This window comes from Aphidius gifuensis, linkage group LG6 (assembly GCF_014905175.1).
Source record: "Aphidius gifuensis isolate YNYX2018 linkage group LG6, ASM1490517v1, whole genome shotgun sequence".
NCBI classification, from domain to species: Eukaryota; Metazoa; Arthropoda; class Insecta; order Hymenoptera; family Braconidae; genus Aphidius; species Aphidius gifuensis.
The window spans coordinates 8,818,032-9,079,546 of record NC_057793.1 but is presented as its reverse complement, the minus strand read 5'-3'; the positions used below and the strand labels follow the sequence as shown (position 1 = coordinate 9,079,546).

The window sequence follows — 261,515 nt, the reverse complement described above, 5'->3', positions numbered from 1 at the left end:
AAAAACGACAATCATTTTGTCATAATATTGTATTTTTTATTTTTGTTTTTCTTTTTTCATAATGGTAAATTGTCCGCGTGAATTTTCAAAATGTTTGATTATTTATAGTTAAGTTATTATTATTATTATTAATATTATTATTATCTGGTTATTATTATTAATATTGTTAACTATATTTGATTGAACGTCTACTATTTGGAATAAATAATTTCAAGATAATTGTATTGGTTATAATTTTTTTTTTTTCGTTTATAGTTTTTTTTTTTTTTAATTTGTGACTGAGACTATTGAGTAATTGATTTTTTAATTTTCTAGTTTTATCATCCATGTCTTCCGTTTTATTCGATATTTATAAAATTGTTGAATTTTTTTTTTTTTTTTATTGATTTTGAATGTTGAAAGTGTAAACAAGATCATTCAAAGTGTATAAAAAAGAAAATGATAAAATTATTCGAATGAATGGTTGTTTGAAAAATTAAATTAATTACTGAAACATCAAAATAATTTAAAATGCGATTCTTGTCTATGATTTATATACTGTAAAAACTGCTGTATTCAATATAGTTGTAGGTTCTAGTTGAATTACGTATACGCATAATAAAAAATCTATCGGAAAATTTAAAAAAAAAAACAATACAGAAACGAAAATAAAAAACCAAAGAATTTTATTGACGTGAATTCATGATTTCTGTTGCTGAAAAATATACATATACACATATATTTTCTTAACAAAAAACAATTTGAAAAATTTCTGTTTAAGAGAAAAAAAAAATGAGATATGAATTTAAATGATTCAGCATAAAATACCTGTTTTCTTTGAATGCAAAAATATAAAATGGAACGTTTTAATTTTTACTTGAATTTATGATGAATAAATGATTATGATCGAGCAAATGAAAATCCACAATACCATTAAGTATTCGAGAATTGTCCCTGAAACTGTAAATAAATAGAATAAAATATTCATAAGTATCTTTAGAAAAAATCTGTAAATCTATAATCATGAAATTTTAAATATAATGAAATAATTATGATAGGTAAAAACAGGTATTCGAAAATGTTAAAAAAAAAAAAAAAAAAACATTTCTTTTAGAACGAAACGGACCAAAAGGCAAATTGCACTATCAGAGAAATATTGATCAACGCATTTATAATTTTTTTTTTTCTAATTTCTGCATAACATGAAAAGTTTTTATCGAAATATAAAAAAAACGAAAGCATATGCAATCCATTTCTCATTGAAAATAGTACACATTGCCTCGTAGAGAAGTTTCGAAAGAGAAAAAAAAAGAATTCTTTTTGATATTTATGCTCTTCAGACCCGTACATTTTTTTATAATAATACACTGATACATTTTTGTTGAAAATAATTGGTCGAAAATATTACAAATATCATCCACAAACTCCGGAAAAATCTCAATATCTCTAATTTTTTTAAAAATCAATTTTAGCAAAAATTAAAGTCCAAATGTTCCAGTTTTGTCGGAAATTGGAAGTTTGATTTGAAACAATTTAAAAATATTTTCGAAAAATTATTTTCACTGGTAATCAACATTTACAACTACAGCTTGAATATAAAATAAATATCGATACAACAGATTGAGCATAAAATTGTCTAGAATTTTCAATAAATTCAAGTAATTATATTATTATTATGAAAAACAATATAAAAGCATCTTTAAAAATGAAAGTTTTTATTTTTATTGTAAATTTCTAATGCAATATAATTTAGAAGAAATTACTTAATAAAACAAATTGTTTCTTGAATTATGCTAATTGGTATACTTTTAGTGAATTTTTTTTTTTTTTTTAAATATTTTTTTTTAATTTTCAAAATTAGCTGATTGATGTTTCTATAAAAGTTTTGCGACAAAATTTTTCTACGTACGAATATAAACACAGGAAATAAATGTTAATTTTAATTAAACATAATCAATTAAAACTCTAATAAAATATAAAATCGAGAAAAGGATGAATAAATAAATAAAACACACTACATTTCACTAGAAAGTATATAAAGAATTGGCAATAAATCAATTCAATCATATCAATTTGACGTAGTTGATGTTGATATTTTCTTCGATGATTTAGTATATTTAGTAATTCCATTTCTTAATATTTATTCGAACAAAAAAAAAAAAAAAATAATGTAATTGAAGAATAAACTGGTACAAAAATTAGTCGTTCAGTATATTTATTATATGGTTTTCGAAATACATCATATTTCTGCTTTATTTATTACGAAGAAAAAAATAGATATTATATTCATTTGAGCTGCATAAATACCCAAGTAGAAAAAATATATTTAATTTATATTTAATGGAAATATAAATTAAATTTAATGGATATACAGTTTTGGACATACTAAAAGTAAATTTAGAAAAAATTTAGAAAAGATTTAAAACAAATATAAATTAAATTTAGAATATGTTCAAGTTTGGACATACTAAAATTAAACTTTTTCTAAATTTTTTCTTAATTTTTTTTTTATTTTTTGTAAATTTTTTTTAAATTTAATTTTCGTATGTTCAAAACTGTATATATTTTAAATTTAGTTTATATTTTTTCTAAATCTTTTCTAAATTTTTTCTAAATTTAATTTTAGTATGTCCAAAACTGTATATATTTTAAATTTAATTCATATTTTTTCTAAATTTTTTCTAAATATAAAATAAATATATTTCATATTTCCAATAAATATATTTTTTTCACTTGGGTCATTTGAGCTGCATAAATATACGTCAAGTGAATTGCTGATTTTATATGAGCTAAAATTTTTCATCTCGAAAATATTCTGCAAATATTGAAAAACTATTTTTTGACGCACAATGTACTTTATTTATGTATACGATTAAACAATTACTTATTTCAAGAACTTATTTTTCCACTGTAATGAAGACAAAAAATTTCAATTGTTCGGTATATTGGTATAACTGAACATTGATGAAAAGTTTTTAAATAACATTTGACTCAACAGATTTTCAGATACAGGTCCGAATGTAGGAAGGAATCTTTATCCATCGAGAATTTTGGAATTTAGATCCAGCATTAACTTGAAACGGATCCAGTTTACCACTTGATTCGGATTTGGGTTGCTACTTGAATCAAACATTGAGTTTTTTAAAAAAAAAAGTTTACTTTTTGAAATTAAATTAATTAAAAAAAATAAAATTATATATTCAATACGATTCAGTGGACAACTATTAGCAAAATTATAATTAAATTGATTGATTATTATTAGAATTAAATTGAACATTTAAAGAAAAAAAATTATAAACGTTATTCAAAAAAGTATTTATAAAGGCGCTTAAAAAAATAGGAAAAATATGAAAAAATATATATTATATTATATATGTTGTATTTTGTGTCGGATTCAGGAGTTTACCTCGATGCGGTAATGCAGGACATTTACCAGTACATTTTGAAAACATTTATCGGGACCTATATTTTTATGCCGGTTTTCAGAAGTCATTAACTGGACTCTAGTAGAACTAAACTGAACACTAGTATTTTTTTTTCTTTTTTTGTAAATTATAATTGGTAAAATTGGTCATTACTCTATGATAAAAAAGATTATAATGAGTTCAGTCTGAGAGGGTTGAATCTATCATTGATTAGATGATCAAAAAATGGATAACAATAATAATAGTTTATTTGGAAAATAAATAAAAAATGATAATTGTTCTGTAAATGTTAGTTCTTTAGATAATGAATTAATGTTGAAAAAAAAAAAAAAATTGAAAAGAATTTCGCGTCTTTCGTTGCTTCTAAATATAATTTAGAAAAAACTACCTGTTGGTGTAAATATTATACACTTATGATTAATGTGAGTGATAAAAAATTAAATGGAATAATTATTGATAAAAAAATATAAATATGTTATGACTATAATTAAAAGAGAAAAAAAAAAAAAAAATCGATATTATTAGTTGAGGAGGTAGTTTATTTAAGAAAATTAGTTATACAAATCGTATGAAACTATGAGAGACAAACAAGTACAATTAATTGAATATATATTTATAAAAACAATTATGTTTGAAATGTCAATATATTTTTTGACAACAAAAAAAACATATATGTTTCCGGAAGATTCACAGGATAGACCTGAATAATAATTATTGCTTTCTGGTTTCATTTAAAATGCCTCATATATATGTATATTAATAATAGAAATAATAACAAATAATATTTAAAAAAAAAAATTCTACATAAAAATATGTCTCATTTTATTTGTGTCGATGCAACAGAAAAATTTAATCAGCTTATATTTACAATAATTATTTTTATCAATAATTTTCCAATTCATTATATACTCGAAGGACATTAGCGATTATGAATAATTGAATTTTAAAAACCTACAATTATTTTCATTATTATTTTTTTATCATAATTAGTAATTATTAATTGAAATGCACTTTATTTCTATTCGTAATATTTAAAATTTAATTATTTATAATTGCTAATGTTCTTCGAGTATATAATGGATTAAAAACTTCTCATTTTCACTACATAATCAATTTTCAGAACCAACTTGTGAAAAATAAAAAATTATCCAATTTCGAAAAAGTAAGTAGATAATTAATATATAAAATTGAATATAATAGTGAAATAATACATGAATTACAGTTTATTTTATTTTTTCTTCTATTTGAAAGTATCAAATCATTGTTTTAAAATAATTAATTCCAGATGAAGCACATATTAATATTGATAATAATAACAATTTTTGGTTTGAGTACACTTTTCTGTGTAAATTCATTACCACAAAATTATAATGAAACTTCAAATGGAAGGATCAAAAGACACCCCTTGACTCCACCACAATGTTCCCAACGACATGGATGTAAAGAAAGTAAATGTTGGGCAGGATGTGCAGATTTTCTTCACATGTGGTGCTGGACTAGCGAGGATAATGGCCCGAACGCAACTGCATGTGACTGGAGCGATAATTGTCAAAAATGTTGGAAATGTGCAGGTAAATGTTTTTGGTTTTAATGATTAATTATCAGTAATATAAAATCAAAATACATAATTGGGAAAAATAAAAGTTCTTAAATAATATTATACTTTTAATGTTTCATATATTATAAATATTCTGCGGAAAAAGGGTAGTAAATAAGAATAATACCATAAGATAAAATTACAATTCAGTTATCAGGATATTTATAAAATCTATTGTTTAATTAATATTTAAATTGTTTATTAATGATGTTTTTAATTGATGCTGTGGCAAGTAATCTTCCAAAAGTGTTATATTAAAATTTTAAAAAATAATGTAAAAATAAATTTATTATTCCAACATAATTGAAAATCTGCTGAGTCGAATGTTATTCAAAAAATTTAACAACAATATTCATTTATCCAAGTGGAAAAAATATATTTATTAAAAATAAAAAAAAAACATAAATTTACGATTTATGTCCCAAAAAACCCTCAATTTTTGATTGCCTATTTATTTATCATACCTTTAATAATCAAAAGACGTGAAATATATTTTTTAAAAATGTCAAAATTTTGGAATATAAAGTTGACTAAATTGCTGGATAAAGAAAAAAAAAAATTTGGCGATATTTTGATACATCTTAATAATATTATAATAAAAACCGCCTAATTTTTTTTGTTTTTATCCAGCAATTGTGTCGTTCTTTGAAGTTTTTCATTTTAATGTGTCTAATAATAGATTATATGTGTCTGTTATATTTGTTATTAATTATTTTGTGTCTAATTATAAATGTAATTTTTTTGTGTCTTTCATAAAATAATTTAAATATTATGTGTCCGATTAATACGTGTGAATTCAATTTGTGTCGCTTCAAATTGTATCTAACTGATTTGTGTCTTTTTCATTTGTGTAAATTTTATATGTCTAACTAGCTCGTGTCAATTTTTAATGTGTCGATCAGCATTCCTATCGAAATATCGCCAAATTTTTTTTTTTTTTTTTTATCCAGCAATTTATTCAACTTTATATTTCAAAATTTTGACATTTTTTAGAAATATTTCACGTCTTTTGATTATTAAAGGTATAATAAATAAATAGGCAATCAAAAATTGAGGGTTTTTTAAGACATAAATCGTAAATTTATGTTTTTTTTTTTATTTTTAATAAATATATTTTTTCCACTTGGATAAATGAATATTGTTGTTAAATTTTTTGAATAACATTCGACTCAGCAGATTTTCAATTATGTTGAAATAATAAATTTATTTTTACATTATTTTTAAAAATTTTAATATAACATTTTTGGAAGATTACTTGCCACAGCATCAATTAAAAACATCATTAATAAACAATTTAAATATTAATTAAACAATAGATTTTATAAATATCCTGATAACTGAATTGCAATTTTATCTTATGGTATTATTCTTATTTACTACCCTTTTTCCGCAGAATATTTATAATATATGAAACATTAAAAGTATAATATTATTTAAGAACTTTTATTTTTCCCAATTATGTATTTTGATTTTATATTACGGATAATTAATCATTAAAACCAAAAACATTTACCTGCACATTTCCAACATGAACGACAATCCCAAAATTCCCGACATGCAGTTGCGTTTGGGCCATTATCCTTTCTAGTCCAGCACCACATGTGAAGAAAATCTGCACATCCTGCCCAACATTTACTTTCTTTACATCCATGTCGTTGGGAACATTGTGGTGGAGTCAAGGGGTGTCTTTTGATCCTTCCATTTGAAGTTTCATTATAATTTTGTGGTAATGAATTTACACAGAAAAGTGTACTCAAACCAAAAATTGTTATTATTACCAATATTAATATGTGCTTCATCTGGAATTAATTATGTTAAAACAATGATTTAATACTTTCAAATAGAAAAAAAAAAAAAATAAACTGTAATTCATATACTATTTTACTATTATATTTAATTTTCTATATTAATTATCTACTTACTTTTTCGAAATTGGATATTTTTTTATTTTTTACAAGTTGGTTCTGAAAATTAATTATGTAGTGAGAATGAGAAGTTTTCAATCCATTATATACTCAAAGAACATAAGCAATTATAAATAATTAAATTTTAAATATTACGAATAGAAATAAAGCGCATTTCAATTAATAATTACTAATTATGATAAAAAAATAATGAAAATAATTGTAGGTTTTTAAAATTCAATTATTCATAATCGCTAATGTCCTTCGAGTATATAATGAATTGGAAAATTATTGATAAAAATAATTATTGTAAATATAAGCTGATTAAATTTTTCTGTTGCATCGACACAAATAAAATGAGACATATTTTTATGTAGAATTTTTTTTTAAAAATATTATTTGTTATTATTTCTATTATTAATATATACATATATATGAGGCATTTTAAATGAAACCAGAAAGCAATAATTATTATTCAGGTCTATCCTGTGAATCTTCCGGAAACATATATGTTTTTTTTGTTGTCATTGGGACAAATAATAAGTTTAATTTTCTAGTATTTCCCTTCACTCCAGCCCGATTTTGTTGATAAAAACTTATGAAACAACATAACCGAATGTGATTCAGCTCAACGTTCTCAAAGGAGAGTAAATAAAAATGAAACTATATTATTAATTTAAATTTTAATTATTAAAATTTTATTATTAATTTAAATTTTTTAAATTACAGAAATATATTCTGCATATATAAATAAACATTTTACGCTGGAATTTATTGAAATTTTAAAATTTCTTCGCTAAATAGTTGAATTAAAAATAAGAAGATTCAATTTTCTATTGACACAAATAAAATAAATAATATCAAGAGACAGCTACTCGTATTATTACTGAAAAATGAAAAAAATCGGAGATGGAATAATTTTTTTAAATAACTTTTTTCAATTAAAATAATTTAAAAAAAAAAAAAAAAACTATAAAAGCTATATTTTTCTTTTAACGTTTCCTACACGCCTATATTTTTTAATTTTTTTTTTTGATGATTTTGAAAATTAAGAATTGTCCAAGTCATTAAACATACTTCTACCGTTTTTCGAGCGTGCAGGTCGTTATTGTATACAGGTCCTCAATTGTAGTATTATAAAATAAATATTTTTTCTAAATATATTGATAAAAATATAATAATAATACCGCAAAATCATTAAATTAAAATTCAACAATGCATCGTAAAAAAGCAACAACTACAATAATTGATAATTGATAATTAGCAAAATTCATAACACAAGTGCCGAAACGGAGTAATAGAAAATCACCAGATAAATTGTCATCAGTGAATTCTAACGAAATAGAACCAATTTTAATCGACCGTGAAAAAATTGAAGCTGAAAGAAAAGAACTTAAAGCACTGAGACGTGAAATGGAAGAAGAAAAACCAAAAATAGAAATGGGAAAATGAAAGAAAATTTATGATATGTGCGTTTATCATCATCATTATCAAATTTTACATGAGTGCTAAAATTAAGAGATAATAATTATGAATCATCTAATTCAAATAATAAAAATATAAAAACCAAGACCACTTCTTCCAGCTGATGTGCGTCCAAGACAATGTTCTGCGTCCGATGTTAGAAATAATAAATTCCAAAAAAATCGTAGACCAATTGATAAAAGAAGAATTTATGATAGTAATAAAAAATTTGATTCTGATTGATGATGAAGATTATAATATGGAAAGTACATAGGCACAACAATTGAATGAAGAATTTGTATCAACAAAAAATTAATTATTACCCAAGTGAAAAAAATATATTTATTGGAAATATAAAATAAATTTAATTTATATTTAAAATATATGTGAATTAAATTTAATTAATGTTTTAAAAAATATAAATTAAATTTAATTTACATGTAATTTACATTTAATTCATATGTAATCTATATCTATACGAAAAGTAAATGTATTTTATATTTTTTCAAAACATAAAATAAATTTACTTAAAATTTTTTTTTTTTCGACATTGCAAAAAAAAAATTTGGATGTACTTCAAATTTAATTTATATTTTCCAAAAATATGAAATAAATTTACTTCGTAGACCTGAATAATAATTATTGCTTTCTGGTTTCATTTAAAATGCCTCATATATATGTATATTAATAATAGAAATAATAACAAATAATATTTAAAAAAAAAAATTCTACATAAAAATATCCCAAGTGAAAAAAATATATTTATTGGAAATATAAAATAAATTTAATTTATATTTAAAATATATGTGAATTAAATTTGATTAATGTTTTAAAAAATATAAATTAAATTTAATTTACATGTAATTTATATTTAATTCATATGTAATCTATATCTATACAAAAAGTAAATTTATTTCATATTTTTGGAAAATATAAATTAAATTTGAAGTACATCCAAATTTTTTTTTTGCAATGTCGAAAAAAGTTTTAAGTAAATTTATTTTATGTTTTGAAAAATATAAAATACAATTATTTTGTACAACAAAATTCCATATAATTAAAGATTAAGGAAATGTAAATTAAATTTGGTTTCTATTTTTAAACACCTAATTATATGTATATTAAAATAGAAATTAATAACAAATAATATTTAAAAAAATATTCACATAAAAATATGTCTTTATTTGTGTCGATGCAACAGAAAAATTTAATCAGCTTATATTTACAATTATTATTTTTATCAATAATTTTCCAATTCATTATATACTCGAAGGACATTAGCGATTCATTGAATTTTAAAAACCTACAATTATTTTCATTATTATTTTTTTATCATAATTAGTAATTATTAATTGAAATGCACTTTAGTTCTATTCGTAATATTTAAAATTTAATTATTTATAATTGCTAATGTTCTTCGAGTATATAATGGATTGAAAACTTCTCATTTTCACTACATAATCAATTTTCAGAACCAACTTGTAAAAAATAAAAAAATATCCAATTTCGAAAAAGTAAGTAGATAATTAATATATAAAATTGAATATAATAGTGAAATAATACATGAATTACAGTTTATTTTATTTTTTCTTCTATTTGAAAGTATCAAATCATTGTTTTAAAATAATTAATTCCAGATGAAGCACATATTAATATTGGTAATAATAACAATTTTTGGTTTGAGTACACTTTTCTGTGTAAATTCATTACCACAAAATTATAATGAAACTTTAAATGGCAGGATCAAAAGACACCCCATGACTCCACCACTATGTTCCGAACAACATGGATGTAAAGAAAGTAAATGTTGGGCAGGATGTGCAGATTTTCTTCACATGTGGTGCTGGACTAGAAAGGATAATGGCCCAAACGCAACTGCATGTCAGGAATTTTGGGATTGTAATGAATGTTGGAAATGTGCAGGTAGATGTTTTTGGTTTTAATGATTAATTATCAGTAATATAAAATCAGAATACATAATTGGGAAAAATAAAAGTTCTTAAATAATATTATACTTTTAATGTTTCATATATTATAAATATTCTGCGAAAAAAGGGTAGTAAATAAAAATAATACAATAAGATAAAATTACAATTCAGTTATCAGGATATTTATAAAATCTATTGTTTAATTAATATTTAAATTGTTTATTAATGATGTTTTTAATTGATGCTGTGGCAAGTAATCTTCCAAAAGTGTTATATTAAAATTTTAAAAAATAATGTAAAAATAAATTTATTATTCCAACATAATTGAAAATCTGCTGAGTCGAATGTTATTCAAAAAATTTAACAACAATATTCATTTATCCAAGTGGAAAAAATATATTTATTAAAAATAAAAAAAAAACATAAATTTACGATTTTTGTCCCAAAAAACCCTCAATTTTTGATTGCCTATTTATTTATCATACCTTTAATAATCAAAAGACGTGAAATATTTTTAAAAAATGTCAAAATTTTGAAATATAAAGTTGAATAAATTGCTGGATAAAAAAAAAAAAAAAAAATTTGGCGATATTTCGATACATGTTAATAATATTATAATAGAAACTGCCTAATTTTTTTTTTTTTTTGTAGCAATTTATTCAACTTTATATTTCAAAATTTTGAAATTTTTTAAAAATATTTCACGTCTTTTGATTATTAAAGGTATGATAAATAAATAGGTCATTAAAAATTGAGGGTTTTTGGGGACATAAATCGTAAATTTATGTTTTGTTTTTATTTCACTTATTTTGTTTAAACTAATAGTAATTTATGTTTGTAATTCGTCTATTTTAAATTAGTGGTAAATAATAAACAACAATCGAATACTAATTTCCTTGAATACAAAAATTATAACGTATATATATTATATTATATGAATAAAGCTGCATTACAAAAAAAACAACCAGTACTATACCGATTGAAGATAATGCCGTCGTCTCTGACTATATTCTAACATCTATTTTTTTATCTCATGAAATGCTGTTTTTTTTTTCCTACAAATTCTGCTCATATGATGCTTAAAAATATATTGTACTGCCGTTAGTGAATAATGAAGGGAGTTAGATTATTGAAAAGTTAATAAACTACTTTTATTTATAATTCGTTTCATATTATATATATGTTATATTGAGGGTTTTAGTTGAATATTTTCACAGTCGCAATTGCATTGACACTGCGCGCGCGTCACATTGCTTTCTGCTCTGGATAAGAAACGCGTGCAAGCACAATCAATAATTTGTTTTAGAAGTGTGTATACTTTAAAAATATATAAGCATTAACATTATGTCGTATAATTGACAAAATTTTATATTTAAAGTGTATATTTAAAGTCAAAGCCAAATTTTTAATATGTGTTGGTGAATTAAAAATTAGTTATATTTCATTTTTATGATGAAAATAAACAAATTAATATATAATAAATAGATTGTTTGGGTTAAAAAAATTCTACTGTGTTTCAAAGTTATTAAAAAATAATTATCTTAGTCATATATTTTCAGTTTTTATTGTACATTTTTTATTATTTGTGTAGTTTTTATGTCTTAGTTTAATTGTATGTATATGAAAAAGTCAAAAATATATAATGAACAAATTTCTGACTGTTGCACATAGATGATAAAAATACTTCTAGACGATATTGGCTTAAAACTTAGTGACCTCGACTGTTATAAATTTCTTGTATAAAATTATTCTAATGAAACATAATATTAAATTGACAAAAGTTCAACGTTAATAATTGATAAATATCATATTGTAAATATTTAATTTTCAGACTAAAAATTATTTTTTTTAAAAGTCAATTTATCAAGTAATTTTTTTATTCCAAAATATTTATTTACGCAAGCTCTGCTTAGTGTTAATGACCTTTTTTATTTCAATAATACAAATGGGCTTCAGTACAAGTTAAAAGAAAATTGTTTTTTTGCTAATTGTTTAAAAATTAAAATAAACTTTAATTAATTGTAATTAATTTTCTGTCATATATTTTAATCAAATTAAATTTCTAAAATTAACAATAAAGTTGAATTATTTCATGTAAAATCTAGATAAAAATGTTTTGTTAATAAAACAGATGTTATGCTTTTTGTTTTCTCACCTCAATACCACTAATTATTTTTATTTTTTTAATATTTTTATTTTAAATTACTTGGATCATAACGTGCATTAATCATTTTATGAAAAAGAAAACAATAAAAAACATGGAAAAATTTGTTAATTTTAATTTATTATCGTTGACAAAGTTAATTATAGTAATGACATCGTGTTTTATGTTTTACTGAGTAATTTCATAATTTAATTATGTTTTATTTAATGATTAACGTAGTAATAGTTTGATTTTATTGTTGAAAAATATTATCAATTTTAAGTGTAGATGAGTGATTGGCATAAATAATGTAATATAATAAAACAATTATTAGTATTAAAAGCCACTACAAAATGGATTGTAAAATATTTTATTAAAGTAAATAAAATATATTGTTTAATCAAGTTTTCAATATATGAATATATTATTATTAAATTACGGTTTTAAAAAAAAAATATGTTATAAATTATCAATTAAAATATACATAAAAATACGAAAAGAATTTACAATGGTGGCCTGGTTACCATCACATGTTTTGCTGTTTCTCATACTGGGTGAGTAGAATTAATGTTTCTATATTTAGGTACTAACCAGGTTGAGCATATCGTCTGCTTTTTATAAGAAATTTTAATAAAAAATAGTTCAAACTATACTAAAATATATATTTTTTCAATTTATTAATGTTATAACATTTAAAAAATAAAATTAATTTAATATAATTTAATACAAACAGAATGTAGTAATATCAAAACAATTATTTTATTGTCATAATCATTTATTATTGTAAAATATATTAGTATAAATAAATAAATATACTAAAAACAAAAAAACAATAAATTATATCTAATTCTGAAAGCCATTTTATTTTGAAAATATAAATTTAAAAACACTTCAATTAACAATTAATAATTATTTTATACAAGATTTGAATTTTTATAATTACATCAATTATATTCGGGGGGAAGGTTAATATACAAAATTAGCTTCTTCAAATTGAATAAAAAACAAAAATTTTTAAGTAGTTTTGATCTTATGCATTTACAAACTTTGTTAATATTTAATAAGAGATTATTTTAACCACCGAGTACTTTGTTTTTGAGCTTCATGTAAAATCATGATGCAAGGAAAAATTTTACTGTAAAATGTACTGACCCTTTGGAAATATTTAATAAAACTGTTTTGAAAAAATTTCATGATTTTGATAATATAAAAATTTTTCCAAAGTTTTAGAAAATAATAAATAACAAAAAATATAAATTTTTAAATCAAAATCAAAGCTAGAACATAAGTAGCTTTTTAAGCTCAATAAAAATTAGAATTTCTTTTATCTCCATAAAATTTAATTTGAATAATGTGATTTTTATGTTGCAGTTACTGGCATTCAACCAAAAAAATATAATCAAAATAACAAATCAAAAAATGAAAGCATTACGTTAAAGTATTTATATTATCAAAGTGGAATGAACACCTTGACTGATTATCATACTTTTGAAAGGGTTATGAAAACAAATAACAGATCATCTCAAATAAACGCAATAAACAACTACTATACAACCAGCAATATCAATAACAGCGAAGTGGAAAATAACATAAAATTAAACGAAAAAATTAACAAAAATAAATCAAATAATTATAGTATACCATCAAGAGCCAAGTACAATGTTAAAATATCACAAAACACACAAATGATAAAGCCTAAAAATAATACCTTAATAGATGAAAATAAAAATTATTTAAAAAAAAATAAATTATTAAGGTCAAATAAAAGTGTCATTTTAAAAAATAGTGACACTGTTAAACAAGTAGATTCTTTGAAATTAATTAATGGGATAAATGATAATTTGGTAATTAAAAAGTTGGATTTTAATAGTAAAAAAAATAATAGTACTTATCATAATAAAAATGTTCCAATTGTTATAGATAATAGCTTGAAGTTTAATACAAGTGAGCTATTCAATAATCAGCCAATAAAAAATGTTGTATTTCTTCCAAAAATTACCAAATTAAATATTAATAAAGTCAATGTTTCTACTTTAAATAAGATAAAAGAAAAAAATTATATTTACAAAAATTCCAATGGTTTAAATAAACATGATAAAATTAAAATTAATAATAATTTTTTATCAACAATTGATAGTGATGATAAAATGTATAACAATTATACTGTGTTTAATTTTTTAAATACTGATATTGATTTTTGGAAACGTAACAAGAGGGAAACACCAAAAAATGCATGTGAAAAATTTGAAAACGATGATCCATCGAAAAATGAATTTTACAGTCCAAATTATCCACAAAATTATCAGGCTTCGGTGGATTGTGTTAGAGTACTAGAAGGTATGTTTCAATATTTAAAAATTCCTGATTTTATTAAATAACTCTCAAATTTTCACTCAAAATTATAAAATTTTTTTTTTTGTTTTTCCCTGGTAGAAATATTTCTCCGACTTTTCTCCGACTTTTTTCCAACTTTTCTCCGCCATTTCTCCAACTTTTTACGAAAATGACCCATGGTTAGAGAAATGGCGGACAAATTTCTCCAACCAAAAATTTACTCCAACTTTTTTCCGACTTTTCTCCAACTTTTTTCCGCCATTTCTCCAACCTGAAATGTACTCCAACTTTTTTCCAACTTCTTTCCAACCATGGGTCATTTTCGTAAAAAGGTGGAGAAAGTTGGAAAAAAGGCGGAGAAAGTTGGAAAAAGTTGGAGAAATATTTCAATCAGGGTTGTAATACAAATTTTTAAAAAATTGTTCAATTAATAAATATCAAATTAACATAGTTGATTTCAATTAAAAAAATATAATTTTATGTTACAGCTGATGAAGGGATGTTACTAAAACTCGACTTTCGAGATATTTTTGAATTGGAAGCAGCAAATAATGATAAAGAAACAGAATGCCGATTTGATTATCTCGAAGTGCGAGATGGAAAATATGGTTTTTCAACATTAATTAAAAAATATTGTGGAACAAATTTTCCACCAGAAATAATATCAAAATCGAGATATCTGTGGTTACATTTTCACAGTGATGATACAATTGAGTATCAAGGCTTCAAAGCTATATGGACAATGGTACCACGTCCTACAAATCGTAAGTACAATATTAAATATTTTTTCAATTTTTAATTAAGACATATTTTAATGAGGTTATTAAATTTTTAGGGTAGAAAAATTTAATAATATTCTTGAAATAATTAATTATATGTCTATATGTGGATGAAAAAAGTTTTTTATATATATTTTTTATAATTATAGAAAATCATTATATTAAAGATAAAAATAAATTAAATTCTTGTAATTTTAATTAAGTTAAGTTAATAATTATTTTATATTTAAACAATGAGTCAAAGTTTTAGTATGACCTTACATGCATTTACAAACTTTGTCATCATGAACTCACCAATAACCACTTACATTTAGAAATTTTTTTCGATAATAAACTCTAAAAAAATATATTGATAACAAACTTTCTACAAAATTATTATTTTTCTTCTTTTTTTATTCCTTATATAAAAAGGACAGTTGTCATCGATAATTGTGAGAGTTTTTGAATGATAAAAGAGATTTTTTTATTCACGATATTTTGGGTATTTTTTTGTAGTTATTATCTTGGTCTTAATATTTAAACAATAATATCCATGTTAAAAAAAAAATTTCACTACGATAATAGATAAATATTTACTAATTTTTTTTTTAAATTAACTAACTTTAAATTTATCCAAGATATATAGTAAAAATAAATTTAATAAATTGTGAAATTTCATATTTATTTATTTATTTATGATATTATTGTTTAAAAAATATTTGAAATAACACATGTGAATTTTTATAGCAGTATAAAATGATTATTATTAAAGTATGAATAAATTTAATTCAGGATTTTAGTGTTACATGATCTTTATTTTAAAAAAAAAAAAAATAAAAAGAGGTGTTTGAGGCAGATATCACCTGGCGTAGTTTATCCATTTAAGTTATTATTTTTTTTTTTTTTATCATTTACAATACATATCCCAAGTGGAAAAAATATATTTATTGGAAATATGAAATAAATTTATTTTATATTTAGAAAAAATTTAGAAAAAATATGAATTAAATTTAAAATATATACAGTTTTGGACATACTAAAATTAAATTTAGAAAAAAATTAGAAAAGATTTAGAAAAAATATAAACTAAATTTAAAATATATACAGTTTCGAACATACGAAAATTAAATTTAAAAAAAATTTACAAAAAATAAAAAAAAAATTAAGAAAAAATTTAGAAAAAGTTTAATTTTAGTATGTCCAAACTTGAACATATTCTAAATTTAATTTATATTTGTTCTAAATCTTTTCTAAATTTTTTCTAAATTTACTTTTAGTATGTCCAAAACTGTATATCCATTAAATTTAATTTATATTTCCATTAAATATAAATTAAATATATTTTTTCCACTTGGGTAGTTGAAATTAATGTTACATATTTATTTTGTATCTTTAATAATTAAACTACATATTATTACGTGGATACATGTATGCGTAGTTGTTACTTATGTTGCAGGGTATCAATCATTTTTATATATGATATTCATGTGCTTAATTTATTTGATTAATTATTATAATTACAGAGGGAGTGTCAACAGATCAGGATCATTGTTATATCGCTGTTGAATGCGATTCACAAACGTTAATCAGCAGTGAGGATGCGCAAGAAGAGAAAAAAAAGGCTGAAAAAAATAGCATTGCATTCGATTGTCTTTGGGCAATAACTGCAAAAGATGGATGGCGGGTATAAATCATATGACATTATAATATATATTTTAAAACCATACAATGCAATAAAATTCTTTTCAAAAAATATATAATTTCCATGATAAATTTTCTGTCCTTACAAAATATATATGTGTATTAATTTTTTTTGTTTTTCAATTAAAAATTAATCTCTAAAATATAGTGAATTTAAAAACTCAAAAAAAGTAATTCAACTATCCAACAATGAATAAATAAATGTATAAAAAAATATAAATATTTTAATTAATGATTTTTTTTTTTTTTTCATTTACAGATGCAGTTAACTTTTGACTCATTTAAATTAGACAAACCAAATGATTGTGATGCAAATTTTTTAGATGTTTTTGGTGAACGTACTGATATGCCATCACGTATCAAGAATTTTTGTGGTAGTATTGCTGAGCCAGTAGTTACAAAAACAAATACAATGTATATACGATTTTATTTAGAGCCAAAAGCATTAAATAGCAGCTTTGAATCATTTATTACAGCTGTGAGAGACAAAGAAAGCAACGATAAACGTGAGTAGAAAAATATAGTAATTTATCATTCAGTTAGAAATTGATTTATTTTTTTTATTTTTCGTATTTATTTTATAGCTTGTCGACCAGATGAGTATGATTGTGATGATGCAACATGTATTGCATCTCATTTACAATGCAATGGCAAACATAATTGTCGTCTTCGATGGGACGAGGATGTGTCAATTTGTGGGGTGAGAATTACTTGAAACATCGATTGTATAAGCTTTTAAAAATTCAATGAAAATCTTGTTATTATCTTGTCTTTGTTGTGAATAGCTTATTAATTAAAAAATGCAAAACTTTTAATCTATGAAATTTCGATTACGAAATAAAATTATCTTGGCAAAAAATTTCAACCATAATTTGTGTTAGACGTATTCAAATTTCGATTATAGAAAAAATTATATTTAAAATTATTATAATAATTACCAATCATTTTTTTTCCACCACGGTCATATGTGTAATTTTTACGTTTTTTTGTTGCAGAATACTAAAGGATCTATCGCTCTTGATTCAACTAGAATTGTTATAATTTTAGTTATATTTTCAATGATAATGTTTGGAATGATATTTGCATTGGGTTTCAATTGTATCCGAAAATTAATAAGAGATCATCGTATAATAAGAGTAAATAAAAAAATTAAATGTTCATTTTTAATTACTTACAAAAAAGCCTAGCTACCAAAAAGCTCAAAATTAAAATAATAAAGCTCTATCATCAATTTCTAAAAAATTCGAAACACAAGTATTTTTAAATCTATCGAAAAAAAGAAAAATTGCTAATAATAAAAACTTTGCGAAGACCTAACTTTTTTCCTATCAAAAAAAAAAAAAAAAACTTAAAATTAATGTGAAATTTTGAAAAACAATTTGTAAATTATAAAAAAAAGGCTGCTAGGTTTTTAGTATTGTTAGTATTGTAACAAAGTATAAAATTGATAATAGTATTAATTTATTGTTTTTATTTTATAATTACAGGAACACATACGTCAATCACAAGAAAATCGTCTTGATGAAATTGGACGTAGTGGTTTATCACAAACAGATATCTGCCAACAAAGATGTGAATCACCAACTCAAGAATGTTCACATAAAGATATAATACCTGAAATGACACTTGTACCACAAGATTATAAAAAAGAACTTGTATTAGAAATGAATTATGAAAATGAAGAAACAAATGACATACATCAATGTAATAATTTTAAAAATGCAACACAAGAAAGACTACAAGAAACAAATGATGAACCTGACATGTGTGATAATTCATGTCAAACACGTGAAAGTTTATTTTATCCATGTAATAATAACACTGATGATATATTACAATATGATAATGATAATATTGATTTATCTATAAATAATAGTAATTCATATAAAAATGAAAATTATTATCATTGTAATAGTATTTCATCAACTAAAAAAAATCAAGAAAAATGTCCAAGATGTCGTTTAACATTGATAAAACCAAGTGTTAGTAATACAAATTCACATATACCAGCACCAGCTGGTTGGTCAATACATAATTCATCTGATTTATCAGATAATTGTGATAATTATTATCAAAATGATAATGATAAAAATTATCATAGACATCATACACATGATCTAAAAATTGATACACATAATAAATATGATAATATATGTAAAAAACAAATAATTGGATCAGGTGAAAGATATGAAAGTTTTATATTTGATTGTGATAAAAAAAAAAGTGATACAACAGTATCATCAAATAGTCATAATTCTGATATTAGAAAATATCCAATAACACAAAATTCACATCATCGAGCAGAGGCTGTTATTGATATTGATTCAAATCGACCATTCAGCATCGAAAGTACCAAAAGTGCACCAGATGTTATTGCAACTCATTGATTATTATATAAATATATATCGAAAAATAAATATTAATAGAAATACTAAATCGAAAATACAAACAAATTTATATTAAATATTGGATTACAAGTATTATTGTAAATATGAAAATTATTTATTAGATAACATTTTTTTTTTTTAAAGATTTTAATGAAAGTTTATCCATGTTGTAATTTTTTTTTAACACTATGAGTACGTATTAAAAAAAAACTTTATACTCTAATTTTTTTTTTTTATAGAAAAACATGTAAACATACTGCCAATGTTCCTTAATGATAACAATAATACAAATATAATTGTGTAATATTAAATTTTTTTTACACTAAAATTAATAAGAAGCTTGCACTGTTAACGCACAAATTTTTATGTCCATGATACAACCGAAATTCATGAATAATCAAATTGATATTTGAGATATTAGTAAAAATAAAATAAAGTGAATGAAAGAGCCAAAATAAAATCTTAAGACAAATTTAGTTTTAATATAATGACTACTAAGTTATCTTCATTACTTTCTTTCGTTAAATTAATTTATATATTTGCAGAAATTGATTGACAGTTTACTTGAAAATGAAAAAGAAAATAATATCATATTTATGAAAAATGAATAATAAATAATTTATAATTGCTAAAAATATTTTGAACTTTGTATTATTATTTGAATCATTGATTTTTATATCTTGAGAGATTTAATTGTTGTTGGATTTTGTGATAATTTTTTTTTTTACTTTGATCATTGTGTGGTGCACTTTATGATTTATTTGACTATCAAAGTTTGCCAGTTGATGAAAGGTCATATAAATTTTTCCATAAATAAAATAATAGATGTAATTTTTGCATGATTTGTACCTGAATTTTAATGACACTGGTATATTGGTGTGTTTAGAAATTTGTGTAACAAAATAATACCTGAGAAATTCATACGACTTAGATGATTCACCTCAAATAAATCATAATTTATATTAATTTATTCATTGTATATTTTTTTTTGTTAAAAGTAGTTTTTATCCTTCAAAAAAAGATATAAAAATCTTTCAAGTTTCAACATAAAAGAAGTGTAATTATTTCCATTTTGTAGATTTCCATATTGATTGTCACCAACGAGAGTTTATCAGTTGACAGTTGAAAATTTTGATAATTTCAATCAAGTGTCAAATTAATAATAGCCATCTTCATCTTTCTGCCAAAAAAATTTATAATTATTACTTGATAATAACTGATGAAATAGTAAATATTACCTGTGTACAACTGATCCTTTATTTTGTTGGAATATTTTCGAAATAAACACCTGTATTTGTGTAAAGTTAAATCTCGAAATCTCAATGTTTTATAAACGTTAATAACTTTTATAATAATTATTTAATTTTATAGTCTCAATAATCACCAATTATTGATGTAATAACAATTTAAAAATCCATAAACTTTGGTGTTTTTTTCTAAAAAAGTTGACAATTATTTCGATTTGTTTTTTTTTTGTAATTTTTAATTTATATTGTAAATGTCATTCACTAAATGATAAACCAAGTAAAATTTTATCTGTTAATTCATTTTGGTTGTTAAAAAAATGGTCATTTTATTGTTTAAATAATTATAATCCATTATTATTTGTTTTCAGTTTGACATAAAGTTTAGATAGAAAAAAAAAAATTACAAGTAGATAGAAAAAGATCAATTTATTCATAAGAACAATGTATTAATTTCGAAATCAAACATGATCAATTTTCATTTTTAGTTATTACACTTAAAAATTGACAAAAGAAAAAAAAAAAAATTAATTAAAATATACTTAAAATTAAACTGAGATAATAACGCTCAGTTATATTTTACAATAGCATTATAAATTGAAGGTACATATTTTCTGTATCTAATAATATGACATATGCTGAATTGTAAAATTTAAAAAACAAATTGTTTAATTTCGCTGAATATTATTTAAAAAAAAATACCAATTGCACCCTTAGAAAAAAATTTAAAAAAAGAATAATAATCAAAAGTTAATTAATAATTATTATCATTATTATTCATAAACAGTTTTGTCAAAAAAAGAAATGTTTTTTTTTTTTTTTACGTTTTATTTTACATAAATTTTTTATTGTTGAATTGATGAAACTGTGCGCTCTGGCATTACAAATTTATCTCTTTATTTATGATATATATTAAACTTTAAACCATTTTTTTTTTTTATATATATATTATTATCATAAATAAATTTGGTCTATTGGTAATAATGTAAATACACCAGTTAAATTCTTGCAGTATATTTGGCTAAAATTAACCATGAATATTTATTTTCAACTGTGTTATTTATTGTAAAAGAAAAATAATAATAATTAAATCTATTTACAGTTTATTTCCATAATATTATCATGGTTAAAACTTTTTCCTTTTTTTTTTTATAACTTCTAATAAGTTTCATCTAACAGGTTTTTTTTTTTACTTGTAAACAAGAATATTAGACTGAATGAACAATATTTTTTATTCTGTTATGACAATAATTATTATTTTCAAAACACGAAGATGATGATAGTTGCTATTATTTATTTAATAAACCATTTTTTTTTTTTTTTTTTCTATTACAAATTTCTGGCTATTTGTAAATGTTGACTTTCTTATTTATTAATTGCTTGATTAATATGTGTTTTAAGAACACATATTATTATTTATTATTCAGGCTCAAAACTTTAATATTTTTTTAAAATTATCATTAACAATAATTGCAAATTATACCTATATAAAAAAAAAAATAAAAAAAGACCAATTTTAGTTGTGAACCTGAAGAGTTGATAATTACTTGTGTTGGCTAAATGTATACAGTAAAAAAAAAAAAATGTTAAATACATTCTACACTTTTTTAAACTGTCAAATTTGACATTTTTTAAATGTCAAAAATTAAATGACATTATTTATAGGTTAGAATTGAAACTTAACATTTTTTTTTAAACGTCAAAAACTAAATTTGACATTTCTCAAATTATTGACATCTAAAAAGTGTCAAATTTAATATCAAAAAAAAAATGTAGATTGATTTTAACATTTTTTTTTGTGTATTTTTATGTTTTCCACTTGAATTTAATTTATACCTACTATTTTTATTTATTTTTTAAATATTTGTAACATTTTTTCAGTCTGAAAATTTTTGTAAATACTTGAGACAAATTGTATGAGGACAAAAAAAAAAAAAAAAATTGAATTGGTTATTTATTTGTAGTTTGTTTTGAAATCTTGTGACTGTCAAATGATGATTATTAGAGATATAATATATATTACCATTGCTATAAATTCCAGAATATTAGCCTTCTCTTTTAATAGCACCCGGCGCTTCAGCAAGTCCCTTAACTTTGAGTCTATCAGCTGTTTTTAAAAATGCTGGTAGTTGATCCTGTGAAACATTGACTTCACCAGCATACATAAATTCCAAAATAGCTTGAAGATGAGTATAAGCTACATCTTTAAGAATAATAATTGGATGCTTGGACGGATTTTCCTGTTAAAAATTTAATTAATATTTAATATTTTATCATTAATACTTCACCAAATGTCATATTGATTTTATTATAAATACCTCAAGAAGTGATTTAAAGTATGGACTACATGCTGATAATACCATTTTGTGTGCTTTACATGTATGTCCATCACAAGCAAGTGTAACATCTGTAAAACTTTTTTCATCTCGTAGATGCTTAAATGATGATACCATGTTTGATTGAAAATCATTCCATTTTAGGAAAAATTGTTGTTGTTCACCAGCCATTTTATTGAAAATCTATATTAATTAATTAACAATAAAAAAATATTAATTTATAGATTATTTATATTTTTATTATATACTATTAATATTTTTGAGGTTACAATTAGTTTATAAATTCAAAGCCACGTGAAATACTTTTTTACAAAAAAAATATAGGTATATATTATCTTAACCTATAATATTTGTTTTTATTTATTATTTTTAATAATTATATTTTATCAAGTTTTGTTGATGTAATGTCAAAACAATTTTATGTTGTCTAGTCTAGTACCACAAACGACAATAGGCTTTTAACAAAATACGGACATTGCTTATTTACCGCGGAAATAAATATTAACAAAATAATAACTCACCAAGATCAGGTTATATGATAATAAATATATAAATATATTATTGTTTATCAATTTTTTAAGCTTTATATTATTTTGTTTTACAAAATTAATTATGGATGATTTAGAAGAATTTTTTTTTTTTTACAATAAATCCACATTAACATAAAACACACCAATTGACACACAAGTTTTTTTTTTTTTTTTATCCTTCTTTTTTCTTCTCTTTGCTTCTTTCTGTGTGTGTGTGTATTGGTGTGTATACGATGTTCCCTCTATTGGTTATTTATTACAACCAAATATTACAGTCATTTAACAATTCCAAGATGTACGACAATTTTGACATGAGATGTTTGTAAAATGACAATGTAAACACGTCAAAAAAATACACAATGAATCAGTTTAACTAATCAATAATTATTTTAAATAATTATTTATATTTACTAATTAATATTTATCATTGTAAACTGAAAAATTTTTTTGTTTAAATGTTTATATATGGGGTGAACTTCGACAAATCAATATTGACGATTTTTTTTTTTTTTATTATTTTTACGTCATATTGATTTTTACCAATTAAATATTAATTTCATTAATTAGCATGTTAATAATAATTTTGTTTTCAATTTTTCATTGAAAATTTTGAATTTTTTATAAATAAAAAAAATATATTTTTTTTAATTTATTGTTTACGAATTTTGTAAATTTTTTTAAAAAATAATTAGATGATTAAAATTATTTGATTAATTATTTTTGTTTTAATGCGCATTTATTTTTTCGCTACGTCATTAAATATTTTTGTTGCGCACGCAACATAAAACACACCCTAATCAAATAAGTAGCGTGGTAGAGATATTAACCGGTAATTTACGGTGTATTTTCATGTATTATTTTATGATTAAAAAACTGCGCATGTGCAATAAGTAAAAGCGCCAATATTAAAACTTTTTTTTGTTGTTTTATTTTTTGCATTGAAGGGTGCTTATTCCAAATATCATATAAAAAAACGAAAAAAAAATTTACATTATATTTACTAGATAAAAAAAAAATTTATTTATTATGTCAATTTTTGAAACAAACATATAATATTTCAAGAAAAATGTTAAACTTAACATTTTTTGAATGTTAAGAATAAAATTTGACATTATTTATCGATTAGAATTGAAATTTAACATTTTTTTTAAATGTTAAAAATTAATTTTAACATTTTTCAAAATATTTACATCCAAAAAAATGTCAAATTTAACATTTAAAAAATTGTAAACCAATTTTAAGATTTATTTTACATTTTTTTTTTTTTACTGTGTCGTTTCATTTTGTTCGTATTCAAATTGTAGTCAAAGTATATTCATTGGTATTCATACGTATTCATCGAAGTTATGAAAAACAATTTAAATAATTTTCTCGTTTTTTTGTATGTAAGATTTTTTTTCCAAAGTATAAAAATTAAAATAATAAACAAAAATTCCTTCCAAAATTTAATCTTAATTAATTCAGTATCATTAGTATATCATAGTCAAAAATTTAATCAGTCATTAATATAAAAAATAAAATAAATAAATCATTAAATACACTTGAGAGTATCCACTGTATTCATTTTGATACGAAATGTTTTAGCCTGTCACACGTATTCATGCGATTCCAAAATTTAATACTGTGTATCTACATATGAAGTATGAATAGAGTAACATTGTAGTTCACGCATGTTGTCAGAAAAATAAAATGTATCGATACATTTTATTTTTGATCAACAAAATTGTTGAGATAATTAAATTTACGATGAAATGTATATATGGCTAAATATTATAGCCGTAAGCCTTGTAGGTCAGTAACGTTTATTGCAAAAAAATATCTGACCATTCTACTTTTAAAAAATGTTTTTTTTTTTTTGCCTTCGAGCATTATAAGCTTTTGATTTGGCGAGTGAATGACGTTGACTTAAACGGTTGAATGAATAAAACTGTGACAAACTTGTCATTTATATACATATACTTTGTGTAATTGTGCTTCAGCCAAATCGAAGCAAGTGCAAGGACGCAATTTTATTTTTTAATACACTGCGTAAAATTAAAAACTAAAAAAGACTTTTATAATTATTACATGCAGTATATGATTTCAAATGATTTACATTCAGTAAAAGTTTCATCAAGTTTGATATTTAAAAACATTTAAATTAAATAAAAATTAAAGAGTCTATTTCATCATTGTCATAAAAATTTATACAATCAATTTACACAAAAAACAACTCGTTAGTTATAGTCATTAGTATCTTTCACATTAATGACTTTTTGACTACAATTATTTTAATATTTATAAAAAATATTAAAACCATTTGTAAAAATATAATTTCAATTTTAAAAATAAATTTATCAATAAACAAAAAAACATAATATTTATAAAAGTATTTTTTTTTTGTTAATATTTTTCATCGAAAAAATAAAAAAACCGTTGACAAATAGTATCAAAATTAGGTCATGAATCATATATTTTTAAATTATTTTTTATTTTTTATAATAAAAAAAATTAATTTTTACTTTGCATTTCTATTTTTTCGATAAAATAATTTTTTAAATTTTCTTTACAATTATTTTTCAATTATTATAAAAAACTTATTGTTAACATGTTTTATAAATTTTTTCTAACAAAATTATTATAAAATTAAATATGTTTATAAATACAAAATACTGATTTTATATATATCGGCCTTGATCCTTGGCGTTTGTTGTTAAAACGCCTAGCTCAGTACTTTTACTAATATACAAGAAATTATATAAATCCCATAAAATTATTGACACTACTCCATTAACCACATTCAAAATACAACTTTATATAAACTATATATTTTTTTTTTCTCTTCATATTTCTATTCTCAAATTATCACCACTACTTTTCTCATTAATGACCTGATTTTGTCGATGATTATGATTTTTTTATTATTTAATATTCGCTTAAAATAAATAATAAAAATAAAATAATTATTTAAGAAATGTATAATAATTTTTACTATATATTTTTATTATTTTGGTCAAACAAGTCAACTGTATTTATTAGAAGAAAAAAATTTTTTTTTTTGTTAAGGATATATCTAGCAGATTTATGAACTTAAAGTTATTTAATTCTTGATAATTTACCAAGTATAAAAAAGTAATTTTTTTTTTTTTTTATGAAATTATCATCAACTCTTTCTTTCGTTGAAAATTATCATTATTATTTTTTTTTTCTTTTAATTTTATTTAATTTTTATTTATAAATAAACATGATGATATCTTGCGCAATCACTTTCCATGTAATGTAGTTGGGTATATATATGAATTTATGTTATTGTCGTATTGGTTGAGAATCACTGGACGATTTCTGGGTTACACGCGCGGAGACAAGAGTTTCACTTTTTCGGCGTTAAAATCGTTTTAACGTCACATGAATTTTTGATGATTGTTAATACCGTATCTCCCAAAGGTACCTTGTTGTTATATATGCATACTTTGAGTCTTGATGAACACTCAAATATACACGCCTATACAAATAGTTCAAAGCTACACTATAGGTAAATTTAATAGACTATAGAATTTTTCCTTATTTAAACTTTCAGATGTAATTTTTAATTTCAAAAAAAAAATTGTTAACTAAAGACAAATTTTCGACTTTTTTTTCCTTTTTTTTTTGCCGATGAAATCATGGGGTTTTTACCCACGATTTAGCATAAACGAATTAAATTTTTGTCGGGGATTATATTTCGAAAAAAAAACTATTAAAATCATTATCAATCAATAAATATTTTCTCTTTTTTTTTTTAATAAAACATTTTTTAAGTACAAATAAAATAAATATAATTTCACAGTTTTTTTATTTGTTATTTTGGTCACTACTAAAAAATTTATTCTCGGTTAATTTTAAAGAAAAAAAAATCAAGAAAATTGACTGACGAAATTTTGTGGTTAATGGTTATAGCGTTATAATTAATAAATGAATTATAATTGATTGACATTGTCTTGAAATATGTAAAATGAAAAAAAGAAAAATTATCTGTTAAAATTATTGAATTTTTTAAGTAATTTTTGGTTTTAAATTTGAGGCAAGTCAAAGAGGAAAACCTATTGAAAGGTTTATACACGCAAGTATAACGGTACCTGCACAAAGAGGGGGTGACCCTTTTGTCGATGTGGTACAGGTCCACGGAAATAGTGGTCTTCTTTTACAAAGCCAAATTCCCATATCAAACGGAACTTAGACATATATATACACACGAATACATGAAGTTTTTATTATTTGAATTCGTGGCTTTGTTAGAACGACCAAATATCATGGTCGAAATATTCTCTGAATATACAAAATTTCTCGGTCAACAAAAAATAAAATATGTTCTTGTTACGAGCTCATGCACCAAGTGTATTGCTTGTCCAGAATTAATAAATGAATAAATACTCTGTTTTAACAATTTATTTATTAATTTACTATTATCATACGCAACCTGGATAAATTAAAAATTAATTTATTTAAAAGTTAATTAATTAGTCATCGTATATTATAATGACTCGCTGTTATTATTATATCAAATTTAATTTTATTAATATTTTTTTTTATCTTTTAAATATTGTATAAAATGTATATTTATTTTATTTATTTATTAAATTTATTAATAACACAATTATTATAAATCTTTGATAAATTTTGTAATTTATTAATTTTTTTACTTGCTAGTAGATATTTTTATTGTTGCATATTTTCTACCTGGTTTTTTATTTATTTATTTATTTATTTGATATTCTCTATTAAGCAGATATTATAATTATATTGTGACTAGAATATTGAATCATGTAATCATTAAAATTTATAATGCAAAAATGTTATTATTATTTTAAATTGTATTATTAAAATTATTTTATTTAATTAGAGATGTCCAGCTCAATCAATATGTCATCCAAGAGGTTCAAGATTAGAAAGAGTATCAACATTGCAAGGTGTTAAAATCATTGAGACAGTTGATACATGTGATTGTTGGTCATCACAATCAAAATGCAATAGAGTATTATTATTATGATTTTGAATATTTTAATCACGATATTTAAATGTAATAATCCATTTTTCTATTATGCCATATTTTATACTCAGTTTTTTAAAATATATTTCAATGGTCAAGACACTAAACAATTTATATTTTAAATTTTCACATTCAGCAATTTTCGTTCATTGTAGTCCCAGTAGATGGCGCTGTTTGATTTTTTCTTGGCGCAATGATTTGTAGTAAAATCAAAATTCCAAATAGATCGCTTATAATATACTTGGCTTTAAAAAAATAACGATGAATTTTGTTTAAAAAGAAATTTAATGAAAAATAATAAAAAAAATCATCATTTTAAATCAAAAAAAAAAATATATTGTTTATTTAAATATTGTTCAAGTTAAATGTAGTATTAAATGAAGGCGATATTATTAAAGACAAGATATAAAATAGTCTTTTCACGCCGGAAATCCTTTGTATCAAATATTACACAAGAAATTGCGCAGACATTTTTAAAAAATTTTTTTTTCTAGCAACGCCCATAAAGATTTTGTAGTGTATATAATATAAATATATAATGTGCATGGTAGGAGGTAAACCTTTGAACGTATATACATGTATATGAGCCATTTAGTGAAACTTACAACGACCTGGTACGAGCATCGAATACATGAAGAGGACAAACTTTCATTTTTTAAAAAAATACTAATTTTTTTTTTTTATTTTTTCAACAAACCTAAATCTCAATCTTTTTGTTATCCTGTTCAAATTATTATTAATTTTATTCATTATTATTCAAATAAATCACAGAAAAAAAAAAACAAAAAGAAAAAATATTTTAGTTGCATTTTGTCGTTTTTTTTGTTTATTAATTCATTGTCAACGTAAAATTGCTGATAAATATAATTATTCCTGATGAAAATAAAATTTATTTATAATTATTTAAACTTTCTTTATATTATTTTTTTTTTTTTTCAAATACATTATTATTTATTATTATTTTGAATAAGTCAAAATATCATTAAATGTTTATATTAATTTGAAAAATTATAGGTGGTTACAATAATTATACATTTAATAAAAATTAAAATGATAAAATGTTTTTATTTTTTGTTTTTCTGGATAATTTAATATTAATTAAAGGAATTACATAAAAGTTAATTTATAATCTGTAAATATAATTAATAAACAGTGTCACAAAATAATACATAACATTTTTATAAAATACTTGATGAATATTTTATTGTTATTATTTATATTATTATTTTTTTTAAAAAACATTAAAATAATATATCCTCACTTTCACCATCAGCCAGACAAAGTGTGCCACCATGTCTATCGAGTGAAAATAAAAATGCGATCGTGTACAACACTTTAAACACGGAACTCGTCTTTTCCAAATTGCGCAATATCACTTTTGCTATATATTATATATTTAAGACAAATTAATTTGATATACTATTTTAATATACATATACTGTAGACAAATTATAAACAATTCATTTATTTATTTTATTTATTTATAGATATTTCTTTTTTTTAATTCATACATCATTTGAATAAAACTGAATAAAATATATTTATCAGACAAATGATCTATGCGCACATCAAGTTTTAAATTATTTTTAAATGCCGGAGAAAGTTTCTAACGCATTATAGTAGAAAAAAAAAAAAAACTGTTATGTTTAAAATTGGTTTATATATCATAAAAATTGATAAATTATAATCAATATTTTTTAGTTATAATGATTTTTAACGAGGGCCTATTTGCTGCTTGTTTATAGTGACACCAGGACTACGACTATGCATGGATACGTGTGACAGGCTAAAACATTTCGTATAAAAATGAATACAGTGGATACTCTCAAGTGTATTTAATGATTTATTTATTTTATTTTTTATATTAATGACTGATTAAATTTTTGACTATGATATACTAATGATACTGAATTAATTAAGATTAAATTTTGGAAGGAATTTTTGTTTATTATTTTAATTTTTATACCTTGGAAAAAAAATCTTACATACAAAAAAACGAGAAAATTATTTAAATTGTTTTTCATAACTTCGATGAATACGTATGAATACCAATGAATATACTTTGACTACAATTTGAATACGAACAAAATGAAACGACACAGTAAAAAAAAAAAAATGTAAAATAAATCTTAAAATCGGTTTACAATTTTTTAAATGTTAAATTTGACATTTTTTTGGATGTCAATATTTTGAAAAATGTTAAAATTAATTTTTAACATTTAAAAAAAAATGTTAAATTTCAATTCTAATCGATAAATAATGCGTCAAATTTTATTCTTAACATTCAAAAAATGTTAAGTTTAACATTTAAAAAAGTGTAGACTGATTTTAACATTTTTTTTTTACTATGATGAATCAATGATGGATAGCCCTTAAATTTTTGTAATAATCAAATCGATATATTTCAAATACCACGCGTTAATGTGGATTAATTAATTAATTGATTAATAATTATTTCCAATAAATCGATGATGAATTGTCTACATGTAAAATATACTGTGAAATAAATTATCTTGGCTTTATAAAAAAATAAATAATTAAATAATCAAATAAATAAATATATCGGTAAATGAAAAAACTGTATAAAATGATATCCCATAACCGATCTAATCGACTGACACAGAAGAAACAGCGGGACGTTAAATTCTAGTCTTAAAACCGGTTGCCAACAAGTTATTTTATTCTACATTTAAAATCATACATGAAATTATGTATATATCATAGTTATATTATTATTTATATTATATATATATATGTTTTTTTTTTTTCTGCAAGATCGACGATACAACTCGTGACGGGGGCGATCGTTTCGCTCTCGAGTCAGCCCGCATCCGTCGATGCGGTTAGTAGGTTAGCCACTTTTCCTTTTGCTTGATGTTATCCAACTTTAACAGCGTAACAGCGACCACGCAAGTCTATTTATTTATCCAAAGATGACGATTATATATACTATATAATAAAACACCTATATATATATACACAAATTTATTTATTGATTTATAATTTTTTTCTTAAATTTAATAATAAATTTTTGAATTACTTAATGATCAATTTAAAGAGTAATAATTGTTAATGATTTTTACGTAAAATATTAATAATAAAATCATTGGTTATATGTTAAAAAAATATGTATAAAATAATATTATATATTTTGGTAGAATTAGAAGATCTCTTTTGGCCACTTAGTGTGTCTTTTAGAAATTATAAATTCTCAGGTAAATTTTTACCTGATGATGGGATATTGACCCTGAAAAATGAAGGATTTATTTGACGTATTGCAAAGATAAATTTCTTAGATTTTCGAAAAATATTTTTCAAACGGATTTTTATTTCTTTGTCTTGAAAAAAATTATAGTTTTTTTTTTTTCGTTTAATTTGGTAAATAATTTGAACGATAAATGAGGGATGTTTTTTTTTAATTTTTTAAATTAATTAAATTATATTTATAATCAAATTTAATTAACAAATGTGTTTTTAAAATTCAAGGAGGATTTAGAATGTAAATTTATATTATTTCAAGGCTGAAATATGTTGATATATCTATCGTATAATGTTGGGACTAATTTTGTATACATATGCTATTGGTAAAAGTAACTTTGATTGATTATAATCGATCAAATGAAAAAAAAAAAAAAATATATAATAGTACATTCAGCAAGTACATGATAAATTTGTAAAATGATTTTTTTTTTTTAAGAGTACATTCACGTTGTTATAGGACCGGAAATGACAAGCATGGACAAAGTACATACTTTCCAAAATGACTGCTTCAGGTCCATCTGGTTGAACTGGTTTCTAACAAAAAAGAAACTCACATTTTCTGTTTGATTTTTTATTAACATTTATTATTAATTTTTTTTTTTTATCAACAGGTTAATATTAGGGTCTAAATTTACACTTGTTTGTCATTATTTAATTGAAAATTTTACTTAATTTTTATATACAATTAATTGCATTTTCAATTTTAAAAAATTAAAGTTGTTAGAAATTTTTTTTTTTGCATTTGAGTTTATTGAACTGTTTATAAATACAGCAAAATTTTTTAAATATAATTTTTTTACTTTCTTTAATTTTATAAACTCATCCTCTTTTGTGGAATTTTTTTTTTTTTTTTTTTAACTTTTATTTTGCTCTTAAACAACTCACGATCCGTAACACTCCGTGACTATGAATCTAGGCCAATTGTATAATACCGAGATCGTTTCACTAAAATTGTTAAATAACAGGCTATATTATTATTATTTTTTTTTTTTTCGTATTGATTACTATACTAGTCATCTTATTCCTGGATTTTTGTATTACTTTTACTTAAGATAATCTTCAGGTCAACTGATTACAATATTTTTTTTTATATATATATTTAAAATTTAAGTTGTATTTATTTTGGCATTTACACTGATTCTATTTTATTTAAAGTAAAAAAATTATTAACCATTTTTTTTTTTCAATAATTATTTAATAGCATGTCATTATCCATATCACATTATTTAAGAATTTATATGCCTTTTTTTTATTTTGACTTGCTATCTCGTATTGAGTTAATATTTTAAGTATTTAGAATTTTTTTTTTTTTGTCTAAATTAGGAATAAAAAAATCTAAGAATTGAGAAAGTTGTGAGAAATCAACTGGAACGAGTCAGAGTCCTCGAGGGTTTTTATAGTTAAACAAATTTTTCAAAATAAATGTGTGATAAAATTTATAATTTAAAAAATATTATGTCAATAAAAACAGGAAATTTAATTAATCAATTTTTGATAAATTTTTGTGTTTAATAAAAAAACAAATAAACAAAAAAAATTTTGTAGTAAATAAATTTAATATTCATTACATATTTACTGAGTTAAAATTTTTTTTTTTATTTAATTTATATTCAATCATTATTTAAAAAAAATACTCATTAGAAAATTAATTATTATATTTAATATTCTATTATAATTGTTGATTTGAAACATAATTATTTATGTCTATAAAAATTACATAAAAAAAAAGAAAAAAAGTTTGAAAGTAAGAGCCACTAATCAAGACAATGCTTTTCATAAAAATAGGGCAGAGTAATTAAGGCATTATATAAGCAATGTTGAAAAGTTGTTGATTGTATACTCAAGTGTCTCAGAAAACCACATAGTATATAATTGAAATATAATATCATTCGAAGGAAATGAAAATAAAAAAAAATATTTCAGATGAGACCAAAAAAAAAAAAGTTTCAAACTTATCAGTTCATCAAGTATATAAAAATGAGCTTAATTATTCTGTTTATAGTTTCAATAATTTTAGATATATTTTCACTTTTTAAAATATGTATTCTTTTGTTTTATTTAATGACTAAAAAATTATTTATTATTTTCAAATATTATAATCAGCCGTGCCCAATTGCGGATGAACCGAGCCCAAGTGTCAATGATTTTTTTTTTTTTTATCACGCATGAATAAAATTTATAATTATGTACATTATAAAATAATGCATTTGAATATTTTTATAAAATAAATTTATAAACAATAATATATATAAATAAAAATATTAATAATTTATCAATTATTTGATTCAATATAGTTGAATACTTGTTGATTTATAAATAAAATTTTGCATAATTATTTTTATCTTTTTAGTAAATAAATTTTAATGATAAAAAAAATTATTATATAACTTGAAAAATAATTTTTAATTTTATAAAAATAAAAAGTACATTAATTATTATTTATAATGTTTTTTTAGTTTTTTTTTTTTTTTCAAATTTATTGACGAAAAATTGAAAGGGTTTTCAATGAAAGTTTGTATGGCTGTGTTCATGAGAGCATAAAGAAATTAAGAAAGTGACCAAATGCAAAGTTAAAATATATATATCAAAGAAAAAAAAAAATATATAATAAAAACAAACTGAGCAAAATGTTAGAAAAATGCTGACGCATTTTAAAAATAATAACGCAATTTATATTTAAAAAGCGTTTTATTTAAATTAAATTAAAAAAAATAACATTAGTCATTATTGATAGAAACTAAATAAATCATTAATATTATTTAATATATAAATATTGTTTGTTTATCTCTCATTATAGTTAAATTTTTTTTTAATAAATTTAAAAACATGCTGTATTAATAGTCAATTAAATGACCTATGAAAATATTTATTTACCATTTTATAATCATCATTATACAATAGTTGAATTACTCTCTAAAATTGATAAAAGGTATTTTGAAAAAAAAATAAAAAAATACATAATTATCAGCTTGAAAAGTATCAAAGTAATTTTTTTGATAATAAAAGCTATTGATATTTTCATTCAACATATTATTAATATCATATTATAAATATTTTTTAACTATATTGTTTGATATTTATTTATTAAATTTTTTGGTATAAAAAAATGTTGTTTACATTTTTAATAAATAAATTTTCTATTTTATTTGAAGTAGCATATTAGCAGTGGGTCTTGTAAATACTTGGGCCATATCGTCATTTTTATATAGCTAGAATTTACTTTTAAAAATTTGTAGTTATACTTGTGCGCGGTCTGATGTTGTTGCTGCTGCTGTTTCAACGCTGTGTGCCACTTTCACTTAGTTACATAATCTCCACGCGTTCACGCGAGCACTGAGGGAACTAGGTAAATGGGAGAACCACAATCTAAAGCTACTGTCTAACACAAATAAAAATCTATTCAATCTATTAGTATACTTTGAATCTTACTTTTGTATATGCTATATATATTTAACAAAAAAAAAAAAAACATTAAAAAACATTTTCTCTTTCTCTCTGTCTTAACTTTTAAATTACAATTTTGTTAATATATCATCACGGTATTACGAGTATTGTGTTTGAATATTGTAACACACAATACTACACATAATTTTATTATTAAAAATAAATATATACTTTATTTTAATATTTAAAAATTAAAATTGTTTCTATGAAAAAAAAAAAAAAAAAATCTAAATTTTTGTTTTTTTCCTTTAACATTATTATTTTTTTGTATTAGATGAATGATAATAATAATTTTTTAGATTTATATTTTCTTTTTAGGGTATTATGAATATGATATTTTTTTTATTTTTTTTTTTAACTCTGCCTTACGGAGGTTGTATGGATGCGACGACCTAAATATGAAGTAGTGAAAGTAGCACAATGGTCAGACATGATCTGACGCTGGAGCGCAACATATACTATATCTATAAATATATATATATAAATGCATATATACATTTATTTATATGTTAAATTCAAAAAATTAAAATAAGTCAAAAATATTGCGTTGATTGAAAGACTCAGTTAAATGATATTTATATTTTAAATATCTATTTAACTTAAGAAATTTCTGATGATATTCAAGTGATTAAAAAACATAAAAAAAAACAATATTAATGAATAAAAATATACAAGTATTATAGAAAAATAATAATTTAGATATAAAAAAATATTTTACAATTATTTTTTTTAATTTTAATGACTTTTAACTGTATTTTATGGCTATTATTGTGAGAAAAAAAAAATTTACTTTTGTTGACCGGGAAAATTAACAGTGTTTTTTACCCTTTAAGATGATACAAAAAATTATCAAATACATACAAATGTATATACTTACTTGTTTTCTTTGTTAAAAAAAAAAAAATAAAAGTAAACATTTGATTTGAAACATTCCTTATTTGATTTTTCAAAAAGAAAAAAAAAAAAAAATTCAACGCATGAATTAGTACGCCACCTTTCGTCAAAACAACAAAACATCAAAATTTGTTTTGATTTAAAATTTAAAATTTATTTACGCTTTGAATATTCATCTATTAAAAAAAAATATATATATTAAATTTTTCTAATTTATAAACTGGTGTAAAATAAATACATAGAAAAAAAAAAACAATTTTTCTTTCAAAAGTTATTTAAATTTTAAATATTATATTGAAAAATATATATATGTCAATTATGAATATCGTATTACTTGTAATTATTTTTCATTAAAAAATATAGTAATTACCAATCATTACTAATTAGTAATTACTAATTTAAATATATTTTTTTACTTTTATATATTCAATTTTTAAATTTAAAATTAAAAAATAATAACACGTGTATATTTTTCATTGAAAAAAATAATTTAAAAAAAATAAGGACACATAAAATATTTGTCAATATGGTTTAATTCAAGACGACAATATATTCTTTGTTAGATCTTTGTACTTTCAACTTGTCCATATGTATGTACATCCCACTGACATATCTCACCTATCGGACAATCAACTGAACAATTTTTTTTTTTTTCTTTTTTATTACTTATTTATTCTCAAATATATTTTCCGGTATATTATAATAATAATTTTTTTTTTTTTCTTTTTATTTGTATTATTATTTAAACAATTGTTTTTATTATTTAAACTAATATTATTATTATTTATTTTTTATATTGAATATATAAAAAGTTAAAAATGTTCTAGTTGTAAATGAGGCTCTGAATTAAATTTGTTGAGAATGTAGTTCTAGTCCATGTCTATGAATAGACAAGAAACCCTTGCCTCCCTTCTCTTCTTCATTTTTTGGCCTATACCACTGTTAAATACATCCCTGCAATTAAACTATACAAATTGTAATATATTTACTTTTTGTTCTACTGGCTTGATCTGATTTTTTTTATTCGTATCAACTTCAAGGTTATCATTAAGCTTAATTATAAACATTTGATAATTATTCATACGAGTGATATATAAATAATATATTTACATAAATAATTATAACTATTATTAATAAAATACGTAAATAAATTTGCTTTTTAAAAAATAATTAATTTTACTTTTTTTATTTAAACGAAAATTTTAACCAAGTTTTTCATTTAAAATTTTTTTTTTTTTCATTTTTACTGTGTTGGTTGATATTTTTATACTTATCTTACATTAAAAAATATAATCTTATCATTTATTTGTTGAATTTAAAATATTTTATGTTAGAAGAAAAAGTGACAAAAAAAAAGAAGGAGATAAATTTTCTTTTTTTTTTTTAAATATTTAAGAACAATGAAATAAGAAATAATTATTGATATATCTGGTTTTATTTTTATTATTATTTAAAAGTTGTTATTGGAAAATCACTTGCTTTATTATCAGGGGGCACTGACTTAAATCAACCAAAGAAAATAATAATATTACTGATGCAATGATGCAATTTACTGACGTTTTTACGTGTCATTAAATCAATGTTTAACAGATTCCTTTTTTTTTTTTTTTGCAATTTATTCATTTTGTTATTTATTTGTCCAAAAAAAAAAACGAAAAATTTTCAATTTTTTTTATCAAAAAATACTATCTACACAAACTGTATTTACATATTTTAAAAAACAATATTTTTTCTAAATATTACCTTCAATTTAAGAAAGCTCTATTAAAATTTATAATTTTTAATTTGATAACAAGAAAAAAATAAAATAAATAATTACAATTTGCTTAAAAAGTTACTATCAATTTTAATTATCGAGTTTTTATTTTTTTTTTTTTGTTTAAATAAGCCCTTGAAAGGTTGATAGATTAATAATTATTATTAAATCATAATAATCAATAATCCAGATAATTCTATTCGTAATTCATGGCCAATAATATTATTGTAAATTAAATCACATTTACTCGAGTTATCTTCTATGATAAAAATAATTTTCATTTATTCTCTATGAAATTTTTCTTTGAATTTAATTATTTATATTAATATTTAAAATAAATTTTAAATTAAAAAAAAAAATCATAAATAATTTACTAAAATGCATATTAGTATATTTTATTTTTGAAGATTATTTATTTGTTCAAAGGTTATCAAATATATTTATTTGCAAAAGTTTTTTTCCAGTTAATAATATCACTTGTATATATAAATTTAAAAAAAAATTATTAAATATTATATTTTTTTTCCTCAATTCGATACTTGGAATACAATTATTAAAATAATAATAATAATCTAAAAATCAGGCAATTGAACTTGTAGATAAATTTATAAATAACAGAAATTTTTTTTTTTTTTTTTTTTAACCAATCATTGTGTAAACGACCGGAGGCCGGACACGTTGTGACGTTAATTAAAAAAAATTTTTTATTTCTTTATTGTATTATAAAGAAAATTATTAAATTTAAAAAAAAAAATTATTATTATTTATTTAATCAATTAATTAATATTTATTTGGTCCAATGATTAAATTTAAAATAATCACTTAAATATATAAACAAGTTGTTTTGTATATTTTTAAAAAAATTATATCATCAATTTTATTGTACATACGTCATGACAAGATATCAACGACACTTGTTTTAATTTACCCAAGATTGTGTGAAAAATAAAAATAAATTGATTAAATAAATTCGTGGAGGTTTTAAAATATTATTTATTTTATTTTTATCTATTGATGAAAATTCTATAAATACATATATAGGTGTATATAAATGTTTTTTTTTTTTTTTTTATTTTTTCCCCAACTTTTTCGATATTTGATAAGAAATAATAATAATAAAAAGTCGGATGGCTTTCTGACGTATATATCATTCAGATTTTTGAATACAGATAAATATTTTATCAGAGTTGGAAAGGCCACGTATATCGCTTAAAACGTGATAAGATATTTAAAGCGTCTTTTAGATGAGTGACGGAAAACAACAACCATTTTATAATACTAATAATCTTTAAGAAAAAAAAATAATAATTTAATTTTTTTTTAAATTTTACATTTCTGTTGCATTTTTTGTTTGAAAAAAAAAAAAAAGAAAATTTTTCTTCTTTATTTTTTTTTGATAACACTAATTACTTGGTATATATATTTTTTTAATCAAATTATTTATGACACACAAATAACATTACAATACAATAAAAATTTAAAAAATTAAAATTGGAAAATTTTTCAATACTTTTTTTTCTTTTTTTACGTTATCGAAGATAATAAATACAATTTTGTTATTTTTATTTTTTTTTTTTGTTTTAAGGCCTACGTGAGTATTTGCGCGTATAAATTTATCGAATTTTTTTTTTTTTTATTCATTAACTGTTAATATATTTAATCGTAATCAAAACTATTTTTCTGTCAACGCAAATCGTGATATAATCATATAATTCATGATTTTTTATACAAATGAATTAAAATTAAAAAAAAAAAAAAATTAGTATTTAAATTAGTTTATTAATTAATCCTCCTTATATAAAAAGGACAAACATCATCGGTCTTCCGGACATTTGATTGGTCATTGTTTTTTTCTCACTTGCTCTTATATGAATTTCTTTCTGTTTGCCTTTTTCTATTATTTTTTTATTTATTTCGTTAGCAACAAAAAAACAAAAAAAAAAAAAGAGTGAGTGAGACATAGTTTGATTTTTTGTTGCTAACGAAATAAATCAAATAAACAAAGAGTGATCTTCGAAGGATTAAATCGGTAACATATACGAGCGCTTGATAGACCGCGCGACACATAAAATGTTTATTGTTTATTATTGTTATAAACAAATGCATCAGTAGAAATCCACAAAAAAATATATTTTATTCTTCAAAATGTCCTTTATTTAATGGATTTTTCAGAAATACTGTGCAACAAATATTTATTGTAAAAAAAATTGTTTCAACTTTTAAAAAATTTTAACTTCATAATTTTCCACTGGTCTTTTTATTTTCAATATTTTTTTTTACAATAAATATTTGTTGCACAGTATTTCTAAAATATCCATTAAATAAAGGACCTTTGAAAAAGTAAAAAAAATATATTTTTTTGTGAATTTCTACTGATGCATTTTTTTATAACAATAATAAACAATAAACATTTTAGAAATTGTAGATATATGTGCTCGTATTAATAAAAAATTTTAATATTATTATTATAATAAATATATAATATTTATTTGAATAATTTGAATTTCATTGAGAAAAAAAAAAAAAAAATTTAAATATAAAACTTTCACAATTGTATAAAAATATAAATTTAAATCAGGTTTATTTGTTTATTATTTTAACGTTAATATATACATTAATATATTAGTTTTTCCATCCTCATAATAGTGTATAGAAAATCTGCGTTGTTATTAGTTATGCGCATTGAGTTATAAGTATAAAAAGTCTGGCTGGTCCGACTTTCTCGACGAGAAGTGCACCTTGGCACACTTACGAGTTAACCCCACGCTGTGCCATGCCACACTACTCGCCAGTTTTTTTTCAAAAAAAAAAAAATTAAATAAATAAATAAAATTATTCGAGACTAGATGTTTGCACCGCAGAGTACACGTTGATCTCTGGTAAACTAGTGATCTCAAGAGACCACACGAAAAAATATAAAAAAAATAAATAATTATTTAAAAAAAAAAAATACATTCGTGCCTGGTTTTTTTTTTTTTTACTTGGCAAGACATTTATTATATAATAATAAATATAAAATTATTTTTTTAAAATAAAAACTAAATGTGACTATAATAAAAAAATAGTTTTTTTCTTTTTATTTAATTTATTTTTTGCTTTACGTTTTGTTAAACACTAAAAAATAACAAAGAAAACAGATTGTTTTTTGATGCTCGAATGAATTTAAATATTTTTTTTTTTTTCAGCCCCTGTATTATTTATTATACAATTATTATGCAATAATTTATCTGAATTGGATAATCGTAATATTAAATAATACCTTTTAAAGTATCAATGGTTTTTTTTATTTTTTTTTATCATTATTTTTCATGTAAATATTTTTATCAGTGAAATTATTTAAAATTTTATTTTTTAATATTCTTCTTAATTTATTAGTTAATGATAATTAATAAATTAGCTAATATAGCTAATTTATAATTTTACTGTTTTTCTTTTAAATTGATTAATGTATTTTTTTTTAATTTATTTTTACCAAGAAAATATATTGCAATATCAGCGAGATGAATGCTGCACATTCTGACACGTTTGTCATGTTTTAAAAATATGATTTATTCAAATTCAATTATCGAGTACCATGCAGGATTAATAATTACAATTGACAAATGAAATTTTTTTTTTTTTTTATATATAAAAAGTAACAGTAAAACATGTTGGTATGTTTGGGACAAGCACATCTTGTAATTTTTATAAATAAAAAAAAAATAAATAAAGTTCTTTTGGAGACTTAAAAGGTAAATCCCCAAAGAGTCTTGGTACAGTGTGTACCAGTAACTTTCACTATTGACTTGTGGAATTTAAGCTACAGTATGTATATATTTAATTTGACTAACAAAATATACATTATTTATAATATCAATATTTTAAAAATATCAAAAATCATTTGCTAAATTTGTTTTTATCATTTTTAAAATTTCTTCTCTTTTCTTTTCGTTTTTCAACAATTATCACTATGATTTTTTAAAAAACTGTCATTATAAGTTGCCTGTTTTTTTTTTTTTTTTATTCTTTTATTCAAAATTATTTCTTAATAAAAAAATTTCAAATAATTTTCAAGCTAAATTGACTTTGAAATGTCAATTTTGTTTTTTTTTTTTTATTAATAAAATTATACCAAAAAAAAAACAACAAATTATTCGATTTATTTTATTTTATTATAATGATTTTCATGTTGATTTGATGATTCGATATTTTAATTCACCTTGAAGATCACAAATCGATAATTCACTGAAAAAAAAATAAGAAATTTTCGTGATAAGACAAGGAAATAGAATATAATTTTTTTTAGAGCTTTAATGATTATTTTCATGTAAATTTGATTGATACTATTAATTATATAATTTAAATGATGTAATTTATGAAAAAATCTTCAATAAAATTTCATCAGAAAATTAAAAAATAATTTTGTCCACATTTATTTGACTGTTGTGCGTGTTTATATATTTATATTTTAATGTCATCGTCATCGTCATCGGTATACTCATGCGTTTCATTCATAACTTTTTTGTATAGATAAACCATATCATGTTGATGTAAATACGCACTTGTTTTAAATGACGTTCACAACATATTGCAATGACCCACAACATTCTGACATCGATTTGTATAAATAAAACGTAATAGCCCCAGATGAAGATCATCTAAAATTATTAATCTTCTTCCTTATATTTTGTATTTGAAAATATTTAATCCTTTAATTATTTGACAATAATTAACTACATTAATTAATAGGATAACTTTTATTTTTATCAATAAAAATTGTATTTTAATTTTCAATTTAAAAAAAAAATTTTTTAACTTTTTTTTTTATATTTTAATGTAAATAATTATTTGTGTTAATAATGTGTAAAAAAAATTTTGTAATAATTTTGAAAAATCATTGACAAATAAATAATGTAAAAAAAAATTATAATTTTTTTTTTTTTTTTATAATAAAAATTTTAAAAAATAATAATATATAATTTTTTTTATAAATAATACCTTTGATAAATGAAAAATATATAATTCAATTACATCATTATTAATTTGCATGGGAAAAAAAAATTTACATAAATAATTTATAATTGTTGTTATTATTTTTTAAATTATGCTTATTGTTTTGTTATTTATTTATTTTCAATTTATTACAATGTTTGTATGATTTTTGTGTGTGTGTGGGTATTTTTTTTTTTTATTTAAAATTACAGGTGACAATTTTTACAGTCATCAATCGGGCAAGTCACTGACCCTGCTCTCGATGAGTCACATTTCAACAGTCGCAATTTTTTTTATTTATTTTTAAATATATATATATTTATCTGTTTTGATTCGTATCAAAAGACAATACACTTTGCTGACATCACAATTTTTTTTTTATTTTTAATTTTGAATTTTCCACGTATACAGCTGAGCTTTTATATACCTGGTTATACTTCCGCTTACGTCTTGAGAATTTTTTTTCAGGTGAAAAAAGAAACCCTCAATTAATGACAACCTAATTTAAATTTTTAACATTTTTTTCCCATCAATTGTTATTCATTTATACTTTTGATTTTTATATATTAATATTCTTTTTTTTTTTTTTTTTTGACGAAAGAAAGTTGTTATAAAAGTTTTTTTTTTTTATTTAAAAGCCCTATGAAATTTTGAAATTAATGCTAATAATAGTTCAAGATGTCTATCAATTTGGAAATCTTGATCCGGTTAGAAAATGAAAAAAAAAAAACTAACAAAATTATTGAATTGGAAAATATAAAAAAAAAAACTGAATTACACAGTTGAATATCCTGAAAGAAAATTATTTCTGACAAAATATATGTTGAACAAAAAAATCCGTGTAAAAAATATCCCGAAAAAAAATGAATCGATTAAAAGACCAGGTAGAAAATATGCCACAAGAAAATTTCATCTAGCAAGTAAAAAAATTAATGGATAAATAAAATCATGCAATATTTAAAAGATTGTGTATTTTGATTGTGATGACCAACAATCACATGTATCAACTGTCTCAATGATTTTAACACCTTGCAATGTTGATACTCTTTCTAATCTTGAACCTCTTGGATGACATATTGATTGAGCTGGACATCTCTAATTAAATAAAATAATTTAAATAATACAATTTAAAATAATAATAACATTTTTGCATTATAAATTTTAATGATTACATGATTCAATATTCTAGTCACAATATAATTATAATATCTGCTTAATAGAGAATATCAAATAAATGAATAAATAAATAAAAAACCAGGTAGAAAATATGCAACAATTAAAATATCTACTAGCAAGTAAAAAAATTAATAAATTACAAAATTTATCAAAGATTTATAATAATTGTGTTATTAATAAATTTAATAAATAAATAAAATAAATATACATTTTATACAATATTTAAAAGATAAAAAAAAATATTAATAAAATTAAATTTGATATAATAATAACAGCGAGTCATTACAATATACGATGACTAATTAATTAATTTTTAAATAAATTAATATTCAATTTATCCAAGATTCGTATGATAATAGTATTATAGTAAACTAACAAATAAAATAGTAAATAGAATATTGTTTAATTATGTTACTATATGCTTGTATTATTTCGTACAATAATTTATTCTAATTTTAAATATCCTATTTTTTTTTTTTTTTACTTTTGTATAATAAAAGATGAAAACTTAAGAATTTTAAGAACTATTTTATTCATTCATACGAAGGAAATAACCTATTTTCTTATGACACGTGTGTAAAGTCAAGATATATTTGTTTGTCAGTTGTATGTACACTTGGAACAACATAAATGTCCGGAAATCGGGTTCGGGTCACAAGTTGAGATTCATGGCGCTCGATAAGTTTCATCATCAGCGCGTGCTCTTATCATTTTAATTTTTTTCATTTCTTGCTCTGTACATATATCCTTCTTTACGAGTTCAAACTACATATATATGCATATTTTTATTTTTATATATAGATCACATAATGTTCACGATTAATTATTAAAAAAAATTCTTTATATGATAAATATTTTAAATAAATACAATCAAATTAATATCAACATTATTATTATACGTCAGTTTTTTTTTTTTTTAATTTTTTAATTCAACACTACAAATCTTCTATCATCAACTACGTAATTATCAAAATGTACATTTTTTATTCTTGAAATATTAATTAAAACTTTGATATGAAAAAAAAAAAAAAATTTAATTAAATAAAAGTTGACAATAAATAATTAAAAATTTAATATAAATTATAAAAATTTCATTAATCTATATTAATTTATAAAATGAAAATTCAAAAAATTGACCTTTAACTTTGGCGAAAAATTTATCTTGCTTTTAGCGCATGTCTGCGCTCATTAATTAGAATCTTAAGAATTAAACCTTGAACAGATGATTAGACAGAGGTCAATGGGTGAGAGTAAATTCATCATTGGTTCAATAAAATAAGATAGAAAAATTCAAGACAGTCTGAGATATATATATATATATTTTATTTTTTATCATCATGTTATAATTTTTTGATATTCATTTATTTTAAATATAAATTTAAGTAACAATCTAGGTGGTAAATGATAGTTCCGCATCGAAAAACAAGATGATCTCTCAAAAGCCCTTTTTTTTTTAAACCACGAGTGTTGAACTACTTTGATCTTTTTATCTGTAGATCGTGGTGACGATGAATCATCACGAATGACCTACTTGAAAAATCCAAAAAAATATATATTAAATTTACAAAGACATTATTATTTATAAATTCTAAAAATTAATTTTATTATTTACTTTTTTTCAATTCCAAAGTACAAAATATTAATTAATAAAATTTAAAAAAAAAAAAACCATTTGAAAAAATATATGAGATACAAAGTTCGTGTCAGATCAAATTCAATAAAATCTAGTAAAAAAAAATTATTAATAAATATAATAAAATAATGTTAAATTAATTTTTATATTTTTTCGACAATTTTATTTATTTATTTTTCAAAAATTCATTTTAAAATTGACATAGTTTATTGAATTATTATAAAAATTAAAATTTATTGATCTTTGTTTTGAGATTAGCTATATACTTATAAGGATTTTTTATTTTTATTTTGTGTGAATAGTGATAGACGAGTTCCGGGTTAAAAAGATATATGCCATTAGAACTATTAAGAACAAACAAAGAATAAAAAATAATTTAGATTGTAGAAAAAAAAATAAAAAGTATTTTTTAAAGCGTAATCATTTCAAGTGATTGTATATGTCCTTGCACGTGGAATCCCGGAAAAAATTATTGGCATACTATCGCAATGATTATTTCTTCCATATTTCCTGTCAATATCAGTTATTTTTCATTAATCTGCAGAAAAAAATTTGTAATTTATTAATCGTTTCATTTCGAATTAACTGACAAAGACTTTTTGCTGCAGTAAAAACAAAAAAGTCTTTCAAATATTTATACAATATAATAATTATAATATTAATAATATATAATAATAAATTGAATAAATAAATAAACAAAATTATTAAATTATAAATTTGAAATAATAATTATTTAACGTTTTCTTTTTGGCGCGCGAAAAAGTTCGCGAAGGTTTAAATTTAAAAATACTTTCTTCAATTTAAACTCAAGCAAAATATGATTTTTACAGAAAAATTAAAATTCAAATATTAACAAACATTGATTTATAATATAATTCTAATTATTATTACAAGTTGCAATGAGATTTATAAAATTTAAGAAAACTTGTAAACATCAAATACCGGATGCTGATTTATCTATTTTTGTCATCAACGTATAAATATTTGTACAAATGTTTAATCAATTAAAAAATAACAACATTAATATTTTTTTTTATTTAAAAATTATAATATATGCAAGTACTCAATTTGTCATTTTGTCTTAATACAAATATAATCTTGTCTTGGTCTTGTCAAAACATTCGTCTTGGTCGTCTTGACTTGGTTCAGTCTACTTGTAATGGTCTTGGGTCAGTCTTGAATTTTCGTGAATCTTGCCTATTGTATTATTTATTAGCAAATAAATTATATAAATAATTTAACATATTATAATATTGGTATTATTTAGTAAATTTTATTTGCCAATCTTATTCAAACTAGAACAAATGAATTTAAGTAGGTAGGTATATAAAACTGAAATAAAATAGACCTAAACTCATAAATTAAATGAAGTAAATAAATTGAAATTGAATCTAGTTGAATTTTTAATAAAACTTATCAAGAGCCCCAAAATATTATTTATATATATATACATATTCATGTACATATTTATATATTTTTATTCGTCTTGTACGTTATGTTTTTTGATAAACCTGACGTTTTATAAACATAAATAATAAATACATAATCTCATATATATATATGTAAGCTATAGTATTTGTGTGAGTCGTCTTTGTTTCTATTATTATGTCTACTAAGTGTGATATGTATTTTATGGAACTCTATGCTTAGTTTATTGTGTTCTTTGTTGATAACGATTAAATATACACTTAATATATGATGTATCAGTTTATTAATTTGTGAGTATGTACCGAAGATCAAATTACTTTCGTAGATTTTACAAAATTTTATTTTTTATTTAATTATAAAAAAATGACACAAGACTGACAGGAGTCTTGTGTAATCTTGGCCCAAAAAGAGAGATCTTGTCTTGGGCTTGTCTTGATTTCAAATACATCAGTCTTGTCTTGGTCTTGTCTTGAAAACCAAGACAAGACCAAGATTGGTCTTGGTCTTGGGGCCAGCCCTATTCAAAAATTATAACAGTATTTAATTTACATTTAATCATTATAAAAAAAAACGGACGTGACACTACAAATAATTTACAATGAATAACGATGAATCTCCAATAGAAATAAAAAAAAAAAAAGCAAATAAAATTCTATAAATATTTCTATTATTGTTGGCAGTCTATAGAAATATAGGAAATATCTAACTGAGACAATTAAAAAAAGCATGTATAAAATTTAAAAAAATAAAAATATATATCCCTCAGGAGTACAGCATCAAAGTTCAATAATAAATGATAAAAAAGAAAAAATGATAATAATTTATTTATCAAATCAAAATTAGAACACGTCAAGTAAAAATAATTTATAAAAATAAAAATATATATATTTAGATAGTAATAAAAATGAAATATATATAAAAAATAAAAAAATAAAATAAATAATTGTTGAAAATAGTCGTAGTAGTATTACGAAAGATATTACTTCCATTATAATTCTAATATATTAAAATATAATTACTTTTTTATATATTTTTTATGGTTTTAGTGCGCTCAAATGTGTATGAGACAATGAATACTGGGGGAAAGGAAAAAAAAAAAAATAAATATAAAATTAAAATATATATAAGTAAGACTGAATAAGATGGTTTTAAATAAAAGAGATAAAAGTATTTTAAAATAGAATACATCTTTCTAATTTTTTTTTTCGATATTACATTGCGGCTAATGCCATTCATTTATGATCTAATATAAAAATAAAAATTTTAATGATGGAAAGTAATTTGCTCTTCATGTAATAAATATTGTATTAATGTTTTTTTAAGTCTTTAAATTATTTTTAAATAATTATTTAACTAATTTTTTTTTATGTTATAATAATTGATTAATTTTTATAATTTAAAATACTGATATTTTTTGATGAAACAAAGCAAATATCAGTTTAATATTTTTAGATGGATTTTTTCATGTAATTTTGTATGAAAACTTTGGATATATCGAACGCCAAAGTCACATGAATTTTATCTGACTCATCAATCACAAATATTTAATTTAAAAAAATAATTAAAGAATAAACAATATTAATTTTTTTCATTGCCTGAATGGATATTTTACAAATGGATTTACTTTAAATGCAATAAAAACTTTAAATAGAATTTTTTCGATTCTAATTCTGGAGTCATTATAGAGTGTCAAGCTATTAACCACGGAAAAATTTTAGCCCGGGAAAAATTATTTCTTCAATTTTTATTTTAAAATATATTTTGTTTATTATTTAAATTACCAACAGTCATATTATAATTATATGATATCAGTGTTGATTGTTTATATACGCAATTGTATTATCATAATTCATTGACACTATTTTTTATTTTTTTTATAATATTTTAAAAATAAAAAAAAAATAATTTATTTGTAGATTTATCTGTTCATTTAGTTTTCTTGTAACTGGGTTATATTTTAATTGTCTCGATAAAATATCTAAGTAAATTATTAAATAAATATTAAATTAATTATTATTTTCAATTTGTAAAAAAATATTTATTTATTTTTTTTTAATTTACATTATTATCGTTTTATTTTTTTTTGTAAAAATAAAATGATTTAATTGTGACAAAACTTGTGCTTATTAGAAGAAAAAAAATATATGAGATTCAAGAAACAAAGCAGTGTTTCATAGTGAGTGTATAATATAATCCATTGGATTAGCGAAAAAAAAAAAAAAAGTAAATTTCATTCAAATTCATGTGGGGTATTCGCGCGTATGACTCCTTCACGGCTGACATAACAATGAGTGACGTAACCGACAATGCTTGTAACTAAAGACATGAACGAGTGAGAGAGTGGTATATGAATCCTCATTGCCTTCCTTTCATCCAGTACCACCACACTGTATAACTGCTTGTGAGTTTGCCTAAAGTGAACGCGCTAAAACGCGTTTCAGGAAAGTGAAACTCTCGCGGTAACTGGGTCACACCTACACAACCATCTAATATATAAATATATAAAAAAAATATATGTATAAATATATGTTACAAAGGGCTTTGACAAAAAAGAAAATTTTAAAAATAAAAATTAATTTTTATTATTGTTATGATTATTATAAATAATACATCTATTGTTTTGAGTTATTTTTATAACTATTTTTGAAAATTTTATTTGTAAAAAAAAAAAAGATAAATTTATTTAATTAACCTACATTTTGAGGTGTCAATTATAAATATTTAAATTTATTTGAGTAATGTGTATGGTAATTTGATAAAAAAAAAAAAAATTAAGTATGTATAAATAGAGTATTATTATTTTTAGATACTTGAATGATGATGATGATGATAATAATAAGGTAAAAAATACTATAATATAATTTGATATCTAGTTTATTGCTTGATAATTGAGATTAGTTGTGTATAAATGAGAACAAAGTTTTTGTTTATTTTTAAATTTTTAATACGAATAAATGTGTTGAGTTAAATAATATACTTTTATAGAGACAATGTCGGCGTAAAGATCGTGTAAGTTCGTATACTTGATTTGAATGAAATTACATATTGTCATATGTATATAATAACGAATTAACAAGTTAGATAAGAAAATGTATATACGCAAAATTAAATGTATATATATAACTTTACAGACAGGTAAATATGCAAATGAAATCACACGTTCTAAATTCTGTTTTTTAAATATTATTCACACGTCAATCGTTATATATTATTTAATGATTTTTTTGTCATGTCAACAAAAAACAAATAACGTTAAATTTTTTAAATAAAGTTTTTTTAATATTTTAATTACGAATTCATTTTAAGTAGGACTATTATTGTGCATTTTAATTGTGATGACCAACAATCACATGTATCAACTGTCTCAATGATTTTAACACCTTGCAATGTTGATACTCTTTCTAATCTTGAACCTCTTGGATGACATATTGATTGAGCTGGACATCTCTAATTAAATAAAATAATTTTAATAATACAATTTAAAATAATAATAACATTTTTGCATTATAAATTTTAATGATTACATGATTCAATATTCTAGTCACAATATAATTATAATATCTGCTTAATAGAGAATATCAAATAAATAAATAAATAAATAAAAAACCAGGTAGAAAATATGCAACAATAAAAATATCTACTAGCAAGTAAAAAAATTAATAAATTACAAAATTTATCAAAGATTTATAATAATTGTGTTATTAATAAATTTAATAAATAAATAAAATAAATATACATTTTATACAATATTTAAAAGATAAAAAAAAATATTAATAAAATTAAATTTGATATAATAATAACAGCGAGTCATTACAATATACGATGACTAATTAATTAATTTTTAAATAAATTAATTTTCAATTTATCCAAGATGCGTATGATAATAGTAAATTAACTGATCATACTATTGTTATAATTATTTTTAATAAATTTTAAAAAATTTCATGAAATTATCAGCGTATATATTTCCTCAACGAAACGATTCTTTGATCTAAAAAAATTTACTCACAAACAAGTTTATTTTGTTGTTGTATATTTCGGTTTTTCCTTAATGATGAAATAATGAATCAGTGACAATCTAGAAAGTGTCTATCAATATGCGTAGTTAATATATAAAATTTAAAGACTTGGATTTGAATGTCACTGGTTTAGAAGCCAAATACTTTTTTTGTTATTTACAATGTATACATATATTTTATATATATTGGCATCATTATCAATCTCGTGAATGCATAAAAATCTTGGATCCATTTTCAAAGACGAGTGGGTGAGCCGAGTGTTTTGGCACTTTGTCCCTAACCCATATTTATGACGGCCAAAATTTTGACAAGCATATAAATATTTAAAAACAAATTTACATTAATTTTTCCTTTTTTTTTTTATACAAAATTTTACCTATATAACAATATACATATATTTATCAAAAACAAAATTACAATTTTACATATTCTATATTAAAAAAAAAATGGATATAAAATATTAGTGTTTAAACTTGGCATATACAACATGTCACTTGATTCGATATTATAAATACATGATTTTATAAAATACTGCGCACATGAAAAAAAAAAAAAACTATACTAAAATTTTATTTGCAAATGCAGCAAATTTCCCTCACTAAATATTTTCATTTTTATTTTTACGTATAATGTAATTTTACACTCAACCATTGACAGCAAACTTTATTAAGTTCAATGATCGTCATTGAAAAAAAAATAAAAAAAAACACCTGAAATAAATTTAAAGTGTAATTAAACTCTGAAAAAAAAAAAAAAAAAAATACCAAATCATAAAATAAACAAGCTGAATCACAATAATAAAAATCATTTAAAGTTTCCGTCTTAATCAAATAAAAATTTGTATTTTTCAGTGATCATATCTCTTTTTTATCTAAAATGTAAAAACTTGTTTGATGAATTATCCAATTTTAAGTAGCAGCATACTGTCTCTGGACTGGTGTTTGATAAACATGTAATACAAGTACATGGCCTATTTTTAAACTAAATCAACACACGTGCAAAATATCATACTGCGCCAAGTTTACTTCCACATGTATAAAATAATAATAAAAAAAGACTGCACTGATCAGTTGACTGCAATTTTAATTTATTTACCTGATACAAAAAAAATTCAATGATTCATCATGCGAAAAATTCATGTTAAAAAAAAACATTTATAAATTATTTAAAATATTCTGTAAAAAAAAAAAAAAGACAAAGGTTTTGTTAAATAAATTAAAAAATTATCAAAATTTTTATATCAAAATATATTTGCACTTATAGACAAAAAAGATGACCGTCAGGTAATCTCATTCTCATAATCTACATTTTAACTTTTCACATATTTAAAAATCCATAAACATTCATACATTTCCATACAGCAAAAAAACAAATATTGAAAAAAAAAAATAGATAAAACAATTTAATCAAACGGGTATATAATTATTAATCGCTTTTATTTTTTAACATAACAACAATCAACAATTAAAATTAAAAAAAAAAAAAAAATGAAATAATGAAGCCTGCTTCAAAAAATATATATTTTTTTGTCTTTTTAATAATATTTATTTGATTTAAAAAAAAAAAAAATTTATTGACAGTAAAATTTTGAATTGAATTAATGCATAACACTTATTCCCACGAAAAAAAAATTAATTCAATATTAAAACTTTCTTTATTCTCTCTTCACCCAACACATGACCCACACAAAAAAAAAAAAAAAAAAAAAAAGATTAAAATCATTTTTGCTTCACATACACAATGTCTAACAAAAATATATTAACTTTTATGTATTTTAATTAATTATTATTTAATATTAATTTTTTTTTTTTTTTTTTCTTTATCTATTATTATGATACATTAAACATTAACTATAATACATGATTTCGTACATGTGTGAGTGATAAATTTATTTAAAAAATAATTAATTTCATCTGTAAACACGTATCCATCATTTATGATTTTAATATTAAATATGCGTTTAAGTAACATTTATAATTTTTTTTTATATATGAAAAAAAATAATGATGGAATCGATGGTATTGATGAGTGATCAACGTGTGAGGAAATTATCTCGATATGACTCGAGGTATTTAGGTACAAGAGCGATATGCTAATTTTATTAATTCAAAAAAATAACTAGTTTGACAATCTAATCACAATGCCATCTGAAAAAATAGATAAATTTTTTTATTCAAAAATATATTTAACATATTTATTTAGATTTAATATTTTTCATGAAAATTTTACTATTAGCCCGATCGAAATATCCAGTCTTAAAAGAAAAAAAAAAATTGTAAAAATCATAGAAATATAGAATTTAATATTTTGTTTATAATTGCAGCTATTTAATTTTTTTTTTTTTTTTTTTGTGAGTCTCGTGTGATAGATAAAATAATAATTGTAATGGTTAATTTAATTAATTAATTTGACCATCATACGTACAACATCCGGTTAAAAATAAAAAAAAAAAAACAATACAATTGTTTATGTTTATTTTTTTTGTTAATAAAATTTTAACTATAAATATATTGCAAAAATGAATTTATATATATTTTTTTTACATCAGATAAATATATCACTTTTTTTTTTTCTTTCATTTTTTATTTGTCCCTGGATCAATTGATTATCGATTTTATATTTATATAATTATAAATGTCCGACTGCGATAGTGCGCCCTGTATATATCGTAAATAAATAAAAATTACAAATTTAAATCAAACGATATGTTTAATATATGAAATAATGAATGACGCTTTCACAGCCGGATGCATCTTCGATGTTTTTCGAAGGTCACATCATCATTCACCTCTTTACATAAGACGAAAAATAAAAAGAAATAATAACAATTTAAAAATAAAATAAAAATAGTAATGATGCTGAAGACGATAAAATAAAAAATAAAAAAAAAAAAAACATTAATATGATATACACGTGTTTTGATGCTACATTGGTCCAACCGCATGTTGCTGAAATTGATCCAAATGCCTAGAAATTTCTCTGTGCAATTGTTCAGGTACAACACCAACGCTGCTAAATAATGATCTAAGAACATTAAGTTCTTCAGTTAATAATTCAATTCTTTTTTTTAATAAATCATTATCTTTAACAAGTAATTTAACTTTTTCTTCAGTTTCTCTTGATCTAACTTTAGCTTTTTCTCTACTTTTTCTAACAGCAATATTATTTCTTTCACGTCTTCTTCTATATTCATCACTGGCTTTGTCAATAGCCTTTGATTGTTTTCTAGCAGCTGCTGCAGCCGCTGCTGCTGCTGCTGCTGCTTGATGTTGATGTGATGACATTCCTGGTTTTATTTGACCACCATTAACACCACCAACACGTTGTTGTTGTTGTTGTTGATGTTGTTGTTGTTGTTGATGCTGAGGATGTTGATTATGACCAGGATGTCCAATTGGTACATTTGATGATGTAAGTGTTGTAAATGTTTGTCCATTATTTGTAAATGTTCCATTACCTGGACTATAACCATTTGTTGTAAATTGTTGACAATGTCGACGATAATCTGTTGGATCAAGTGGTTCTTCTTTTATACTTGGTGAATCAGAACTTGAACTATTGCTATCACTGCAACTGTTACTACCTTGATGATAACTTGCACCACTATGCACTGGTTGTGGCATATATGCCAATGTTGTTCTTGGATAACCAGTTGTTCTGACATGTTTTACAACACCATTATTATTATTGTTATTATTATTATTACTACCACTACTACCACCACTTAGCATATCCAATAATCCATCATTAAAATGTGAATCATCAATTAGATGTTGTAAATCTAATGATATTTCTGGTGTATTTAAATCAGTTAATTCACCAGCAGCAGCACAATGCTCAGCATATTGTTGATGAAGACTTGCTTTACTTGCTGACACTTTACTAACAGTACTACTTGTTTGTTGATTATGATTCACTTGTAGTGATGAATTATTATTATTATTTACATTTGTATTATTATTATTTACATTTGTTGTATTATTATTTACATTTGTTAAAACTGATGATTTTTTTAATTCTGCACCACCTTGATTTTGTGGCTGGTGGGCAGTTGTTTCATACATTACAGGTGATTCCATTATCACTCACTCACTCATTACACCTTATTTTTTTAGATTAAACTTATTTTTTTTTCTGTCACAATTTTATTTTTATTTTTTTTCTTTTTTTTGTTCAAAAGATGTCACAAAATTGTTTACACAACACTTGATTGTTGATTAACATTAACTATTGTAACACAATTTTAGTTTTTCAAGTGTTTTTCATTTATTCGCATCACAAATTTATAAATAATATTCAAAATTATTATGTATATATTTTTTTTTTTATTTAAGTCTTTGTTTTTTTTGTTTTTTTTTTTAAATAAAATTCGTATTATTATCACTGTTTTTTATTTTTCAAAACACTTTGTTTAGATTAATAATGATATTAATAAACAGAAAAAAAAAAAAAAAAACAATAAAAAAAAAAATAAATAAAAGTTTAAACGAAATTGACTATATGAGTGTTGGCGCGCGACTGAATTGCTTGAAAGCATGTCACAAGCTTTCAATATAACGCGCGCTAAGTTTTAGTAACCTGATGCTGTTTGCGCAGGCGCATAGAAAATAAATTTTTTTCTTTTTCTTAATCCCTACTTTTTTTATTTTTTGATATCATTAACGCTCTTTCATTAACGCTTTGGACCTATTTATATTTTAGATTCAAAAAAACTTTTTTTCCTAAGTGTTTTTTTTTTTTTTTTTTGTTAACATAGTTTTATTATTTTTTTTGAATGCAAAATTGAGATATCAGGTGATTGTATGATATCGATTAATTATCAGAAAACACGTGTTAGTCAATTTTTATTGATTTTTTTTTGATCCATTATTTTTTAAATGAAAACAATGACGAAATTTCAGTCGATCAAAATCAATAAAATGATCAATGAATATTTAAGAATGAGTAATTATTAAAATATATCGATTATATTCAATATTTTTATATGTATATGTAAACAAAATTCTTCGTCTTGTTGTTTGAATATTTCCCATTTAAATGTTATTCGGTTGAGTACCTGTGATTTTATTTTTATGACGTTGTGACGTCGTTAAATATTTTTCACTCAAGTATACAAGTTTTTTTTTTTTTTTTCTACATTGATATATATCGTAGGATGTTTTAGAAAGTCAATGTATATATAAAAATCTCAATTCTATTTAGATGTATTATGTGGTATTTATCATCAATGCTATATATTTTTTTTTTTTATTGACAAGTATATTGAATATGTAATACAATTTTAATTATATTTTTCTTTTTTATAATTAAAAATAGTTGAATATTAATGAAAGATAATTTGAAAAATACAATGATTGATTGAATGGATTTTAAATTTTATTCAATGAAACTTGAGATTTTATTATTTTTAATAATTAGTCAATATTTAATTGCTATATTTATTAATTACAGCTTGAATATAAGATCAAATTATTCACATTTTTTCACAAACAAAAAAATTAACTCAGAGATCATTCAAAATTAATTTAATAAAAACAAAAAATCATTGGTTCTAGTAAGCATTGTGTTGAACATTAATATATTAATATAGAGAAAAAAAATTAATTTTATTAATGTAGAAAATTTAGTTGAAATATTGAAAAAAGTTTAGTTTAAAAAATATATTTTAATCTTGCATTGTCATTGAATAAAGTTACGATTACAATTATTAAAAATAAAAACAATTTTTATTTTTAATTAATTATAAGAATAGTTTAGAATAATTATTAAAAGTTTTAATTAATATTTATAATATAATTATTAAAAGTGAGTTTAAATTCGTTGTCAAACTGGCGCTCTTGTTCATCAGCTAAGTGAGTGCTCTGTTGTACCGACACAAACTTTTTTTTAAATTATTATATCGATAAATAAATATGTAAGTGCATTTTAATTATGATAAAAAAAAAAATAACGAAAATATTTATTGTAAATATAAGCTGATAAAATTTTTCTATCGCAGTGACATGAATAAAATGAGACATATTTTTTTGTAGAAATTTTTTTGTTTTTCGAAAATTTTATTTGTTATTATTTTATATATGGGGCATTCTGAATACAAATATCTGGTAAATAGTTTCATGTATGATTTGTATAACTATATAAAATGATTATAAAAAAAAAATTTTTCAAATAAAATAATTTATAGTTAATTTTTTATGTTATTTAATGTATTATTTATTTAACGTAAAGATACATATTACAGCTTTGGTATGAAAACATATAGAAGTGGCACACAACTGGACAATTAAACGCAAGTGTAGTACACATTCATAAAAAATTCATTGAATTAATTTTTACTGTTTGACAAAATAATGAAAAATTATTGATTATCATAATAACATAATAATGTTTCCAAAATATAAAATAAAAATTTACATTAACGAAAATGTTTAATGAGATAAAATTACATCATCATTATTATACAAATGACGCTATAAATAATTAATATTAATTTATATTAATTAAAATATTATATTGAACAATCGACATTCATGAGTAATACATATTAATTCACGCTTAAAATCTAGAAAAAATTTATTTGAAATTTTTTTTTAAATATTTATTATGTTTATTGAATTATTTTTTTAAAACCAACTATATAAGTGTGTGCAATAAAAATTATGTTTTATTATTATAAAACATAATAAGTGTTGTTTTTTATTTTTAAATTTTAGTATTATTATTTATTAGTATTTAATTTTTATTTGAATTATAATATAAATAATTCCAAGCTCAAAAAAGAGAAAAGAAAAATTGAAAATTATTAAAACTACACAAAAATGTATCACGTAATTGAATTAAAATGAAATTATAATTCATAAATTGATAAAATTATGTTTTCAAAATGAATTATTAAAAAGAAAATTAATATTTTTTACCCAAAAAAAGAGATTTATAAGAAAATTAAAGACAAAAAAATCAATTAAAATACTAAATTTATTTTTTTTTTATTTTTAATTATTTTTAAATATATATGAGTACGGAATTTTCAAGTCAAAACAATCTTGTCATCATTGCAAGATTTATCAATATCACTTGGAATTTTTTTTTTCACTTGATAATCATTTTATTTTTCATTAGTAATTGTTAATGTTAACAGCATTATGAATGTATTATTTACGTCAACATATTGATAATGCCAAGCAACAAAAAAAATACCAGAAAATAAGGAATTTTTCATTCTTGCTTTTGAGCTTGAACTTGTTTAACATGACAAAGCACATAGTCCACAATTTTTTCATCTGGAAATTATTATTTTTAATAAAATATATAACAACAATAAAAATAATAATAATATTCATAATATAAACAAAGATTTAACAGAAGAAAAAAAAAAACACATATACAGATAAAGCATGAAAAAAATTCCAAATTTTCTTGAGCTTTTTTTTTTGCTGTGGCTTGCAAATGATGACAGACCATTTGATTTAATTGTTATAAATTTTAATGAGTATTTTCTAAATTCTATATGTTGACATGGGCTTAAAAATAAATATCAATTTTTTAAATAGAAATTATTTTTTTAAAATCAATTTGTTTGCCAAATGAGAAAAAAAAAAATTATTTGTTTCTTTTTTTTCTGCCACATTATCAACATATAGGGTTTAGATAATTTGATGTCTTATTTATTATTATTTTTTAAATTTACTTCTAAACGACTATCTAATTATTATTTTTTACTTTTTTGTTCCACTACAGTTAATATCATTATTATGCATTATTCTCAATCGTTTCTTAAACACTACTATATAGCATATCGAATAGCATAAAATCTTATATTCATTACATATATAATTGTCGATAATATCAGAAGGTAGAGAATTGAAAAATTTTATTCAACAAGCTAAGCATTAATTTAAAAAAAAAATTTAAAAACTAATTATGTTGAAGAGAAATTAATTTTGTTTTATGTCAGTGTTTAATACGAAAAAAAACGAACGCATTTAGTGCGACGGAAGAACTTTTATTCCGGACGACAATTATTTTATATTATTATTTTTTTGAGTACGAGTAAAACATAGACTGGTTATTATATATATTATCAAATAGTTTTTATCATCGTGATCTATCTCCTATAGTTTTCGAGTAATTTTATATTTTGGGCAAGCCCAGCAACTAAATACTCTGATCGCTGAGCAAAATAGGACACAGGGAATTCACGGCACAACCTTCGTTACAAAAAAAAAAAAAGAAAAAAAATCTAATTAAAATATTATTTATCCTTTTTTTTCCTGTTTTTCAAATGATTTTTTTTTTTTTTTACAACGTAAGAATAGGCAGTGTCACACAACCTTGAATTGATTAATCTAAATAATTATCATGATTTTCAATTGATTTTCTTGATCATTAAATAAAAAGATATATGAACGAAAAAATAATTAAAAACTATTAAAAACATCAAGTTTTTCATCTGGTTAAAAAAAATTTTTTTTTTTAAATTTTAATTTCGATTTTAAAGTATTTCGATTTTTTTCTTTTTTTGAAATATCGTATCAGAGTAAATCACATTTTCAGCGTTTAAAATAATTAAAAAATTATCAGAAAAAAAAAAAATATTAAAATAAATATAAATACGTCGTGATTTAAAAAAAGAAAAATAAAATTGTATCACACGATTTATCAGTGTTATGTATAAATATACAGAAGTCCTTACGTTATAAAAACGAAAATACTTTTAATGAAAGCTGATAAATGAAAGATGTTTTTTATATTTTAAACTTTCACTGTATGAATTAGTAAAAAATACTACTGAACCAATGCTATTAAATTTCTATAGAGATAGACAATGGTGTGATAGATTGATAATAATTCAAATTAAATTATTTTAAATTTGTTTTTTGTTGTTTTACAAATTACACTGCCATAGTATCGTAGGGTGTGAGGGATCCCCCGTTATTCCTGTTTGGGGTGCTGGTTTTCCTGCTGGCAGCTTCGTTTCTGTAATGATTATTAAAAAAATATATTAATATTTTTTTTCAAATAGAGAAATTGAGTTTAGTTAGTTGAAAATTCATTATTGTTTGATAAATAATTCAGTGTAAATACCACAGCACCCAATTGAGCAAAGTTAATGAGCATGTAGAGAAAAAAATAATACAAAGTTTGAAGAAAAAATTCTAAAATTTACGAGGGGTTGATCATAATAGAAATCATGGTGTTAAATATTTTTGAATCAAGCATAAATCACGTGAAATTACAAGTAAATTTGATTTAAATTAAATCAATTAAATCACAAATTGCGCTTCAATTATGTATGTAGATATTTTTAGTTATGTATTGTCAAACACTTATGTCAGTGTGTCAATTTATCTCGAGGTAAAAAAGCATTTTAAAAAAAAGTTTTCATATAATTCGCATAAATAAATATATAAATAAATATAAAAAATACATTGATTGTTGAAAATATATTTGGAAATGTCCCTAAAAGTGTTGTCAATAATAATATAATTATACATTAAACCACTAATATTTTAAATCAGATTTAAATCATTTAAATCATCGTCAATTTTATTTAAAATTAAATCATTATGTCACCAAAATTCATTATTACCTCTCGAAAATTTAGCATTTTAAAATTATTAAAATAAGTCGAAAATTTTTGCTTTATAGTAATTTAACATTCCCAGATGCTTGAGTTGTTTAACATTTAATATTTATCATTGTATATTTTTTTTTCAAACTTTGTAGATGATCAGTATATTCTTAATAATAACCAACTAATTAAAATATTTACAGTAAATTAAAAAAATAATATTACAAGCAAATTTACAACATTTATATACATGAAAATTATTTAAAAACAAAATACTCAGTCTGTAAATTTTAATTATTTTTGTATTATCTTGATTTATATTTGATGGAAATGCATTGCATCAGTATGTGAATGCAATTCAATGGTGAAGATGATATAAGCCTTGGAAATGAATATTATGAATATTAAAACAGACAGAGAAAATTGAAAATATTATTGGTTAATCATGCTGTTAATCATATTTCGTTGATGATGATGATGATGACATGGTTAAGCTGTATGAAGTAGGCAATTTTAAATTCATATTAAATATGTTATTTACAAAAAATCATGATGAGCAAATTGAATTGAAATAATATTGTTTGAAGATATAACATCATTTAGTTTGTTAAACCATATAATCTTGTCTAAAAAGTAAATTAAAAAATTTAAATAGCTAATCTTCAAACAATTTTTTTTTCTATTTTTTTCAAATTTTCGATGGGAGAGTTACTGACCTCTCAATGAGTTTACGCATCTCTTCATTAGTCATGCCATCCTTGCCTTGATCACTAACTGGAATTTATAAATCACACGTGCCAATTTTTCACAATAATAATATTGATAAAAAAATATATTAATAAAAAACATAAACATGCAATTATTTATTAATTAAATCATTGATATTTCTGGCGATGTAAATTTGTTGATCATTCCTGTTAATTAATTGATTAATAACAACAACAAAACATGCAAATTTTTTAAAAATATAAAAACATAATCTTATCACAAAATTATATTTGTTGGCAGCAACAAACTTGATGAAAACTTAATAATAAAAAAAAAACACAATTAAAAATACAAATATTATTTATAAACAATTTAATTATTAATTTAAAAAAATTAAATAACTGACCTCCATAGCTACGTAGTTGATCACGATCACACTCAGCCTCACTTATTTCATTGCTTTCTTTGCTGTCATTAAAACTTGAATTATTTTGATCGTGATTTCTTGGTGGTGGTGGTGGTGGTTCAGGTGAATTTGACATTGGAATATTACGAATTGAACCAACACTACGACGTCCAATTGATCCACGTGATCCATAATGATCATAAGGAGCTCCATATTGACCATATTGTGAGCCATATTGATCATCTTCAGGAGCACAATTTGCTGGATCATCATATTCTGGTGAGAAAACAGTTTGACCACCTTGTGATGGAACTCTTGAATAGCGTCCATTTTGACGTGGCTGTTTTAAAAAAAATTTATAGATCAATATTATTATGATAAATTAAATTGAATAAATAAAAATTATATTAATTAATGAACCATTGATTGAGATCCAGAACGGCTATGTGCTGAGGCATTTGTTGGATGTCCAATTGTTGGTCCCATTGTACCAGAATGACCATTAGCAGGATGTGGAAATGTTTGAAATTGCATTGCTTTACTAGGATCCATTTCTTCACGGAATCCTAGAAGATGGAATGTTGCATATGGACAAATTTCATCTTCCATACCTGAAATTTAAAAAATTATTAAGGGTAGATTTGCTGCTCTATTACTAATCAATAATTAAATCATTAATATTCATCTGGATTTATAAATTTTATTATTAAAAAAAAATAAAAAACTAAACTACATTATATATACCTACCTCAAACATGTTAGAACATTAATTAAATTATAAATTTGCATACTAATTGTTATGTAAAATGAATGATGTTTGTGATGTGAAAAAAAAAGGTATTTATTTTGGGGAGAAAAAAAAATTTGTTAATTAATTTACTAATAACATGCAAACGTGCAAAAAATTTATTTAAAAAAATGAAAATTGGAGAACCTTAATAACTTACGAATTATGAGGTTTTCAGCTTCGATTATTTATTTATAAAAATATTATTTATATTAGTTGATAATTTAAAGACACGATAATCATCACAGCATTGACAATAAATTAAATATTTTATAGCTATAAACTATTTTCATTCATAATATTCTAGCAATGATAAAACTTTTTTTTTTTATCTTTATATTTTCATACAACTTGATTATTAATTTAAATGCTTTTAACTATATATTATTTTTTCTTTTGCAATACTTAATTATTGTTGATTACTTTATTATTAAATTTAAATTGAGTCATCAATTGTACAACTAAGTACCTACCTCTACGAGATAGTGCATCTTTACTGCCTATTGGTGGTGGTGGACACCTTCTATTAGGTGCATAATGTGATAATTCTTCATACATATGTCTTCTTGGATCCCATGTTGAATGACTTCTAAATGAGCCTGTACCACCTGTTTTTTTTTTAATTTAATAAATGCTACACAACGACAGTAACAAAACCGTTTTGCATCTACCAAGTTTTATTCATTAGCCAAATAATATAGCTTGTATAAATGCAAACGGTAAATAAAGCTTAATAATAAAATTAAAAATTAATGTAGCCAACGTCTTATCCTGGATCTTCTTGATGTAATTTGCAAAATAAATGAAATAATTTAACGAGGGCAAAATAAATCCAATTTTTCTAATTTAAATATATAAATATGCAACAATATTATTTATGTTTCTATTCAAATTGTAAATCTTTGTTTGCTTTTTTTTTTTTTTCGAAAAAATAAATTAAATTTATAAAAAATTGTGTGTGTGTTTGTTTGTTTGTTTTAGAAAAAAAAATATGAAACATGTTAAACGGTCGTGCTGATGCAACAACAACTAATTGGATTTTATAATAATAAATAATGATCTAGGAATAGGATTGTTGGCAACAATGGCTTACTTATAACTGTACCTCGCTTGATACGATCACACGTATTGTAGTTGGATCCTGGTACTGGTGGTAATTTACGATTTGGTGGAGCAATATAGCCAAGTTCATCACGAAGATCAGGTCTACGTTTATCCATTGTTGATCCAATATTTCCAGTTTGTTGATAAACTACATCATCTGATGAAAAAAAAAAATTAATAATTAAAATAAAAAAAATCTATTTGTATAAGCTAAAATTATATTTAAATAAATTAAAATAATAATTAAATCATCGTTATAATAAATGTTACATTGTCCTTCATAATATTTTTCATCGCCAGATGGAATTGCACGAAGTCGTGTTTGTTCTGGTCCACGTGTTCTTCTTGATAGTGCAACACAGATGACAACAATACCAACAATAATAACAACAACTGTTGCACCAACTGGTACAACAATATTGATATCAAGCCATGGTGGTAACCATGGAAAGAAACGACGTACATCAACATTTTCATGAATAGTATTTCTTATTGGTGGTGCAATTGTACCTGAAAAAAAAAATAAAATAACGAAATAATAATAATAATTTACCTTTATTATGATCATGTCCTTTTCCACGAAGTACACATATTACAATAACCGCAACAATTATAACAAGTAATGCAGCAACAACTGGCACAACTAAATTTAAATTTGCCATAAATATTTTCATTGGATCTTCATTGATACCATTGATACCATTGATACCGGTATTGCCACCGCGAACATCTTGTATTTCGCGAGCCGGTGCAATGGTGCCTGGAAAAAAAAATATATATATATTTTTTTTATTTTCAGGCTTTTTTTTTATTTTTAATTATTATCCAGTCACCATTTGCACCGGGCAACGATTTCCGACTGTTTTTTTTTATTTTTTTTCTCGATATGAAATACTTTACAATTATAACAATGCTTACCTCCAGTTATTGTTAAAGTTGCAAATTCAAATTCAGCAACAGCAAAACCAGCATTATTATGAGCAGTTACACGAAGATGATACCAATTTGCTGGTTCAAGATCAAGAACAACAAAATTACCACCAGCTTTGACATTGTTTGATACTTGTGCATATTCAGTTTGATGTCTTGAAAAAAAAAATACAATTTAATTAGTATAAATTTAATGATATATATTTTTTTAATGAAATATAATAAATACTTTTTTTTATTTTCAATGACAAAATAAAGCATGGGACAACCACCATCAGACCATGCACTTAAATGAAGTGTAATACTATTTGTTGCAACTTCAATGAAACGTGATGCTTCAGGAACAATTGGCTTGGAACCTTTGGTACTTGGATTAATGGTATTTGATTTATCACCAGTTCCAATTCTAAAATAATTTTAAACAATAATTTTATAAATATAATTTTAAATGTAAATAGTATTTATTTTTAAATAAAAAAAAAATTACCCATTATATGCTGTTGCATAAATTTGATACTTTGATCCACACCATAAATTTTCAATTGTATACTGTTGTGTTGTTGAACTTATTTGTACAGTTTCCCAATCACCAAATTCTGGTTTATAATGTATTGTATATCCATGAATTGGAGCAGTATCAGATTGATGAGGTTGTAATTTAACTGTTAATGAATTTGTTGTTGTTGCAGTTAAATGTATTTCAGGTGAATGTGGTGGTGCTATATTTAAAAATAAATAAAAATCATTAATAAAGATAATATAAATAATAAATAAATATAAATAAAATATCATACCATGAACAACAAGTTGATGTGTAACTGTATCATGACCAAATGAATTTTCAACATAACATGAATATTCACCGGCATCAGCACGATCAACTTCTTTAATAAATAATGAACCCTCTGGTAATTGACGAAGTCTATCACTTGGTTGAAGTTTAACATCACGTATTTTCCATGTTACCTCTGGAGCTGGTACACCAACAGCAAGACATGGTAATTTAACATCTTCTTTATATGTTGCAGTAAATTTATCATCAAATGATGCAATTTTTGCTGGAACTAAAGAAACAAACAAACATTATTAATATAAATAATATAATAATAAAAAAAAAAAAAAAAAACAATATATTTTATAATAAAAATTAATTGTTATATATTACCGCGAATATTTGGTGCCAATGTAGCAATTTTAGAACGTTCACCTTCACCAATATTTGTACTGGCAGTAACCCAAAATTCATATCTATGTTGTTTATCTAAACTTGTTGCTTCATATGTAAATTGATTTGGTGATACTTTTTGACTAACTGCTTCTTCTGCATTATCTGCTTTTGTATAAACAGTATATTGTGATATAACACCATTTGGTTGTGTTGGTGGACGCCAAGATACAAGAATTGATTCAGCTGACATGACAAGTGCTTTAACAGCAATTGGTGCTTCTGGTGCATCTTGTTCTGTTTGACAATGTATTGGTGCTGATTTAACACCATCACCACCAGATGTAAATGCTAATACTTGCATACTATAATTTGTATATTTTTTAAGACCATGAAGAATTGTTTCACTTGATGAAGTTATTTTAGTATCCTTTGAATTTTCATCGTACCATGTTTCAGATGGTCCATAAACAACCTAATGATTATAAAAAATAATACAAAAATTAATAATAAAAAATAATAATAATAATGTTTTTAGTATTACAAATAAATTATTAATTAATTAATTTACTTTGTAACCAGTGATAACACCATTTGCAGCCATAAGAGGTGGTGATACCCAAGAAACTCTAATTGTTTGTGATGTTAGTGTTGTACATGTGGTATCATGTGGTGGTTGTTCTGGTACACCTTCAGCAGTATGTTGTCTACGTTCTTCACTCATTGGACCAGAACCAACTTTATTAAATGCTTGAACAACAACACTATATTGTGTATAAGTTTTTAAATTCATAATTTGTAAATGATGTTCTTTTCCATCTTCTTTTGAAAATTCTACAGTTTCAAACATGTATGGTTTTTCAGATGTTGATAAACGATAACCAACATAATAACCAAGAATTTCACCATTCCAATCTTCACGTGATGGTGGTTTCCATGTAACCTTAAGTGTATGCTGATCCAATGCATCAACACGTACTGAACTTGGTGGACCAGATGGTGCTTCTTCAGCAGTTATAATTGTAACAGTATCAGATGGATCAGATGTACCAATTTCATTTTCAGCAACAATACGAAGATGATAAGTTGTTGCTGGTCTTAAATTAAATACACCAGCAATATTTTGTTGTGAACTTGGTACAAGTACTCTATCAATATCTGTTTCCCATGAACCTTTACTTATTTTATATTCAATAATATAACGTTTTATTGGTGTATTACCATCATATGGTGCTGCCCATGATAATTGTACTGATCTACCAGATTTATCAAGTACTTTTAAACCATATGGTACTTCTGGTACTTCTTGAATAATCATATTAATACTTGTATCATCACTACCAAATGCATTTGTTGCAACACAAGTAAATAATGCTGAATCACTTCTTTCAGTTCTTTTAATACTTAAATCAGCAAGTACACCATATGATAAAATTTCTTCACGTATTGTATAACGTGAATCACTTTTTGGATCTAAACGTTTGTTATTCATATTCCATAAAATTCCAATTGGTTTTTCACCTTGTGCTTCACATTGTAATACTGCTGGTTCACCACGTCTTGCTGTTTGATTACGAAGTTTTATTTCAAAATGTGGTGGTGCTAAAAATTTATATTAACAAAAATTATTATATATATCAATTAAACAATTAAAACTTTTATAAATTAATTTAAATTACCTTGAACGGAAATAAGAATAACAGCTGATAGCCCAGAACCAATTCCATTAACAGCCTCACAAAGATAATATCCTTCATTTGTTTTTTGAATATTATTTATTGACAATGTACCATCTTCAACACTGATATCAGGATTATTTAATTTTAAATCAGTATAATCGCCTGGTGTATCCCCTATTAATTAACAATAAATAAAATTAACATTAAATAATTGTTAAAAAATATTTTTAATTTTTTTTAATTTACCAGCAGCTCTTTTCCATGTTACTTGAGGCTTGGGGAAACCATCGGCTTTGCATTCAACTCTTGCATCAGAGCCTTGAGCAAATGCTTTATCAGTTGGTTCCAAAATCCAACGTGGTGGAACTGTTACAAATAAAAAGCTGTTAATATTCATTTTTAATATATTTCAATTTAAAAAGGAGAGCGAGCCAACGACATGTTATTTAATATTTTTTCAATATTAAATATTTATAGATCCTCTAGCCATTAAATTAATTTTATTAATAAGATAATTAATTTTTATGTTAATAATAATAAAAAATGGCTAGACAATTTATTTATGATGTTGCTCGTAATTTTTATTGTCACATGCACAAAACAATATAAATTTTACTCTCCATAATTTTGTCTAGTATCATGCAAGCTAAAGAAAATCTCATAAAAAATACCTACTTTAATTTATTAAAAAAATGAAATTTATTATATGCTGTTGAAAATTTTTAAAATATTTAAATTTTTCAAGTAGGTATTTGTAGATGAGATACATGCAACAACAAATAATAGTATCATACTGATAAAAAAATAAAATAAAAAATTAAAAAAGCTACTTAAAAATTAGAAATAAATAAAAATTAAAAATATATATACATGCAAGTATGAGAGGTATCTACGAAACGAAAAGATGAGACGTGTGGTGAAGGTAATTGGGTTGGACAGGATGACAATATTCACCAGAGTATCAGAGGATTTATGGAACTTTGGAAATGAAGGTGAATCGACTCTGCCTATGACGACGAGATGTGCAACAAGAGACTGATAATTTTAAAAAACAAAAAAAATTTCCAAATGAAATTTGAATGATATTTAAAATTAAATCCTTCATTCAGAAAATTTGATAACGATTAAGCAATGAAAAAAACGGTACGATCATGAGAAAAAAAAAAAACAAAAAAACGAATATCACATGTTTTTTTTTTTTTTTTTTAATGAATTTGAGGTGTATATTTTAACCACGAAGAAAAAGTGGTATGATATTTATATTGTTTTTTTTTAAATGATTTTTTACACACCAATCAAATTATAGAAAAATAAAGAATAGCTAAACTATTTTCCTATGTGATTTATTTAAATAATTTTTGTATATTTTTGCAGCCAATTTACAAGCCAAACTTATATAGAAAAAAATAAAAAAAAATCCATGGAAATATATCCTTTTGTTTTTTTAATTAAAAAAAAAAAAAATTGCTTTCTTTTGCCATTAATAAATTATACCTTAAGAGAGAATGGTCAACCATTTGTCGGGCATAAAAGCCAAGGAATATCGCAGCCTAGGTCAGGACCTCCTTATAGAAATGCAAGAATTTCAGACAAAAAAAAGAAACATATTTAAAAGAAAATAAATAAAAAACACGTAATGCAAGAAAAAAAAAATAATAATTTTAATTTTATTTAATTGATGATGGGTAAGCAATGGGATAAAAATGAAATAATTCAACAGCTGATGAATTTTATAATTTGACATGAAGGCAAAATAATATTGACAAAAAAAATTAACAAATTTTCATACAGCAAATTTTTCATCTGAAGAAAAGCCAAATAATTTACGGGCATTATTGGTTTATATTTATTTTTAAAGATATAATACTGACAGATACTGGTATTCAATCAAATGATGATAAATGATAATATTAAGCCAAAAAAAAAAAAATATGTAACAGCTATAATTTTGGGATTATTCAAAAAGCCTGTGTTCACTGAGGATGCAGATGAAAAGCATAATTTTTTTTTTTCAATTATATAATTTAATTATATTAATATCATTATTAGATATTATTTTATTGTTGGTATTATTATTTTTTTATTTTATCATTTCCATTTTTCTACTGTGACTTGGGGTGTGGCAGTAAGTTGGGGTGTCACTTGTTCAATAAGATCAACTCTTGTCTCATCTTATTGTTCAGCATTGATGCTGTTAAAAATATTTTTTCATTCAGTGTCCAGTTGATCTCAATGGTTGTATCACCAACTGCTAACTTTTGTTGTTTTCATATCTTGAAATTTAAATGGACATTAAGAAGACTGTAAAATCCAATATAAATTACAATAATCTTCCTTTGATGATAGATGATTTTGTCGATTTTTTTTTTATTTATCGAGAATTATAAAATGTTTTATTGCTTTGGTTATTCGGTTATTGATTTGCTGTTGTATTACAAAGCTTTTATATTTTCAAGCTAATTGGTTTGGTGAAAATAATAGAAGACTTATCAAAACTTCCCAAAGAGGATTACAACAGGATTAATTTATGACATAAAAAATACAAATAAAAATAATTTTTAGATAATTATTTTCTAAGAAAAATATATAGAAACAATATGTGGTTCAATCAATAATAAAAAATAAAAATTTACACGTAAAATTTCGATAAATTATGAGGTGTACCATTGACTTTGAGATGAGCTTGGTGTTTAGCATGACCAGCTGGATTATCAGCGATACAGCTATATTCACCAGAATGTTTTCCTTCAACAGATGGTATTGTCAATGCTGATACTCTATCACCCATTGATGTTATTCTAACATCACCATCAGTTTCTAAATGACGTCCATTAAATAACCATTTTAATGTCAATGGTGTATCACCTTTCATTACAACACATTGGACAATTATCATATCGCCAAAGTTGGTTTCATCAAAGAAAAAAGGCTGAAGATGTGGTGCAACTGCGAATAGTGATTCCCAATAAATTTTTTTTTTTTATATTTTTCTTATATCATTTATATTTTTAATTAAAATTATTTAATGAACCAATTTTTTTGCTCTCATTGCAAGATAACAAGGAGAGACAACAGCCAATGCTTGATAATAAATTGAATATTTTATTTTTGTCATATATGATAAAATATCGATTTAATGAAAAATTTTTTACATAAATGTATATTTTTTCGTGTAAAAATAATTTTATTTAGTTAAAACATTTTTAGATATTTTTAACGTTTCTTTTTTTTTTGTTTTTGGTGGGAAGGTGATAAATAATCTTACGAGATATTTTTGAAAAACATTTGGATATATATTAGGCACCTTATTTCAATCAACATCTGATTTTAAAACTTCCTTTTTTTTTTTATTTAAATTATTTTTCTATCTCTAGTCGTATGATGGATAGTCATTTTTTAAAAATAAACTCAACTAATTCTTTCAGTATAAAAAACAGAATATTCAATTGAATAAAATACTGTTAAAATTTTTTTATTTTTATTCACAAAAATATCAACAAATAAGCTTCAACTTAATAAATACAAAAAAAAATTTTTAATGAAGCCAAAATGAATTATTGGAAAATTCAATTTTTTATTTTGCTCTTAATCATTCGAGTTGAGTGGAAAGGACTGTGGGGAAATGCTGTAATTGAAATTCCCATTTTTTTTTTTTTTTTTTTATTTTCAAATATCATATGCGAAGGAACGTAAGGATAGAGATGAAAAAAAAAAAAAAAACTAAAACATTTCTCGACTCTCTTGAGACGTAATGAAATGTCATTTATAAAAAAAAAAAAAAAAAAAAAAAACTGCTAGAATGCTTTAAAATCAGATACTAATTAATTTGGCAAAAATATTTTTGTATAAATATTGATAATGCCAAATAGAATAAAAATAAAAATACACAAAAATAATGAAAAATTTTGTACGAAATAAATTGACGACAAAATATCAACGAAAAAGTTTAAAAACAAAAATTAAACAAAATAATTAAATATCAATTGATAAATATATGCAAGATGAAAAAAAAGCCTGTGATTCATTAAGCACCATTAACAATGAGATCAGCTGATAATTCGTGCCTTCCACCAGTATTTTCAGCAATACAAGTGTATTTTCCAGCATGTGCTGCCTGTACAGATGCAATGCTCAATATAGCACCACGTCCACCAAGATCCAAAATAGCTATTCCTGAATGAGGAGATATTGTGTGTCCATTTAGGATCCAACGTAGAATCAATGGTTGATCACCCTCAATAACTGCACAAGGAACAGTTACTACCTGACCCGAATTAAGTGGTTCCTCACCAAATGTAAAAGGTAATAATTTTGGAATTACTGAAATAAGGGAAAATAAAAAAAACCAATGATAAAGAAAGAAATATTTTAAAAATAAATTCCCAAACGTTTTTACGATGATCAACGTTTTCATTTTGTAATTGATGATCAATTAGATTATAATTTTTGAAATTTGAAAATCAAGGAGAAGGAATTGTTTCAGTCACAATAGGAATTTTTGTTTTTATTTTGGATTGAATAGGAAATCTCGATAAAGAAAACAATCTAATCCTAGGATCCAATATTGATATACCATTGACATCCAAAATAGCACTGGATGATGTTGATCCAGCAGCATTTGATGCAACACAAGTATATTCTCCGGCATTTTTAGCATTGACTGATTCGATGGTTAACTGCTTAACTCGTTTACCAGAATCCGAAAATATAATTCCAAATTGATCACTATTTAATTGTTCTCCTCTAAACATCCATGTTATTTCCAATGGAAAATCACCTTTACTCACAGCACACTGAATCGAGGCTAGATCTCCGGCATTAACTGGCTCATCACCAAAACTCAATGGCAAGATCTGGGGTGCGACTATCAAATTTTTATATATTTAATAAAAAAATTTTTGATAATGATTTAGATTTTTTTTTTTTTTTGGTGTGTGAAAGAATATGGGATAATACGTCTCATCAAAATTCGTTTTTCTATTAAATAATAGAAAAGAAAAAAAAAAAAAAAAAACATGCTTTGTTTGTGTGTTGCTGTACCATTAACCGATAATATCGATGAACGACTAACTGAGCCTGCCTGATTGCTAGCTTCACAATTAACAATTCCAGCATGTCGAGCAGTCACCGAATCAATACTTAAAACAGATATTTTATTGGTATTTTTTGATATTGTTATATCAGGATGTGAAGTTGCAGTTATTAATTCACCATTGAGACTCCACTGAATATCAATTGGCTGATCGCCTTTTAGAACACTACATATTGCTGATACCTGTTCACCCCAATTTGCTGGCTCATCACCAATAGAAAATGGTGCTAATTGAGGAGGAACTGCAACAAAATATTGCTGACCCTCAGTGACTTTATTTTAACATTTTTTTTAACTGGATAAAGACATATAAAATGATGGGAGGGTTGATTAAAGAACACAAGGTGAAGCACAATATTTTGCAAAATATTTTTTTGTTTATGAAACATAAATTCATCCAGCGAGCATTGTATCGGTTATTGTACCGTTGACCGTTAGTAAAGCACGGTAATCTGCTGATCCAAATTTGTTTGAAGCTTTGCACTTGTAAGTTCCCCAGTGTCTTGCAGCAACTGAATCAATTGATAACGTACTGTGACGTTTGCCTGTATTTATTATGATGTCATTGTGATCTAGGTTTATTATTTTATCATTCAATGTCCAGTTTATTTCCAAAGGAACATCACCCTTTGATATTGAACAGATAACCGACACAGCATCACCAGAATAAACGGGCTCATCGCCAAAGTCAAATGGAAGGATCTGTGGGATAACTATGAATTTCGTTTTGCCAATTATCGATTTTTTAAAAGTATCAAGCAATCACCAAAAATCTATACTGTATTTGTCATATTATTTTTGGTATTGGTCTTTAAAAAAAAATATCACGAGCTGAATCACGATAAAGCAAATAAAGATAAATAAAAACAAAAGAAAAAAGACGATTAATAAATATTGTTATTTAAATTTAACTTCAACTTTAAACAAGCTATACAATTTTGTTTTGTTTATTTAATTTTACTAATAATATACCGTTGACAATAAGAGATGTCGAATGACTGGCATTGCCAGCACGATTTGTTGCTAGACAAGTGTAAATACCAGCGTGTCTTGCTGCAACTGATTCAATACTGATTGCACTCAAATGTTTATTCATTCTTGCTATTGTAATATCACTATCATTCTGTGAAATTTCATTGCCATTGTGATGCCAAATAATATTAACTGGAAAATCACCCTTGATGATGGAACAAATTGCAGATATCATATCACCAGAATTTGCTGGTTCATCACCAATAGAAAATGGTACAATTTGCGGAGGAACTGCAAAACAATACTGACCCTCAGTGATTGGTTTTTGTTTTTTCGGAAAAGGACAAATGGAATGTTGAGGTACACAAAGTGAAGCACAAAATTTTTACTAAAAAGGTTTTTTTTTTTTTCAAAGCACAAATTTATCTAGATCTTATATTGTTTCAGTTATTGTACCATTGACCGTAAGTACAGCACGGTGAACTGTTGATCCAGCTCTGTTAGAAGCTTTACAAGTATACTCCCCCCAGTGACTTGCAGCAACTGAATCTATTGCTAATATACTGAGACGTTTTCCAGTAGTTATTGTTATATCATTATGATCTTCACTCAATGGCTCATCATTTAATAACCAGTCTATTTCAAATGGAAGATCACCTTTTGATATGGAACAAGTAACTGATACCGCATCACCCGAATTAACAGGCTCATCACCAAAGGTAAATGGTAGGATCTGTGGGACAACTGTGATAAAATAATAATAATAAATTTAAGAAGAAACTGAGAAAATAACACGATTGATATAAATAATTAAACACAAAGAAGAAAAATAATAAAAAATTCAACTAAAATTTTGATTTTTCGTTAAAAAAAAAAAAGGGACAAAAGTTTTTTAGACATCACAAAGTGATGTTATCGGTTATTGTACCATTAACTGTGAGTGAAGCACGATGAATTGCTGATCCAGCATTGTTTGAAGCTTTACATTCATAGAGACCTGAATGTTTTGCAGCAACAGAATCAATGGACAACATACTTTGTCGTTTACGATTACTTATTGCAATATCATCATGATCTTCTTTTAAAGGTTCATTATTTAATGTCCAACTAATTTCCAATGGTACATCACCTTTTGATATAGAACAGGTGACTGATACCGCATCACCTGAGTTAACAGGCTCATCACCAAAGCCAAATGGAAGAATCTGTGGGATAACTATGATTTTTCCATTGCCAATTATCGAATTCAATTTAAAATATCAAATTGTTTTTCGAGTTTATAATACCCTGGTGTAATATTAAATTTAATAAAAAAATAATTGAAGGTAAATCAAAAAAATCATAACGAGTTGAATCAAGATAAAGCAAATAAGCATAGAAAAAAAATAGGGAAAACGTTTGACATTATTCGTGCGTTAACTTTTGTTAGTTAAATTTTACTTCAAACAATCTATACAATGTTTTTTTTAAATTATTAATCATATACCGTTGACGATAAGAGATGTCGAATGACTAACATTGCCAGCACGATTTGTTGCTAGACAAGTGTAAACACCTGCATGTTTAGCAGTTACTGACTCAATGCTAATTGCACTCATGTGTTTATTTATTCTTGTTATTGCAATATCACTATTATTTTGTAAAATAATATTGTCATTGTGTAACCACATAATATCAACTGGAAAATCACCCTTGATTATAGAACAAGTTGCAGATACCATATCACCCCAATTTGCTGGTTCATCACCAATTGAAAATGGTGCAATTTGCGGAGGAACTGCAAAACAATATTGGCCCTTAAGTTTTTATGGAAAAGGACATAACGGAAAGTGCATTGATGATGGTTATGATAAGGCGTAGGAAATATTTCAAAAAGAAAATTTTAAAATTCATCTAAAGAGCATTTTATCGGTACCGTTGACCGTGAGTAAAGCACGATGAATTGCAGTTCCAGCTTTATTTGAAGCTTTACATTCGTACTCTCCCCAATGACTTGCAGCAACTTTATCAATTGACAAGGTACTATGTCGTTTGCCATTACTTATAGCGATGTCATCACGATCTTGTCCTAATATCTCACCATTTAATGTCCAATTTATTTCTAATGGAACATCACCTTTTGATATCGAACAGCTAACCAAAACTGCATCACCCGAATTAACAGGCTCATCACCAAAATTAAATGGAACTATCTGTGGGGCAACTATCGATTTTGTTTTTTTGAATTATCAAGTTCAATAATAAATTAACAAATGATCAACAAAAAAATTAAAAACCCTGGTGTGTATAATTTCCGGTATATAATGAGGAACGCACAGGAACTTGGTAAAATGAAAATAGGTGAATCACGATAAAGCAAATGAATATTAATGGTTAAACAAAAGAAAAAAAATGGATAAATTTCAAGTGAAATTGTTCGTGCTTTTTGTTATTATTCATATGTTAATTTAACAAGCTATATGCAATATTTTTTTTTTTTGTTTAATTTGTCAATATTGTACCATTGACGGTAAGGGATGTTGAATGACTGACATTGCCAGCTCTATTTGTTGCTAGACAGGTGTAAATACCCGCGTGTCTTGCTGCTACTGATTCAATACTTATTGCACTCATATGTTTATTTATTCTTGTTATTGCAATATCACTATTATTTTGTAAAATTATATTGCCATTTTGTTGCCAAATAATGTCAACTGGAAAATCACCCTTGACGATGGAACAAGTTGCAGATATTGTATCACCCCAATTTGCTGGACCATCACTCATTAAGAATGGACCTATCTGTGGTGCGACTAAAATATGAATTTGAATTGAAAAAAATAATAGATAAATTATATGGGGAGTCAAAAAGGCAGGAAGGCTCAATGACAAGGAAATAAGGTAATTATTTTAGATTATCATACACTGCTACATATTTAATTATATATTCAGTCAAATATTTTTTATATTTTGTACCATTGACTGCTAATGATGATGAATAACTCGTACCACCAGCAATATTACTTGCTGTACAAGAAAAAATACCAGCATGACGAGCAGCAACAGCTTCAATCGTCAATAGACTAACACGTTTACTCGTACTGACAATTGTTATTTCTGAATTTTCTTTACTAATTGGCTCACCATTAAGAGCCCATTCAATATCAATTGGATTATCACCTTTTAATACTGTACAAGTTGCCGTAATAGTATCTCCCCAATTAACTGGCTCATCGCTGATTGTAAAAGGTGCTATTTGAGGGGAAACTGTTGGGCCATTTTATGATTATTAGTTTAAATTATAAATTAATTTTTTTTCTTTATTTTATTTCAATCATTAAATTACTTGAAGTATTTTATCGATACTTAATGAAATCCTGTTAAAATTTTTGTAAGCTAACTCAGCTAATTTTCGATTTTCACTGTAAAAATTACTGCCAACAATAAAAGTCATCAATGATCTATATCAAAATCGAAATATTATTGGACAGGAAAAGGAATATATATCGTCTCAAATAAAACTTTTCGTTCATTTACAAAAAAAAAATAAAGTATTAAGATTAAAAAAAAGAAAAAAGTACCATTGACTGCCAATGATGCTGAATAACTGGTACCACCAGCAATATTACTAGCTGAACACGACCAAATACCACTATTTTTTGCAGTAACATTATCAATTGTCAATAGACTAACACGTTTACTCGTACTGACAATTGTTATATCTGAATCATCTTTGCTAATAGGTTCACCATCAAATGCCCATTCAATAACAATTGGATGATCTCCTTTTAAAACTGTACATGGAGCAGTTACTGTGTCACCAGCATTTGATGGTTTTTCACCAAAATCAAACGGAGCAATTTCTGGAGCAACTAATTGTTGGATAAATATCAAATGTAAATAACAAAAATAGATAATTACTTGTGAAAGTGGATGGGAAATCATTTAATCGTTTCGTAGATATTAATGTATAGTTTTCAACATAAGTTAAATTAATAAATTAATCATGATGAATAATGCAATTATTCTAGTCACCATCAACAACAAGTGTAGCTGTAAAATTTGTTTTTCCAGACTCGTTACTAGCTGAACAAGTGTATGTTCCAACATTACGCGCAGACACATCATCAATTGTTAGTACACTCAAACGTTTACTTGTACTAACGATATTTACATCTGGATTATTTGGTGATATTGGATCACCATTGAATGACCATTCAATCAGTATAGGATAGTCGCCTTTTACAGAGCATGAAGCTGAGACAGTGTCACCAGAATTTGCAGGTTCACTGCCAAATGTAAACGGTGAAATCTCTGGCTTTACTGTTAATTACGTTATTATTATTATTTTTTGATTTTTTTTTTCAATTAACGAATAATTTATTAAGCGATAACTCAATCCGGTGAGATAATGAGTCATTGACTATTTGATTCATCTGCTGATTAATCAACTTGTTCAATTTGATAACAGAATATCATCTGGTAAACTAAAACAATCGAGGATTAGGAAATAAAATAGGAATTTTCGTAGATACCAATTCAATGATATTTCAAATAATATAATAACAAAAAAAAAAATTGATTAATTTTATAATTTTATAAAATGTACCATTAACAGCTAATGTAGCTGAATAACTTGTTCCACCAGCTTCATTATAAGCTGAGCAAGAAAATATTCCAGCATGACGAGCTGATACATCATCAATTGTCATAACACTGACACGTTTACCTTGACTACCAATATGTATATCTTGATTATTGGGGGGTATTGGCTCACTATTAAATGACCATTCAATAACAATTGGAAAATCTCCTTTTAAAACAGTACATGGAGCGGTTACTGTGTCACCTGCATTTGATGGTTTTTCACCAAAATCAAATGGTGCAATTTCTGGAGCAACTAATTAAGAAATCGAGTGTAAATTACAAAATAGAAAATGATATTATAAAATTTTCTATTTATAATTGTGCATGAAGCTGATAAAGTATCACCAAAAGTCAAAAGTTTACTGCAATCTTATCAACAATTTATAATGTAAAAAAAAAATTGAATTTCATGATGACCGAATGGAAAATCTGTGTATTTCTATGAACACTTGTCGAAGCTTTATTTAACTGATTAAATGCACGATATTCCTAAACGAACTGCAATGATTATAGCAAGGATTAGGAATTAAAATAGGAAATTTCGTAGATACCAATCCAATGATATTTCAAATATAATAATAATTCATGAAGTCAAATAATTTTGTAAAATGTATACCATTAACAGCAAGTGTTGCTGAATAACTTGTTCCACCAGCTTCATTATAAGCTGAGCAAGAAAATATTCCAGCATGACGTGCTGATACATCATCGATTGTCAATACACTCACACGTTTACTTGTACTAACAACATTAACATCTGGATTATTTGGAGATATTGGCTCACTATTAAATGACCATTCAATTGATATTGGATAATCTCCTTTGAGTACTGTACATGATACTGATACTGTATCACCTGAATTTGATGGTTCATTGCCAAATGTAAATGGTGCAATCTCAGGTTTTACTGTTAATTTTAATATTTAATTATTTAAAAATTTAATAAACAGTTAAAAAGTCTATACAAATGATAAACAATCTCAACAATTAAAAAAATAAAATTTATATCAATAGAATGACAATATATCATACTTTTTTTTATGTGAATTTTCTGTTTTTTCTCCAATTTAATAGACCTTAGTTTGCGATAAATGAAGAAATGTCAAGATCACATTTAAAAAAAATTATTTAGTTGAAGATAAAAACTGTAGAAACAGTTTAGAAATAATAAATTTGACTCCGACAGAATTTTGCAAGGGTTTTCGTCTCAAGGAAAAGGAAATAGTAAAGGAAATTTCGTAGATACTTATGAGAAAAAAAAAAGGTTGTCTAATACGAGCACATATTAAAAATATAATTTTATCAAAGGTACCATTAACAGCAAGTATTGCTTCGTAACTCAATGAACCAGCGACATTGCTAGCAATACAAGTGTATCGACCTGAGTTTCGAGCAGAGACATCATCAATTGCCATAACACTGATACGTTTACTTGTACTACTAATATGTACATCTGGATTATCATGAGATATTGGTTCACCATTAAATGACCACTCAATAGATATAGGATAGTCGCCTTTGATAACAGTGCATGAAGCTGATACAGTGTCCCCAGAATTTGATGGCTCACTACCAAATGTAAACGGTGCAATCTCAGGCTTAACTGTCAATCACGAATTCATTATGTGATGACTTGTCTTGTTGATTATTCAATTTCAAGATATTATTTGATAAACTAAAACAACTTTACTGTTAATTACATTATTATTTTTTGATTTTTCTCAATTAACAAATAATTTATCAAGCGATAACTCAATCCGGTGAGATAATGAGTCATTGACTATTTGATTCATCTGCTGATTAATCAACTTGTTCAATTTGATAACAGAATATCATCTGGTAAACTAAAACAATCGAGGATTAGGAAATAAAATAGGAATTTTCGTAGATACCAATTCAATGATATTTCAAATAATATAATAACAAAAAAAAAAATTGATTAATTTTATAATTTTATAAAATGTACCATTAACAGCTAATGTAGCTGAATAACTTGTTCCACCAGCTTCATTATAAGCTGAGCAAGAAAATATTCCAGCATGACGAGCTGATACATCATCAATTGTCATAACACTGACACGTTTACCTTGACTACCAATATGTATATCTTGATTATTGGGGGGTATTGGCTCACTATTAAATGACCATTCAATTGTCATAGGATAATCACCTTTTATAACAGTACATGAAGCTGATACAGTGTCACCAGAATTTGACGGTTCAATGCCAAATGTAAATGGAGCTATCTCGGGTTTTACTGTCAATTTAAATTTTACCATTTGCAAAGAAATTATTTACACTATTTTTTGTATATTTTTTTTTCGATTCTATTGCATGAGAATATTTAAAAATAAAAAAAATTATTGTAATTAGGAATAACACAGGGAATTCAGTAGGAAATTTCGTAGATACCAATTAAATTTTTAAATATATAAATCAATGAGTTATGAATAATCAATCGAGTATACCATTAACAACAAGTGAGGCACCATAACTCGTACCACCAGCCTCATTGTCAGCCGCACATGAAAAAAAACCTGCATGTCTAGCACTTACAGAATCAATTGTAAGTAAACTAACACTTTTTCCTGTTGCTATTGTAATATCTGGATCATTAATTGGTTGACTATTTAATGACCATTCTATATTTATTGGACGATCACCTTTGATTACAGTACAAGTTGCTGTTACAGTATCACCCCAATTTGCTGGCTCATCGCCCATCACAAATGGTGCTATCTGAGGTGCAACTAATCAGATAAATTTTTCAAATTAAAATAATTATCATAGTTTGAAAAAATTTATAACAATTCATAACAGTTAGCTCATTGCTTACTCTATACTGAAATGTACCTTTGAAGATTTTATTAAATAATTTTTTTGTTGATACAATTTGACATTGTCTATAACCACATCATAAAGTAACGAATATTTGGAAGTCAGGCTGGAGATATATGGACAATATAAAAGAATAAATATTTTCAATAAAATCTTAAAATTGTCACCAAGAAAAAAAAAAAAGAATTCTGTTTTCTTTTGCTTTTTAAACTGAATTATGTCTGACAATTTTAAGTAAAAAATTTTCATCAATTCTTTCAAGTTGTGCTTCAAAATAAACTGTTAAAATTGAATTTTAATATTTATTTTTAAATATTGTACAAAATGATCAAGTGTCTCAGAGTGTGTGTAGATAAAAAAATAAAAAAATTAACGAGTAATAAAAACTTCAGTACTCTAAAAGCATTCCATAAAAAACAAGACGTTGATGATATTTAAATTTATAGATATATAACAAGGTATATATAACGTACCATTGATTGCAAGTGTTGCTGAATAGCTAGTAGCAGCAATACTATTTTCAGCAATACAAGTATAAATTCCTGCATGTATAGCAGTAACTGAATCAATACTAAGAATACTATTTTTACGTGTTGTTGCAACAATATTAATATCAGTACGATCACGACGAATAATATCACCATTGAGAGCCCATTCAATATTAATTGGTAAATCACCCTTTAAAATAGAACATGGTATACTTATTGACTCGCCCCAATTAACTGGACCCTCAGCAATAGTGAATGGAGCAATTTGAGGTGAAACTGAAATTAAATTGATGACACTAATTCGACTACATAATAATATTCTGTATATTAAAGAACCACAAGAACAAAATGCACAGCCGATCATCACCAAGGACAAATAAATTTGGAAATTAATTTTTTCAATGAAAACATTCAACAAGTGAATATTTATCTTTTTTTGTTTGAAAGAAAATTAATCAAGCTAACAATATAAAAATATAAATAAAATAATTATTAATAATAATGAAAGTTATTTTTCAATTTCTACCATTAACTGTTAGCACCGACATGTAAGATGTTGCTCCTGCAATATTTGATGCCACACAAGAATATTCACCAGTTAAACTTGGACTTGCTGAATCAATTGATATAAGACTATTACGTTTTGTTGTTGTAACAGTTATATGAGGATTATCCTTGTCAATATTATTGCCATTAAGGGCCCAATTTATATCAAGTGGTACATCACCACTTACAACAGTACATACTGCTGATACTGATTCACCTAAATTTACAGCCTTTTCCGCCATAACAAATGGTGCAATTCGTGGTGAAACTGAATGAATTATTATTTAAAAAAAAAATAAATAAATGTAAATATTTATTTAAATATAAAAGAAGATTTATAATATAAAAAAAAGTCATTATCCTGTGTGTGGGTAGATGTGGGTGTTTTTCGTCATCATATGAGCCATTTTTGGGAAAGAAAAAATATTAGCATCATAAAAATATGATTAAAATTAACAACGTGCCATGCATTAATTTATTTTCAATGATATTCGATTGGCATACCATTAACTGACAAATCAGCTGAATGTGATGTTGCACCAGCAGCATTACTTGCACTGCAAGTTATTGTTGCTGCATGTCTTGCAGCAACTGATTCAATAGTCAATGTACTTGCACGTTGACCACTTTTTCTTACAATAATATCATTATGATGATCTAGATCAATTTGTTCACTATTAAATGACCATGTTATGTCTAATGGTAAATCACCTTTTATAACTGCACATTGTACAGTTGCCATATCACCAGCATTTGCTGCCTCATCACCAAATGTGAATGGAGCTATTTGTGGTAACACTAAATCGAAAAAAATGAATTTTCATATTTTTTTTTATGCTTGTTGGAATGTGATATTAAATTTTATTTATTTTTTTATCAATTGTTTTATTTTTGCTGAGAGAGGATTTGATTTGTCAAACGAAATCGAAATATTTTTTTTTGTAAATTTGATATATATCATATTTTGCAGACACTGCAAAATATATCAAATGAAAATTGAAATACCTTGTGGTATGACAATAATTAAAGAAGAATAATAACCTGATTTAATAATGAACGAAAAATAATTCCCTTGTGTGGTCGATTATCTCCAAAAGGATCTTAACGTGCAAGGATAATATAGAAAAAAAAAAAAAAATTAAAACAAACTGATGCTTGTCATTTGCTAATGAACAGAAAATAAATAATTGTTTTGTATTTCGTAACTATGATAAAAAAAAAAAAAAAATAATTATTCGCGAACCGTTGACTGTAAGTTGAGTTGTATAAGATGATTTTCCAGCAATGTTTTCACCCGTGCAAACATATGCACCGGCATGATTAGCAGTTATTGTTGATATCATAAGCATACTAACACGATCTGCAACTTTTTTAATAATAACACCAGAAGAACCTCCCATTTCTTCACCAGGATAACTCCAACGTATGCTCAAGGGTAAATCACCAGTTGGTACAATACACTGAAGATTTGCAAATTCACCAGCATTCATTGGCAGCTTCATGAATGAAAAATCTTGTACCGTTGGTTGCACTGATTTTCGTGTAAAATATCTTTATGTATAATACATTTTTTTATATATTAATATATATAAAAAAAATTTTATAACATTGAGTAACATTGTTAAATTTGAATTATCATTTGAAATATCATGAGGACCACAGGCATAATAATGACCAAGAATAGAAGACACGTGTTTTACTGGGGCACTGTTGAGTAATGAAGAACTCGGTTTTTTTTTTTTAATTCAATAAATGAATAAACAAATTTAACTGAGAGCTTATAACTGTGAATGATTTTGTCAAGTAATTGCAATTTTATCTAGCAAAATTAAAAGATATTTGATGTGCCTAAATTTTCACTGAAAACAATTAAATATACATATCCTGAAAAGTAAATTACATGGATATTTTTTACGCACATTTTTTGGTAGGGTGTATTTTTTATAAAATTACGATCAAGCTGAAAGAAAATTTTATACATTTTAATTATGTAAACAGACGACAAGTGTATGATGATTTTTGTTAAAACTGTGTAGAGATTGTAAAAATCAACAGGTGTTTTTAGGAGTGATAGTTTTTCTAAGAATATCACGGTTTAACTTTTCTAGATGTAATCAACACCATGATACATGATACGATCTAGATGTGCAATGTAATTGTGAATCACATACGAAACGCGACTTCAATGTCATTTTGTATTTCAACACTTGTCGTCTATTTGTCAATTTAATTACTAACATTTTCCCATGAAGTATTTGCATAAAAAAAATTTAAATCATATAAAATTATTGGTAACTGTACTATAGTATTTAATGTTGTTTGAAGATGTTATTAAACGATTGTATTAAAATCAGGGAGAGACAGTCACCGCGACACTTAATGAGAAATGACGTTCATGATTTTTATTTGTCACAATTTGGTCTATAGCTATACGGAATTGTCACATGACGTCGCGTCGTGTCATGAATTTTAATACAATATTTTTGGAAGATTACATGCCACAATTTTTTTTAATATCCTGATAATTGAATTGTAATTTTATCTGATGGTATTATTTTTGTTTACTACGCTTTGAAAACGTTGAGCTAAATCACATATAATTATAATATTTTTTGGTTATTTTTTTTTAATAATTTTTTATCAATAAAATCAGGGTGGAGTAAAGAGAAACACAAAAAAATTGGGCCTTTTTATTTGTTCCAATGGCAACAAAAAAACATATATGTATTCGAAAGATTCACAGGATAGCTGGATAGACCTAAATAATAATTATTGCTTTCTGAATTTATTTAAAATGCCCCATGTATATTAATAATAGAAATAATAACAAATAATATTTGAAAAAAAAAAAAAAATTTTTACAAAAAAATATGTCTCATTTTATTTGTGTCGATGCAATAGAAAAATTTAATCAGCTCATTTACAATAATTATTTTCATTAATTTTTTTTATCATAATTAAAAAGCACTCTATTTTCGTACGTATAGTTTTTAAAATTTAATTATTCATAATTGCTAATGTTCTTCGGGTATATAAAGAATTGCAAAATTTCCATTTTCACTATAAACAATTCTCAGAATCAACTCGTAAAAAATAAAAGAATATTCAACTTAATCAAAGTAAGTATATAATTCATATATAAAGTTAAATATAATGTTGTTTTTAATTTTTTTTATTTAAAAGTATTAAATCATTTTGTTATATTTTATATTTTTTTTAAATAATTAATTTCAGATGAAGAGCATATTGATATTGGTAATAATAATAATTTTTGGTTTGAGTACACTTTTTCGTGTAAATTCATTACCACAAAATTATAATGAAACTTTAAATGAACGTGTGAAAAGATTTGATACGGGCCCTGGGATGACTAAATGTCCCACTAAATTTGGATGTGACGAAGGGAAATGTTGGACAGAATGTGCAGATCCTCTTCACATGTGGTGCTGGTCTAGAAAGGACGACGGCCCAAACCCAACTGCATGTACCGGGGAGTTGGAGTGTAATGAATGTTGGAAATGTGCAGGTACATGTTTTTGGTTTTAATGATTAATTATCAATATTCAAATAAATATCAATGGTAATATAAAATCAAAATATATAATTGGAAAAAGCAAAAGTCTCTTTATTATTATATTATACTTTTAATGTTTTATATATTATAAATATTCTGCGGGAAAAGGGTAATTACAATTCATTTATCAGGACATTTATAAAATTTATTGTTAAATTAATATTCAAATCAATTATTAATGATGTTTCAATTGATGCTGCGGCAAGTAATCGTCCAAAAATGTTTTATTAAAATTTAAATAAATATTGTAAACTGTAAAAATAAATTTACTGTTCAAAAAAATTAATTGTACTTGTATGTCTGTTGTAGTTTCATACGATTTGTATAACTATAAGCTGATTAAAATTGTAATTGAGAAAAAATAAAATAAAATGCCAAAAAAATTGATTAACTAATTAATATAAAAAATTGTCATCGTTATTTCATTTTTTTATTAGTTTATATATTTTGATATTATGAAAAACAATAATAATTGAAAAATATTATTACGTCATTCAGCTTAATTAAAATTTAAAAACTTGAAACAACCTTCCCAGCTAAATTTTTAAAAATTACGAGTAATAATAAAGTGCTTTGTAATTATGATAAAAAAAAATAATGAAAATAATTATTGTAAATAGGTCTTTCCAACTAATTTTATCTATTTTTTTTTCCATTTTATTTATAATAAAATATTTATATTTTTTTTATCAATAATTATCCATTTCTAATAATTTATTTTTTTTCTTATATATATATATATGGGGCGTTCTTAGTCAAATCACGGGGTCATCTGCCTGACCCCCTGCGATTTTGATAAGATGAGCTATTTTTGGTTGATTTTCGGCTGAAATTAAGTCCCTAATTTTTTTGAATTTTTTCATCAATTTTTCTAGACTCCATTATCTTAAATATCACTAATTATGGAATTTCTCAAAAGGGACCCTTTTTTTTTCCTGAATTTTTTTTTACAAAATAAGGTACACAATACACGCATTTTAAGCATCGCAAAAATCTGGGCCCAGAAATATAAATATTTTATTTTGATTTTTAAAAATTTTATTTACAGCAAAATCAATTTCTAAAAAAGCAGAAACTAAAAATTCACCGAGCAAAAATCTAGTTTCATTTGAATTTTTTGAAATCGAAAACTTATAAAATATCCATTTTGAAAAAAAAAAATTTTTTTTCTGAAAACAAAAATTTTCTTTGCTGTAAATAAAATTTTTAAAAATCAAAATAAAATATTTATATTTCTGGGCCCAGATTTTTGCGATGCGTGTATTGTGTACCTTATTTTGTAAAAAAAAATTCAGGAAAAAAAAAGGGTCCCTTTTGAGAAATTCCATAATTAGTGATATTTAAGATAATGGAGTCTAGAAAAATTGATGAAAAAATTCAAAAAAATTAGAGACTTAATTTCAGCCGAAAATCAACCAAAAATAGCTCATCTTATCAAAATCGCAGGGGGTCAGGCAGATGACCCCGTGATTTGACTAAGAATGCCCCATATATATATATATTCTTTTTTTTTTTTCTAATTTACGATAAAAAAATCACTCCTGACTTTCTGGCGATTGTGAAAAAAAATTGAAGGCAATTTTTGACTTCAGACTGATCATCTAGAGCTCAATTTATGTTCAATTTTAAGTAAATCGGGGTAGTAGTTTTCAAGAAACTGTGTTATTCAAGAAATGGGCACGTTTTTATTATTATTTCTATTACAGATATTCTTATTCATCAAATATTTCATCATCGAAAATACTGTTATATATTTAAATTGATCAAAAAAAAAAAACAATATACTTCATGGGATTTAAATTTTAAAAAAATCTAATAAACATTTGAACTTACCCATAACTTGTACTTCAAGAGTTCCACGTGCACTGTAGCCTTGTGCATTTCTTGCAACACAAGTATAAGTTGCTTGATCACTGTGACGTTCAACATTTTCAATGATAAGTGTACCATTTGGAAAAACTTTTTGTTTTCCATTAATTGGTAAAAGACGAGTATCACGTTCCCAAACAATACTTTCAATTGGATAACCAGCAACTGGACATGTCACACGAAGAGTTTCACCAGCAACAATAGCTTTTTTATCCATATGACGAATAAAAGGAAGACCATAGATATTTAAACGAGCAGAATGTTCAGCTGAACCAACCTATAAATATTAATAAATATAATAAATATTGGTTTTTATTAACAAAAAAAAATATATTTTTACAAACCTTTGAGGCAGCAATACACTTGTACAATCCACCATCATTAGTATGAGTACTTGAAATATTTAAATGACTAACAACATCACCATTAACTTTAACATATTGTCCAACTTGTAATCTTTCAGTATTTGCCAAACGTTTACCATCAAGTTCCCATGTTATTTCTGGTGTTGGATTACCACTTGCAACACATTTAAGAAACATACTTGGACCAGGTTGTAATGTTTCTTCACCAAATGCTTGTTTTATTTGTGGTGGTTCAAAACGTCCACCAAGTTTTAATTCAGCAGTTGCTTGTGCACTTTCTTGATCATTTCTAACAAAACATTGATACATTCCCTTATCTTCTTTTTTAACACTTTCAATTCTTAATACTGGATCTTCATGTCCTAATGGTTTACCATCTTTCATCCATGATATTGTTTTAATTGGATTACCACGTACATTACAAGTAAATGTTGCTGGTCTACCAAAATCAACTGTTTGACTACGTGGTTCAATTTCTGCACCAAGTGGAGCTGTTACTGTTAATACTGTTTCAACACTTTCACCACCAACTGAATTATTAACAATACAAAGATATTTTCCTGAATCTTCAACACGTGCTTCACGAATAATAAGTGTACCACTGACTTGACGTACACGTTCATTTAATTGTACTGGTTGTCTACGTGTTGTTCCATCAACAAATTTGTACCATCTGTAACAAATAAAATTCAAAAAACATAAATTATTTTATTCACACTATTGGCAGTATAATTCTCTTTGTTTTTTTTTTCAATAATTATATCAAAAATTTTGTCTATTCTGTTCTGTATTGTTGCGTATATTTGATTGTGTTTTTTTATTTTTTCTTCATTGATTTTAACATGTCTTTATTCTTTTTTTTTTTTCTTTTGATTGTTATTTATTTAAAGTTATTTTTGATATACAAGAGAGTCCATTGAATTTACAATAATAAATTAATGAAATGGATTTATTAAAAAAATTAATTCGTAATGAAAGAGGATCGATGAGGTACATTGAATACGCCAAAGTTTTATCATATTAAATTCTGTCATTCATACCAGCCAAGTGTTCTTTAAATTGTATCAAGTCGCAACTCATCATAAATACTAAAAAGATTATAATAAAATTTAACTTGAATAATTTTTTAAATTAAGCTACTATAATATACACAGTTAGAAAAAAAAAATGTAAAATCTTTTTTTTTTTTTTCTTTTCAAATGTTAATTTAATATTTAGCTTAAATTTTTTAATATAAATTTCAAAAAAAAAGTGTTAAATTAACATTTAAAAAATACTAAGTCAGCATTTAACATTTCGAAAAAAAATGTTAAATGTTTATTTTCTATTGAAATTTAACATTTCGAAAAAAAAAATGCTAAATGTTTATTTTCTATTGAAATTTAACATTTTTTTTTTAAAATTAGTATTTTTATTTTGTTAAAATAAATGTAAAAATATCAGTTTAATATTAAGTTAACATTTAAAAATGTTTAAAAATATTTTAAAATTCATTTCGACATTCAAAGATGTTTAAAAATAATTTAAAAATATATTTTAACATTTTACATTTATTTTTTAACTGTGTATGAATTTTTGATACAAGCCTAAAAATTAACTTTGATGTATAGCTAAAATATATATGCGGTGTTTATTCTTTTTGGTCTAACCAAGTGATAAACAAGACTCAGCTTTTCAACCGAATTTAAATATGCATCGTATAAATCCAAGTAGAGTTATTGACCTACTTGTCAAGTATTATTTGAGATGTACGTGATGTATGAAGTGGAAAAAGCCTATTCCTCATATAATATAACACCACTAACCTGCTTTTAGTTTTTATAAATACATATATTTTTTACAATATCAAGAGACTTAACTACTGAATTTAATAGTTTTAGTGATATTATTTCAGATATAAAGTAATTGGCCTTAATAAAATATCGATTAACACTTAAACTATTTTTAAATTTTTATTATTTATATAATGAAATTTCTTACCTTGTTAATTAGCAACATCTTTTATTGACATAGTTTGACTAGTAGAATTATATTTTTAAAAAATTTTACAATACCTGGTTTATACTGTTGTTCCATTGTCCATTATGTTAAATTATTTAAAGATCAAGGAGAGACTTAAAATTTAATTATAAAAATCATGCAAATGTTTAATAAATTCTTTGAAATAATTAAATTGATCAATAGACTATCTATGTATATAAAATTATCTAAAAGAAATTAATATTAATAAAAGTAAAATGATAGAAATAGCAGTAGCATGAATAAATATTTCAGAAACTAATTTTTACAGTAATAAAAATTAAATGGGATGACATTGATGTGTCTTTTTCAGTCGACAGTAACAAGTGCTTTTATGCAAAAAAAATTTAAATAAAATATACAAACAAAGTACAGTCAACAAAGTGTTAATTAAATCTTCAATTAACCCCGTAGTTTTAATTAAAAATAAAAAATTTAATTATCGAGTGTCTAACAAATTTAAATACCCTAGACATAAAATTTAATAAACTTTCTGTATTTTTTTTTTTTTTTGCTTTTCATCCTTAATTCAATCAACATACATACCGAAAAACTGAAATGGGATATGATTGGGCTTGACATAACATAGTTGCAGAAGAACCCGAGGTCAATGACAATACTGTTATCTTAGCAGTTGGTGGAACTCTTGGAGCAGCATTATTAACTGGTTCTATATTAAATTATTATAATTTTTTAAATATATATATATCATAAAATTTTAAAAATAGTACCTGATTTAAACTGAAACTGGGTGACCTTTTAGCGAATTTATAAAATATTGATAATATGCTGAGTTTGATCTATTCACAGTACACATGATTACGTTTTAAAATTGCAACTTGATTGTAAATTTAATTCCTAACATCAAAGACATAATCATGTGCTAAAGTGATACTACTTTTTTTCATAAATTTTACATGCATTTTTTAAATTTACTGTACCGAGTTTGTGCCAATGGATAACTTTGACTATGACAAGGAATAACAATGTCACTTTGACTACGTCTTTTCATTGAACTTCCCTCTTCACCTTGTATCGTTGGTGCTTTACTTCCAACCGGTTCTGTCGTTTAATATCCAAAAAAAAAAAATTCATTTTTTTTACTAATTAAAGTTACCTGAATTCAAGGTGAAATTTTTTTCATTAGCCTGAGCTGGACAGGGCATCATTAGATCCGCATATAAATGTATTTTAATATTAGCCACAAAAAAAAAAATATATGTTATTAATTTTATTTTTTACTTAACGAAAAGTAGGAGGAGGATTAGATTGTGCTGGACATGACATAACAAGACTTTCATTTTTCCTTTTAATTTTCCATCCACCACGTAATTCACTTGTTATTGATGGTGCTTTACTTCCAACTGGTTCTGTTATTTAATATTTAACAAAAGAAATAAAAAAAAAAAAAACGTAATGATTTATTTTTTACTAATTAAGTTACCTGTATGACAGGTGGAATAATGCATTAGCCTGAGCTGGACAGGGCATCACCGGATCCAAATTAAATTATTTTATAATCCATCAGAATGCTTGAAATTTATTTGAGAATATTTAAGATCTACTGTGCCAAAAAGAGGCTATTCACCGAAATAAGTTAATGTAGTAACTAGTAAATTTTGAAAAAAAAAAAAAATAATAATTTTACTTAACGAAAAAATGGAGGTGGGTTTGATTGTGCTGGACATGACATAACTGCATAAGCATCTTGAACTTTTTCAATCATCCAACCCTTCATTTCACCAGTTATTGTTGGTGCTTTTGAGCCAACTGGTTCTATTAGAAAAAATAAATACGCCAAGAAAAATAAAATGATTCTAAATTATAAATTATAAATAGAAAAAATTTTGCAACAGGGTCCCTTTTTTTTTTGTGTTTTTAAATTAATTAATATATTGTATTATAAAAAATTCACATTGCACATCCCCCTCAAGTCATTGTCGATTTAAAATTTAAATTATTTACCTACATAATCATAAAATTTTCTATTTGCTCGATTAAATTTTACATTTTTCGTTATTTTTCTGTTTATTTAAAAAATTTTACCTACTTTGTCGATGGTTTTGGATTTCCTTGAAAATGACAAGACAAGCTGACAGCTTTATTCATTGCTTGTATTAATGTGAACAATGTAATTCTTGCATCACCAGAAAATGTTGGTGCTTTGCTTCCAACAGGTTCTAAATATTATCCCGAAATATTAAATAATCAATAATAAATTATAATTATAGATTAATTATATACCTGATAACTGGGACAGAGTTTAAATTCCTAATTATCTTGTTTTTTAAATTCATCTTAAACGTATATAATAATTTAACCTGACCTGGAAATATTTTAAAAATAATATAAATAATTTTCTAATTTAAAAGCCTAATCGATTATTGATTCTCAACGAGTATGAAATATTCTAATCAAAATGACTTGATGCATTTGATGAGAATCAAGTGAATTAAATTTCATTGTTCAGAACAATTACCTTGCAACAGGGGGTTCACTGCCTTGCGAATTGCATTGAAGAGCAATACCAGCACCAGCAGGTTTAGCATATGCACTAAAAGACGAATCACTCGAAAATTTTGGAGCTTTCATTCCAACTGGTTCTGTGATTAAAAATTTTTACGTTTACGAAAAATTAATTTTAAATACATACACACACACACGCGCATATCTTTTTTCTAGGGACAGGGTTAACTTTTAAATTTAAAAATTAAAAAAAAAACAGACAGTCTGTTAAAGTAATTTTTAGTATTCAGGATTATTACCTGGCTGGACTTGGTGGTGGACTACCTTGTGCATTGCATTGAAGAGCAATACCAGCACCTTGTTTTCTAGCATATCCACTAAAGGATAAATCAGTAGAAAACTTTGGTGCTTTCAAGCCAACTGGTTCTATGACAATTTTTAAATTTACCCGAAATTAATATTAAAATATATACATACAATTTTTCTGGGACAGGGTCAAATTATAAATTTATTATAAACACAATAATTGAACCTTGTTATCTCTAAAATTTTGTAAGCCTTTGACGACACACGATGCTTTGCTTTCGACGGTCTCTGTCATGCAAATATTTCATGTCGAAACTCTTTTTTTAAAAAAAAAACAACAAACGACATGTATCCGTGAACGGGACAATTACTATACCATGCTCTCATGAGACTAGTAGCTTTTGTTAATAAAATGATAATATTATTTAAAATAGAAATTAAAAAATTTTACTTAACGAACAGTAGGTGATGGATATCCTTGAGCATTGCATGTTAAACCGATTTCACTGCTTCTTTGTCTTTGATAAAAAAATGATTTAATTTCACCGAGAAAAACAGGAGCTTTGCTTCCAACTGGTTCTGAATTTGAATTAATATATAAAAATTAAATACTACATGTTAAACTGTAAAACAGGGTTCCCTATTTTAATATGCAAAAAAAAAAAAATCTATTTTGCAAATCCCCCTCAAGTCATTAACTCATTATTATTGATTAAAATATAGCACAAATATTACTTACAAAAATTTTGGTGATGGATGGGCTTGGGCATTGCAAGACAAACTAATAGCCTTATTCATTGAATGTGTTAATAGTGTGATTCTTGCATCTCCAGAAAATGCTGGTGCTTTACTTCCGACGGGTTCTGTATATTTTCACGAATAATAAATATATATATACATTAGAATTAACAAAAAAAGTCAAAAATTTAATTTGTAAATATATTTTATGAATTTATATATTTATTATTTTATCCTTTTCCTGATAACTAGGACAGTGATAATTTTATAAAATTGATAATATTACTCGAATTAATTTGACCTGGTATTAAATTATTATTTCGATAATTCAACCTATTGATTGGAAAATTAATCTCTACCTATTTGTAATGTAAAATTACTCATTATATTTTTGCAATCTCTTTGGACAATGTAAATTTAAACCCTGAATAAAAAAAAAATATTTAATTTTCAGTTAATTCGATATTTGAACTGAAAAAATTAGATAAAGTGTTAATTAGTTTAAAAAATATTTATGAAAAAGTGGGATAAAATAAAATTTAGCAATTTGAATGTCCTGATTAATGCCAGTGAAAATATGGTCATGCATTTTTAATGTAAGATTGTGTACATACTTTGAAAAAGGAGGTGGACTCCCTTGTGAATTGCATTGAAGAGACATATCAACACCTTGACGCTTAGCATATGCACTTAAGGATGCATCACTTGAGAATTTTGGGGCTTTCAATCCAACTGGTTCTGTTTAAAATTCCCCAGGTGAATGCAAATTAATACAACACACATCAATTGTCTGGGACAGGGTCGTATTACGGAGGGAAGATATTTTTTTAAATCTTCATTGGTATATATGCATTTGAGAAATAATTCAATAGCCTTTTTCATGCATTTTTTTTAGTTAAAAATGTGAGCTTTTATATTTAAAAAAATCTATACTAATTTGTAATTTTTAAATTAGGGAAAAAATTACTGACTTTGTTTTTGGAATTGGACTTCCTTGAGAGTTGCATTGAAGATCACTATCAATACCCTGTCGTGTTTCTACAAATTCAATTTTTCTATTTGAAGAAAATTTAGGCTTGGAACTCGAACTTGGCTCTAAGAATTATTTAAATAAAAAAAAAAAAATTCACGAGTTAAAATTTTTTGGCTATCTAAGAAAATTACTAACCGTGTTACAGGAACAGGGAACCCTTGACTTTGGCACTTCAACACCACCACGTCACCTTTTAATATTTTGGCAACTTCAATGTCGTCATTGAGAAATTTTGGTTTTGCACTTGATACCGGCTCTGATAAGAAACGAAATAAAAAAATTCTTTAAATTTTTCGATAAAAAAAAAATATATCTTCTATATAACTTTTTAAATATTTTTTTATATTACGTAGATAAAAATGATACTTATAAAAAGTTCTGAAATAATTTATTGAATAATTGAATGAAAAAATAAAAATCCTGATTGTATACTGGGGCAGAAATTACCTAATTGCGAGGGGTTGATCATAATAGAAATCATGGTGTCAAATATTTTTGAATCAAGCATAAATCACGTGAAATTACAAGTAAATTTGATTTAAATTAAATCAATTAAATCACAAATTGCGCTTCAATTATGTATGTAGATATTTTTAGTTATGAATTGTCAAACACTTATGTCAGTGTGTCAATTTATCTCGAGGTAAAAAAGCATTTTAAAAAAAAGTTTTCATATAATTCGCATAAATAAATATATAAATAAATATAAAAAATACATTGATTGTTGAAAATATATTTGGAAATGTCCCTAAAAGTGTTGTCAATAATAATATAATTATATATTAACCCACTAATATTTTAAATCAGATTTAAATCATTTAAATCATCGTCAATTTTATTTAAAATTAAATCATTATATCACCAAAATTCATTATATGAATAACCCCTCACCTAATTTCAGGAATTGCATTTACATATAAAATGAAAAATAACAAACCTCGAAATTGCAATGGGAAAACTCTGAGCATTACATATCAATGCAGTTGGTTCAGATGAGTGTGTTGGCATCATCATCTTGATGTCGACATTTAAGAATTTCGGTTTTGCACTCGTTACCGGCTCTTGTTGTTAATAAAATTCATACAAACAAAAATTTGATAATATATTTATGTCAGCATGCATATTATACATTTGAATTTTGAATAAATAAATTTTACTGGGACTGGGTATCTTGGACGAGCTTGTAAATTGCCAACCATTTCAAGTTCATACAAACGAACATCTTAAGTTTTCACGCACTGATACACCCTAAAATTTCGATTTTTGGCTTATTATTTGAGCTCATGAAAAAAAAATATAAGCAACAACAAATACCTATACTTTTCCTTTACGAAAAATGATAACTAATTTAACAAGATTTACCTACCGATAACGATCCGGTACGGGATAAGCTTGAACGGGACAAAGTAGACTAGTACATGCATTTTGACTAACAGTTGGTTGATTTGATTTCACATCTAGAGCTGACATCTTGGGCTTCGTACTTGAGACTGGTTCTAAATCAAATAATTTTATTCTATGTTTAACAAACATTCTGTATCGAATGACTTACTTGTGGGACAGGATATACCTGATGTCAAAATGTGTAAACATTTTTTTGTTTTTCACCTTGTTACTTTATAATTTAACATTTGAGTATTTTCATATAAACATTAATTTTTGTTGGAATAAAATAAATTTAAAAATATTATTTCAACATTTTCTGGCAAATTCCAAGATATTTATAGCAAACCACGGATATCCTTATCAAGGTCTAACTGATTATTGATTATCCAAAAAACAAGATGAAACGCTTTCAAGAACAATTGGAACCTAATTTTTTAACTCAAAGATGATAAATAGAATTTTCAGAATACCGAGAAGATTTAAATAAAAGAAAAAACATGCTGAAAAAGATGTTCCAAATTGATAAAATAAATATTTTAAAAATAAACAAACCGATGTGTTGGAACTGGATATGATTGGGCAGTACAAAGAATCGTAATACTCAAGCCTGCTACAGCTCGAAGACCAATATCATTTACAGATGGAAACTTTGGTTTTGAACTTGAAGCAGGTTCTGCGCAAAAATAGATAAACTTACTTTTTTATATTATAAAAAAAAATAAAAAAAATAAATACATAACGAATGCTGGAACAGAGAACAATTTTCCGTATGATATATATTTTTTTAAAATTTACTTTTTAAACCTACCGAAATTTTGGAATAGGAAAACTTTGAGCACCACAAAGAAGAGTCATCGCACCACCAAGACCAACTCTGAATGTTTGAGAATCAGCAAGCGTTGGAAATTTTGGTCGAGTACTAGCAACAGGTTCTACACAAACACGCCATAATATAAATAAATTTTTTATAAATTTAAAACAATATTTTATGGATTAAAAAGTGGTGCTAATATTTGTACCTGGCTGGTAAAAATAATTTACTAATTTTTGCTTTTAATTGAGCTATATTAAAATTCATTTTAATACAGAAATTTTTTTAATATTAACAAATACTGAGATAATTTTTTTTGATTTTTTTAATTTAATTTTTCAAAACCTACCGATAAAATGGCACTGGAAAACCCTGCAACATGCAGAGAAGACCGATACCTTTATTAACAGATATCGTGAATCGTTGAAGATCACTAGGCCCGGACATTTGTGGTTTTGTACTTGATGCTGGTTCTGGTACGTTAAATATTAATAAAATTTATATTATCCGATAATCACGTTTTTAAAAATGTTTTTTACCTGAATGCTGGTATATCGGTAACATCTAATGACTGATATATTAAAATAATCTCACGTGATTGTCAACAAAGTATATTTTTCAATAAAATTTTGTACGGGGTTTTTTTTTTTTCTTCTTATTTTTTGCCGAACAAAATAATACTCAATTTGAAAAAAAATGTAAAATATCGAGTGGTTAACTATCTTGGAATAATTATAACATTTGCCAAAAAATTTCAAACAAATATTTTCATATTTATATTTTGTTTTAACAAAAATAAATAATGTTAAAATTAAAATACAAATTTATTAAGTGTTATATTTTAACATTTAAGCGATATATGTTAAATAATTATTTTGAAAAAAAATCTATAGACCTATTTTAACGTTTGAAAAATATAATTAAATTATACATTTTTTTTTTCAACTGTGTAAATATGAATGATATATACCATACCGTGTACACATACAAGAATTTCCTATCAATCAAACTTTGGCTTTGTGTTTTCCAAGATTCAAAATTGCTGATTATAAACTTATAATAATTTATGCATAATCAAAACTTATAACTTAACTTTTGACCGGTATTGGAAAAGCCTGGGCTGGACAAAATAATACCAATGGTTCATTTGAGCGTACGGTGTACGTACGAGAATTTTCCATCATTGGAAATTTTGGTTTTGTGCTGGCGACAGGTTCTGTTTGTATAAATAAAATTCAAAAATCCTACTTAAATTTTTCTTTTTTAAACAATTAACCGAGGGGTTGATCATAATAGAAATCATGGTGTTAAATATTTTTGAATCAAGCATAAATCACGTGAAATTACAAGTAAATTTGATTTAAATTAAATCAATTAAATCACAAATTGCGCTTCAATTATGTATGTAGATATTTTTAGTTATGAATTGTCAAACACTTATGTCAGTGTGTCAATTTATCTCGAGGTAAAAAATCATTTTAAAAAAAAGTTTTCATATAATTCGCATAAATAAATATATAAATAAATATAAAAAATACATTGATTGTTGAAAATATATTTGGAAATGTCCCTAAAAGTGTTGTCAATAATAATATAATTATATATTAAACCACTAATATTTTAAATCAGATTTAAATCATTTAAATCATCGTCAATTTTATTTAAAATTAAATCATTATGTCACCAAAATTCATTATGAATAACCCCTCGCAATTAACCTAACTACTGTATTTTTTTTCGATGATTCGCAACATATTTTTACTGATAGAAAATTATTTGTTTTTTTTTGGGTGTAAAAAAAAAAAATTGAATGGCAGTCGTATGTTCGGTTGTATGACTTACTTTTTGACTGGTATTGGGTACGCCTGTGCCGCACATAGCAATGTCACGGAACCTTCCAATGTAGTACGAAAACTCCTTGAGTCGTCGATTGTCGGGAACTTGGGCCTTGCGCTCCCAATGGGCTCTAAATTTTCGTTGTGTCAATGATACATCAGGAACACTTTGTTCCTCAACTAAGGCCTTTGAGATTGTAAATTCTTTATTTTTTTTTTTATTTAAAAAAAAAAAAGTTTTACCTTTTTATGGTTGAACGGGGACCCCTGCATGTCATATTACATACCAGACAACAACATTGTTTTTTTAATTTATCAAATATAAAAATTACCACCCAATTGTAGAACCAAATCATCATCATGCATTCACATGATATTTAAATTAACTTAATTTGTTTGTTTTTTTTTTTTTTTTCAAATATTGTAGTGTGTTTATGGCCAGGCAAACTTACCTTCCAAGTCAAATTAAATTATGTATAGACAGAAAATAAATATTGTGCAAAAATTAAGACTCGAGGGAGATCGCAATAAATTATTCAAAAATTTTTATAACACGTTTATTCAATATATATAAATTTTATTCACCACGTGGTGGTATTTAAAACAAACATAAATGTATGTATGTATGTATGTATATTTAATTTGAATATATAAAAAAAAAAAAAAGCGCATATATGTGGTGGCGCGTGCACGCAGGGTACCCTGTCCCAGCATTTCAGGTAATAATCAACAAGCCTGATTTTAATTTGTTAATAAATTAATATTCTTCAACAAAAATATCAACAATAAAATTTAAAAATAACATTCATTAATTTGGAGATATTTATTTATATTTTAATCATTTATTTTTATAAAATTTAACAAAAGTAAAGTCAAGCTTGTTGATCAATAAAAACACACACTTTTTTTTTTTACGACTGCCAAATGAGCATACTCAATAACGAAGCAATGAAAAATTTTAATTAAAATATAATCTATAAATATAATAATTGAGGTAATTAGAAAATTCAAAAAACAAGTGTCTTGACTAGTTGGTTAATAAATAAAATTTATATTTTATCATTTTAAAATTAACATTGCTTCGTTACAGGTTTACACTCTTGGCGTTTTTTTTTTTTTAGCATTGGCATTGTGTATATAATTAACAACCACGAGATGTAAGTTTAATATTTTTTTTTTTTAATTTTTTGATTATCACAACATCACCACAATTGTGGCTATTTAAAAATTTTACATTTTCTTAAAAACCACAATGCCTTTGCTAAATAAAAATTTGAAAAATAAATTTATGAAAAATTTATACCATGGTTATTAAAATAAATTCTAAAAAAAACCACATGATAAAATTTGTTTGTGCGCTTTCATCAGCTTTTTTCATCAGCTTAATTTGAATATAAAAAAATATTAAATCTTGGTGTTTAATTTTTTTTTAAGCCACGGTAAATTAATCATAAATTTATTTTTGATTAGCAATAATTTTGGCATATTAATAAAGGAAAAAAAAAGTAATAATAATCGATGATTTTCCAAATGTATAAGATTAATTTTAAATGAATGAATTGATTGATAATTTTAATTTGTAAATATTTGATAAAACTAATACCAAAATTATTGCTTTTATGAATTTTAAAATAAAAAAAATGAGTAACGAGACTCTGACTTACCAGTGATGACAAGACGTCCTTTAGTTGCTGATAATCTTGTTTCTCCAGTAAGTCTATGTTTTGTTCGGCATTGATAAGTTTTGTAACCATCTTCAGGTCCAACATCTCTGATGTGCAATTCACCAGATGGTAAAACCAAGTACTTTCCATCTAATCATCCACCAAACATATAATTTATTGATTAATTTGAATATTAAATTAACTTATTAATTATTTTTCATGCAGATAAAATATAAAGCCATGCTGAATGGAAGAATTTTATTTATAAAAATTAAAAAATGTTAATTAAAATAATAGAATTTACAAGAAATATTTTCCAAGAAAAAATTCACTTTGATTTTTATTTTTAATTATAGATTGAATACTTTGTCTCAAGTGGATCCAAGTGAATTTTTTTTTTTCATTTTAAATATTTATACAAAGAGCATAAATTGTAATTGTTAAAAAAAATTTCTACTAAATTCATTATAAATTTAAAAAGTACTCAATAAATATTTAGATAATAATTTTTTTTTTTTAATAATTTTTTATTTACTTTTTTAAAAACCAAAAAAAAAATTTATTTAAAAAAAATTTTATACAAATACTTTTTATACTCATTGTAAAATTTATATATTTTAATAGAAGAAAGATGATTATTAAAAAGCTCACATGCTTTGTACATTTAGCAATAAACAAAATTTAATTATTTACAATTTATTATATATTGTTAATTGCCAAAATAAAACACTGAGAAAAAAAAAATAAAATAAGTTAATAAAAATTAATAAAACCAAGTCATTCAAATATAAACTTTATTTATGAATGAAAAAAAAAATTATTATTATTTTTTCTCAGTGTGTACAAATAAGCAACAAAAAAAAAAAAACACCTCTACCAAAAAAAAAATGACAGGGAATACAAAGTATCTGGAACAGCGCGAGCAGCGGCAGTCAACGTCTTAATACGTAATTTAAATAAATTACATTATATATATATTTTATTATCATATTTTAAAAATTCTTTTATTAATCATTTTCAATACCCGTAATAATACCGTAAACATTGTTAATCTATATCTAAAATTTACCGTTCAATTCGGCAAAACCAAATTGCCATAAATCCTAATTAAATGGTGCAAAGTTTCGACAATTTTATGCTTGATTAATACCATTAAATCAATACTTTTCGATATGCATAAAAACAATTTTAAAAAAAAAAACACACAGCATTGTTTTTAAACAATTAATTCATAAAAAAATTAACAAAAATAAAACACAATCAAGTGAAAGAAAAAAAACTAATGACTTAATTGAAAATAAAATAAAAAGTCAATGTATTTTTTGACGACAATTTAAGTAATCAAACAGACGATATGTTTAAAAAACTAAATAAATAATAATTTAAATCACGTTATAATTTTATAAATATACTTTCATCCTTTATATCACAATGAAATAAACACCCGCCTACAATTGTCAAGATGATTTGATATAACTCTTAAATATATTTATCAAATGAAAATAAACGTTGACATGGTTCAACTAAAACAAAATATAAAAAAAAAAATATATATAAATATAGATGATTGAATGAACCGAGTATAATTTTCAAGTAGGTGCACATTAAATTGATGTAATTTATTGTAATACTGATTTATGCTGACTAAACGGAAATAGTGACGATACGCGTTATGCATATATATTTTTTTTTTGTTATTTTTTTTTTTAAGAATTAATAATATTCATTTATTGTCTTATGATACCGTAATCATCGAGTTGAGGATAAATTGCAGTTGTCTCATCCTCAAGCCAAGATTCTATCTCGACAAATTCGGCAACGAAACTTGGTATGTGGCACTTGATTATCGCAGCATTTCCATTTAGCACATGTTCGTCCATAACATTCACAGCGTACCGCTGCCCTACAACTGAAACCAGATACCGTATTTTTTTTTTCTCATTTATACCCTTTGGTTCGTTAACAAATTTATCATATTAAACTAAATTTTTTCGAGTATATACATGTATTAAAATTAAAAAACAATATGAATATTCATTTCGATGTTTAAAAAATACAACATAATAATTATTTAACGAGTGAAAATAATTAATTAACGAGTGAAAATTGACGCTGCATGTGAATTAAAAATTCAACGAACCAAAGGGCTGTATACCAGCCATTTTTTTTTTTTTTGTTATTTATATAATCCTACATGACAATCCGAAAAAAAGTAAGTGATTAAATCGATTTTTAGTAATACCGTCGGGTACTTGTTTGTCATCAGCGCGATAATTTCCACCCTGAGAATCAATCCAATCAGCAATATCAACATGATCAGCGACAAAAGATGGTACCTGACATTTGAATATTGCTGCATTACCACGAATTGCAAATACATCATAAACTTGAACCTCATAGTACTGCGAGACAACTAAAAATAATTTAATTTAAAAATAAATACTATTTACTATATTTGCAGTTGAGAATTTGTTTTTTTTTTTTTGTTGATAATTTATGATAAGATTATATTTATCAATACATGTCGGAACCGTTGACAGCCACTGTTCACACGTTACGTATATATTTTAATAAATTTTATAGACAAAATTTTTATACAAGCTTAACCACACTCTCAATTAAAGTTTGTATATAAATTAATTATTGACACGCCCGCCTACCCTTTTCATCATGATCACTAGCAAGATAACTTGTACCGTCATCAGCACGCCACTCAATAACATCAACAAAATCCGCGACAAAACTTGGTACAAGACACTTGAGTATTGCTGTATTTCCACGAATTAAAAATTCATCAATAACACGAGCCTCGTAGAATTGTTGAACGACTAAAAAAATTTCATAAAAAAAAAAAAAAAACATTTAATAATATATTTTGACGTTTAATGACATGTCGATGCTCGCATTGTTTGTTAAAATTTATTATCCGTTGTGGGAATTTGAAATTAAAAAATTCGAAAGTATATATATCATTCTGCCATTCATGTGCATTATTAGAAATATTATATAGAGCTATATATAATTTATCGAAATCTTTAAAAAAAAATATAAAAAAACATTTATTGTTTCTTTGAATTTTTTTAAAATTTTTTTATTACAAATTTTACCGTAATCTTTATCTTCCGGTCGATAAATTGTACCGTCATTCGCAATCCACTGATCCACATAAACAAATTCAGATACAAAACTCGGTATTTTGCACTTCATTATTGCACTGTTTGCTCGAATAACGTACTCGTTCTCTGATTCAGTTAGATAATTATTCTGCAAAACAACTGCTCACGCAGTTCCAAATACGTAAAATTTAAAACTTTCTTTTTAATTTAGTTAAAAAAAAAAAAAATTTTTTAAATACAACTTCCTGTTTGTAAGAAAGTTTTAAATCTTTTATAATTATTATTATTTTTTTTTTTGCATGTTAGTTTGCAAATTGATAAGAAACAGTTTGATAAGGGAATTTTTTTTTTTAAATAAAATGTTTATAAGCGTGATGATAATAAAACGTAGGTCAATGAATGTATGACGAGATATACCCAGTTGAGTTGTTGTCTCATGTTGCTCGGGAAGATAAATTTCACCATCTTCACGTATCCAAGCTTCAATTGTTACAAATTCAGCAATGTAACTGGGTATACTACATTTAAGTATTGCACTATTACCACGAATCGCGTACTCAGTTAATATTTCTGGTAGATAGTTTTGCATCACAACTGTACACGAAAATTTAATAAAAAAAAAATGTTAATATTAAAAATTAAATGTTAAATTAATCATGATTTTTTTTTCTATTTGTATTCAGCAACAATATATGAATATTATTTAAGGACAACCACCGCTGTTCGCATCTGTTTGGGTACTTTATTTAAATAAATATTTCAATGCCCAATAAAATACACAATATGTAAATTATTGCATACCATAATCATCGGATGCAATATATTTTGATCCATCACTGCCAACCCAAGATTCAACAGAAACAAATTCCGCAACAAAACTTGGTATTGTACATTTTATTATAGCTGCATTACCCTTTAGACAATATTCAGAAACGACTTCTGCTTCATAATACTGGACAACAACTGTTGAATTTTTTTAAATATACATCAAATTTTAAAAATTATTTTTGATAAAAAGGTTTTAACTACTAGCTGAATTTTCATTAAATACAATCAACTAACATACTCGAAGAGAAATTTTTTTTAACATCCTATTATATTACTATCATCGTGTGGGACTTGAAGCAAAAGATTAACAATTATTTGTCGGTTGCCAACCTCAACAACTTCCGAGAAATATATACCATAAAATAAACGCAGTTCATTGGTCTTGATATTTTATTTAATTAACAGCTAACTGAATATAATTGCGTAAATATTTGGAAAATATAAATTTATATATTTCGAATATATATAAATTTATAAAACATAAATAAAATTATAGTTTTTTTAATTAATATCAATTTAAAAATTACGTAAAGACACTGCTATCGCTGTTCCTACTTTTTTTTTTTTTTTCAAATTATATCAAAGACTAATTTAAAAAAAATAATTTCTGACTAAAAAATGACTTTACAAGAAAAAAAAAATATTTATATATTAAAAAATTTATAATAATTTAAACAATAATAAAATTAGAAATAGAAAAAAATTATTTATATACTAATTGTTTTTTTTTTGTCAAAAATTATACTTTTTTTTTCAGTCAGAATTTATATTTTTGTAAAAATTATATTGATAATTATTTTAATGATAATAAATATATTTTTTTATAATATTTTTAAGTACCATCCTGATCACCAGGATTATAGATATTTCCTTGATCATCCTGCCAATTGATAACTTGTACAAACTCGGATACAAAACTTGGTATGCTGCACTTAAGTATCGCCGAATTTAATTTTATAACAAAATCATTATTCACCTCAGTCTGGTAGTATTGTTGGACAACTGCAAACTCGATTTAACATTCATTCAGTACATACAATAAATATCCCAATAATACAAAAAAAAAAAAAATTAATATTACTCAAATAAAATTCCGGAGAATCTTTCGCTTAATAATTCTAAAAAATTTTTGTTGTTTCCCTAATTTTAATATTTAAATCCGATCAAGACGTTGACGACAGCTCTCCACGCATCCTGTCGCATATTTTTCCCCAAAAAAAAATACACATGAAATTCGTAGTATAATAATAGGCAGATCGTTTGATGTGTTACTCATTCTATAGTCATCAAAAAAGTTTACCAGTTATGCTTCACGCAAACGGAAGAGTGTATGAAAAAAAAAAAACTGTCTGACCGGAAAGACTCTATTTGAAAAAATTTAATTTTATTATAAATACATTCATAATTGTTGCTTCAATTTGAATAATTAATATTTCATTGTCCTGAATTATTATAAACGAAGGACATGTTATTGTTAATGTTTGTTTTTTTTTAATTTAAAACCCTCATTTTTAATTGACTTTTATTCACAAGGTACTTTTTATTTTTCTATATTGTAAAAAATATTTTATGTGATAAAAATGACTAATGAACAATCAATCTGCCTATATGTTAACTTAAATTTCTTATGATTTTTTTTTCTTTTAAATTTTGAATACCGTAATCATTGTTTGGAAGAAATTCTTCTCCTTGATCAGTATGCCATGATAGTACTTTGACAAAATCACCAACGAATGAAGGAACAACGCATTTAAGTATTGCACTGTTACCACGAATTGCATATTCTTTATTCACATCACTGTCCCAATACTGCGATACCACTGTGTCAATATATAATATTTATATATTTAAGCAGAAATATTTTATACAGTGTTTTATAAAAGTCATGTGAATTTTTATTGAGTTTATTATATTTTGTCGCATCGTTGAGACAATAGACATTATAAATTTGAACTTCCGACAATTAAAACTGGCTGATGAAACAGAGAGGAGATAAAATAAAAATAAAAAAATAGGGACAAACATTTTAGCACTTAAAAAATTTTTGTTTGTATCGTTGTTGAAGAATCCGGCTGGTTAAATTGAATTTAAAAAAATAATTTCTACATGACTTTTAATTTGTATTTTTTAAATTTTTTAAGCCATTCGCATTTGTGTACTTAATAATCAGTCATACTTAATGACAAATAATTCATCATCTCGTTGATTTTTTAAATTTCTATAATTATTTAGCCTGATGATATATTTCCGATAGAAAAAAAATAAATAAAGTGTACGAGATTTATCAGCGCTGTTACACGTGAATTTAATTATCTATTAGAATAATCATCTGTTGAAATTATATATTATCTTGTTGAGTGATTCTTTTACAATAGATAAATATTATTAAAAACTAATTCAAGACCTTACCGGCTCTTACGTTGACATCACGTGAATGCACTGATCCAGCTGGTGATGTTGCTAAACAACTGTAAACTTGTGCATGAACTTCTTGACGATAATCCTCAGCTCTAAATGGTGGAAATACCAAATTACCATTTGGCAAAACCTGTGTATTGAATAATAATAAAATAAATTAATTATAATATTATGTTTATTAATAAATCATTGAATATAATTTTTCAAAGTCAATGACCAATTGATTGACATGAATTTATGCACATGTTGATTGCGATACTCAATTAATTTAATTAAAATCACATCACGTTTATTTTAATTAGCATTATTGAATTAAAAATACTAAAAATATTTAATAAAATTGGCTTTAAATATTTTAAAATTTTAAAATAGTATTGAAGTAATTTCGAAACAAAGTAAATTTAAAAAATGTTAAATAATTACTTGACGTAATCCAGGTACATCACCAACAGCTGATCCATCAGCACGAACCCAAATAATATCAGGTTGAGGATTACCTCGAGCTTGACATTCAACTTCAGCTCCAGTTCCATTTGAAAAATCAACACGATTTGGTGGTTCTTTGACAAACACAGGTCCCATTGAATCATCCTCAGCAAGTACAACTATAAATTATTATAATTAATTTTATAATTCAAACAAAAATCAATTAACATTGTAAATAATATTTAAAATTAAATATCAAATTACATAGTTCAAATAAAATTACTATTGTCATTATTAATAAGTTTGAAATTTAATATATAAAACTGGCTATTTCACGGTTCTGAGCAAATAAAAAAATCTATTTCATTGCCGATTTGTAAATTGCCAGTATTTATTTAAGACAAAACAAAACTATACACAACCAGCCACGTGTGTATATATAATAAAATATAAAAAAAAACATTTATCCAATTATTTATTATATAGACAACAGACCATTGCATGTTGATGGAAAAATAATAATAAAAAAAAAAAAGCACTTTCCTTGAAAAATATGAATAAAAAATGAATAGCTTGAAAGCTGAATACATGATAGTTAAACAAAAAAAGTTTAATTCCTGTTTGCCATTTATACTTGAACAGGAATAGACCTACATAAATAAAAAAGCAGCTAATAATAATAATTATTATTAATAAAATATAAAGTAATAGTAAACAAAAATTCGTTAATATTATTTTTCTATGATTCTATTTATTCATTTATTTGAATAATATTTAAACAAGATAATTATAAATATTCAATTGAAATTAATTTAGTAGAAATCCACAAAAAAATATATTTTACTTTTTCAAAATGTCCTTTATTTAATGGATATTTCAGAAATACTGTGCAACAAATATTTATTGTAAAAAAAAAATATTGAAAATAAAAAGACCAGTAGAAAATTATGAAGTTAAAATTTTTTAAAAGTTGAAACAATTTTTTTTACAATAAATATTCGTTGCACAGTATTTCTGAAAAATCCATTAAATAAAGGACATTTTGAAGAATAAAATATATTTTTTTGTGGATTTCTACTGATGCATTTGTTTATAACAATAATAAACAATAAACATTTTATGTGTCGCGCGGTCTATCAAGCTCTCGTATATGTTACCGATTTAATCCTTCGAAGATCACTCTTTGTATATTTGATTTATTTCGTTAGCAACAAAAAATCAAACTATGTCTCACTCACTCTTTTTTTTTTTTTTGTTTTTTTGTTGCTAACGAAATAAATAAAAAAATAATAGAAAAAGGCAAACAGAAAGAAATTCAAATGAGAGTAAGTGAGAGAAAAACAATGACCAATCAAATATCCGGAACAAAGTTAAACTAAAATTTGTTAAACAAATGTTAAACTGATATTAAAAATTAAATCTTAAAACTTTAAATTAACATTTTTTGTTTTTTTTTTTAAATTTAAGACTTAATTTAAAAATTAATTGTTAATTAAATTTATTTATAGTTAAATTACCATTGATCATCATAAAACCAGCTAACATAAGCATGGTAATAAATGCTTTAGTTACTCCTGGTGGTTCATGAAGCATCTTGAACAGGTCTTTATCCAGTGACCGGTTTAACAGCCTCACCTGGAGTTTCACAAATAACAATACAAATTTTTTGATGATAAAAATCACTTTAACACATTTTATTATATTTATAGTTAATTAACACAACAAAAAACTTTCATTTTTTAAATTTTAATATACTTATTTAACAATCTTGAAATAGTGATTTTGGCTCGCATATATAAATTAAATATTCAAAGTGTTATTTACTATTTTTTACATTATATTTTTCTATTTTTTGTCACGTTTTTATGTGAATAAAAAAAAACTACATGAATTCCTGCATAATATTATACAAAAAATTGTAAATTCAATTGAAGTATTTACTATTTTATTAGACTCTTAATTTCCAAGTTAAAAATATAAAATTTAAATTTAAATTTATCGAAAAATTGTTATCGAAATCAGACACAACGTATATCATTTAAAAGTAAAAGTGATGCATTATCACGTTTTGATGTAAAAAAAAAAAAAAAAAAAAAACTACATGGGGTGTGGGAATTTTGTGTGTGAGAGTGGGTATGTAGGGTAAAATATAAGGGAGTCATTCGTACAAACATTCCCCCAAGTTTTCTAAGCAAAATGATGATTTTTTTTTTTTTTTCATCATATAGAAAAATAGGGATGTTGGCAAACATAGACACACAAAAACCATTGGGATACATTGAAGCGTTTTATTCAATTTTATTATTATAAAATTCATCTAAAACAGTTTCATATAATTTTCAAAAATTTATCAACTACTGTAAAACATAGTAGGTATATAAATATAAAACAAAAACCCATTGTAAATATAATTTTTTATTTTTAAAAACACCTAGAAAACTAAGTTAAGATTTCCAAGAATAAATTATATTTTAATGATATTGTTGTCATGCTGAGAAGCCCAACAGCAAGAGAGAGAGATCATTTAAAAAACATTTAAAAATGACTAGCACGTGTTATTAAATATTTTAAAAATCAAAAAATTCACATATCATTTATGAAAAACGTTGTATAAATTTCTCATGAATTATATAATTCACGAAAGACTCAAATTTAAGAGAGAAAAAAAAATAATGTCAAGTAAATTTTGAGACATCCTGTATGACCATGTGGTACAAACTGAATACAGGCTGGTGATTTAAAATAAGCAAAATAAAAAAGGCCCAATTTTGGGTCAGATTAATCATCAAAAAGTGAAAAAGAAAAGTAGTTGGGATAAAAATACAAAAATAAAATCTCTGGATAAAAGAATCTTGGTTGTTTGAAAGAGCATGGATTCTTATGTATGCCTGCTGTCACCTGGCATGTTTAAAAGTGTGGGTTGTATACATTAATATGGTTGTATCCGCGTGCCCAGTCATTTTATTGATCGAGAAAGGCCGGTGCTCTGGTGCCACTAACCGTGCATCTGCCGCTACCCGTATAACATATACCTCAGGGACGTAACTTGTAATATTCATCCCCTATTATTTTATCATCTTTAAAACTCTCAAATCAAATTTAATTTTTAAATTAATATACAAAATTTAAAGTAAAAAAACATTTACAATATTATGTAAATATTAAAATCAAATTTTTTTTTTTTTATTCATAAAAAATTACTCTATTTTTTCAATGTGATTTTTAGATATAAATATCAAACACCTACGGAAACAAAAAAAATTGTCATTCACATGCTAAATAACGACGCCCTTAAAAATAAAAATAATTAAAAAAAAAAATATATAGCAAGTTTTATTTTTTTTTTTTCTTTACTTTATTAATATCCATTTTTTATTTTTTTTTCGTCATATTTTATCTTTGTCTAGACCGGAGAAAGATCACAGCCTTTTTTAAAAAAACGACAGCTGCAAAATGAGTTTCCTTTTTCTCCAAAAATATAAAGAAAAAAAAAATACGAAGGAATTGAATACGAAGGCTGTATTCTTGATAAAATAATTATTTATAATTTTATAAATCAAATGTATTTAGTTCTAATACCGCGTGTCTTCAAGTGCATGAAATTCAATACATATTTTAATTACAAAAAAAAAAGTAATAAAAGTGCATTTTTTTAATAATAATTATGAATCAGCACATATCAATTGAGAGCATAAGCAGTTTATAATAAAAAAAAAAATAATATAAAATATTTCAATATAAAAATCTATTTTTAATAAACAATAATTATTATTAATAGTAAAAATTAATAAAAATGGAGTAAAAGCTCAAAAATGAATTGTGACGTATAACACACACGAGGAGGTACAAAAAAAAAAAAATTAATATCTTTTTATCTAGAGTTGGTTGAAGCTTGTTGAGATGTTACGTGTATTTATAAAATATATGACAAATAAAAGGGGATATTATTTAAAAAAAAAAAATAATAATAATAAAGGGTAACCGGTTAATACTTGACAACAATCGATAGTGACAATTTTATAATAAAATGTCAGTTTTTTTCACGTATTAATTTTCAATTTAATATTTTTGATAAATTTTTAATCCAAAATCACTATTTCAAGGTATTTATAAATCACTTGTAACACTTAAAACAATGACACTGTATATTTTTATTTTTCAAATATCACATATGATTTTTAAAAAAATATTTTTCATTTTTTTTACACACCTTTTGATGAAAAATTATATGTAATATTAAATTTGATCACTTTAAAATCACCCACACACACACACACTGATATCAATTCCAAGGATTTATTAATAATATCCAAATAGAGGACAATTTATTTATTTAAATAAATTATTATAATACGCGGTGGATAATAATACCGCGCGTTAAAATTGCGACTGCTTGTCACTTGTCAAGCGTCAGCGCACGAATACGGAATACAAAATTTACTCAATTTCGTTCAGTTGGTTTTATTGGAAGGAGAGAAATTTTTTTATAAGAGTAGGGGAAATAAAGCTAACATGTATAGAGGGGTATTTCTGAATCTCTAAGCAATTTTTATACGAAATATGACCTTCGTTTAATTTATAATCTTGAAGATTTTTTTAATATAAATTATTGTATTTTTTTTTTTTTAAGTAATTTTGGGATTTATATTATTTTAAATATTTTTTTACTGGTGATTGATATGTGGGTGAGATCATCGAGTAATTATCATAACGCAATATGACTCATGTGAAAATTTAAAATATATTTTATTTTATGTAAATTAATTCATTTGAAATAACTCGAAATTTAAATGAAAATTTGAAATTAGAAATAGAATTAGTTAATTAATTTTGGAGTGAATGCATGAAGTCTTCTAGTTTTTTTGCATACACTCTATGATGACAGTCTTATTAATTTTATAATTTTATAAAAATAAATAAACTGCAATTTTGGACGAAAAAATCATGATGCATTTGTTGATTAAATATATTTTTCTGCTCTACCTTTTTCTACTTTGTAATACCAGCTGAAATTTTTTTTAAAAAAAAGCTGTTTCTTGTAATGACAGTACTGCCTTACATTTATTTTTTAGCTGCTAATTAATTGAACTAGAAACTTAATTGACATTTAATATAATTTTTAGAGTTAATCAACAAAAATTTTAGGGTTAATAATGAATGTATAATAAATATAATGAAAATAATATAATATATTTGTTGATGCATATTTTAGAAAAAAAAAAACATGAAACAAGAATTAATATTTAGTGAGACTAAAAAAAATTAACATATATTTTCATCGTTGCAAAGATTAAATGATTCATCAATCATTTTTTGTAAAAATTTTCGACGTTTTGAGGCTGGTGCTTTACGACAGTTGATTGCAACAATGGCCAAAGCAAGATCAACTTCATCTTGAACAGGTTTTGGAGGATGTTGAGCCCCAGATTGATTTAGCTTTTCTGCAATAAGCATCAGAGCAGAAGCAACTGATTTATCCAAGTCTTTTTTATCCTCATATGGGCGATCTATGAAGAAATATTGTCGAACTATATTTTTTATCACGAGTATTTATTTTTTAATATTTTTTTATTTGATTACATTAATATTATTCATACCTTCGTTTTTATTATTTATGATATTCTCTTGATCACCATCACTATCATCATCATCATTTGAAGACTTACTAATACAAGTCGGGGAATTTCTAAAAATAATTATTCATCAATTTATTAATTGGCATAACAAAAAATACTGTTTAAAAATTTAAAAGTTTTTAATTACTTTGTATCAAAATATTTGTCATCAGTAAAGCTCATTATATTATGATAAATCCACTTGGGTTTTTTGGGTGCTGAAGATAATTTAGATTTTTTTCTGTCATATTGAAGCTTGCGATAAGTATCTAATAAACAATCCCACTTTTCTTTGATCTCATCTACATTTAAAACTCCTGTGAAATATAATAAATTTATTAATTTAAAAAGAAAAATATTCATTGTTTTTTTACACACAAAAATATGAAATTTTTTTTTTACCTCTGATACCAGGTATATCAGCAATTTCTCGCCACAATTTATTCTGTGCTCGAAATGTTCTCAGTCCAGGGCTCAAACGACGATCCCAAAGTTGTCGTCTTTCTTCAACTGCCAGGATTAATTGTTCATTTATATCTAAATTCATGTTATCCATGTAAGCAAAAGAATCTTCAATTTCATCACTATCTTCAAAATTATTCAATGAATGTGATTCATTGATCGTTGGTGGTGATGAACGCAAATCCAAATTATTACATGTACGTTTTTGAGGTACTTCACTTGATTGCTGATTAATATTTGTATCTTCCTCAAAATCAGATGTTGAAATTTTTCTTTTGGGACTTGGTTTTGTTTGTTTATTTTTTTCTTCAATATTTGTATCTATTCTAGTATCAGAAGTTTCTTTTTCAGCATCACCATTTTGTACTATTTCTTCATTTGGTTGTTGAATATTTTTAGAAATATCAACAGTATCATTTTGTACTATTTGTTCTTTTAATTGTTGAAGACTTGACTTATATCGAGCACGAGTAATTCGTGGCATTGTTTTTTGTTCTTCTTGTTGTTGTGTATTTTTATTTTTCAACATTAACTGATAATTTTTCAACATTTTTATTTTTTCATTGTCAACAGTTGGTTGTTTCTCTTGTTCAATATCTTCTTTTTGTTTTATTTCACCACCATTTTGTACTATTTCTTCATTTGGCTGTTGAAGATTTGACTTGTTTTCATCACATGACATTGTTTTTTCTTGTTGTTGTTTATTTGTATCTATCTCATCATTAACAGTTGGTTGTTCTTGTTGTTCAGTATTTTCTACTTGTTTTTTTTCACCACCATTTTGTACTATTTGTTCTTTTGATTGATTTGATTTGATTCCACCATAAGTAATTGGTGGTTTTGTTTTATTTAATTGTGGCTGGATATCTGTACAAACAACATCAATATCACTTTTTTCTGTTTGTCCTTTTGGCCGTCCACGTTTTGACTTGATATCAGCATTAGTAGTTGGTGACAATGTTTTTTCTTGTTGTTCTTGTTGATGAAGTTGTTGTTCATTTGTATCAACAGTTGGTTCTTTTTGTTCTTCACTATTTGGTTCCTCTTTTTTGTCTGCAAAATAAATTACAAGTAAACACATAATAACTTTATCTATTTAATAATTACTGATTAATTTTTTATCAGCCATAACTAACCAATAAGTTTTAATATTTCTTTCCAAGGCACAGGTATCAAACGTTTGTCACTATTATCAAGCACCAAGATTTCTTCTCCATCAGCTAAAAATATAATTAATTTTACAGATAAGTAGGTGAAATGATGACATTAAAAATAAAAAATACATACCTGACGAAGGGTATACTGTTTTTGAAGCTTCATGAACTCTACAACAATTCATTCCTCTATAAACACGAAAGCATGTATGCCTAGGAATAACTTTATAAACTACTACATCTAGACATACACCACATGTCCAAATAGAATTCTGTAAAATTTAATTATAATTTAGATTAAAGTAATCAAAATAAAACAAACTTCTAACCAACAATGACAGTTATTCATTAATAAAAACAATTAACAATAAATACATTTACAATAATTATAAAAATTATAATTATTTACTTACCGAACTAAACACCATTTTTTAATATTTAATTAATAATTATTTTCATTGAAATAAATTGTTTATTATTTGTTATGATTTTTTTTTTTTATGGCTTGTTATTGCTTGTTATTGTTGTCGGCCATTGATGAACACTGATTATGATTTCTCCGTGACTCTAATTTTTGACGCTCAATCACGGAATATACTGGAATTTACGAAGCCATATTGAAAACATGGAAAACATTGGAAAACATCAAGCTTGAAAAAAAATTATGTAAACAAATTGTAAATAATTTTTTATTACAAGAAGAAAAAAAAGGTGTTTGTTAACATTTATTAATAAATTGATAGACAATTTCTATTGTCGAAATGTCAGAAGTAAAGGACGATCCAAGGCAAGTCCTTGGACTATTAAATTCTTTGGGTTTTGTTGGGATAACAGCAAAACAATTACAAGCATTTATGAAAGGTTAGTTAGCATTTATTTCAACCGTTTTTTTTAAACAATATTTTACAATAAGTATAATTTAATTAAAATATTAATATTATTTTTTAGATTTAAAATTATATCGTAAAATGAAAGAACGTGAACGTCAATTATGGAAAGAAGAAGTAAAACAAAAAATATTATTAAAACAATGTGAATCAGCAAGATCAGTAGTTGATACAATTTCAAATGAATCATCAAAAATTAAAATTGAAATTAAATGTTTACCTGAAAAACAAAATAATCATATAAAAACAATTAAAAATGATGAAAATAAAATAATACAAACATCTCGATTAGTTCGTTCTCAAAGTCCACGAAAAAAAATGCCAAAAAATAATGATCAAATTGATAATAAAGTACCAAAAAATTCAGTAGAAAATATTAAACAAGTATTGAAAGATCCAGTTAGAGTTGTTGTACCTCCTCTTCGGGTTAATAGTGAACCTGAATTGAGAAAAAAGACTAATTGTCATACACCAACAAATGAAGTTGCATCAGAACCAACTGCTCGTCCAGTATCATCAAGAAATCCATCAAGATCATCAACTCGTTCACAATCAAAATCATGTAATAAATCATTTTTTTCAATTGTTTTAGTTGATTAATAATTGTATATAATTATTATTATATTTTAATATTTTTGTAGTTATTAGATCATGGAACATTAATTCAGATCAACGTGCACCACTAACAGCCAAAACAGATCCAGTTGCATTGTATCAAAAATATCAAAAAGCATGGAAACAAATGCCACTTCCTGGTGAAAATCATCATGCTGATATTAGATGGGCTGTTCGTGAAAAAATGATGGCAGTAGATCCAATACCAAGAGTAATATTTTAATTTTTATATTTAATTTATACTATTTATATTATTATTTATGTTTTTATTTTTCTTTTGTTTACAGCCAATTTTAAAAAAGACAATGAGTTCAATGAGCGTTAGACAAAAATGACAAAACTTTAAAATGTATGTATAATTAATATTTTAATATTCATTACAACAATAGAAATTAATCTTTTTTTTTTTTTTGTTGTCAAATTAACAACAACGTTAAACTTTATTTATTTTATTTACTAAAAAAAAAAAATGATCTATTTTAAATAATCTATTTTTAAATTGACAAAAGTTTTTTTGTACTTGATAATTAATTAGTTATATTTATTGTATAATTAAAATAATAAATTAAATAAATTTGAAAATTAATTATTTGTCGTGAATTAGATTTTGAAGTAAAAGTTTTTTTTATATTTGTATTGTTTAAAGTTTTATTCAAGACAAATAGCTGATAAAATAATTAATTTACATTAGTTTTTTTTTAATTTAAAATTAACAATAGATAATGCGAGAAAAAATATTAAATTTATCATTGCAATTTTTATACGTTAACATAATAAAAGAACGGTGTTAAAATTTTTTTAAAATAACAATTAAAAAACTTTAAATCACAAAGTAACAATTGTGGCTCTTAAGAATCACTCTCAACGCTGAAAATTTATATTATTTTAAAGACAATGATCATTGTTTGCAAGAGTAAAATTAATTAAAACATTATTAATCATAAATTTTTTTTTTCACCATTAATTTACTGTAGAAAAAAGCCAAACAAAAATATTTTTAATTAAAAATAAATATACAAAAAAAATTTATAAAAAAATCAAAACATACTGCAGATAAGGATGTTTGACAATAATAAAAATAAAAACAACAAATAGTATATCTATCTACATATAAAAATAAAAAAAAAATTATTTTTCCCCCACTGATGTAAAAGATAACGACGCTCCCGATGACTGCGCCGTTGATCAATAAAGTTGAGCTTGTTGGGTTGAACAACGCCGGTCAAATTTCTTGCATACCCTGAATATTGGAATAGCAACCACCCTGTTAACTTCTCAGTGGATTAATATATTATAAATTTAATAATTAAATAAATTATTAATTTTAAATAGTGTTTATTATGTAAATAATTAAGTGCAGTAAATTTAAAGTGACATTTAAAAACAAATTCATAAAAATAGCTAGGACGTGTGTCCTACAGGGCTCTTTATACTCCCACAAGATATTGATCATCTTCTGTAGAAATGGCGAAAGTAAGTCGTACTATTATTAAAAATAAAATAAATATTAATTATCAATATGAATATAATTTTAAAAATAAATATATTTTTTTTATTATCAATTTACATAAATCAATAATAATAGACTAATCACTTTTCGGAAAAGTCCATTGACTCAAATCGAAAAATATAAAATTAATTTAAAATAGTAATCAATAATAATCAGCTCAATTATTCTATTGATAAATTTGTCAAGTTGAAAAAGTAAAATACTTAATAAATAAAAAATCAGGGTTCACAAAAACAAGGCCATTCAACTTATTGATTTAAAATAAAGCAATAAATTTTCTAATATAAATAAAAAAAAAAATAAATAACTATTCAACAATGACAGTCATGCGCATCTGTTAAATTTATTTAATTTTTTTTTTTCAATATTTTTATTGTACAATTTATATATTTGCAAAAAGAGAAATCAGTTAATATTATCTTGTCAAAAAAAAAAAAAAAAATGACATTAAGTATTCAACATAAATATCATATGTGTCATGTAAAATTTATTTAAATCAATAATAGATAGTAGGTCAAAAATACGGAAGTAAAAATAAAAATAATAATTTATAAAATAAATTAAAATAATTAATTGTTAATTTTAAATAATGTGAATATAATAGAGACACAATAAATATCTACATAATATACATATTGCAAAGTGTATTTGTAATTGTGGTAAAATGTATATTGCAAGTATAATAAAAATAACTAACGTTAATGATGAGCACTGAGCATATAAATGCGCACACATAATATTACAATGAACCTGTGTGTATATTAAATGTATATAAAAATATAGGTAAATATATATATTTACATTTGTGCGTACCAACAGTTAGTTGACCAAAAGACGTTGGTTAGTATGGTTTGCTCAAGGTGCCTTTAAAATATATATTTATTTATTTTTTTTTTATATACCCTGTAAAGTGGCAGTAGGATTTGAATCAGTGGCATCAGCAGGCATCAGTCTTGAGCAGTCTACCGCGGCGGTCACGCGTATTTTTTTTTTTTTTTTTTTTCTATTATTTTATTAACTGTAATTATCATTTCAAACTGTTATTGCTTTTTTTTAGAAAAAAAAAAGAAACAAATAAAGTTCTAGTTATTTAAATAAAAAAAAAAAAGTTGTTTATTATATTTTTTTTTTTTTTAAATTATTTATAGTTGAAGAAAACTTTTAACAAAAGTGTAATTATATAAGTTGTTTTTTTCATTTGTCATTGGTAATTTATTGTGAAGAGAATTTATGTGCATATGAAAAGAAAAAAGGAAATAAAAATAGTGGAAAATTATTTAAACTATGTGTTGTTAATGTAACTTAACAACGTGGCAGTTTATTGTTTACTGAGATTAAATGCATATGTTTAAATATAAATAAAGGTGTTATTGGTTTATTAAGCAGTTTTTTTTTTTGTAATGTATTTAAATTTAATTATATACTCATAAGATGAATAATTATTTTACAAAATTATTTTTTTATTATATTTAAATAATCAATTCGTAGAAATATATTTTTTATTTTTTTATTTCGTTTTTTTAAAAAACGAAATATTGATAAATATGAAAAATTAATTTTTCTTTTACTATTTTATATATATTTTCATTTTTAAATTTAACTGTTAATGATTATTGTGTGTGTGTTGTTTATAGGTGAAGATAATAAAAATAAAAAATAAAATTTCACCGCGTCTACGTGTACAATTAAATATAGTGTAGATGGTACATGTTTTCGTTGCGGAATTACGGATCAGTTGCCGCGTGTATATATTTTGCAATTTTAGATATATAGGGTTATAATAATACCATGTTAATGTTAAAATATATTTTTTTTTAAACCCATAATATTTAAAAAAACAAAGCAAAAAAAAAAATCCATATCCGTTATGAACAAATAAACGTAAATAAATTTTTTTTTAAATTTAAAAATTTAAAAATTCTAGGTTTATGTTTCTATTAAAAAAAAATTATAAATAAATTATAATTTTATAAGTAAAAGTATTTTAAAATGTAATGTAAAAAAAAAATACACATTATAGATATTATAAAGCTATTTATAATGTTTTATTTTTCTATAATTTTAATTCAATGGAAATTTTTTTAAACGATGCTTTATTATTGGCAAAATTATGATAATGAATTGAGTAAATTTGCTTTAAATTTGGTGGTTTTTTTTTTTGGTTGTATACAGTAGTAGGAATAATACTTTTGAAATAATAATATTATTGTAAATAAAAGTTCTAGAATATTTACACATATAGTATAACGGAGTACTGTGAATAAAATGTTAAGTAGGCGGAGTTAAATTAGCACGAATTACCGTCTGCAATTGAATGAAACTCTTGTTAATTCATGACACACATGTTATTTATTTAAAAAAAATAATTCAATTCGCTATATAAAATACTGGATAAAAATCTCGTAAAATTTAAAAAAAAAAATAAATATTAAATTAAATAATTAAAATAATGTAAATGTTAGAAATAGTTTGACATAAAAAATAATGAAAATGTTTGAATTATTTTATCATTTAAAAATTCCTTTCTTTTAATCATTTTAATTGGATAAAAAATAAATAATATATGTAAGAAAAATTCAAGGTAGAATTGAATGACGCCTCAAGGCAAGTGAGATAATTTTTTTATTTTACATTTGTAACATAATAATCAATGACATCAATAGCCCTTTGTCATGTTTCAAAGTTGTCGGTATTATCATTCAGCATATAATAATACACTAGAAATTTAAATATTTAAATTAAATATATATTTATATTTTACAAAATAATTATCTATTAATTTAAAAATAATTATTTTATAATTAATAACTGTTAAGTACTTTATCGTAGAAAATTAAATAAAGTTTTAAAAAATTTTTTTTATTATTGCGGCCTAGTTTTAGCTAAGATGAGAATAACATTCTAAGTATATATGGATTTAAAATAAGAATATATATGCATAAACCTACACGACTCACAATTTTCGACTTAAATTAAATTACTTAAAATTTTTTTTGATGATATACTTACTCTAATTGAAATATTAAAAAAAATTATTTTATTGAATCTAATTTGATTAATTTAAATAAAGTATATTATATTTATTTATTGATGGATATTAATTAAAATTTTACTTATTATTTTTAATAACAGAATACTGCTGAAAGTAGAATTCCTGTATCACGAGTTCTACGTCCTTCATTTCTTCCAAAACCAAAAACACCAACTGGTTTGATAAATCGTAGATCAACTGTTGTATCATCATCATCATCATCATCATCAGGATGTATGGCATTGACAGATTCTCTTGGAGATGTCAATTGTCGAACACCTGTAAGAGGACGTGTTCCACCATTGTGTGCTTCCACACCAACTGATGAGAGTAATTATTAAATATAATAAATATAAAAAAATGATAGTAATAATAATTATTTGATTTCAGATAATGTAATAAAAAGAGATGTTATATCATCAAATTGGAATATAAATAATAATCAGTATGATTGTATTAATAAATCAAGAATTGATGATAAATTATTTGGTACATTTCAAGGTACACTTGGTATACTTGATGACATTGGTGATTCTTGTTTAATTGATTCAACAATATTTAATGATACAATTAATAATATTAATTGTACACATAATACAGGACAACAACAAAATTATTTAACATTAATAAAACAAAACTCGTTTGAACATGACGAGAGTCTTGGAATATTGACACCTGATCAAATGACTGATTTTACAGTTGCATTGGGCGGTTCCCGTACTCCCTCATATGAAAATTTAACGGGTTCAAAATTAGCTATTGTTACTGGTGCTGCTGCTGCAACAACAACAACAACAACAACAACAACATCATCATCACGTTTATCAAGACCAACAAATGTACAATTTATTGGTGATGATGATTTATTATGTGAAAGATCACCATCACTTGAAGAATTACCACTTGATCCAAAACCATTGAATAATAAATTATCAATTAATCAAACAACAAATACAATAACAACAATAACAACAACACCATCAACATCAACAATAATTAATACAATTTTACCATTAACAAATATATTAAATGCATCAACATCATTATTACCAATGAGTTTTGTTACATCTGTAACAAGTATAACAAGTCTTGAAGCTGGTTATCAAGGTGACGGTGAAAATTCAAGACCAGCATCACGTGGACCAGATACATCATCATCAGTACAAACAGTATCAGCAAATTGTAAAAATTGTCATTTACAAGATCCAATGACTGATTCTGATTTTTTTACTGAAAGTGACGCTGATGCACATGAAGATATTGTTAGAGGTGATCGTCGTGCACAAATTATTGATGGTACATTATTTTGTCCACCAACTGGACGTCAATATCAAAATTTTGTTACTGAAGAAATGGATTCAAGTGGTATTTATTCTGATCTTGATAAAAAACAAGATGAAATAATTAATGATAATAATTTACTTGATGCTGATGCTATTATTAATAATAATATTAATAATGATAATGATAATATCAATATTATTAATAATGATATTATTGAATTAAATGATAATAAATATATTAAACAAGATGGACAATTACCAGTAACAGCTGAAACAACATCATCATCATTATCATCCATCAAGGATTATTTACAAGCACCAATTAAATCACTTGAAGCATCAACAAATTCAAGTATTGAATCTATTCTTGTTAAAAATAATAATAATTCAGATAATAATAATATAAAAATTGAAAATAAAATAATTAATAATAATGAATTGCCAAATAAAAGTGAAATATCATCATTTAAAAAATATAAAATGCCAAAAAAATATGTTGCATCAAAAATAAAAGCAATGATTGAATCAAATAATAAAGATGAATCAACAAAAGAACAACGTAGAATTGTTAGAACACCACGTAAACCAGGTCGTTGGACAGAAGTTGTTAAAAAAATTGAAGCTGGTAAATCAGAACAAAGATTAAGACCACAAAGAAAAGATGTTAAATCAAGAATAATGCAAAATATAATAACAACATCATCATCATCATCATCGTCATCATCAACAACTCCATTAACAACAACAATTGTATCTGTTAAAAAAACATCATCATCAAGAAACACTAATAATTCCGATGGAAATAAAGACAAAAGGTACATTGTTTTTTTAATTTCTCTTTTCTCATGGTATTTTTAAATTTTTCTTTTTTAATAATAATTATTGTTTTTGTTGTTTATAATTTAATTAATTTATTTATTTATTTATTATATAGGACAATGAGAAGTTCCAACAATAATCAAACAATTCAAGAAACAGCACAAAGCTCAATGAGTGATATTAGCAGTGTAACAGCTAAAAATACAGTACAAAGTAAGTAACAATAATTAAATAATTTAAATATTTTTAATAAAAATATAAATAGCAATATTGTATACATATTTAATGAACCGGCAAGTTGTTTTTTCTTTTAAAGAAATATATGTGTAACACATGTGCTTATTATTACGAAAGTGGCGGTATGACTTTCAAGCTATCGTTCGTAATATCTCGGTATGATTCGTGTTGTATCGTTTATTAAACTTAAACTTGATATAACTATATATAAATTATATTATACATATGTATATTTTATTATTATATACCTTAGTTAAAGTTTACATTCTCCTTGATAGTAGACATCCATATGCCATAGCATGTGCCTTGTAGAAATGTAAAAATTTTCAATTAAATTAATTTTGTATTTTAAATTTGGATCATTTAAATAGTTGTCTAAATTAATTCACATGTGATTATCAATAATATAATTGCAAAATTATTTAAGTGTTTAATATTTAAAAATATTATTTATAATAACAGTTATTTGTAACTATTTTTTCGTCAATTTTTTTTTTTTTGTGTTATAATTCAAAAATATCATGATGATGTTAACGTTAAAAATTAGTTAATATATAAATATAAATATGTATTAAAACGTTGACGGCATGAACAGGTCAACGGCATATACCCGTTTATTTCCGGCATCAGTGTGTGACTTCTTGTCTTGATCATACCGTTGCTAGTAGAACGTTGAATTTTTATTACTCATTTCATACTATTCATTGGCCCTTTACCGTTGATTTTTATACCTGTTATAACTTTCATAAAAAAATATTACTATTATATTATCATTCAGTATTTTTAATAGTACAAAAAATATATCAAGTTACAGGTGTAATCATAATATACATACACATCTATTACATTAATTTAAAAAAAAAAAAAAATAAATTAAAAGTGTTATTGTGAAATTAAATAAACAAAAATATGAAAATTATAATTATTTTATATAATAAAAAAAAAAATAATGTTTAGTTGTATATTACAAATTTTTAATAATTATTTGATGATAAATGAATTAAATAAATGCATTCAATGGCAACAGGGTGATTGGCCGACAAAATACCTAGAATGGAATTTGTCTCGGAATAGCAATGATCACCAAGGGCAGTGCAATCACGGACAACGAACAATGTAGACTTGTAGACATTGATAAATCTTGGTTGCATTTGCTCGAAGTATTGCATAATAATATATACATAATTGAACAAAGTGATTTATTATAAAATTAATTAATTTATATTAATTGTTTATTTTTATTATTTTTATTTAATTTTTGTTTGTAACTTATGATAATTAGTGTTATTGTTTAATTAATTTGTGTCATCATGGGCCAACAAAGCTCAAAGGGCAGAACCGCCCCGGTTCGTTCTGACCTAGTAAGAGAATCAAAAATAGCATTTGGAAGCTTGAAACGAGGTATATATATTTATGCAAACTCCGGAAAAATATATATTTTGGAAATATTGTATACAATTTTGAATAGTTATATTTTATTAAAAAATAGCTATTAAGTTTATTTTTGATAAAGAAAATTATTAATGTTATTTATTTTTTTTTTTTCAACAGAAAGATCACCACAATCATCAAATCAACAGCGAAGATTAACAAATGGTCGTAATAATACAACACTTAAATCACGTGGAACAATTAATGATGCCAAAAAACCTTGTCCACTTGATTTTACACCAATTACTCTTGGTAATAATTATGTTTAAATAATTTAGAACTTTTTATTTTTTTTTGAAAATGATTCATTAACAAGGTCAAATATTATCGAAAAAATAAACACACATTGTTGTTTATTTATTTTATATATTTTCAAATATTTATTTAAAAATAATATTATATCATTTTTATTATTATAGATAAGAGTCCGACACCAATACGAAAATCTACACCAACAAAACGATCAGTCAATAATAATAATAATCAAAACTCATTATCGACAAGTGTATCAGCGTCACCTGGAAAAGGTATATTTACATAGAATAAAAAAAAAATGTGTTATCGTGGTCTCTGAAAAGTGATTAAATAATAAATTTGTTGTAAAAATTTTGAGGGTTATTAGAACAAAAAAAAAAGAACAATGTATTTATTAGTTAATTTTTATGGTAAATTATTTTTTTTTTTTTTGTGATTGGTTGATTAATTACTTTGTGGTTATATATTATATAAATTGACGATGAAAAAAAAAATATTCAGAGTCATTGAAAAATTTATTTTTAATGATACTTGTTGTTTTTTATTTTACAGAACGTGTTAGACGAGAATCTCATTCAAGCTCTCCTCTTGCATTATTGAAAAATGATACGCATGAAAAATCAGCACAAACAGAATCATCAAAAAAAGATGTTCAATCATCTGAAAATATTATTCAGGCACTTTGTTTAACCATTCAGTATTTAAATAATCAAGTAAGTTTATTGATTTTGAAAAAATTTATTTTAGTTTTTTTTTTTTTTTACAAATAAAAAAACTAAACGCTAATGGCTTTTTAATATTTTAAAATAATATTGAATTTTTTTTTTTTTTTAGCTTGAAGAATATTCATTAAATGCTCAACATGAAATAAAAATAATAAAAAAAAAATTATTAAATGATTATGAAGCAGAACGTAAAATTGAAAATAAAAAAACCCAAGAATTAATGATAAATTTAGAATTAAATTATAAAGAAAAAATTGAAATACTTGAAAGTAAAATTAATAATGAAAAAAATGAATTTGAAATACAGCTTAATTTAACAAAAAAAAATTTACATGATGAATATGATAATATAATAAAACAATTAAATATAAAACATGAAAATGATTTAAAAAAAAAAGATGAAAATATAAATATTAATAATAATATATTAACTGAATATAATCCATTATTAAATGATGAATTAACAATAATAAAAGATAAATATAATAAATTAAAATATTGTATAAAACCAATATGGAAAATGAAAAATAATATAAATGAAAAACTAAAAAATGATATTATTGAATTAAAAAAACAAATACAAGATAAAAAATTATTACAAAAAAAAATTACAGAATTAAATACACAAATATCTGAATTAAAAAAATCAAATAATTTATATAATAATGATAATTCTGATATAACTGATGTTAATGATAATCAATCAGCAACATTACATGCTGAAGTATGGTCATTACGTTCAGTATTAGAATTACAAAGTCAAAAAAATTCATCAATGAGAAGTGAAATTGATATATTACGTCGTGATGTTGAGGGTAAAGAATTATTAGAACAACGTATTGAAACACTTGAAGCAAGATGTGAAGATTTAAAAGCTCAATTACAATGTAAAGAATCATATGAAAGACAAATATCACATCAAAATGAAATATTGCTAGGTTCATTTCATGATGTATCAAAACATAATAAAAGATTAACACAAAGAGTTGAAGAACTACAATGGAGATTACGTCAAAAAAATGAAGTTGTTAATGTATTGGCAAATCAATTATCAGTACCACCACAACGTTTATCAAGATCACTTGGTCCAGAACATATAGATCATTCATTAGTACAAGATAAAAATAATCAACAACCAACATCAAGTTCAATGATTAAATTTATGGTACAAAAAGGTGATTCAGTATCATGGACACTAGAAATTGATGATACATCTGATCCATTACCAAATAATGATAATGATAATAATAGAAATGTTACAAGACATAATTCATTTAGAAAAACACCACGTAAAAAAATTGATATACGTACTAGATCAAAAAGTGTATCAACAAGTGATAATATTAATAATAAAGATAACAATTGGTCACCAAATTATAATTCAACACCAATAACAACAAGAAATCGTCAACAAAATGATAATAAAAAAACAATTAATAATGATAAAAATAATAATGATAATAATAATAATAATAATAATTCTGCATTAATGCCACAAGAAGCTGGTGGTGAAGCTATGATATCAGAAGAAACATCAGCAACAAGTAGTGAAGATGAATCATCAGCAAGTAGTGATATTTCAAGATTAGCCATGGATTTTGAATGGAGTAATTCAGTTGAATAAGTCATTTTTGTTTATATTATTTAAATAATACAACAACAAAATCATTAAATATATTATTTATCATCTTTAAAAAAAAAATTGTACAAAATAATTTTAGTCTCAATTTCAATATCATCATTATTTTTTGTTTGTTTTTTTTTTTTGTTTTAATTTTAATATAAATTTTATTCATAATTTAATTACTTTCAGTAAAATATATATTTTAATTTAAAATTTTTGATTTATTTTTTTATTATCATATTTGTAAATATATTTAATTTAATTTTAAATTTAAAAAAAAAAAAAAACACAAAGTTATTATATATTTTTCATCGTTGTTTGGGGTTTTTCGAATATTGTTTAAATCAATAAATTATATTATTTCAATAAAAAAAAAAAATGATTCAAAATATACGATTTAAAAAAAAAAAAAAAAAAAAATAGATCTATTTCACAAGATACTTGTATTGGATCATACATCCGTCAGAATAATAATAAAACAATATCAAAATTTTTAAGATGCGATGAAAAAAAAACAAATTATAACTATAATCATAATAATAATAAGAATACATGTCAGAAAAAGGTAAATGATATCATCACCCTAAAATATGTATACATTTTTTATCATTCAAATAATTTTTTTTTTCCTTTTTTTCACGTGATAATTAATTATTGTAATATCCCATTTTTAAAATTCATATATATACATCGTCAAATGTCCATTGAATATATATATAGTCATTAATTTAAAAAAAAAAAAAGTGATTAATAAAAAAATACAAAAAATAAATTATTAAAAATCAAATAAAAAAATTATCATACGTCAAAAAAATAAAAATAAAAAATATTTTAGTTTTTAATTTGAAATAAATTCAATAGTAATATTATTTATTTTCAGATTTTTTTTTTTATTAACATGAAAGTAAGTAAAAAATAACAAAATTAAATATTTAAATTTATTGTACTAAATTATTAATATGAAATAATAAAAAACAATTTAAATAATAATATGAGCGGGGGGAGGGGGGGGGGGGGATAAAATAAAAATAGCGGGGATAAAATGTTTCTATTTAAAATTCAATTTATTTAAACCTCAATTCGTATTCATTGAGTAACCCCAATGGTAGTTTTGATATTAAATCATTGTTAGTATATCACAACTAGTAAATTGCTTGACCAGTCTATACATATTTTTTTTTTATAAATTCAAAAATGATATATAAATTATTGTTTATAATATTTATAATGGTTATAATACATTGCAAGGTTGTTTATTCAAGTTTACCACAAGATGAATACTATTACTCTGATGAACCAATTAAAAAGTATCATTGTTGTGCACGTTATGAAAAAAAAATAAGTGTCGGTCATGGCAAGTAAAATTTAAAGAAAAAAAAACAACATGAATTTTATATCAATGAGCATGTTATACTTGTAATAAGTTAATGCATGTCATGTGGAATACCGGATGTGCTGTGTTTAATTATAATTATCATTTATCATCAATGGTGGATAACTCAATTGTATTAAACAAGATTTTTTTTCCTTTTTTTTTTTTCGAAATAATTATTAACATGTTATTCACATCACAAATTATTGTATGCAATTTTATCATTGAATGTATAAAAATTATTTTTCTGGTTTATAAATAATAGATGTTTTTTATTTTGTTGAGATTTGAATATTTTTATTTAAAAAACATAACGTATTATAGGTGTATCGGGAGAAATAATAACTATTGATGCTGGACATTGTCGTAAAGTTTGTCCAAAACATACCATTGATGATCCTGGTGATGCTAGTCGTCCTGCAGTTCAGGTGAATTAATTTTTCATAATTCAATTCATAATTCATGTGAAAAAAAAATAAAAAAATAAGTAAACATCCTGTAGCGTGGATTCACGGTCATTTTCCCGAATCCATTTACCCGAATTACCATTTTCCCGGCGGACAATTTCCCGAATACCGAATTCCCGAATCCATTTTCCCGAATTCCATATTCCCGATCGTTTTTCCCGAATGAGAATAAAATATTATAAACTTTCTGAACAATAAACAAATTCATTATAAAATAATAAATAAACATAAAAAATTATATAAAAATCAAGTTTATTCAAGTATACCTTCGGGAAAATAGAATTAAAATGGATTGAATTCGGTATGAAATTGTGAAATAATTCGTAAATGGATTCAATACCGTAGCGTGTTTTGGTATGAGAAACATGAGGTATTTAAAATAAAAAAAAATCATTATAAAAATAATATACATAGTGACATGTAAACATAATAATGATGATTATGAATATCTTAAAATTGTCGAAAAATAATTATGACAATAGTACGATCAATTAATTTACTATTATCATACGCATCTTGGATAAATTGAAAATTAATTTATTTAAAAATTAATTAATTAGTCATCGTGTATTGTAATGACTCGCTGTTATTATTATATCAAATTTAATTTTATTAATATTTTTTTTTATCTTTTAAATATTGTATAAAATGTATATTTATTTTATTTATTTATTAAATTTATTAATAACACAATTATTATAAATCTTTGATAAATTTTGTAATTTATTAATTTTTTTACTTGCTAGTAGATATTTTAATTGTTGCATATTTTCTACCTGGTTTTTTATTTATTTATTTATTTATTTGATATTCTCTATTAAGCAGATATTATAATTATATTGTGACTAGAATATTGAATCATGTAATCATTAAAATTTATAATGCAAAAATGTTATTATTATTTTAAATTGTATTATTTAAATTATTTTATTTAATTAGAGATGTCCAGCTCAATCAATATGTCATCCAAGAGGTTCAAGATTAGAAAGAGTATCAACATTGCAAGGTGTTAAAATCATTGAGACAGTTGATACATGTGATTGTTGGTCATCACAATCAAAATGCAATAGAGTATCATTTGAACAGCTTGTTCATTCAGGTACACCATATCAAGCAACAATAGATGTTGGCTATTGTCATGGTACATGTTCAAAATCATTAAATTGCAAACCATTGAAGAATACTACAATCAGCATCAAAGGACCAGATGGTTGGATTTTTAATAATCAATTATTTCTGTAATTATTTAATTAATTAATTTTTTTATATTTTTTATTTTGTTTTGATATTTTTTCAATTATTCTATGTATAATATATCGTAGTTATATATGCATGTATATAAAAAAATTTCTTTCATACAGGCGATGAAGTTTATCAGGTAATTAAAAAATGTGGATGTGCATCAAAATGTCACAGAATGGATCGTACCGAGAGTGTCCTTGATTATAGCCAGCTTGAAATTAAAAAAGGCATTAACACAACTGATGTAAAACCGGTTGTTCGAGTAAATAAATTTAATATTTAAATATTAATTATTGTTTATAACAATCCCATTTAATATTATCATTATTATTTTTTTATTTATTTAAAAACAGAATATCAATGTTGGTCAGTGTGTTGGAAATACTGGCTCATGTCTTGGAAATAAAACAGAAACTTGTCTTCTTCGTGATAAAAAAAATCCAACAATATGTGTTGCTAGTTTATATACAAAACAGCATAGTTGTACACCAGCAAGATTTAAAATTCACGAATACAGGTCAATTATAATATCCATTATAAATAAAATTAATTTTTAACAAATTATTTAAATTTTATATTTTTGCATTTATAGAAATCGAAGAGGCTTCAAACGTGAAATTATACAAATTGTCGAGTGTGCATGTATTTAAAATTAATTTTATTAAAATCATGATATATTTTGTTATAGAAATAAATTTTTAAAATAATGAATTCTATATTTTTTTTGTATAATATGATAAATCAATAAAAAAAAAAAAAACATTTTCGAAATGAATATATGAATTATTATTAAATTTAAAAATATGCTATATTTGACATTCACATTTGTTTTTTTTTTTTTTTGTTGGGTCTACATATGACGACAGGGAAATATGAAAAAATAAAAAAAAAATGATGATGAGTGGGGAATGACTGATTGCATATAGCCCACAGATAAACGTCCTCGGTTGTTGTATTCGGTGCCACGTCCCTGATCTTCTCCTTTTATTCTCCTTTCATTAGTTTATTTTTAATTAAACCTGAACTGATGAACGTGAATGAGACAACTCACGTATTTCTTTGTTAAAAATAACAAGTGAATTTAACGATTCACTGCCAAATAATTTATCCTCAACTGAACTAAAATCTTTTGATGAAATTTTTTCCATTGGTACAACATCCTGTTATATTAATAATTATTAAAAATAAATACAATAAATATTATTTTAAATGATAAATTACCATATTATTATTTTCATTAAATGCATCAGCAAGTTCAGGATTTATTTCATTAAGTGGTTCATCACCATGTCTTATGTAGACAGAAATATAACCAGGTATATTTTTTAAAACTTGAATTGGTTTTGTATCTATATTAGTTGATAAAAAAAAATTATATTACATTAATAAATATTAATTTATATTTTTATTTTACTTACAAACAGAATTTATACAACATGTTACACCAAGTGCAATTAATAAATACATCAATGAATAACGTGACATGATATATTTATTTGCTATTGAACAACAAACAGTACCAGGTGCTAAAACAGTCTGTAATAAACTGATACTTTTGTTCATTTCACCAGAACATTTTATATCATATATAAATGAAATAGTCACGAATGTGTATATGGCTGGTAACAGCCTTCTCTTTTTATTTTTCTTCTTTTTTTAAAACCATCATCTCGAGATGGTAATTTAATAAGATTCTTCCTTTATCTTGTGTCTCTATATTAAATGTTTAAACATATATTCATAATCATCAAGATGACAATGTGGATAATTGTGTTGGCTGGATATTTAATCGATGAAAAATTCATCGATGATGATGATAGCTACATGCAAATATCTGTCATTGATATTTATAGAAAATAATAATATATATATGTATTTTTTTTTTTTAAATTAAAATTATTGGTCATGAAAATATTTATTCTTTTAAGTCATAATTCATTGTTTGTTGTTAATTAAAAATATCAAATTTATATTTTCATTATTTTCTTGATTTTTTGTAATTTATTTGTCAAAAATTTTTTATATATTTTTTAATCTATGAGTAATAAATTACCAAGCATTGCAAAAAAAAAAAATTAATATATGAAAACCGAGGGGTTATTCATATAATAAATTTTGGAGACATATAATGATTTAATTTTAAATAAAATTGCCGATGATTTAAATGATTTAAATTTGATTTAAAATATTAGTGGTTTAATATATAATTATATTATTATTGACAACACTTTTAGGGACATTTCCAAATATATTTTCAACAATCAATGTATTTTTTATATTTATTTATATATTTATTTATGCGAATTATATGAAAACTTTTTTTTAAAATGATTTTTTACCTCGAGATAAATTGACACACTGACATAAGTGTTTGACAATTCATAACTAAAAATATCTACATACATAATTGAAGCGCAATTTGTGATTGAATTGATTTAATTTAAATCAAATTTACTTGTAATTTCACGTGATTTATGCTTGATTCAAAAATATTTAACACCATGATTTCTATTATGATCAACTCCTCGGTTAATTGTTTAAAAAAGAAAAATTTAAGTAGGATTTTTGAGATTTATTTATACAAACAGAACCGGAAATATGTGCTAATTATTAGTTAATTGTTGAATATTAGTTGTTAATTTTTAAGGTCAGTTATCGAAATACATCACACCAATAAGTTGGAATTTTAATCGACTCCATGTAAGAGATAAATCCTGTTATAAAAATGACAACTGTCATCGATCTTTCAGGCATTTGATTTGTATTTTATTAATTTTTTATTTTTTCAAATATGTTTTAGCATAGCTGACGACAATTGTTTTTATTATTTGAATGTTTTTGAATGATTTATTATAATTTATACACATCAAGGAATAAAAACGATACGTATATTATTATTGCAACACAAAACAAAATAAATAAATAGATATGTAACCAACGATAGTATAAGAAGGAAATATCCAGCATCCTTATATATACTGATAGCAAATTAATGATATAGAAAAAAAGTATATACATACAAAAATACCACGATGATCATATGATTTTTTTATTCAAATGTATTTTTTATAATATGCACGCTTATATTAGGGTCCATAAAATGAAAAAAAAAAAAAAAAAACAAGAGAATGAGACGTTATTTTATTGTGTTCATCAACATGGGGATGAAAAAAAAAACAATGAAATTCAAAATAACAAAAAAGAAAAAGGAAAAATCTGATGACGTACAACAAGATTAAATTACACATGATCATCTTGAAAGTTTTACTAACAAAAAAAGCTATATCAACTATACAACACTATCAATTATATGAAAATTTTGTTATAATAATTTAAAACACAAAATTAACAAAATAGTAATTAATTTGAAAAATGATACTTTGATAAATTTATGTTGTTATCGTGATAAGCCACAGTATAGCAAAAAAAAAAAAAAAAAAAATGCAATTATGAAAATGCATGAAATCAATGACCAAAATAATTGAGATTTATTGAGATACAATTTCAACAACAACAACAACTGATATAACAATTTATAATTATTTATAATGATAGAAAACAAAAAATGATAATTTGTGGTAATATGCAGATGTGGATGATTGTGAAGGTGCAGTATCGTCAACAAGTGTGGGTGTTTAATGTGTATGAAAGCCCTGTAAAAGAGGTAGGAAGGAAAATTAGAATAAAAAAAAATATATATGAATATAAAGGGGAAAATGTAACAGATCTCAAGGGCTGAAGATTATTATAGTGGGGATGAAATAATTTCTAGAGGATAATATCAAAGAAGCTGAGTCTCTTTCGTGAAACTTGAAGTATCGTTTGAACTTTACATCAGAGCTGATCAACTTGATCAACGTTAGAGAAATGCTTGTTGTATATTTAAAAAAATTTTTAATTAATTAATATTATTGTTTAAATATTGTGAGTGATTTTAAAAAAATAATTTTTAATTAAATATATGATATAAACTTTTAAATTTATCAATATTTAATTGAATTTTTAAAATTAAAAAAAAAGAAGATTACAATTTTTTTATTTATTTATTTTTTTATTTTGATTTTGAATAATTGTAAAAATGAAACTATTTTGCATTGTCTTTTTGATTGCACGTAAGTAATATTTTCGTTAAACATTTAATCATTTATTTTATGAGAATATTTTACTAAGAAATAATTTTGTCAAAGTCCAAGACATAGATTTAGCTTTTTTTATATATTGACAGAATAATTGTAATTTGTTGTTTGAAAAATGAAATTTTTGATCATTTAAATATCTTGATTAAAATATCCAAAATAATAATAATACTCTACGGCATTTTAATTGTGATGACCAACAATCACATGTATCAACTGTCTCAATGATTTTAACACCTTGCAATGTTGATACTCTTTCTAATCTTGAACCTCTTGGATGACATATTGATTGAGCTGGACATCTCTAATTAAATAAAATAATTTAAATAATACAATTTAAAATAATAATAACATTTTTGCATTATAAATTTTAATGATTACATGATTCAATATTCTAGTCACAATATAATTATAATATCTGCTTAATAGAGAATATCAAATAAATAAATAAATAAATAAAAAACCAGGTAGAAAATATGCAACAATTAAAATATCTACTAGCAAGTAAAAAAATTAATAAATTACAAAATTTATCAAAGATTTATAATAATTGTGTTATTAATAAATTTAATAAATAAATAAAATAAATATACATTTTATACAATATTTAAAAGATAAAAAAAAATATTAATAAAATTAAATTTGATATAATAATAACAGCGAGTCATTATAATAAACGATGACTAATTAATTAATTTTTAAATAAATTAATTTTCAATTTATCCAAGATGTTCATGTTTTTCATATCAATACAAGCTTCAAGTTATTTATTCTTTTTTTGTTAAATTATTAATCAGGATATTTAATTCCGTTATGATTTGATGGTGAAATTCCCGTACAGACCGTAATAATTAGCCGTAATACCAAATTTAAATGATGATTATTCAATATTTATGGTAATAATTATTACAATAATAAAATTCATATGAGATCAAAGGTTTTCCTTAGCACGTGCTATTAAAAACTTTTATTAAATTTATTCATTTTTTATCGACGTGATGTAATTTTTCTTTTCTCAACATCCCCTGATAATAAAAGTTTTAATTTTAAAATTAAAATTCATTAAATTATTATTTGTATTGAATAAATTTATAATATTTTCATTGACTACGAGAGTTTTATTTCAAATTATTCTTATTTTTTTTTTAGTATTTGCAATTTGGACATATGGAGAATCACTGACATGCGATCAGTGTGGACGTGAATGTGTTACAAGTTGTGGTACTCGTCAATTTCGTGCATGTTGCTTCAATAATTTGAAGAAACGTGTGCCAAATCTTGGATTAAAAGTTTGGCTAAGTCCAATGAGAGATAATGGACATCTTAAACTTGTTTATGACGTATAAAATATATTCATCTTCAATATTCTTGACCATGTATTAACGATATAATTGAAAATGATTTGCAACATAATAAAATAATATTTAAAAATATATTATAAATCACAAATTATTATCTATATATTCAACATGATTTTTTTTTTTTTTTTCTTTTTTTTCAACATCAAAAGAACAAATTATATATGAAAAAAAAAAAAAAAGAAAACAATTGACAAAATAGTTGAAATAAAAAAATTTTAAATTTATAATTTTATCAATTTATTATGCATGATTGTAAAAATTTTATAATTTTTTCAATATGTAATTTATTTTTCATATTGTCCGATGGATATTTATCTAATTTTACCATTGCTCTATTGACTTTTTTTCTAATTATATTCCACTGTAACTTGTTCAGACCTGTATAAGAATCTAATGACAATAATTTATCCAAATCTTCTTTTGTTTTTATAGATTTTAGAAGTTGAGCTAAAAAAATTACCAATAAAAAATATAAAAAAAAATCAAAGACAAATTTAAAATATAAAAATAAAAAGTGCAAGATTCACGTAATATTTTTTCTGAAAATAATATATATAAATTTTTATCTCAAGGCGAAACGACAATTTAAATTATAAATTTTGATTGAAAAGATATTTTTTTTTGCTTTTAAATTTCATTTTTTTAAAAAAAACTTACGACCAAGATCAGGAACAGAAAATGAGCATGAATCAACTTGATTTTTAATCTTTGAAAAGTTCACGTGATATTTTTTCTAAAAAAAAAAAAAACAAAACTTTTTAATTTAACGTGTCTCTAATTGGACTACAATTATTAATCAAAAAGTAATTTTTTTGATGGCTTTATCAGGTGTTAAATATGAATTAAACACAACTATTTTCAAGATAAATAATATACTTACGACCAAGATCAGAAACAGTTAATAAATCTGCATTTATTGGAATTTTATTTTCAGCTAATCTATACTGCTTGTTAAATCTTCTTTGATTGGGCTGTTGAAAAGCATCAAAATATTTATAGAAAAATGACTATTAAAAAAAATCATCAATAAGTTCCAAATCAACAAACCATTTATCATTTTGTTCTTCCCATTCGACTGAAAGCCAAGCTTTTAAATCTAATGGAAATGTGTAATTGCTGGGTAACCAATTGACACCAACACATTTCAATTTATCACGATACATATACAAATTTCTGTACCAATCACAGCATTGTTTAACATAATCTTGAGATAATATCCTGTAATAGAAATAAAAGTTAAATTTTACAATAAATAATCAATACTATATACTGACCAACTTCGTATTAATTTTTTTTATCAATGATTTATCAACAAACATTGATAAAAAGTTAAATTCATTTTTCTGTTATGCTTACCAAAGTCTTGAAATAACTGAATAAGCTATAAGTGACGTGGTCCAAGCATGTCCAATATTAATTTTACTTTTAAAAAATTTAGCAGCATCCATACAAGTACTTTTAATTTTACACATTAATTTAGCAAAACCTTGAATTTTAACAAGAACATAATCAAGCATTTGTTTTGATGGTAATAATATATTATTTTTATCAATAACAATATTATCTTTTAAATAATCAAATTCTTTTTCAATTGATAAATGTAAATAATTTAATAACGAACGATTAATTTTTTTAAACCTTTATCATTACGAAATTTCCATTTCATTCGATAAATTAAACGACTCAATAGTGCAGCTTCAGTATGAAGTGTATTTTGTAACGACGAATCTTTTAAACATTTATTTATTTCACATATAAAATGCGTTGTATCTAGAAAAATTATAAGCAATATTATCATTATTATTATTATATAGATGTTTTTTTGAATTATTATTTATTTACTCACCAAATTCACCTGGAGATGGTCTCCATGAATTCGTTGGTGGTCGATTTAAATCAAATTTATTCCACAATGCTTCCATTATTTTAAATAATATTGTCAATTTATGTCAATGAAATTAAAAATTAATTATAATCACGTAATTTAATTACTTTATTTTATATATTAACAAATGGAAACAAATGGTAACAATTTAAAATGAAATGTAAACATTGTCCATGGGTCCATGTCTGAGCGGCCATATTATATTTTATTTATTACTATGATCTATAATCTATATAGGTATATTTTAATCACTATACAACTGTATAGTTTATGCAACCATATACTATATTTAATGCTACTGTGCAGTGATGGGTGGTGATGGGTAATTCGACATGAACAATGTACGCTTACGAAGACTTCTTGCACAATACCCAGACAAATACAACAAAGCAATTGCCAGCAAAACTTAAAACAATTACATACAATTTGTCTAGAGACCTCTTTTGTATGAAATTTATAATAGTTTTCAAATTGATTGCTGAACGAGATAAAAATAAGGAGAAAATCTTGTTTGAATTGAACTTGAATATTTAGACAATGATAAAAATTTATTTTGATTTACTTAAAATAAAAAAGGTTTCAAAGCCCTATTAATTTTAATATCAAAACTTTATTATTATTATTTCTATCTATTGTGTTTTTAAAGCTATTGAGTTCCAAAATGGCTAACCAAGTTTCGAAAAAACTAAAATCCAGAGTCCATAAGTTTTTATTTATAACTTTCAAAAAAGTAGCCTACTTTAGTAATTAATTACTAAGTAATTAGCTACAAGAAAATTATCAAAAAATTTGAGCGTATGTATTATTATTTCATTAATCTGCTCAAAAAATTTCAAGGCTCTATCTGCGTTTTTGATTGGTGGTGGTAATCCCTTAAAACAAATAACTATTCATAAAAAATGGTATTTTAAATGTAAATATTGTGAAAATTATCGCAATAGTTTTCAAATTGATTGCTGAGTTTGATAAAAATAATAAGTCGAATAAACTATTAAATGATGATGATGATGTTTTAATCATTTAGGGACATGATAAATAGTCGTTTTGATTTACTCGGCAAATCATTTTTTTATTTTAATTGCAATACCGCAATTAATAATAATTTAACGTATTGTTTTTTTTTTTTAATTATCAAAAATTGGCAGTATACAAAAAATTGTATTCACAATGAGTTCCAACATTGCACATCTCAAGTCGAAGTAAGTTTTTATCTAGTCGATGATTTTTTATTATTTTTTTTTTTTTATATGTAAATTGAAGAATTTATACTTGTAATATTTTTTTTTATAATAAAAAAATGTATCATAAAATTCTAAACAGTAATTTGCAAAAAAAAAAAAAAATTCAAGTTATCATGTTGCTGAATTATATTTTTAATATTGAGAAATATGTCAATCGATTAATCGCACAAATTTTTCTTTGAAATGTAAAATAAATTATTTGATGACGATTATATTATATCGTATTATAGAAAAAAATTTAAAAAAAAAAATATTTCTCATTTTATTTGTGTCGATGCAATGGAAAAATTTTATCAGTTTATTTGAAATAATTAATTAAAAGCACTCTATTTTCGTACGTATAGTTTTTAAAATTTAATTATTCATAATTGCTAATGTTCTTCGAGTATATAAGGAATTGGAAAATTCCCATTTTCACTATAAACAATTTTCAGAATTGACTTGTGAAAAAAATATTCAACTTGAATAAAGTAAGTACCTATACAATCTATAAATGTCTATAAAATTAAATGTAATATTAAAAAATTTTTTATTTTATTCATTGGAAAGTATAATAAAACATTTCATTATACTTTAAAATTTTTTTAAATAATTAATTTCAGATGAAGAACATATCAATATTGGTAATAATGATAATTTTTGGTTCGAGTACACTTTTTTGTGTAAATTCATTACCACAAAATTATCATGAAACTTCAAATAATCTTGTCAAAAGAGAGGATCCATGGGCAGGGCTCCCTAATTGGATACATTGTCCCATTAAACATGGATGTGACAAAGGGAAATGTTGGACAGAATGTGCAGATGCTTTTCACATGTGGTGCTGGTCTAGAAAGGATGATGGCCCAAACGCAACTGCATGTAAAGAGAAACTTGATTGTCAATCATGTTGGAAATGTGCAGGTACATGTTTTTGGTTTTAATGATTAATTATCAATATTCAAATAAATATCAATGGTAATATAAAATCAAAATATACATATTATATTATACTTTAAATGTTATATATTATAAATATTCCGCGAAAAAAGGGTAGTAAATGAGAATAATACATTTTCTTTTCTTTAAATTGTTTATTAATGATGTTCTCATTAATGCTGTTATACAAGTAATCTTCCAAAAATGTTATATTAAAATTTTATAAAATAATGTAAACTGTAAAAATAAGTTTATTATTCCAACATAATTGTTTTTGAATATATTTAATTAATTGTACTTGTATATATGTTTGTTATTGTTTCATGCAATTTGTATAACTATAAGCTGATTAAAATTATTGTAAGTGGGAAAGAATAAAATACATTTTTACTTATGAAATATGTTTATATATTATATATTTTGTTATAATGAAAAATTTTCGAGCAATAATCATTGCAAAATATTATTACGTCGTTCAGCTTAAATAAAATTTAAAAAATTCAAACAACCTTGCCAACTAATTTTATTAATTTCGTTTTTTTTATTTCTATTTTCTTATCAATAATTCGAACGATAATCATTGAAAAATATTATTAAGTTATTTAAGTCAATTAAAATTACGAGTAATAATAAAGTGCTTTGTAATTATGATAAAAAAAAATAATGAAAATAATTATTGTAAATAAGTAACTGCCTGCCTTTAACTAATTTATCTATATTTTTTTTTTCTTTAATTTTATTTATAATAATATATCAATATTATTTTATCATAAGTTTTTCTATTTAATTGTTATCACAAATAATAATTATGAATGTATATAATGTTCATTTAATACACAGACAGGTGTTTTTTTTGTATTTCTTCGTTTTTTATATAATCTCAAGGTTTCAAATATATTTGGAAGAAAAAGTTACGACAGGCGTGGTTATTCTAAGACCACCACTAGTTCTATTCCATGCAATTTTTAATATATAATATATAATCACAACAAAAAAAAAAAACAAAGTTTTTTTCTACAAAAAAGAGTCAAGTGTTCGAAATTGTCACTGTAATTCTAAGTATTTTAATTTAGATATGACACTAAAAATTCAAGAAAGAAATAGGTATATATATTTTTTTGACGCATGTAATTAAGTCTAAACTATTGAAAAAAAAAAAAAAAAAAAAATTTAAACTTGACCCCACCTGGTTTTTCTCAAATAAGATTTCAGTATTTAAGACATATATTTTACATCAAAGTCATCAAAGAAACAAAAGCAATTGATAAAATATAAAGAAAGAGAGAGAGAGATATAACGAGTAATAAAAAAGTATGAGAGAGATGAAATTTTTTCTGTCCTAAAACGTAAAAACGCACAGTTGAAAAATTCATTTAATTATTAAAAATGAAATAAACTACTAAATAATTCGGTTTTTTTTTTTTAAATAAAGCTTGATACTATATAATGTTAAATTATAAAAATCATTAATTTCTATCTTCACCATCATATTTTAAATAAATTTTGAAAATTTGCGAGGGATGAGGTTACCTCTATTTGATGTATATTAAAGCTCGGTAGTTTATTTGCGCTTTCATTTTTTTTTTTTTTTTCGGTATTATTATATTGTTTCTCACACTTGACACGAGGCACTACCGTGCCTCTTGATACTAGCGTTATCGGCGGCGGCAAGTGGCTGCTTCCCTTGATCAAATGCCAATGACAAAAAAAAAAAAAAAAATCAAAAAAATTTTTTATACAAATAAAAATAAGGATTTAAAAATACAATTTCTATTACCAATATTAGACTTTGTAACTCGAGCGTAACAAAATACTTACTCCAAAATGATTATATATATACAGATGCATGGTGCCTTTGATAATGAATGTTTTGGATTGTTTTCTTATTTATTTGAAAAAAGGGCAAGGGCTAATTTGTACCACTTAAATCAGAATTTGTACTCCTAAAATCAAAATTTGTACCTGATCAACAATAACAAAGTATTGTAAATTTAAATTCTGGAGTCTAGAACAATTTTTTTTTTTGAATATTCTTAAAGTACGAATCTATTGCTTTCATTGATTTAAATAAGCTCACGGCCTTTTTTACAAGAATAATAAAAAAAATTATCCATCTTTATTTATTATCCGAGGTGCCACACAATTATTAATAAACAATTTTCGCCAAACAATTTTTTTGTTTATATCTAATTAGCCTGGGATTGATGGATTCAGAATAAATAATTGAATGGATTCCTTTGGAGTATATATCAAGTATGAGAAAAAAAAATATATTTAAAAAAAAAAAATTAAAGCGCAAAAACACTACCGAGCCTATACACCGAATAGACTTGCTCATCTTAGTACTGTACTTGTTCTGTACTACACTACCTCTGTACTTGCTAATCTTAGATTGCTAATTGTAAAATATATATAAAGTGACAAATCATTGATATTTTATAAATTTAAAATTTTTTTTATTAATTTTTTCACATAAAGTCAAAATTTATACAATTCGCAAAACTTTTTTTTTTTTTTTTAAATTAATTATAAATTATTTTAAATTTTCAAAAAAAATTAGTGCGATTAATCGATTGACATTTATATTTTTATTAAATTATTATTATTATTATTATTTATTTCTGTGCTCATTTATATATATACATAAATCTTTACACATCTTTTCCTTAATATCTATATTAAATATTAAGTCTGATATTTTAGGTTTAACTTGATAAGTCAATTGCAAAAACAATGAAAATTCATAATGAATTTTAGATCGAGTCTAAATATGAGATTTGTAAACATATTTTTTAACGGCAAAAAAAAAAAAATTTATTTTGTAAATTTTAAATATTAAGAATGATTCAGATAAAATTTTAGTTAGTTTTAATTTGTATATAGTTTAAAAAAAAAATAAAAATTGTTTAATATATAAATTAACAAACTATAATTTTGCAATTGTTATTGTTAACTTGGTCGTCTGATAAAATACGTGCGGTATTTGAAAAAAATATACTGTACTATATTTTACTATAAATTCGTAATATATATACGTACAGCGCAGGATCATACGTTGTTCCAAGCAAACAGATATGTGTGTAGTATTTCTATGTATATCATAAATAGAAGAGTGCAAATAATAACGTTGTCTCGCGGTCAGATGTTTACCTAAATTTCTTGTTCGCGCATGCCTCAATGTATACAGATCAAAAACATTGGCAGGCTTTATCAAATATGTCTATAAATTTATTATACATATAATTACTGTGCACAGTGTGTAGAAAAAATTTATATTTATCTCCAATGAGAAAAATATTGTGAGGATCTCAAAGTGTCGATCTTTATATACGTAAAAGAAATTTTTATTGCTGTGTATATTATATCAGTTGAAAAATTTTACTTAAAATAATGTGTCAATTTTGAATAATTAATTTCTTTTGTTTTGCAGGTTGTTGCGCGACATACTTATATACGTCATATATGAAATTGTTTTAATTCAAATTTAATACAATTTAATTAGAGAATCAAATAATTATAACAACATTTTTACATTTTGTTCTATACTCTACGGGATGATATTAAAATATATATGAATATATACGAATTTGTATAATATTATTTTCTCTCATATATTACATGAACAAACAAACTATATGCAAATAAATAATCAATAATGTGAAAAAGGCTTGAATTCATCAAGGGATTACGCAGTTTAAAAATTAACTCAACACAACAAAGAATCATATATAAAAATATAAAACTTGATTAGACATTTAATGGCCAAAAAAATATAAATTGCTTTTTGGTCATCATTTAATGTCGATAATTGTATTTTACAGTCATCAAAATGTATCTCATCAACGTGGGATTGTTACTTTTTATAGTGACAACAATTGAATTAATTTCTTGTACAGAATTGGATTCAAAAAATTTAAAATATCGAAAAGCAAGTAATGATGGACTCATTGATGTATCAACAAAAAGTGAAGTAATCAAGAATAAAAATTTATTACAAGCTTGTCTTAATGATTATGTCACCTCTCACTTGAAAAAACAGCCAAAAATCATTACAGCTATTTTAACTAAACACATAACAATATCAAATATTTACTTGGAAGAATTACAAAAGATTCGGTCAACATTTGTTTTAACTGAAAACTACAATGTTAAAAATAATATGCAAAAAACAAGAATGGATATTTTTATTTTATTGAGAGACCATAATGATCTTGATGATTTACAAATAAAAATTCATAATATTGGTAGTCGTGGATCTACATATACAGTATTATTGGTTAATCATTTTAAAAATAAAAAATTATTCATCAAAGAATCAAATTTATTGACCAAATTATTATGGACTAAAAAAATAGCAAATATTGTTATAATTGGTTTTGTTGAAAATTATTATCTAGCAATGGAAAGTAATGAATTTAAACCAAAGATACTCAGAGAACCAATGGATCCAGTGATTGTTGGCCAATGTCGAAATAGAAAATGGATAATAAATAATACGTTATTTAGACCAATGAAAATGAATAATTGTTCTGTAAATGTTGGCTATTTGAATAATCAACCGTACATGTACACTGTCAAACGAAATAATAAGTATGAATATAAAGGTATTGATTTATCGATATTACGAGTTGTCGCAAGTTATCTAAATTTTACAATTAAATTATCAGAAATCCCAGCAACTAAAAATGATACAATACCACAAAGAATTGTTAATTCATTAAGCAGCAAAAGATCCTATGATCTTGTTATTGGTGGTATTCCTTGGCAACAATCAATTGATATTGATTACACAATTCCTTATGATGTTGTAAAACTTGTTTGGCTTGTACCAGTCAAGTCTCAAGAAAAATTACCTCTAGCACTTCCTAACACAAAGGAATTGATAGTACTAATTGCTGTTTTATTATTTCCAGTAATTGTCAAGTTTATATTATTTCATGAAATATCATTTTTAGATATATTTGCTATTTTCATTGGTGTAGCATGCAATAAACAACCAGTCAGAGTTTCATACAGAATAATTTTCATGTTATGGTTTATCATCGGTTTTATAATAGTACAACTATCTTCAATATCATTGGTAGGAAAAATGTTAACTATACCTACTTATAAAAACAATACAATAGACGCTTTAATTAAATCAGGAATAAAATTTAGTGGTTCAAAGGATACAAAAAATTTATACATTGGAAATATAACATTTGACAATGATCCGAGTAAACTTATTTACAAAGCATTTGAAAATTTCATCGAATTTGAAAGTATTGAGTATGAAAAAAAATTCCAAGATTTAATTAATGGTGAAGATAAATCAATGGCATTATTGGCGGTAATAAATACTCCAACAGTAAATAAGAAATTTAATCCTTTTTATGTACGTGTATTACCAGAAGCTATAAAAGCTCTTCCACTTAGTTTTGCAGTATGGCATGGCTTACCATATGTCAATGATATTGATATTATTCTACAAAGACTTATAAGAAGTGGTATTATTAAACATTTTAATAATATCGAAACAAAAAGTTACTATCATGATATTAAACACCACCACAGTCGGATAAAGTTAGAAGATCTTTCACCAGCTTTTTTAATACTTGGTATTGGTCTTACAATTAGCTTCATAACTTTAATTTTAGAAATTATAAATTTTCGAACAAAGATATTTGATCGCATTTATATTTTTTATCTTAAATTTGCTCGCCAAGTTCGTTTTGTGCTTCAACTATAATAATAATAATAATAATGATATACTTTTAAAAATGTATTGTCGTTTTATTGAACAAATCTCATTATCCAGATTTTTTAATATGATATTTAAATATGATATGATATGGAGATTTTATTGTGTGTGATATAAATTTTGTTGACCTTAAATAATGCAACTCATTATTGATAATAAATAAATAAATTTATTTAACTGAACAAGCACAAATAAGAAAAATGAGATGTTCAACTATTGTGTGTAGAATTATTTGGGTTGCTAAAATTATAATATTATCAATTGTTGTCAATATTTTTTAACACATAAGAGATTGATTAATATTTTGTACCATGAATTTTAAAGCACCATGTAAAGATTTTATATTTACGAAAAAAAAAATTTGTTTTGTGAAAATATCTATAGATATAAATCAAATTTGAAACATATTTGAACTAAAATTGTATTTTATGTAATTGATGCGTTATAAATGAAATAATAAATGAAAAATAAAGAAAATGATTATTTAACAATCGAAAAAAAAAAAAAAAAAAAAATATAGTCAGATTTATTTTTAAATAAGCTACGTAAAGCCGTGTTAATAAAATTCAGAGTAAACTTTTTTTTTTCAACTTTTAATGAAATACAAATTCGACTTTTACCAGTAAATAATTATCTCACTCATTTATCTTTGAAAATAAAAAAAAAAATTATTTAAAAATATTTATTTTTCAAAGTACAATGCAATTGTTAATATAGGAAATTTTAATTCAACAATTACATATAGTGCCCCTAAAAATAAATATTTTTAAACAATTTTTTTTTTTTAATCTCAAAAAGAATGACATGGGCCAATTTATACTGACTAAAATTTGGACGTCAATGATATTAAAAAAGTATTGTAAATTAAACTTGTAATTATTAATTTAATTGTTATAATTACATTGCATTTATTAATTTTTCAATTGTAGTATTTCACACATATATACAACATCATTTTTTCATGTTTTCGAGCACTCAACGTGTATTGCATAAATACTTTCAATTGACAATTCATTTTTAATTCAGTATTTAAAACAATAAATATAAAATTTGAAAAAAAAAATATTGTTTTTTGATGATGCATTAATATTATTCATACAATAAATATTGTAAAATAAATGTACTTATACAATGTTTGATAACAAATATTTCGATAAAACTGAATATAACTAATTTACTATTTTTATAATAAATATTTATAATAATTATAAAACACATTCTTGTTTATTAATATTTCAGTACATAAATTTTATTATATCAAATAATTAATTTTTAAATAAAAAAATTTGATATATAATCAAAAAAAATCGTCGACGAAAATAAATCTCCGTTAAATAAATAAATAAATTTTCGGAATTAGAATAGGTACATTTCGGGATTTTTTTCGGTCAGGATTTCGGGACATTTTGTGGGAATTTTTTAATTATTGTTAATCAAATTAAATTAAAAAAAAATTATTTATTAATAAATTATTATTATTATTATTATTATTATTATTATTGTTAACATTAATTTTTTTAATTTTATGTTTATTTATGGGTAACTGAACAACTGTTTTTTCGTGATTTGTTAACATGATTTTTCTGTATATTATTAACACAATATCGTTAATAAAAATTAATATTGATGAAATTGGTGGTCTATGATGTTCGTATAAGGTGTTATTATAACTAAGAACTACTTGGTTATAATCGAAGAACTATACTTGTAATAAATTAATACGATTAAACGATTAAATCAAGAAATTTGTTATTATTTGGAATTTTTTTACTAAGTCAAGAAGTATTTGTCTTGAATCATCGAGGACTCTATTTGGTTATATATATATATATATTAATATATTCTAAATGTAAAGTTAAAACTCATTGCGGTATTGCAATTAAAATAAAAAAATGATTTGCCGAGTTAATCAAAACAACTATTTATCATTTCTCTAAATGATTAAAACATCATCATCATCATTTAATAGTTTATTTAATAGTTTATCAAACTCAGCAATCAATTTGAAAACTTTCGCGATAATTTTCACATTATTTACATTTAAAATACCATTTTATATGAATAGTTTTTTATTTTTAACATTTATTCTATATCATTATAATTCAATTTAAATGTAGTTGTTAAGACTATATATGTTTACAATCTTTTTTTTTAGTTTTGTCATATTGGTAAAATTTTTGTTATGTCAAGAATTTCTACGGTTCAACATATTAATCAAAATGATTGAATATTTCATCAAGGTTCATGTTATAACAACTACTTTGTTAATTATTGGAGTTCAATAATATATGTATATAAATATATTTTTCAATTAAAATTTGTTTTTGTATTTCTATTATATCGTAAAAAATCGACCTGAATAATAATTATTACTTTCTGATTTTATTTAAAATGCCCCATATATATATTCATAATGGAAATAATAACGAATAAAATTTTTAAATAACAAAACAATTTTTACAAAGAAATATGTCTCATTTTATTTATGTCGATGCAATAGAAAAACTTTATGCACTTTATTGTTATTTTAATGTTCGCTAATGTTCTTCAATGAAAATAATTATTGTAAATTAGCTGATAAAATTTTTCTATTACATCGATACGTTATTAAAATATTGAAAAATATTAATCACCTGTCGATGGTTATATATATAATATATATAATCATTTTGGAGTAAGTATTTTGTTATGCTCGAGTTACAAAGTCTAATATTGGTAAATAGAAATTGTATTTTTAAATCCTTTTTTTCTATTTGTATAAAAAATTTTTTTGATTTTTTTTTTTTTTGTCATCAAGGGAAGCAGCTACTTGCCGCCGCCGATAACGCTAGTATTATATATTATATTAAAAATTGCATGAAATAGAACAGCTAGTGGTGGTCTTAGAATAACCACGCCTGTCGTAACTTTTTCTTCCAAATATATTTGAAACCTTGAGATTATATGAAAAACGAAGAAATAAAAAAAAAACACCTGTCTGTGTATTAAATGAACATAATAATAATCATAAGTTTTTCTATTTAATTGTTATCACAAATAAATAGAAAAACTTGAGATAAAATAATATTGATATATTATTATAAATAAAATTAAAGAAAAAAAAAATATAGATAAATTAGTTAAAGGCAGGCAGTTACTTATTTACAATAATTATTTTCATTATTTTTTTTTATCATAATTACAAAGCACTTTATTATTACTCGTAATTTTAATTGACCTAAATAACGTAATAATATTTTTTAATGATTATCGTTCGAATAAAAAAAACGAAATTAATAAAATTAGTTGGAAAGGTTGTTTAAAGTTTTTAAATTTTATTTAAGGTGAACGACGTAATAATATTTTGCAATGATTATTGCTCGAAAATTTTTCATTATAACAAAATATATGTATAATATATAAACATATTTCATAAGTAGAAATGTATTTTATCCTTTCCCACTTACAATCATTTTATTCAGCTTATAGTTATACAAATTGCATGAAACAATAACAGACATATATACAAGTACAATTAATTAAATATATTCAAAAACAATTATGTTGGAATAATAAATTTATTTTTACAGTTTACATTATTTTATAAAATTTTAATATAACATTTTTGAAAGATTACTTGTAACAGCATTAATGAAAACATCATTAATAAACAATTTAAAGAAAAGAAAAAGTATTATTCTCATTTTCTACCTCTTTTTCGCGGAATATTTATAATATATAACAATTAAAGTATAATATAATATGTATATTTTGATTTTATATTACCATTGATATTTATTTGAATATTGATAAGTAATCATTAAAACCAAAAACATGTACCTGCACATTTCCAACATGCTTTACAATCGCTTTTCTCGGTACATGCAGTTGCGTTTGGGCCATCGTCTTTTCTAGACCAGCACCACATGTGAAGAGCATCTGCACATTCTGTCCAACATTCCCCTCCGTCACATCCATAGTTATCGGGACATTTAAAGACGACAGGGAGCGATGACATAGGATCCATTCTTTTGACAAGTTTATTTGAAGTTTCATTATAATTTAGTGATAATGAATTTACACAAAAAAGTGTACTCGAACCAAAAATTATCATTATTACCAATATTGATATGTTCTTCATCTGAAATTAATTATTTAAAAAAATTTTAAAGTATAATGAAATGTTTTATTATACTTTCCAATGAATAAAATAAAAAATTTTTTAATATTACATTTAATTTTATAGACATTTATAGATTGTATAGGTACTTACTTTATTCAAGTTGAATATTTTTTTCACAAGTCAATTCTGAAAATTGTTTATAGTGAAAATGGGAATTTTCCAATTCCTTATATACTCGAAGAACATTAGCAATTATGAATAATTAAATTTTAAAAACTATACGTACGAAAATAGAGTGCTTTTTAATTATGATAAAAAAAATTCATGAAAATAATTATTTCAAATAAACTGATAAAATTTTTCCATTGCATCGACACAAATAAAATGAGAAATATTTTTTTTTTTAAATTTTTTTCTATAATACGATATAATATAATCGTCATCAAATAATTTATTTATTTTTTTGTTTTTTCTCGTATTCTTTCATATAAATTTAATGTAAAAATTATAATTCATTCACATAAAAATTACAGGTAAGTGTCTAGTCAGAAACACTTGCACTAAATTTTCAAATGACAGATTATAAAACTAAATACGAAAAAAAATAAATTATGGTATTCCACTTTAAGTAGAAAATTTTGATGGATTTATCAATAAACCACTTGGTGTTTGTATACTTGTGGTGTACGTGATAACTCGATACTCGTCATTTAATAAATATCATAAAAATTAAATTATCACATAGTATATAGTTCAAAGTAAAAAAAAGCAGAATAAGTACCCCACCTACCTTGGAGTTTCAAACAAGATCATAAATGCAATTATATATCAATACAAATGTTGATTAGATAAAAACGCTTGGCTCGATGGGTAAACTTAATTTTTAATTTGAGTAAACTAAATTATTAATTTTTTTAATCAATAAAAAAATTAACTATATCTTGATTTATAAAAAAAAAAAATTCTGTTATATGTGATTTGAATTGAAAAGCTTTTGAAATTTTCATAAATTATTATAACGAAAAGTAAAAGCTTTCTAAAAAAATATTTTCAAACTTGTCAATTTTGGGGCAAGGCAACTAAATCACCTTTTTTTTGCGAAAAACTCGATTTTCAAAGTGTTATAAACGTCAAAAAAAAAAAGTGATATTTTTTTCGAAAAGCTGAGAAAATTTCACTTTGAAAACGATTTTTCTTTCTATTTTCATTCACTGACAAAATACTAAGAAAATGAACCAAAAAAAAAAAAAAAACCAATATCAATGAAATTTCATTAATGCCTCATACAATAACTGCCAAAATAATGGACGAAAAATATTTTTATTTATTAATAAAAAAAAAAATATGTAAGTGTATTTTATCGAGGACTATAATCTGTCAAAATTTTGAGAAGTTTATGCCAAGTTTAAATGGGTGGTGGCTGATAAGTTTACATTAAAGATATATATATTAACATTAAACATACGTATCTTAATAGTTAATATGCGTTTATAATTAAATTATTTTTAAAATTTATTCTATTATTATGAATATGATAATTCAATTTTAAATAAATAATAAAACTGTTATTTAAATGTAGTTGTAAAGACTATATACGTAAGAATGTTTACAATGTTTTTTTTTTTTAATTTCGTCATGATGGTAAGATTTTTGTTATGTCAAGAATTTCTACGGTTCAACATATTAATCAAAATGATTGAATATTTCATCAAGGTTCATGTTATAACAACTACTTTGTTAATTATTGGAGTTCAATAATATATGTATATAAATATATTTTTCAATTAAAATTTGTTTTTGTATTTCTATTATATCGTAAAAAATCGACCTGAATAATAATTATTACTTTCTGATTTTATTTAAAATGCCCCATATATATATTCATAATGGAAATAATAACGAATAAAATTTTTAAATAACAAAACAATTTCTACAAAGAAATACGTCTCATTTTATTTATGTCGATGCAATAGAAAAACTTTATGCACTTTATTGTTATTTTAATGTTCGCTAATGTTCTTCAATGAAAATAATTATTGTAAATTAGCTGATAAAATTTTTCTATTACATCGATACGTTATTAAAATATTGAAAAATATTAATCACCTGTCGATGGTTTTTTTTTGTTATTATGATCGTTTTGATAATTGTCATTAATTTCAAGTTGATTTTTATTCTCATACCAAGAATTAGCCCTTGACGATTCAAGTTCACAATCAAGTACAATGACTGCCGGTATAATAGTATATAATCAAATAATATCTGATGATTCGCCAGAGAAAACTCGGATGTCCTTAGTATGTTACCCTATTTCAACAAAACCGATGATTTTTAATTTTTTATAATAATATTAATATATTTAAAAAAAATTCAATAATCGAAAAATATTTTTAAAAATCCTAAACATTTTATTTGCAAAAAAAAAAAAAAAATTTATCCTGTTGCTGAATTTATTTTTAAATGGTATTTTAATATCAAAAAATAAACTTAAATTATCAGCCTAATATTTAATAATAATAATTTAATGAAAATATAAATGTCAATCGATTATAATCGCACAAATTTTTTTTTGGAAATTTAAAATAATTTATAATTATATTATTTTTTAGAGGTCTATTGTGCTCGACGGTATTATTTATATAAACGAAAAGAAAGGTTTGCAAAATGTATAAATTTTGATTTTGTGCGATATTAAAAAAAATACAAATACAACTTGTTTAGTAAATATATCTTGCATAAATATTTGTTTAATTCGTGTTAAATTAATTAATCTTATTGATGTTTTCATATCTAATGTATTATTAATACTAATTGATGATGGACACGCTATTAACATACATAAACCCATACATAATTGTACATCATCTTGAAATTTTATACTACCAGTACCACAGTGCTGATGCTTTAACAACTCTTTTTTGCCAAGTCTCATTGATAATGTATTTCTCAATATATGACTAATGCTGGAATTTCATTTTACATAATTTAACACATTTACATACTTCAGTAAAATTATCTGGACTACTCTGGGACTACTTGCAATTAGTGATGTGCAAATACCGGTATTTTATTTTTGATACCAAATACGGTACAAAATACGGTATTGATACGGTAATTTACCATTCAATACCGTATCAATAATCTGTATGTAAAAATACGGTATCAGTGAAATTTTCGATACCATAGAATATGTATGGATTTGGACGTAGATTTTCCATACATATTCTATATATATTTTATATATATTTGACACTTCAAGTATTTTATTTGTTTATAATGGTTAGAAAGTGACCGTTGCTAGGGCTCCAAATAAACAAACTTTTTTAAATGTTCATTTTACTGGGTTTTTTTTTTTTTCCCCCGTTTTTTCGCTTGTTTTTTATTTATAAAAATTAAATCATTCTATATGTTTTTTTTTTTCTTACTTTTTTTTTCACTTGTTTTTTATTTATAAAATACAAAAAAAAAAAAAAATTAAGTTAAAAAAAAAAATTCATAAGTTTAAATGTATAAATAAAAAATATATCAAAAATATACAAAATATATAAATATATAAAATATATATAAAAAATATATAAAAAATATATAAGTGTAAAATATATACAGAATATATATGAAATATATATAGAATATATATGAAATATATATGAAATATGTATGGAAAATCTACGTCCAAATCCATACATATTCTATATATATTCCATATATATTTTATACATATTTTTTCCACTTGGGTTAATAAATTTTCATTACACTTAAAAAGTTTCTTTGTTATTATATCGGCTTTTAAAATAATAATGTCAATGTGGAATGTGCAATATAATAAAAACAGCTGAGCAATTGACATTTGACAATAAAACAAAATATCAAATATGGCCGCTATTAATGACCAGTGCCACGGTTGATAATTTAGAAATTATATGAAAAAAAAAAAAAATTTTTTTTGCTGGTACCAAAAACAGAAAATACCGTATTTTCACCTATATAGTTGTAAAAATACCGTATCGAAAATTTTACTCGTATTTTACGGTATTTACATGGAAAAATCGGTAAAAGCATATTGGTATGGTATTTCAATTTGATACCAAATACCGTATTTTACCGTATTTAATACCGGTAAAATACCAAATACCGTATCAGTCGACATCACTACTTGCAATAATCCAACATGTATTATATATTTGAACCATGTTTATAACATGTAAAAGCGTCTCTACAATATCTTTTATTGATAATAATACTGGTAAACCATGCAATACATATTACAAAATGAAACTAATAATTACTTCCATATACTTATCGACTGATATTTTCAATACTAAAGCCATATATAAACGCAGTCGGTAACTAAATCCATTAGTTAGTTAAGTAGAGTTCAAACCTTAGTTTTTTAGTAATGTTGGACAAAAAAACCGGCCCTTAACTAGTATAGTTAAATTTTTTTTTAAATACTAGTTAACTGTAACTTTGGACTGCATAACGAGCCCTAATAAAATGTTGGAATTTTGTTGAAGATTGCACGTGAATGATGTCAACTATAAGACAACAATACTGATTACTGAATTCACTACTTCGACACTTATTTGTTTATTTAATTAAAACTTTGATTCTTCTACTTATCGAAAAAATTATATTCTCGAACTTTATTTAAAAAATTTAGATATCGCTGTGAAATCCTGTTTTTTTTTTTGTTTGATTGATTGAATCAAATTGATTCCTCGAATTTAAAATAACCGCCCTAGGGCACACCTTACGGTGAGACCTAGAATCTGTGACTAGATTTCTGTAGGTATTACTGACTCGGTAACAACTTGTATACATTTTACTATGCGACATAACTTTTAATATATTTTTCAAACAATATTTAATGTGTAAAATAAAAAAAAAATAAGAAAATTTGAACATTTATATATTCAATATGTTGGAATATTTTATATTATTTCCATAAAATTCCTACTTTATTCTAAAATATAATTATAGTTTAAATATAAATTATATACTTCAAAAAATTGATTAGTTATTAAAAATATATGTGTTACGTACCAAGTTAATTATTTTATATTAAACTATGAAATAACAAAAAAAAGAAAGAATGCTTAAGGCAGTATGTAAATCCCAAAGTAGGACGACTCTTTGGGTGCAAAGGGGCACTCTGATAACCATAGTTCAGAAAAATAATAAGCGCCAATCCTAATGTCTGAATTTTTTATACTTTAGTCTTTACTGCCGCGTCTTTAGAAGTATGAGTGTGGGCGGCTCGTATTTACACACACTAATCTACTTCAGCAGATTCTCAATGCTTCGCCTGGTACTTTTTGACCCTAAATTTTTGTCTTAAATAATGAATAACTTTCAAAATCCGTGGTAGAAATCAATGATTTTTTTTTTATTATCTTCGTAATTTGAAGTATAAGCTGTAGTAAAATGAAGGTTTTCTGTAAGAGCGTTTTTTCAATAGAAGAGAAAACGTGCCGATGCTTCCTATATACGTGTGTAAAAAGTGTTAATTGTTGTCAACTTTGACCCTAATTATCTCACCTAAATCGTGGTAGAAAATTACAAAAAAAATTTGATAAAATAGACCTTTATTTCACTTAAAAAATAAGCCTCCTTTGATCAAAATCTGTGAGAGGGAATTTTTTTTCAATATTTTGACATACCGCCTTAACCAAAATTTAATAATATAATAATTTGAGAATAATATAAATTAATCAACTTGGTATTTAACGTTTTATTTGATAATCCTATTCTTTTGTTATTCCCTACAGGGTAACGGGTTAGGAGGGAATGTGTATTATTGTAGATGTACCTTGATATTAGAATAATCTAAAACCAATGTTGTAAAGAGCGTGTCAATCTGGATGGTTGCCTGTTGATGGTAATTGTCTCGGAATATTCAAACGGTAAAAAAAAATCGAAGCACAGAAAAACAACACCCCGGAGAAATTTCACAGTCAATGATTTTTGATAGGATTAGGGAAGGTTAAATAATATAGGAAATAATAATTTGTCACTATACGAATTGTTTTATGTTTTAACTTCACTGATATTAATTTATTTTTATTAATTATTAATTTATTCAATTGATTTTTATATTTTATAAAAAAAGTAAAAATTAAATTGACTTTATGATTTTGATTCAATAAATTTGATTTTATAAAATAGGTTTAAATTTAATTAATTAAAATATTGTCCAAACAAAAGTTGTCGCAAGAGAATAGCAAGAGAATAAAATTATAAAAAAAAGAAGGAATGATACATAAAAAATCGCATGAAAAATTTTGCATGTACAAGAACTGGTGGTGGTCTCTGTAATAACCACGACTGTTGTAACTTTTGCTTCTAAATATATTTGAAACCTTGAGATTTTATAAAAAACGAAGAAAAAAAAAAAACACCTGTCTGTGTATTAAATGAACATTATATACATTCATAATTATTATTTGTGATAAAAAATTAAATGGAAAAATTTATGATAAAATAATATTAATATGTTATTATAAATAAAATTAAAGAAAAAAAAAATATAGATAAATTAGTTATAGGCAAGCAGTTTACAATAATTATTTTCATTATTTTTTTTTATCATAATGACAAAGCACTTTATTATTACTCGTAATTTTAATTGAGCCAAATAACGTAATAATATTTTTCAATGATTATCGTTCGAATTATTGATAAGAAAATATAAATAAAATAGAAATAAAAAAACGAAATTGATAAAATTAGTTGAAAAGGTTGTTTAAAGTTTTTAAATTTTATTTAAGCTGAATGACGTAATAATATTTTGCAATGATTATTGTTCGAAAACTTTTCATTATAACAAAATATATAATATATAAAAATATTTCATATGTAAAAATGTATTTTATTCTTTCCCAATTACAATAATTTTATTCAGCTTATAGTTTTACAAATTCCATGAAACTATAACAGACATACACTGAGAAAAAAGTTTCCCTAGATCCAAAAAGAGTTCACTTGATTTAAGTATTTTCACTTAATTCTAAAAACCGTTCTTGAATTAAGGGAAAAATCATTCGAGAGTAACGAATGTAAACTTGAATGAAAAAGGCATTGAAATAGAGTAAATTTCACTTGAATTTAATGATAAAAAATTAAAATGAAAAAAAAATTCTCATGCACGAAGTATTAGTGTACTTGGCTACCAACCTACTTCATTTAAAAAAATTAACAATCTTTTCAGGAAAAAAACATGTGAAAAAAAAAAAAAAAATTAATTTGGCCAAAAATAAACATTATAGATAATAAAAATAAAATACTTTGAATGGTATTAAAAATACGAAAATGAAGAGCATGAGAACTCGACACGAAGCTTATTTCACTTGAATCAAGTGGAATATCTCTGGTGATCGAATAATATTCACTAGCTCCGTAAAGAAAAATAAAAAACTAAACTGAAATATTTTTACTTTTAATTTAAATAGTTATAAACTATTGAATAACTTTTCAATATAAAAAATATATGATTAAATATTTATTAAATGCATTTGAATGAATAAATGCAATAATTCAATGATATAAAATTTATTCGTAATAAAAAGTTAAGGCATTTAAAAACAATGACATAATACTGAAGTCAAGTGTAAAAAAAATCAACGCAAGGCCAGGTTCCCTTGAATCTAGTGAATACACTTGAATTTAGTGAAAATACTTTTATTTGAAAAAAATTTTTTTTTTATTCGCTTTTTATTTGTGCCACTTAAATCAAGTGAACTCTTTCTTGATCTACGAAAACATTTTAAACGAAAAGCTATAGGAAAAATAGTAGCTAAGAAAAGGATGTAGCTAAGGAAAAGATGTACCTAAGGAAAGGATGTTGTTTACCTGTTAATTTTTTTGGCAAAATTATTTTTATATAAATTAACAGGTAAATAACTTCTTTTCCTTAGTTATCACTTTTCCTATAGCTTTTTATTTATTTAAAAATATAAAAAGCTATAGGAAAAATGGTATAGCTAAGGAAAGGATGTTGTTTACCTGTTAATTTCTTTGGCAAAATTAATTTCGTATAAATTAACATGTGGAAACTTCCTTCTCTTAGCTACCATTTTTCCTATGACCATTTATTAATTTAAATAGATAAAAAGCTATGGGAAAAATATTAGGTAAGAAAAGGATATTGCTTGCATGTTTTTTTCTTTGGCAAAATTATTTTCGTATAAATTAACATGTGACAACTTCCTTTCCTTAGCTACCATTTTTCCTATGACTATTTATTAATTTAAATAGACAAAAAGCTATGGGAAAAATATTAGCTAAGGAATAGATGTTGCCTGCATGTTTATTTCTTTGGCAAAATTAATTTCGTTTAAATTAACATGTGGCAACTTCCTTTCCTTAGCTAAAATTTTTTCTATAGCTTTTTGTTTATTTAAATTAATAATACTTAACATTTTTTTTTTAAGAACCATTTGCCAATGGCTTTTTTATCAATTAATAAATGAACTTCATATTAATAATCAATAAAAGAGCCATTGGTAAATGTTACTTGTAAAAGAATGCCAAATAAATCAATTTGTAGTCTATATTTCTTTCAGTCATTCGCTACAATTATTTTAATTTTTTTTTTTATTTTAATTTTCTAAGCTCATTTATTTCTTAATTTTTTTTCATTTGTTTATCTCTTCATTCATTTAATTTATTATTCAAACAATGTATTGTTTGATTTTTATTGAAGGTCATTCTTAATAAGGATGAAAATTTCCACTTTTATATATACGCGCGATGGCTTAGGGGATAACGCACTGGCTTTAGGACGATAGGTTTTAGATAGGTTTAGGTCGATGTAGGTTCGGATCTCGGTTAGGACAATTAGAAACAAAAAAAAAAAACACTCACACACTTCAGTGAAAAAAAAACACACATACTCAGTGAAAATAAAGAATCCTTTTTTTTTTTGTTAAAAACTTTGAAACATATTTCAAAAATTTTCAATTCGACACAAGAGTATAATTGTTGAAAATCAAAAACTTCCACTTGAATTAAGTGTAGGCTCTTTCGTTATGAATATTTTTTTTTACATTTACAAGTAAATATTTTTTTAATTGGAGGAATTGAAGAAATTGAAAGAAAATAAAAAAAAACTCTCAGCAATGAAATTTTTGAAATTAAGTATATAACCCTTTCCAAAAAAACGAAAGTTTTTTTTATCTAAGAATTTAAGGACAGACACTAAAAATCTTTTCACGTCTAGAAAGCACATATAATCTAATCCGAGGTAATAATCTTCGACAATGAACAAACTTCTACTTTATTCAACAGTTTATTTTTTTAGAAGAGGAAATTCTATTTTTGTTTTAAATCCTCAAAGTGTTCAACGCAAGTATAGTTTCTTGATATTAAAGAATCAATACACTTGAATTTAGTGAAAATATTTTTATTTAAAAAAATTTTTTTTTTTATTCGGTTTTTATTTGTACCACTTAAATCAAGTGAATTCTTTCTTGATCTACGGAAACTTTTTTCTCAGTGTACAGTTAATTAAATATATTCAAAAACAATTATGTTGGAATAATAAATTTATTTTTACAGTTTACATTATTTTTTTTAATTTTAATATAACATTTTTGAAAGATTACTTGTATAACAGCATTAATGAGAACATCATTAATAAACAATTTAAAGAAAAGAAAATGTATTATTCTCATTTACTACCCTTTTTTCGCGGAATATTTATAATATATAACATTTAAAGTATAATATAATATGTATATTTTATTTTATATTACCATTGATATTTATTTGAATATTGATAATTAATCATTAAAACCAAAAACATGTACCTGCACATTTCCAACATGATTGACAATCAAGTTTCTCTTTACATGCAGTTGCGTTTGGGCCATCATCCTTTCTAGACCAGCACCACATGTGAAAAGCATCTGCACATTCTGTCCAACATTTCCCTTTGTCACATCCATGTTTAATGGGACATTTGATGAAAAGACGGGATAAAGTTCCCCTTTTGACCCGTTCATTTGAAGTTTCATTATAATTTTGTGGTAATGACTTTACACAGAAAAGTGTACTCGAACCAAAAATTATCATTATTACCAATATTGATATGTTCTTCATCTGAATATAATAATTAAAAAAATTTTAAAGTATAATGAAATTTTTTAATACTTTCCAATGAATGAAATAAATTTTTTTTTAAATATTGCATTTAATTTTATAGTCATTTATAGATTGTATACTTACTTTATTCAAGCTGAATATTCTTTTATTTTTTACAAGTCGATTCTGAAAATTGTTTATAGTGGAAATAGGAATTTTTCAATTCTTTATATACTTCGCGAAGAACATTAGCAATTATGAATAATTAAATTTAAAAATTATACGTACGAAAATAGAGTGCTTTTTAATTATGATAAAAAATAATTAATGCAAATAATTGGAAGTTTTTAAAAGTCAATTATTCATGATTGTTAATAATGTTCTTTGAGTACATAATGAATTGAAACATAATTATACTTTACAGAGTAAAAAATAAATATTTTGTTGAAATTGCCAAATTCTGCATTTTTCTCTTTTTCGCGTTCGCCCTGTCTATCTCTCTTTCGCCTCTAATCCACTACTTGACATACATGTAAAAACACGCATGCGTATTAGCAGCTGTGCACACGGGATAGTTCGGCGCGTATTTGATTGTTTTAAATAATTTTTTATAATTTTATTACTTTAAAAATTAAACAAAATTTTACTTAAGTAGTAAAATAACATAAAAAAAAAAAATTGTTAATATTTACATACAAAAGTAACTCATTTTTTTTTCTTTTTAATAAACAAAATATGTGAAATAAAAATATAAATAAATAAATAAAAAAATTATTCTTCTAAAATCACAAAATCAAATTTGAAAACTATCGTAAGATATAACAACATAATTTTTTTCATTTATATTTTTATTTTACCTATTTTGTTTATTAAAAAGAGAAAAAATGAGTTACTTTTATAAACACAAGTGCCAAAACGGAGTAATAGAAAACTACCAAATAAATTATCATTAGTAAATTCTAACGAAAAAGAACCAATTTTACTTGAACGTAAAAAAACTAATTGATAGAAGAAGAATTTATGATGATGTTCTTCTATCAATTAGTTTTTTTACGTTCAAGTAAAATTGGTTCTTTTTCGTTAGAATTTACTAATGATAATTTATCTGGTAATTTTCTATTACTCCGTTTTGGCACTTGTGTTTATAAAAGTAACTCATTTGATTCTGAACTTGATGATTTTATTGATAATGAAGATAATAATATGGAAAGTACATAGGCACAACAATTAAATGAAGAATTTGTATCTACGAAAAATTAATTATCATATATATATAGTTTTGAATATTAATTATTATTATAAATTTTTTTTTTTTTTTTAGAAATAATGGAAGATCTTGCAAATATTCAAAAAAAAAAAAGAAGAAAAAAAATAATCAGGTATTGGAAAGTAAAAAAAAAATTTTTATAAATAGAAATAATTATACATGTATTTATTTATTACTTTTCTTTTTTAATATAGATAAGCTTTTTTTAATATGAATATTTTGTTGTTGAGAAAAAAAATTTATACAATTTAATTATAATGTAGTTTTTATCAATCAATATATATTATGAAGATTTTTATGGTAAAATCTTTATTCAAATAAAAAGAACAAAATCTTTTTTTTTTTTTTTTTAACAATTGTGCTATCCATTAGGATTTAAAAAGCATTAACACACACTGTCGTTGAATTGTTATTTTGTTTTTTTATGTTATATTGTGGATAAAAAAAATGTCAAAAAAAAAAAAAAAACAAAACAAAAAACAACTCATTTAATTGTACAAACAATTCATATCTATAAAAAAACAAAGATGTTTCAAACTTTTTCTAATAAATCTATTACACAAACATATAGCAAAAATATTACGAGTGTTTACAATTATTACATCTTTAATTACTTCACTCAAATTATATAATTACGTAATTTTTAGTGTTCCGTAGGACACTTATGTTTTCGCTTTTCTGTGACTTTTTGTTATTTTGAGATAAAACGAGAAGTCCTGAATCGAATTGGCTTGTGAGATGCTCATTTTCTTTATTTTTTTTGGCCAAAAGCAATGGTCATATTTATTTCCAATTTTGGGGCCTTATTGGATTTAATATGCCCATTTTTGGACATGGCCCAATTCCAAATATTGACCGATCAATTCCGGCAATGTTTTAATCGACGACGCTTCATCTGTTGACTCTACGATATTTTTTTTTAATTTTTCGGTCGATTATTTTTTTTTTATTCAACGATATGTAGTGTCACAAACTGTTTTTTTACAATATTTTTGTAAACAGCAAGAAAAAAAATAAAAAATCCTACGGAACACTTAGGGTGCACCTTGGGGAACTTGACTATCTTTTTTTTATTTCGTCCGAGTCAATCATGTCTAAACACATCTATAATATTATTATGAATAAATAAGTATTTGAAAAAAGGACTTAAATTCTTTAATTACCCAAGTGGAAAAAATATATTTAATTTATATTTAATGGAAATATAAATTAAATTTAATGGATATACAGTTTTGGACATACTAAAAGTAAATTTAGAAGAAATTTAGAAAAGATTTAGAACAAATATAAATTAAATTTAGAATATGTTCAAGTTTGGACATACTAAAATTAAACTTTTTCTAAATTTTTTCTTAATTTTTTTTTTATTTTTTGTAAATTTTTTTTAAATTTAATTTTCGTATGTTCAAAACTGTATATATTTTAAATTGAGTTTATATTTTTTCTAAATTTTTTCTAAATTTAATTTTAGTATGTCCAAAACTGTATATATTTTAAATTTAATTCATATTTTTTCTAAATTTTTTCTGAATATAAAATAAATATATTTCATATTTCCAATAAATATATTTTTTTCGCTTGGGCTTTTTTTATAAGGACTTTAATATAAATTAAATTTAGAATATCTACAAGTTTGGACATACTAAAATTTATCTTTTTCTTTATTTTTTGTAAATTTTTTTTGAATTTAATTTTAGTATGTTCAAAACTGAATATATTTTATAATATATATTTTGAATATATCGTTGCGTTAATGGAAGAAAGGCGTAAGTACCATTTTTGGGAATTTTTTTTTAATAACGGAAAAAAGGCGTAAGTGCAAATTTATTAATTTTTGGGTTTTTCATGTAATTTTAAGGCTTAAAAAAAAAAAAAGAAAAAAGAGCGTAACAACCTTCGATAAAGGATAAAAGGCGTATGTTCAAAGATTTACGCCTTTTTTCCGTTATCAAAATAATTTTTGATAAAAGATGAAGGGCGTATTTACAATTTTATTTTCAATTTATTCAAAGGCAGTGTTCTTAAACTGATCATTTATTTATTGATAATTATGAATAAATAATCAATAATTTAAAAACACTACCTTTAAATAAATTGATAATAAAATTGGAAATACGCCCTTCATCTTTTATCAAAAATTATTTTGAAAACGGAAAAAAGGCGTAAATCCCTGGACATTCGCCTTTCATCCTTTATAAAAGGTAGTTACGCCCTTTTTCTTTTTTTCTTTTTTAAAGCCTTAAGGGAGTATATCCGTCGATTAATTTTCTTACAATTTTTCTAATTTTTGGATATATAAATCTTGAAATTCCCCTGCATCTAATGATCTTAACTTTGTGATGATGAACAATCTAGTATTACAAATAATTGAGTCTAAACAGGTGAACTTTTTACGTGGTTTAACATTGCAGGTATAGGATTTTTTTTCAATTTTTTTATATTTTTAGTTCTAACAAAAAAACGGTTCTTACAAATTTGATAAAAAATTAATATGTCAAAATTGATATAATTTAGAAAATTTTGGAAAAAAAATTAAACGCTTGAACTTTCTAGAATCAGAGATATTGTTAGTTAAAGTTTGCAATATTTATTAATATTTGACATGAACGTGAGGCCGAGTGTATCCGAGCGACAATGATGGGTCGCGCGCAACTCTCCGCTTATTTTATATATCACACATATACATACAAACATCTAGATAATAAATAAACTATAATTTTATTGAATTAAAATTTCCAATTATTTTTAAACAAATTGATTATATTAACAAATGAAATAAATAAATAAATGCATATTTCAATATTGATTATCTCAATTTACAACTAAATAAACAGCTGTCACAACAAGCATCATAGATTCACACAAACACAAGTACACATTAATCCGAGCGTTTTCCCGAACACAACTTGGCTGTGATTGGCTCGGATTTGTACAGTATCAGGCGAAAACTTCGGGCTCCGATATAGACTTTTTGTTGCAATTAACACTACGCTTTTTCCTAAACTTTCTATTTGGATTATCTTAAAAGTACTCCCTTAAAATTAGATGAAAAACCCAAAAATTAATAAATTTGCGCCTACGCCCTTCTTCCTTTAAAATTGACGTTTTTGGCACTTACGCCTTTTATCCTTTAATGCGACGATATATTTTGCCCATGGTCAATTTTTTTGGTTTAATTTTTATTTTTGTCAAAAAATAATTTCGGAATAATCTTATTAAATTTCACGCGACGATCATTTTTTTTATTCTTATGTTTTTTCGTTTAAATAATTTAGAAATTTTTGTTTTCAATTTTGTCGTGAATTTTATTATTTCTATTATTTTTTTTTTTCGAAAATAAATTTAAAAAAAATTTTAACAGAAAAATGAGTGCCCGAAGGGCGCGACTGCCCACGGGAAAATTTCTTTGGTTTAATTTTTATTTTTGTCAATAATAATTTCAAAATAATATAAATTGCCCCATAATTTTTTTTTTTTCATTTAGAAATAAAAAATTTCTAATCTTCATCTCAACATTTATTTTTGTTGTTATTATTATTTTTTTTATTTAAAAAAAAAAAAAAAGATAGTCAAGTTCCCCAAGGTGCACCCTAAGTGTTCCGTAGGATTTTTTATTTTTTTTCTTGCTGTTTACAAAAATATTAAAAAAGTAAAAAAAAATATCATATCTGTTTTTGGAAAAAAAAAAAACCTAAATTTGTTTTAACATCGACTGATTCGGTTCAACGGTTCAAAAAATATTGTAAAAAAACAGTTTATGACACTATATATCGTTGAATAAAAAAAAAAAAAACGACCGAAAAATTTGAAAAAAATATCGTAGTCTATTAATGAAGCGTCGTCGATTGAAACATTGCCGGAATTGATCGGTCAATATTTGGAATTGGGCCATGTCCAAAAATGGGCATATTAAATCTAATAAGGCCCCAAAATTGGAAATAAATATGACGATTGCTTTTGGCCAAAAAAAATAAAGAAAATGAGCATCTCACAAGCCAATTCGATTCAGGACTTCACGTTTTATCTCGAAATAACAAAAAGTCACAGAAAAGCGAAAACATAAGTGTCCTACGGAACACTAAAAAAACGATCATGCGCAAATAAGCGCCCGAAGGGCGCGACTGCCCACGGTAAATTTTTTTGGTTTAATTTTTATTTTCGTGAAAAAATAATTTCGGAATAATTTTATTACATTTCACGCCACGATCATTTTTTTTATTCTTATTTTTTCTAAATTTTTTTTAAATATAAAATCAACTCATTTCATATTTCCAATAAATTTTTTTCATTTCACTTGGGTTGTTAGTGTTCCGTAGGACACTTATGTTTTCGTTTCTCATGTGATTTTTTGTTATTCCACGATAAAATGTACAGTTCTAGATCGAATTGGCTTTTGAGATGCCCATTTTGTTCAATTTTTTTTCCCAAAAGCTATCATGATATTTTTTTTATGTTACAAGGGCAGTGGGAATAATGTGTGAATTTCCAAAGCGTAAGAGTGCGCTCTTTAGAAATTCACACATTATTACCACTGTCCCTAGTAACATAAAATATGGTTCGTTACATGTGCCCAATCAGAGAGCCCGCTCACAACTCATTTGGAGGGGAAACACTCGCCAAGGCTCGTGCTTGCCCCTCCAAATTCGTTGAGAGCACACTTGAAAAAAAAAAAAACCAGAAACTTAGAAAAAATAACGAAGTTCCCCCGCCGGGAATGGAACCCGGATCTTTTTGCTTTCCGGGCAAACGCCTTGACCACTAGACCACAGGGCTTCTTATTTTTTCTAAGTTTCATCAAGTTAACTCCGACGTCCTTCTATGCGTCAATTCATTTTTTGTGTCAAGGCGTTTGCCCGGAAAGCAAAAGACCCGGGTTCGATTCCCGGCGGGGGAACTTCGTTATTTTTTCTAAGTTTCTGGTTTTTTTCAAAAAAATGAATTGACGCATAGAAGGACGTCGGAGGTAACTTGATGAAACTTAGAAAAAATAAGAAGCCTCGTGGTCTAGTGGTCAAGGCGTTTGCCCGGAAAGCAAAAAGACCCGGGTTCGATTCCCGGCGGGGGAACTTCGTTATTTTTTCTAAGTTTCTGGTTTTTTTCAAAAAAATGTGGAACGCTTCACGATTTTGCGTGTCATCCTTGTATACTATTTCATTATTGGGCCTGATTGAATTTAATATTCCCATTTTTTCACAGGACCTAATTGTAAATACTGATCGATCGATTCCGGCTATGTCCCAATCGACGACGCTTTATCTGTAGATTTTACGATTTTTTCTTCAAATTTTTCGGTCCTTTAATTTTTTTATTATTTAACGATATGTAGTGTCAAAATTTATTATTCCAAAGTATTTTTTGAACTGACAGACAGAATTAGAATTTTGTGTGGATTTTTTTTTTTTATGTTCCAAAAAAATTTAAAACTTAAAAAATACAAATTAAAAACAATTTTTTTTTTTATTTTTGGGCCTTTTTAGATCCAATAGAGTTTTATCTAGTTTATTTTTTGTTTCATGTTTAAAAAAAATTTAAAACGTAAAAAAAAAAAAAAAATCCTACGGAACACCTAGGGTGCAACTTGGAGCACTTGACTATATTTTTTTAAAATCATTTAATTCACATGAAAAATAATATATTGATTCAAAAATTACCAATAATAAAAATTATTCGTTGTATTGGAAAAGTAATGCAGAAAGGGATCTTGTTGGTATTAATCGTTTACCTGTTCGACGTGGTGTGTCAATTTCTAAATATTCACGTCCGTTATATATTATTTTTTTGTTCATACTGACACTTTGACGAGTTGGTGATGGATTACTAGTACTTGGTTGATTATCAAAATCATTATTAGCTGGACATACAAGTGGTAGAATTTGTGGATTTCTTGTGAATACTCGTTTCTTATTATTATGACGACGTTTATAAATTTGTGAAACATGGAATCCAATTTTTTCACATATAAATGTTAGTGTTGCTAATGTTAAACCACCGGCTAATATTTTAAACGGTAATGATAAATTATTCATATTTAATCCTGGTTCATTGTCACTCAATTTTAATGGACAGTAAGGTACTAATGGTAATTTTCTTTGTTCAAGATGTTTAATGATACCGAATTGCACAAGATTTCGTAATCTGAAAAAATTTGTAAAAAAAAAAAAAAATAAACATCATTTAGCAAGTTTCGGTATAAGAAGCCATGAGATATTTGAAATTAAAATAAATAATTATAAAAATAATATACAGCATGAACATAATGATGATAATGACTATTTATAATTTTCCGTAAAATAATTATGACAAGAGCCATTGCTTTTAATTTAAAAATTAATTTTTTTTTTTTTTTTGCAAATTTACTATTGTCCATATTTCTTGGAAAAATTAAAATCTACTTTTTTCAAAATCAACTAATTACTGATTGTATTGTAATGACTTGCTTCTACTATTATTTCAAATTTAATTTTTATTGTTATTTTCATATTTTAAATGTACTTTATAAAATGTTCATTTATTTTATTCATTTAAATAATTCTAAAAAAATTGCAATTCATTTTTGCAACTTACTCCCTTTTTATACTTACAGTTTATCAAATTTTTCTTGATATAGAGAACCTTTTGGATATGCAAATGCAACTGGCTGCTTATAAATAATTTCAGGCATAATGACAAATTTGCATCGATACTTTTGAGGCTTATTTGCTCTAACATCTTTAAGATAATCCTCTTTAATCATTTGCTGAAAATGATTACCATCACCGAGATATATTTTTTCTTTTTCATACATTATTCTTAAAATTTTTTCATCTGATGGTTTATTGATAAAATTACCATAATTATTTTCGTATGATTTTGTTAAATTTTCCAACTCTTTAATTTTCAACTAGAATAAAAAATAAATCATTCTTATTATTTCAGAATATGAATTATACATGATAATGTATTTAAACCCTGGTGAAAAAAAATCTGGCATATTCTGGTAGATTCTGCAAGATTCGACGAAAAATTTCAAAACCTGGCAGATTCTGCCGGCCAAATATTCGGCTCCCAACAGTCTGCCAGATTGTTTTCACCAGGAAAATAGTTTTTCTACGAAGACTAGGAGACATAGGATCAGTATAACAGTATTGAATTTGCCAACAAAAAAAAAAGTCAAGTCTATAACTTTTAAATTACTGAACTTAGAGGGCTCGTATAAATCTAAAAAGAAGGGCTTTTTTTTTTTTTTTTCAAAAACTATCGTTTATAGAAGAGAGGTTCATGATGGTTCACAAAATTTTCAAAGGCACAATCTATTTTTGGAAAATGTTTGTTCTTTTTCTAAATTTAATACCATTTAAACTATGAATCTGAGAGTATAAGTTACGAGGGTTGCTTAGGTCTTCAGATAATTTTTTATCATTTCCATTACTCGAAAATGAATTAGCAATCAAAGAAAAAAAAAAACAGATGTTCATGCACTGAGAAAAAAAATTGTTACAGTTTAGCAAATTTTTTCTTGGAACTTTTTTGTCTTAAGTTGAAAAAAAAATAATTAATTCGAGAAAAAATGTCTTATTTTAAAAAAATATTTTTTTTCAATTTGAGACAAATTATTTTGTTTTTAAAAAAATATAGAATTAATTTAAGAAAACTTGTGATAAATAAAATTAATAAATTAATAAATTAGTTGAATCTATATATCTATGTAGTGAAAAAAGAAAATATATGATTGATTTTGTTAACTTATTCAAATTAGAGTATGTATTTTATAATAAATTGAATTACATCACCACTTAACTTTTTTTTTGTTATTTGTCTAAAAAAAAAAAAATAAAATAAACTTACTCAAATAAATGTATTATAAGACGTCAAGTTTATTATATATTTAATAAATAATATATGTGAAAGAAGGTCATTCTTAATGAGGATGAAAATTTTCCATCTTTCAAGTTAACGTGCGATGGCTATTAGGGTATTACACACTGGCGTTTGGAGTATAGGTTTGGATAGGTTTTTAGGGACATAGGTTCGAATCGCGCTCGGGACGAAAAATTAATTTACAAAAAAAAAAAACTATTATACAAACAAAAAACGAAATGAAGTTCTCAGTGAACGAAAAATAATAATTTATTTTTTTTTTAAATTAAAAAATGTATTTTTTCAACTTTTGATTATTTATTAATTTAAGTTGAGACAAAAATCATTCAAGTTGAGAAAAAAACATATTCAAGTTGAGTGAATAATGATATAAATAGAGCATATTTTGATTTCATTTTAGCAAATTTTCCCAAGTGGAAAAAATATATTTATTGGAAATATGAAATATATTTATTTTATATTTAGAAAAAATTTAGAAAAAATATGAATTAAATTTAAAATATATACAGTTTTGGACATACTAAAATTAAATTTAGAAAAAATTTAGAAAAAATTTAGAAAAGATTTAGAAAAAATATAAACTAGATTTAAAATATACATATACAGTTTTGAACATACGAAAATTAAATTTAAAAAAAATTTAAAAAAAATAAAAAAAAAATTAAGAAAAAATTTAGAAAAAGTTTAATTTTAGTATGTCCAAACTTGAACATATTCTAAATTTAATTTATATTTGTTCTGAATCTTTTCTAAATTTACTTTTAGTATGTCCAAAACTGCATATCCATTAAATTTAATTTATATTTCCATTAAATATAAATTAAATATATTTTTTCCACTTGGGTACGTATTAGGCTTAAAAAGAGCTCCTTCAAAAGGTCTAGTGCTTTCTGTGAAATTGTCGTTCTATGATCGATGAATACTTTCTGAGATAAAAAAAAAAATTGTCTTTTTTTTTTTGAATTTCGAGGTTTTGAGTTTCGAGATTCGCGAACTATTGATTATAACCGAAAAAGTATATTGCGGGAAAAAGTATAATAGAGTTTTTAAAGGTGCATATCCCTATGCATAAAGCACTAATGTTTTCGGAGGAGCCTATACAAAAACTGATCAAATAATTAAAACAAAAATTGGTTTAGCGACATCTGGCGTTAAAATTATAAATTAAGTAAAACAAAAAATCACGCGTTAATGAGCACATGGGTTTTGACGCCATAATGATAATAATTCACGACGCTCGAATCAGGTTAATTTATAACGATAATAACTTAGCCAAAAAGTGTCGTAGATAAAAAATTCAAAAAAATTTTTTTCTTAAAACTTCATGAACTATCGCGTGGTATACCCCACGTGCGCCTTCTGCGTGGCACCCTGTATATGGTGGTCCAAAAAAACGCTAAAAATGATACAGAATATAACTTGAGATAAAAATTTTCTTAGACATTTCTCGCTATCAGCAGACAATAAAATTGAATTATATTGAATAATTAAGTCAATCATATTTCAGCAATTAAATTTAAAATAATCATGGCTCTAGCCGGAGTATTGAAAATTTTTAATTTTCAACGATTAACGCAGGCTGCACGCCCAAATGAACGTTACCAGATCTTTTTCTTCAATTTAATTTCAACATAGTAGTTGAAAATGATCAATTATTTACCTGCTTCAACGCATACTCAATATAATGTCCTCTTGTTGATGACCACATGCGATTGTCATTCACGATATCAGTAACCGAATGATATGGAAATGGGGATGTAAATAATGATGAGTATACAACCGCATTTAAGTTTGCAGTATAAGCTGTTGTTAATATTCCTATAAATATCCACCAACTGGCAAATAACACACGATTTGAATCTACAAAACAAATTTTATACAACATTTAATTATTAATTTACATATATTTCCATAATTTAATGTAAAAATATTTAATTTCTAATTTTTAAATGACCTGTTTTTGGAATTCTTGTTGAGCCTTGTTTTAATGTAGCACTATAAATAAACCATACAAATTGTAAAAATGTATAATTTTCAGTTTTTGAATGTTTCCATAAGTATGATCTAAAATATTGTAAAATATTTTTATTTTATTAATTATTAGCTAACATTTGATAATTTTTGAATACATTTGGCATTATTAAAAATGAAAATTACCTCAAAAATATTATGCAAAAAGAAATTGGAACACTAATTATGAAAACAATGACAATTAATATCCAAACTTCTTTTGTAAATGGTGCAAGTAAACTAGTTCCAAGTGCTGAATTATCTGGTCTTTTCATCATGGCTTTCAATTCAATTTGTGTTAACATTGGACTGTACGATACATAAGGATACATATGAGGATTTATTGGTAAAAATGCAACTGCCATGTCGACTTTCTAGATTTAATAAAAACAATTAAATATTTTTTTAAAAAATTCTTAAATTACTTTTCTTGATGAAAATATTTCTCAAAATTTTATTTGGATAAGATTTTGCTTTTTTTTTTTGAATTTTAATTGGCTGAATTGAAATTAAAAAATATATTCAAGTATTTTAGAACTAAGAGAAAAAATATTTTTCCAGATTATTTTTTAATGCCAATATCGAAATATTTTCTAATATCATTTTTATAAATTAATATTTACCTTTTCATGCAACAAACCAATGACACCCTTTTTGTGGTCTCCAAATATTTTTTGATCTGGCATTACAATTTCATATGTAATATTTAATTTTTTACTTATCAAATCAAATATATAAAATGCGTAAGACGTTACATTGCCCATTGTTTTTCCATTCAATTTATAAATTGATGAATACGGTGACATCTATATTGTAAAAAAAAAAAAATTTCAAAATAATTAAAATAAACAACAATCAATCTTACATAAAAACTTGAAAAATATTATCAAAAAAATTCAAAATTATTTAACAAATCTTACATCAAGTGTCGTAATTTTCATAACTTCCGGTAACGAATTTTCATCTTTGGATTTAGGCTTTTGTGTAGCAGTTGATAAATCAACTACTTTCATATCATTTTCCCCTATAAAATAGAATAATTAATATTATTATAAATAAATTCAAAAAAAAAAAAAAAAATTTTCACAATAATTAAAAACAAAAAAGTTAAAAACAACACAATAAATCACTATAATTTAATTTTTAATTAATGAAAAATATTTTTTGCAATAATTACAATCATATCGTTTTTCATCAATGAGAAGCGAACGATTTCGATCACAATTCGTCGTATTAGAAATAATACAAATGCCCATAAGCATTAAATCAAATCCCGTCATTATGATTTAATTATTGACACAACATTTTTAAAAAAAAAAACACAATTCTCAAAAACAATATAATATCAATAGTATTATCCTTTTTTAAATTTCAAATTATTATAATAAAAATAAATTTTATTTATCACAACAATAAATGAATGTAATTCGAGAGCAGCCAGTGACCCGATATTATAAACTTTGACACTTATATTGTAATTTTTTTTTCAATGTTTCAATGTTTCATACAACTAAGTCACTTAGCTGTCCTGTGACCATGTATGTTTATTATTCGAGAACTTAACTTTTGTATATTTCACGATAAAAATACTCATCTAGACCGTCAAGCTTCACGCGAGACATTAAGGATGATCCTCGTTGTGTTGAGTACCGGGGTGCAATGTACAACTATCGACTCTACACCTCGCTCTACCCTGTATGAATTATTATTTCATTTTTAATTTGTTTTTATCATTTTGCGTGTTAAAAAGATCATTGAAATTAAAAAAATTTATTATGCATTAAAAAGAAATGATAGTATATATAAAAAAAAAAAAATTTAATCAAATTTTTTTTAAATTTATTTATTTAGAAATATTTTTTCATTTTTAAATTTAATTTCGAATTGATTAGTTTATTTTATCAATTGCATGAATGCAAAATAATAAATTTTTATTATAATTTTTTTTCATGATTAAATTGACCTTTGATCTTGGTATTACTTTCTTTTTTTTTTCAAAACAACTCTTGTTCTACTTTTTATTTGGCTATTTTTGCAATTGAAAAAATTACATGACATGTGTGCATACAATGATTGCTGTTGTTTTTTTTTTTTTATTTTTTTATATGACAACGCATGAAATAAAGTCGTTACAACAAAATGCAGTCAAATTTTAGCATAGAGACAAATTCATACTTGATCGATCGAGTTACTCTCAAGTTGATTCAGTCACGACACGCATTATTATTATAAATTACTAGACAACTATATACAATTTATTTAAATAATAAATAAAAATTTTATTGGAAAATTTATTTTATTCACATAATCAATGTTTAAAGTTCATCTTTACAATGCTGGATGGGTTAGTAAGTATTTCTTTTTCTTTAAAATATTTTTACCTTGGTTTGAATAATTTTATTACGTCAAAAAAGCAACATATAAATTTGAAGAATGATAAAGTCTAAAATACGACAAATTGTTAAATATAAATAAATCAAAAGGCCTACCTAATACATACTATTAATAAAATGAAAAATTCTTAAATAAAACCTTGTCACACAAAATATGATGTCATTGATGATCTTGTATGATTTAATTTATTTTTAATACTTGTATAATAACTTTACGATAATATCAGTAATAAATTTTCATTTTATATCCGGAAAATTACAGAAAAAAATAGAAGAATTTGTTTGTAAATTTTTTTTTTTTTTAAACAATCATTCGAATAAAAATATATATATATTTTTTTAAATTTATTTCATTTCAATTTATATATTTATTTTATCAAAAATTGTCGTGACACGATTGCGTGGCTCATTATCTATTCATTTTCCACTGGCAGTGGGATGACACTTGAACTATTATCAGGTGAGAACATTTCATCCTCATCACTCATAAGCTTTTTTGAAACATATCCAAATCGATGAAAATAAATATACATGATACAATGTGATTAATTTGTAATTTTTAAAAATATTATTTTATTGCGGTCAATAATTGTCAAGTGCACTTCAATTATTATGTAACAGAAACTACAATCCTATATGCTTAAAAAAAAAAATAATCAATATAAAAACTAACAATAATATTATATATTTTAAAAAATTTCGTTTGCATGGACCGATTTGGAGGTAGAAGATTTCGTCGTCAATCTCGTGGTATTCATGATGACTCATTGTTCATTGATGAGTGTTGTTTGAAATCTTGATCGATAGATGAATTATGAACTTATTATTTATTACCAAGATTAATATTATAAATATATAAAAAAAAAAACAAGATGGCTTGATTTAGTTTTAAAATGAATAATAAAATTCGCATGATAAATAAGTAAATTAAAAAATGTACATCAGAAAGTGCAAGGATAAATTATATATACCTATATATATTATTTATGAAAAAAAAAAAAAAAATAAAACATATGTTCATTGACCGTCTGAATATTGTTATGTTTTATTGTATTGGTGTCGTTGCGATAGAAAAATTTAATGAGCCTATTTACAATAATTATTTTTATTTTTTTTTTTATCATAATTAAAATGCACTCTATTATTTTAATTCGTAATTTTGAAATTTAATTATTTACAATTGAGGGTCTACATGCAATAACCCGCTACGCGACAAAAACATTTTTTTTTTAAACAATGATAATGATTAAAAAAAAAAAGTCTAATGAAAAATAATTTTCATTTTTTGTTGTTAATAATATTAACAATAATAAATAAAAATTATCTTTCATTAGACTTTATTTTTTTCATCATTATCATTGTTTGAAAAAAAAATTTTTTTGACGCGTAGCGGGTTATTGCATGTAGACCCTCAATTGCCAATATTTTTGGAGTATATAATTATTGATTGAATAATTTTCATTTTCACCCCAAGTGGAAAAAATATATTTATTGGAAATTTACATTATATTTAGAAAAAACTTAGAAAAAATTTAGAAAAAATATAAATTAAATTTAAAATATACCTACACAGATTTGGGCATACTAAAATTAAATTTAGAAAAAATTTAGAAAAAGTTTAATTTTAGTATGTCCAAACTTGTACATATTTTAATTTTAATTTATATTTGTTCGAAATTTTTTCTAAATTTAATTTTAGTATGCCCAAATCTGTATATCCATTAAATTTAATTTATATTTCCATTAAATTATAAATTAAATATGAATTAAATATATTTTTTCCACTTGGGACTATATATATAATCAATTTTCACAATTAACTTGAAAAAATAAAAAAATATAATTATTACAATAATCACAATAACAATAATTTTGATCAGCTTATAGTTATACAAATCGCATAAAACTATAACAGACATATACAAGTACAGTTAATTAAATATATTCAAATACATGAGTCTGGCCCGTGTCGGAAAAACGGAGGTTTTCCTTTCGTCGTCAAAGTCGTCTTGAAAATATAGGCATGTGGAAAAGTTGAAAAATATATTGCTTTTATTTTTTTAATTATTTTAATTGATTAAGACATCTCTGATTTTTCATTTTCATACGAGTATATCTCTTGTTTATCAATAAAACTCTTGAAATTTTACATATATATATATTTATAACAAAGAATAATGAAAAAAATTTTTGTAATGATATTATTTATTTATTTATTTATTTAATTTGTGTCAATAGAATTGAATCTTCTATTTTGACTCAACCGTTTAGCTTATTTAATTACTAAAAATGTTTATTTATATATGTAGAATATATTTCTAAAATTTCAAAAATTTAAATTAATAATTAAAAAAGTTATTGAGTTAATAACAAGGGAGCGCGGTCGCATTGATTATTACGCGCGCAACAAAACAGCGACTTGCCATCACCCATATTAGAACCTTCGATATGCGTGTCAAACGTGACCGCGCTCTATTGTTGTTAACTCAATAACTTTTTTAATTATTAATTTAAATTTTTAAAATTTTAGAAATATATTCTACATATATAAATAAACATTTTTTACACTGGAAGTTATTAAAATTTTCAAATTTCTTCGCTAAACGGTTGAGTCAAAGATAAGAAGATTCAATTTTCTATTGACACAAATTAAATAAATAATATAAATAAATATTATCATTATTTTCTGAAAATTTTTTTTTTCATTATTCTTTGTTAATAAATATATATATATATATAGGTAAAATTTCAAGAGTTTTTATTGATAAACAAAAGAGATATACTCGTATTATTATTGAAAAATGAAAAAAATCAGAGATGGAATAATTTTCTTAATTAATTTTTTTCAATTAAAATAATTAAAAAAAAAAAAAAACCATAAAAGCAATATATTTTTTTTTTAACTTTTCCTACATGCTTATATTTTTTAATTTTTTTTTTGACGACTTTGAAAATTAAGAATTGTCCAAGCCATTGGACAATACTTCTACCGTTTTTCGAGCGTGCAGGTCGTTATTGCATCCGGACCCTCAATTATGTGGGAATAATAAAATGCATTGTAATTATGATGAAAAAAAATTTATGAAAATAATTATTTTAAATAAGATGATTAAATTTTTCTATTGCATTGGTACAAATAAAATAAGACATATTTTTTTGTAGAATTTTTACATTTCGTTTATCAGGATGCTCATAATATATTGTTTAATTTTTCTTGATTATTGCTATAAGGATTAATTACACGAACATGTATAGTAAAAATATTACGACTGTAAACAATCATTATTCATTACATTTCTAATTGCTTCACTTAAATTAAATAACTATACGTAATTTTTTTTTTTTTTTTTTTTCTGAATCACTCATGTTTAAACACATTTATTGTATTATCAGAAGTAAATATAAGTATTTAAGAAAATGACTTGTTTAATTATTTAATTTACATGAAAAATAATATATTGATTTAAATATTACAAGATAAATTAGGTATTATCTGTAGTATTGAAAAAGTAATGCAGAGGGAGATCTTGTTGGTATTAATCGTTTGCCACCAAGTGGTAAGTCTACTTCCAAATAATCCCGTCCATTAAATATTATTCTTTTGTTCATACTGATACTTTGATAAATTGGTGATGGATTACCAGTATTTGGATAATTATCAAAATAATTATTAACTGGATATACAAATGGTAGAGTTTGTGTAGGAATTCTTGTCAATACTGGTTTTCTTTTATTATGACGACTTTTATAAATTTGTAAAAGATGTAATCCAGTTTTTTCATATATTAATAGTAGTGTTGCCAATGTAAAACCACCGGCAATTATTTTGTATGTTAATGATAAATCATTCATTTTTAATTTACGTTCAATGGAATTTAATTTCAATGGACAGTAATGCATTGCTGGCAATTTCATTTGTTCAAGATGTTTAAATATACCAGTTTCCACAAGATTTCGTAATCTGAAAAAAAATTTTTTTTTGTTATTTTTTAATATAATCATCCAGAAATAAAATATTCTGCTTGATAATTTTTTCCAAACAAAAAAATAAACAACATGTAGCAAATTTTGGTATGAAAAACTATGATATATTTAAAATTGAAGTAAATGCAAACATAATGCTGATTATGACTATTTAAAATTTTACGTAGGTGGGACGCTTCGCGTTACCTACGTATATTGGATTTGTCTATTTAATATATTTTATTAAATGCGTTTATTCGATTTATTTATTCAAATAATTTCGATAAATTTGTAATTTATTTTTGTAAAATACTAGTGAATATTTTTGTTGTGGATTATTATCTACCAGTTTTTTATATTTATAAATATTTAGTTATGTAATGTTTCTTTTTAAACTCACTGTTTATCAAATTTTTCTTGATATAGAGAATCTTTTGGATATGCAAATGCAACTGGTTGTTCATAAATAATTTCCGGCATAATGACATATTTGCATCGTCGATTTTGAGGCTCTTTTTTTCTAACATTTTCAAGATAATCATTAACAATCATTCTCTGAAAATGATTACCCTCACCGAGATATATTTTTTTTTCATTATACATCATACCTAAAATTTCTTTATCTGATGGTTTATTAATAAAACGACCATAATTATTTTTGAATGATGTTTTCAACATTTCAAACTTTTCAATTTTCGACTAAAATAAAAAAGAAATCATTATGAATTATTTATTAATTTAAAAAATTATTTTTACAATATAAATTATATTCAATAATTTATTTCCAATAGCTTTTTTCAGTTTAATTCTAATAGTGTGTAAGTTATCGATTATTTACCTGCTTTAAAGCATAATCAATATAGTGTTCACTTGTTGATGACCACATTCTTTTGTCATTTACAATATCAGTAATTGATTTATAGGGCAATGTAAATTCTGCTAATGTCAAAAACGCAGTCAAATTTGCAGTATAAAATGATGTTAATATTGTTATGAATATCCACCAACTGGCAAATAACACACGATTTGAATCTGCAAAATAAAATTTAAACAACATTTAATTGTCAGTGTACATATTTCCATATGATTTAATTTAAAAATATTTTATTTCTAATTTTTAAATTACCTGTTTTTGGAATTATTGTTGAGCCTTGTTTTAATATAGCACCATAAGTAAACCATGCACATTGTAAAAATGTATAATTATCAGTTTTTGAATTTTTCCATAAGCACGATCTAAGATATTTAAAAATATTTTAATTTTATTAATTATTAATTAATAACTAATAACTTTTAAATACATAATAATTACCTTAAAAATATTATGCCAAAAAAAATTGGACCACTAATTATAACAGCAATGACAATTAATATCCAAACTTGTTTTGTAAATGGTGCAAGTAAACCAGATCCAATTGCTGAATTATCTGGTCTTCTCATCATGGCTTTTAATTCAATTTGTGTTAACATTGGACTGTACGATATATAAGGATGCATATCAGGATTTATTGGTAAAAATGCAACTGCCATGTCGACTTTCTAAATTTAATAATAACAATTAAATATATAAAAGAAAAATTCTTAAATTACTTTTCTTGATGAAAATATTTCTCAAAATTTTATTTGGATAAGATTTTGCTTTTTTTTTTTTTGAATTTTAATTGGCTGAATTGAAATTAAAAAATATATTCAAGTATTTTAGAACTAAGAGAAAAAATATTTTTCCAGATTATTTTTTAATGCCAATTCCGAAATATTTTCTAATATCATTTTTGTAAATTAATATTTACCCTTTCATGCAACAAACCAATGACACCCTTTTTGTGGTCTCCAAGTATTTTTTGATCTGGCATTACAATTTCATATGTAATATTAAATTTTTTACTTATCAAATCAAATATATAAAATGCGTAAGACGTTACATTGCCCATTGTTTTTCCATTCAATTCATAAATTGATGAATACGGTGACATCTATATTGTAAAAAAAAAATAATTTTTAAAATAATTAAAATAAACAACAATCAATCTTACATAAAAACTTGAAAAATATTATCAAAAAAATTCAAAATTATTTAACAAATCTTACATCAAGTGTCGTAATTTTCATAACTTTTGGTAACGAATTTTCATCTTTGGATTTAAGATTTTGTGCAGTAGTTGATAAATCAATTACGTCCAAATCAAATTCCCCTATGTAAAACAAAATAATTAATATTATTATAAATAATATAATTCAATTAAAAAAAAAAACAACACTCTCACAATAATTAACAACAAAAAAGTCAAAAACCACAACTAATAAATCACTATAATTTAATTTTTAATCAATAAAAAATATTTTTTGCAATAATTACAATCATGACGTTTATCATTAATGAGAAGCGAATGATTTCGATAACAATTTGTCGTATTAGAAATAATACAAATGCCCATAAGCATTAAATCAATTCCCGTCATTATCATTTAATTATTTTTCATTGACACAACATTTAAAAAAAAAAAAACACAATTCACCAAAATAATATAATAATAATATTATCATTTTTAAATTTTAAATTATTATTTTAAAAAATAAATTTTATTCATCACATTAATAAATGAATGTCTAAGTCATTTCAGAGTGCCCGGTGAATCGATACTAACTTTGACACTTATATTTTTTCAATGTTTCAATGTTTTATACAACTAAGCAACGTAGCTGTCCTGTGACCATGTATGTTTATTATCCTAGAACTTGGCTTGGTATATTTTACGATAAAGATACTCATCATGCATTGTCACGCGTCACGCGAGACATTGAGGATGATCCGTTGTGATTATTACCGGGGCTAATGTACAACTATCGACTTCACACTGTATGAATTATTATTTTATTTTTTTCATTATTTTGCGTGTTAAAAATATCATTGAAATAAAAATATTTGTTAAAAATTGAAAAAAAAAAATAACAATTATATTTTTTTTTTAATTTAATTTGGGATTGAATAGTTTATTTTATCAATTGTATCAATAAAAAATAATAAATATTTATTATAATTTTTTTTTTTTTTGATTGATTAAATTGACTTTTGATTGAAAAATTTATTCAATTTATTATAAGTGATTATTATTTTTATAAATACAAAACATCAAAGGTCACTCTTGTTCTACTTTTGTCTCATTGAGAACTTAATTCTTGACCTACTTTGTTTATCCAACTATTTTTTTTTTTTTTTTTTATGTTGGAACAACACTCTGTTGTATTATATTATTTTACCATTAATTTTATTATTTTTTTTATCCATTTTTTTGCTGGCTAACTGCTAAGTTAATGTAACTTGACTAGATTTTTTTCTTTATTATACATAAATTTGATGAATTAATTTTTTTATAATAGAAAAGTTTTTAGTTTATTGAGTTTTTTTTTCATTTGGCTATTTTGGAAATTGATAAAATTACATGACATGTGTGCACACAGTGATTGTTGTTGTTGTGGTTTTTTTTTTTTATATGACAAGGCATGGAATAAAGTCGTTGCGACAAAATGCAGTTAAATTTTAGCATTATTGATGGAGACAAATATTCATACTTGATGGATCGAGTTACTCTCAAGTTGATTCAGTCAAGACACATTATTATTATAAATTACTAGACAACTATATACAATTTTTATTATAATTTTTTTTCATGATTAAATTGACCTTTGATCTTGGTATTACTTTCTTTTTTTTTTTCAAAACAACTCTTGTTCTACTTTTTATTTGGCTATTTTTGCAATTGAAAAAATTACATGACATGTGTGCATACAATGATTGCTGTTGTTTTTTTTTTTTTTATTTTTTTATATGACAACGCATGAAATAAAGTCGTTACAACAAAATGCAGTCAAATTTTAGCATAGAGACAAATTCATACTTGATCGATCGAGTTACTCTCAAGTTGATTCAGTCACGACACGCATTATTATTATAAATTACTAGACAACTATATACAATTTATTTAAATAATAAATAAAAATTTTATTGGAAAATTTATTTTATTCACATAATCAATGTTTAAAGTTCATCTTTACAATGCTGGATGGGTTAGTATTTCTTTTTCTTTAAAATATTTTTACCTTGGTTTGAATAATTTCATTACGTCAGAAAAGCAACAGATAATGTTGGAGAATGATAAAACTAATTCTCGATTGTATTTTAAATTGGGGAAAAATATCACATCGTATGCATATATAATATCGAAACAAATTGGAATAGAAAAAAAAAACAAAATGACAAAAAAATATGGGACAAGCACTAAGTGGTCACACCTTTTCAAACGCCACATCGCCAAGTTCTCCAACACGAGGTTTTTTTATTTTTTCGTTGGAACAGGGGATGTTAAAATTTTTAAAAAGAAAAAGTTTCAAACAAATATAAATATGAGACAATAGACATAATCATGCGTTTTTATTTAATTTTTTTGGAAATTATTTACCAAGGTATTTTTTTTCAAGGCAAATTTTCTTTACAATTTTTTTTTCATCATGATGTTTAATTGTTTACTGGTGATACCGTTTTAATTATTTGGCTAGTTATCTTTGATTGATCAAATATCAAAATTCAAAATAATAAGACTGATGATATAATAAATGCAAATATTCAAATTTATTTGTTTTAATTTTATCTGATGACCTTCATTAAAAATAAAGTTTTTTATTTTATATTTTTTTCTTTTGCTGCATATCCTACTTTTTTTTTTTTCTATTTTGTAATCGATAGAGCTACTCATGTCCGTTGGAACATCGCATAAAATACAGAAAATTATAACAGTTGGAAAATAAAATGAGTCAGTCTTTGTTTCAATTTTCATTTTTTTATTTTTATTTTTTTTATTCAACTACATAGAATCTAAATTTATCAGACAATCAATTTTAATAACAATATTTTTTTAATTTTGCCAATGAGCATAAATTTCTGCAGTACTATTATTATCACCATTATTAATATGTTCTTCATCTAAAATTAATTATTTAAAAAAAAATATAAATTATAATAAAATAATTTAATACTTTGAAATAAAAAAAAAATAAAAAATCGAAATTTTTTCAATTTATTTTATACTTGAAAAAAATTAGCGATTATGAATAATTAAATTTTGCAAATTACGAATAAAAATAAAGTGCATTTCAATTATGATAAAAAAAAAAAATAATGAAAATAATTATTGTAAATAAGCCTTCTCAACTAATTTTATCTATTTTTTTTTTTTTTTTTTTAATTTTATTTATTTATTTATTTATTTTATTTATTTATAATTAACAATATTTTTGAATTTTTAAATAACATTTTTGAAATATTTTTTCAAACTATTCAACAGATATAGGTCAAGAAAAAAAAAAAAAAAAAGGAAAACTCTTTAAAATTATAACTATAGTAAATAAAAAAAAATGTAAAATTGTTTTTTTTATTATTCATTTCAAATTAATATAAAAGTCTCATATTTATCAGTAAAAAAAAAAAATTAATTATTGTATTGATTTGGGTGAATTTATTAGACTGAAAATATTTCGAAATAAGTTGCAATATCAGTTTGTTTTTATACACATTATTATTTTTATTTTTTATTTCAATTAGACCAAAGAGCACATTTGTGGCATTTAAATTGGTCACTATATTCATGATGTACATAGTACATAATTGATATTAGTTTTACAATGATTATAATATAATCCTAATTAGTAATTCTTAACATAGATTTATAATGTAGATAAATTTTAAAAGAGTGTAAGGATTTATTATTTCAAAAAACTCAAGAAGTTTTTAATTGAGATATTTTTTGGTAAACTAAATATGTCAATATTTTTGTTTTCAAGTGTTAAATTTAAATTATAAATAAGCTGGTTAACAGGAGAATTTAGAGTGATGTTACAATTATTTGGATATAGAAGACTATTAGACCTGCTATTGATTGTGCGGTGAACCCATAGGGGTAATTCACACAATATTTCAGGACAGTAAATGTGTCCAATTAATACCTTAATTTCAAGTAATGCAATAATAATAGTTCTTCTATATTCAATAGTAATAAAGTCATTATTATCATCAAAATAATAATTTTTTAATTTTCTAATTGTTTATAATTAATATTTTTTTCATATAACTAAGCAGTACGTTTTAATTAAAATAATAAAAATGTTGTATTTACAAAAGTTCAGTCGACTGAATGTACAATTCTAATATTTGAAATTAGAATGATAATTTTACAATTTATATTATCAACATTTTAGTTTTCAAAATAAACACAAGATGTCGTAATGAATACTAGGGTATTTAACTCCAGTAAACTCCAAAAGATGTAGACTTGTTTTGTTGCGTTTGCGTAAATTGTGCATATTGGAGTGTTTTGGAATTTGGAGTGTGTAAACTAATCTTGTGTTAAAAAAAAAAAAATTAACAATAACAATATTTATTTAAACGATAATGTGAACTGTGAAAAAAAAAAAAAAACATAATTAATGTTATTTATTAAATAATAATTGACGTGACAATGGCTCCAACAATTCAAACAAACGGCAATAACGATGATCGAGATAAACGCACAAGACCGGTTGAAAAACGGTGAGTAACCTCAAATTTATTGTTGTCATAAAAAGTATTAAATACATAATGTTTTAATTAAAATTATAAAAATACAAAAAAAAAAAATTAAATTACCTAATTAAAAACAGATCGGATCCTATTTGTCGAGTTAAATTTTGCAACACTCTGCCTGATATACCATTTGATGGAAAATTTATATCTTATCCATTTGAACCAACGCGGTGAGTATTGTTGATAATAATTGATAAAAATTTTAATAATTAAAATTATATATAATTTTATGTTTATTATAGATTTATTAAATATAATCCTACCTCACTTGAACGTAATTATAAATATGACGTATTGACTGAACATGATTTGGGTGTTGAAATTGATTTAATTAATCGTGATATGTATGGAGGTGATTTAAATGCACAATTAGATATTGGTGATGAAAAATTACTTGAAGAAGATGTATTAACACCACAAGATTCAAAACGTTCACGTCATCATGCAAGAAGTGTATCATGGTTACGTAGAACAGAATATATATCAACTGAACAAACAAGATTTCAACCACAAACAATGGATAAAGTTGAAGCTAAAGTTGGTTATAGTATTAAAAAAAATTTCAAAGAAGAAACATTATATATGGATCGTGATAGTCAAATAAAAGCTATTGAAAAAACATTTGAAGATAATAAAATACCAATTGAAAAACATTATAGTAAACCAAATGTTGTGCCAGTTGAAGTGCTTCCAATATATCCTGATTTTAAATTATGGAAATATCCATGTGCACAAGTTATATTTGATTCTGATCCAGCACCAACTGGACGTTCATTACCAGCACAAATTGAAGAAATGTCACAAGCCATGATTAGGTATTTTTTTTTGTAATATATACCTATATATTGTAACAAATGATTTTGATTATTAGTGTATTTTTATTATTTTCTTTAAATTTTTAGAGGTGTCATGGATGAAAGTGGTGAACAATTTGTTGCATATTTCTTACCAATGGATGAAACAATGGAAAAAAGACAACGTGATTTTACTGCTGGTATTGAGTATGCTGAAGAAGATGAATATGATTATAAAATGGCTAGAGAATATAATTGGAATGTCAAAAGTAAAGCATCAAAAGGTTATGAAGAAAATTATTTTCTTGTTATGCGTCCTGATGGTGTATATTATAATGAATTAGAAACACGTGTACGTCTTAGTAAACGTCGTCAAAAAGCTGGTCAACCACCTAATAATACTAGATTAGTTGTACATCATCGACCACTAGATGCTGATGAATTTAAACAACAAAGATATCGTGAAAAACAATTAGAGCCACCAAATGAAGAGGAAGAAGAAGAAGAAGAAGATGATGACGATGATGATGATGAAGAAGAAGAAGAAGCAGAAACAACTGAAAATCAACAAGATGGTAAAAAGACACCACAAGAAAAAGAAAATAATGGTAAAAAAAATTTATTTATTTATTTTTATTATTATTTAATTGATAATTAATTTCGTTTTATTTAAAGGTTCTGATAATGAAGGCTCACAACGTTCATCACGTGCATCATCACGAGCATCCAGTGGAAAATCTCGTTCACAATCAAGAAGTGTTTCAAGATCAAAATCACGTTCACGATCTGGTTCTAGATCACATTCTGGATCACGTTCAAGATCAGCATCTCGTTCAAAATCAGGATCACGATCAAGATCAGGTTCAAGATCAAGATCAGGCTCACCAGCTGGTTCACAACATTCTAAATCACGTTCACCATCAAGATCACGTTCACGATCAGTTTCTAGACCAAAATCAAGATCACGATCAAAATCAGCAGCATCATCACGTTCAAGATCACCCAGTAATAGTGGCAGTGGTAGTGGATCTCATTCAAGTGGTAGTGGCTCTGATAGTGAATAGAATAATATTATTATTAACAAATTTTCATAAAAAACAAAAAAACAACAAATTTCCTAAATACACATGTCTTATCGTATCATTTTTTTTTTTATGTAACAACGAAAATTATAATTATTTTATGCTTTCTGATCTAGTTTTTACGTGTTTTTTTTTTTTTTTTTCTTTTCATTAATTCATTTTGTTAAAAAATATTTTATTGCTCCATAAATTGATTTATATTTCTAATAGCTGATTAAATAAAAAAAAAAAATCTAAATTAACCTGCTAAAATTGAGCTATATTTTTATTAAAAATAAAATTCCTAAATTAAATTGAATAGTTTTAATAATTAATTTATAATATTTTTGAAAATAACTTATCAGTAATAGTTTAAAAAATAATAACAAAAAAAAACAGCCAATAGTAATATTAGTAATGAAGAAAATTGTGACTGAAAATCCCTAGAAAAGTCACCAGTGCTTGCACGGAAATTGGCACAGTGAAAACCTCCCTTAAATAACCACCACTGTTACCACTATAAAAAAACAAAAAAATATGACACAGTGGAATTCTGTATGATTATTATTATCCCATGTGTCCTAAAGGTGCTCTCTCATATTATTGCGTCATTCACTAAAAATTGAACAGTTGTGAAATTTTTTCATTGAGGTAAATATTATTATTAATAATAGTTAAATTCTTAATATTATATTTTAAATAATAAACAATAATAATATTATTATTAAAATTATTATTTATTAATAATGTGTTTTATGTGAACAAATTTAAAAGCTTGTTTATAAACTTTCCAAGTTCACATGGCACACTTGTATGTTTGTTGCTCATAAAATTGTGAAATTTTTTTTTATAATTACATTTTGTCAACTCATCAACGACATAGATGAACAATAAATAATTTTGTTTATTTAAATTATAAATAATATTACTAGTTTGTTAATATAATATTAATAAATTATTAATAATATTAATTAAAAATTTTTAATTATCAAAATGTGTTGAGTATTGAAATGATAAATTTCTAAAAACATTGATCAATATGTGCCAAGTTGACATGAAATTTATTATCATACTGATGTATATAAAATAAATTTGAAAAACAAAAATACATTTTGATTAACATTCAAAAATAAAAAGATTAAATTATAATTATTATATTTTTTAAAAATCTTTAAATAGAATTAACGTCATTGTTCAACAAAGATAACAAAAATTTTATTAAACATAAATATTTTTTTATATTTAAATCATGATTTTATCTGTATCTGTTTCAACATGACTCATTGTAAATAATAAAAAAAAATTTATTTTTACATATAATAAATAAATACACAACTGTTCTAATATTAATATTATATATTTTACAGAGAATTAAGTGATAACAAAAAAAAAAAGAAAAAAAGAAGAAGATGGCACCAAAAAATAAAGAAAATACAAATTTAAATAAAAAAAAAAATACAAGTTGTGATGAGGATGGTGATAGTGAGGATTATCGTAGAAGAAGAGATAGAAATAATCAAGCTGTTAAAAGATCACGTGTTAAAAGTAAACTTAAAACACAACAAACACTTGAACGTGTTAATCAATTAAAAACTGAAAATGAATTATTAGAAGAAAAAATAAAAATGCTTACTAAAGAATTGGGATTTCTTAAAGATTTATTTTTAGCACATGCAGGTAAATAATTATTATAAATATTTATATAATTATTAATTGATAAATATTTAATATATTTTATTATCAACAGGATCAAATCAACATACAACACCAAATCTTCAAGATTTAGATTTAAATGCACTGTTGGCAGATGATTCAAAATCAAATGACCAAAAAATCATGAAATTTTAATTAAAGATTTTTTTTTAAATGTTTTATTCTTTGTGAATACATCATTATTTTAATGTGATTATTATCAAATTTAAAAGATTTGTTGGACATCTTGGAAAGATTCCAACTCTAATTATTTTGCCAGGCATGACTATTAAATATTTATGATGATAAAAAACAAAAAAAAAAAAATAATGATTAATAATTAAATCCTACTTTCTTTTTTATTTTAAAATTAAAAAAAAAAAAAAACATATTATAAATTAAATTAATCAATATAATTTAAAATAAGCATTCCACATTTTTTAAAAATAAAAAACAAAAAATACTCTTAAAATGTGGAATAGCAAAATTAAATTTAATAAATCATAAAATTAATTTAAAAAAAAAAAATTATATTTAATTTCTTAATAAAAATATAATAATGTAAAAAAAAAAAAACAAGTACAAATTAAATATGAATTTTATAAATCATTGTAAAAATAGTATTTCCTTAAAAAAAAAAAAAAAAGTACTCCTTGCCTGGATTTATTAAAGTAATGTGTACCTGGATATTATCGTTCATTGCCAAAAAGAACCGATCGATTCTCTCTCGGTCATTTTTAAAAAGCCCCAGAGTGTAAGATAAAGACAACAATAAAATAATTCCCAATATTTCAGTAACGTAAACTTGCCCTCCAAAAAAAAAAAAAAACCTTCTTGCTGAACACAAATTTCTCTCCTATTTTTAAAATTTTTTTTTGTAATCATAAATTACATCCTCTACATAATCATATGATCAAAAATAAAAAATAAACAGGTAAAACTGTCATGCGCAGTCAATTTGGGCGTACATTGTATAAACAAAATAAGATAAAAAAAAAAAAAAAAAAATATAATGATCATTTTATTTTTTTTTTGTGTTCTTATCATCTTGTGTTAAGTAAAAGGTACATACAGTCAGAAAGAGAGAAAGAGTTTAAAAAAAAAAAAAAAAATAGAGTAGCTGATGAGGGCCTTGTATTAAACTAGGTACATTACTGAACGTCATAGTCATAGTGTTCAGCAGTGTTCAGCCCCAACCAATATATTCCCAAACCATCAGAGACACAGACTGTAGCAGACGACGACATGTTGGCTACAGGGAGTAACTCGTCGCGGGTGTTTTGGTCGTCCCTAGTATCCTGGGGATTCATATAATAATAAAATTTTAAAAAATATATATTTATGTTATCTTATTATTTTATATACAAAAAAAAAAAATAAAATAATATTAAAAATGACAGTGATTTAATTTAACTGTCAATAAAATAAAGTGAAAAAAAAAAAAAATTAATAATAATTAATATTGTGATGTTATTGTGATGATTTTGTGTGTACTTTAACAATAAAATTAGTTAAAATTAAAATAATTATTATTAATAAATAAATATCTACTAGTGTTGCTGATATTGTGTTGAACCTCAGGGCACCTCAGGGGGTGTTATATGTGTATGTGTATAGAGCTGTCATTTTTTTTTTTTTTTTTTTATCATCATTATCATCATCATCTGCACTTGTCATAATTTATAACAACTCGAGAGAGTACTGTTGAGCTTGGTAGCTTTGAGCTCAATATATATATATTATTTATTTATTTTTTTTTCATTTATTCTTTGCTCATTACTCAATTATTGCTACATACTCTCGAGTCACATCTCGTTTGTATCTGGGCGGGGGCAGGTAAATTTGTCATTTTTTTTTTGTTTTTTTTTTTAAATAACCCGGTGATATTATATGTATTACATTCCATAATATTAACTTTATTTATTTAATTTTGGAGCTTAATTTTTGGAGCAAACTGACAAGTGAATTGTTATTATTATTGTTTTTTTTTCGGTAAGATTTTTTTGGATAAATAGAGTTATTTTGAGGGTGAATATAATATTGATGGTTGATATTAAGAATTGACAAAATGAAGAAAAAATATAATTGAATAATATTGTTTTTTAAAAAAATAATTGTTGGAATATTATTACGTACGGCATTACAACCATAGGTATTAATCAAGTGAATGTATAGGTGTGCGCGCGCGCGTGTTTATGTATGTATAAAATAATACATACAATATAAAATTCACAATATATCGATACATATATATATGCAAGTATACAATCATTAATTTATAATAAAAAAAAAAAAATAATATATGTATAAATAATTTATGTGAAGTAAATAAATTTTAGAGTAAAAAATTAAGTGAAAAAAAAACCAAGTGAAAATTAAATTTACAAAAAAAAAACAAAAGTTATAAAATCAGTATTTATATTTATTTATTAAATAATTAATTATCTAAAAACAATATTATATCAATATAAATAATATGTTAATAAATAATAAAAAAAAATTAAAATGTTTATTGTCATTTTAAAAAAGAAGATTTGCTAAAATATAAAAGGTAAAAAAATTTTATTTTTTTTATATTTATTTATTTATAATTAAATGATATTTAACAATAATAATTTAAATTATTTAAATATATTTAATTTATATTTATTATTAAAATTTATATAATCTAGATATTTTTTTTTTTTTTTAATTTATAAAACAGTTGTCAGTTGGTTGTTGTATAAACATAAAATAATAATACTTTTATTGATATGTATATTATTGACAAATAAAAAAAAAAATAAATATTTAATAATAACAATAATAATAATACAGGATAGAATAAATTTAATAGTATATATTATTTAAACAAATTTTATTTTTAAATATTAATAGAGAAAAAAAAATTAACTCAAAAATTATTTATATTTCTGTTAATTTTTGTATTTGTATCATCTTCCTCACAAATCTCCCACTAAAATTACTCCTTCTATATATTTTTTCCCTCCCTATTTACCCTACCTCACAATCTCTAAAAATGAAAGATATATACACAATCAGATCGTATAACATAATCCCAAAAGTCGTCAACGCGTGAGGTTTATAAAAAAAAAATTCAGTATTTTGTAAAATTAAAATTCGAAAAAAAAAAAATAACGAAAAGAAATATTAATGTGATATATATTTTTAAGCTTTAAATTATTATTGTTATTTGATTTTTTTTTTTTTTTTTTTTTAACGACAGTTAAAACATGTATATTCTGTGTTTGATACAAATGTTAATTACACGATTTTTTTTATTTTTTTTAATTGAGATCAGTAGAGAAACGTGAGGAGTGGAATAACGATACACTGGTTAAATAAATATATAGCAAGTTGGCCTAGTCAACAAAAATGTCACACTGATCACGTTGTCAACCTCAATCGGGCCAAACTTTTTAACAGAAGGTGGGAAAAATATATAAAATGTTTAAATGACATTTTACATTTCGGCTTTTTTTTATTGACAATTTTTGTCTAATAATATTGATTGTTAATTTAAAAAATTAAAATACAACATTGAGATATATATTTTTTTTTTTTTCAAATGTATCTTTTATATTATTTTTATTATTTTTTTTTGTTTATAAATTGCAAATAGTTATGGTTTTACTGAGGGAAAAAGAGGGTGAAAGGTGATAAGGGGGTGCGTGCGGATTTATTATATTATTTTATTTTTTTTTATTATTTTTTTACTTTACCAATTGTTTATGTGCTATTATAGTTTTTTTTTTTATTATTCTTTGATTTAACTTGCTTTTGTTCTCGGATATCAGCAATACAATAACAATATAAATATGAAAAATACCCAATAAAAGTTAAATAATAAATAATAAAAACAATATAATTTTTTAGAGCATAAATATAATATAGGTAGTTAATTTAAAAATATTATAGTTTCATTGACTAAGATAAATAAGCTTTGCTTAAACAACCCTCGGTTAATTTTGAATCTTAATTATAGAAAAAAACTACTTCAGAAATATTTTTTTTTTTTTGGTAAAGAATAAAAAAACTATCAAAAAAATTAAGGAAAACATGCAATACAAAAATCTGCACACAACAAAAAAACTACAAAGAAAAATTCATACATATTTTTTTCATAAAAAAAAAAAAGCTTCATTAATAATAAATTAATAAAATATATATAACTTATTGTTTAATAATTTTTTTTCTTTAATTTAGTGGCTGTGGATAAAAAACACGTTACAAAAAAAGAAGTGGCGGGGTCAGTGGAGGACGAGGACGAGGAAGAAAAAAAAATTGGTGAATCAAAACGTAAAACATACAATAAAAAAAAATAAATGAGCAATCGAAAAAATGGTATAACCCAAAGGATAAATAATAAATAATTAAATTTTCAAGTTTTTAAAAAAGAAGAAAATATAAAAAGTATTTAATTAGATAATTGAAATATAATAAATAAAAAAATTAATAAAAGTGCAAGTGGTAGTGTGAGATTGATTGGTGATTAAAATTGTCAATCAGTCAATTAGAAATTAATTACAAATACATATATATATTTAAAAAATATATAAAAGTAAAAAAAAAAAAAAAAAAAAAAAAAAATTGTTGAGTGTCACGTGTGTCATGGGGTGTTTCGGCAGCCAAAGTAGCAAGGCCAGCCAGGATGACAGCAAGAACCAGAAGAGGCGTTCCGATGCAATCACAAGACAATTGCAGAAGGACAAGCAGGTTTACAGAGCCACACATAGGCTTCTGTTACTCGGTAAAAAATCATTAAATTTTTTTTTTTAATTTATTTTTCTTATTTTTCTTGCTCTTTTCATGTTTTTTTTTAAAAAATTTTTCTATCATTAATTACTTGGATAATAATAACATGAATAATACAAGAAATTTATTATAAAATAATTTGACTTATTTTCTATTTTTGTAAATTTAAATTTGAAGCATCTTGAGTTGGTTTTATTGGATACCCCAAGAGAGTCATTTTAACAACTCAACTTTTACACATATAAATACAAAAGATATAACAAGAAATTTTTTTTTGGCCACGAAACACATAACAGCTGCTGACAAACATCATTTTTCAACATAATTATAGACTATACAAATATAGACTATACATAACATTATAATTTTTTAATATTTTAATTATTAATTATGCTGTTTTTTAGTTATCAAATTTATTTACATCATGTTTACTTATTTTTACTCTTTTTTTTTGTAATTCAAGGGGCGGGTGAGTCTGGCAAAAGTACTATCGTCAAACAAATGAGGATACTGCATGTCAATGGTTTCAGTGAAGCGTAAGTTTATTCTCTAAAGTTATCTAGTTAAAAAAAAAAAATAGAAAAAAACTTTTCAATGAAATGTAATTTTAATAATTTTTATTTACAGAGAAAAACGTCAAAAAATTGAAGATATTAAAAAAAATATAAGAGATGCAATATTGGTGAGTAATTTAAAAAAAAAGTTTGATTAAATTTAATAAATTCATTATTAATATTTAAATTTTTTTTTTTTTTTTTAGACAATAACAACTGCAATGAGTACACTAACACCACCTGTAACGCTTGAAGATTCAAAAAATCAAAGTAAAGTTGATTATGTACTGGATGTATCGTCTTCCCCTGACTTTGATTATCCACCTGTAAGTTGATTCAAAAATGTTTTTTTTTTCTTTTCATTATTTTATACTGTTGTAAATTAAATGTTAACATTCACAAGGGTTAAATATTACATTTACAATGTGAAAATATATATATATATATAAAAATAAGTAAAATAGATTGTAAACTTTGATGAATTGCCATCGTAGATTGTAGTAAAGTTGTTTTTGCCAAAAAAACATGTAAAGCATTGGATTAAATACTGTTAGTGGTATGTGACGAATGACTATAGTGGGTAAGACGATGGTCGTCACACACTGGCTTTTCTCGAAATAAAAGCCAACGCGACAAAATAATCCAGTCGATGTATCATTTTGCGTCATTCAAACAACTTTTTTCTTAAATTTATATATATATATATATTTTATATCTTTATTTATTTTTTACCCTCTATAATTTTTTATAATTTTAAAAATAAAAAATTACATTATTTGAATAATATTAATAGCAAAATTAATATTATCATAATTGATATTAATTTGTGGTTAATATTAAATTTATTACTAATCAATGCAAAAAGTTATAATTTATTAATGTAATTTTAATTAGTTAAATTTTGTAAAATGCATTTGAGTAAATTTATTAGATGTATTAATTTTCATTATGTATTTTATAGGAATTTTATGGAATTGTCGAGGGACTATGGAAAGACAGAGGTGTACAATCAAGTTTTGAAAGAAGCAATGAGTATCAATTAATTGACTGTGCAAAATAGTAAGTTATTTATATTATAATTTATAATTATTTGTATATTATTATGCAGAAAAATATGAAATATAAATCACTACATGCAGACATATGAATTGCGTTATCGCAATGTATGACATGTCGATATCTGTAATCGTGATAAAAAGGGTGATAAGAGAAGAAGTTGGTGCACAGGTGTATGACAGTATTAACACGAGTAAAATGAAAAAAAAAAAACATCTATTACACGGCCATTACCAATACGCCCCCATGATAATCAATCAAAGCCCTTTAACAGATTAAAAAAAAAAAAACATAATAATAAATTTGTTAAATTGTTTTTTTAACATTTTTTTTTTTTTTTATTGACATATTTATTTTTTCCCCCATTAAGTTTAAATTAAAATAGAAAAAAAAAAATTCAAAGAGATTATTTAAAATTAAACTATTATTTATAATGATTAATGAATAAATTGACCAATAGATTTATTATTTTTACTAGTTATTTAGCCAATTTGTGAGCAATAATTACGACAATGCATCTCAGTAAAATGTCAATGTTTCTTATGTTAAATTATTTGTCCTTAAACTCATAAACATTAAAATTTTTTATACAAAAATAATAATTAAAATTCAAATTTTATTATTTAAAATGGTATTTTAATTTATTTATTTATTTAAGTAGTTTTGAATTATTAACAGTTAAATATTATCTGTCAACATATTTTTAAATATCTCATTGCCTTGTTTCTTTTTTTTTTTTTTTTTTTAGTACTTGAAGCTATATCTTAGCTTTTGCAGCTATTCTCATATTGTTCAATGCTTTAATTATATCAGCTATTCAGTTATTTTTAGCACGAGTTATATTCCCTCGTTTAAAACCCACGATAGTTGCGTTAGCGAGCATCAAAGTCTACATACTTTTACATACTTGTACATCAACAATGTGGGAAGTTAATAATTTATATCCTTTTTTTTTTTTTACTTTTCAAATAATACAATTTATTTAATTGTTTATTTATTTGGTATTTTAATATTTGATAATTAATTTTTTATTCAATTTGTTAATTGATTTATTTGTTTTTTTGTTTTTATTGTAAATATTTTTGTATATTTAAATAATTTATCAATAAATTTTTAATATGAATCAATCAATCTCGGTAGCCCAATTTTACCTCAATATATATTCTATAGTTTGTTTCATGTTTGTCGGCATTATAACACGAAAACTAAAAGGTTGCTTGAATTTATAAATAGACATAGATATTTTTAGTAAGCTACGAAAATACTGGAAAAATTTATATACACGACAAGTGTGTGAAATTTACCGGTTAAATGATCACTGTTGCCATTATGTATATATTTTTTATTCAATCAACAAATTTATTATTTATTTTAAAATTAAATTTTCATTTATCTCTTCCAGTTTCTATGAATTTTTCTTTATTTGATTTCGATTTATTTGCAAATTATTTTGATGTAATTAAATGTTCAAATAAAAAATTATTATTAATTTATTAATGATAAATTAATAATGATTTTTTATGATAAAACATGTTAATATTTTTATTATATAATTAAAAATATTCCAAGTTGTTGAACAATTGAAAGAGAGTGATGGTATCTATGTCATGGTGTGATAGGGTAGTCACATATTGAACAAATCGATTATCCATATATCGTCACTAACTATTTTACACAATTTTTACATTTTATTTATTTAAAAAAAAAAAAAAAAAAAAAATGAATAAAAATAACAATCTACCTTCATGTTTAATGGAATTTTTATTAAAGTTTATAATTTTCTTATTTTTTATTTTTCAGCTTTCTAGATAAAGTTTCCATAATTAAACAACCAGACTATACACCAACAGAACAGGTGAGTTATTACTTTTTTAAATTAAATTTTTAATCATTATTTTATTTATTGAATGAATAATATCTTCTTGTTCTTTTTTTTTCAAGGATATATTGAGATGTCGTGTTCTTACATCAGGAATCTTTGAGACTCGTTTTCAAGTTGATAAAGTTAATTTTCAGTAAGTTAAATATAAAAAAAAATTAAGAAAATACATAGATAAATAATTTAAATAAATAAACAAAATATTATAATAAAATTTGAGGCAACAATAGCAATAGTTTTACCATCATTTTATGTAATTTAAATTTAGGATATTATTAATATTTTTGTTTTTATTTTTTACAGTATGTTTGATGTTGGTGGTCAACGAGATGAAAGAAGAAAATGGATTCAATGTTTTAATGATGTAACAGCAATTATATTTGTTACAGCATGTAGTAGTTACAATATGGTACTTCGTGAAGATCCAACAAAATTAAGACTTCGTGAAAGTCTAGATTTATTTAAAAGTATTTGGAATAATCGGTTAGTATATTTAATTATTTAAATTTAATTAATTTATTATTATTAATATTATTATTATTTATAGGTGGCTTCGAACAATATCTGTTATTTTATTTTTAAATAAACAAGATTTATTAGCTGAAAAAGTTAAAGCAGGTAAGCACAAATTGGAAGATTATTTTCCTGAATTTTCACGATATCAGACACCAATTGAGCCAGGTGTTGTGGTAGATTCAACGGAACTTCCAGAGGTCATACGAGCTAAATACTTTATTCGAGATGAATTTCTTGTAAGTTTTTTAATTATAAATGTTAAATTAATTTTTTATTTATTTCATTCAATCATAATTGTTTAATTATAAAAATTTATATATAGTTTAGAGTATTTATATTCAAGTTATTAATATAATAAATATATTTTATTGAAAAAATTAATTATATTTCCAGCGTATTAGTACTGCAAGTGGGGATGGAAAACATTATTGTTATCCACATTTTACTTGCGCAGTCGACACTGAAAATATCAAGAGAGTATTCAATGACTGTCGTGACATAATTCAACGTATGCATTTGCGCCAATATGAACTCTTGTGACTTGGTTACTACTGGTGTCTAGTATTAGCTGTTTATTATTTTTTATTTCTTTATATATATTTTTTTTTTTTTTCAATTTTTTATTATTATTTCTTTTAAATTCATGAAAATTCATCCTCCATTAATTGTACATCATTTAAATAAAATTGAAATATTTATTAATTTAAAAAAAAAATAAATATATATATATAAATAATGATAAAAAATTATATAAAAATTTTAGTGAAAATACATTTTTTTTAAAATTGCCAAATATCTAGATATCTTACATACATTTTACACTTGAAAATCTATTGGTCTATGAATGAACGTAGATAGAGGTGAAAACTTAAACTGCGTCTTGAAATAATAGTAAAAAAAACAAAAAAAAAAACCAACTTGATGATTAAACTCATCGAAATAATTTAATTAAATTTATCTCCAAAATAAGCTTTACCAAAATGAATTTTTTATTTTTTTTTCAATAAAATAAAAATGATTGATTGATTGGTTTTTTTTTTTTTTTCTTTTGATTGGCTGATATGAAAAATTATAAATGTATATTATTGTCATTATCTACATTTGTCAAGCAAAAGGTGTATTATATTTTGAAATCTCGACGCACTGTGATTCGTTACCTTAAAAATAAACAAAATAATATTTCTAATTTCCACAAAAAATAATTTTAAACAAAACAACAGGCGTTACTTGCGTGGGCATGTGATAAATTTATAACGCAAAATAAACAAAAAAAAAATAATAATATAATAATAACGCGTATTAATCAATTTTTCACGTAAATTTATTCACAATTTTTCAAAAAATGTTTCAATAACATTAAAAAAAAAAAAACAAAAAAAAATATGAATCTCTTTTTACAAACTTCCGATATACTTTTTATTTTCTGAATCTCTACGAAAAAAAAAAACACATGAATTTCATAAATTATATCTCGAAATATTAGAAACTTAAAATTAAAAATTTTCATCGTTATTGTTACTATTGTTATTGTTATTATTATTTAAAAAAAAAAAATGTTTTTTTTTTTTTTTTCTCGTAAGATTTGCCAGTATTTCAATTATTTTTTTACAGTATCAAATTTTTATGTTAACAAAATAATTATTTATGTTTGTTATATCAAAACACAAAAAAAAAATTAATATAATTATTATTTTTTCTTCAATCGAAACTATATCAATGTTATGTATCATGATTATAATTTTTTTTTTTTGTCATAGATCCACGAAAAAATGTTTAATAAATACAAAAAAAAAAAAAGAAAAAAGAAATAATAATATTAATAATGATTAATGATTCGATAGCACAAATGATTTTTACAAAATATTGTGTTTTGGAAAATTACAAAATTTGATAATACATCAAACACAATTATGTATTTAAAAATGAATAAATCATATTTATCCGAGCGAATCTAATTGTCATTAAAATATCACATTAAATAAAATGATTAAACTCTTCCCAAAAAAGAGAGATATATGTATAATAATAAATTAAATAAATTATATAAATCTATATATAAAATAATAGTTTTAAAATTATATGTGAATATATATGTATGCTTTTTTTTTTTGCGAGTGAAAGTATTTATTTGTTAATAATTGAATTTTCATTAATTTGTATTTATTTTTAATTTTAAACAAAAAATATCTCATCTTGAATTACAAGCCAGATAATAGTATAAATTTTATTTTTAAAATAATATTATACACACATGTATAATTATTATGAAAATTAATTAAAAAAACTTGCCCACGCACATTTTAATTTTAAGTTTTTTCTTTGCGATACAAAAAATATTATTTTTTTTTCTATCAAAAGTACATTTTCCTTTTTTTTTTTTTTGTGTAAAATAAAAAATATAAAATTTGTATTTAAATATAATACTGGTAGCTCATATTTTAAAAATAAATAAAAACAGTAATAATTGTTTAAAATTAAATAATTAAAAAATTATCAAATGAAATTTATTATTCAAAAAAAAAAAAAACAAAAAGAAATTGCTAGTTAAAATTTATTTATATTAAATTATTTTTTAATTTTTTAATATAATTTTTTAGTTATTAAAAAAATAAAAAAAAAAAAAATACGGGTTACCTGTGTTATGTGAAAAAAAATATGAAATGTGTTAAAAAATAAAAAATATCATATGAATGTTAGTTACTTAGTTGATTTGAGAATGATTGTTTTAGCTACAATGAGTAAAATGTAGAAAAAAATAAATAAAAGAGAATATATAGTAAATATAGTTCTCATATCTTAATAATTGTCATGCAAATATAACACACAGACTTTGTTATTTGGATTATTAAAATTTTCATAAAATTATTTTCAATTATTATTATTTTTTTAAATTGTTATTCTTTAAATGTTGCCAGAGTGTAATTTAAGATTATGGAGGAATCAGGGTGAATGCACATTGCATGAAAATTCCATTAAAATGCAATATACATTAAATATTATTTCTACCAGAATATACGAAATAAATAAATCAATAATAATTATAAAAAAATAACGAAAAAAAAAAAAAAAAAATTTGTAATTCTTATTAGTCAAAGTCTGTGCGATATTATGCTTGCTCATAAAAATAATTATACTAATTACTATCAAAATATTAAATTTAAAAAAAATGCAATTATTACAAGTCCATTATCGATGCCATTATTTAAAAAAAGGAAAGAATAATATTATTGATAAAAAATAAGTATATAAATGTAAAAAATAAATAATAATTTAAAAAAATAAATTGAATATAATTTCAATGGAACAAAGAAATGGCAAAAAAATAAATAAAAAAAAATAATATTAGTAAAATAAAAAAAATAATATTATATATTCTTTAGACCAATCGCACAATTTTTATTTTTTATGCCTTTGAACAGTGTGTTTTTAAAACGCATATACCGACCAACGTTCAATAAATACTATAAAATATACGAAATATTTATGTACATAAATTTTATTTAAATCGACAATTGCAATATTTACTTGTTTTTTATTTTTAAATTTAATTTCAAATTTAACAATAAATGTCAATGAATATTATAAATTTATTCCCCCTTTTATTTATTATATTACGTTCAAATAAAATCATGTAAATATTGATAATTTAATTAATAAATAAATAATATAAATCTAAAAAAAAAAACACATCTGATAATATAAAAATAAATTAATTAAAAAAAATTTTATTCATTTATGTTGTTAAATTAATTTTTGAAAATTATTGGTTAAAAAATTGATTAACATTATTCAGGGTTTATTGTTGTTGTTGATTATTATTATTATGCTTTAAAAAAACAATTTAAATTATTTTTTTTTTTATTTTTTAATAGCTAACACTGTCTTAATTTAATTCTTGATATTTTGAATTTTTTATTTACTTTACAAATTTTAAAATATTTATTTGAATATTAAAAAAAAAAGTAATTATTATTAATTATCAGGTATTAATTTATTTAATGTAGATTTAAATTTATATATTTATCTGATAATAATTATTGTTGTGATTGTAATCGTCATAACAGAAAAAAAAAAAAATGAAAAAATTTAATTTGAAAAAAAAAAAAGCTGTATCTAAAATAAATTATAATACAAATGTCTCTCAATTTTGGGACAAATGAAAATGAATAAATCAATATAAATATATAAAAAATGAATTAAAAGAAAATAAGAAAATTTATATTTTGGGGATTGAATATGGGGACCCAAAAACAAAAATATAACAAATAAAAATAAAAAAGAAAATAAAGAAATATTTATCAGGAAAAGTTTAATTATAATTACATACTCTCAATTTTTTCATATTTTCATATTACATTTAAAACATAATAGATAATACCAAAAAAAGTGTATATACTATTTCACAAACTTACCTATTATGACTAACATATTAAAACAAAAAAAAAAAAAAAAAAACTAATTATTGTAACATGAGTTTACAATATTGTCTTTAACTATAAATTTTATTTTTTTCTGGTGTCCCCAAATTCATATTTAATAGAAAAAATAAAGCTGAATAAATATCAATAAAATAATTTTTAAAAATACAAAAATTATTTAAAAATATCGTTGCATTGATTGGGACTTAATATAGACGATAAAAAGAATTTTATAACAAGATGAGTGATAGCTATAATAAATAAATGAATAAATAAATAAATAAGCGATCAATGTGTTTAAATGAATAATACCATGTCAAAAAAATTTAAAAAAAAAGAGAATATATTAAAAAAATAATAGTATGCGTATAATAATATTAATAATGTGAAAAAAATCGTAAATAAAAAAAGAAATATCTTCTGATACTACATGTATAATAGTGATAAAAAATAAAATAAATATAAATTCAAAGATACACAGTATCATCGTAACTAATAAATTGTAAACAATAATAATTCAAGTCTGTGATTAAAATCAAAAACTTGAATATCTTGTAAATGCGCATTTTATCACATTGGTCGATAATGCAATAATTATTATTAAAAAAAAACATGATTAATTAATTAATTTTTTTATTTATTTTTTTTTTTTTCTTCAATTATTATTTCTTCATTGTGCAAGCGCACTCTCAAACAGAGTAATAATGATAAACGCATAATTATGTTTAAATAATAAAGAAAAAAAAGTAAAAAAAAATTATTATCAATAGTTGAAATAATAAACAACATAGGTCCAGTTGTTGTCATAATTATAATCAAATGATATTTGATGTATATAAAAATATATACTTGTATAAATGACAACCGCAAAGATAAAGAAATTAAAAAAAAAATATATAGACCAATTGTTCACAAAACCTGAGTATAAGAAATAAATATGAAAAATATATAAAAAAATAAAATAAATACAATATTTAGAAAATAAATGTGTAAGTGAAAAGAAAAAAAAAAAAAAAAAACATTTTGTCTTCGGCATTATTAAAACCCGCACTTGATGATCATTATGGAATTTAAATATTTAATGGAACATTTTTGAAAAATGTATCTTTAAGCTATTAATTATTTTGATTCTAGTTACAATTATATTATATTCTTGATGATGTACATATTATTCAGTAAAAATTCAGGAGTAAAATAGGAAAAATTATTGGATAGAATCATTGAATTGTCATGTAATTTCAAAGCTCTCTGCAGCATAGCTTATTGAAGATTAATATAAAGTGAATCTACGTTTATTATTGAAAATTTAATTTCAAAAAAATTTATCAATTACTTTTTTTTTATTTGTCAATTGGTTTTCGAGTTATTAAAATTATAAATTTTATCTTATATTGAAGAAAAGTTTTTTTTGTTTCGCTGTTTCTAACAGGGTCGTTTTTGCGATAGAAAAAATTTCGATTTCGACAAAATTTATTTCGATCTGTGTTCTATGAGTTTTAAACAGGTGGCAGTGTAAGTTAATTTATTGACACAACACTTCAACAGAGTAAGTATATATTTAAATATAAATAAGCAATAATAAAATGTAAAAAACTTTTATGTTGGTTCCAACTCTCGGAAACTTTACAAATCATTTTTAAATTTTGACTGAATGTAATATCAATATCAATGAAATTCATTGATGTTAATCTTGTTCATCATTAATAACATCAATATAAAAAATATATAATTTATACTATCGTTAATGACAACGGCATCATTTTTTTATTATGCCATCTAGTGAACCACTTGTAATTGCTGACGATGAGTCAGGCATGGAATTGACTTGCGTGGGAAAAAATATTTATCCAGTTGTGTTTAATTTAAAAGCTGATAGATTGTCACGCACATTAATGACCTTGGGTTACATCGTCACTTCTCCAGTGTAAAGTATTTTTTTTTACTGTTAAAATTACAAGAATTATCAATGATAATTTATCATTTTCTCAACGTTAATCAAAGTGATTACTTCTAAGGATGAATCAAACAAAATACCTTCAATATGAGTAAGCTTGTTTGTTTAAAAAACAAGTACATTCTTTGACGATTCATATAAACAACAATCATTCTAATTCCATCCTAATCATATAATTTTTTTTTTTATTAATAAAGACCGAAGAATATTCTCATTACACATTCATGAATACGTTGATGCATCAACGCTTTTTTTTTTTTTTTTTAATTGTCTTGTCATCCTATTTCAAATGCTCTAGTTATTCTTTTTATTTTTCTATTATAATATATATAATATTGCATAATTTTTCCTTAAAAATAAATAAAATAAAATAACATACTCATGGAGTTTAGGCTAAGGCACTCAATGCCAAGTGAAAGTGATTTTATTCACACAAGACAATGACGTGATTTTGATTGACGCATTGGACAAATAAACGTGTCGAGGATACCTAACAATTTTTTTTTTTTTTTTTTTAAATATTAAAAAATTTGAAAATTAAATAATTATTATCATGAAATTTATTTCTTTTATTTCTTGAAGCTATAAATCATCAGTTTTTATTAATTTTATAATAAAAATAATAAACGATTTTTTTTTTTCAATTTATTTATCATTTATAAAATAATAAATTTTTAATTTTAAAAATCATTTAGTATATCTCAATTATTTTAATTTATTTACTAACATATTTTCAGTTGAAAATATATAATTTATCCTGGTTTTGGCCAATGAACCTGGGTTAACGATTCACTTTCTCCGCTCGGGTGTGTCGCGAGTTGAATATTTTCCGAAGACCCGATCTCCCCGCCAACTCCCACATGATAATATAAAAATTTACTGATAACTTTATGAGGGCTGATATTAAATTTAAAAGTAAAAAACATAAATTTTCAATAATAACAACTAATAATTTCATTGGAAATGATAGTTAAACAGTTTGAAAAAAAATAATCTATCACGAAGGTCTTTTAGGCCTTTAGACATTTAAAATTCAATTGATCTTTTGATATGCTCATGGAGACTGGCATTCAAATACCAACTCATTATTGTTCACTTAAAATACAGCTAAATTTAAATTACTTTTATAATTTTTGCTATTTTAAACCATCTTTATGTATCATTTCATTTATTAAATTTGTAAAAAAAAAATGTTACAATTGCATGAAATATACTGTTGCGTAGTTTAAAAAATAGCGTGCTGTGATTTTATCTTTATACGCAACTAGTATTATTAATTGAATAGAATATTCTATATTTACTTTAATCGTTGAATTTCAATTAATGATTACTGCCAATATTTTCATATAAAATTCACACTATATGCATGTATATTAAAACTTCAATCGTGAGAAAATTTTTTTTATATAATAATAATCAAAAATTAATTACAAATTTTTTTTTTTTTTAGTATATCAAAAGTCTTCCTTAATTAAATAATACTCATAAAAATTATGTAATATGCAGAATGTATATTTATTTTCATATTATATGTGTATAAACAAATTTTTTTTATTAATTATTTAAAGTTAAAATTTTGATGAAGTAATATATTGTATTTAATAGCTGTACATAAATCAATTTGATGGTCATATTTATTTGCAGATTTATGTATTATTTATTTGATATTGTTGCTGTATAATTTTACTTGGTTAAAAAAATTTAAAATTTATTTTTAAGTTAATTAAAAAGTTTCATTGTGATGATGAGATTAATTTCGATGACGAATAAAATAGTTTTGTCTTGAAATGAGACTTGTTTGTCTTGGAAAAAATTGATAGAAAAAAGTTTATTGTAAAAAAAATTTTTAGTTAAATGGTAGTGTAAACTGATGAAAAATTATCAAAATATAAAATATTGTTCAGCCGAATGACAACGAGTTAATACATTAAATGAAAAAAGAAAAAAAAAAAATTTATAAATTCCAAGATTTCAAGAACACTGATGCATACAAAAGTTTAGTTGAACATGCATGTGCAAAAAACATCTTGAAATGTGAATTGCTTTTTTCATTATTTATATAACTTTTTTTTCTTCGATTAAAATAATGCAAACATTGTGTGGGCACGAATGCAATAAACAAAGATCAACGAGAAGAAGTTGCTTATATAGTAGGTCACCAGATATTAGTTTATGTATATACGAAACAACAACTAACAAGTGACATAGTTCAAGCCTCAGTGTACATTTACATGCTTATAAAAAATATAAATAAAAAAAACGATGGTAAAACTAGTAAAGACGATGGAAAAGAAGAAGAATAATAAGGAGCGTCATGGCATTTGAGAGACGATTGAGAATGTAAGGGCGTGCAATGAATTCCATAAATTCTATACTATTATAAAACAAAATAATTTTTATATATATTTTTAAATATTGTATAGTCATTGTAATAATAAAAAAAATAATAATTTAATTAATATTTATTAGTCCATAAATAAAAAAAACAATGATAAGAAAAAAAAAAAAAAAAAAATGAAATATTAATTTTTTTTAAATGCGTTATAATTGAAATTTTTTTTAATTAATATTATTTTTTTTTTATATGAAAATTCATTCAATTCATTCAAGGTAGGAGATGGATAAATATATACATTTTACTATGTTATTTAATTGGACAATTTAATGAGTCAAGGACCCTCTGTCAAGCGATGGAATTATTGGATAATGCACGGATAAAAAACATATTATTTAATACAAGAGTTTGTGTATGTAAAAAAAAATCATGTATAGATGAAAATACAGAGAAAAAATAAGAGAAAAAAATAAGGTATTTGAATATATATATTGTCAAGTTGCACAAGATACCATATCGAGTAAACAGTTATATTACTTTTGCGGTGAGAAAAGTGAGACGACACTTTATGATCACCCCACTTCAAAAAATAACAACATATCTTCTCTGTTACGATACTCGAGGCTTGCAATTATTCTTCAAGTTGGGTTATACGACCCTTTCAAATGTCTGATTATATTTTTCAAATAATTTCTTTGTTTTTTTTTTTTTTTATTATTGAATGGACCTATTTACAATGACATGAGTTATTATTTAATTTTTTAAATCATTTTAAATTTAAAGAATTTTTTTTTCAAAAGATTGATTATTAATTAAGATTATTATTTTTTTTTTAAAAGTAATTTAATTCTTTAAAAAAATAAATATATTTTCATTGTGATATATAAATCATGAAGTTAAAAGAGAAATCTACAAGAGTCATAAAAATTTAAATATTTGCATTTAATTTGAAAATATAAAATTTGACTAAAAATAAATGTATGTTAAAATTTAATTATTGAATTATGAAAAATATTAAATAAGCTTTGTAATATTTAAAGAAAAATTAATTTATTAAAATTATTTTTTCTGTTATATAATGTAAAATGAAAAATATTTAAATAATTTTATTAGAACTAATCAGGATATTCAAATGACATGGAAATTCGATTAAAAAAATAATTCAACTGTGGTTATACCAACACTACCAATGGATTTTTATTTGATTAAAAATGAATTTAAAAAAAAAAAATAGCTGCAGTTAAAAAGTTCTAAAAAAAATTCTACCGGTTTCTGTATGCATGTATGTAAATGAAAAATTCTTTTGTTGTCATATTTGTCTGAAGGAGTACATTTTGCAAGATATGTAAGTTAACAATTTCTGACAAGAATAAATATTATTGCGTAGGTGATTCGGACAATTATAATATGTGGCTTCTGAATTTATAGCAAATAAAAGCAGTCGAAACATAACAATACACCACGTCGTATATAAATTGTAATAATAAAAAAAAATGAAAAAACAACCCTGAGCTGTAGGCTAATAACTTCATAAGTAACTTGTTCTTGTTTAGCACCAGCATGATAAAAATATATAGATATAAATGATTGGTTTATTTATGATTTTGATGATATTATCAGTGAAGGTTTGATAAAAAAAAAAATAAAATATACTGGTATATTTTATCACCACTGAGGAACATGCAGGAATGAATAGTTTTGCAATCAGATTGTTTAACAATTGGTCATAGCAATAATGCATATGCACAAGTGTAAATAAGCCAACAAAATATAATCATTTATATTTGTAATCCAAAGTTATAAATTTGTAATAATTACGTTATCGAAATAATATGGAGATTTACAGTATATTGTAAAACTTTTATAATCATCATCATAAACTATCTCTTTTTATATATTAAATTAATCTTTATATTCAAATTTGTAGCAGTATGAAATTATATTGAATGGTTATTATTAAAAATTGAATTAATTTAATTCAGAATTAGTGTTACCTTTTAAAAAAAAAATAATATGAGGTATTTGGTGTTTGAGGCAGATATTTTCTGGCGTAGACCAAGTGCGTAGTTCACATGGTCTATGCTAGATTATATTTGCCTCAAACACACCTGAGATCAAGCATGTGTCGACAAATTTACATGAAATAACCAAATAACCATAACCAATGCTCTACAGAATGCATTGTCTGCTGATCTATAGTGCAGATGATACCGCGTACCGGGATTCGAACTAAGGACCCAATCGCTGTAGGCAGGGCTCTTGCCGACTTAACCACCAGCTCACTCAATAATCTATGAAAAATAATTACATTCAATAATTATTAATTTGAAAAAAATTCAACTTAAAATTATATTATTCATTATGTCATTGCCTTTACTCTTGTATTTATTTTTATAATAATAAATTTCAATTAAAAAAAAATTATCTGTCTTCTTTACGCATAAATCTCGTAATTGTTTCTAATTTTACAATGAAAATTTTTTATTTTCCATTGTAAAATTAGCTACATTATATATATATTATAATAATCGTAGAAAAAATTTTGTTTTTCTATTTTCTTTTTGATTAATTAAAAAAAAAATAAAAATAATTAAAATTAATTTGTAAATCTTTCAGAATAATTATATTAAAGTGATGTTTAAATAATAGAATCATAATTTCATGAAATTATTGTTTAGAAATATTTTTTTTAGCAATAATGCATATGCGCAAGTGTAAATAAGTCAACAAAATATAATCATTTGTAATCCAGAGTTATAAATTAGTAGCAGTATAAAATTATATTGACTGATTATTATTAAAGAATGAATGAATTCAATTCAGGAATAATGTTACATTACCTTTAAAAAAAAAATAAAACAAAATAAGGTAGCTGGTGTTTGAGGTAGATATTTTCTGGCTTAGACCAAGTGCGTAGTTCACATAGTCTATGCTAGATTATATCTGCCTCAAATGGTAACGACGTTTTGGTATTCAATCAGCAAAAATTGATCTGGAAATAAATAAAAAAATAAAAGGTCAAAAAGGTGATCTATATCAAATTGATCAAATCAAGAAGAAACAAAAATTAAATAAGAAAAAATTTTTGTTTTCGACAACCAGTATTTAACGAGGTGATTAATTTACGCTATATCTTGTGTCTTACCCAGGTCGTGGTCATGAATTTAAAGTCATGAAGTTCTATCAAGATGCATCGTTAAGTGTGTCTCATTAAATCTCTTTTTTAATTTATTTATTTTTTTCATCTTCATTTGTTGTTAACTTGAGGTAGAAACTTTCGCTCAAAGTATTTATGCATTTTTCGTGACATGCACAGAAGCTGAGATTCACAATGTTCAAGATATTTTATTGTGAACATGTGTGTGCTCATGATTGTTAACGATAAAATTAAATATGTATGAGGTAACAAACATTATGATTGGGTATTGTTTAAAGCAACATGACAATGATTCCAACAGACAAATAATTCTTTTAAGTTTCAGAAACGCGGAACTACAACGTAATGAATATTATGTAGTAAAAAAAAAGGAAGAGATGTTTGCAGGTGTATATTCACACAGACATTCTACAACAATTTGATATAAAAAAAAAAAATCTTAATTTATATTAATCTCATAAGAAAAGAAATTATCACTCATGAAATTTCTCATGAATTAATTAATTTTTTAATTAAAAAATTACGACAAATATTTTAATCAAATTTTTTTCTTACTTGATTTATTTTATTTTTACGTCAAGTGATTATTTTTTGTTAAAATTTTTTTTTATTTCTTGTATCTCTACGGGTTATTAATTTGAAGCAACACTTTTATAATAAAAAAAAAAATCTTGTTTTTAAAATCAAAAGCCATATAAGTAGACAAGCCACGTCATTTCTCGTCACTTGCTTGATTGAAGGGTTACAAATTTATTTGCCAATTACATAGAAATATCAAAAAAAAAAAAAATCGTCATGACTGTTTATTGATTATACTACCATATTGTTAATATTTTTATACTCATATTTGTTGTATTCAATTGGCGGGAAAATTTTTATGTGCAAGTATATATTTTATTTGCTTTTTTTTCTAAGGTCAGGTGTGATTGGATTGACATCGATTCACTTTGGCGCATGATTTGACTTATGCCTGCTTATGCCTGAGATCACCGTCAATGATTTTCTTTACTTTTTTTTTTTTATGAGGTATTAATTGGCAGATATTGATTCTCAAGTAATATGGACAGTTATAAAAATCAATAATCACTTGTATAACTAGGACGTATATCACACACACAGATAATAATTTTTATTTTTCTTATTTGGATTTTCATATTACTATTACATAAAAAAAATAAAAATTTTCAACTGTTAATATTGTTATTTAATTTTCCCCTTTAAATTACAAAATTAAGAAATTTAATTCTTTATTTAATACCTTTTATTATTAACAATAACAATAGATAATTAAATTTATTTTTTCATTATTTAATAATTTTTTTTTAATTTAAAAATTTACTTATTGTTTAACGATGATAATTATTTTTTTAAATATAATTTAAAGTTCATTTATTTATTTATTGTTTGATTATATATTTTTTAATTTTTATAAAATTTTATTATTGATTATAAATCTCTAATGTATATGTGGGTAGTTTATATTTCTAATTTTTTTTTTTTTTGTATATTTATTAGTGTAAACATAAAAATATAAGCATAGAGTAGAAGATATTTTATTATCAATAAAATTTAAATGAAAATATATACAATATATGATAAGCATTTAAAAAAAAAATTTTAATACAGATATTTTCATCTTTCAACATCTTGTGAATACAATGACTTTCTTTTTTTGTTTATGTATAATTGAATTTAGTGTTGAAAATAATAAATCAAGCCCTTTCATATATTGATTTTTGAATTTTGATATGCTCATTTGTGCATGTGGCAAGTGTGTTTGTAGAAAATATTCAACATATAAATTGAGCAACTTTTTTCATCAAGATGATGATGTATATAATTCTTCAAATTTACATTGTACCATAGATATTTAAATTGATGTTTATTCATTGCGGAGTATTTTATTTATAAGATATGTTTAATGTCAATCTAGCATTTTACACACCCTTAAATTTTCGATTAGAAAAAAAAATATAGAAAAAAAATTTCTATTACATGTTATCGATATAATTTTTTATTTTTCATATGCAAATTTTAATTTACTAGCTTGTAAATATAAATTAAGCAATATGATAATTAATATCTCGATCATTGATCATAAATAATTGTAAATTTATGAAAAATTTTATGAAAAAATTTCGATTGACAATAATGACAATAACATATTTAAATTTTTTTTAAAATTTCAATGCACTTGGTGGAGATGTTTTGTATGATTTTATTATTTTTTATTTTGTTTATATATATACATACAATGTCGTTGAGATATCTCCCACTTGAATTTATCAAGAGGTGCTTTCGTACTGAGAGTATAAAACCGGTGAAAGCGTCTGGCTGCCCTCCAGACTACCGCCGAGTACGTCAGCGACCACAACTCCTGACAATATCGCACAAAACTCGTCGGATTCACTTAACTTTCGTTTATTTTATTATCATTATTTTTTAATTTTTCATTTATTATTTTATTTAAAAAAATATATATCATAATTATTATTTAAAAATTCATTAATAATTTTTCATTTTTTCATGTGATTTTTTAATCTAATTAAATAAATATTAAATATTGTGACAATAAAAAATTTTTATTAATAAAATTATAGAGTGAAAAAAATATATAATATAATATGAAGAAAAATATTATCATAATATTGGCAGTTTTTGCTGTTTTGAAAAATGTCTTGGGATATCCACAGGAACGTCTTATGCCAGGTGCGTGTAATTAAGTGATAAATTTTTTAAATAATATTTTTTAATTATTAAATTGATCAATAAAATAGACCGTGATATTGAAAATTAAAATTTTTTTAAAATTCGTTTTACAAGAGAATTGATATTAGATCAATTGAACTCAAACGTAATAAAAAATTTATAATTTTTTTTCGTTTTTTTCATTGAAAAAATTATTATACAGTTGAAAAAAAAAAAAAAAAATAGATCAATAGATTTATAAGGATCTATTTGACAATAATAAATATATAAATTATATTTAAAATTGATTAATTCACTTTTAAAATTGTATATAATGAGCTCATTTATTTTTCGTTGTTAGATAAAAACTAGGACGATTAAAGACTGCATAAAAAATCATTGAAAAATGAATAATAAAAATATAAAAATATTTACTCATGTATAAGTAATTTTATTGCACAATAATGACTGCATTTGATATAGAAAATTAATTTGATATGTATGCACCCTTACGACACTTGAAGCGCCAGTATAATATGAACGTGTTGATAGAACAATAAATCACATGTTATCATCAATCATCGATTGACTTGCTGTCCAATATTATTTTCATCATAATAAAACTATCAATAATTCTTCATTCGTATATATTTTTAATATATTTTTTCATCTGTTTGATTTAATTGAAATAATTCAAAGCTCTAAAAAAATTTACACTGTGTAAATTTTAATTACTCATTTTAAATTGTTTTTAATATATTTACTTGACACTATGATGTTTTATTTTTTTTATACTTCATTGAGTAGTTTAGTATGCCGCCGGCAATGCTCAGTGACACATCAAAGTGCTGACTTTATGAAGCTATCAATTTATCCTCAAATGGAATTATTAGTTCCTTAGTCTCGTGAGAATTCATCTATTTGATGGCACACAGAATTATTAGGTCGTATTATCTAAACTGTTATTTTAATTTTTTTTTTTATTACAATACTGTATAGAATAATTAGTGTGAATTATCAAATATATTTTTATTATTTACTTTTTTTCATTTTTTTTTTTTCTAATTACAAGAAAATCACAAAATATCATGCATTAGAAATTTTACGTTTCGCGTCGTTGCTTCTCATCCGTGATCTTGAAGCTCGATTATTATAAATTTTTTTTTTTTTTTTCAATTTATTCATTAACATGTTTTTTATTTTCTAATTTATTTATTTTTTGCTAGAAATTAATTTATTTAGCTTTTGTAATTAAAAGCATTTTTAAAAATAAAAAAATTAATTTTCAAAATTTTTCTTTTTATTGTTATTTTTATAATTATTTATCAAAAAAAAAAAAAAAATTTTAATTAATAATTATTAACACATCTTCTGCTATTATTATTTGCATTAATTTATTTTTTTTTTTACATAAATTTTTGAATAATTTGCTGATAAGTCCCGAGCTGCTAAAAAAAAAAAAAACAAAATAATTCAAAGTTTTGCAGAGGAAAAGTTTTGTAATGTTAATACTGTTAACATAATTTTATAAAAATAATTTTTTTTTCTTTATAAAAATCTGGGATAAAATTTTTTCGCAATGCATTTTCTATCCTGGGCTTGGGTGTTGCTATATTAATAGTAAAAAAAAATTTAAAAATAAATGCGTTTTGTCTTGGCAATGCATTTATATAGTCTACGAGAGTAAATGTTGAAAGAGAAATAATAATAAAATGATAATTCACGTGAATATGAATTTTTTTTTTTTATTATTTTATATTCACGTGCTACACGTGATTTCATTACATGAGACTGTTGCACGTGCCATGAGGATTGCCCTTCCAATAGCTCAAAAAAAAAAATATAAAAAATACTCCTTTCTGATCACTTGTATATCAAGTATCAAGGATTACGAAGAAGTATAGTCCACCTACTGGTAAAAGTCAACTAATCTATATGATATTTCTCCTGTTAATATATGACTCATGTTGCGCCTTGAAATATCTTGTCTCGTTTCTTTGGATTCACGTGACTTTGTCGTACATATTTTATTATAAATACATTATCGCATAAACTTGATAATTATTAGTTTTTTTCAAACAAAAATTTTTTAGACTATTGTCTAGGTAATTATAGTTATTTAAAAATTTCTTTTTTCACATTAATCTCCTTTTTTTAGCCTTGAAAAATTACTATTTAAATTACTAAACTAAAAAAATATATACAGTGTAGCAAACAGCATACAAACACCAACAAGTGTTGCTTTATAATTCTTCTACATAATTATTTAATCTATTTTTAATTACACCGTAATTATTATTCATTTTTTTTTCATGTAAATTATAATTAAGAAAGTTGGGTTGAAGCCTCAATTATAGGCCAGAGATATTGCTGTTTGGTTAAGATGAATTTAGACAAATTAAAAATACATTTATACATCGTTTATTTTAGATTTATAATTTAATTATAAATCAATCAATCAAAATTAATTATATTCAATAAATTTTCAGCTTGTTATTGTCCATAAAAATATCTAGTTTTCATGATTTCATTCGTTAGAAAAATGCCATTTTATTCAGTAACATCTGAAGATTATTTTTTCGATAGTAATTTGATAAAGGATATCAGTCTTGTCAGCCAATTATTACTATATATTTTTCGCGAAAAAAAATTTATAAAACTATTAAAAATAAAAACACAAGAATTTGTGAAATATCTTGGTTTTTTTTTTCTATATATTTTTGTAAAATATCAACTTTCTAATGACAGAAAATTTGCCAAGGGAGTATAGTAGAAAAAAAAAAAATTTATGATAATTATTTTGGTATAAAGCCCCCTGAGGACTACTTTATATGTAGTTAGACAATTCGCCTATATATTAAATTTTTTGTCTATATATAATTTTAAAATTTTCGATATCATAAATTGATTTATTCTGCCTTTTAGGGTGGCTCCACCTTTTTTTTTTTCAAAACTTTTTACACCCAATATAACCTGCATGCATTCTAACATGCCAATTACTTCTATTAGTTTGTTTGTATATTTTATTGCATGTGTATTTTCGCCCTGTTCATGATTGCCTCAAGCAATAATCGTTCTTTCTTCGATCATGACTCTTAGCTCATAACATGAATTTTTTTTTTATGTCCTAATTGTATCAACGACTTTACTTTGTCAATAAAAATAGCTTTAATTAATTTTACAAATTTTTTTATAAACTTTATTAATAAAAAAATTTTAAAAATACAATTAATTATTATAATATATCATTCAATAATTTTTTTTTTTAATTTAATTTATTTATTAAGAAAGTTGGTTTGTAGCCCAAATTATAGGTCAGAGATATTGCTGTTTGGTTAAGATGAATTTCGACAAATTAAAAATACATTTATATCCAAAAATATACCTCGTTTATTTTAAGTTTATAATTCAATTAAATAATTTATATATTTTTTTTCTACTTTGATTTATAAAGAACAATAAAAAGCAATTAAAAAATCATATATAACGAAAATTAAAAAATTTTCAATACTCCGGTGGGTTATGTGCAATTATTAGTTAGTGTAATTTTTTTTTTTTTCAAATAAAATGTCATATTGTTTAGTCACAATACTACGAAATTTTATCATAAACATTTGTTCATCTGTGTGAATGAGCAGGGCTGCCAACACTGCGCGTCGAATCTCCACAAAACATGATTTTGTTGGGTTCCAATGTAAATCGGGAAAAAAACAGCCACATCAAATTTTTCTATTAGAATTCTAATAACTCCGTGAGTTTTAAAGATATCATTTTCAAAATAGCGGCGATTTAAAGATCAAAATAAAAGGAAACTTTTAATTAGTCGGTGCAAATCGATCACGCTTACAGATAAAAAGTTATTTAATATTTAAAAAAAAAAAAGAAAAAAAGGTTTTTAACATTTTGGCACTGGCAACTTTAATATTATTTGAGAAAAATCGAAAATATACAAATTAAAAGAGATTTAGAATACGCTTCCTTTGGTCCTAACACGAAGTGTATTGAAAATTACTTTGGTTATGATAGATTTTTAATTTTCGGTAGACTTATAAAGAACAATAAAAGGCAATTAAAAAAATGTTTATTTTGTTAGTGTATATCCGGTCCATTTGTCAATGACACCTTGTCAGCTTCTTGAATTACTAATGCACCTTTGAAATTTTTATAAACATAACTTACATTCAACCCACCATGTTCATTTAGCCGTATACTAATACACTGCTTGTTATGCATATTTTTTATTTTTATTTACAATATTTCTTTTTTATTATTTATATAAAATATTTGCACTGTTTGTTGTGCACGTGACTAGGACAACATAAACGCCTCAAGCTATGTCACGTGTATACATAGTTACATTAAATACTCTAGTCAGAAACGATTGAGAGGTATGAGGAAAGAATCATAACAACATGGATTATTGATAACTGTTTTACAAATATATTTAATGCAAAAAATTCAAGTGATTTTACACTTTATATACTTCAAGGTATTTCATTATGTATTTATTAGTAAAATATATTGAATTATTATTACTCCACCTACACATTTTAACTTGGCTCATTAAAGTGTCTATCAATCATAAACAAATAACTCGTAAAATTTTATTTTCATTTATTTAAATAATAAAATATAAATTTTTCAAATATTTAATTAATATAAAAGCTACAAGATTTTTAGAAATAATATTTTTTCTTTTGTTTGATAATAAAAATACCCAATTTTTTTTTTTCTTTTTTGATTTATAATTTTCCACTTTCATTAACTTAATTTTTTTTTTTTTTCAACTTATTCTTGACAGATATTTCGTGATCGATTGGAGGAAAAAAAAAAAAATGTATACGTGTGTGGGAATATAATTACATAGAAAGCTAAAACCTTTTAAATTTTTGCAAGTTTTTATATTATTTTTTGTTTGAAAAATTGTTAAAGATTTATGCCTATTTAATTAATAGTGACGTTTATAGTTAATTTAATAAAAAAAAAAAAAATTTAAAAATATGAAAATTAAAAAACAATATATAATTTTTTTTTATCTAAACATGAATTTTTTATGTTTTAAAATTTGATTAATGTTTAATATGTATAATGGGAATTATATGTTATTGATTTTTGTATTGATAAAAAGTTGACCTAAATTTATTTTTGTTGGAGTCAGAATTATAGTAGAAAAGATTAACCAATATAGAAATTATTTATTTTTTAATGATAAAATATATATATGTTCACTTTGACTACCGTAAACAAGTTGATTTTGTTTAATAAAAAAAATAATTACGTTTATTGAACCGTTGTTGTTGAAAAAAAATTGAAAAAAAAAATATAATATTATTCAGATACTCGTGTAATATGGACCAACAAATTCATCGATCCGTTGCAGAAATCGGTAATTTTATTTACTGCGTGATCGAACAATTGATTTATTTCACTTTTACTTAATCAAATTTTAAACATTGATTTCCTTTAATCATTTTTTTTTTTTTTTTATAATTATTTAATGTGATGTATATGAATAAATAATAAAACCCATAAATAATGTAGTTGTATTTGTTTAAATAAATTTTAAAATAATAAAAAAAAAAATGTTAAGCATTGTTTTGTCGAATTTGTTATTATTAATTGTATGAATTTTTTAAAAACAATTAAAGTGAGAGTACTGCAGTTAATCTCATAAAATTCGAAAGCAATTGCTAGGTATTTACATAAAAAATAATTCACTGTTTTAATGATTGATTTATATTAGACAGATATATACGGAAATTATTTTTATTTTTTATATTTCAAGTTAAAGAATTCATTGAGTTTTATTTGTTTCCCTAGTTTTTTTTTTGTTTAATGGATAAATTATTATTTAGAATAATTAAAAAAAAAAATTGTAAACTTATTTTGGCATTTAAAAGATGTTCAACTTTTTATTGTGAATTTAATTTCGTGTCAGTTGTAATTTTCTGAAAGCTCTGGTGATGACAATTGTCTCTCTAATTTTGTTTTTCGAAATTGCAATTAAATTGCAACTAGAAACATAAAAAAATTGAGCTGTAAATTATTTTTTTAAACGAAAAGATTTCTTTAATTTTTAGTAATCATGTGTGAATGTAAAAACAAATTACATTCATGGAAAAATAAATAATTATGCATTTTTTAAATTTATATATATATTTTCTATAAATAGATGGTGTTGATGCTGTTAGCCTTGAGGTTGGTGGTCATGCCTGCATCAGGTATAACCCCCGGCAAACAAAGATCATAAAATTATTCGAGAAAGTATCTTAAAAATTTCACTCATTGACTCCCACGTGCCTTCATTTAATTTTCACCAATAATGATTTTTTTCATAAACAAAAAAACAAAACAAATTAGTTAAAATTTATACAGACAATTGCAGTCATTTATTTTTTTCTCGATGAATATAAATTGTTTAATAAATTTTTTTTCTGCATGTAGTATATTTTTTTTTAAAGCTTTGACAATATTTCTGAATATTTAAATAAATTGTTGACCCGAAAATAATTATCGGTCAAATACCTCAATGTTTTTTTTTGTTGTTTTGAATTTTTTACTTTATTTTTTCTTTTGCCAATTTCAATCCGGTTTTTGTCATCTCATGTACCATGTGATTTTGAACCACAAAAAAAAAAGAAAAAAAAGAAAAACAACTTGTCCAAGAAATCGATACGATCAATAGCTTCGAAGAAAATCAATAAATCTTTAACTATATATAAATTCCATTAATTTTTATATATCAAAAAATTTCAAATTTAATTTTTTTTTTCTCACATTTTAAAAGTCGAATTGAGAAATTATATTGATATTTATTGTTAAATAAAAAGTGAAATTTTTAAAAATTGTCAGAACAATGATGACGGTTTGATCAGTAAAATGAAGCGCACGGTATAGGTCGATGGTTGCTAGAGGATAAGATTCTTGGTCACGTTTCGATTGAAGAATATCACGAGCAAATAGTAGAAGATATTTTTCATTTTTTATTTTTTGCTATATCATCGATAAACACGTTTCAATGTATCATTGTTACATCAATATTTATTATTTATTTATTTGAAAAAAAATTTTTTTTTTTTATAGTTTTAAGTGAAAGTTAATTTAAACTATCTTCAATCACAAGTTGCCAATATTTTTATCTTTATTATGATTTTTAAATATATATCAAATTTATGCTAAAATCGAATAGTATTTCATTGAAGCATGTATTTTAATTTAAAGATTATTTAATCGATAATTAGATATTTTACAGCTAAAATATAAATTGGATTTTTTTTATTTTTAAATTTGATTTACTAAAAAATTGTCTGTTATTTAAGTGAAAAAATATTGTTGATGTTTTATGAAAATTATCGATAATGAGTAAACCTTAATAAAAAATAATTAAAAAATCAATGATAATTACAATTTTCTACGAGAAAAAAGACAACATGAGTGATTAATTATTAAGAAACAGGCATGCAAAGTAGGCCCAGTAGTTCTCATTTGAATGATAAGAAATATTTTTTTTAATATGAATTTTTTTATTAGCGATATTTTGGGTATTTTTTTGTAGTTATTAACAATATCCTGGTCTTAATAATTAAACAATGATATCGATTTAAAAACAATATTCTACAAGAGTAAAAAAAATGGGATTAACGTTACATTATTTTTATTTTTTTTTTCCAAAAAAAAGGAGGTGTTTAAGGCCAATATTTCCTGGCGTAGACCAAGTGCGTAGTTCACATGGTCTATGCTAGATTATATTTGCCCTAAACAGTACGAACGCAATCCAATAGTGTAATAATTATATTAAATATGGATTCTCAATCATTTGGATATGTCGGGCTTGAACTCGAGACGACAAGCACTGTAGGCACGGCTCTTGCCGACTTAACCATCAGCTCTCTCGATAAACTTGGAAAAAAATTATAAACTTAATTATTGATTTGAAAAAAAATTATATATCATATTTATGCTGAAATCGAATGATATTTCATTGAAACATGTATATGATAATTAGATATTTTACAACTAAAATATAAATTTGATTTTTTTGATTTACTAAAAAATTGTCTGTTATTTGAGTGAAAATATTGTTGATCAATATGAATTTTTTTGTTAGAGATATTTTGGGTATTTTTTTGTAGTTATTAACAATATCCCGGTCTTAATAATTAAACAATGATATCGATTTAAAAACAATATTCTATGAAAGTAAAAAAAATACAACGTTACATTATTTGTTTTTTCAAAAAAAATAAAATGAGATGTTTGAGGCAGATATTTCCTGGCGTAGACCAAGTGCGTAGTTCACATGGTCTATGCTAGATTATATTTGCCCCAAACAGAATATACCGCTTTATTTTCATACGAGGGACTTGAACTCGAGACCACAAGCACTGTAGGCACGGCTCTTGCCGACTTAACCATCAGCTTTCTCGATAAACTTGGAAAAAAAATTATAAACTTGATTATTGATTTGAAAAAAAATTATATATCAAACTTATGCTGAAATCGAATGATATTTCATTGAAGCATGTATTTTGATTCAAAGATTATTTAATCAATAATTAGATATTTTAAAACTGAAATATAAATTTGATTTTTTTTTTATTTTAAAATTTTTGATTTACTAAAAAATTGTCTGTTATTTGAGTGAAAATATTGTTGATGTTTTATGAAAATTATCGATAATGAATAAACCTTAATAAAAAATAATCAAAAAATTAATGATAATTACAATTTTCTACGAAAAAAAAGACAACATGAGTGAGTACTATCGTGATTTTTAAGGAGCTGTTTGATTATTGTGAATATTAAGAACGTTAAAATGATGAGAAATATTTTTTTTAATATGAATTTTTTTATTAGCGATATTTTGGGTATTTTTTTGTAGTTATTAACAATATCCTGGTCTTAATAATTAAACAATGATATCGAGTTAAAAACAATATTCTACAAGAGTAAAAAAAATGGGATTAACGTTACATTATTTTTATTTTTTTTTCCAAAAAAAAAAGAGGCGTTTAAGGCCAATATTTCCTGGCGTAGACCAAGTGCGTAGTTCACATGGTCTATGCTAGATTATATTTGCCCTTAACAGTACGAACGCAATGGAATAAGTGCATCACTATTAAATACGGATTGTTGATCGTTTTAAAATGTCGGGCTTGAACTCGAGACGACAAGCACTGTAGGCACGGCTCTTGCCGACTTAACCATCAGCTCTCTCGATAAACTTGGAAAAAAATTATAAACTTAATTATTGATTTGAAAAAAAATTATATATCATATTTATGCTGAAATCGAATGATATTTCATTGAAACATGTAGGTATATGATAATTAGATATTTTACAACTAAAATATAGATTTGATTTTTTTGATTTACTAAAAAATTTTCTGTTATTTGAGTGAAAATATTGTTGATCAATATGAATTTTTTTGTTAGAGATATTTTGGGTATTTTTTTGTAGTTATTAACAATATTCCGGTCTTAATAATTAAACAATGATATCGATTAAAAAACAATATTCTATGAAAGTAAAAAAAATACAACGTTACATTATTTGTTTTTCCAAAAAAAATAAAAGGAGGTGTTTAAGGCCAATATTTCCTGGCGTAGACCAAGTGCGTAGTTCACATGGTCTATGCTAGATTATATTTGCCCTAAACAGTACGAACGCAATCCAAATAGTGTAAAAATGGATTTGAACTCAGGACTCTAGCACCGTAGGCAGGGCTCTGCCCGACTCAACCATCAGCTCACTAGATGATCTTGAGAAAATAATTGTACTTTATTATTAATTTAAAAAAAAGTTCAACTTAAATTAAAATTATTCATTATGCCATTGCCATTTTTCCACGAAAAACGCAACTAGAAATTAAAATTTTTCTAAATCAACATCATAAATTTTTAATAATTTTAAGATTGATTAACGTTACAATTAATAAAATTGTGTTGTAAATTTGATATCCATATTTTATTTATTTTTCAATTTATTTTCTGTACTTTAGTGTACCCACAAAGTTGGCCTTTTCTAATATTTAATATTATTAGTTATAATTTATAAAAAAAAAAAAGATAAATGTATAGCATGTTGATATTATCGCATATCGTTTTGTAAGCGATAACCAATGATAAATTACACGTTAATGTGGCATTATAATGTTTAATTTTTTTGCCCCCGTGAACGTGAGCATTAGATATTGGCGTAAAATTGAAAAAAAATTTATGTTAATTTTAAAAATTGATACATAGGTGTTGAACATAAATAACAACGCGTTCGATATAAAAATTAAGATAACAATATTAAATTTTTTATTATTTTATTTATATAAATAAAATAACAAAATAAAATAAAATATATTTAAAAAATAAATTGTTTTTTTACATTTATATATACTTTGATAAAAAATATATTTTTTATTTTATTTTACGAGAATGAACTTTCGGAAAAATACAAAATTGTCTTTTTTTTTTTCTTTTTTAAAACAAGTATTTTATTCAAAATAAATAAAAAATATAAAAAAATAAATTTACAATCATTTTTAAGGGAAAATATGCAGAAAGACAGGGTCATTTCTAATTTAAAAACCATTTTTCAAGTAAAGTGGAAAAACTGGTTTAAAAATTTGGGTTTAAAAAACTCATTTTTTATTATAAAAACTAAAAATTAAATGATCAAATATCTAAAATGTTCAATCAATATAGATTAAATTAAAATTTCTTCATGAATTATTATAACTATAATTTGTAAATTAATGTAACAAGTTAATATACCGATGATTAGTGATTTCCATAAATTAATTAATGTGTTTGAAAATAAAAAAAGGTTTATTGATTGATTTACGATAGCGATGAAATAGTTGCAGATGTTCAGAGTAATTAAATTAATCTTGTTCATATAATATTAGATGATTTTAATCATTTAATTTTATAGATTTTATATAAATTATTAGTACAGGTTTTTGATGATTTTGCTATATACATAAAGCTAAAAACTATTATCCCAGAGTAATTTGTATGTTGAGATAATTATTAGAGTTTTAATTTTTTATTTAAAAAATAAATAGTCAAGTAAATTTTCATGAGCATTGTTAACATTTTACATTCATTAGTTGAAGTTAATTAAATTGATGTGAATCTTTAATAATAATGATTAAATTACTTGTCAAATAAAATATAATTAACAAAAAAATTTTATTTATTTACTTAACATGAAATTCAAGTTAGAAAGCTTGTCGCAAAATAAAAAGCATTATTGAATAAATATTTCTAGCCCATCAAAATAAAGGTAAAAAAAATAAATAAATGAAATTTTAAATATAAAAATAGTTACTCGAGCGAATAAAAGAGACTGTTTATTCTTAAAACAATCATCTAACAATTATAATATTCAAGTGTCATTACTGTGTTTTCTCTATTTCAAATGAAATTGATAGTTGTCTTCTATTCAACTACTCCTTCTTATAAATTTTACCTTTCTATCTTGAAAAACTATACTCACATATGTTTTGTATATTTATTTTTTATTTTGTAAAATAAATATTTACACGTAAAATTAAATGACAGATATAAAATTCATTTATGAATTGAATTTTTGTCTTTTTTTTAAATGTATAAATGTTTTTTTTTAGTAAAACACTCGGTTCATTAATTAACAATTTAACAATCATTAATTTTTCAAGATAAAAAAGTTCATTTACTATAATTAGTTGTAAAAAATTATACTGTTTTTTTTTTTCTTTTTTAAAAAAACAATTTTCTTAAAAATAATTTGATGAATTATTATTTTCAGGATATGTAAAATAATTGGTATTTACTAAAAAAAAAATTTTTTTTTATATTATACGAGTATTATCATTAGGTATTATTTATTTATTTTATAATTTTAATACAAGTGTAGGGTTTGGCTGATGATAAAAATCAACAGTATTATAGTTGTAATGACTTGGCATCAGGTGCGGCTAATAACCTTTTGTGTCTATTTAAAATCAAACAAATGAAGAAGAATACATATATTTATCTATATTTTCTTTGGAAATAAATTTTTTTTTTTTTATAGTTAATACGGCTACTTCAAGAGATTGCAATTCACGTGACTTTATAAACATAAAATAGTGAGTGCAGTTTGAAATGTTGCTGGTCTCGTGCAGGCCTTGAAAGTCTCTTGGGAACGCAGAGTTAAACTATTGTTTGTGACTTTATGATTAACAATAAAAAAAAAAAATATAAATATATAATTTTTTTTTTACAATAAATGATAAATTATAAAAAAAAAAAAATCACAAAGAAATATTTTAAATTCATAAAAACATTTACACTTGCAAAATAAATAAGAATTTTTTTTATTTTATATTCTTCTTAACCACTGATTTAAATGGTTTTATTTATTTATTTATGAAAAATTAACTTTCTGTTTTTCTCTATAGTTTCTTCATGATATATTATATCTAAAATTTCATTATCTTTATTTTTTTTTAAAGTATATATCCTTGTTTACAATTACTGTTTATAATATTTACAACGAACGTTCTATTCGATTGAAAAACCATCATTTACCTTGAACTAAATGATGAACCATTCATAGTATCTGGAAAATAAAATTCCATATATAGTGTTAAAATATAATACTAAAACAATTATTTCATTCGCGTCGCGAGTTTGTGTGTTTATACATTAGACTTTTTAAATTTCGAAATATCATTTTGCTCACGATCCGCATGGAAATTTTATGCACACTAACAACACACTGTCTTATCGTGCTTGTAATTTGTCGACTAAATAAAAAAAAAACATTTAAATACTCTTCTTTGTATATGTGGGGTATTCCATGACAAAATAACGAGCAATTTATTTCAAATTTCGAAAAAAATTATTGAAAAAGTTTAAATTTAAGAAAAATATATAAAAAAAATTTTAATTATAATAATGATGATTACATCAATAATTAATTGATCAATTAATTTGATGTTTTTAACGAAATTATTGCTAAACATGTTAATAATAAATTCTTAGAAATATAGAATATATTTGTGAAAAATTAAATGAAATTTTAATCAGTCTAAATTTTATTAATTTTACCCAGCGAAAAATAATTTAATTACAATGTTTTCTGAGAGTAATTATTAAAAAAAAATTACTAATAGTTTAAAAGTAATTATTATTGTTAGGTTTTATTGTTTTTTGAATTATTAAAAAGTAAATTTAAAAATTTTTTGAGACCATGAAGTAATGATTTGTTATATTTTAATATCATTTTTGTGCTGTCATGACAAATCATGTCGAAGAATTTGTAGAAAATAGTAAATTTATTTATGTAAATACCTTCTTTTAAGTACACCTAATCCTAATAATCAACTAAATAAAATTAACATAAAAAAAAAACAACAAAGTACACGTAAATGCAAATGCAATATTCTGCAGGATGATCAGATATTCAACCTTTCTATAAGTTTACTTTCATGTTACTCATTTATTTACAAGTAAAATTTTTACAATCCATTTATAACATCAAAATGCAACATGAATGAGTATTATCGTGATTTTTGAGGACCCGTTTGATTATTGTGAACATTAAGAAACAGACATGCAAAGCGCGCCCAGTAGTTCGCGTTTAAATGATAAGAAAGATTTTTTTTAATATGAATTTTTTTAGTAGCAATATTTTGGGTATTTTTTTGTAGTTATTAACAATATCCTGGTCTTAATATTGAAACAATGATATCGATTTAAAAATAATCTTCTATAAGAGTAAATAAAATACAGCAGGATTAGCGTTGCATTATTTGTTTTTCCAAAAAAAAAAAAAATGAGGTGTTTGGGGCAAATATTTCCTGGCATAGACCAAGTGCGTAGTTCACATGGTCTATGCTAGATTATATTTGCCCCAAACCATACAAAATCAAATTCGAATTAGGATATTGGAAAGAAACAGAAAATATCCTCAGAAGTTCAATTTCTTTTTGAACAATAAAAGAGCATTCCCAAACAATTGAATTTGAACTTGAGATCACAAGCACTGTAGGCAGGGCTCTTGCTGACTCAACCATCACCTCTCTCGATAAACATGAAAAAAAAATTATAAACTTAAATTACTGATACGAAAAAAAAATTTAATTTCAATGTAATTTATTCATTATGTCATTCAATAATAATCTTTCCACGAAAAACGCAGCTAGAAATGAAAAATTTTCTAAATCAACATCGTAAATTTTCAATAATTTTGAGATTAATTAATGTTACAATTAATAAAAATGTGTTGTAAATTTGATATTAATATTTTATTTATTTTTCAGTTTATTTTCCGTGCTTTAGTGTACCCACAAAGTCATTTATTTACAAGTAAAATTTTTCATTTTTTTTTTTTTCCATTTAATATCAGTAAGTTTATACTCAGAAAATTTTGCTATTCAATTTTTTTTTCAATCCAAATTTTTTAGTAAATTATAGATAAATATTTGTCGTAAATTTTATGCAATTTGTTTATTTTTTATTTTAAATTTCATGCCAATTATTTATCGTTTAATTTTTTTATTTTGTTCACTTAAAAATTACGAAATTTAATTGTGGGTGGAAATAATTATTATGGTGTATTTAAATAGAAAAATGTCACATGTTTAAAGGGACCGAAATTATAAATTCCACTGAATTAATCATGTATTAATATTTTATTAAATAATAATTATATTTTTTTTCATCTTTTTTTTTACTTCAAGGTATAAATTATATTTTTTATTTGTAAAAAAAACATACAGATAATTTTTTTTTTTTGATTAAAAAAAGAAACTTGATAATTTCTAAGGAAAATTATTAGGTGCCTCACTATCTAATTTAAAATATTTTTTTTTATTATTATTATTATAATAAATACCATTGATAAAAGTATCAGTAAAATTTTTATGACTTTTGTAATTGGAAATTCAGACGCTTGAGTATATAAATACGTCTGAATGAATTTATTTTAATTTTGTTTTTTTAAATTATAATTAGACAATATGTCTAAGGGTTTATTGACAATATAATATGTCAAAATTAAAAATTAGATATGAAAGTTTTGCACTGTTGACATCATCATTCATATATGAAAAAATTACTTGTAACTTTACATAAAATATACGACAAGTTTAATACATTGCGATACTTTTAATTACAAATAAATAAATAAATAAATAAATAAATAAATAAAATCTAAATTAATCCAGTTTTTAATATTTTAATCAATTTTTGTGTTTAAATCTTTAAGTTCAATTGACATTTTTATGATGAAGAATATAATTTATATTTGTTTGACTTTCACACGTCCACTGTAGGCGCTAGAGACAACATTAATAATTTTTAATTTTAAATAAATATTTTTATCTGTAAACTAATAAATTAAATACATCATCCGGTATATCAGTATTTTTTTTTTTTTTTTTCATCAATTTTATTTCCGTCTTCCAAAAATATCTACATAATTTACCTATATCTTTTGTTGTTGACTTGTTGTTTTTTTAGCGAATATATCTTCAGGATAAATTGATAATAAAATAAATAAATATAAAAATAATCCTGGGAATATTATTTTGACATAAAAACTTTCCTATTTCTAATGTATAATGTTCCAGGAAGATGTTACTCTATGAATTATTATTATCCAACTTTCTCAATGGTTAATATTTTTAAGATATACATTTAATAAAAAAAAAAAAATAATAAAATAAATATACTAGCTAAAATAAATAAATGATAAATATTTACTTGTTGTTTATACAATTTTTTTTTATTTATAAAATTCCAATGGGATGTGTTTTTTTTTTAATTGAGTGATTTTAAAATTATTTGTGATTTACGTTGAAAATCAGGGAAATGAATTTGTGTTATTGAAAAATTATTTAAAGAAATGTATGATGACACAGTAGTAAAAATTTATACACCGTGTAATGTTTATAAAATTAAACAACTTTTAAAAAATTTATTCCTAATAGAATAATTGCATAAGTTACAGGTTGGTCCTTCCTTCCGTCAAAGCTTAATTTGGTATTGCTGAATAATCGATTAGAGAAATTGAAATATATTATGACACTATTTACGTTAGATAATTAAAAATAGTCATACATAATATATCAGTGTTAATGTGTAACTTTGGTGATCAGGAAATATTTTTTTACTTTAATGTAAATATCTGTAATATATATTTTATGTTCCATGGGCTTTCCATTTTCTTTAGACGAGTTTTATTTATTTTTTTTTTCACTATTTAATATCAATTTTTAAAATTAATAATTAAATATTTTTACTGTTGGTTTTTTATTATTTTTTTTTTTCAATATACATAAAGATTCAAATAAAATAAATTTTCATTTTTCAATTAACTTATTAATTGTAGAGTTTTTTTTAAATTTTTTTGAAGAATTTTTTATTTGCAAATTAATTTTATGGATTAATTGAAGAATAATTGACAAATTTATTGACTTATATTTCAAACTGAAATAAATTTATTTTTTTTTATTATATTTTTAAAATCACCGATAATTTTGAATGCAATAAATTTATGAATTATCATTCTTGACATTTTAAAACTTGTAAAAAAAATAACAATGAAAGTGTATGAACAAAAGAAGACATTATTATTTCTATTGCAATTGTCTAATATATAAATGCGGTTTAGATATAAGTTGCAATTTACTGAAGACGATTATGGCAATACGAAATATCATGTCCCGGTCACGAACACAAAACTACAGGCATAAAAATTTCAAATTTAAATAAAAAAAAAAATAAAGATAATAATATTTATTTAACAAGAAAAATAGTACATTCACTATATGTAAAACACAAAACTTGATAAAATAATATTTTTTTAAAATTATAATTTCATTTTAAAATGAAAAATATAAATTTATATATTATGTACATTTATTTTCATTTAGATATTAAATTTGTTTTTGCCGGAAATAGAATAAATATAAATGATTTACAATTTAAAATCATTGATATGTTTTTTTTTAAAATCATATGTATATTATTTCATCTTGGAAATTTTTCTTTTACCATCAGGTATAAAATTAATTAACCTATGCAATGAGGAATATATATCTCAAGCTGTACTGAGTATAATTATGTCATAACTGTCGACAGCAACATTGAAAGATCGCTCAATTTATTCAACAATTTTACTTCTTTGTTTTTATTTAATAGACAAAAATATATTATCTATATGGTTCATTAAAAAATTTCTTATATTAAAATTCAATATTTACATAAATGAAAGTGCAATTAATAATTTATTATCTTGGTGTATTAACAAACAATCGTCTGAGTTTTAATAATTTTCAATCCATGTGGTTAAAACGTTATCTGATTTTCAAACTTTCTTCTTCAAAATTGGTCCGTTTAGAAATATTCTCATGTAGTTTTTGATAATCAGTATTTTCATGAATAATTCGTTTAATTATTTAAAAAAAAAAAAATTGAATTAATAAACTAATGCTTCCGCAATTATATTGAGATATACTCTTCTTCGTCGTGAAATTATTATATGATAAAATGTTACTTTCCCCTTCGTTTTTGATTACTCAACTTTTAGATACGAAGCGTCACAATGAGGAATTAAATTCTCATCTCACCGTGACCAGAAAAACCACTTGATTATTTTTTTTTAAAATATTTTTTTTTAAACTATATACGATTCAATGACTCTAGTCAAAAACAATGCAAGACATCTGTCGATTCTATTCAACCGTAACGACTACATCAAATGTTCTCATAAATTTAATTTGAATTATATTTTGATTGACAAATCGTCATGAGTTGTTGAATTTTTTTCTAATCATAGTAGCAAAAATTTAGAAATTATTTTTCATTTATTACCTTTTAATTTCGTAGATTAAAAATTGATTAATTAATTTTTTTTTTTTGATACAACTGTTATTATATATACTTGTTAGAAAAATATTTTAAAAATAAATTTAAAGCCTTTAATAATTTTCCAATTTAATCATTTAATTTTCATTGATTTTTTTTTGTATAAAAATGTTTTAATAATGTCCAAAATCATCATGATAAAACTGTTAAATTTATTTATTTTTTATACAGTTAATTTTTGTTGCTAATGAAATATAAATGATAGAAAAATTTTGTAATTTATCATGATTTTTCTCGAAGAAAATAATCAAAGTTAACATGTGTATTGGTATTTGGCCTGAAGCCCCTGTTGTCTGTGTTAAAGTCATGAAATTCCAAGTATAATAAAAGCTATTTAATAACATTTCCTTGTACATTTCACAAACTCATATTCATCTAATTTTATTATTTCTAAAAAATTTTTTTTATCACTCGTGAAAGCTGTACAAAGAATTGTCATTATCTCGACTTGATAAATTCATTCTATCCAATTTTAAATCATAAATAATAAAAATAAAAATAAATAATTTAAAAAGTGCATATGTTTGAGACATAATTGTCATAATTAATGCTATTGAAATAAAAATAGACAGCAAAGTTGCGTAAAAATAAATTATAAAACTAAAAAAAAAAAAATTTAAAAATTTAAAAATTATTAAATTTAAATATAATAATTGCATTATTGAATAATATATATTAATATATAATCAATAACTATCAAAAATTCATTAATTATTAACAAAAATAATTCGACAGGATATGTTGTAAATTTTTAATCGTACTTTTTAAATTTCATAGTTGACATTAATGTATAATTCTGGTGTATATAATATACTAATTAAAATTATTTAATTAAAAAAAAATTATTTCTTATTTTTCCAGAATATAAATTGAAAATAAAAAAAAAATATATATATATTCAAGTGTTGCGATTGACAGTCATATTTTGTATTTATTTATTTCTTGGTTTAACATTAATTTACTCAATTAATTGAACCTCCTATCAAATAAATATGATCTAATATTATTTACGGTTCTTTCCTTATCGATTTAGCACAGGTTTTTTTTAATATATATTTATTATTATCATTAAGAATTTTCAAGTTAATTGCTGGCGTGCGCAAGTATTCTTAACATCGTCAATTTTTTTCTTGACAGTATTATTTTTTTTTTTTGTTAAATACAAGTATATATAAATGAGCAAGTATATATGGGGCATTCCAAGTCAAATCACCGAGTCATCGGCCTGACCCCCACCGATTCACTTGGAAATTTTTTTTACGAATTTTAAAAATAGAAAAATTTAATAATGGTTTCTTGTAGAGAAATCAAAAATAAAAATAAATGATATTTTGATGAATTTTGTTTTTCCCTATATGGAAAGATAGAAAAACTGCGGTGCTTAAAAAATAAAATTCAATTTTTGAAGCTTTTACCCTCGAAATATGGAAAGAACCAAAATTTGCCCAGATATCATTTATATTTATTTTTGATTTCTCTACAAGAAACCATTATTAGATTATTCTAAAATTAGATTATTTTAAAATTGGTAAAAAATTTTTTTTTTAATCAGTTATAAAAAAATTAGTAATTATTCTCGGCCCATTCCCAAATTTTTATGGGTGACTTGTTTTTACCTCGAGATGATATAGGAAAAATTCCAGAATTTTAAACCTGGTCTAATTTGAGAAATACTCGATAGTAGGAAAAAAAAAATTATTTCATGGTGTAAAAATGGTGGAAAAAAATTGAAAAAAAAATAAGGTCGTTTTTTGGTCCAAAATACACCTAGAAAAAAATTTCCAAGTGAATCGGTAGAGGTCAGGCCAATGACTCGGTGATTTGACCTGGAATGCCCCATATATATCAAATAAAATTTACAATAAACAATAAAAAGTCAATTCACTTGTGGATATAGTTTGAAAATTGATTGCTTGTCAAACTGGTGTTTTGTGTCATCTTCCTTGATATTTTTCTTATTAAAAATAAAATAACAAAAAAAAAAGTTGTATGTACAGAATGTTATTCCACCTTTCAATCGTTTCCGCAATTAATAAATCGCAATGAAGAATCCGGTTCCTCTTGGCTTTCTACTAATAACGATTCTATTCCCCGATCGTGTAGGTATATGAGTCAACCCACGAGGGAATCAAACTAGTGATCAGTCAACACATGTGGGACCATTTAATTTGTTAGTTTAGCAATATTTTATGATGTCATTTTACATTGTTCTAACAAAAGAAAATAAAACAAATGAATTAATTATATATATTTTTTTTTTTGAAATAAACTATCACGGAAATTTGTAATTTAGATTAACATTTTACTTAAGTATTTCGTAATTGCCGTTGATTGATTATACTCCAGGTAAATTTATATGTATAGAAAAATTTGTTTAAAATAAATAATGAGATGTACTGTGTAAACCAGATCTGGGTAAACATTAGACATCTTGAATCAAAGCTAATGATGGTAATTCATCAGAGCCAGATGTTGAATAAGTTCTTCAACAGTTGCATCAAATTATTTAACTCATGTCTTACAAGGAAGTCCTTTTTTTTTTTTTTTGCACAATTTTTTTTTTATTTGTAATTATTTCAAGATGTTTATTTAATTTCTTGGAAATTATATATGTAGTTTAAAATTATGATGTCACATAGAAACATTAATTTTAAGATATTGATGCAATGTCTTTGTGATTTTACGTTTGTGAAATTTTAAATTTGCTCATCTTAACGTTAACAAAGTTTTAATTTAAAAAAAAAAATAAATTGTAATTATATTTATATCATTTTTTTAAAAATTAATTAGCCTTTTTTTTTTAGTAATCAATTAACAAATAATCATTTGAAATTTATTATACAGCATTCCAGTTTTTAATCAAATATTTCGTATACATTTTTTTCTACATATATTTTTTTTTTTCTAAACAGTTATTTTAAATTATGTTCCATTTACTTTTTACAACAATATAACGTCAAATTGTTTTTTTATGTTTAGAACAAGATAGTAAAAATTGTATGTCAATAACTCGCTTTAAATTGTCAAATGTTTTTTAATTTATTTACTATTTTTTTTGTATTTATAATACAAATAAAAAAATACACATTTATTTCAACATAAATTCTCTCTTATCAGCATTTCACTAAATTTATAGAAAATAATATTTTTTTTATAATAAATTACCAACTTTTTGTAACAATTATTAACTTAATAATTTTAATTTTTAACTTTTTTTTTTTTTTTTCTGTTACAGGTAAGAATTTTTATAAATTTTACGAGGATAATTATAACTTGGATCTATTGCTTGAAATAAAAATTATTTAAGGTAATGTAATATATATAAAAAATTAAAAATTATCTATAATTTTTTTTTCTGTCAGTATAAATTTTTATTTATATAAAAAAAACCTTCTATGTGACTTAAATTTTAATTTCAATTAATTCAATTACAATTAGTAATTTACTGCGTAAAAATAAATACATATCTACATCGTTTGGTCTCTAAGACTCTCACTTTTTTATATATATTTTTTTTTCATACATGTTACATTGAATTGACTTGTGCATGTTATTGCGTTAACACACAAAGAAAGTCATAAGACGGTTCAGCTAATCAGAGTGTGACTGTATATTCACTGGGGTAATCCATTAAAGTGGCATCTTTTATTTGAACAAATTTCAAAGACACTTTGTCAAGATAACAAGATAAATCAATCAATTTTTATTTATTCAAAATTATTAGAAATAGATATATAAAAAATTACCTTTTTTTTTAAATCACTTGAATTCTAATCATTCATTCAATGTACTTTAGTATATAAGCAAAAACTTTCTAAAAAATATATAATTTTTTTTTTTCTTTTTTTATATTATTGTTTACATAACTGTGGATAAAAATATTTATATCTGGGTTGATGTGCTAAAAAATAAGATTTATGATTCAATTTCATAATATGGAATAATTTTTTTTTTTTATAATCATCTATCGTCTTCTTTTTTTTTTTTCATTTTTTCTTTCTTTTTTGGAATTAAGTCTACTTTGTGAAACACACCTTGGACATTTTATTATACATTATACTAAAAAAAAGCGACAAATGAGTCTTTAAAATCTTGTTGACATGTTTAAATTACATAAATTTCATTTTTCATGTACCAAAATGGTAATAATATTGAAAAAACACCGTAAAATTATGAAAATTATTTGCAAATATAAAAAAAAAAATTTAGTGTTATATTTTTTAAATATTATATATATTTTTTTTATTTCAATTATTTATTTATTATTTAAAAATTTTTTTTTATAATAACTTTCATATAAATTATATTTTTTAATAATGCTATGTAATTTTTTCAATTGGTACATGTTTATTATTATTTTTTTTTAATATAAAAAAAATAAATAAATAAATAGAATTTAAAATTTTTCTTATTTGTCAATTACAGAGTTTTTTTTTTTTTTTCTATAAATAAAATGTTCAAGTCGATAATGAAATTCACCAAGGCTATTGAAAGCAGTAGTAACTTGTTATTTTATTTATTTATTGCTCATCTACATAATCAAAAATTTTTATAATTTCCATTTTTCCTTATATAAAAAGGACAAACAACATCGGTCTTCCGGGCATTTGATTGGTCATTGTTTTTCTCTCACTTATTCTCATATGAATTTCTTTCTGTTTGCCTTTTTCTATTATTTTTTTATTTATTTCGTTAGCAACAAAAAAACAAAAAAAAAAAAGAGTGAGTGAGACATAGTTTGATTTTTTGTTGCTAACGAAATAAATCAAATAAACAAAGAGTGATCTTCGAAGGATTAAATCGATAACATATACGAGCGCTTGATAGACCGCGCGACACATAAAATGTTTATTGTTTATTATTGTTATAAACAAATGCATCAGTAGAAATCCACAAAAAAATATATTTTATTCTTCAAAATGTCCTTTATTTAATGGATATTTCAGAAATACTGTGCAACGAATATTTATTGTAAAAAAAATTGTTTCAACTTTTAAAAAATTTTAACTTCATAATTTTCCACTGGTCTTTTTATTTTCAATATTTTTTTTTACAATAAATATTTGTTGCACAGTATTTCTGAAATATCCATTAAATAAAGGACCTTTGAAAAAGTAAAAAAATATATTTTTTTGTGAATTTCTACTGATGCATTTTTTTATAACAATAATAAACAATAAACATTTTAGAAATTATGGATACAGAGCACACAATGTGCTCGTATAACAAAGATTGAGACAAAATATTTATCATAAATAATATATTTTGCATGCTTGTTGGCTGTTTAATTTACCAATTTTATTTTTTTTTATATAGTAGTATAATAAATTTTGTGTTTTATATATGTTTCAAATGAAACTAAGTTGCCTGAAGCAAAATTAAAATTGCTGGAGGTGTTCCTTGTATTACTTCACAAAGAAAATATAAAAATAAAATACAGCAATGATGATTTATATGTGTTGTTTAAAAGTATGACTAAAGAGTTTTGATAAACTATTCATCAATATTATGAATTGTTTATGAAAATAACAATAAATTATTATTACTATTTAGCTATGAGAATATGAAAATACATGACTACTAAAACATGCTAAATTTTCACGAAATAATTAATAAAAAAAAAAAGATAAATACTTTAAAAAATTATAAATAACAGGTTAAATAAAAAGATAAAAATTAGAGCGAATATAAAAAATAAAAACTGGATTTTTTAAGAAACATTTAAGTTCCTCATAGTTCAAGTCTTGTTCAGGTCAAGACACTCATTCAAATGATGAAGTAATGTATGTCTTATGTCAGGGATAAAATTGCACATTGAAAAAAATGAAAAAAATAAAAAATACGTGCTTGATGATCATACAGCAAGGAGTTCTTACTATTAACCATCATTCAACATTTACAAAAATGGTCATTACACATTCTTCAGGTTAAATACTAAACGGGAGTATTACTTTTATTATGTATAAAACTCTCGTCATTTGTACTGGTCACAAGTTTTAACACCTCAACGTATAAAATTACTATAAAAAGGTAACAAGGAAATAGAAAATATATGTCTAAAAAAACAATAAAATAATCTTTTATTTATTGTACTGAAAAAAAAAAAATCAATAATGTTGTTTTTTGAAAATTAAATGGGTTTAAAAAAATATTAAAAATCATTTAAAATATAAATCATGCTGTTTTTTAAATTACAGTTTTGTAATTATACAAATTTTCGTAATGTAGATCTTTTGAAAAATTTATGACTCATATGTATTGACTTGGTAAAACATCATTGATAATTTATTTGAATAAAAAAATAGACATGATTTGTGACTGTTGTTGTTTTTCAAGTGAAGGTAAAATAAATTAGATTGAAGAACAAGATCAGACTCAATGTGTGCATCCTGGTTGATTCATATGTACCTTCGTGCAAAAACATCATTTTAAAAATGAAAAAAAATTTTTTAAATCCATATATATGTATTAGAAAAATCAGGACGATCATTTCTTTACGTCCGGGATATGTTTGTTGAACATTCATCTGCCATATATCCTTGCGAAATTTATGTATTGCAGAATAAGTTTGAGGTTTAGTTTATCCAAGTGCGATGTATACAATATTATTCAACAAAAAAAAAAAAAAATTGATGTACCAGATTTAAATTACTTACAAGTAAATATTTATTAATAAATAACAACAAACAAATGAGTATATAATTCAAATTAATCTGATGAAAAATTAATTATTTTTGCGTGTATTTTTGCAGATTATAAAATAGAAAGGTAAATATATAGATGCAATGCATAATATGAATTGAATTTTAAAATTAAATACAATTTTTTGTAAATTTAGTTTATTAATTTATTAAATTTTAAATTGAGGAATGTTATTTTTAAAATTAGAAAAAGCAATTTCGTTAAAAATTTAAAAATAAAGTACTATAATAGATTGACCTTCTGTATTTATTTATTCAACAACAAACGTTTCGGTTGGAAATTTATAATATGGATAATGTTCAGGGGGTTTTGCTTTATATATTTACAAATTTTCAAAATTTTCCAGCTTTGCGTTTGTTGTTAAATAAATAAATAAAAAACTAGAAAATATGCAACCGACTGTACTATAAGAGACTGCCGCTGTATTTATTCTATGAACATTTTCTCTGTGGAAAAAAATTACTTAATATATTTATAATAAAAAAAAAAACAACATAACAAATTGTTGAAATAAAAAAAATCACGAATAAATATTCTTGTTAAAATTGTATTTGTATAAATTTTATGTATCATGTACTTTCAAAGATTCAATAACATGATTTCATAAAAAAAAAAAAAAGAAAAAAAATACATTACGTGGCAATTGTTTATTATGATTAATATACAACTTGAAAATATATTTCTGTATAGTATCACAGGATGAGTATTATGTACACACGTATTGTAGATACTCATGTGAAAATTTTTATCATATACAGAAGAATCATCTTCTAAACTTGTTGACTGAAAACAGCGGATACCACTTTCTCCAGATCTCAACCAGGCCAGAATTTCTTTCACTAATTTCAATTCCTCAACTTTAAAATAAAATATACACAGTTTTTATAAATTTATTACAAAATTATATTAAAAATTTATAAAAGGTTTATTTAAATATAGAGTGTTTAAATTGAGATCGAAATAATGACCTGATTTTTTTTTTAAATCGATAAAAATTTTATATTGTTTATGATCATAATTGTTGGATATATAAAAGGAATAAAAAAATTGCTCGAATCAATTTTTGATGATGCAAGTTAAAGATCAAAATATGGATATATATTTATGAAAGTTAAATAGAGTTGGTCAATTTTTTTATACGTGTTTATTGATCACCTTGACCATGAATTTAGGTGTATGATTATTCATCATTAATTTTGAGTTCAATATACCTATCGAAAAAATTTTATTCATGATTGAGAAATATTTTTATAGTAAATTAAATATAGCCAAAAAATTCCAAGTCAAATAAAATTATTAATAATTATTTTTAAAAGTAAACAATCTAATTTTAAATCAATAAAATTGTTGTTAAAAATGAAATTTAAAGGATATTTAAAAAATTTTTTTTCCTCAATTGTTAATTTGTTTCGAGTATTAACTTGGCACGTGATTTATATAATTTTTTTTTACGTTTATAATATGAAGAACAGTGATATAATGAATAAACCGGAACACACTGTGTTTCGATTATCATTTGATCGAAATCTCAAGGAAGAAAACAAGGCATCGCGGTTTCGGATGAAGAGACGTGCTAATGAGCAACTTACGATCGATATCTGTTTGCGTATACGTGGACATAATAGAACAATGAAAGTCTTTCACCTTTTGCACATATAAACAAATTTAAACAAATATGTAATATATAATTTTTTTATTTATTATTATTTATACATAAACAAATTACTGCGTAATAAAAAATTTTATCAAATGTTTCTTTTTTATTTTGGTGACCGAATTTTCTCAATGGACTGTTTGCTTTCACTGTATATATATTACTAAAAACAAAAAAACAAATTAAATAAAGTGTTAAATAAAAATATAAAAAAAAAACTAAATGAAATAATAAAATGAGTCATGAAAAGATAATAAAAAAAATTGCCTCAGGTACATTAATTATAACGAGAAAAAGTTTTCAAGTGTCACAAAATAGAGGTCACTCTTTTAATTTAACAATAAAAAAAAAATAAATTCAATGGTTTATTATTTATTTATTTTTTTTTGTTAGTATCCAATGAATTTTTTTCACACATTATATAAATTATATTAATTAAAATTATAATAAATACAAAATATATAATCTACAAAATTTTGCATATATTCATCATTAAAATTGATCATATTTTGTTGTTTTTTTTTTCAGTTAAAAATATTGTATAATATAATTTTGTGAAAGTTACATTTATTACATTTATTTTTAGTTTATAATAAAATTTTTTATTATTGTAATAAAAAAATAATTAATACTACCAAGCAAAAAAGAAAAAAAAAAAAAAATGAGTCTTAGCGACTCATCGTTTTGATGAAGGCCATAATAAGGTTTTTTTTTTTTATTTTTAAATCATACATAAACAAATTGAGGTAATTCAAAAAAATGTAAAAAATAATACACATTTAATTAAATTATAAACACTTAATTTTCGAGTGAATAAAATAATAATTCAAGTACAAAATCCAGGATGTTCTCAAAACGAAAAAACTTTAATATTTTTTTTTTTTGGCAAAAATGTAAAAACTATTTTATTATTAAATTTATCATTAAATTTTTAATTATTTTTATTATTTAAAAATAGATCTACAAAACAAGTAAATTTCCGAGACAATTTTTGCTTGTAAATAATTTTAAATAACTTTTTTTTAACAAATTTTTAAAATGATTTTATTGACATTGAAGTAAATTCATTAAAAAATTAATTTTTGTATTTATTTATAACAATTAATTTATTACATAAATTAAATGAATAAATTTAATAATTGATATATTTATTAATCAGTAATTTATATAATTTAAAATAATATTTTTCGGTGCAGGATGATGATAAATATAATTATATTGAATGAATGAATAAAACACAATTTATAAAATAAAATATCGATACATTGGTATATAGTAATAAGATGTTCATACAAGTAATGGTTTATTTTTTCCATAAAATTTACGTTTGAGATGCATGACTTTGCCAAAGGCAAAATGTTATAACACTTTCTCAATTGATCAATAATTTCCTGCTACAATATAACGCATCAAATAAACTACATGTTTAATTTAAATATTAAATTTTTTAAAATTTTTCATTTTCTTGTTCTGAAATAGCCAATAAAATTTAATTACATTTGAAAAAATAATAATTGTTTTCTTGTTTGCAATAATACATATGGTTAAATAAAAAATATATAAAAAAAATAAAATTGGCACAAACATTCACATAAGTGTCGTTTAGGATGTTGCATGCATGTAAAAAATAATAGACAAAGTTATGCATGCCAAGGCTTACAAGTCAAAAGTCATGTTATTGTTGATGATCACGTGATCAATGAATTTTTCTTTATTCATAAATGCTGCAATGAATAATATCTAAACTCCACCTGTGCATTAAAATCACTGTGTAATATTAAGATGAAAGAATTAACTACAGTTGAAAAAAAAATTTTTTATTTTTATACTTTGAATATTTCATGGTAGATAGACAACATAAATGGGGTTACGGTCATTGACTCACAACCTTTTAATTATTTGTTATTATTTTCATTTGCATAAACTTACTGCAAGTACTCATCAACTGTAAATTTAAAAAAAAAAAAATATCATCTACTCTTGAAGCATGCAAATTTCAATAAATTAAAATAAGAAAAAATATTTTATAAATTGCTGAAAATGTCGCTGAAATGTTTTGATAATTTTAAATTAAAAAATCATATATAACGAAAATTAAAATTTTCAATACTCCGGTGGGTTATGTGCAATTATTAGTTAGTGTAATTTTTTTTTTTTCAAATAAAATATCATATTGTTTAGTCACAACACTACGAAATTTTATCATAAACATATGTTCATCTGCGTGAGTGAGCAGGGCTGCCAACACTGCGCGTCGAATCTCCACAAAACATGATTTTGTTGGGTTCCAATGTAAATCGGGAAAAAAACAGCCACATCAAATTTTTCTATTAGAATTCTAATAACTCCGTGAGTTTTAAAGATATCGTTTTCAAAATAGCGGCGATTTAAAGATCAAAATAAAAGGAAACTTTTAATTAATCGGTGCAAATCGATCACGCTTACAGATAAAAAGTTATTTAATATTTAAAAAAAAAAAGAAAAAAAGGTTTTTAACATTTTTGGCTCTGGCAACTCTAATAATTATTTGAGATAAATTCAAAAATATACAAATTAAAGAGATTTAAAATAATTAGACCTTTGGTCCTAACACGAAGTGTCTTTGACAATTACTTAAGAAATGAGAGCGTTTTTTAATTGTCGGTAGACGAATCCAATACGTAGGTGACGCGAAGCGTCCCACCTACGTAAAATCATAAACGTGAATCTTGATTAATTTATCGAAAGCTCAATGATTGTCCTTGTGAAAAAACTTGGTAACGTTCTAAATCCTAATAATTCATTGGACTTATTATTTATCACTGCACCTTGATTAAATTATATAGGACAATAATCTGTAACAAGGATTCATTGTCCTTGTGTATTTGATGAAAAATATAACAAGGATAACAAGTTGAAATATTTAATTTATTTTTCATTCATTAATTATTCCTTAATCAGTTAGTTGTGTTATTTTTACAATATCAATCGATGAGATTTATCTGTGTGAATGACATTTGATTGAAAAGTTCTTAAACCAATTGATCGACAAAACTGATAGCAAAAGTAATAGAAGAACATCACATTCAATTCAAACACGGAAGGTAAAGTTATTATTATTCTTCAGTGAGTGAAAGTTTCGAATAAAAAAATCATCTATGCATACAATAGATTGTTGATTAACTTCTGGGACATCTTCTATCCAAGATTTTACATTTATAAAATATCATGTTTTCTCTCTGTATTTATTTTCAATATTAAATTTCCATCACAGCGGGATGCAACATAGAAGCAAAAAAAAAATGGCTTTAATTATAGCAATTTATTTTATTCATTTAAATACTAGTTAATATTTTAATATTTAAATGAGTATCATGGATAATTTATTGTTCAAGTTAAGTTAATGATCACCAATGTTTGAGTATATTAAAATTTTTAAAAAATACTAATCACTAAATCACATGTGAATTTATTTAAATTAATTTATAATTAGATTTATATATTTTTTTTATTAATTATATATGTATTTTGTCAGGATGATGACAGGTAAATTAAATATGTAATTTAATTTTTTGTTTAAATCCAATAAATAAAAACACGTGTATGATTTGTTGTGAGATTGATACATGACATTAAATATCACTTTTATTAAGTAATTTTCACTAACATAATTGAATATTTATAATGTGATGATGTTTATATTAAAATAAATAAAGTTATATATAAATTTACATATCTACATGATAATTTTATGAACAATTTACTAAACAACGGTACAATTTTTTGTGTTTTAAACAATTTTATATATACTTTCAATTTTTTTCTTTGATATATCATTGATAAAAATCATATAAAACACCCTCTAAAAACGTGACATATTTTAAACTATATATAAAAATGTAAAACTGGTTTGTAAATATATATATTTTATGATTGTTGAGATAATTGTATGGTGTGGTCATGGATATATATCTCGTGAAAGTGCCATCGAACCCACGATCAAGTATCGTTGTCGTTGAACGTTTCTAAATAGTATAATAACTTGTATATACAAAACTATAATTTAATATATGTTATCGTACAATATTACTAAGCCGATATGAGAAATTATAGTCAATAGTGAGACTTGTCTACATTGTCAAGGCTAAATACATCGGACAACAGTACAACGATTGACTGCGCATGCTCAATCGATCATCGTAATGTGGTCACGGTGATCTAGGTCAGACATATTTAACTGATTATTTTTTTTTTCGATTCATCATAGTAAGATGGTAAAATTGATAATTATTTTATACAAAGAAATAATATATATTTTTTTATTTATAAATTAAATTTTAAAATATATTTTATTTAGTCTTTTTTTTATCGTGAATAATAAATACATCGATTTATTTGACCAATATGTTTAAATATAAAAAATTGTCTTGCAATTTTTATGTTGCATTTTTATCATCACACCAAACAGTCTTCTTTCTTTTGGAGAAAGTTGCTGATTCACTTTCATGATGCATTCCATACTGTATCCTCGTATGTACAAGACATGCGCAAATAATTTGATGATCTTGAAGACCTAAGAAAGTTTTGGCAGTGAATCTTTACATGGATACAAAAAAACCTTATTGTAAATTCGTTTTTTTTTAATGATTAATTTTGTGAAGTAGTATTTGATTGATTGCCATTATAATTTTTATATATAAATTAAATTTTTATGGTTTAATTTTATTTATAAATTATATTTACATTGAAAATAAATTCAATTCAAAAATACTTCAAAAAGGTGTGGCTATAAACTCCCACGACATCTCATCAAAAGTTATAAAGTTTATTCCCATGATTGAAATATATTATTATTATTTTTATAAATTTAGTATTATTTTTTTATTTTTTTTTTTTTGATGAAATTGTTATTTAATTTAATAAAAATTCCATCATAATTTGAACTAATTATTAATAATATAATTACTTTCTAAACATATTTCACACCAATTGAAATGAGTGCCAATTAAAATCATGCAATATGATCTCGGTGTGTCATTGAAAGTATAATGTAATAAAATAATAAAATAATAAATTTTATCCTCACGCATGGAATTTATAAATTCATCGATATAAAAAAGTTGATAGTTTTCTCACTATACAATATATTATATATTTTTTTTTCCCATCGTAATATATTTATTAGCAAGCAGTCATAAATTGACCTCGCGATTTTCAAATGATGAATTTCATGGCTGATTTAATAATTTACATTTTTCTTCTTTTAAATTCATTTGAATACAGTAGAAAAATTGAAGAAAAAACTGTTAACTGTGGCTTGACCCCAACGAATTATATTTTAAATATTTTTTAAAAAATTACATGTGTATTACAAAACGAGTACAGCTTTGTATATATTTTTTTTTTTTTTTTGGCACCTGGTAATAAACCATGAACGTGCTTGAGCAGAAGCCAGTTGAATTATTTGCCTGTCCATAAAAAAAATACTTGAAAAAAAAATTAAGATGCACTTGCACGCAATTTGCAAAATTGGAAAATTCATAAATCTGTTTTGTTCCTTGTTTATACATACGGCCAGAGTGTGACCTACTTTTAGCCCTGGTTTATTGGCCGAGAAATACAATAATAAACTGTTAAATTTTATTTGAAAAATCCCAGTTTTATATTTCAGCTTATATGTTATACGAAACTTATAAAAACTGTCGATTGATTTAATTGAGCTGAAACAAGTTATAGCCCAAAGACTTTTAACTTCCCGTTACAATGGGACGATTTCTCGTGCATTTTTCTGAACAGTGAAATTTGCAATATTGAGAATAAAGCCTGAGGACTCTACGTGATCTCGTAGCACCACGACAGAACTAATTAATTAAAGTATTTATCACTCATTCAATTGATATACTGGCACGTGTCTCATAAAATACCCTGTATTTTTTTTTTTTTTCACTGTTTGAATTACGTTGACAATTTGCAATAATGGGTTATACAAAAGTTATATATTACACTGTGATTATATTTACAGCTCAAGTCAGAGTTAACTACCAAAGTCGATGGATCCTGTTAACTTGACAAAGACAAACATCAGTTGACATGAAAACATTACTTAATTGACATATAAAGACATTGTTTTAAGATTTCTGTCAGATTATACATCCAGTGCACTCTGATGTCATCGAAATTCACACAATTAAGACTGCTCCAATGAAAATTGATGGATCTTAAGATTGTTCATTGATTCATCATCATGATTTTATAATTCTTCTTGAACAAAATTATTTTAAAAAAATCATATATAACGAAAATTAAAATTTTCAATACTCCGGTGGGTTATGTGCAATTATTAGTTAGTGTAATTTTTTTTTTTTCAAATAAAATATCATATTGTTTAGTCACAACACTACGAAATTTTATCATAAACATATGTTCATCTGTGTGAGTGAGCAGGGCTGCCAACACTGCGCGTCGAATCTCCACAAAACATGATTTTGTTGGGTTCCAATGTAAATCGGGAAAAAAACAGCCACATCAAATTTTTCTATTAGAATTCTAATAACTCCGTGAGTTTTAAAGATATCGTTTTCAAAATAGCGGCGATTTAAAGATCAAAATAAAAGGAAACTTTTAATTAGTCGGTGCAAATCGATCACGCTTACAGATAAAAAGTTATTTAATATTTAAAAAAAAAAAGAAAAAAAGGTTTTTAACATTTTTGGCACTGGCAACTCTAATAATTATTTGAGAAAAAATCAAAAATATACAAATTAAAGAGATTTAGAATACGCTTCCTTTGGTCCTAACACGAAGTGTCTCTGACAATTACTTTGGAAATGAGAGCGTTTTTTAATTTTCGGTAAACAAAAAGCGAAGCGTCCCACCTACGTAAAAATGATTTTAAAAGTTTTTTTTTACTATTATTATTAGTGTTTTAAATTTCTAATAAAAATTTGATAAATAAATATAAAATATCATAATTTTTTAATAGATTTTATTTGTATATAATTTTTTATATTTTTTTTTTTTTCTGGATGTAATTTATTTTAATGGATTTTGCCCAGTAGCTTTTGATGTCTATCAAATAAATTAAAGAGTATCTACACAGCAGGAAGTATGTCATGAGCAAATTCACAACATATATATTTTTCTTCAATTTACTGTATTTCAATCTAAATCATAGATAAAAAAAAAAATTGGATAAATCAATAAGAAGCAGTTTGTGCAAATCAATTCAAAAAAATAACTTCCTTGTTTACATTGAGATTATAAATTGATAGAGGTAAGATGAAATACATACTGGAACAGTACTCACACAAGAATCCAGTCTAAATTATTGTTGAATTATGTCGTAGAAATGCAATTATGTTTTTTTTATATTAAACAAATCAATATACTGTTGAAACATTATTATACGAATGACAAATAAATAAAAAACGGATCAATTTAAGTCCTATTATCACGTCTCAATTACAAATTTATTTATTAAATTTATTTCACATGTTATTGACAAATTTTTTATACAAAAATTATCGCTTTTTTTGTAAATAAAATTAATGTATTATTAACAAAAATATTTATGACAAATTACATTGTTTTTTTTTGGATTTCAAAAATATTTTTCGACAGAATTTTTATCATTTCTTTTTCTAAAAAATGCATATTGCAAAATAAAAAACATTTTTATTTTACTCAACAGCTTGAAATAAAACTTGAAGCAATAATTGAGAAATTAATTACGACAGTTTTGACTTCAACACTTCTTCAGATAAAATCGTGTTAGAAAAATTAGAGAAACGTAAATACGAAATTAATCAATTGTCCAATTTTTTATTATATTTATCTTTTCACATTGATCTTTTACAGTATTAACCAGAGATCCTTTACGATATGACACGTACTTTCATAACTTAAAGTCAGTAATAATCGAGGAAAGTTTAAATTTAATAAAAAAAGCTTGATATATCGGAAGTTGTTTGTATATACTCTTTTTCACTGAAACGTAACGAGGCTAACACTTAAATACTGATAAGAAACATGGATATTAAATACAAATTGTATCAACGGGTGTTTTAACTGAATAAAAAAAGAAAAAAAAATATACATAAATTTTTTTCATATTTGTTAACGAAATTAATGGATAATTGACTTTCTCCATATAAATAAAACTTGAGCAACAAAAGAAGAAGAAAATATATTGACTGCAGTGTGCAATGTAATTAATTTAATGTTACAACTAATTAATAACTGGAAGACAGATTCATGTGTTCCTTAAAAAAACAAACTATGTCTCACTCACTCTTTTTTCTCTCTTTGTTTTTTTGTTGCTAACGAAATTCAACAGAAAGAAATTCATATGAAAGTAAGTGAGAAAAAAACAATGACCAATCAAATATCTGGAAGACCAATGATGTTTGTCGTTTTTGTAATAGAAAATTTTTTTAAATTATCATCAAAAGGGTTTGATGGATAAAATTAACAGAGATTACTGAATTTTTTGGTCTAGAAATAATAATTGTTCCAGAAGCTAGCTCAAATTATCATGGACATTATTAATTATTAATAATAATCAATAGTTTATATCATAATTAGTAATAATTAAAAACAAAAGATAAATAAATAATAATCAATATCAATTATTGGTTATTATTTATAATAATTGCGAGTAAAAAATAATAAATATTTTTCATTATATAATTATAATTAAAGCTAAATTACTAATTACGAAACAAAGGAAAATTAAATAAATGGATTATTTAGGTTAATCATTTGCAATAATTTATATATCTATTATAATTTTTCAAACGTGTATATAAATAGCTGTTGATATTTTTATTGTTATGTTATTGTCAAAGTTTAAATAATAATAAACGCATTATCCAAGGTAAGCAATTACAATTATTTTATTTAAAAAAAATATATATATATATATATTTTATTTAAAATTTTCAAATAATCAATGTTTCAGATGATGAAAAATTTGTTGATGCTGATGATAATAATATTGGAACTTAATTTGATATTTTTTGTCAGTTCATTACCAACAAATTATGATGAAAATTTTACTAATAAAATAAGTCGTGCTAAAAGATCATGCAGTGATAGAGCCGGATGCTTAGGTGGTCGATGTTGGGCAGGATGTTGGGGTATCTTACATGGGTGGTGCTATACACAACGTACAAATGAATCGAGTTACGTTGAAATTCCAGCATATTGTGAACAGGACAAATGCGATCCATGTTTCTTATGTTACGAAGATTGCCGATGGTGATTGACTGATTGCCGGTGGTCTGCGGCAGTGAACTAAAATTATAATTATAATTTGTTATCATTCGTTATCTTGTATAGATATTAATTTTTTTAATATCAATATGAATATTTGTAGTAGATCTATATGTGTATAATAAAAAGGTATAAAAAAATGATTTTGAATTTTAAATTATTTCTAGCCCCTCACGCTTTCTCTCTCTCTCTTTCTCTCAGTCATTCATTATTTAGTAAACAAGTATATAGGATTAAAGGATTAATTTATTTTTAATAATTTTCTGAATTTATTGTGAATTGAATTTTAAAATACATCAGTTATATGTATAGTATTAAAAAACTATGAAAAACATAAAACGTAAATTATATTGATTAATTTAATTTATGTTTTTATTGAAATACATATAAAAATTATACAAAATTCACTCATATCTATACCGACAGTATCTTAAGACCAAGACACTGATGTATTTAAAATAGTCAAGATCTCTTTTTTAAGATTAAGACTCTCAGTCTTATTCATATAATTAAATAATATTTAATCTACAAAGTAATTTATCTTCGGTACATACTCAAATTAATAAACTGATACATCATATATTTGTATATTTATTTATAGAATAAACTCATAGATTCATAATATTATACTTAGTGTAATAATACGATGTACTATATTATATATATATAATAATCATAGTTATGTGGTATTGCAGTTATATAAAATCAGGTTTATCAAAAACATAATACAAGACGTAAAATATATAAATATGTACATATATATATATAAATATAATATATTGATAAGTTTTATTTGAAATTCAACTAGATTATTTCAAATTTACATTTAATTTATATAGGTCTATATTTCAGATATACTTAAATTTACTGTTCTAGTTTGAATAAATTCAAATAAAATACTAAATAATAATATTATAAGTATAAATGTTAAATTATTTATATAATTTATAGTAATAATAAATAATACAATAAAATATAAGATACAATATTCAAGATTCATATTTTATCAAGACAAATTTATATATTATTCAGTATTATATCAATAACAGATATAAATAAAGAAATAAAGCAACAAAATTATAATATATTTTTAAATTCAAATGATGAATCTATTAATTGATATATATAATCAATAAAAAAAATATGTCAATCAATTTTATTTTTTTTGTTAAAACAGGCGTACCAAGTTTATAATAACCGTCTTTTATTAAATATATTTTCTGTAGGTACCACTCTTCAATGAAAACTTATCTCTTTTTCCTAAAGTAACATTCGCTATTTGTACTATTCATACTATAAAACGTACTATCCGTACCATGGTAAGTTACGGTAATTTTATGACCGGACATGATCTACAGCGCAGACGAAGGAGAATAATCTCTATTATGATCAACCCTCGAAATAAACTTATATATTGCTGAAATATGTTGATAAATATCTAGTCATGTCTGAGCTGTTAAATTCTATCTATTTATTTACTTATCGAATCACGATTATTTTTCCTCTGACGTAAAAGAAGCATACTCTTCCAAATCAATTGAATATTTTTGTAAAATAAATATGAAATTAAAAAAAAAATTTCTCTCAAACCTTACAGATGCCTGCAGGGCTTGGTGATAATTTCTTCCGTAAACTACATGGTACAAGATATATTTCAACAAACGAAATTGCCCTAGAGCCATTCAACTTTTTTTTATTTTCTTTTTTTTTTATATATATATATACTAGTACCGCTCCTTCGTCTGCGCTGTTGATCATATCCGGTCATAAAATTACCGTAACTTACCATGGTATGGATAGTACGTTTTATAGTATGAATAGTACAAATAGCGAATGTTACATTAGGAAAAAGAGATAAGTTTTCATTGAAGAGTGGTACCTACAGAAAATATATTTAATAAAAGACGGTTATTATAAACTTGGTACGCTTGTTTCAACAAAAAAAATAAAATTGATTGACATATTTTTTTTATTGATTATATATATCAATTAATAGATTCATCATTTGAATTTAAAAATATATTATAATTTTGTTGCTTTATTTCTTTATTAATCTCTGTTATTGATATGAGTGAATTTTGTATAATTTTTATATGTATTTTAATAAAAACATAAATTAAATTAATCAATATAATTTACGTTTTATGTTTTTCATAGTTTTTTAATACTATACATATAACTGATGTATTTTAAAATTCAATTCACAATAAATTTAGAAAATTATTAAAAATAAATTAATCCCTTAATCCTATACTTGTTTATCAAATAATGAATGACTGAGAGAAAGAGAAAGAGAGAGAGAGAGAGAGAGAGAAAGCGTGAGGGGCTAGAAATAATTTAAAATTCAAAATCATCTTTTTATACCTTTTTATTATACACATATAGATCTACTACAAATATTCATATTGATATTAAAAAAATTAATATCTATACAAGATAACGAATGATAACAAATTATAATTATAATTTTAGTTCACTGTCGCAGACCACCGGCAATCAGTTAACCAATCTGTATTCGGCAATCGTCGTAACATAAGAAACATGGATCGCATGTGACCTGGCTACAAAGTGCTGGAACGTCAACGTAATCCGATGAATTTGGATGTAGTGTATAGCACCACCCATGTAAGATACCCCAACATCCTGCCCAACATTGACCCTTTTTGCATCCGAATCTATCACTGCATGATCTTTTAGCACGACTTATTTTATTAGTATAATTTTCATCATAATTTGTTGGTAATGAACTGACAAAAAATATCAAATTAAGTTCCAATATTATTATCATCAGCATCAACAAATTTTTCATCATCTGAAACATTGATTATTTGAAAATTTTAAATAAAATATATATATATATTTTTTTTAAATAAAATAATTGTAATTGCTTACCTTGGATAATGCGTTTATTATTATTTAAACTTTGACAATAACATAACAATAAAAATATCAACAGCTATTTATATACACGTTTGAAAAATTATAATAATTATATTAATTATTGCAAATGATTAACCTAAATAATCCATTTATTTAATTTTCCTTTGTTTCGTACTAGTAATTTAGCTTTTATTATAATTATATAATGAAAAATATTTATTATTTTTTACTCGCAATTATTATAAATAATAACCAATAATTGATATTGATTATTATTTATTTATCTTTTGTTTTTAATTATTACTAATCATGATATAAACTATTGATTATTATTAATAATTAATAATGTCCATGATAATTTGAGCTAGCTTCTGGAACAATTATTATTTCTAGACCAAAAAATTCAGTAATCTCTGTTAATTTTATCCATCAAACCCTTTTGATGATAATTTAAAAAAATTTTCTATTACAAAAACGACAAACATCATTGGTCTTCCAGATATTTGATTGGTCATTGTTTTTTTCTCACTTACTTTCATATGAATTTCTTTCTGTTGAATTTCGTTAGCAACAAAAAAACAAAGAGAGAAAAAAGAGTGAGTGAGACATAGTTTGTTTTTTTAAGGAACACATGAATCTGTCTTCCAGTTATTAATTAGTTGTAAAATTACTCTCGCCGTGTTTAAATTAATTACATTGCACACTGCAGTCAATATGTTTTCTTCTTCTTTTGTTGCTCAAGTTTTATACACATGGAGAAAGTCAATTATCCATTAATTTCGTTAACAAATATGAAAAACTTCATGTATATATATATATATTTTTTTTTTTATTCAGTTAAAACACCCGTTGATACAATTTGTATTTAATATCCATGTTTCTTATCAGTATTTAAGTGTTAGCCTCGTTACGTTCTAGTGAAAAAGAGTATACAAACAACTTCCGATATATCAAGCTTTTTTTTATTAAATTTAAACTTTCCTCGATTATTACTGACTTTAAGTTATAAAAGTACTTTGTATAAAGGGGCTGATCATAATAAAAATCACGGTGTCAAATATTTTTGAATCAAGCATAAATCACGTGAAATTACAAGTAAATTTGATTTAAATTAAATCAATTAAATCACAAATTGCGCTTCAATTATGTATGTAGATATTTTTAGTTATGTATTGTCAAACACTTATGTCGTGTAAAAATCATTTAAAAAGTTTTAAATAATTTTTCATAAATAAATATATAAATAAATATAAAAAATACATTGATTGTTGAAAATATATTTGGAAATGTCCCTAAAAGTGTTGTCAATAATAATATAATTATATATTAAACCACTAATATTTTAAATCAGATTTAAATCATTTAAATCATCGTCAATTTTATTTAAAATTAAATCATTATGTCACCAAAATTCATTATGAATAACCCCTCAATTTTTCGATGGAAAAAATTTAAAGATAAACACTATTATTTAACAGATGAAATATTTAATTAAATCAGTGTGATAAATTCCATGAAATATTATTTTTCGTTCCAGAGCTTGAACACTTTGTTTTGTTTTTTTATTTTTTTTCGGTTCCGGTTTTAACTGGAGGTTTTAATTTTTTTTTAACGATAATTGCAGTCAAGTTGTCCTTGAAATGCATCAACTGGTATTTTTACTAGCCCTGATGTAGACTGTGTCTGATAAATCCAAGCTTGTTAGCCATTACATGCAAATATTTTCTCATTTATGATCTTGAAGATTTTGATAAATTGTGTAGTTGTAAACTCGTCTTTGTATTTAATCAAAAACAAATTAATATAATATAAAAATAAAACAAGATTAATCAACAATTATACATTTAATTTTCTGTTACAGATGGAGCACCAGTAATCACTGATGAATCCAGTAATGAGGTGAGAAAAAATATAATAAAATAAATATTAATAATTATGACAAGAGATTGTTAACATCACCATGCTTTTGTTCATCACTGCAATATCAACATTTTAAATCTCATAAAAAAATAAACTAAAAAAAAAAACATTTTCACACAAACTGAGCAATATGATTGTATATTATTATCAGATTAATATTATCCTCATGGTAATGTGTTTTTAATGTATCCTGCGTGACTTGAATTAACAAAATATTTTTCTATTTATACTCATTTATACATATAAATACCAGTTGATATTTAGATCCAATTGTTTGATATTTAACTTGATTATTATAATTCATTATTAGCTTAAAAAAAAGTCAGTCACTTCACAAAAAAAATTCCAATTGTAATATGTTAACCAGCCCGATTAATTGGATATAATTTTCATGAATGAATAAAGTAAAATTGATAAAATTTGATAATCAATATGTTGTTGCAAATTTTTTTAGTATATTGTTAACAATATGTTAATTTATAATTCAATATTTATACAAAATTGATTTTAATCTATATCATTTAATTTTGACATGATTGTTGATTGCCCTTAATTCATAAATCATTTAAGCTTATGACATTTATGCTTGAAATAACACGACACAGTTGAATGTGCATAAACACGTCCAATTTAATATCATAATTATAATACGATCAATTTTTAATTTTTTCACTTTATAATATCATAATAAAATGTCTTTCTTCATTTGTTTCATTTGATAATTTTCCTTCATATAATTAATCTCAATTCAGCTCTAAAAAATATTTTCATAATTAAATCATGATCATTTTTCAACACATATAGCCTCGTATTATTATGAAATAATAAAATTAAAAAAAAAATTTAAATAAGTATAAATAAAGTGATATAAAGAAGCATAACACCAAGAGTTAGATAACAAAAATTTGCAAACAATTTAAATCATTTAGTGCTCTAGAAAAAAAAAAAATAAAATATGTAAAAAAAATTTCACAATTTATTGTAGCAAGAAATGAAACTGATAATTTGAATACGGGAGCAAGGAATTGTGTGCCCGCAGAGGATGGCGTTATGTTGTTAATAGACTGAATGGGGGGTCCTTGTTGTTTGACATATTCATAACAATGCTTGGCGTGTCTCTTTATGTTGCAACTGATCCCCAAGCCTTGTAGTTGAAAGCGCGCGTGTATGCCATTTTGCCCGAAAGGTCTTAGTAAATTTTTTTTTTTTTTTCATTTGTGAACACTATGTAAGACTTAGTAGCTATATTATGCATTTTTTTTTTTTCAAAAAACAAACAGGCATTTATGCTGTAACAGTTTTAAATAATAAAATTCAGTAGTTTTTGTAATTTTTTTTTTTTAACCAGGTAGAATTTTTGAGCTGTAAAAATCGATTTAAATAATTTTTTTTTTTTCTTGTAGGATTCTGTAGCAGCTGCATCAGAAACACATAATCATGAACATGATTATGATGAATCTGATGATTCTGATATGTACATGGAACCTGATGGAGCTGAAAGTGTACATCAAGAACCAAAAGAAATAATTCCATCTGAAATTGATCCACATGTAACAGCAAGAGTTCCAATTGAAGCACAAAAATCAGTTGTCATTGCTGAAGAAGACAAAGTAAATCCAGTTACTGATAGTCAAAATTTCTTTCCATCATTTGCTGATATATTTACAAATCATAAATTACCACCATACAATGATCAACAACAACAGCAACAACAACAACGTTATCGGCCAAATCGTTTTCTTGGATATTTTCAACGTGAACGTAGTGCATATCAACCAGTAGCATCATCATCAACAGTTAAAAATACACAACATCCATTACTTGGTTCTGGTAATTTTGGTGTTATTCGTGGTGGTACATATTATCCAGAAGAAAAAGAAAATGATGAATATTCGGTTGTTGAAACATTGTATAATCCTTATTATAATAATGGTAATAATGCAAGAGGTCGTTCAAATTATTATAAAAATCCAAAACCACAACCAATTCGTGGTGGTGATTTTTTTGCAAATTTTCGGGATTTTGCTGATATAACTGCACCACCAAAATCAAGTTTTTCTCATTTATCAGTTGTTTATGCTAATAGAAATGGAACACAGAGACATGCTAATGAACCTAGAAATATTATTGAAACATTAAAAATGCTTGAAGATCAAGAAAATGAAAATATCAATGGTGTTACAACAATAAAAACAACAACAACAACAACATCAGATGTACCAACTAAAAAAGTTAGTCAAGCTAAAAGAAAGCTTCAAAATATGAAAAAATATCATGAAGAAAAAGCCAGAAAATATCGCATGACTATTGAGCCACTGCTTGCCTTAAGCTGAATTTATTTCGATGGATAATCGATGATGTTATTGAAGTGTGCTAATAGTGTATTATATCGAGTATACGAAAGTACTTCGGGATTATTTCCCATATGCAAAATCTGGCCTCGACAGATCAGAACCAAAGTCTGAAACGTAATTTTCTTTTTTTTTTTTTTTTTTTTTTTTTCAATTATTTTATTTTATTTTTCAAATTCTGAATACTGTGGGTGAATGATTTCATTTAAATTATGATTAATTATATATAGAAAAAACTTGCAGGCAAAAAGTCATGTGAAGATATAATAAATTTAACATTTTTTTTTTTTTTTTACAGTAGTCACTAATTGTGAATTTTTTTTTAAGTTATAGTTTTTTAATTATTAAAGTAAAATTTTTTGTAACTTTCAATATTATAGAAATTTAAAATTATAATTTAATTATTATATTTTAATATTTTTTACTGATCATTAGTGTGAATTCATTTAAAAAAATTTAATTTCTTTTCATTTTTTTAATTTTTTATTATTCAAAAATTTTTAAACAAGACAAATAATTTACAAATTCTAATTTACGATTTTTACAAGTAAAAAAACACTAATCATTTTGTCAATTGGCTATCAAAACATTCACGTTAAAATCATGATAAAATATAAAAAAAAAAAAAAAATGAAAAAAGATTTTAATTCATTGCAATTTGCACTTTGAAAATTTGTTAAGTTTATTGTTGTTAATTTGGACAATAGACTTCAACACGTCATTTAATTTTAATTTGATTACTTGTAAAATTTTCAGCTTGAATATATTTTTGTCATCTTTTACTTATAAATAAATATAATAATAACTATCATTATAAATTTATAATAATATGGTATCTTCAAGGATATTGAATATTTGTGTGAATACTTATCGTAAAATTTTTTTCTTTATTTGTTTCGTCTTAATCTTAATTTCTTTTTTATATTATTTCTTTTTATTAGTGGTACTAGCTGTATTGTATTGCTGATAAAACAATATATACCTTTTACATCCTGTTTTTCGAATTCTCTATCACTGTCCTTGACTTGTTAAATTGCTTAAAAAAAATAAACAATCTTCATTTATGTTTATGTAGTATAGATTTTTTTATTATTTGATTTTTTATATAATAAATTTAAACATGTATTGTTACAGCAATTAATTGGTTAATAAAATTGAAAAGAAAAATATTATTATTGAGACAAAATAAAAAATATTCTAAAAGAAGTGAAAGGAGATTCAATTTTCTTAACATCCTGTATGTCATTGAATTGTATTTTATAATAGTATAGAAAATAAACACCATTGTTGCTGTCGAAAAATCACCAGGAATCATTACAGCTTCTTCAAGGATTGATATAATATTCAAATATTTTTAGCCATGTTTTTCCTTATCAATTTTTAAATTTAAAATAATCTAAAATATTTAAATGATTTATAAAAAATTGTTGATAAATAATTATACTATTTGAGTATTTTTTTTGTGAGTTAAAAGTATTGTAAAAAAATCTATGGATTTGATGAACTTCTTATCATCCGTAACACATTTTTTTATAGCGATGAGATGACATGATATCGTTCTTATTTAAAAAAAAAGTCCTAGTTTTTGTTCTCTACGTTTATCAATTTATTTTAAATATAAAAACTGAATAGTTTGTCGAATTCTTTCATCAGATGGTTTACCAATGCTACCGAGCTGGACGATGTACTCATATGTATCTATCAAAATTTTCAACAACTGGTATTGTTGCTGTGAAGATAACAGTTAATCCACCATCTTCAGCATCTTTGTTTTTGATAAAATTTTTGATAATACTGTTCTGTTACACCGTTTGTTTAAAAATGTCATAGTCTTGAAAAATATCATCTGAATTTCCAAGTGATGTATCAACTAAAACAGTCTTCTTCTCTTCACTGAAGCAGAGTGGAGAAGTGGAGAAATGAAGTGGAGTGGCAAAATAGCTAATGATAAATTTCATTTAAGCTGGTTTTTTCGTCCACAGTTAACTAACAGCCAAGAAATTTGATACCTCAGTTAACAGACTAAGGATTAACCCTTTATCAATCATTAAATTAATTGCTAAACTAACTGATAGTCAACTATTACAATTAACAGGTAACTGTGGATGAAAGAACCAACCGTTAATAAAATTTGAAACTAGTTTAGGTACTCATTCTAATCGAGTTCTATTTTACCAATAGCTGTTTACCTTGTTAACTCCATTACCAAGATAAAACAGCTGAAGATAAAATAAATACCATCATTGTCTGCACTGATAAAAAAATGTATATGGTAAATTGGGAGCTTTGTGATTCCACCAACAGTCAAATATTATCTTCGTAAAAAATAGCCCATTAAAAACATCCGACAAATAAAGATTTTAAATCTCATTTTTTTGATCTCAATGGCATCGCTTTTTGAGCTTTTCTATAGCTGTTTTTTCAAAGATAATATTCATGATATATTCAATAATAATTCCGACTTCATTTCAATTTATAATCTTTATTATTTTTCTTCAAGAAAATTTTTATTTAAACCATGAATACAAAATGCATAACGCAACTGATATAAGGGGTGACTTGAAAGTATGAAATTTAAGATTCTCAAGGGGTAGGTGTCTCAAACCCATGTGTAAATCTTTTCGACTCATTTTAGTGTTAAACACAAAGTAGCGATGCTGTACGTTGGAAAATTGAATTCCGCCCATATTTAAGTTTCCAACTTAAAAAATGAAAACAAGAAAAAAAAAAAATAAAAGTTTTTTATGATGTAATACATAATAAGTAAAAATAATTTATATACATTTTTGTATTGAGAAAGATTTTCTTTTTTAACATTATAAAATAAATTATAATTCATACATGTTTTATTTATGAAAATGATTATTATTATTTTAATAAAGGGTGATGTTATTTGATCAGAGATTTTTGTTGACATTAATGACATTAGAAAATACAAAATGTCCAAGCAAAGTTGAAAGACTGTGGCAAGATAATCTTATGTAAATCCAGGTCAACCCTTATGCTTACACGCCCTTACATCAACAATGTGTTTCTCATTTATTCACATTTATTGGAAGGAGAGACACGTATTCCTTGAAGAGGCATACATGTATACTGAATTGCAAAAGGCATTTCTGTAGGTGGAGATATAGTTCAAAAAGGAATAGAGCAAGCAAGGGTGGATGGGGCTTATATGAATGTTAAAATAAGTTTGAAATTGTCGTGGACAAGTTCGGCCCCGTGGGATGTACCCGACGAGTAATTCCGCAAAGCCAGCAGTTTTGGCCCTTCAGTTTGTGAATGTGAGTTTCCATCGACGTAAATTTAACCGTGTTTCATATTCCAAATATATATATATGAATACCTCTATGTCTCAATGATGACCCTGTAAACTTAAAATATTTTTTTATTTTAATTAATATCAAAGCTTTTTATTATTACTTTATAAAATTTTATGAATAAATTTACTTGCATATACTAAAATAACGTAATTTATTTTTAAAAAATATTTATATGTCATAATGAAGTTTGTTAAATCAGTGACAAATGCATATTATTTGTTTAAAGTTTTGTAAATTTATATATTTAAATGATTAAAATATTTTGGGTAGATCGTTGTAAGCAAATTCTTCTGCCACAAGGGATGTGGCCTGGTAAATATGATGTGATGCGAGTAACTGAGTGACTAATTGAATGAGGTGTCTCTCAGGAACAGAAATCCCGTCACACGTCAGAATTGCTGTGCCTACGGGACCTGCTTGTTGTCCCCCAGCATCTCTCTCTCTTCATCTCTCATTCTGTCTCTAACACACATACATATCACCCTTCCAATGCTTATTCGCTTTTCTCACAATTCAGTCACAATAATCGGTGACAATTGTAGCGTTATGTGTGTGTGACATTCGAATGATTGTCGAGAGAGTCAAGCGTGCCAATCACGCACAACACCAAATTATTATGAAGGGCGTTACCGTGAAAATTATGCGTGATAACCAGGTAAATCAAGAGGATAGGAAAAATGATACAAACCGACAGATTATGAATCATTAAATAGGCATCAGTTAAAACATACGGGATTTGAATACTTGAAAAAAAAATAAATAAAACCATCAATCACAATTATTTTTGTTTATTTTTATTTTATATTTGTATATGAATCGTGTAATTTTATTTTTTTATTATTTGTAGGATATTTCACGTTGAAATATTGTCACCTTGTAGAAGGTGGTGTCTCAAAGGGGGTGGTAATTTCACCAAGACAAGCTTCAACGTTGCGAATCAACGAAGGGCATCCTGCTTATGCATTCTTGACGTGAAAGCAATCGTAGTTGGATCTGCAGGGCAATACAACTTTGAGAGAGAGATGAAGCATTGATAACTTGAAGAGTAGATCTAGTCATCGGGTCATCAAACTTGTAGGTTTTTTAATAATATCTCGTTAATTTTTGACACGTATACATTTAATGAAACTCATTTTTTTTTGATCAAGTTAAATATTTGTATGAGGAAATAATTCGTGTGAACATCGATGTTATTTATTTATTTTTGAAATATTTAAAAAGATGACAAGGTGAGAGAAGAAGTGTACGAAGAAGTGCAAAATATTATAGACGGGGTGAGAGAGAACAAGCAAGACACTTTTCCCTGGGGATGACGCTCGAGTTAAATCGCTATATGGTGGAAAACCAAGTCTTGCCCGTGCGATATAATCCCCTAACCTCTTTGAGCATTACTTTCTTACTTTTCCAGTATTTTTTTGCTGATAGCAACCACTGCTTTTTTTTTTTTTTTATTTGTATATACAAATTAGTTGTCTATACTATTTATCGGGGAACATATATATGAATAAAAATTGGGTTTTGTATTATGTAAACAACTCGGTGGTATAATAATCCTAAAAGTTTTATAAATTAATTTCAATTTATATTTGATTTTTTTTTTTACAATTTCATAATTTGCCATGACTTGCAAGTCATGTTTGTCAAAAAATTATTTTTAAGTAAAATATTCATAAAATTATATTACTAATATGTAAACAACAATTCAATATAGTTATTTTAAAATTTTTGAAACTTAATATCAACTTTTTTTATTTTTTTAATCAATTAAACATAAAATAGAAAAACAAAATCTTTTATATATATGAAGACGATTTTAAAATCAAGAGTAAATGCAATGACACAATGAATTGTTTAAATTTCAGTTGGATTTTTTTTGGAATTATTGATAGAATGTAATTATTGTTCATGGTTTATCGAGAGAGCTGATGGTTAGTCGGCAAGAGCCCTGCCTACAGTGCCTGTGGGCTCTAGTTCAAGTCCAAGCTTTTAAGTTTTGAGCATATTTTATAATTTTAATAAAGTTAGATATTTCTATCTGTGACGTTCAAGCATGTTTGGGGCAAATATAATCTAGCATAGACCATGTGAACTACGCACTTGGTCTACGCCAGGAAATATCTTCCTCAAACACCAGATACATATGAAATGATCTTTTTTTTTACATTAAAAAAAAGATAGCAATCAAAGAAATATAATTTTTGTCTGAACAATAATTTAAAAAAATTATTTTTCCAAGAATATGTATAGCATATGATATATATGAATGATGGATTTGGACGAGACCAATATATTCCTATTACTCCACATATATATATCAAAAGTATTTTATTTTTTATAATTAAAAAGATAGCAATCAAAAAAATATAATTTTGTCTGAAAAATAATCATTAAATTATTTTTTACGTTTTTCTTTGATAATTAAATGTTAAATGATACATTTATATTATACTTTATCTTTTATATTAAATAATATAACTGAAAATACAATGTATATAAATTATATGAATTTTTATATTATATTATATTAGCAACTAATATTCTATATTTTATACAATTACTGTATAAATATAAACATATTCACTAATACTTACTGTAATTTCAATATTATATCTTTACAATTTACAAAATAATGTATATTCAATATATTTTTAATTATATATACATATATAAGATTAAGTAATTCACCATCCAGACAAGTACACTGAGATCAAGCTAAAACCAAAGTAGATTGTCATTGTCTTTGCCGCTTAATTGTAAAAGAAGAATTGCTTTAAAAAAACAAAAAAAAGTTAAATTAAAATAAGAAAGACATGAAAAATAAGGAAAAAAAAAAATCATAAAGAAATATATTCACGTCTTTCAAGAAGTTTTTTTTTACGTAGTCCGTTGGACCGTTATTAAAATCTCCGTAAAGTTCATCTTGTCAGAATGAATAAGTGAGTGGTCTCGTTCGTAAAATGACAAAGAGTATGAGGTAAAGATATAAAGCAGTTTATACCGACACTATGGCATTAAGAGTCTTGACTTTTTTTACCCTGGAATATTGCACATTATCCTCGAAAAAAAAAAGAAAAAAAAATTGATAATAAAACTCTAAAATCTAAATAAAAAAATAATAATCTTAAAAAATATATATACAGGCCTATAAAATATTTAAATAATGTTAAAATCGCCATCTTTTTCAATGATTTATTAATATTACCATAAAAAATGACAATATCTTATTGTGTGTGTGTGTGTTTTTTTTATTTTTTATAAAATAATTTTTTACTTTTTTTTTTTCATTAACAAGTCACCAGTACCCAGGAGAGACTGGGTAAAAGTTGGCTCGGTGAGTTTTAGCAAGACTTTTGTTAATGTTCAGAATTAACGGAGTAAGGAGACTTTAAGTCATAAGGCCCCATGGGAATTAATACTTGGGTTCAACGCCAACTTTCACAATTCTTTATTTCTTTATCAACTCTCCTTGGCGACCCCTCAAAAATACATATACTTTTTTTGTATTTCATCGTTTTGGCCTTGCGCGTACTTGTTCTATTTTTTTTTTTCTTTCCTCTTCTCCACCTCTCTCAAAATAAGCAAAAGAAATTTCCAACCAAATAAAATAACAGGGTGGTAAGTGGGGTCTAAAAGAATAACACGAAACACTAAAATCAACAATCAAAAAAAAAGAAAAAAAATTAATGAAATTATCATTTTTTACTAATGAATAAAATAGTAATAATAATTTAATATTTTACTAATTATTTTAAACTTTTAATCTAAATAAAAAAAAAATTATTATAATTACATAAATACAAACTTGACATGTTGGTAAAAGGGTGTTTGATAAAAGTGATGTAAAGGTTTGGCACGCGTTACGCATAATATAACATGATTATCCTGTGTACGAATTGACATACGATTATCGTTGTGGATTAATGTATATACCAAAATGCAACAAACGTGGACGTGTGTATCGAATGTAAAGAGAACAAGATGAGAAGGGAGTGAGATAGGGTGCTTACATCGTGGGCCCAACTCGTACTCGTGTAACTAATCAACCGGCTGTCGAGGCAAATCTACCCCTCAGTTATAACCCCCTTTTTTTATTCTTCCTCATCTAACCCTCCACGAAAATGTCACGCTAACATTTTATAAAATTTTTCTCAAATTGAGTCTATAAATATATTATAAAATTTACTAAATTTTTATCTTGATGAGTCAATTAATTATTTATTTATATTGATGTATTTATTTCAATTTAAAATAAAAAACACGTTGGCAAATTTTACACAATTTTGAAATACACATTTAATTAAGTGGAAAATTGATGAAGCAATTGGTAATGAGGCAAAAATTTAGTCGAGAAAAGTTACTCTGATTAAGTTATACTTTTTTTTTCCTTTTTTTACATCCCTATTGTCTTTGGATTCTTGAAAAGTCGAGAATCACCCTCTTTACTAATTGTATTTACTAAAATCGATAGTACACCATCACCATGTCATAACAAACTATGTATTTTTTTTTATATTGTAAATTTTAAAATATAATAAAAATTTTTTAAATTTATCAAGTAAATGTGTGAAAAAGTGTTGAATAATTAATCATTATAAATGACTGCTAAGCAAATTATAACGTGATTCAATTGTATGAAGATAAGGGGATTAAAAAAGCAATAGGGCGAGGAAAATTTCTAAAGACCTACTTCAGTTTTTAATTAACGACAATTTTACAGTTTTATCTAATTTTAAATTAACGATTACTCATTTAATTATTATTCCCTTTTTTTTATTTTTTACTTATTCTTATAATAATTAGACAATAAAAGCATGAGGGATAAAATTTTTTGTATTTGATGAGACGAGAAAATTTAGAGAAGGTAGAAAAAAAAAAAAATAGCATTGCCATTGGGATCATAGAGAGGTGGGGTTGATTGGTCTGATGGTGCTTCAGCAAGCAGTTAACAGGTAGTGCGAGCTTGGATTACAAAATTAGCTGATATCTTGTCTCATCCTGTGCACGTACGAGGGGTTTGAAAATCTAAAGGATCGTGTCTAAAATGAATGTATGTCAGCCAAACTTAGTAAGAGAAAATTATATATATAGTACTTGATTGTTCACATAATAGTTTCACAACGGTCAACGCCTAGAAAAGCAAAATGATATGTGTAAAATGAAAATAGAATAGAGTAGGTTAGTCAGGAAATTTCATGTGTTATGTAATTTATTTTTATGACTTGTACATGAGAAGGATATATAATATATACCATTACTTGTTTTGCTAAATAAAAATATAATAAATTATTATTGTACGTGTAA

General features: G+C 23.6%; 16 protein-coding genes and 1 pseudogene across 70 annotated transcripts; 9 read left to right on the top strand and 8 right to left on the bottom strand.

Moving 5' to 3' along the window:
* The first annotated feature begins 11,510 nt into the window (after nt 1-11,510).
* LOC122859369 (probable serine/threonine-protein kinase clkA) lies at nt 11,511-22,947 on the top strand. The gene is made up of 8 exons (XM_044162917.1): nt 11,511-12,994; nt 13,812-14,777; nt 15,263-15,538; nt 17,056-17,216; nt 17,493-17,739; nt 17,818-17,933; nt 18,229-18,369; nt 18,721-22,947. Exons 1-8 carry the CDS (start codon nt 12,856-12,858, stop codon nt 19,618-19,620), a joined length of 2,946 nt encoding a protein of 981 aa, XP_044018852.1. The 5' UTR covers nt 11,511-12,855; the 3' UTR covers nt 19,621-22,947.
* Nucleotides 22,910-23,935, bottom strand: LOC122859376 (longitudinals lacking protein-like). 2 transcript variants are annotated; one of them, XM_044162929.1, is made up of 3 exons: nt 23,722-23,935; nt 23,183-23,383; nt 22,910-23,104 (listed from the first exon to the last, which is right to left on the bottom strand). In XM_044162929.1, exons 2-3 carry the CDS (start codon nt 23,369-23,371, stop codon nt 22,910-22,912), a joined length of 384 nt encoding a protein of 127 aa, XP_044018864.1. In that variant the 5' UTR covers nt 23,372-23,383; nt 23,722-23,935. The 2 variants fall into 2 exon arrangements, with proteins under 2 accessions (XP_044018864.1, XP_044018865.1); XM_044162930.1 differs by lacking the exon at nt 23,722-23,935 and adding an exon at nt 23,542-23,644.
* A 28,955-nt stretch (nt 23,936-52,890) lies between these two features.
* On the bottom strand, nt 52,891-55,639 carry LOC122859373 (CCAAT/enhancer-binding protein). Its single transcript, XM_044162925.1, has one exon. The coding sequence runs from the start codon at nt 55,394-55,396 to the stop codon at nt 54,242-54,244; it is 1,155 nt and encodes a 384-aa protein (XP_044018860.1). The 5' UTR covers nt 55,397-55,639; the 3' UTR covers nt 52,891-54,241.
* A 2,910-nt stretch (nt 55,640-58,549) lies between these two features.
* LOC122859364 (Down syndrome cell adhesion molecule-like protein Dscam2) lies at nt 58,550-111,504 on the bottom strand. 50 transcript variants are annotated; one of them, XM_044162912.1, is made up of 25 exons: nt 111,294-111,504; nt 108,601-108,718; nt 107,081-107,262; nt 106,649-106,787; nt 104,213-104,374; nt 100,296-100,445; nt 92,536-92,659; nt 88,017-88,710; nt 87,637-87,949; nt 74,188-74,475; nt 67,914-68,033; nt 67,668-67,841; nt 66,560-67,590; nt 65,989-66,463; nt 65,618-65,887; nt 65,311-65,542; nt 65,053-65,229; nt 64,812-64,978; nt 64,447-64,653; nt 63,883-64,050; nt 63,263-63,397; nt 62,423-62,613; nt 62,003-62,342; nt 61,605-61,662; nt 58,550-60,293 (listed from the first exon to the last, which is right to left on the bottom strand). In XM_044162912.1, exons 2-25 carry the CDS (start codon nt 108,674-108,676, stop codon nt 60,209-60,211), a joined length of 5,958 nt encoding a protein of 1,985 aa, XP_044018847.1. In that variant the 5' UTR covers nt 108,677-108,718; nt 111,294-111,504; the 3' UTR covers nt 58,550-60,208. The 50 variants fall into 50 exon arrangements, with proteins under 50 accessions (XP_044018847.1, XP_044018837.1, XP_044018846.1 ...); XM_044162902.1 differs by lacking the exons at nt 74,188-74,475; nt 92,536-92,659 and adding exons at nt 82,734-83,027; nt 90,603-90,726; XM_044162911.1 differs by lacking the exon at nt 92,536-92,659 and adding an exon at nt 90,603-90,726.
* A 193-nt stretch (nt 111,505-111,697) lies between these two features.
* On the bottom strand, nt 111,698-115,072 carry LOC122859371 (interaptin-like). 2 transcript variants are annotated; one of them, XM_044162924.1, is made up of 7 exons: nt 114,728-115,072; nt 114,448-114,586; nt 114,297-114,380; nt 113,101-114,213; nt 112,847-113,015; nt 112,681-112,769; nt 111,698-112,590 (listed from the first exon to the last, which is right to left on the bottom strand). In XM_044162924.1, the coding sequence occupies exons 1-7, from the start codon at nt 114,740-114,742 to the stop codon at nt 112,346-112,348; spliced, it is 1,854 nt and encodes a 617-aa protein (XP_044018859.1). In that variant the 5' UTR covers nt 114,743-115,072; the 3' UTR covers nt 111,698-112,345. The 2 variants fall into 2 exon arrangements, with proteins under 2 accessions (XP_044018859.1, XP_044018858.1); XM_044162923.1 differs by having other exon boundaries at nt 112,324-112,611.
* A 1,818-nt stretch (nt 115,073-116,890) lies between these two features.
* Nucleotides 116,891-127,573, top strand: LOC122859368 (histone-lysine N-methyltransferase, H3 lysine-79 specific). Of its 2 annotated transcripts, none has more exons than XM_044162914.1 (8): nt 116,891-117,289; nt 120,459-120,687; nt 120,748-122,455; nt 122,575-122,672; nt 124,248-124,379; nt 124,547-124,654; nt 124,935-125,095; nt 125,217-127,573. In XM_044162914.1, exons 1-8 carry the CDS (start codon nt 117,281-117,283, stop codon nt 126,729-126,731), a joined length of 3,960 nt encoding a protein of 1,319 aa, XP_044018849.1. In that variant the 5' UTR covers nt 116,891-117,280; the 3' UTR covers nt 126,732-127,573. The 2 variants fall into 2 exon arrangements, with proteins under 2 accessions (XP_044018849.1, XP_044018850.1); XM_044162915.1 differs by lacking the exon at nt 116,891-117,289 and adding an exon at nt 118,441-118,690 and having other exon boundaries at nt 125,217-127,150.
* Nucleotides 127,574-127,759: 186 nt separating this feature from the next.
* Nucleotides 127,760-130,587, top strand: LOC122859374. The gene is made up of 6 exons (XM_044162926.1): nt 127,760-128,085; nt 128,428-128,531; nt 129,510-129,780; nt 129,932-130,074; nt 130,166-130,329; nt 130,405-130,587. The coding sequence occupies exons 1-6, from the start codon at nt 127,926-127,928 to the stop codon at nt 130,460-130,462; spliced, it is 900 nt and encodes a 299-aa protein (XP_044018861.1). The 5' UTR covers nt 127,760-127,925; the 3' UTR covers nt 130,463-130,587.
* LOC122859375 lies at nt 130,359-131,421 on the bottom strand. The gene is made up of 3 exons (XM_044162927.1): nt 131,231-131,421; nt 131,034-131,161; nt 130,359-130,972 (listed from the first exon to the last, which is right to left on the bottom strand). The coding sequence occupies exons 1-3, from the start codon at nt 131,373-131,375 to the stop codon at nt 130,826-130,828; spliced, it is 420 nt and encodes a 139-aa protein (XP_044018862.1). The 5' UTR covers nt 131,376-131,421; the 3' UTR covers nt 130,359-130,825.
* Nucleotides 131,422-133,823: 2,402 nt separating this feature from the next.
* Nucleotides 133,824-135,358, top strand: LOC122859363 (trissin). Its single transcript, XM_044162860.1, has 2 exons — nt 133,824-133,924; nt 135,098-135,358. Exons 1-2 carry the CDS (start codon nt 133,891-133,893, stop codon nt 135,292-135,294), a joined length of 231 nt encoding a protein of 76 aa, XP_044018795.1. The 5' UTR covers nt 133,824-133,890; the 3' UTR covers nt 135,295-135,358.
* Nucleotides 135,359-136,189: 831 nt separating this feature from the next.
* LOC122859362 lies at nt 136,190-137,378 on the bottom strand (annotated as a pseudogene).
* A 5,131-nt stretch (nt 137,379-142,509) lies between these two features.
* On the top strand, nt 142,510-145,614 carry LOC122859361. The gene is made up of 2 exons (XM_044162858.1): nt 142,510-142,684; nt 142,784-145,614. The coding sequence occupies exon 2, from the start codon at nt 143,183-143,185 to the stop codon at nt 145,079-145,081; it is 1,899 nt and encodes a 632-aa protein (XP_044018793.1). The 5' UTR covers nt 142,510-142,684; nt 142,784-143,182; the 3' UTR covers nt 145,082-145,614.
* A 24,716-nt stretch (nt 145,615-170,330) lies between these two features.
* On the bottom strand, nt 170,331-171,706 carry LOC122859782 (probable glutamate receptor). The gene is made up of 5 exons (XM_044163466.1): nt 171,587-171,706; nt 171,330-171,433; nt 171,033-171,215; nt 170,557-170,783; nt 170,331-170,463 (listed from the first exon to the last, which is right to left on the bottom strand). Exons 1-5 carry the CDS (start codon nt 171,687-171,689, stop codon nt 170,331-170,333), a joined length of 750 nt encoding a protein of 249 aa, XP_044019401.1. The 5' UTR covers nt 171,690-171,706.
* Nucleotides 171,707-176,291: 4,585 nt separating this feature from the next.
* Nucleotides 176,292-179,224, bottom strand: LOC122859781 (probable glutamate receptor). The gene is made up of 8 exons (XM_044163464.1): nt 179,122-179,224; nt 178,854-178,957; nt 178,556-178,738; nt 178,078-178,304; nt 177,892-178,001; nt 177,604-177,797; nt 177,166-177,464; nt 176,292-176,763 (listed from the first exon to the last, which is right to left on the bottom strand). The coding sequence occupies exons 1-8, from the start codon at nt 179,222-179,224 to the stop codon at nt 176,292-176,294; spliced, it is 1,692 nt and encodes a 563-aa protein (XP_044019399.1).
* A 3,882-nt stretch (nt 179,225-183,106) lies between these two features.
* Nucleotides 183,107-185,506, top strand: LOC122859360 (RNA polymerase II-associated factor 1 homolog). Its single transcript, XM_044162857.1, has 5 exons — nt 183,107-183,345; nt 183,456-183,548; nt 183,621-184,193; nt 184,281-184,780; nt 184,848-185,506. Exons 1-5 carry the CDS (start codon nt 183,275-183,277, stop codon nt 185,234-185,236), a joined length of 1,626 nt encoding a protein of 541 aa, XP_044018792.1. The 5' UTR covers nt 183,107-183,274; the 3' UTR covers nt 185,237-185,506.
* Nucleotides 185,507-185,686: 180 nt separating this feature from the next.
* Nucleotides 185,687-187,571, top strand: LOC122859359 (CCAAT/enhancer-binding protein gamma). The gene is made up of 3 exons (XM_044162856.1): nt 185,687-185,884; nt 186,601-186,910; nt 186,981-187,571. Exons 2-3 carry the CDS (start codon nt 186,643-186,645, stop codon nt 187,079-187,081), a joined length of 369 nt encoding a protein of 122 aa, XP_044018791.1. The 5' UTR covers nt 185,687-185,884; nt 186,601-186,642; the 3' UTR covers nt 187,082-187,571.
* A 427-nt stretch (nt 187,572-187,998) lies between these two features.
* On the top strand, nt 187,999-198,902 carry LOC122859358 (guanine nucleotide-binding protein G(s) subunit alpha). Of its 3 annotated transcripts, XM_044162853.1 has the most exons (12): nt 187,999-189,476; nt 190,227-190,354; nt 191,132-191,675; nt 192,144-192,216; nt 192,308-192,362; nt 192,441-192,560; nt 193,196-193,293; nt 195,091-195,145; nt 195,232-195,305; nt 195,473-195,652; nt 195,717-195,921; nt 196,079-198,902. In XM_044162853.1, exons 3-12 carry the CDS (start codon nt 191,537-191,539, stop codon nt 196,223-196,225), a joined length of 1,146 nt encoding a protein of 381 aa, XP_044018788.1. In that variant the 5' UTR covers nt 187,999-189,476; nt 190,227-190,354; nt 191,132-191,536; the 3' UTR covers nt 196,226-198,902. The 3 variants fall into 3 exon arrangements, with proteins under 3 accessions (XP_044018788.1, XP_044018789.1, XP_044018790.1); XM_044162854.1 differs by lacking the exon at nt 190,227-190,354 and having other exon boundaries at nt 187,999-188,530; XM_044162855.1 differs by lacking the exon at nt 190,227-190,354.
* A 10,990-nt stretch (nt 198,903-209,892) lies between these two features.
* On the top strand, nt 209,893-254,094 carry LOC122859357. Its single transcript, XM_044162852.1, has 3 exons — nt 209,893-210,258; nt 250,482-250,519; nt 251,944-254,094. The coding sequence occupies exons 1-3, from the start codon at nt 210,174-210,176 to the stop codon at nt 252,871-252,873; spliced, it is 1,053 nt and encodes a 350-aa protein (XP_044018787.1). The 5' UTR covers nt 209,893-210,173; the 3' UTR covers nt 252,874-254,094.
* The last annotated feature ends 7,421 nt before the right edge of the window (nt 254,095-261,515 follow it).

What these genes read in the sequence shown, in the direction of transcription:
- LOC122859369 (XM_044162917.1), top strand. Translation starts at nt 12,856, where the DNA reads ATGAATATATTATTATTAAATTACGGTTTTAAAAAAAAAATATGTTAT. An exon ending in GGTACCACGTCCTACAAATC is followed by an intron (nt 15,539 to 17,055) that starts GTAAGTACAATA and finishes TTATAATTACAG; the next exon opens with AGGGAGTGTCAACAGATCAG. An exon ending in CTGCAAAAGATGGATGGCGG is followed by an intron (nt 17,217 to 17,492) that starts GTATAAATCATA and finishes TTTCATTTACAG; the next exon opens with ATGCAGTTAACTTTTGACTC.
- LOC122859376 (XM_044162929.1), bottom strand. Translation starts at nt 23,371, where the DNA reads ATGGCTGGTGAACAACAACAATTTTTCCTAAAATGGAATGATTTTCAA. An exon ending in ACTTTAAATCACTTCTTGAG is followed by an intron (nt 23,105 to 23,182) that starts GTATTTATAATA and finishes AATTTTTAACAG; the next exon opens with GAAAATCCGTCCAAGCATCC.
- LOC122859373 (XM_044162925.1), bottom strand. Translation starts at nt 55,396, where the DNA reads ATGGAATCACCTGTAATGTATGAAACAACTGCCCACCAGCCACAAAAT.
- LOC122859364 (XM_044162861.1), bottom strand. Translation starts at nt 108,676, where the DNA reads ATGCTTCATGAACCACCAGGAGTAACTAAAGCATTTATTACCATGCTT. An exon ending in ATTGGCACCAAATATTCGCG is followed by an intron (nt 65,888 to 65,988) that starts GTAATATATAAC and finishes TTGTTTCTTTAG; the next exon opens with TTCCAGCAAAAATTGCATCA. An exon ending in AACTTTAACAATAACTGGAG is followed by an intron (nt 64,404 to 64,811) that starts GTAAGCATTGTT and finishes TTTTTTTTTCAG; the next exon opens with GTACAATTGCACCACCAATA.
- LOC122859371 (XM_044162923.1), bottom strand. An exon ending in AACAGTATACCCTTCGTCAG is followed by an intron (nt 114,381 to 114,447) that starts GTATGTATTTTT and finishes TTATATTTTTAG; the next exon opens with CTGATGGAGAAGAAATCTTG. An exon ending in AGAAATATTAAAACTTATTG is followed by an intron (nt 114,214 to 114,296) that starts GTTAGTTATGGC and finishes TTTATTTTGCAG; the next exon opens with ACAAAAAAGAGGAACCAAAT.
- LOC122859368 (XM_044162914.1), top strand. An exon ending in AGCTAAAAATACAGTACAAA is followed by an intron (nt 122,673 to 124,247) that starts GTAAGTAACAAT and finishes TTTTTTCAACAG; the next exon opens with AAAGATCACCACAATCATCA. An exon ending in TTCAGTATTTAAATAATCAA is followed by an intron (nt 125,096 to 125,216) that starts GTAAGTTTATTG and finishes TTTTTTTTTTAG; the next exon opens with CTTGAAGAATATTCATTAAA.
- LOC122859374 (XM_044162926.1), top strand. Translation starts at nt 127,926, where the DNA reads ATGATATATAAATTATTGTTTATAATATTTATAATGGTTATAATACAT. An exon ending in CTAGTCGTCCTGCAGTTCAG is followed by an intron (nt 128,532 to 129,509) that starts GTGAATTAATTT and finishes TTATTTAATTAG; the next exon opens with AGATGTCCAGCTCAATCAAT. An exon ending in ATGTAAAACCGGTTGTTCGA is followed by an intron (nt 130,075 to 130,165) that starts GTAAATAAATTT and finishes ATTTAAAAACAG; the next exon opens with AATATCAATGTTGGTCAGTG.
- LOC122859375 (XM_044162927.1), bottom strand. Translation starts at nt 131,375, where the DNA reads ATGAACAAAAGTATCAGTTTATTACAGACTGTTTTAGCACCTGGTACT. An exon ending in ATGTTGTATAAATTCTGTTT is followed by an intron (nt 131,162 to 131,230) that starts GTAAGTAAAATA and finishes CAACTAATATAG; the next exon opens with ATACAAAACCAATTCAAGTT. An exon ending in TTAATGAAAATAATAATATG is followed by an intron (nt 130,973 to 131,033) that starts GTAATTTATCAT and finishes TTAATATAACAG; the next exon opens with GATGTTGTACCAATGGAAAA.
- LOC122859363 (XM_044162860.1), top strand. Translation starts at nt 133,891, where the DNA reads ATGAAACTATTTTGCATTGTCTTTTTGATTGCAC. An exon ending in CATTGTCTTTTTGATTGCAC is followed by an intron (nt 133,925 to 135,097) that starts GTAAGTAATATT and finishes TTTTTTTTTTAG; the next exon opens with TATTTGCAATTTGGACATAT.
- LOC122859361 (XM_044162858.1), top strand. Translation starts at nt 143,183, where the DNA reads ATGTATCTCATCAACGTGGGATTGTTACTTTTTATAGTGACAACAATT.
- LOC122859782 (XM_044163466.1), bottom strand. Translation starts at nt 171,689, where the DNA reads ATGACGGGATTTGATTTAATGCTTATGGGCATTTGTATTATTTCTAAT. An exon ending in TGATGAAAAACGATATGATT is followed by an intron (nt 171,434 to 171,586) that starts GTAATTATTGCA and finishes TCTATTTTATAG; the next exon opens with GGGAAAATGATATGAAAGTA. An exon ending in TTGGTTTGTTGCATGAAAAG is followed by an intron (nt 170,784 to 171,032) that starts GTAAATATTAAT and finishes TATTAAATCTAG; the next exon opens with AAAGTCGACATGGCAGTTGC.
- LOC122859781 (XM_044163464.1), bottom strand. Translation starts at nt 179,224, where the DNA reads ATGACGGGAATTGATTTAATGCTTATGGGCATTTGTATTATTTCTAAT. An exon ending in TGAAAATTACGACACTTGAT is followed by an intron (nt 178,739 to 178,853) that starts GTAAGATTTGTT and finishes TTTACAATATAG; the next exon opens with ATGTCACCGTATTCATCAAT. An exon ending in TTGATTATGCTTTAAAGCAG is followed by an intron (nt 177,465 to 177,603) that starts GTAAATAATCGA and finishes TTTTTATTTTAG; the next exon opens with TCGAAAATTGAAAAGTTTGA.
- LOC122859360 (XM_044162857.1), top strand. Translation starts at nt 183,275, where the DNA reads ATGGCTCCAACAATTCAAACAAACGGCAATAACGATGATCGAGATAAA. An exon ending in TATCCATTTGAACCAACGCG is followed by an intron (nt 183,549 to 183,620) that starts GTGAGTATTGTT and finishes TGTTTATTATAG; the next exon opens with ATTTATTAAATATAATCCTA. An exon ending in ATGTCACAAGCCATGATTAG is followed by an intron (nt 184,194 to 184,280) that starts GTATTTTTTTTT and finishes TTAAATTTTTAG; the next exon opens with AGGTGTCATGGATGAAAGTG.
- LOC122859359 (XM_044162856.1), top strand. Translation starts at nt 186,643, where the DNA reads ATGGCACCAAAAAATAAAGAAAATACAAATTTAAATAAAAAAAAAAAT. An exon ending in TTTATTTTTAGCACATGCAG is followed by an intron (nt 186,911 to 186,980) that starts GTAAATAATTAT and finishes TATTATCAACAG; the next exon opens with GATCAAATCAACATACAACA.
- LOC122859358 (XM_044162854.1), top strand. Translation starts at nt 191,537, where the DNA reads ATGGGGTGTTTCGGCAGCCAAAGTAGCAAGGCCAGCCAGGATGACAGC. An exon ending in ACATAGGCTTCTGTTACTCG is followed by an intron (nt 191,676 to 192,143) that starts GTAAAAAATCAT and finishes TTGTAATTCAAG; the next exon opens with GGGCGGGTGAGTCTGGCAAA. An exon ending in CTGACTTTGATTATCCACCT is followed by an intron (nt 192,561 to 193,195) that starts GTAAGTTGATTC and finishes TGTATTTTATAG; the next exon opens with GAATTTTATGGAATTGTCGA.
- LOC122859357 (XM_044162852.1), top strand. Translation starts at nt 210,174, where the DNA reads ATGAAGAAAAATATTATCATAATATTGGCAGTTTTTGCTGTTTTGAAA. An exon ending in ACAGGAACGTCTTATGCCAG is followed by an intron (nt 210,259 to 250,481) that starts GTGCGTGTAATT and finishes TTTCTGTTACAG; the next exon opens with ATGGAGCACCAGTAATCACT. An exon ending in CTGATGAATCCAGTAATGAG is followed by an intron (nt 250,520 to 251,943) that starts GTGAGAAAAAAT and finishes TTTTTCTTGTAG; the next exon opens with GATTCTGTAGCAGCTGCATC.